Source organism: Anabrus simplex, chromosome 3 (assembly GCF_040414725.1).
Source record: "Anabrus simplex isolate iqAnaSimp1 chromosome 3, ASM4041472v1, whole genome shotgun sequence".
NCBI classification, from domain to species: domain Eukaryota; kingdom Metazoa; phylum Arthropoda; class Insecta; order Orthoptera; family Tettigoniidae; genus Anabrus; species Anabrus simplex.
In genome coordinates this window covers 46,757,702-47,046,059 of record NC_090267.1, presented here as the reverse complement: position 1 = coordinate 47,046,059, position 288,358 = coordinate 46,757,702, and the positions used below count along the sequence as shown (strand labels likewise).

The following is a 288,358-nucleotide window of genomic DNA, read 5'->3' as shown; positions in this document are numbered from 1 at the left end:
GCTAAAACATTTTGGTGGTGGTTGGGAGCTCAGTGAGGAACTTAAGTACTACAAAGAATCGCTTTCTAGGGGAAGTTCAAATGTGAGTGAAGAAGGTGAAGATGATGGCGAGGACTTGTGTACACAAACGACCGAAAGATCCGCAACGTGTGACTGCTGTTCTACATTTGTAAAAAACAAGTTAATTTTGTAGGCCTATGACTTAAAATACAGTTAAATGAATCGCCTTTTCTAATGTATAGTCCTATTTTTCTTGTTTAATCATTTCCCTATAAGCCTTTAGTTGGCTTTGATTCTGAACATTACTATAAAAGTCATAGCAAACAGAACAATATCCACAATGTTACAGCATTTTATAATTCAATATAATTTGAATAATATTCTATCTACGACAATAAGATCCATAGTAAAGAATCTAGTAGTAATATTTGTTATGAAAAGTTAAGTACCATAATCATAAATTCACTGCAAGTATGCAAAATAATTTTTTGCCTCTGCTGAAAATTTCAGCAAACTGGAGTTTGTTGGTTATGTTAAGACACACCTCATAACTGATATTGTTAACAGAGCTACAGCACAAGAGTATGGTGAAATTCTACGTGACTGAAGCAATGACTTCTTCAGAATGGAAAGAGCGGACTATGATCTGCGACACACGATGTCGAGATTCCACCATCGTGTCTGCAGGAAGAAGACTTCCCACATCTTGGACGAAGCCACTTGTAAATGTGAACTATGCAGAAGACGGTGCGAAGGGTACCATGCCCTATGGTGTCAACAGAGACAAATAACTCTCACTCAGTTCTGTAGTGACTAAGGCGATACAGGCAGATCTTGCATGCACAATATGCATTTTGTACTCATTAATAAAATGTCATTTAATTTTGTTTATGTATTTCGTGTATGGCCATTGGATGCAATAAATGTTTACTATCATTTTGAGCCTGAGACGACCAGACGACAGTCCATAGAGTGGCGTCGCACGAATTCTCGGAAGAAGACATTCATGTCACGACCCTCAGCCGGCAAGGTTATGACCGCAGCCTTTTGGCATACTGAAGGAGTGACTTGATTGACACATTGCCTACTGGTCAGACAATAACCTCGGAAGTTTACATGGATAATCTGAAAAAAATTGAAGATATTTCTGCGTGTTTGTGTCCCACCCCAACATCCTTTTTCAACATAATAACGCAAGGCCACACACAAGCCTGCGCACCCGAGAAGGAATCGCAAAACTTGGGTCGACTGTTCTCCCTCATCCACCCTTCAGCCCGGATCTTGCACTATCTGACATTTATTTGTTTGGTCTACTTAAGGGGCACTCCGTGAGAAACGAAAGTAGAACCATGGTATTTGCCATGTTGCGGTACTAATCAAGAGTAGCGTAAACTCGCGGTATTCCACACATTATGGTACTACTCACAGGTAATGAAATTCGCACATGTATTACAGACCTACGCTGTTTTGCACATTGCGGCGCCATTTACAGACAACGCAAACCCATGGTGTTCATCACATAAGGGTACTAACTACAGGGACTCGTACTATCCCTTGGTGTTCCTCATATAGTGGGTACTAATCGTAGGCAAGCCAGAACCATGGGTTCCCTCATCCCATGGTGTCGCTCATATAGTGCTACCAATCACAGGTACTGTAAAAGCCGTCGCGCTCTCGTTTGCTACTAATCACAAACCTATTTGGTACCCAACATAGTGGTATTACGTGCAAGTAAAAGCGACCCATGGTGGGACTAATCACAAGTAGTTTCATGGTTATAATTTGATCATCCCTTGGTCGCCCCCTTTATTCGCCTCTTACGACAGGCAGGGAATACCGTGGGTGAATTGTTCGTCGGCATCCCCCGCCCACAGGGGGTAGGAGTAGGAGGAGCAGGAAGTCTAAGACTATGAGAAGGCGAAGGAGGAAGTCTAAGTCTATTAGGAGGAAGAGGAGGAATTACTCTGCAGTCGCTCAGCTTCGAGCCCCAAAGATGCCTCTCACTATTACAACCCTATGAATAAAGCATATGTATTAAGCCTAACACCAGCTCTCTAGTCCCGTACCGCCATCTTATTCCGAGTTCAGCTCCAAGCCCCTTGAGGGTGCCTTTCAACATTACGCCCCTATGAATAAAGCATATGAAATAAGACTTAAACTATCTCCCTAGTCCTATTAGTTCAACGTGTGGCCGCTAAGCTAGTATAGGGAAGGGCTTCCGGTTAGGTTAATGCCTGGTCAGCGTAAGGTTAAGCCTGTACAATTACCTAGGGCGTAAAGTTATGTTCCGAACTGGAGTAGGGAAAGGCAACCGGTTAGGTTTACGCCTAGTCAGCGTAATGCAAAGCCTGCACCTTTTTCCGGGTATCGAACTTAAATTCTGTTAAGTTAAGCTTGCACTCTTTTACGGTTAGCCTGGGAGGTTGGGTTCAGCTTCGAGCCCCAAAGATGCTTGCAAATATTACGCCCCCTGTGAAGAAAGTACATGTATTGAGCCCCTTACACCATCTCCCTAGTCTCATGTACAGCCATCTTGTTACTAGTTCAGCTCTGAGCCCCCGAAGTCACCTTCCGACATTACACCCCAATAAATAAAACATACGTATTAAACCTTATAGCACCGAGCTCGATAGCTGCAGTCGCTTAAGTGCGGCCAGTATACAGTATTCGGGAGATAGTAGGTTCGAACCCCACTGTCGGCAGTCCTGAAGATGGTTTTCCGTGGTTTCCCATTTTCACACCAGGCAAATGCTGGGGATGTACCTTAAGGCCACGGCCGCTTCCTTCCCACTCCTAGCCCCTGCCTGTCCCATCGTCGCCATAAGACCTATCTGTGTCGGCGCGACGTAAAGCAACTAGCAAGAACAAACCTTATAGCAACCATCTTGTTCCAAGTTCAGCTCCAAGCTCCCTTAAGTCGCTCTCCAATGTTATGCCCCTATGCATAAAGCATACGTATAAAGTCGTATAGCTGCCGTCTTGTCCGAAGTTCAGCTCCAAGTCCGGGGAGGTTAAGTTAGGTTAACGCGTGTTCAGCGGAAGATAATTTTTTTTTCTAGGGGCTTTACGTCTCACCGACTCAGATAGGTCTTATGGCGACGATGGGATAGGAAAGGCCCAGGAGTTGGAAGAAAGCGGCCGTGGCCTTAATTAATGTACAGCCCCAGCATTTGCCTGGTGTGAAAATGGGAAACCACGGAAAACCATCTTCAGGGCTGCCGATAGTGGGATTCGAACCTACTATCTCCCGGATGCAAGCTCACAGCCGCATACCTCTACGCGCACGGCCAACTCGCCCGGTAGCGGAAGATTAAGCTGGCACTTTTATCCAGGGTGTAGGGAAGGGCAACCAGTTAGGTTACGCCGGGTCAGCGTGAGGCTAAGCTTACACTCTTAACCATTAACATCAGTAAGGTTAAGCCTACACTATTATGCGGTTAGCCTCAGCCTTAAGCCTGGGGTCGAACCCTGATCTGGGATGTTAAGTCTAGACATATCATGCTTCTTAGGTTAAGCTTGTCCTCTTAGCTATAATCACGTTGGCTGTCAGGGTAAGCTTGCACTTTTGGCATCGAACTTGGGTCTGTAATGTTAACGCCCTTAAGCCTAGGGTCGAACTCGAGGTCTGTAAGGTTAAGCCTGGACTAAAGGTGTACAAATTGTACTTCAGGCTTGCCTGCCCCAAGCTGCTCTGCAACAAGCAAAGCAGCTTAGCTTGAGCGTCAGCGAAGCAAGAGTGCACGCGTACTGAGCTGCTAGTCATAGCAAACCAAAACCTGGGTTTCCCTAAGCCTGACAGGTTGCCTGGGACCCGTTCGGACTGCCGGGCTTGACAAGAGAGAACGTGAAGTTTGCTATCGATGCGACGTGATTGTGCCGTTATATGTTAGTGTAGCTATGTATTGCGTCGAGTGCAGCTCTGTTGTAGTTAGAGGTGCAACCAGCAGGAAAATGAACAAATCAACCGCAAAGGAAATCGAAGAAAAATTAAAAAGTGGTGGATTTATTCCAGCAATAAAACAGGGCTCAAGTCTAGCATGGGAAAAATGTTCAGGTGTTTATGAACAGGTATCAAATAAGCCAGTAGTTTACTCGCAATGCAATTTTTGCAAAAAAGCTACTCAACACCCATTCAGGGACCTCAAGTATGTTGTGACATGTCTGCAAATTTGACCCAAATTTTTCACAGTCTAATAATATTTTGAAAGAGGACAAGGACTTGGTGACTGACAAGTGCGTGGAAATGTGCGCCAAGGAATTGAGACCGTTTACAACTATTGAGTCCGACTCGTTGGCTGAATGGTCAGCGTACTGGCCTTCGTTTCAGAGGGTCCCGGGTTCGATTCCCGGCCGGGTCGGGGATTTTAACCTTAATTGGTTAATTCCAATAGCCCGGGGGCTGGGTGTTTGTGCTGTCCCCAACATCCCTGCAACTCACACACACCACACATAACACTATCCTCCACCACAATAACACGCAGTTACCTACACATGGCAGATGCCGCCCACCCTCATCGGAGGGTCTGCCTTACAAGGGCTGCACCCGACTAGAAATAGCCACACGAAATTTAAAAAAAACTATTGAGGGTCAAGGATTTTTAAATTTAGGGCAAACGCTGATAGAAATGCGCAAAAAGTATGGCTCGGTGGATATTTAAAATGTTATCTCGAGTCACAGTTGCTAGGAAGGTACAACTTTCGCGGACAAAGTGCGCAGTAAAACGCTTCCTGATATAGTGCGTGCTATTAAATCAGGTATCTATGCGAGTACCACTGACCTGTGGACAGATAAGTACAAGGGTGTGCACTATATGTCTGTCACAATGCACTATATAAATAGAGATTGGTCTCTCAATAAGTACGGTATGTATTAATGTGTTCGGGCTTCCCTGACTGTCCAAAAACTGGTGAAAATATTCGCAGTGAATTGGAAGATCGTTTGAAAGGACATGGCGTTGCTCATGAAGATAATTGCAAAATTACATTTGTAACAGGCCAGGGAAGAAATATTGTTAAGGCCTTCAGCATATACAAGCGTCTTTTATGCATGGCTCATATTATTAATACGGTCTTGAAGCATGTTCTGAGTGAACCCTTTTTGAAAGAAACAGTTCCTAATGTGTTAGCTGTTATCCATTCAGTGAAATCTCTGGTTTCGTACTTTAAAAGAAGAGGCATATGTGTGAGGTTACAATCATCTCTGAAACCCTATGTTTCCACTCGGTGGAACAGTTATTTTGACATGCTGCAATCAGTTCACTCCCAGATAGATGCTGTGAGAACTATTTTAGAGAAGGAGGGTGCCTCTGATAAAATGTTCGGTTATGATCAGGACATTACTGGCCTGCTTATAACATTTCTTAAGCTATTTAAGGAAGCCACAATTGATCTTGAGGATGATGAGGACCCGACTTTACATCTGGTCTTTCCGTGGTTTTATGCCTTAAAAGCCCATTGTACTCCACAGGATGATGATGAACAGCTAATATTTCATTTCTTTTAAATTTTAATGTTTTCATACTAAATGAATTTTCATTACTTGACGCTTTGGAAACAAACCGGTGGTGTCTTCCTGGAGCAGAAAATGGAAGTCACTATGTTACACAAAATTGCAACACTTTTGGTGCCTAAATATCGCACATTAAAGAAACTAAATGCAGGAGAACGAATGTCTGTTTTCGAGGCAGCTCGACAAATGTGTGCTGAAGGTAAGGTTCTCTGGTTATTATTATTATTATTATTATTATTATTATTATTATTATTATTATTATTATTATTATTATTATACCTATGCAAATGAGATATTTTTAACATTCTGTTATTAGCATAAAATATCAATAACTTGGGTAGATATATTTTCAGAGCAGCTACCCAATCATATGAAGAAAATTCAGTACAACGTAGGAAAACGAAATTTGATGATTGGGCAGAAAATTCGCCAATGATACATGGTGAGGTCAGTAGGTACTTGCAAGAAGGGTTTATTAGTAACGAAAATATACTGCGGTGGTGGAAAAATAATTCGCACAGGCTGCTCCGACTTGCCTTGTACCGTAGCGAAAAAGGTGCTTAACATACCCGCTACGAGTCTCTCCAGCGAGAGGGTCTTCAGCTGTTCGGGAAATTTTATCAGCGAAAACGTTCCCGTCTTTATAAAGACTTAATGGCATTATAGTAATACACACAAGCGATAATGTGTCCATGCATTAAATATTGGTATGCAGTATGCATAGTATGAGGCGACCACAAACTAAGAGAGCAAATGGTAAAATTACACTTCTAAACTGATTAGTTTTATAGTTATTTCTTTTGGTTTTGTGGGGAAGGGGTTCCTAAATTATTAAATGTATTTCAAAAAATTACCTATAAAATTATTCTTTTAAAGATATTTATGACCTGTAGCTACATTACGTATATCTTTGTTTCTAATTTTCTCGAATAATAAATAATACATTATATTTATGGTCATACTTTCATCAGCTGTCATTATGTTTATTTAAATATTCAAATATTTTGTTCAGAGAAACTACTTTTTATTAAGTAACTATGTTTGACAGAGAGAAATATTATTTGTTAATTAGTTACATAAGACGTCTGAATTACGAAATAAATTTAAACATAACTTTGTAATGATTAACATAATACTAAATAACCATACAAAATAATATTTGTGTTGACGAATCCTATATAAATTCTGGCATGTAACAACCCCTTTCCTGCCTTCATTCACGCGAGTCTCATATCAGCACAATGAACGAGCAAACATCGATTAATGCAACAGGAGGAAGAAAGCAAGCAAGCAAGCTAACCTGTAGCCTGCCCAGGTTGGGCTGAGCTTGACCTGGCCAGGAGTGCAGCAGCCTGCCTGTACTGTTGTTTACGTGCGGCTAGCTTGCTTGCCTGCTCTCCAGGCAAGCATGGGCAAGTTAAATGCGGAGTTTGTACACCTCTAGTCTGGACACGTAGCCAGCATAAGGTCATGTTAGGTTAAGAGCGCACTCTTAGCCAAATAACGTTAAGGGCACGCTCTTAGCTAACAGCCCGTACCACGCTGTGACGTCACTCACCGAATCAGACCTCGTCTAGGGGCGGGTGGTGGTCGTGGCGGCCGAACCATCTAAAAACATAATACTAATATATTTGCAGCTGATGAAAAAAGGAATAATATGGCGTATTTCCTGTTGCAAATAAACAAACCTCCAGTGAAAACCATGGTTCGCGAGAGTTTTAAATTTCGATGCACAAGGTTAACTGGGAAAAGAAAACAATGGGATGTATGGTAAAGAATGGTAATACACGCCTGTTTACTGACGAGCATGATTAATTTTTAGAATCTGTAGGGGGCATAAGCCTAAAAATAGTGAACATTTTTCTACACAACTTTTATGAAATAAGTAGTGTCTAACGCAACGTCATGTATGATATTTCTTCAAGTCCTTCAAATTTAAATCTTCGAAACAGTATCAAAACATATTAAGACTATGTAAGCTCACCGGACAAAACAATTATTCACCCTAGTGCGCACGGATGGATCGTGAAGCCTTTACAGATTGCGCAGCAAACGAGTCCCGTACTCAACCGCACGTGCACTGAGCATAAAGCAGTGGCGATCAGTGAGACATTGATGTATCAAACGGACGGTCTACGTCAACATGGGTAGATGTAAGGATATGACATAGTGGTAACACGAGGCAATCGTGTTTGGCCGTGCCTAGTGCGTGAAGTTGCTGGATTTTTGGTGTTTCGCAGCGGACTGTTCAACGTGTTTACAAGCGGTGGTGTACTACACGTGGCCACGAAACACATCAGAATTATTGTGGTAGGGAAAAGATGCTGACTAAAAGGGTCCGGAGACATGTTTCACGTCTTGTGAATCAAAATCACTTCCAAATCCGACAGGAATTGCGCAGTCAGTTAATGAAGGCCCATCCCAACCCGTTGGCGAGAGAACATTGCGACGGGAACTGCATGCGATGAATATTTGGAGTCGGTCGACTCGCAAGAGGTCATTGCTCATACAGGCACATAAAGCTACCCGTTTTCCATGGGCTAGAAATCATAGACCGTGGTCAGAAGCTGACTGGCGGAACGCAATGTGGTCTGACGAATCACGGTTTTACCTGTATTTCAATGACGCACGTCGTCTATTGCACCGATGGTAAAATGAAGCATTTCATCCTGGATCTGTGCAAGGTCAGGTTCAACCCGAAGGTGGGTCTGTGATGTTTTTCGTATCATGGATTGGGCCCGCTACTGATGTGATCACTAACATGAGGTGGTGGTGGTGGTGGTGGTGATTATTGTTTTAAGAGGAAGTACAACTAAGCAACCATCCTCTATATAACACTAATCAGATGGAAAAAGTGGAAGGGATCCGACACTTCGAAAAATGAAGATATCGGCCAAAGGAAGACAAGGGCCACGGAGGGCGTGAAAATGAAAGACTCCCTAGCCCTCGCAAACCTAATAGCGTCGGGGTCGGAAAAGAACAAGAGTTGACCAAGGGAGGTTGGACAGGATAGATTAAAGTGAGGAGCCTGGCACAAGTAAGTGGAAGCAATGCCAGGACTCAGCTGAGGGCCCCGTGGTCGCCAACCCACGCTCCAAAGTTCAGAGCCCCTGAGGTCCCTTTTAGTCGCCTCTTACGACAGGCAGAGGATATCGTGGGTGTTATTCTACCGCCCCCATCCACAGGGGGGACCACTAACATGAACCAGCATGTTCATTTAAACATTCTGGACGATCCGGTGTTGCCTTTCACTCAACATCTGCATGATGAGTATGCTATTGATTCCCAGACCTTTAAAGACGAAAACAGCAAAGTTTATCGGGTTGCACGCATATGTGACTGGTTATATCAACACTCCCCCACCCTACAACATCTCGATTGGCCTGTAAAATCATCTGAGTTGAACCCCACTGTAAATCTGTGGGGCATGTTGGAACAGCGGGTAAAACGCCGATATCAGCATCCCCGTGATTTGGTGGAATTGCGCTATCGAATCCTCATTGAGTGGCTTAACGTGGATGCGACGTACCTTCACAACCTTGTGGATTCACTTCCTAACCGGATCTAGGCGGTTATCAAGTCCAGAGGCGGAGTTAGGCTGGTTTCACACCAAACACGTCCAGTCACGTCTAGTCCGTCAACAGGAAAATCCAACACGGAAATCTCCCTTTGTTTTAAGCTACCACAGCTATATTTCATTCACACAGACCACGTCTCAGTCAAGTCAAGGTTAAACCAGTCCCGTCAATTGGAAAGGGAACAAAACTGGGCTTGATTCTGATGCGCCAGTCCAGTCCAGTCTCATGGATTTAACAACAGAAGTCACATTCTGAGCAGTGTAGTTATTTAGCGTTTTTTTCTTCTTTCGTTTTGTGCATGAATCTGGAAAAATGGATTGCGAAAACTAATTGAACTAGTGGGAGAACGAGAGGAGCTTTACAATGTGACCCACCCAAATCACCGCAACAGGGATATTATAGCTGCAATTTGGAAAGATATAGCAGATCAGCTGGAAACTTCTGGTGAGTAAAAAAATAATGTTTAATAATACCTTTTATTTCAAATATTATTTTTAACAATACCTTTCATAATTCACGTCAGTGTTTTTAGTACTTCTAAACTGGAAATTGGAGCGAAGCGGGAAAGCCCCGTCACCAACTAAATAAAAGAGGATTGTCACATTAGTTCCAGGTATTTCTTGAGGACTAGGGATATGTACTTTGTTCCGTATAAATGTCTTTTCCATAGACGACTCATTGAAAATGCTGCTGTCATCATTTCGGCCATAACTTCCAACATCGGTCATTATAAAGTTGCTCTTTGCGTCAGCGATGGCCATTAAAACAAGTGAGTGAAAATGTTTGTAGTTGAAATACCGAGAACCTGCTCGTGGAGGACATTCAATGGCACAATGTTTCCCATCTATGCTGCCAATGCAGTTAGAAATTTGACACGTTTCACTGAATGATTCTGCAATCCTGAGACATTGGTACAGCCATACATATCGGTTGTAGGATGTTCCATATTGGTTCATTCAGATCCGAAACGATGTCACGAACAGTACTCACCCCCACACGAAAGGTGTACCTGAGGGGTGTGAAACTTTCCCCAATTGCCAAATATCTGAACATAATAAATATAAAGTAATAAAGTTAGAAGTAGCCACTAAAATATTAAAATAACAACCAAAATGATAACTGAAACTAATACAATACATAATATAATAAAATAATAACCAAATAATCGGGGAAAATATTTATTTTTAGATTTATTACTTTATGTTTATCTTTATTGATTATTGATATAATTGTTCCAGATGTGGGGGCGAAAAACAAATGGCAAAACCTAAGAAGAAATTTCATGAGGGAGCGACGTAAACTAAAGACGGCAATTTCAGGGTCTGAGGCAGACGGGGCACAAGTCAGTTGGCCATTCTTCTCTGTGATGTTATTTTTGGATGAAAGCTTTCGAATGAGGAAAAAAAGGAAACGTTCCAGACGAAAGGGAACAGACAGCGACGATTGGAACTGCCCATGAAATTGGAAATTAGCAAGTAGCGAGCAATAACTGTGTGATTCCTACAGAAATCCATGCCAGTTGTGATACCTCAGGTGACCTACAGCTACAAGTCAGACCAGGAAATTAAAGGTCCACTGCTGAAGCTACCGAGTCAAGGGAGAAGAAACGGAAGCAAACTACTTCTGAAGACGAGATAGACAGGCGATATTTAGAACAATGGAAAAATTATCATCGGCTGCTGGGGACAATAACGACCCAGGTCTATTATTTTTCAAAAGTTTGCTGCCACAAATCAAACAATTGAACTTAAATGAGAACTTGAGCTTTAAAGTCGAGGTCGCTCAACTTCTTCTGCGCAAACTCCAGCCAATTGTCCGTTCTTCACCTTCCTGCGAATCATTCCAAGCTTCGACCTGTACTTACACAGAAACCGCCAATTTGCAAGAGCAACGACTAGAGCAATTGACCTTCTTTCCCCAACGCTATTATGAACAACAACAATCTCCTGAGTAAGAAAACACTTCTTTTTGAACTCAGCAATTAGTTATTTTCTTTTTCTTTCATACAATTTTCATAAATATCTGTGCGTTGTAATTATGTTAATATCATTGTAATTATCAATCAATCAATCAATACTGATCTGTATTTAGGGCAGTCGCCCAGGTGGCAGATTCCCTATCTGTTGCTTTCCTAGCCTTTTCCTAAATGATTTCAAAGAAATTGGAAATTTATTGAACATCTCCCTTGGTAAGTTATTCCAATCCCTAACTCCCCTTCCTATAAATGAATATTTGCCCCAGTTTGTCCTCTTGAATTCCAACTTTATCTTCATATTGTGATCTTTCCTACTTTTATAAACGCCATTCAAACTTATTCGTCTACTAATGTCATTCCACGCCATCTCTCCGCTGACAGCTCGGAACATACCACTTAGTCGAGCAGCTCTTCTTCTTTCTCTCAATTCTTCCCAACCCAAACATTGTAACATTTTTGTAACGCTACTCTTTTGTCGGAAATCACCCAGAACAAATCGAGCTGCTTTTCTTTGGATTTTTTCCAGTTCTTGAATCAGGTAATCCCGGTGAGGGTCCCAAACACTGGAACCATACTCTAGTTGGGGTCTTACCAGGGACTTATATGCATTCTCCTTTACATCCTTACTACAACCCCTAAACACCCTCATAACCAGGTGCAGAGATCTGTACCCTTTATTTACAATCCCATTTATGTGATTACCCCAATGAAGATCTTTCCTTATATTAACACCTAGATACTTACAATGATCCCCAAAAGGAACTTTCACCCCATCAACGCAGTAATTAAAACTGAGAGGACTTTTCCTATTTGTGAATCTCACAACCTGACTTTTAACCCCGTTTATCAACATACCATTGCCTGCTGTCCATCTCACAACATTTTCGAGGTCACGTTGCAGTTGCTCACAATCTTGTAACTTATTTATCACTCTATAGAGAATAACATCATCCGCAAAAAGCCTTACCTCCGATTCCACTCCTTTACTCATATCATTTATATATATAAGAAAACATAAAGGTCCGATAATACTGCCTTGAGGAATTCCCCTCTTAATTATTACAGGGTCAGATAAAGCTTCACCTACTCTAATTCTCTGAGATCTGTTTTCTAGAAATATTAAAATAACATCCAAAATGATAACTGAAACTAATACAATACATAACATAATAAAATAATAACCAAATAATCGGGAAAAATATTTATTTTTAGATTTATTACTTTATGTTTATCTTTATTGATTATTGATAATATTTATGTTAAAATATAATTTGTATTGACATTCATTTGTGTGGTGTAATAAATACTAATTTGCATTAAAAGTAGTATTTATGTTAACTTATTTTAAAAATATTACTAGCCGAAGCTCTGGTTGTATGGCCTTTCGGTAATTATTGTTTGTCTTTTCAACTTCATTCCGAACCAGGTCATTAAGCTTCAGAAAACTTTCATATCTCATTCGGAAAAAAAAATTAAAATTTGACGGATCGTTCACCAAGTCGGGAAACAAATGAGAGAAAGCACCATAGATATCCCTCCTGAAATTAATCGGATGAACCCGCAATCGCGATCTTGCCTTTTTTCGGCGAACTATCCGGCGCAAAACTATAAATTTAACTAGCACACATTCCATTTCCAAGGCAGAAGGAAAACTTAATTCTATCCACACCTTGTCCTTTCTTCTGGGGATGTGACTGGACTGGACGTGTTTGGTTTGAAACCACAGGACTAAACTAGACGGGCTTGGCCTTGACGGACCTAGACGTACCTAGACGTGACTGGATTGACTTGTAAAGACTTCCTTGGTGTGAAACCAGCCTTACACGGTATTAAATAATGGTTTCTCCATGGGTGACTAATTTGTTGTCGAGTAAGCTTATATCCAACCCTTGTCCCGTTTCTCTACGGAGTCAGCTATGAAGTGCGATGAATCTCCGTAGCGAGTTCTTACAATCGGATGCCTTTTCTGACTTCAGCCTCATCAGAGGAGTTAATAAGATGAAACGGGTGGCGAGATGTATATAATGGTAGGAAGGCAGGGGGTGAAACCCTGTGCCGGCACATAGCCTACTCCTGTCAAATAGCACCAAGGGGTCTGTTCAAGGTTTTACGTCCTTATCTGATAGACGAATATCCATCAATAGTGTCATATGCCCTCACTCCATATGAGCACTGCAGAGATGTGTGGAACTTAATCCAGGCTTTCGGGACGCAACCTAGTGATTAGAAACTGTATACCATGACCTGCCTCACACTGCCGGCCAACATTCTGATGGTGAAATTTCTTCGAACAACGGGACTCGAACCGGCTAACCACAGTGTTAGACCATAGACTTCACGCCTTAACGATCATGGTCTTCAAGAGGGCTGTCAAAATGTATTAAGAGTGTATGTATGTATGTTGGGTATTCAGCCCGAAGGCTGGTTTGATCCTCTGCAGCTCCGCCAACAGCTGTCATAAATAGCCTAGGCGTCACTGAAGAGGCGTACTAGGGAAATGAGGAGTGAGGTAGTTTCCCGTTGCTTTCCTCACTGAGTCAGCCGTTGCTATTACATATCAGTCTGCCAAGCCCACTGAAATGCATGCAACAACCAACCCTATGAGCAATATTTTCACACCATTCATAACAGGGACTGGCTGCATAAGGAATGGTATTACTAGCATCACTCATACCTCGGTCACTTTCACATTGTCAAAGCCAAGGATGAGACTGAGACAGGTCAATGAAAGTAACAAATTGGATATAGCCCATACCAGAAGACATAGTGCACTATAAACACTACATCTCGCCAGCAAAGGCATGTATTAAGAGTATGTTATGATATTGCCAGGAGCGTGACGTTAAGGCAATGCAGGCGGGCCTGGGCTTTTAAGGGGCTCCGCAGACTCCTCGCCAAAAACTAAGCATAGTATAACTAGCCTAATGTCACTCTGCATGGAAACGATCAGGGCGATTTTGTAGAATCAGTCGAACTGTTTTTGTTTTCTTTTACAATTTGTACTTAGGGGAATTGGTACTTGGTTGCATCAAGCAGCAGTTCATTGTGTTGAGTGTAACACAGCATAGCTAACAAGTGCTTTCTTTTTCCGTCTCTCGCAACATCGCGACATGCTCTTCAAAAAAGACCTGCACCGAATTATTGAAAAATCACTTCAGCAGTGAAAATTGACACAGAAATATCATATTTTAGTTAGAAAATTATCAATCAATCAATCAATCAATCAATCAATCAATCAATCAATCAATCAATCAATCAATCAATCAATCAATCAATCACTAGTGATCTGCATTTAGGGCAGTTGCCCAGGTGGCAGATTCCCTATCTGTTGTTTTCCTAGCCTTTTCTTCAATGATCGCAAAGGAATTGGAAAATTATTGAACATTTCCCTTGGTAAGTTATTCCAATCCCTAACTCCCCTTCCTATAAACGAATATTTGCCCCAATTTGTCCTCTTGAATTCCAACTTTATCTTAATATTGTGATCTTTCCTACTTTTAAAGACACCACTCAAACTTATTTGTCTACTAATGTCATTCCACGCCATCTCTCCTCTGACAGCTCGGAACATACCACTTAGTCGAGCAGCTCGTCTTCTTTCTCCCAAGTCTTCCCAACCCAAACTTTGCAACATCTTTGTAACGTTACTCTTTTGTCGCAAATCACCCAGAACAAATCGAGCTGCTTCCCTTTGGATTTTTCCAGTTCTTGAATCAAGTAATCCTGGTGAGAGTCCCGTACACTGGAACCATACCCTAGTTGGGTGTCTTACCATTACATCCCTACTACAACCCCTAAACACCCTCATAACAATGTCCAAAGATCTGTACCCTTTATTTACAATCCCATTTATGTGATTACCCCAATGAAGATCTTTGCTTATACGAGTATTAACACGTAGATACTTACAAAGATCCCCAAAAGGAACTTGCACCCCCATCAACGCAGTAATTGAAACTGAGAGGACTTTTCCTATTTGTAAAATTCACAACTTGACTTTTAACCCCGTTTATCATCATACCATTGCCTGCTGTCCATCTCACATTATCGAGGTCATGTTGCAGTTGCTCACAATCTTCTAACTTTTTTATTACTCTATGCAGAATAACACCATCCGCAAAAATCCTTACCTCTGATTCCACTTCTTTACTGGTATCATCTATATATATAAAATAACTTGTCCTGACTGACTGACTGACTGATTCATCATCGCCGAGCCAAAACTACTGGACATAAAGAAATGAAATTATGGGAATATATTCATATTAAGATGTAGGTGCTCGCTAAGAGAGGATTTTTGGATATTCCATTGCTAAGGGGGTGAAAAGGGGGTGAAGTTTTAAAATTAGTGTATCTATATCTCAAAACTTTAAAAGTTTACAGATGTAAAAATTGGTATTTAGAATCTTTTTAAAAATAAGGAAACACATATTTTTTTGTTTTCAGAAAATCCCAATACGAGGGGTGAAAAAGGGTGAAAAAGTGGTTGAATGCCTTTAATCAGGATACCGGTACTTATATCTCAGAAACTGAAGACATTACAGACCTGAAAATTGGTACTTTTGATCTCTTTTAAAAATAAAGTAACACGTATTTTTTTGTTTCTGGAAAATCCAATTAATGGGAGGATGAAAAGGGGGGGCGTAAAATTTTAAAATGAGTGCATCTATATCTCAAAACTTTTAAAGTTTACAGATATAAAAATTGATATTTAGAATCCTCATTAAAAATAAAGAAACACGTATTTTTTGTTTTGGGAAAATTCCAATAGGAGGGGTGAAAAGGGTTGAAAAAGTGGTAGAATGCCTTTAATGAGGATACTTATATCTCAGAAACTGAAGATATTACAGACCTGAAAATTTGTGTTTGAGATCTCCTTTAAAAATAAAGAAACACGTATTATTTTGTTTTTGGAAAATCCATTTAATGGGGGGGGGGGTGAAAAGGGGTGAATTCTTAAAATGAATATATCTATATCTCAAAACGTTTAAGGTTTACAGATGTAAAAATTGGTATTTAGAACCTCCTTTAAAAATAAACACACACATATTTTTTTGTTTTTGGAAAATCCCAATAGGAAGGATGGAAAAGGGTGAAAAAGTGGTTGCATGCCTTTAATGAGGGTACTTATATTTCAGAACCTGAAGATATTACAGATCTGAAAATTGGTATTTGGGATCTACTTTAAAAATAAAGAAACATGTATTTTTCCGTTTTTTGAAAATCCAAATAATGGGGGGTGAAGAGGGGGTGAATTTTTAAAATGAGTGTGTCTACATCTTAAAACTTGAAAAGTTTACAGATGTAAAAATTGGTATTTAGAATCTCCTTTAAAAATAAAGGAACACGTACTTTTTGTTTTCTGTAAATCCCAATAGGAGGAGCGTAAAATGGTGAATAATGGGTTGAATGCCTTTAATGAGGATACATATATCTCAGAAACTGAAGATATTACAGAATTGAAAATTTGCGTATGGGATCTCCTTAAAAAATAAAGAAACACTTATTTTTTGTTTTTGGAAAATCCAATTAATGGTGGTTAAACAGGAGTGACAAATTGGGGTGAATTTTTTGAAAGACTATATCTACAGAATATCTGAGAAACGTAAAATGTTAGACGTAAAAAGTGGGTATTTGGAATCTCATGTAAATGTAAGGAAACATAGGTGATTTGTTTTTGGAAACTCCACTTAAGGGGACCTAAAAAAGGGGTGAAATTTTAAAATGAGAATTTCTACAGTATATCTCAAAAACTTAACATGTTACAGAAGTGAAAAATGGTATTTTTTATCTCTATTAAAAATAAAGAAACGTGTATTTTTAGTTTTCGGAAATACCACTTGGGTGGAGGAGGGTGTAAAAGTGACTGAAAATGGTGTTGAATTATTTTAATTAGGCTACAGATATCTCAAAAATGAAGATGTTACAGACGTGAAATTTGATATTTGGAATCTGCTTAAAAAGTAAAGAAACATGTATTCTCGAAAAATCCAACGAAGTGGGGAGGGGGGAGTGAAAGAATTGAAAAATTAATTGACTTAATTGTATGAGAATACATACATTTAATAAAAACTAAAGTTGTTACAGACGTGAAAATTGGTATTTGGATCTCCTTTAAAACAAAGAAAAACGCGTTTCGGTGGTGGTGGTGGTGGTGGTGGTGGTGGGGGGAAACCATCTTGGGGACGGGAGTGAAAAGGAGTTGAATTCCTTTCATAAGGACACATAAATCAAAAACTGAAGAAGTTAGAGTCGTGATAATTGGTATTTAGAAGATCATTTACTATTAAAGAAACAAGTCTTTTTTGCCGGAAAATTCACTGGGGGGGGGGGGGAGGAGTGTGAAAGGAAGTGAAAAAGTGAATTATTTTTACGGGGATACTTATATCTCAGCCTCCGTGGCTTCGGCGGCAGCGCGTCGGCCTCTCACCGCTGGATACCGTGGTTCAAATCCCGGTCTCTGCATGTGAGATTTGTGCTGGACAAAGCGGAGGCGGGACAGGTTTTTCTCCGGGTACTCCGGTTTTCCCTGTCATCTTTCATTCCAGCAACACTCTCCATTTTCATTTCATAGCATTTATCACTCACTAGCAAGATACCCGTGCTTCGCTACGGTATTATAGGTCTACTGAAATTTATAATTGAATGCTTATTGTTTTAGATATATAATCCGCCGAAATTCGCGATCTGACTCGTTTTCTGCGAGAATCCGCCAAAATTCGCGATCTGACTCGTTTTCTAATAGATTACGGCAAGTTACCTCCCATTTCTCAATCTTTCTTTCCAGCAATCGATTTCGTACTTCCCGGGCTAGATCCAAATATTCCACCCGGTCAGTTGGGTCCCTAAATCTTTGCCATCTTTTCCTATAAGCATCTTTAATATGGATCAAATCCTTCAGGAGACCCGGCGTGGTATCGTCTTGGGTGTCTTGGCGATACTGAAACCGCGGCCGGACTGCAGAGTCATTACCCGGCCAGGACCCGTTTCCAGCGCGGTCCGCACATTTGACGACGGTCCAGAATATTATTATTATTATTATTATTATTATTATTATTATTATTATTATTATTATTATTATTATTATTATTATTATTATTATTATTATTATTATTATTATTATTATTATTATTATAGATGTTCTGGAGCCCACAGCAAGATGCAAGACCGCTACTTGGTGGTAAATTACATCTGCTGCCATTGTCATTGTTGCAATGTGACCAGCAGCATATTCGCGCGTAGGCAAGTGTGCGGGATTTCTGGCGATACGAATGACATACTTCCGTGCATTATTGACCTTATTCTAGAGGTGAACAATTTGACGGTCAATCTCATTCCTATCGTTTATTTCAAATGTGTTTAAATTTTTGTTTATATGCCAGGAGAATCTACTGTAATCTAAGAACGTTCTCCGAAGGAAAAGATGGCTGTTGAAAACGAACCCAGAAAAGATTAAAAATGGTCGGTTTATGATTAGAATAAGTACATCGAAAATCTACAGCCTGTTTCCAGTCATTCGACAGGGTCAGGAATGGAATGAATAAAGCCCCATCTAGCGGCGACAATAGGAATTGTGCCGGCTGCCGAAGCACTCTTCTGTGGCAATGATCGATGAATGACAAATGAAATGAAATATTGGACAGTGTTGCTGGAATGAATGATGAGAGGGAAAACCGGAGTATCCGGAGAAACACCTGTTCCGCCTCCGATTTGTCCAGCACGAATGTCGGATGGAGTGACCGGGATTTGAACCACGGAACCCAGCTGTGAGAGGCCGGTGCGCTGCCGCCTGAGCAACGGAGGCTCCTTATAAGTACATTATGAACAGTAAAATCAATTGGTCTCACCTCCTTTTACACCCCACCACCGTTAAATTTATTTACCCCCACCACCAAAAAATTAAAGGAAGGCGTGTTTCTTTATGTTTAAAGGAGATTCCAAACACCAATGTTCACGTCTATTACCTTCAGTTTTGAGATATAAGTATCCCCGTAAAAGTAATTCACTTTTCACTTAATTTCACACTCCTCCTCCCCCCCCCCCAAGTGAATTTTCCGGCAAAAAAGACTTGTTTCTTTAATAGTAAATGATCTTCTAAATACCAATTATCACGACTCTAACTTCTTCAGTTTTTGATTTATGTGTCCTCATGAAAGGAATTCAACTCCTTTTCACTCCCGTCCCCAAGATGGTTCCCTCCCCCCCCCCCCCCCCCCCCCGCCCCCACCAAAACGCGTTTTTCTTTGTTTTAAAGGAGATCCGAATACCAATTTTCACGTCTGTAACAACTTTAGTTTTTATTAAATGTATGTATTCTCATACAATTAAGTCAATTAATTTTTCAATTCTTTCACTCCCCCCCCCCCACTTCATTGGATTTTTCGAGAATACATGTTTCTTTACTTTTTAAGCAGATTCCAAATATCAAATTTCACGTCTGTAACATCTTCATTTTTGAGATATCTGTAGCCTAATTAAAATAATTCAACACCATTTTCAGTCACTTTTACACCCTCCTCCACCCAAGTGGTATTTCCGAAAACTAAAAATACATGTTTCTTTATTTTTAAAGTAGATCCCAAATACCAATTTTCAGGTCTGTAATATCTTCAGGTTCTGAAATATAAGTACCCTCATTAAAGGCATGCAACCACTTTTTCACCCTTTTCCATCCTTCCTATTGGGATTTTCCAAAAACAAAAAAATACGTGTGTGTTTATTTTTAAAGGAGGTTCTAAATACCAATTTTTACATCTATAAACATTAAAAGTTTTGAGATATAGATATATTCATTTTAAAAATTCACCCCCTTTTCACCCCCCTATTAAATGGATTTTCCAAAAACAAAATAATACGTGTTTCTTTATTTTTAAAGGAGATCTCAATCACAAATTTTCAGGTCTGTAATATCTTCAGTTTCTGAGGTATAAGTATCCTCATTAAAGGCATTCTACCACTTTTTCAACCCTTTTCACCCCTCCTATTGGAATTTTCCCAAAACAAAAAACACGTGTTTCTTTATTTTTAATGAAGATTCCAAATATCAATTTTTATATCTGTAAACTTTAGAAGTTTTGAGATATAGATGCACTCATTTTAAAATTTTACCCCCCTTTTCACCCTCCCATTAATTGGATTTTCCAGAAACAAAAAAATACGTGTTACTTTATTTTTAAAAGAGATCAAAAGTACCAATTTTCAGGTCTGTAATGTCTTCAGTTTCTGAGATAAAGGTACCGGTATCCTGATTAAAGGCATTCAACCACTTTTTCACCCTTTTCACCCCTCGTATTGGGATTTTCTGAAAACAAAAAAATATGTGTTTCCTTATTTTTAAAGAAGATTCTAAATACCAATTTTTACATCTGTAAACTTTTAAAGTTTTGAGATATAGATACACTAATTTTAAAACTTCACCCCCCCTTTTCACCCCCTTAGCGATGGAATATCCAAAAATCCTCTCTTAGCGAGCACCTACATCTTAATATGAATATATCCCCATAATTTCATTTCTTTATGTCCAGTAGTATTGGCTCGGCGATGATGAATCAGTCAGTCAGTCAGTCACGACAAGTTATCTATATATATATAAAGTAGCTTGTCCTGACTGACTGACTGACTGACTGACTGACTGACTGATTCATCATCGCCAAGCCAAAACTACTGGACATAAAGAAATGAAACTTTGGGGATATATTCATATAAAGATGTAGGTGCTCGCTAAGAGAGGATTTTTTGATATTCCGTCGCTAAGGGGGTGAAAAGGGGGGTGAAATTTTAAAAAGAGTGTATCTATATCTCAAAACTTTAAAAGTTTACAGATGTAAAAATTGGTATTTAGAATCTTCTTTTGAAATAAGGATACACGTATTTTTTTGTTTTCTGAAAACCCCAATAGGAGGGGTGAAAAGGGTGAAAATGGGGAAAAATGGGTTGAATGCCTTCAATCAGGATACCGGTACTTATATCTCAGAAACTGAAGATATTACAGACCTGAAAATTGGTACTTTTGATCTCTTTTAAAAATAAAGAAACACGTATTTTTTTGTTTTTGGAAAATCCAATTAATCGGAGGGTGAAAAGGGGGTGAATTTTTAAAATGAGTGAATCTCTATCTCCAAACTTTTAAAGTTTGCAGATGTAAAAACTGGTATTTAGAATCTTCATTAAAAATAAGGAAACACGTATTTTTTTGTTTTCGGAAAATCGCAATAGGAGGAATGAAAAGGGGTGGAAAAAGGGTTGAATGCCTTTAATGAGGCTACTTATATCTCAGAAACTGAAGATATTACAGACCTGAAAATCGGTGTTTGGGATCTCCTTTAAAAATAAAGAAACACGTATTTTTTTGTTTCTGGAAAATCCAATTAATGGAGGGGGTGAAAGGGGGGTAATATTTTAAAATGAGTGTATCTATATCTCAAAACTTTTAAAGGTTATAGATGTGAAAATTGGTATTTAGAGTCTCCTTTAAAAATAAAGAAACACGTATATTTTGTTTTCGGAAAATCCAATTAATGGCGGTTAAACAGGAGTGACAAATTGGGGTGAATTTTTGAACGACTATATCTACAGAATATCTTGGAAACGTAAAATGTTACAGACGTAAAAAGTGGGTGTTTGGAATCTCCTGTAAATGTAAAGAAACATAGGTGATTTGTTTTTGGAAACTCCACTTAAGGGGAACTCAAAAGGGGTGAAATTTTGAAATGAGAATTTTTACAGTATATCTAAAAAACTTAACATGTTACAGAAGTGAAAAATGGTATTTTTTATCTCTATTAAACATAAAGAAACGTGTATGTTCAGTTTTCGGAAATATCACCTGGGTGGAGGGGGGGGGGGTAAAAGTGACTGAAAATGGTGTTGAATTCTTTTAATTAGGCTACTGATATATCAAAAATGAAGATTTTACAGACGTGAAATTTGATATTTTCAATCTGCTTTAAAAGTAAAAATACACGTATTCTCTTAAAATGCAATGAAGCGGGGGGGGGGGGAAGAATTGAAAAATTAATTGGCTTAATTGTATGAGAATACATACATCTAATAAAAACTAAAGTTATTACAGATGTGAAAATTCGTATTTGGATCTCCTTTAAAAACAAAGAAAAACGCGTTTTGGGCGGGAAACCATCTTGGAGGGCGGGAGTGTTAAGGGGTTGAATTCCTTTCATGAGGACACATAAATCAAAAACTGAAGAAGTTAGAGTCGTGATAATTGGTATTTAGAAGATCCTTTACTATTAAAGAAACAAGTATTTTTTTCGGGAAAGTTCACTTAGGGGGGGGGGGGGGTGGAGTAGTGTGAAATGAAGTGAAAAAAGTAAATTACTTTTATGGGGATACTTATATCTCAAAACTGAAGGTAATAGACGTGAACATTGGTGTTTGGAATCTCCCTTAAACATAAAGAAACAAGCCTTCTTTTAATTATTTTGCGGGGGGGCGGGTGGCGGTAAATGAACTCAACGGCGGTGGGGTGTAGAAGGAGGTGAGACCAATTGATTTTACTGTTATTAATGTACTTATAAGGATCCTCCGTTGCTCAGGCGGCACCGCGCCGGCCTCTCAAAGCTGGGTTCCGTGGTTCAAATCCCGGTCACTCCATGTGATATTCGTGCTGGACAAAACGGAGGCGGGACAGGTTTTTCTCCGGATACCCCGGTTTTCCCTGTCATCAGCCATTCCAGCAACACATAATAATAATAATAATAATAATAATAATAATAATAATGTTCCGGACCGTCGTCAAATGTGCGGACCGCGCTGGTAACGCCTCCTGGACGGGTAATGACTAAGAATGCAGTCCGGCCGCGGGTTCAGTGCCGCCAAATCACCCAATATGACACCACGCCGGATCTCCTGAAGGATTTTATCCATATTAAAAATGATTAAAGGAAAAGATGGCAAAGATTTACGGACCCAACTGACCAGGAGGAATACCTGAGCCTAGCCCGGGAAGTACGAAATCGATTGTTGGAAAGGAATATTGAAAAATGGGAGGAAACGTGCTGTAAAATAATAGAAAACGAGTCAGATCGGGAATTTTGGAGGATTCTCGCAGAAAACGAGTCAGATCGCGAATTTCGGTGGATTATATATCTAAAACAATAAGCATTCAATTATAAATTTCAGTATAATACCGTAGCGAAGCACGGGTATCTTGCTAGTTTTATATATATATAGATTAATAAATCACCTTGGGAGTGGCGACCCCATTGTAATAACAGCCTATATATGTTTCATTCATTACATCCCTGACCCGGTCAAAGACTGGAAAACAGGTTGTAGGTTTTCATTTTCACTTATATCTCAAAACTGAAGGTAATAGACGTGAACATTGGTGTTTGGAATCTCCTTTAAACATAAAGAAACACGCCTTCCTTTAATTTTTTTGGTGGTGGGGGTAAATAAATTTAACGGTGGTGGGGTGTAAAAGGAGGTGAGACCAATTGATTTTACTGTTCATAATGTACTTATAAGGAGCCTCCGTTGCTCAAGCGGCAGCGCACCGGCCTCTCACAGCTGGGTTCCGTGGTTCAAATCCCGGTCACTCCATCCGACATTCGTGCTGGACAAAACGGGGGCGGAACAGGTGTTTCTCCGGATACTCCGGTTTTCCCTCTCATCATTCATTCCAGCAACACTGTCCAATATTTCATTTCATTTGTCATTCATCGATCATTGCCACAGAAGAGTGCTTCGGCAGCCGGCACAATTCCTATTGTCGCCGCTAGATGGGGCTTTATTCATTCCATTCCTGACCCTGTCGAATGACTGGAAACAGGCTGTAGATTTTCGATGTACTTATTCTAATCATAAACCGACCATTTTTAATCTTTTCTGGGTTCGTTTTCAACAGCCATCTTTTCCTTCGGAGAACGTTCTTAGATTACAGTAGATTCTCCTGGCATATAAACAAAAATTTAAACGCATTTGAAATAAACGATAGGAATGAGATTGACCGTCAAATTGTTCACCTCTATAATAAGGTCAATAATGCACGGAAGTATGTCATTCGTATCGCCAGAAATCCCGCACACTTGTCTACGCGCGACAATGCTGCTGGTCACATTGCAACAATGATAATGGCAGCAGATGTAATTTACCACCACGTAGCGGTCTTGCATCTTGATGTGGGCTCCAGAACATCTATAATAATAATAATAATAATAATAATAATAATTGTTACCGTTTTTTAGTGGTAGGAAGAGGTGAAAGAAGGTGCGGGCGTGAACGGGTCTCAAACTACGGAATCAAAGTTAATGTAAAATTTAACAAGGTTATATTTTCTTTTTAAAATAAAGAAATAACAAGAATAGCAGGTACGGTGTAACAAGGCAACAAAGTACAATTACAGTATTTGCAGGATTTGGGCTTCGAGCCCTGAAAACACAATTCTTGAGCAACTAGCTCAACTTTACGATATACCAATTTCAACAACGGGGCAGAAGACCCCAATCAAACCCTGGAGCACTTGCTCCAAATTACACAGCAAAGTCTCCTCGAGGCATACAACACTCAGTTTTAGAAAAAGAGCCACTCGCTCTCAACTTTAAGCCTATCAAAGGCCACACCAAATTCCACCTTCAAGTTGTCCTCTCTGGACATAGACACAGGGGTAAACTACCCAACCTGCTGAGGTCTATTAGATAAAAAAAAGGGGGTAATTACATGACCTCTAAAATAACAATTTGAGAGGAGGCGATCTGCACTCCTAATGTATTTGTTTCAAAACCTAATTTGGCTCTAGGCCACTGATGCAAGGGCTAATCCCATACTACGGAGGTGACTTTAGAAAAGAAACAAATTTACATAATGTTATGGAAGAATAGGTTGAGAAAATAAGTTCACCTCAAAACAATGTGAGTGGGAGCTCGAGAGGGTTAAGCACTCTCTATCCCAATATGTAGATTGAAAGATAGAATAGATACAAGTTTCTTTACATTTTAAGGAAGGTTACATAATGGAAAAACTTCGGACCCGCCCCGAGAGTTAAACTGCTGAGCAAGCAATAAAAGAAGTAATTAATCGGCCATTACCTGGTTGTTGACCGCTGCCGGAGAAAGAGGCGCTTCCCGCCCCCTGCTATGTACTTTACACACAGAAAGATGGAACAGAAGTGGCGCAGAGGCCCAAAAATCAGCAGTTTATATACTCTCGCGGAAGGTTCTAGGCGTTAGGGGAATGAGAACACCCGCCCACAATCACTTTATTGGGTAGGATACAGCAACATATTCAAGTTGGGGGAAGATACCTCGGATTGGTCAGAAATAAATTGAAGAAATTCGGGATTGGATACATACAAAACAAGGGGAGAGATAGGGGTATACAGCCAACTTAAACAATAACAGAAAGAAATTTAACAAAAAACAAACTTTTGAAATAAAAAATTTCTCCAAAAAACAGTTCTTTCACTCCGCACTAGGGTGCACTATTGTTGATCTTCAGTAATGTCCTCTAGAAGAGAAAGTTCACACTTCTTACTACAAGCAAAACAAAAATACGTCGAAAATGACACAGTTCAAAAACTCCAAATTTTCCACGTAGTGACATCTTCTGAGGAACTTGAAAATTAATACCATCAATAAGGTTCAGAGTTCCTCCAGCAGAGGAGTTTCAATTGGCGCACATTTTAAATTAGCGGCGTGGAGGTGTACCGCCCGGTACAGACCTCCCCCCCCCCCCAAAAGTTCCTCCAGGGGTGACACATGAAATTTGTTTGAAAACCAGGTCCAAGTTTTGATGTAGATATGGAGATTAATTGCCGAAAAATTTATAAGATTTTCTTAATGTGGTTTGATTCAGTTTCAAAATTTTGTTGTTGCAGGGGAAGTAAAGTCTTTATGGTTGTAGAAGTTGAATTCAGAAGATAAACTTTTAATACTTGAAAGTGAAGAAAAATTTTGCAAGGTCCACCAAATATTGCTGTTGAATTCCCAAGTGCAGTAATTGCTGATAGTAATAGTTCATGTAGTTAATGATGATTAAGTTGGATGGCCAGACCGGCCGTTGCAGCTTGCGTCCAGAGGAGGCCGCTCGGTCCCCTCAAGTACCCTGAGATACCGCTCGCCCGCACTATGAGGGGAGCAGAGGTGTTGAAACACGCCGCGACCGCGGTGAACATATACAGGCTGCGGGCAAGTAGCAGGTCGTGCGCCGCACATCAGCCTAGGCCGGGAGGAGAGCTCCGGCTCGCCGTGCACATGTCGTCCTCGCTGGGGCCGAGGGGGCCCTTCCTCAAACCCAGTCGCGGCACGGCGCCGCGCGGCTGCGGGGGCACTGAAACATTAAAACTAGGCGGCAGAATATTGTTGGACCATAATCATTTTTGAGGGCACAGGCTTTGAGGAGAGGTTGAGGGGCCAGCGGCGTGCAGATATCCATGGCATTTAATATGGTATTTAATATAAGCAAGCCACAGTGTGTATAGCAGGAGACGGGAGCGTGGTAATGGCCGAGGTAAGGACAGAATGGCAGCTTAACGGTGCGGGGAGGGTTTACAAAAATACTTACATATTAAAACAAAATATTATAGAAGGGGCAGAATGCCTACAAATTGAAAACTCAAAAAAAAAATATAACCTTCATATTCCTTTCACGATTATATGAAGCAAGTTAACCCAGAAATTACACCGGTTTCACCTGTGACAGATGAACCCTAAATATCCTCTCGGTGGCTGGATTACTTAATAACAACGTAACCGGCGTAAGAAAATCGAGAATGATACAAGGCCCATGAAATCTGGGGGCAAGCTTGCCCGCGGGAACAAAGTTCTTGACCATAACTTGGTCACCTACCTTCAAAGGGGTGGGTCTCCGTCCACGATCATACCTTTCCCTAACCTTTTCATGAGACACTTTAAGATTGGCTTTAGCCTTCTTCCAAAGATCTTTGATGTTGTCCGGATCTATTGTCTCGGGTAGAATGTCACTCAGAGACCAGAGGTTAGAGAGCGGCGTGTTGGGAACAAACTTGAACATCAAAGAGGCTGGAGTAAATTTATGTGATTCATGAACCGCCGAATTCAAAGCAAAAGCTAACCAATGCAGGGACGTGTCCCACCTGGAATGATCTTCATGATGATAGGCAATAAGCGCGGACCTGAGATTACGATTAACCCGTTCAGCCAGAGATGGTTGAGGGTAATAAGCAGAGGTCGTCACATGAGAGATGGACAAGTCGAAACAGAATTTACGAAAAAGATTTGATGTAAACGCCTTAGCATTATCAGACACAATATATTGGCACGGACCAAAAGAAGCAAAAATAGAATTTAGGCAAGTAATGGTGGACTGAGCGGTAGCCAGCTTAGTCGGAAATAACCAGGAAAATCTTGTAAAACCATCTACACATACAAAGATGAATTTGTTGGCATTTCCCTTCGACTGGGGGAAGGGTCCTACATAATCAATATACAGGCGTTCCATGGGGCGCGACGCTTGATGCGAAGACAGAAGGCCTACCTTGGTGGACATGGTGGGTTTACTAAGCAAACAAGATTTACAAGCTTTTACTAGTTCACGGATTTCACCGTCCATACCCTTCCAGATGAACATTTCACGAATCTTTTCACGAGTTTTAAAGATTCCAAGATGCCCCACTAATGGGGTCTCATGATAGTATTTGAAGATCATAGGCACAAGAACAGCTGGAACGACAACTTTCATCATCTTATCATGCCTCGAAGGGCAACATAGAACACCATTCCTCAGAACATAAGGGACAACATGTTCCCCAGAAGAAAGGGTTTCCATTATCGGAGCCAGCGTCGGATCTTCACGTTGGTATTTCTCGATATCCCTAAAGAGCATGGGAGCATCTGTTAAGATGGCATTAACACCAGATAGTATGGACTCGGGAGGTGATGAACTGTTGGCCGGTTCGTGGGTCTCGACGTCGTTGGAAAACATACGGCTGAGTCCATCAGCAACAACATTTTCGGTACCTCTGATATGCCTGACATCGAATTGGAAGGCAGAAATACGGATGGCCCAACGGGCTATACGACCAGTACGACGCGGCCTACCTAAGACCCAGCTTAAGGCTTGATTATCTGTCTCCAGGTCGAATTTGACATGTTCCAAATAGAGACGGAACTTCTCTAAGGCGAATAAGACTGCCAAACCTTCGAGCTCATAGATGGAATACTTGGCTTCTTGAGCCGACAAGGTCCTAGATGCATAGGCGATGGGTCGCCTCCCTAGTTCAGTCTCTTGAAAAAGGACTGCAGCTACTGCTGACGACGACGCGTCGGTTTGGACAATGAATTTCTTCGAGAAATCAGGCATAGCAAGTACAGGGGCATTACAGAGAGCTAATTTAAGATCTTCAAAAGCGGCTTGTTGAGAAGGTCCCCACTCGAATTTGCTGCCTTTCCTACGAAGAAGGTTCAAGGGCGCCGCTCTATTAGCGAAGTTAGGAATAAACTTCCTGAAGAAATTCACCATACCAATGAACCTGGCGATACCTTTGATGTCCTTGGGAGGTTTAAAATCACGGATGGCCTGTGTTCTAGAATGATCGACAGCTACACCATCAGGTGACACAATATGCCCTAGGAACGACATAGAGGGCTTAGCAAAGGCAACCTTGGACAACTTGACAGTTAACCCAGCCTTACGAAGGCGATCGAGAACTTCTCGCAGATGATCTAGATGTTCTTCAAAAGTCTCTGAAAATACGACGACATCATCCAAGTAATGATATAAGTACTCAAATTTGATGTCGGAGAAGACCCTATCTAGTAGCCTAGTGAGTACAGCTGCTCCCGTGGGGAGCCCGAAAGGCACGCGGTTGTATTCGTATAAGTTCCAGTCCGTGGCAAACGCTGTAAGATGTTTAGACTCTTCGGCAAGGGGAATCTGATTATAGGCCTGATTCAAGTCCAAGATAGTAAAGAACTTGGCCTTACGGAACCATGAAAAACAAGAATGAAGGTCGGGAAGGGGCACAGATTGCAACACCACCTTCCGATTGAGAGCCCTATAATCAATGACAGGCCTGAAGCCTCCTTGGGGTTTAGGGACTAGAAACATAGGCGAAGAATACGCCGATTTAGAGGGCCTAATAATACCATCCTTCAACATTTGATCGATGATTTCTTTCAGAGCCTTCATTTTAGGTGGAGATAGCCTATATGGTGGAAAACGAACCAGAATCGAATCCGTGACCTCAATTTTGTATTCGATAAGGTCAGTAACACCAAGAGTATCAGAGAACACCTCGGGAAACGACTGACACAATTTCCGAATACTATCAGCCTGCTCCTCAGGTAGATGTCTAAGGTCTAACAACATCTCATCCTGGGTAGGCGCAATAGATGAACATGATACGGAATTACATTTCAATAAGGGAATTTTACAATTGGACGCAAACTTGAATGTGCACGACTTACTCTGAAGATCGAGCACAAGACCAGTGTGAGAAATGAAGTCCGCACCCAGTATGATGGGGCAAGACAAGTGCTTAGCCACAAACAGTTTGGTTTTCCATGTAAATTTAAAAATACGAATTTTGACCTGCAAGGAACCTAGAATTTCTAATGGGGATGAATTAGCCGAAACATATTGAACAGGAGAGGAGTCATAGTCCGGTAGTTTACAAACCGATTTCAATTTAGAATACCATTGGTCCGAAATAATTGAACAAACACTGCCTGAATCTAATAGAGCGGTTACAGGCTCGTTATTTAACTCAATCTTAAGAAAAGGGACAGGTGCGAGGGTATCCGCCGCAATCCTAAGACATTCTTTGGGGCATTCAAAAGAAGGATTTGCAAATTGAACGTTCCCTGAATTCACGACCTTTTTGCCAGGGGCTGAGCCTTGGGAAGCAGAATTAGTCGACTCAGCCGGAACCACTAGTCACTTTTGATTCTTGTTGGAAGTTGCACCAGAAGTTGAGCAGGAGGGGGTGCTATTTGAATTTGGGCAATTTTTGGCGATATGTGAGAAAGCCCCACATTTAAAACAGCCTTGTGATGAACCAGCTCCATTCCTTGTCCCACTCGACTTGATCAGTGGACACTTATTGCGAAGATGGTCAGGCGACCCGCAAGCATAACATTTACGGGGTGTGACTGATCGGCGAGGTGGCCTATAGGGTGGTAAAATGCCTTCTACAATGGCTTGTACAATCTGATACTCAGGGAAGTGAAGAGCAAACACCCTGGTATAAAACTTAATGTCCTGTATGAAATCAGCCAAGTTTTCATCCAAGCGCTGTACACGATAATAATACTTCTGAATCAGGGATGACCTCGCGCGAGCAGGAATAAAATTTGCAAGCAAGTGTGCGTGAAAATCTTCAATAGATGACTGTTCAGCTATGGCTCTTACTATTTTGTCGGAGAGAATACCAATTGCATAAGGATAGATGATTTGCAAAATTTGACATGGGGAAAGAGAAAACACAAGGGCATGATCCTGAAATTCAACTAGAAATCTTAAAAATGAAATTACGTCACTGGTGGTATTAACGGAAAACTTCGATATACCTCTGAGCAACATTGCCAATGGATGAGGCAAGCTGCTGAACCCGGGTGACATAGTAGGTAAAGGTTTCAATGGCAAAGAAGTTAATTCAGCACGTACATTATTCAACGATGTGCGGCGTTCAGACTCGTTGTCCAATGGGGCAGAGATAGTTTGAGCAGCAACGGTTATTCTATTGACTTCTCCCTTAGGAGGCTCTTCCTCACTACCTACATTCACTGTGGTGGGTTGATCGCTTTTGGGAGGAATTTCGCCAGTTAACAATTGAGTGACCTTGCTAGATAACTCAGAAATATTTTCAAGCAGCGTACTAGCTTCCTTCTTCTGAACGTCATTCAACTTTAGAGACAACAGATCGTTAACTCTATTTGAAAAATGAAACAGCCTGGCTTGCACACGCTTAATTTGATTAGGAGAAGGATCATTTTCATAAAAAAAACTAACTACAGAGGCTAGCCCAGTAATATTCTCGACGATCGTGGAAAGAGAGTCGTCAATTTCTTTCTCTCCCAAGGTGGGGATGGAAATGGGCAAATCAAGGGACTCTCTAAGCTTATTGGTGTCTACTGCAACCGTGCCTCCAGATTGCACATTTCTGATAGTCAACTCATAGATCAACTCCTCTTTGCGCAAGTAGTTAAGATGGAGAACATCGCGAGGGCCGGGCATGATGACAGAACAATTTTGAAAAACTCAAAAAATTCCAGCAACTGAGAAAATGGTTAGAGTTCGGATCAAAACAATGTTTAGCCGTCAAAAGGGGCTAAAATGAGACCCATTCAACCACGCTCTGCTACCACTTGTTACCGTTTTTTAGTGGTAGGTAGAGGTGAAAGAAGGTGCGAGCGTGAACGGGTCTCAAACTACGGAATCAAAGTTAATGTAAAATTTAACAAGGTTATATTTTCTTTTTAAAATAAAGAAATAACAAGAATAGCAGGTACGGTGTAACAAGGCAACAAAGTACAATTACAGTATTTGCAGGATTTGGGCTTCGAGCCCTGAAAACACAATTCTTGAGCAACTAGCTCAACTTTACGATATACCAATTTCAACAACGGGGCAGAAGACCCCAATCAAACCCTGGAGCACTTGCTCCAAATTACACAGCAAAGCCTCCTCGAGGCATACAACACTCAGTTTTAGAAAAAGAGCCACTCGCTCTCAACTTTAAGCCTATCAAAGGCCACACCAAATTCCACCTTCAAGTTGTCCTCTCTGGACATAGACACAGGGGTAAACTACCCAACCTGCTGAGGTCTATTAGATAAAAAAGGGGGTAATTACATGACCTCTAAAATAACAATTTGAGAGGAGGCGATCTGCACTCCTAATGTATTTGTTTCAAAACCTAATTTGGCTCTAGGCCACTGATGCAAGGGCTAATCCCATACTACGGAGGTGACTTTAGAAAAGAAACAAATTTACATAATGTTATGGAAGAATAGGTTGAGAAAATAAGTTCACCTCAAAACAATGTGAGTGGGAGCTCGAGAGGGTTAAGCACTCTCTATCCCAATATGTAGATTGAAAGATAGAATAGATACAAGTTTCTTTACATTTTAAGGAAGGTTACATAATGGAAAAACTTCGGACCCGCCCCGAGAGTTAAACTGCTGAGCAAGCAATAAAAGAAGTAATTAATCGGCCATTACCTGGTTGTTGACCGCTGCCGGAGAAAGAGGCGCTTCCCGCCTCCTGCTATGTACTTTACACACAGAAAGATGGAACAGAAGTGGCGCAGAGGCCCAAAAATCAGCAGTTTATACACTCTCGCGGAAGGTTCTAGGCGTTAGGGGAATGAGAACACCCGCCCACAATCACTTTATTGGGTAGGATACAGCAACATATTCAAGTTGGGGGAAGATACCTCGGATTGGTCAGAAATAAATTGAAGAAATTCGGGATTGGATACATACAAAACAAGGGGAGAGATAGGGGTATACAGCCAACTTAAACAATAACAGAAAGAAATTTAACAAAAAAACAAACTTTTGAAATAAAAAATTTCTCCAAAAAACAGTTCTTTCACTCCGCACTAGGGTGCACTATTGTTGATCTTCAGTAATGTCCTCTAGAAGAGAAAGTTCACACTTCTTACTACAAGCAAAACAAAAATACGTCGAAAATGACACAGTTCAAAAACTCCAAATTTTCCACGTAGTGACATCTTCTGAGAAACTTGAAAATTAATACCATCAATAAGGTTCAGAGTTCCTCCAGCAGAGGAGTTTCAATTGGCGCACATTTTAAATTAGCGGCGTGGAGGTGTACCGCCCGGTACAATAATAATAATAATAATAATAATAATAATAATAATAATAATAATAATAATAATAATAATAATAATAATAATAATAATAATATCTGGACCGTCGTCAAATGTGCGGACCGCGCTGGAAACGGGTCATGGCCGGGTAATGACTCTGCAGTCCGGCCGCGGTTTCAGTATCGCCAAGACACCCAAGACGATACCACGCCGGATATCCTGAAGGATTTGATCCATATTAAAGATGCTTATAGGAAAAGATGGCAAAGATTTAGGGACCCAACTGACCGGGTGGAATATTTGGATCTAGCCCGGGAAGTACGAAATCGATTGCTGGAAAGAAAGATTGAGAAATGGGAGGAAACTTGCCGTAATCTATTAGAAAACGAGTCAGATCGCGAATTTTGGCGGATTCTCGCAGAAAACGAGTCAGATCGCGAATTTCGGCGGATTATACATCTAAAACAATAAGCATTCAATTATAAATTTCAGTATAATACCGTAGCGAAGCACGGGTATCTTGCTAGTTTATATATATAAGAAAACATAAAGGTCCAATAATACTGCCTTGAGGAATTCCCCTCTTAATTATTACAAGGCCAGATAAAGCTTCACCTCCTCTAATTCTCTAAGATCTATTTTCTAGAAATATAGCAACCCATTCAGTAAAAAAAAAAGCACCTGCGATCGTATCATGCACAAATTTGCCGAACATTTCACTGTTGTCACACATTTATTCAACAACAGGTGTCAATAACAAGTTTGTGTAGTAACAATCAGTCAAGTCAGTTTCGAACGAGCTCTCTTTGCGTGAACTTAATAACAGGCTTACCTGTTGTGCGGTTTGTCATTTTTCAAACGTCATTTGAACAGTTTTAAATTGAATTTTTTGTATATTTTTCTTTGTTGTAATCGAATCCATTATTATAACCAAAACTTCGATATCGGTTACAGACTATAGTTCTGTAGTTACTGAAAAATAAAACCGAGCATCTAAGTGGTGCATGGTTCGCAGTTCAGCAGCTTAACCGATACAAAAATTCCTATTAAACATGATTTACAAGGGAACTCTCCATACTGTCATATCGAAATCGACAATGAAATTCCGGAGAGACCATGAGGAGACCTATAAAATAGCGATGTACAAAAATTTAGCTGTCATTCCGAACTGGAAGGTTTCGAAATCTTGATGCAAAATCCGTGTGACAATGCAGCTTACTGGACAACCCTTGCTTCTCGCTGGCTCACGCGGCGCACAGCGGAGTGGATCTGCAGTTGTGCTGGAGAGAGAGAGAGAGAGAGAGAACGAACTGACAGGCTGCCACGCGCAAAAAGGCCACTTGTATTGTTACGGAACGAATGTGAAACATAAATGAGGTGCGTTAATCGCATGGTAAAAACACAAATATTTTTGGCACCATGCGCAACGAATATGCACTTTGAGGCCACATTGATCTTCACAGTTTTCTTCACCTGTTTGAAGGCTATATTTCGCAGGCACTTCGAACTTGGGAGGTCTCTCCGTTGTATAATTGGTTGTGAACCACGAATATTTAATCATGTCCTTGAACCGTGGGGAAGAAATTTGAAAATGAATGAAGGACTGCATTGTCAGTATGCTGTTTCTCTGATAAACAGCAAACTTCACAAGTCGGCACAGTATCTGTTAAGCGGGCGATACAAAACCTTCCACTGGCGGAAGAAAAACTTGTCCGTATTTTCCCTGTAGTGGCGGGAGGAATCTGGAGAATTTCTATACTGCTGCCTGGAGGAATGTCTTCAAGACAGCTCTTATCACTATAAGTAGTCCAGGAATCTAGCAGTAGCAAACACTTCTCTTCCACAAATGGGAAGAAGGATTATTTACCAATACCCGAGTTCCTTTTTCCCCAATTTCCCTGATTTCGTGGCTGTTAAAATTATATTTCTGGTATGAAACATGTTCAAAGGAACATTATGTGTCAACTGGCTAGCTCAGAAAGCTCAAGGGTGACTCGGTCGCTTCAACTAAGCATCAGGGCTGTCCACGTCGATCTATACGCTAACGCGTGCAATTCTATTAGATGTTTCCGTATCGATTTCAGGGCCTTACATATTGAAATGGCAGCTGAAAATTTTGTACATTGCTTTCTTATGGACCCCTCATCATATCTACCAAATTTTATTGTCCATTTCGATATGACAGTATGGACAGTTCCCTTGTTAATAATCTTACAATAGTGTCCGACTCCATGGCTAAATGGTTAGCGTGCTGGCCTTTGGCCACAGGGGTCCCGGGTTCGGTTCCCGGCAGGGTCAGGAATTTTAACCTTAAGTGGTTAATTTCGCTGGCACTGGGGCTGGGTGGATGTGTCGTCTTCATCATCATTTCATCCTCATCACGACGCGCAGGTCACCTACGGGTGTCAAATCAAAAGACCTGCAACTGGCGAGCCGAACTTGTCCTCGGACACTCCCGGCACTAAAAGACATACGCCATTTCATTTCATCTTACAATAGCGATCATCCCATTGGCCATATAATTTGACTATATTGTATTAATTCTACCTGCCGTAATTCAATTTATATTAAGATATTAATAAACCAAATAAAAAACCAAACCCCATGGCCTTGGCCTACCAAGCGACCGCTGCTCAGCCCGAAGGCCTGCATATTATGAGGTGTCGTGTGGTCAGGACGACGAATCCTCTCGGCCGTTATTCTTGGCTTTATAGACCGGGGCCGCCATCTCACCGTCAGATAGCTCCTCAATTCTAATCACGTAGGCTGAGTGGACCTCGAACCAGCCCTCAGTTCCAGGTAAAAATCCCTGACCTGGCCGGAAATCGAACCCGGGGGCCTCCGAGTAAGAGGCAGGCACGCTACCCCTACACCACGGGGCCGGCAAGATATTCATAGGTTTTACTTTTTATTTGAGGGTGACCGTATCACATTGTTTACGCCCCTGAATATTACCTTGCTAGTAGTAAGCCCGGAAAATGTGAAGGAAGTTGGACTGAACACAGGTATTAAGTTCCACATACACTCAATTTCGACAGTGGGCGCAGATAGGAAAACGTGACCGTGCGCATGTCCACTGTGTGACCACGCCATTTTAACGATATTTACCTTATCTTGACATTGTCACCGAAAACTGTTATACTAGTCAGTGAGACGTAATAGCCAGTAACATTATTTTTATCTTGATCTTAGTGACGATGCTATCTTCCCGTCTTAAAGGGAACGGTGAAACTTCCGTAGCTCAGGCGGCAGCGCGCCGGCCTCTCACCGCTGGGCGTCGTTGTTCACATCCCGGTCACTACATGTGTGATTCGTGCTGGACCAAACGGAGGTGGCCAGGTTTTTCCTCCGAGTACTCCTGTTTTTCCTGTCATCTTTCATTCCAGCAACACTCTCCAATATTATTTCCTTTCGTCTGTCAGTTGCCGAAAAGGAAGGCGACAGGCTTCGGCAGCCGGCACAATTCCTATCCTCATTCATTCCATTCCTGACCCGGTCGAATGACTGGAAACAGGCTGTGGATTTTGATTTAAAGGCCACGGCCTTCTTCAAAATTCTACCCTACTCCTTCCTAATGCCCAACTCAAAATGGTCCCCATTCGATCTAGCTACCCGCAGCTGCTTATACGAAGGGCCAGTTCTCTTCCTCATTTCCAGCCAAGGTTCGTTGTACGTCAAGCTCCAGAACACTGTCTGATGGTCGAACTTATTAGAGATTCTCCACTGACTTCGAGTGTTGTCGGTTCAAATCTTTGCGACTTCGTATGAAATTTTTCTAGTATCAGTGCCTGGCAGTAGGAAAGTAATCCGCCTTATAACCCTGGCGAAATATTAAATTCAACCTGAATGCTCTGCAGATCGTACATCAATGTGGGATTTTGGCAATAAAAAGAGAGAATCTGATCTATGGAAAGGATATTGCTTATAACATAGTAGAAGTAATTTACGATCTTGTATCTTATACTATTTTTCATGAAGCCAATAATAAACTAGATGCTAAAATAGGGAAGTGTTAGAAGTGGTGAATATGTTGGGAATGAGAAATGAGTGAGGTTATCGCTTGCAAATTTTTGCTGAGGAGGAAGAATTAGTTTTTAAAACAACATAATTTGCTTTACGTCGTACCGACACATATAAGTTCGTGACGACGATGTGACAGGAAAGGGCTAGGAGCGAGAAGGAAGCGGACTGGACCTTAATTAAGGTACAACTCCAGCATCTGCCTAGTGTGAAAATGGAAAACCACGGAAAACCATCCTTAGGGCTGCCGACAGTGGGATTCGAACCTACAACTCCCGAATGCAAGCTGACATCTACGTGACCCAAGGTGGTGGTGGTGGTGGTGGTGGTGGTGGTGGTGGTGGTGGTGGTGGTGATTATTGTTTTAAGAGGAAGTACAACTAGGCAACCATCCTCTATATAACACTAATCAGAGGGAAAATATGGAAGGGGTCCGACACTTCGAAAAATGAAGATATCGGCCAAAGGAAGACAAGGGCCACGAAGGGCGTGAAAATGAAAGATTCCCTTGCCCTCGCGATCCTAATAGCGTCGGGGTCGGAAAAGAACAAGCTTTGGCCAAGAGAGCTCGGATAGGATAGATGAAAGTGAGGAGCCTGGCACAAGTAAGTGGAAGCAATGCCAGGACTCAGCTAAGGACCCCGTGGTCGCCAACCCACGCTCCAAAGTTCAGAGCCCCTGGGTCCTCTTTTAGTCGCTTCTTACGACAGGCAGAGGATACCGTGGGTGTTATTCTACCGCCCCCACCCACAGGGGGATACGTGATCCAAACCACACGGCCATTTTGCATCACTAATTTCGTGTCGTAAATGTTCATATGATCGCCAGCCATAAGACATTGATGTCAAAAATAAAGTGATGAAGGTAACATTTTTATTTCTACTACAGCAGAACCAGATGATTCCAAAGGCATCAGTCTTATCTATATATATACATAAAGCAGAATGTATGTCTGTCTGTCTGTCTGTCTGTCTGTCTGTCTGTCTGTCTGTCTGTCTGTCTGTCTGTCTGTCTGTCTGTCTGTCTGTCTGTCTGTCTGTCTGTCTGTCTGTCTGTCTGTCTGTCTGTCTGTCTTTCTGTCTGTACCTTATACAAATCCACACCGTTCCACCAATCTGAACCAAATTTTGTATAGTTACATTTTAGGACCCTGCGGGTAACCTCATTACAAGAAATGTTAACATACCTCTCCATTTCCTAGATTTAGGTCCTCTTGCGCATATTAACATAGGCTAATATAGGTAAAATATTCAATTTGCCGTACAAGGACGAAACAAAGCTCATTTTCAGCCTCACCACGCATGGAACAAAACTCGGTTTTCCGAAAACCATGTTTTAAGGGCCTAAAACCAGCCATTTTGGAGATATTGGCAGCACACTATCCCGCTTTAGGAATTGGATGAAGAAATGACCAGCAGTAATCACGGCAACGTCAGCTCCAGGATTCTGCAGTAGAATACAGGCCTGGTGTTCGAAGTAGGCACGTGCGTAAATGTAGGCTAGGCCAATGAGAGATTCTGCTACACATATGACTGTCTCAAAAAAAAGCACTGTGGGGGTAAGCCGCCCCTAGGGGTTGTGGTCGGGATGGGGCGGCATATATAAAAATAATCGAAAATAGTATCGAAACCATAGGTTTCGGGGTCGCTGAGATGAACAGTGACATTCCACTCCGCATGGCGTTTAACTCCAAGTTCAGTTCCCATCGGCATGGGGGTGAGAAGGGCTGATCAAAGTCCGAAATGGCCCAGTTTGCGGAGCGGCATCGCTGAGATGAATATTGAGACTCCTGATGTTGTTTAAGACCAAGTTCTCCCGTATCTGGGGGGGCGGGGGGGAAGGGTGAAAAAGAAAATATCCGTTTGCTTTACGTCGCACCGACACAGATCGGTCTTACGGCGACAATGGTACAAGAAAGGCCTAGAAGTGGGAAGGAATCTGCCGCGTGGCATTAATTAAGGTACAGCCCCAGCATTTGCCTGGTGTGAAAATGGGAAACCACGGAAAACCATCTTCAGGGCTGCCGACAGTGGGATTCGAACCCTCTATCTCCCGGATGCAAGCTCATAACTGCGTGACCATAACCGCACGGCCAACTCGCCCGGTAATATCCAAAATAACCGAGATTTTCGATGAATTGATGTTCCGGCATAACTTACAAACAAACAAACAAACAAAAAAATGACCGTGGGGGCAGGACTCCGCTAACTCCGTGACTCTTTGGATGCCATTTAACTCATACTTCAGGCCCATTCGGAATGAAGGTTGAGAAGGGGTGAAAAAAGAATGTCCAAAGTGACGGAGATTATCGATGTATGTGTTATATTCCAGCATCACTCTTAACTAAAACTGGTGAATACATGACTTACTGTACTATCTGCATGACGAATATTCGTCATGCTATCTGGATAAAAATTACGTTGAATAACACACCCACTAGCACCCCTGGCGGAGGGGATGATACTAAAAAAAATCGAAAACTATGAATATTACCGTCGAATCCATAGTTTTCGGGGTCGCTCAGATGAATACTGACACTCCGGATGTCGTTAAGTTGAATGTCATACCCCATCACAGCTCTCAACCAAATTCGGTACGGATATGAGTTAATATCTCGAAAAGATATTGTAGGGATAAGACACCCCTGGGGAGGGAGGTGACATGTAAAATAATCGAAAACAGCCGATATTAGTGTCGAATCCATAGTTTCCAGGCTCACTGAGATGAATAGTGACACTCTGGATGCCATTTTAATCCAAGTTAAGCACCCATCGGCATGGTGATTCAGAAGGGATGATAAAGAAAATGTGCAAATTCACCGAGATTAATGTTGTTTACACAGTTTTCGGTGTCGCTCGGCTGATTGGTGACAGTCCCAGTGACAGCTGGAATAATGCGACGGGTAAATACATTATGTGTCCGCCTCTGTGGTGTAGTGGTTAGTGTGATTAGCTGCCACCCCCGGAGGTCCGGGTTCGATTGCCGGCTCTGCCACGAAATTTGAAAAGTGGTACGAGGGCTGAAACGGGGTCCACTCAGCCTCGAGAGGTCAACTGAGTAGAGGTGGGTTCGATTCCCACCTCAGCCATCCTGGAAGTGGTTTTCCGTGGTTTCCCACTTCCCATCCAGGCAAATGCCGGGATGGTACCTAACTTAAGGCCACGGCCGCTTCCTTCCCTCTTCCTTGTCTATCCCTTCCAATCTTATAATCCTCCCGCAAGGCCCCTGTTCAGCAATAGCAGGTGAGGCCGCCTGGGCGTGGTACTGGCCATCCTCCCCAGTTGTATCCCCGACCCAGAGTATGAAACTCCAGGACACTTCCCTTGAGGCGGTAGAGGTGGGATCCCTTGCTGAGTCCGAGGGAAAAACCAACCCTGGAGGGTAAAAAGATTAAGAAAGAAAGAAAGAAAGAAAGAAGAAATACATTACGTTATAACTTATTTTTATTATTGTTTGAAAGGATCATCCACTGCCCAGACAATGTGGGCTGCCTCAAGGAAATACTTTAAGGCAAAACAAAATAATTTCAAGCTAAAACGTAAAATTATACACATAACAATATTTCAATTTATAAATTTACAAAAAGAGTTCATAAACAATAAATCAACGTCACAATTAAGAAAACTTCAACAAAATCACTTGAAATAAGTAATAAAAATCCTAAACGTAAAAGGTTTTAAAGAGAAAATTACCAAAATTTTAGATGTACGTGTGTACAATATCTTCCAGAATAGCTCTCAGCCAAACTTCGTACAAATACGAATTACAATCTCGCAAAAATACTGGAGGAGTAAAACACCTTCTAGCAAACCTAAGGGAGGGAATGACGTACAAGAATAATCGAAAACGACCAATATTAGCGTCGAATTCATAGTTTCCGCTGTCGCTGAGTTGTATTGGGGCACGCTGGATGTCTTTTAAGTACCAGTTCAGCTGCGTAGGCGAAAAGTGGTGACAAAGAAAATGTCCAAACTTACTGAGATTAGTTTGATTAACGAGAAGTAAAATAATCTGTAAAACTTGAAATTAAACACAACAATAACTTCTAAATTACAAAATAGTTCTAAGTCAGTCAACGTCACAGTAAAGAAATCTACAAAAATTCTCTTCACACATAATTAATATAATGCCCGGGCAGCGCCGGGTAATATAGCTATAGTCCTACAATATCTGTCACCGCTAGGAGTATTCTTGAAACTAAGCACAGATATTCCTTCAATGGCTTTGTAGGGCGTTTTTCCAGCAAATGCAAAGAAGTGCTTTAGTTTAGTGATGAGCTTAATGATGAGAATTTTAGGAGTCAATTATTTCGTAAAATAAATGGCATATGATCTGAAATGCTAAGAGTTAGTCACTAAAATAAAATTAGGGGAAAACCATCATGCTAAAATTTCTAAGGTATCTTGCTTGCCGTGCGCGTTGAGGCGCGCGGCTGTGAGCTTGCATCCGGGAGATAGTAGGTTCGAATCCCACTATCGGCAGTCCTGAAAATGGTTTTCCGTGGTTTCCCATTTTCACACCAGGCAAATGCTGGGGCTGTACCTTAATTAAGGCCACGGCCGCTTCCTTCCAACTCCTAGGCCTTTTTCTATCCCATCGTCGCCATAAGAGCTATCTGTGTCGCTGCGACGTAAAGCCCCTAGCAAAAAAAAAAAAAAAGTATCTTGCTTAGTTTCACAGGGTGGTGACATCCACTTAATGTTTGCTAAAACACAAAATTAACTAATATCCTTTTCTTTACAAGTCCACCTCACTGGCTGAATAGTCAGCGTTGAGACCTACGGTTCAGAGGGTCCCCGGTTCAATTCCAGGCCGGGTGTAGAATTTTAATTGTGTCTGATTAATTCTTCTGACCCGAGGACGGGTCCAACACTTTCCCTTCATGAATATTGAATTTTCACGACCGCATTGTAATCGAAACAGACTTTCCCTACATATTTGGACAACACTTCACACTACCAACCACCACAGAAAAATGCAATAGTGATTACATCCCTCCATATAGGATTAGCATCAAGAAGGGCATCCGGTCGTAAAACAGAGCCAGATCCATATATGCGGCACAATTCGTGCCCGCAACTTCACTCCAAAAGACACTCTAAAACTGAGTTTTGGAGACTCCAAAAGTGGTAGAAGATCCTTTCCTTCACAAATTTTGATATACAACTTGTGACAGTAAAATTCAGTGAATGAAGTCAGAACGGTCGATCCGGCAATACTGGCGGCACACAACGCTGCTCCTGCGTAGCAGCAGGTTTTGACCACCTGCTCCCAACGTTGTTCAGTTTAGCATCGTGTGTGTGCCGTGTAAAACCTGTTTGACACAGTGCGTGGTTAGTGCGTTGGTTCTGAACTGCGAACAGGAACATGAACGACCAAACGATCAATGTACAGTTTTGTTTAAAGCTTGGCAAGACACCGAAAGAAACGCATGCGATGCTGGTACGTGTTTATGAAGATCAAGCACTGTCTTTGAAGTGTGTGTACGAGTAGTTCGCCCGTTTTCGAGGAGGCCGGGAAAGTGTTTCTGACAACTTCCGTAGCGGAAGACCGGCGACCGCCGTCAGTGACAAAAACATTGAGAAGGTGAGGACATTAATCACGAACGATCGGTGATTAACTGTGCGCATGATAGCGGATGAACTGCAGATTAACCGTGAATCCGTGCGACAAATCGTTACCCAGAAGTTAGTGAAGAGGAAAACGTGTTCTCGTCTTGTGCCACATCACTTGGCTGACGATCCGAAGCAGGCACGTTTAGAGGCTTCACAGGATTTTGTCGAAACGGCGGATGCGACACCAAATTTCTTGAACTGTATTGTCACTGAGGATGAAACCTGGTGTCTCAGGTAAGACCCTGGAACGAAACGGCAAATCATGGAATGGTGTTCTCCGGTATCCCCTCGTTGGAAAAACTCGCTTTGAAAGGAAAGTGATTTGACGATATTCCTGACATCCAACGAAACGGGACGAGGCTTTTGAACACCATCCCAAAGGAAGCCTTCCTGCAAAGTTTCCAGGACATGTATCGCCGATCTCAGTCGTGCATAGTTATGGGAGGGGACTATTTCGAAGTATAGTAAGGTCACTGTCGTGCATTGTTCATCTATGTTGATAGTACTGGACTATTCACATAACTTTATTGTCACAGCTGTAATTTCAGTCACAAACGGAAAGTAATAACAATGATTTCCAAGGGTGGCGTTCTGTGAATTAATTATAATATTACTGATTACTTGTAACTGTAATTGACTAAAATATTTCTCAGGTAGTTGCAATTCAGCCAAGTTATTTTTTATTCTACTCTACCTGTCACCGGTATGTATGAACTCAAAAAATGTCAAAATACATCATTGTGATATATTATCTCATCATTCTGCTTCGGTTGTGAGATTTACAAACAAATAAAAAGAAACTCAAGGAGGTATTGGAAAAGCCAATGAATAAGCAACGGGATATGATGACATTGAAAATGCAGTGAACAAATGAAGCCGTGAAGAGGTTAATACAACAGAAAAAAGCAAATCTAGGTGACACGTATAAGAAAAAAAACAGCATTTGAAGAGCTGTTTAAGGCCTTTGATGAAAAAGGAATAGAACAGTTAGAAGACCAGAATAAAAAACAAGTCTTGTAGGACAGATGGCATTCTGCTACTCAAGGAGAAACTAAAGACCATGAGAAAGGAAAGCATTGCGTATATAAATATACTAAACGAGATAAGATGGGATATAAGGATCACTAAAGAAAAGTGGCTGAAAACACTTCTACTTCCTATCTTTTACTCTCCAGGGTCGGTTTTTCCCTCGGACTCAGCAAGGGATCCCACCTCTACCGCCTCAAGGGCAGTATCCTGGAGCTTCAGGCTCCGGGTTGGGGATACAACTGGGGAGGATGACCAGTACCTCGTTCAGGCGGCCTCACCTGCTATGCTGAACAGGGGCCTTGCAGGGGGAGGGGGGAGGATTGGAAGGGATAGACAGAGGGAAAGAAGCGGCCGTGGCCTTAAGTTAGGTACCATCCCGGCATTTGCCTGGAGGAGAAGTGGGAAACCACGGAAAACCACTTCCAGGATGGCTGTAAACACAATGTCAGGAAATAGATTTTTAAACAAGAAATATGATTCATTCAACATCATAAAGCGGTGAAGAAAACTGCTGGAATGCGCAGGAAAAATGGAACTGGGAGGTAACGTGACGGACATGGGAAATCGCTGTAAATAAGGAGGAGAAAATGAATACCTGGGAAGAGGATATAGCGGAAATTTTTCAAGACGATAGGTTTGAGCAGCCACCAGGATTTGAATGGTTGGATGATCAGCCAATTATTAAAGAAGAAGTGAGGAATGCAATATCACTACTCAAAGGTGGCAAAGAATTCGATCCAGATAACATTCAGAGTTCTTCAAGTTATTTTATGAGGAAGGTGTTGGCATCCTTTACGAATATATTCAGTATAAACTACAGGAGTAGAGACTTCCTAAGCCATCGCTGAAATCGGCATTCGTACCACTGCCCAAAAGTCGAGTGCGAAATATTGTAGTGACTTTCGAACGATTAGTCTAGTGAGTTGCCTTTCTAAAACTCTTCTTGAAGGCAATACACCAGAGAATCTATCAGTTATGTGAAGACAGTATCGGGGAGAACACAGTTTGGCTTTCGTAATGCGTTAGGTACAAGAGAGGCCTTGTTTAGTGTTCAGGTTCTATTGCACAGATGCCGGGATGTTAACCGCAATGTTTGTATCTGTTTCATTGACTCCATGAAGGCATTTGGGAGTCACCAGCAACATGTATTGGTTCCGAGCTGCTTCTATACGCATCCAAAAAGAAGAGACAGAGGAGATCACGTACAACGAGGAGTATGGCTGGGGTTATTACTGTAGCCGATGTTATTCAATATCCATTCAGAGAGAATTGTCCGCGAAGTAATGGAGGATCCTGACACAGGCGTTATTATTAATGGTGAATGTCTTGACAGTAGTTGGGTATGCGGATGATAAACTAGTGTTAGCAGGTAGTCTGGAGGTCCTGCAGTTACTTAAAATCCACAGCCTGTTTCCAGTCATTGGACCGGGTCAGGAATGGAATGAATGACGCCTCATCTAGCAGCGAGGATAGGAATTGTGCCGGCTGCCGAAGTCTGTCGCACTCCTCTGCGGCAATGATTAATGAATGACATATGAAATGAACTGATATTGGAGAGTGTTGCTGGAATGAAATATGATAGGAAAAACCGGAGTACCTGGAGAAAAACCTGTCCCGCCTCCGCTTTTTCCAGCAAAAATCTTACACTGAGTGACCGGGATTTGAACCACGGAACCCAGCGGTATGATGCCGGAGCGCTACCGCCTGAGCCACGGAGGCTCTGCTTCTGTAGTTACTAATGAAGGGAATTGTCCAGACTAGTCAGAATTATGGACTGTCGCTCAACATACAAAAGATAATATAGAAGGTAATCCTGTGTAGCTGATGGTTAATAATTATTAATCACCCAATAAAAGGGGTACAAAAATTTACATACCTGGGGACATCAATAAACGAAGGTTGGGATCAGTCATCAGAGATTAAGTACCAAATAAAAAAGTGCAGGGCGGCATTTATGAGGATGCTCAGATGTCACGATCCTTCCTTATAATTTAAAATAAAACCATTGAACTGTTGTCTTCCCAGTACTTTTGTATGGAATTGAGTCCTGCAACTTGACGCAAACATCGAGTGAGTTACTCACGCTCCGCCTCTGTGGTGTAGTGGTTAGAGTGATTAGCTGCCAAACCCGGAGGCCCGGGTTCAATTCCAGGCTCTGCCACGAAATTTGAAAAGTGGGACTAGGGCTGGAACGGCGTCCACTCAGCGACGGGAGGTCAATTGAGTAGAGGTGGGTTCGGTTCCCACCTCAGCCATTCTGGAAGTGGTTTTCCGTGGTTTCCCACTTCTCCTCCAGGCAAATGCCGGGATGGTATTTAACTTAAGGCCACGGACGATTCCTTCCCTCTTCCTTGTCTATCCCTTCCAATCTTCCCCTCCCCTCCAGCAGAAGCCCCCTGTTCAGCATAGGCAGCGAGGTCACCTGGGAGTGGTACTGGTCCTCCTGCACAGTTGTATCACTACGACCCAAAATCTCACGCTCCAGGACACTGCCCTTGAGGCGGTAGAGGTGGGATTCCTCGCTGAGTCCGAGGGAAAAACCGACCCTGGAGGGTAAACAGATAAAGAAGAAGAAGAACAATCATGTGCAGCTGATGTTTAATAATCACCCAATAAAAGGGGAACAAAAATGTACATACTCAACGAAGGTTGGGATCAGTCATCAGCCCCCCTGTGGGCGGGGGCGGTAGAGTAACACCCACGGTATCCCCTGCCTGTCGTAAGAAGCGACTAAAAGGGGCCTCAGGGGCTCTGAACTTTGGAGCGTGGGTTGGCGATCACGGGGCCCTCAGCTGAGTCCTGGCATTTCTTCCACTTACTTGTGCCAGACTCCTCAATTTAATCTATCCTATCCGACCTCCCTTGGTCAACTCTTGTTCTTTTCCGACCCCGACGCTATTAGGTTTGCGAGGGCTAGGGAGTCTTTCATTTTCACGCCCTTCGTGGCCCTTATCTTCCTTTGGCCGATACCTTCATTTTTTGAAGTGTCGGACCCCTTCCATTTTTTCTCTCTGATTAGTGTTATATAGAGGATGGTTGCCTAGTTGTACTTCCTCTTAAAACAATAATCACCACCACCACCACCACCACCACCACCACCACCACCACCACCACCACCACCACCTCAGTCATCAGAGATTAAGTACCGAATAAAAAACAGGGCGGCATTTATTTTCAGATGTCACGATCCATCCCTATAATCTATATAAAGTTGTAGGGGGTCCGCTGTCTGTAATTTCGTTTATTTTGCCGATTTTTCAGATATTTATCCGATTTAGGGCAATTCAAGACCAAATCGGTGGTTTTTATTTTTCGTGTCTGTCCGTTTGTCTGTTTGTTCCACCATCACAGCGAAACGGCTGGATAGATCTCGACCAAACGTCATATTTAGTGTATGCTCATCCCGGCGACGGTTTTGATATGCATATCGTTTTAAAATCTTTGAATAGACGGGGGGATTATAGGGAAACCAGAACGGTTTCCCTCCATTTTCTCTTATACGATTGATTTTGTGTAAACTCCGTGAACTTTATGTGAAACGCCCCTTCATTGTAAACAACTTTTGTCATGTTCAAAATTTCCCTTACTCTTCAAATAACGGAGAAATTTACTATTTTCTGCGGGTATCATGCTCTGCATTGAGTGACCGACAGACCGAAAACGAACCTACAGGTTATCATGGCAACGTCTCTGACTGCATGCCAGCAGGGAAGTATCGTATTGCCATTTTCGTCATAATTCCTGTGAATTCGTGGTTGTTCCTTGAGTAGAATGCAAAAGAGTGGTCAATCGGACATTCTGCGGGATATTGGCGGAATATCGTTGGAGGTTACAACCGTCCTCGAATAGCTTAAGTAATAACACCATTAGTCATCTTCTTATCTGTTTACCTAAGAATCCCTGCGCCTAAATTTCTCCTCTGTTACCGCTTTCTTATATCCATAACTCATACCAGCATATATATATATATATTTTTTTGCTAGGGGCTTTACGTCGCACCGACACAGATAGGTCTTATGGCGACGATGGGATAGGAAAGGCCTAGGAGTTGGAAGGAATCGGCCGTGGCCTTAATTAAGGTACAGCCCCAGCATTTGCCTGGTGTGAAAATGGGAAACCACGGAAAACCATCTTCAGGGCTGCCGATAGTGGGATTCGAACCTACTATCTCCCGGATGCAAGCTCACAGTCGCACGCCTCTACGCGCACGGCCAACTCACCCGGTATAATTTATTTAGGGGCATTTTATTTTCCAATACATTCACTAATTATTTATATATTTGTACTCATCCCGCTGTCCTCATTTATAATCCTTAATTACTTTCTTCCTTAATTACTTTCTTCCATAATTACTCCTAATGTATGCGAGTGCTAATCACGAAATCTGGACAATCTTTTCTTGGAGGAAATACATCTTTCAGGCCATGCAGATGTATAATTTTTGGCCCCGGAAAATATCGAAAAATGGATGCAATTTTAACGACGGTGCAGACCTTGCTTTCGGAATAATTGGTGGCTAAACCGTAAGTCGTATCAAAAAAGATCGCGTTTCAATTTGGAGAGATCTACAACTTTGGGCCTATGACATTTTATAGTATCTCTATCCCTTATTCTTTAAATAATACTGCATTTCTTGAGTTCAAGTTAATGTTGAACTTTTTACACGTGTATGTTATTGTTTAGCACACTTATAAGAAAGGTGCAATCATGACATTGGGCAGGCAGATTGACATGACCAGTGGCCATATGTTCGCAAAATTTTATGATGCCAGGGTTACATGAGTATCAAAAAAAAAAAAAAAAAAAAAAAGTAGTAGTATATGAAAACTGTATCAAATTTATCCACATTCAATGAATAACTGAATCTAACCCATAAATGTCACAGGACAACCATGCAGAACACTGAACGAGTCGTCTGATGGTGAAGTCTGTTTGTAGGTGCAATTTAATATAGTCTTACTCACTGCATTTACAGTAATGTACGGAGAAGTCCGTATACAATGTAGAATACCGTAGCGAAGCACGGGTACATTTGCTGGTAATAATAATAATAATTATTATTTCTTGTGGCTGTTTATAGCCGAGTGCAGTCCTTGTGAGCAGACCCTCCGATGAGGGTGGGCGGCATCTGCCATGTGTAGGTAATTGCGTGTCATGATGGCGGATGATAGTGTTATGTGTGGTGTGTGAGTTGCAGGGATTTTCGGGACAGCACAAACAACCAGCCCTCGAGCCAATGGAATTAACCAATGAAGGTTAAAATCCTCAATACGGCCGGGATTCGAACCCGGGACCCTCTGAACCAAAGGCCAGTATCCTGACCATTCAGCCAACGAGTTGGACATAATAATAATAATAATAATAATAATAATAATAATAATAATAATAATAATAATTGTACCGGGCGGTACACCTCTACACCGTTTATTTAAAAGTTGCGCCAGTTGAAACTCCTCTTCTGGAGGAAGGTTGAACTTTATCTACTCTATTAATTCTCTACTTTCTCAGAAGATGTCACCACGTGGAAAATTTTGAGTTTTTGAACTGTGTCACTTTTGATGTGTTTCTGTTTAGCTTGAAGTAAGAAGTGTGAACTTTCTCTTCTAGAGGACACTACTGAAGATCAACAATAGTGCAACCTAGTGCGGAGTCAAAGAACTATTTTGTTGAAGAAATTTTTATTTCAAATGTTTGTTCTTTGCTAAATTTCTTTCTGTTATTGTTTAAGTTGGCTGTATACCCCTCTCTTTCCCCTTGTTTTGCATGTAGCCAATCCCGAATTTCTTAAATTAATTTCTATCCAATCAGATGTATCTTCCCCCAACTTGAATCGATTGCGGGGTCCTAGCCAATAAAATAATTGTGGGCGGGTGTTTTCATTCCCCTAACGCCTAGAACCTTCCACGAGAGGTTATAAACTGCTGATTTTTGGGTCTCCGTGCCACTTCTGTTCCATCTTTCAGTGTATTAAGTACATCGCAGGAGGCGGGTAGCGCCTCTTTCTTCTGCAGCGGTCAACAATAAGGTAATGGCCGATTAATAAAATTTTTTTCTTTTCTTGCTCAGCAGTTTAACTCTCGGGGCGGGTGCGAAGCGTTCTACCATGTAACCTTTTCTTAAAATGTAACTACTCTTTTCTTCGATTCTCTTGTAAAGCTACATTCTGGGATAGAGAGTGCTAACCCTCTCGAGCTCCCACTCATAATGTTTTGAGGTGAACTTATTGTTTCTCAACCTATTCTTCCGTAATGTAATGTAAATTGCTATTAAGTCACCTCTGTAGTATGGGATTAGCCCTTGCATCAGTGGCCTAAGAGCCAAAGGAGGTCTTAAAATCAAAGTGTATTAGGAGTGCAAGCTCGCCTCCTCCCAAATTGTTTTAGAGGTCATTTAATTAACCTGCTTTTCATTTAATAGACCTCAGTAGATTGGGTATTTTACCCCTGTGTTTATGTCCGTTGACGGACAACTTGAAGGTGGAGTTTGGTGTGGCCTGGGAAAGGCTTAAATGAAAGAGCGAGTGGCTCTTTTGGAAACGGAGTGTTGTGTGCCTCGAGGAGGCTTTCCTGTGTAATTTGGAGCAAGTGCTCCAGGGTTTGATTGGGGTCTTCTGCCCCTTTATTAAAATTTGTATATCGGAAAGTTGGGCTAGTTGCTCAAAAATTGTGAACTCAGGGCTCGAAGCCCAAACTCTGTAACCCCTGCAATTGTACATTTCAAATTGTGTTTCGGCTACTAGGTACCTGTTCTTTGTTATTACTTAATATTGAAAAGAAAATATAACCTTGTTAAATTTTACGTTAACTTTGATTCCGTAGTTTGAAACCCATTCACGCCCGCACCTTCTTACACCTCTACCTACCATCAAAACGCGGTAACAAGTGGTAGCAGAGCGTGGTTGAATGGGTCTCCATTTAGCCCCTTTTGACGGCTAAACACTGTTTTGATCCGAACTCTAACCATTTTCTCAGTTGCTGGAAATTTTTTATTGAGGTTGTTCAAAATTTTTCCGTCATCATGCCCGGCCCTCGCGATGTTCTCCTCCTTAACTATTTGCGCAAAGAGGAGTTGATCTACGAATTAACTATTAGAAACGTGCAATCTGGAGGCACGGTTGCTATCGACACTAACAAACTTAGAGAGTCCCTTGATTTGCCCATTTCCATCCCCAATTTGGGAGAGAAAGAAATTGATGACTCTCTTTCCACGATCGTCGAGAATATTTCTGGGCTAGCATCTGTAGTTAGTTTTTTTGATGAAAATGATCCGTCTCCTAATCAAATTAAGCGTGTGCAAGGCAGACTATATCACTTTTCAAATAGGGTTAATGATCTGTTGTCTCTAAAGGTGAATGACGTTCAGAGGAAGGAAGCTAATACGCTCCTTGAAACTATTTCTGAATTGTCTAGTAAAGTCACTCAATTGTTAACTGGGGAAGTTCCTCCCAAATCTGATCAGCCCACCATAGTGAATGCAGGTAGTGAGGAGGCGCCTCCCAAGGGAGAAGTCAATAGGATAACCGTTGCTGCTCAAACTATCCCGGCCCCATTGGACACCGAATCTGAACGCCGTGCATCGTTGAGTAACATCCGTTCTGAATTAACTTCCTTACCATTGAAACCTTTACCTACTATGTCACCCGGGTTTAGCAGCATGCCTCATCCATTGGCAATGTTGCTCAGAGGTATTTCTAAGTTTTCTGTTAACACCACCAGTGATGTAATTTCATTTTTAAGATTTCTAGTTGAATTTCAGGATCACGCCCTTGTGTTTTCTCTTTCCCCTTGTCAAATTTTGCAAATTATCTATCCTTATGCTATTGGTGTTCTCTCAGATAAAATAGTAAGAGCTATTGCTGAACAGTCATCTATTGAAGATTTTCACGCACACTTGCTTGCAAATTTCATTCCTGCCCGCGCGAGGTCATCTCTGATTCAGAAATACTATTATCGGGTACAGCGCTTGGATGAAAACTTGGCTGATTTCATACAGGACATTAAGTTTTATACTAGGGTGTTTGCTCTCCACTTCCCTGAGGATCAGATCGTGCAAGCTATTGTTGAAGGGATCTCCCCACCCTACAGGTCATATTTGTGTTTCGCGGCATGCCCGCAAACTTTCTCGGAACTTGAAGCATTGGCCGTCTCAGCGGAAGGAGTTAGATACGCCGATTCCTTGCGTGTTGCGAAAGAACCCCCGCCTTCATTTAGTAACACTCGGCCTCCACCTCGCCGATCAGTCACCCCTCGTAAATGTTATGCTTGCGGGTCGCCTGACCATCTGCGCAATAAGTGTCCTCTGATCAAGTCTAGTAGGGCAAATAATGGAGCTGGTTCATCACAGGGCTGTTTTAAATGTGGGGCTTTCTCACATATCGCCAAGAATTGTCCCAATTCGAATAGCACCCCCTCCTGCTCAACTTCTGGGGTAACTTCCAACAACAGTCAAAAGTGACTAGTGGCTTCGGCTGAGTCAACTAATCCATCTTCCCAAGGCTCAGCCCCTGGCGAAAAGGTCGAGAATTCAGGGAACGATAAGTCTTCGAATACATCTTTTGAATGCCCCAAAGAGTGTCTTAGGATTGCGGCGGATATCCCCGCACCTGTTCCTTTTCTTAAGATTGAGATAAATAACGAACCTATAACAGCTCTATTAGATTCAGGCAGTGTTTGTTCCATTATTTCGGCTGAATGGTACTCCAAATTGAAATCTGTTTGTAAACTACCTGTCTATGACTCTTCTCCTGTTAAATATGTTTCGGCTAATACATCTCCATTAGAAATTCTAGGTTCTTTACTGGTCAAAATTCGTATTTTTAAGTTTACATGGAAAATCAAACTGTTTGTGGCTAAGCACTTGTCTTGCCCCATCATACTGGGAGCGGACTTTATTTCTCACACTGGTCTTGTGCTCGATCTCCAGTCTAGGTCGTGCACATTCAAATTCGCTTCTAGTTGTAAAATCCCACTATTAACGTGTAATTCTGTGTCATGTTTCTCTATTTCGCCTACCCAGGATGAGATGTTGTTAGACCTTAGACATCTACCTGAGGAGCAGGCTAATAGTATTCGTAAATTATGTCAGTCATTTCCAGAGGTATTCACTGATACTCTTGGTGTTACTGATCTTATTGAATACAAAATTGAGGTCACGGATTCGATTCCTGTCCGTTTTCCACCTTATAGGCTATCTCCACCTAAAATGAAGGCTCTGAAAGAAATCATCGATCAGATGTCGAAGAATGGTATTATTAGGCCCTCTAAGTCGGCGTATTCATCGCCTATTTTTCTAGTCCCGAAACCCCAAGGAGGCTTCAGGCCTGTCATTGATTACAGGGCTCTCAATCGGAAGGTGGTGTTGCAATCTGTGCCCCTTCCTGACCTTCATTCTTGTTTTTCATGGTTTCGTAAGGCCAAGTTCTTCACTATCTTGGACTTGAATCAGGCCTATAATCAAATTCCCCTTGCCGAAGAGTCTAAACACCTTACAGCGTTTGCCACGGACTGGAATTTATACGAATACAACCGCGTGCCTTTCGGGCTCCCCACGGGGGCAGCTGTGCTCACTAGGCTACTAGATAGGGTCTTCTCCGACATCAAATTTGAATACTTATATCACTACTTGGATGATGTCGTCGTGTTTTCGGAGACCTTCGAAGAACATCTAGATCATCTGCGAGAAGTTCTGAATCGCCTTCGTAAGGCTGGGTTAACTGTTAAGTTGTCCAAGGTTGCCTTTGCTAAGCCCTCCATGTCTTTCCTAGGGCATATTGTGTCACCTGATGGGGTAGCAGTCGATCATTCTAGAACACAGGCCATCCGTGATTTTAAACCTCCCAAGTACATTAAAGGCATCGCCAGGTTTATTGGTATGGTGAATTTCTTCAGAAAGTTCATTCCTAACTTTGCTAATAGAGCGGCGCCCTTAAACCTTCTTCGTAGGAAAGGCATCAAATTCGAGTGGGGACCTTCTCAACAAGCCGCTTTTGAAGATCTGAAATTAGCTCTCTGTAATGCCCCTGTCCTTGCTATGCCTGATTTCTCAAAGAAATTCATCGTCCAAACGGACGCGTCGTCGTCAGCTGTAGCTGCAGTCCTTCTTCAAGAGACTGAACTAGGGAGGCGACCCATCGCCTATGCATCTAGGACTTTGTCGGCTCAAGAAGCCAAGTATTCCATCTATGAGCTCGAAGGTTTGGCAGTCTTATTCGCCTTAGAGAAGTTCCGTCTCTATCTGGAACATGTCAAATTCGACCTGGAAACAGATAATCAAGCCTTAAGCTGGGTCTTAGGTAGGCCGCGTCGTACTGGTCGTATAGCCCGTTGGGCCATTCGTATTTCTGCCTTCCAATTCGATGTCAGGCATATCAGAGGTACTGAAAATGTTGTTGCTGATGGACTCAGCCGTATGTTTTCAAACGAGGTCGAGACCCACGAACCGGTCGACAGTTCATCACCTTCCGAGTCCATACTATCCGAGGTTAATGCCATCCTAACAGATGCTCCCATGCTTTTTAGAGATATTGAGAAATACCAACGTGAAGATCCGACGCTGGCTCCGATAATGGAAACCCTTTCTTCTGGGGAACAGGTTGTCCCTTATGTTCTGAGGAATGGTGTTCTATGTTGCCCATCGAGGCATGATAAGATGATGAAAGTTGTCGTTCCAGCCGTTCTGGTACCTATGATCTTCAAGTATTATCATGAGACCCCATTAGGAGGGCATCTTGGAATCTTTAAAACCCGTGAAAAGATTCGTGAGATGTTCATCTGGAAAGGTATGGACGGTGAAATCCGTGAACTTGTAAAAGCTTGTAAATCATGTTTGCTGAGTAAACCCACCATGTCCACCAAGGTAGGCCTTTTGTCTTCGCATCAAGCGTCGCGCCCCATGGAACGCCTGTATATTGATTATGTAGGACCCTTCCCCCAGTCAAAGGGTAATGCCAACAAGTTCATCTTTGTATGTGTAGATGGTTTTACCAGATTTTCTTGGTTATTTCCGACTAAGCTGGCTACCGCTCAGTCCACCATTACCTGTCTAAATTCCATTTTTGCTTCTTTTGGTCCGTGCCAATATATTGTATCTGATAATGCTAAGGCGTTCACATCAAATCTTTTTCGTAAATTCTGTTTTGACTTGTCCATCTCTCATGTAACTACTTCTGCTTATTACCCTCAACCATCTCTGGCTGAACGGGTTAACCGTAATCTCAGGTCTGCACTTATTGCCTATCATCATGAAGATCATTCCAGGTGGGACACGTCCCTGCATTGGATAGCTTTTGCTTTGAATTCGGCGGTTCATGAATCTCACAAGTTTACTCCAGCTTCTTTGATGTTCAAGTTTGTTCCCAACTCGCCGCTCTCTAACCTCTGGTCTCTGAATGACATTCTACCCGAGACAATAGATCCGGATAACATTAAAGATCTTTGGAAGAAGGCTAAAGCCAATCTTAAAGTGTCTCATGAAAAGGTTAGGGAAAGGTATGATCGTGGACGGAGATCCACCCCTTTGAAGGTAGGTGACCAGGTTATGGTCAAAAATTTTGTTCCCGCGGGCAAGCTTGCCCCCAGATTCCATGGGCCATGCATCATTCTCGATTTTCTCACACCGGTTACATTGTTAGTAAGCAATCCAGCCACCGAGAGGATATTTAGGGTTCACCTGTCCCAGGTGAAACCGGTGTAAATTTTGTGTCAACTTGCTTCATATAATTTGATAGGAATATGATGGTTATATTTTTTTTTTTTGAGTTCCACTTTTAAGGCATTCTGCTCCTTCTATTTTATTTTATATGTAAGCATTTCTTGTAAACCTCCCCCGATTGTTAAACTGCCATCCTGTCCTTGTCACGGCCATTACCACGCTCCCGTCTCCTGCTCCACTAAATACAGTGGCTGGCTTAGATGAAATGCCTTGGATATCGCCATGCCGCTGGCCCCTCAATCTACATGCCTGTGCCCTCAACAAAAAGATGATGGTCCAACACAATTTTGCCGCCGAGCTTTTATGTTTCAGTGCCCCCGCAGCCGCGCAGCGCCGTGCAGCAACTGGGGAGGGGGATGGGCCCCCTCCTCTCCAGCGAGGACGACATGTGTACGGCGAGCCGGAGCTCTCCTCCAGGCCAAGGCTGATGTGCGGCGCACGACCTGCTACTGGCCCGCAGCCTGTATATGTTCACCGCGGGCGCGGCGTATTTCAACACCTCTGCTCCCCTCATAGTGCGGGCGAGCGGTATCTCAGGGTACTTGAGGGGTCCGAGCGGCCTCCTTTGGACGCAAGCTGCAACGGCCGGTCTGGCCATCCAACTTAATCTACATCAACTACATGGACAGTCACCATAAGCAATAATTACACTTGGGAATTCAACAACAATATTTGGTGGACATTGCAAAATTTTCTTCACTTTTAAGTAGTAAAAGTTTATCTTCAGAAATTCAAATTCTACAAACATAAAGACTTTCATTCACCTGCAACAACAACATTTTGAAACTGAATTAAGAAATCTTGTAAATGCTCCTGCTATCTATCTTCATATCAACATCATTACTTGGACTTTGTTTCAAACTGATCTCATGCGTCACCCCTGGAGGAACTTTTGGGGGGGGGGAGGTCTGTACCGGGCGGTACACCTCTACACCGTTTATTTAAAAGTTGCGCCAGTTGAAACTCCTCTTCTGGAGGAAGGTTGAACTTTATCTACTCTATTAATTCTCTACTTTCTCAGAAGATGTCACCACGTGGAAAATTTTGAGTTTTTGAACTGTGTCACTTTTGATGTGTTTCTGTTTAGCTTGAAGTAAGAAGTGTGAACTTTCTCTTCTAGAGGACACTACTGAAGATCAACAATAGTGCAACCTAGTGCGGAGTCAAAGAACTATTTTGTTGAAGAAATTTTTATTTCAAATGTTTGTTCTTTGCTAAATTTCTTTCTGTTATTGTTTAAGTTGGCTGTATACCCCTCTCTTTCCCCTTGTTTTGCATGTAGCCAATCCCGAATTTCTTAAATTAATTTCTATCCAATCAGATGTATCTTCCCCCAACTTGAATCGATTGCGGGGTCCTAGCCAATAAAATAATTGTGGGCGGGTGTTTTCATTCCCCTAACGCCTAGAACCTTCCACGAGAGGTTATAAACTGCTGATTTTTGGGTCTCCGTGCCACTTCTGTTCCATCTTTCAGTGTATTAAGTACATCGCAGGAGGCGGGTAGCGCCTCTTTCTTCTGCAGCGGTCAACAATAAGGTAATGGCCGATTAATAAATTTTTTTTCTTTTCTTGCTCAGCAGTTTAACTCTCGGGGCGGGTGCGAAGCGTTCTACCATGTAACCTTTTCTTAAAATGTAACTACTCTTTTCTTCGATTCTCTTGTAAAGCTACATTCTGGGATAGAGAGTGCTAACCCTCTCGAGCTCCCACTCATATTGTTTTGAGGTGAACTTATTTTTCTCAACCTATTCTTCGATAATGTAAAACCAATTGTTCTTTTCTAAGTCACCTCTGTAGTATGGGATTAGCCCTTGCATCAGTGGCCTAAGAGCCAAAGGAGGTCTTAAAATCAAAGTGTATTAGGAGTGCAAGCTCGCCTCCTCCCAAATTGTTTTAGAGGTCATTTAATTAACCTGCTTTTCATTTAATAGACCTCAGTAGATTGGGTATTTTACCCCTGTGTTTATGTCCGTTGACGGACAACTTGAAGGTGGAGTTTGGTGTGGCCTGGGAAAGGCTTAAATGAAAGAGCGAGTGGCTCTTTTGGAAACGGAGTGTTGTGTGCCTCGAGGAGGCTTTACTGTGTAATTTGGAGCAAGTGCTCCAGGGTTTGATTGGGGTCTTCTGCCCCTTTATTAAAATTTGTATATCGGAAAGTTGGGCTAGTTGCTCAAAAATTGTGAACTCAGGGCTCGAAGCCCAAACTCTGTAACCCCTGCAATTGTACATTTCAAATTGTGTTTCGGCTACTAGGTACCTGTTCTTTGTTATTACTTAATATTGAAAAGAAAATATAACCTTGTTAAATTTTACGTTAACTTTGATTCCGTAGTTTGAAACCCATTCACGCCCGCACCTTCTTACACCTCGACCTACCATCAAAACGCGGTAACAATAATAATAATAATAATAATAATAATAATAATAATAATAATAATAATAATAATAATAATAATAATAATAAGGTTGCACTGTATACCTCCTATCTCGAAAATAAACGAAAATATAGTGATATCCATGAGGTAGAGAAGACACATCTTCTATGGTCGTATAGTATACAGCTACTGTAAGGGTTCGAATTCACTCAAGATTTATTGTAGGAAAGGTATATATAGAGAACATGAAATGATATTTTCATACCAACAACTCAAGCGGTTTCGAGGTACTAGGTATGGACTGACGCTGGCATGCACTTGGTCATACAGGTTTTGTGATACATTATTCCATGCTTGCTCGACCTGTTCGCATAACTCTCTAAGAGTTGTGAGATAGCTAGTATAATATAAAATAAAACCAGCGAAATGTTGTCTTCCCAATACTTTTGTATGGAATTGAGTCCTGCAACAACCACCTCCGTGGTGTAGTGGTTAGTGTGATTAGCTGCCACCCCCTGCTCTGCTACGAAATTTGAAAAGTGGTACGAGGGCTGGAACGGGGTTCACTCAGCCTCGAATGGTCAACTGAGTAGAGGTGGTTTCGATTCCCACCTCATCCATTCTCGAAGTGGTTTTCCGTGGTTCCCCACTTCTCCTCCAGAACCCTGCCCATGAGGCGGTAGTGGTGGGCCTCGGCCGCTTCCTTCCCTCTTCCTTGTATATCCCTACCAATCTTCCCATCCACCCACAAGGCCCCTGTTCAGCATAACAGGTGAGGCCGCCAAGGCGAGGTACTAGTACTGGTATCCCCCGACCCAGAGTCTGAAGCTCCAGGACACTGTCCTTGAGGCGTTAGAGGTGGGATCCCTCGCTGAGTCCGGGGGACCCTGGTGGTAAACGGATAAAGAAGAAGAAGAGTAACTCATGATGCATTGACAGATACTTGACAGATTCTTGGACAAACCGCATCAACAAAGACACTGCTCTGGAAAGATTAGGAAAGCAGAAAGAACCTAGTCAACTGGAGTATTTAGGGCAAAAAATATACTTTATTACAATTGATTCTTCAAGGACAGATAGAAGGAAGCAGTGGACTTTCTTCACTGAAGAACTTAAGAACATGGTTCAGACCAGTTACAGAAAAAGGATGTGTTTCCATGCTTATCGCCACAAGAAGTGGCTTCCAGAGAGGCCTTGTGCAGGTCTTTTGAACTGACGCAACATAGGCGACCTGCCGTACCTAAGATGAATTCCCATGCTGAGGATGGCACAAGCACCCATCCCTGAGTCAGAGGAATTGATCAATGACAATTAAAATCTTCATCGTCGTCGGATATCGAAGCCGAGACTCCTTGGACCAAAGGCAAGAATGTTAATATTTAGCCTCGGAGACGGACATGGATTTGTAAAAAATTGTGTTGCATGTAAATGAACATGTGTACTAAGACGAACACAAACACACGGCCCTCGAGGTAGAGAAAGTACCCGACCTGGCCGGGAATCGAACCCAGGACCCTGTGAATTGAAGGCCACTCAGCCAAGGAATCGGACATTATTATTTTATTATTATTATTATTATTATTATTATTATTATTATTATTATTATTATTGTTGTTGTAAATTACAACATCCGTATTATTTCGTTATTATGTTTAGGACATAATGTGTCCATTTATTTGGTACAATGTTTGTTTGTCCAACCCTTGTCCCGTTTCCCTACGGGGTCGGGTATGAGGTGAGATGAATCTGTCGTGCCCTTCCTGATGTCAACCTCATCAGAGGAGTTAATTATTTGGTAGAATATATTTATGTACAGATCTTCTTCTTCTCCTTCTCTATCTTTTACCCTCCAGGATCGATTTTTCCCTCGGACTCAGCGAAGGATCCCACCTCTACCGTCTCAAGGACAGTATCCTGGAGCTGCAGACTCTGGGTCGGGGGATACAACTGGGGAGGATGACCAGTACCTCGCCTAGGCGGCTTCACCTGCTATGCTGAACAGGGGCCTTGCGGGAGAGTGGAAAGAGGCCGTGGCCTTAATTTAGGTATCATCCCGGCATTTGCCTGGAGGAGAAGTGGGAAAGCACGGAAAACCACTTCGAGGATGACTGAGGTGGGAATGGAACCCATCTCTACTCAGTTGACCTCCCGAGGCTGAGTGGACCCCGTTCCAGCCCTCGTACCAATTTTCAAATTTCGTGGCAGAGCCGGGAATCGAACCCGGACCTCCGGGGGTGGCACCTAATCACACTAACCACTACACCATAGAGGCGGACATGTGGAGATCTATTAGTTAATATAGTAGAATAGATATTAGGTTCAGATCTCGTGTCACTTTCCGTATTTACTCGCGTAATTTCCCTCCCTGATTTTTAGAACGAAAATTTGGACATAAAATATAATCGCATATTCCCCCTACCCCCTTGTTTTATCTACGGTTTCCACTAGTTGCGAATCGCGGACTTATCTCGACTTCGCGATTCATGCCAATGTAGGGAAATCGGGAACAATACCGTACCTCAAATTACCTGGGAGATAAGAATTACAAGTCCGGCCACGTGCGCGTTGTAGTACTAGCTGCATAAAAACATCAGTCAAGAAATCGCGAGATCGATAACTAGTTGAAATAATATTGTTTTTGCTAGGGGCTTTACGTCGCACCGACACAGATAGGTCTTATGGCGACGATGGGATAGGAAAGGCCTAGGAGTTGGAAGGAAGCGGCCGTGGCCTTAATTAAGGTACAGCCCCAGCATTTGCCTGGTGTGAAAATGGGAAACCACGGAAAACCATTTTCAGGGCTGCCGATAGTGGGATTCGAACCTACTATCTCCCGGATGCAAGCTCACAGCCGCGCGCCTCTACGCGCACGGCCAACTCGCCCGGTAGTTGAAATAATATGTAACTAACATGTTATAAGAAGAATACAACATTTATACAATCGCCAGAATGAATCAATATGATATTCAATAAAATTCTAAAGGTTAACGTACTCACCAATGTCGCCTGCGAAAGAAAGATAGGTTACTCGATTCCCTCCATATCGTCGTCGTCGTTCACATTTATCACTCTCCGTTCAATGGCATCGTCTACTAACTGGTCTATATCCCACATTCGTTTTTCTTCCGTCTCGATGGCGTGTTTATCACACATATCCCAACGTTGAGGGATCCTTTCCAGCAGCAGTTTTCTTCTTTCTTTCTTCTTTCTTAATCTGTTTACCCTCCAGGGTTGGATTTTCGCTCGGACTCAGCGAGGGATCCCACCTCTACCTCCTCAAGGGTAGTGTCCTGGTGCTTCAAACTCTGGGTTGGGAGATACAACTGGGGAGGATGACCAGTACCTCGCCCAGGCGGCCTCACCTGCTATGCTTGAACGGTTACGTCTCAAAATTCACGAGTTTCAAAACTCACGACTACAAACTGGTAGCTAAAGCAAACATTCTAATGAGTCTCAAAGTGCACGACTCCGGAAAGCAGGTGCTTGCGATGACCGCGCGGTGACTCACGCTTCCCTTACGACAGGCAGGGAATACTGTAGATGTTATTCTGCCGCCCCAACCCACAGTGGAAAAATAATGGATGGTGAATGAAAGAGACCGAGGTGTATTATTATTATCAAAATATTTTGCTGTTGCCTTAAAGCTAATATAATGTATTTTTTACCTTTCACAGAAATTTATGAAAATGACGTGTGGCCTTCGGGGAGGTCTGGTACAGGTCTTTAGAGTTGACGCCGTATACGTGACCTTCACATCTGTGAGGATTAGTCCCTACCTAAGATGAAGTCTAAAGGGGCCCATTCACAGTCAAGCGGGTTGGCGAGCCCGTTCGTGACCTTGGTCGCACTGACCGGCTCGAAGGTGTATGGGGGGTTGTTGAGGGTTGGGTTCGAGGTTGGGTCCGTGTTGGCGGTTCGACTGCTAAACCAGCGAACCCGACCGGTTCGCCAACCCGTCAGTGTGTGTATGGCCACTACCTGACCGGCTCACTGTGGTTTCGTCTGTAGCTTAATTTGGTTTCTGTGTGAGTTAATTAGGCCTACCTCAACTAACAATGACTTTTGAGAAGAATAAGCAGTTCCGGGAAGAATTTATTGAAATGTACCGGGCGAGTCCTGGAGCTTTCCCATCCTTGCGTCACGCAATGCCTTCCATGTGTTAGTGCGACATTCGAACGCTAATAATAATAATAACAATAACAACAACAACAATAATAATAGTAATTTGAAGAAGAAGAATCCATGGTCTCCCGATACTCTCGTACAAATGTTATTAGCCTATAGACCATTGTGCTATGACATATATGACTCTCGCGCCTCTGCACTTAACTTGTTAATACTGTAAGTAGGCTATGTATCATACATTACTACAGTAGTGGAATTTTCTGTATGACATAAGTAGTAGTGAAATAACATTTCCCAAACTAATCACTTTCAAAAGAATATTACGTTTGTTTTATAAAAACTATCTTATAATACATCACAATCAAAATTGTGTAGGCCCACTTACGTGCAAATATTCCGACTGCAACGTATCGAAGATTGCCCAACACGTCTCAGGAATGATTTTTCCAAGTAGCTGAGGAGATATTACACTGCTAAATTTCAGGTCTTCATAACTTTTCCCTGTCGCTAGAAATCGCAATGACCGAGCTCGATAGCTGCAGTCGCTTAAGTGCGGCCAGTATCCAGTATTCGGGAGATAGTAGGTTCGAACCCCACTGTCGGCAGCCCTGAATATGGTTTTCCGTGGTTTCCCATTTTCACACCAGGCATATGCTGGGGCTGTACCTTAATTAAGGCCACGGCAGCTTCCTTCCCACTCCCAGCCCTTCCCTGTCCCACCGTCGCCATAAGACCTATCTGTGTCGGTGCGACGTAAAGCAAAAAAAAAAAAAAAAAAAAAAACAAACATATCGCAATGTTACAATTAACCTCTCTTCAGCACAGATGGTATCTCTCATGTGTGTCTCCTGTTTCTCTATGTTTGGCCGAGTCAACTCCAACAATTTTTCGCAAAAACTGTCGCTATCCATACGCAGAAAGTTCTTATAATCTGCAGGTTCTTGTACGCACAGAGTTAATAGGCTAACGTGTGAAAATCCTAGTTTATCTCTCAACCATTCCTTCATTCACACACGTTTCTTCTTCTTTACTTCATCATTGCACAAATTCTGCAACAGCTACAGCCACTTTGGAATGTTTTCGTTGGGCCATAACAAAAACTTTTTTTTGCTAGTGGTTTTACGTCGCACCGACACAGATAGGTCTTATGGCGACGATGGGATAGGAAAGGCCTAGGAGTTGGAAGGAAGCGGCCGTGGCCTTAATTAAGGTACAGTCCCAGCATTTGCCTCGTGTGAAAATGGAAAACCAAGGGAAAACCATCTTCAGGGCTGCCGACAGTGGGATTCGAACCCACTTTCTATATAACAAAAACTAGGCAATGCACGTACTATTTGCAATACAGACTGGCGGACTGGTCCGCCAACGGGTTCGCCAGTGTATGGTCACCGTCGAGCCAGTCGGCTTCGGGGTGTGGATTTTATACATGGACGGGCTCGCCAACCCGCTCGACTGTGAATGGGCCCCTTAATGCTGAAGACGGCACGCACACCCAGTCCCCGAGACATAGGAATTAACTAATGAAAGTTAAAATCTCCGACCCTACCGAAAATCGAACCCGGAACCTCCTGGATCCCTTGGACCAAAGGCCAGTATGCTAACAATTTATGCATGCAGCCGGACGACATACAATTAAAGTAGGTATATTGTCCGCTGCTAGTTAAAAGAAACTGTCAGTTGGTAGTACTGGGACTTAGTTCCATTATGCAGCCAGAAGGCGGCATTTACTTGTATAAGGAATTTTATTTAGAGATATTAAAGATCAAGACGTTAACTCACTCATTTAGTTTCAACACTTGGAGATTCATTTGAAAAAAAAAGGCGTATTTCTATTTTCCGAAGGAGTTCATCTATTCGCTTATTTCAATAGATCAGATTGTCTACCCGACACACTTAAATCGAAAAAAAAAATACTCATGACCATGACATATCCGATTATTCTGTGCGATATAACTGAATGATATTTGAAAGTTATTCGAGCATTTAAAGTATTCCATTATCCCATCAGTAATGGGGTGGACATTTATCTATTCAAAGAAGAACTGCCCCTGCTCGTGAGTTTTGAGACTGATCCAGGTAGAGAAACCTGTTCTTACTAATCCTCTTCCTGGAATTCGTGAGTTTTGAGACTCGTGAGTTTTGGGACTCGTGAGTTTTGAGACGACACGATGCTGAACAGGGGCCTTGGTGTGGGGGATGGGAAGATTGAAAGGGATAGACAAGGAAGAGGGAGGGAAGTGGCCGTGGCCTTAAGTTAGGTACCATCCCGGCATTTGCCTGGAGGAGAAGTGGAAACCACGGAAAACCACTTCCAGGATGGCTGAGGTGGGAATCGAACCCACCTCTACTCAGTTGACCTCCCGAGGCTGAGTGGACCCCGTTCCAGCCCTCGTACTACGTTTCAAATTTCGTGGCAGAGCCGGGAATCGAACGCGGGCTGCCAGGGGTAGCAGCTAATCACACTAACCACTACACCACAGAGGCGGACACACACTTTCACAATGGTACGGAGATAACCTTAAAACTTGCCTTCCCAATTGCAATGCGGTATCATCTACTCGTTACGCACCACACGAGTTCTCAATATGCTGTAGGATGACATCAAGAAGTAGCGGCTACTAACCTCATCACATTTTCGAGAGTACTACCAGGATTCGCGTCACTAAACTTCTTAAAAACGTTGAGAACACGCTGTTTTTCTCCACTTCTCAATACTTTTCCCTTCTTATGCTGTATGCGAGAATGACCCGGCTCACCTATTTTCACTTCACACTGAACTTTAACAAAGGTTATGTAAAAGAAAATTAAAACGGTTAACTAAATCCTAAACACCAAGACAAAGACTGGCTACCAGCTTAATTAATAATGATATATTACTAAATATTAGCAAGAAAAGCGCCCTCCGTGGCTCAGGCGGTAGCGCGCCGACCCCTCACCGCTGGATTCCGTGGTTCAAATCCCGTTCACTCCATGTGACATTTATGCTGGACAAAGCGGAGGCGGGACAGGTTTTTCTCCGGGTACTCTGGTTTTCTCTGTCATCTTTCATTCCAGCAACACTCTCCAACATCATTTCATTTCGTCTGTCAGTCATTTATCATTGCCCTAGAGGAGTGCGATAGGCTTCGGCAGCCGGCGCAATTCCTATCCTCGCCAATAGATGGGGCTTCATTCATTCCATTCCTGACCCGGTCAAATAAATGGAAACAGGCTGTAGATTTTCATTTTCATTAGCACGAACTCCTAATAATATGCGAAGTCACTAGCGCGCCAATAACACCCGGAACACAACATAAAGCACATGGGTTGTATGTTAGCTAAATGTACCACTGCTGAATACTGCAATGGCTGTTCCGCTGTTGACACATCGCCCCTCTCAAAAGGCATTTTAATGCACGAGTATCAATTATAAATAGATTTTAAAAAGTGAAGATAAACGGATTTAAATAACGTACTGTACCCATACTGGGTAATTTAGGGCAACTATTACATAATTTGGTTTCACAAACAGATGTATAGATGGAATAGTTGGATGAGAACCTCCAGAAGTCACTTACCAGGTTTGAAGTCTCGTCCTCCCTACTTCTTTTTCGTCACCGGCTGAACTCATAAAGCATACGGGCAATGGAATGTTCGAAAAAGAAAAATAGGCACTACATAAAACACAACGAAAGTAGGATTCTCTATAATGTGAGAGGAATACACTAATATTATTAAATGAGAAGAATCTTCGTTGTAATATTATTTGCTAAACATTTTGCTATACTGATAAAATCACACGAGATGATGCTATACTACAACACATGAACAAGAAACTGTCAAGAATAATGCAAAAATTATATATATAGTATGCTTTCGTGTCCTTGTAGTTTATTCATAGTTGTAGTTGGTCCTCGGCATACCTCAAATCATTTGATTAATTATCATGGTTGTAGAAATATACATTCCCATAAGTACGTTTCCTTTAAAACACGAGATTGCATCGCCGTATATCAAACACATGATCCATTTGACCACAACAATTATATATTTACACTGAACACATGCGTGTATCCTGGGTTTACCTAACAAATTATATTCAAAGAAAAATCAGCCAACGCTGGAATCGAACCCATCACCATAGAACACTTTGGGAAATAATAAAACACATAAACACATTACGTAGAAAAAATTATAAAACATATATCACACAATACATCTCGAAGATTATGGCTTAACCAAGCCATAGCATCTGGTTAAATTCTTCGCTCCAGCATGGGTCGAACTCAAGTACTCCAGCTTCCAAGGTAAAAAATTTAAAACTCCAATCACGAGCTAATTTAGTGCATAAGCATTATCCGCATTACTCCTAACGTATCATTAGAATGGAATTGAGACTGCTCTGACGAATAAAGGGATCTCTCAAGTAAACCTTAAGCTTTGCTGGGAACTACGGAATGTTCCTCGACCCTAAGTCCGCACGTAGTAAAACTGTCAATCATGACAACAGCTGTGTGTCCAGCTCCGTGGCTACAAAAACACGTTGAACTCGTCGTTTCTTTCTTTCTTTCTTTCTTTCTTTCTTTCTTTCTTTCTTTCTTTCTTTTATATATCATCTTGGCTTGTTCTCAAGTACGCATTCATTTGAGAGCCATTACTTCTTATTATTCATTATTTGGCTGTATATTCAGCCCAATTCAATATATCACAACAGCCATAATTATTATTATCCTTGATCATTCCAACAACATAACATGTTACAGCTTCACCCTTCCATATCATACCACCGCATCTCAAATCCGTTCCAGTAATTTACAGAGAAGACTCCATTCTTACAGGTTATTTAATTCTTCTCGCATATCTCTATATACTTCACAAAATACCTCGGTTTAGGACATCTTCAATGATCATCTACTATCATACGGGATTTGTAAATACCTGAATCACCTTGAAGCAAACATATAGTTTATATTCAAAATACTATGAAAATCTTTACCAGATACTAACATTACGAAGAAATTATAAGTTTAGCTAAATCGCTATTCTTCCCAAATATGTGCTTCATATACACTAAGACCGGGCGAGTTGGCCGTGCGTGTAGAGGCGCGCGGCTGTGAGCTTGCATCCGGGAGATAGTAGGTTCGAATCCCACTATCGGCAGCCCTGAAGATGGTTTTCCGTGGTTTCCCATTTTCACATCAGGCAAATGCTGGGGCTGTACCTTAATTAAGGCCATGGCCGCTTCCTTCCAACTCCTAGGCCTTTCCTATCCCATCGTCGCCATAAGACCTATCTGTATCGGTGCGACGTAAAGCCCGTAGCAAAAAAAAAAAGCATATACACTAAGAATTTATGGGATCTATATATTAATTCATGCAAATAAGCCTGCTAAATATCAGAGATGATTCTTAAATCACTTGAAAACCCTAATTAAATAATAAATAGTCTTTTCCCAGTCACTCGCGTATAGTGTTCCCTACATTTAATATTGTTATTAATTATAACATTCTAATATTTACAAAAATAAGAATTGCTACTGGGATGCAAATCTCGTGGTTTAATGTATACAAAATCAGTTGTACTTATCAAATACTGGATATGGTTTGCCGTCATCTCGAGGTACACCTGAGGTTTTTACTCCGTCATGATGAGTGGTCTTCTCTTTGATAGTCCTTGGTTCCTCCTCGTACTACCACGATCCATGTCTCGAACTGTGGTCTTCTTAGTTAAGTCTCTGGGCGTTTCCTGTAGAAATAACTGCAGGCACTTAGGTGCGATTCTTGTAGGCTCCAGATCTCGGGGTTCGACGACCACTCACGAACATACAGGAAAAATGGGAAATCAGTTATTAAACACTGTTTATGTACTTTCAAAGGGATCTACTGCTGATAAAATCCACTACTAACTTTAAATAGATTAATGCAAATAATGGCAAGTTTGTAGAAATCACTGTTCATTTCCCCATTAATCACACAGTCTATCACCATGGAGTATGCAAACGCTAATTTTATCATGAATAGTTCTTTAATTTTCGCTGAACGTCACTTACTCTTAAATGCTTTGGATCAGTTATTATTAATTACTGAACGTAATTAACTGTCTCACTACCTCTAAACAACCTGACGCGTTTGCCCTTTCACTGATTATTGCACCATGAGCCGCAACTGACTGTCGTTGATATTTGAAATATTGAATGTTGAGATAAGGCTTCTGTTCACCAATACTGTACATTATCTGGTACCACACGGCTTATTTCGCGATACGTTACATCGCACTGATGTGTTTTTCTTCCTTGACACAACACTTCATAAACTGATATCCAAGTTCACTCCTAACGTGTGTGCACTGCAGCTACACAAATGACAATTGGATACTGTATCTAGGTCCTGGCTCTACTTATAGCCTCCGGACAAAATGATCAGGGGGGAGGTAAATTATGCCCCTGCTGAAATTGAAGGTTCGGTAATCGGAATCTTTCAGCGACGTGAAAACACTCAAATTATAGCTTGTGACCTCTACTTTCTACTTTTTTTTTTGCTAGGGGCTTTACGTCTTACCGACACAGATAGGTATTATGTCGACGAAGGAATAGGAAAGGCCTAGGAGTTGGAAGGAAGCGGCCGTGGCCTTATTTAAGGTACAGCCCCAGCATTTGCCTGGTGTGAAAATGGAAAACCGCGGAAAACCATCTTCAGGGCTGCCGAAGGTAGGATTCGAACCCACCACCATCTTCCGCTTGCAACCGCACCCTCACAGCTAAGCGACTGTTAAATCGGGATCAATAACTCACAATTTGATTAAGAATATACACTTTATTGAATAATAGAGTTTACGAGAACATAACCATTGAGCACGATACACATCACAGCCATCATACAAAACATAATCGATATTTGTACTCGACCAGTTCCAAAGACGTAGTGACATTTAATAATGAATACATCGAGAGAGAGTACTTTCTCCCACTTGTCCATAACTTGTAAGACTCCCCTTATTAGCCTTTTCGCTGATAATCAGTGGACGAAAGCACGGGGAAATAAGACAATCGAAATGAGTTCATGCATCTGACGATAGATAGCACCACACTCGAAAGCGAGAAGTCGCTAAAAATCAGTCTAGCCAACTTCGTATATCGGTATCTAGCTCCGGGTAGTTACCTGGCGCTTGCGCGGAGGTGGTTGAACGTAAGCCAAAGTACCTGCCAATTTACACCTCCAGGTAGTTTACCTCCCGGGCAGCTGCCAGCCACTTTACCAGCAGATAGTAGAACCGGCCCTTAATTGGACAAATATAAGAAGAAAACAATTGAATTACATAGCTTACAATTTAACATGAAAGTGCAACTTCCCAAACAAATTATTAGTCTTAACTGATAACATGATATCATTTTACTCCACCAGTTTATATAAAATCACTGCCTTCGTGGGTCCGTACTGTAGGAAACGCGCCAAGTCCGTGAGCTGATTGGCTAGGGCGGTCTAAACGAATCTTATGAATGGTAATGAATTGTACTTTTGAATGCAATCCATAGTGAATAGGAGCATTCTAGGGATAATTGTGGCTTTTGAAATGCAGACTTTTTTTTAAAGTACAGTGCACGTCCTTTCTTTAAATTCACCAGATCATAATTTACATAAACAGCCCTTATTGAAATAATGAGACCTCATAGTTTAGGTTATGCATCTTATTTCCAAATGCTGAGTAATGTTAAGTCAAATAATATAACGATAAAATACACTGACTGACAGTGACAATGCAACACCAAGGAGGAATGGTTCGAAAGGGATGAAAGTTGGGGAAAAAACAAAGACGGCACGGATGAATAATTGATGTGTATTTCAAACCGATATGCAGGTTACACAATGCGCACGGCATCGACTCAGTAGGATGCAGGACCACCGCGAGCGGCGATGCACGCAGAAACACGTCGAGGTACAGAGTCAATAAGAGTGCGGATGGTGACCTGAGGGATGGTTCTCCATTCTCTGTCAACCATTTGCCACAGTTGGTCGTCCGTACGAGGCTGGGGCAGAGTTTGCAAACGGCGTCCAATGAGATCCCACACGTGTTCGATTGGTGAGAGATCCGGAGAGTACGCTGGCCACGGAAGCATCTGTACACCTCGTAGAGCCTGTTGGGAGATGCGAGCAGTGTGTGGGCGGGCATTATCCTGCTGAAACAGAGCATTGGGCAGCCCCTGAAGGTACGGGAGTGCCACCGGCCGCAGCACATGCTGCACGTAGCGGTGGGCATTTAACGTGCCTTGAATACGCACTAGAGGTGACGTGGAATCATACGCAATAGCGCCCCAAACCATGATGCCACGTTGTCTAGCGGTAGGGCGCTCCACAGTTACTGCCGGATTTGACCTTTCTCCACGCCGACGCCACACTCGTCTGCGGTGACTATCACTGACAGAACAGAAGCGTGACTCATCGGAGAACACGACGTTCCGCCATTCCCTCATCCAAGTCGCTCTAGCCCGGCACCATGCCAGGCGTGCACGTCTATGCTGTGGAGTCAATGGTAGTCTTCTGAGCGGACGCCGGGAGTGCAGGCCTCCTTCGACCAATCGACGGGAAATTGTTCTGGTCGATATTGGAACAGCCAGGGTGTCTTGCACATGCTGAAGAATGGCGGTTGACGTGGCGTGCGGGGCTGCCACCGCTTGGCGGCGGATGCGCCGATCCTCGCGTGCTGACGTCACTCGAGCTGCGCCTGGACCCCTCGCACGTGCCACATGTCCCTGCGCCAACCATCTTCGCCACAGGCGCTGCACCGTGGACACATCCCTATGGGTATCGGCTGCGATTTGACGAAGCGACCAACCTGCCCTTCTCAGCCCGATCACCATACCCCTCGTAAAGTCGTCTGTCTGCTGGAAATACCTCCGTTGACGGCGGCCTGGCATTCTTAGCTATACACGTGTCCTGTGGCACACGACAACACGTTCTACAATGACTGTCGGCTGAGAAATCACGGTACGAAGTGGGCCATTCGCCAACGCCGTGTCCCATTTATCGTTCGCTACGTGCGCAGCACAGCGGCGCATTTCACATCATGAGCATACCCCAGTGACGTCAGTCTACCCTGCAATTGGCATAAAGTTCTGACCACTCCTTCTTTTTGTTGCATTTTCTCTGTCAGTCAGTGTACATTATCATTATAGACTGTTATGCCTTTCAGCGTTCAGTCTGCAAGCCTCTGTGAATTTACTAAACGTCGCCACAATCCTCGATTTGTAACTAGTGTTGTGGCCTCATTTAGTTCTATACCTCTTATCTTTAAATTGTTAGAAATAGAGTCTAACCATCGTCGTCTTGGTCTACCTCTACTTATCTTACCCTCCATAACAGAGTCCATAATTCTCTTAGGTAACCTATCCTCCTCCATTCGCCTCACATGACCCCACCACCGAAGCCGGTTTATGCGTACAGCTTCATCCATCGAATTCATTCCTAAATTAGCCTTTATCTCCTCATTCCGAATACCATCCTGCCATTGTTCCCACCTGTTTGTACCAGCAATCATTCTTGCTACTTTCATGTCTGTTACTTCTAACTTATGAATAAGATAACCTGAGTCCACCCAGCGTTCGCTCCCATAAAGCAAAGTTGGTCTGAAAACAGACCGATATAAAGATAGTTTCGTCTGGGAGCTGACTTCCTTCTTACAGAATACTGTTGATCGCAACTGCGAGCTCACTGCATTAGCTTTACTACACCTTGATTCAATCTCACTTACTATATTACCATCCTGGGAGAACACACAACCTAAATACTTGAAATTATCGACCTGTTCTAGCTTTGTAACACCAATCTGACATTCAATTCTGTTGAATTTCTTACCTACTGACATCAATTTAGTCTTCGAGAGGCTAATTTTCATACCATACTCATTGCACCTCTTTTCAAGTTCCAAGATATTACACTGCAGGCTTTCGGCACAATCTGCCATTAAGACCAAGTCGTCAGCATAGGCCAGACTGCTTATTACATTTCCACCTAACTGAATCCCTCCCTGCCATTTTATACCTTTCAGCAGATGATCCATGTAAACTACGAACACCAAAGGTGAAAGATTACAGCCTTGTCTAACCCCTGTAAGTACGCTGAACCAAGAACTCATTTTACCATCAATTCTCACTGAAGCCCAATTGTCAACATGAATACCTTTGATTGATTTTAATAATCTACCTTTAATTCCATAGTCCCCCAGTATGGCGTTAGTGTTCGAAAAAAATAAAATGGGGGGGGGGGTGGGGTTTACGCGAGTAAATACGGTATGTATTAAACGGTATTTTTTAAGTGTAAGACAAGGACAAGTGTCCGTAACGTTGCCAGATAAAATAAGTCATCTATCTATCTATCTATACGCCTGTTCCAAGTCAGTATCATGTTCAGTGTTTTGCTGCGTAGTTTCTATGAGAAACACATCTTGACATCGGACTTGGATGAGCCGTTTTCTTCTCGATGTATGCAATTGTTTGAAGAAAGTGACACAATCGTCATGATTGTGTCACAGCAGGGTTTATGTTGTGAAAGAACGGCCACATTTTCTAGGTAATTGACGAGATAGTGCGGCTGTCCGCAACGATAAGACTCGTGGTGTTTCGTGCCTGATACTAAAAAGTCAGTCAGTTTTGTTGTCTCTGTGTTATGGCGTCCGGGCTCCTCCTGGTATTTCTCCTGTCCGCGGTCCTGCCACAGGGAAGCATCGGCGTTAACAAACCCACCAAGCACATCCATCCCATGCAGATGATGTTAAAGGGTGAATTGCAGCACAGGAAGGAGCAGATCATCTCGAAAATTCGTGATCCTACTTGTTTGAAGCACATCCGGGCCCTGATTGACGGAGTCAGAGAACGGGAGTACTGGGCTCTTAACAGTGAGTATTTGCTTATGTATTTGTATGATGCAACAAAGATGGACAAAAAGCATATTCTCTCAAATGTACTGGTGTCATGAAATTATAGACTGAAAGCAAGAATATATAGAAAAAAAGCAATATTTACAGCGTGTTATTCTCACACTGAATTATACCACGAACATACAGTAAGCAGTAATACTTTTAATGTGAAACATCGTTCATATTTGGGGCCGATGACCTAGATTTTAGGCCCCTTTAAACAACAAGCATCACCATGATCATTCATATTTAAGATGCTTATTATGCTATGTTTAAAACACAATTACTATTCTCCGAGAAATTTACAATTTTCAAATGATACCCTGCACACAGTCTTTCATTAGTCTGTTTCTCTTACCTGTCCGTTGATTGGAAGTCAAAGAAAACAGCCCGCTCTACATTTGCATTAAGTTATGTATAGGAATAATGGGAAAATATTCTGCAGATTTCAACAGCGCAGAATGGCTGCTTTCATATATACTAGAGCTAACATATCTCACCCACTTATCATCATTTCAAGGCTTGACCTACTTTGTTCAAGAAATTACTACACAGCTGGTCACGTTACCACCTGCAACCACAACAACCAACTGGAAACCTTTATTCCATTCGGTCAAGCTCTTTCAAATTTATTCTTTCTTTCGTGGAAAATGCATTTCTTTCTTTCTTTTTTAATTCGTTTACCCTCCAGGGTTGGTTTCCCCTCGGACTCAGCGACGGATCCCACCTCTACCGCCTCAAGGGCAGTGTTCTGGAGCGTCAGAATTTGAGTCGAGGTGATAAAACTGTGCAGGAGGACCAGTACCTCTCCCACGTGGCCCCCCCGGCTATGCTAAATAGGAGGGGGCTTGTGGGCGGAGGGGAAGATTGGAAGAGATAGATAAGGGTTTGCTAGTTGCTTTACGTCGCACCGACACAGACAGGTCTTATGGCGACAACGGGATATGGAAGACCTAGGAGTTGGAAGGAAGCGGCCGTAGACTTAATTAAGGTACAACCCCAGCATTTGCCTGGTGTGAAAATGGGAAACCACGGAAAACCATTTTCAGGGCTACAGAAAGTGGGATTCGAACCCACTATCTCCCGGATGCAAGCTCACAGCCGCGTGCCCCTGACCGCACGGCCAACTCGCCCGGTCATAGATAAGGGAGAGGGAAGGAACCGGCCGTGGCCTTAAGTGAGGTACCATCCCGGCATTTGCCTGGAGGATAAGTGGGAAAGCACGGAAAACCACTTCGAGGATGGCTGAGGTGGGAACCGAACCTCCCTCTACTCAGCTGACCTCCCGAGACTGAGTGAACCCCGTTCCAGTTTTCAAATATAGTGGCAGAGCCAGGAATCGAACCCGGGCCTCCGGGGATGGCAGCTAATCACACTAACAACTACACCACAGGGGCGGACAAATATATATATTTTTAAACCACTGAATATTTCGAATTCCTTAAAAAAGGAGGACTTTCAAGAATTTTAAGAAATTTCTCTCGGACGCCGGACAGAAAGTTTAAATTATAGGGCATGTCCGAAATTTTTCGGACGTCTGGTAACCCTTGTGATGAGATTTTTAAAAGCAGATTCAACAGAAACCCTTACGAAAGGTATTCAGTTGTGTGAAACAGGAATATAATTGAAACTACCGGCTCCGCGATGTAGGGGGTAGCGTGCATGCCTCTTGCCCTGAGGTTAAGGGTTCGATTCCCGGTCAGGACAGGAATTTTTACCTGAATCTGAGGATTGATTCGAGTTCCACTCAGCCTACGTGATTACAATTGAGGAGCTATCTGACGGTAATCTGGCGTCTCCGGTTTAGGAAGCCTCATAATCTGCAGGCCTTCGGGCTGAGCAGTGGTCGCTTGGTAGGCCATGGCCTTCCGGGGCTGTTGCACCATGGGTTTTGGTTTTTATTAATCTAAATTTCCTTGTTTTAGAACACGAGTGCACGCAAAGAAAACCTTTATGTTTTCTTTATGGACCTTTATGTTTTCTTATGTATATGTAAATTATATTAGTAAAGAAGTGGAATCAGAGGTAAGGCTTTTTGCAGATGATGTTATTCTGCATAGAGTAATAAATAAGTTACAAGATTGTGAGCAACTGCAAAATTACCTCGATGATGTTGTGAGATGGATAGCAGGCAATGGTATGATTATAAACGGGGTTAAAAGTCAGGTTGTGAGTTTCTCAAATCGGAAAAGTACTCTCAGTTTTAATTACTACCTTGATGGGGTGAAAATTCCTTATGGGGATCACTAGGTATTAATATAAGGAAAGGTCTTCATTGGAGTAATCACATAACTGGGATTGTAAATAAGGGGTACGGATCTCTGCACATGGTTATGAGGGTGTTTAGGAGTTGTGGTACGAATGCAAAGGAGAGGGCATATAAGTCCCTGGTAAGACCCCAACTAGAGTATGGTTCCAGTGTATGGGACCCTCACCAGGATTATTTGATTCAATAACTGGTCAAAATCCAAAGAAAAGGAGCTCGATTTGTTGTGGGTGATTTCCGACAAAAGAGTAGCGTTACAAAAATGTTGCAAAGTTTGGGTTGGGAAGAAGTGAGAGAAAGAAGACGAGCTGCTCGACTAAGTGGTATGTTCCGAGCTGTCAGCGGAGAGATGGCGTGGAATGACATTAGTAGACGAATACGTTTGAGTGGTGTCTTTAAAAGTAGGAAAGACCAGAATATGAAGATTAAGTTGGAATTCAAGAGAACAAATTGTGACAAATATTCGTTTATCGAAAGTGGAGTTAGGCATTGGAAGAACTTCAAGGGACATGTTCAATAAATTTGCAATTTGTTTGAAATCATTTAAGAAAAGTCTAGGAAAACAACAGATATGGAATCTCCCACCTGGGCAACTGTCCTAAATGCAGATCAGTATTGATTGATTGATTGATTGATTGATTGATTGATTGATTGATTGATTGAACTACTAAGATAAAAATAGAACAGAAGTTTAAAAAACAGCCAGCCTCTTCCTGTAAATAAATATTTTTCCCACTAGACCGAAGTAAATTAGAAAGAAATTAAAGAGCCAGAAAATGTAAGCAGAAATTGTCCGCTACCAGGTACCCACTTCATATGAGTGTCATGAAATTATTCCTGTCGTTCGTTAAGCTAAGAAGAATAAGTGAGCATATATGTGCAGTACTTTAGTTTTGCATACCGTACTATTTTCTTTTCATTCTCACGAATTTGAAGTGAAAATCAGCGTCATTTAAAACGATATGTCATGTAGATAACATAATTTAAGTTGTTATATGGCATCACCGGGATGGAAAACGTTAACGAATCATTTTCTTATATCCTGTTTCTTCTTGTTCATTCTCGCAGAAGATTGTCGTCGTCGTAGAAGTTTTCATTGGGGCGGGCCTCTCAGAGGGTGACGCCCTCTCTAAGGCCTGGAGAAGTTTGAGAAGGTAGGAGACGTGTTGAAGGAAGAATATGGGAAAGGGATGATATTCTTTAGTGGAAGAGAATTGATGGAGCGGCTTGGCAACGGCGATGGAAATTATGGGGGATGTGTGGAGGTTTATACAAGGGTGCTATTGTTGAGATGAAGACTGAGGATGTGGATGATCGCGGTGATGTTGCATAAAGAGGTGGTGAAGAGTTTTAGAATATCAAGGGTCGGAGTCGCTTGGAAAAAACTTGCTGAGGGAAGTGATGGACGGACGGGTTGACGAGTTTGGTATGGAAGAGTGGCTGGCCGTGTCCGACGACATGTATTGTTTGTGGGATGGCTAGGGAGAAGAGGGGATCGAGAAGGTTCAATTTGATGTAGCTGGCGGTAGATATACGCTCCCGTGCTGATGAGGTGCTGGACGTCATTTTCTGTAGGAAGATGGAGGCGGACCAGGTATGTTGGACCATAGACGTTCTGGATCCTGAAAGCTCTGCCTTCTGCTTGGAGTTCGCTGAGTATTTCACGGTCAGAGATGGCGGGATTGACGCCGCGGATGACACAACTATACATGGCTTGAGATGGTTGTGGTCGTTGTGGTGTCGACGGTGATGGTGCGGTGGCTGCTGAGGTAGTAGCAGGCGTGGCAGAGATTTCTTCTTCAGGTCGCTGGTGTGCAAAGTAGTGGCGGGGGGGGGGGGGGGGATGTACAGAAGACTGGGTCTGTCAGGGGTTTCCGAGATAAGGAGGGACGATGACACAATTGGGGAAAGGCGAGACATAGATATAGTGGTGAGAGGAACAAGGGGAAGGGTAATTGTAGATGTGGTGGTGGTGGTGGTGGTGGTGGTGGTGGTGGTGATGGTGGTGGTGATAGTAGTGGTGATTGTAACGTGGACGCAGCTATATGCTTTATTGAGTCCAGCGGGGAGCTGTGTTAAAGATGTAGAGCCACCCGGCCGGCAACAAAAATGAAGAGGAGTGTACGCGGTGATTTGTCGCAGATCGGAGCTGTCCGTATTCGGAGAGATCGACGAAAGATCGTTATACGCATTGAAGGGAAACCAGAGCTGCCAGAAGATTGACGAGTATCACAGAAAAATATACCTGTTGTACGCTTCACACATGCGAGTTGCCGAATTGTAGATGTCGAACCACTGTTGGAGTTTCGTGTCCCTCCTTCCTGTTTAAGGAACTTTAAGGAAGCAGTGATTGTTATCAGTGGGATTCCGTGTAGGAGGAATGCTGAATGGAGGATAATTGGGGATGTAAGTGAGACCATGGAATGGGTATGTGGAAAATTGGGATTGAAATTTGTAGATCCTAGTGGGTGGGTAGGAGACAGAGATCTGCACTCAGATGCCTTTACGTGGACCGCATTGCTCCCCTGTGAAACATGTGACCTTGCCGCGGCGGGGGATGCTTGCGTATCCCAATGAAGCAGATAGCCGAGCCGCAGGTGCAGCTATATCGCATATTGGCCGAGAGACCAGACTAACGAATAGTTCATCGAAAGGGGGGTAGTAGCTTTTCGGAATATGCAAGGGTGACGGTCTAGATGAATGACTGATATGGCCTTGTAATAATACTCAACATGGCTTAGCTGTGTTGATACTGCTACATGGCTGAAAGCAATGGGAAACTAAAGCCGTAACTAACTTCCGAGGACATACAGCTCTCTCTGTATGAATGATGTACGGTTGATGGCTTCCTCCCGGGTAAAGTATTCCGGAGGTAAACTAGTCCCCCATTCGGATCTCATCAGGAAGATGGATATTCATATTATGCGAATCGGAACGTGGAAAGTTAGAAGTTTGAACCATTGTGGTGGTTAGAGAATCTGAAAAGGGAGATGGATAGACTAAATTTAGATGTAGTTGGTATAAGTAAAGGACGTTGGCAGGAAGAACGGGATTTTTGGTCAGGCGGCTACAGAATTATCGACACAAAATCAAACAGGGGAAATGTAGGAGTTGGTTTGATAATAAGTAAGAAAATAGGGCAGCGGGTAAGCTACTATGACCAGCATAGTGAAAGGACTAGTGTTGTCAAGACAGACATCAAACCAATGCCCACCACAATAGTGCAGGTCTATACGCCTACTACTTCAGCAAATGATGAAGAAATCCAAAGAATAGGCCTATATGAAAAGATAGAAGATTTAATACAATACCGGGGTATCTAAAAGGTGACGAGAATCTAATTGTGATTGGAGACTGGAATGCAGTGGTAGGCCAAGGAAGATAATACAGTAGGAGAATTCCGAGTGAGGCAAAGAAATGAAAGAGGAAGTCGACAGGTTGAATTCTGCACCGATCATAATATAGTCCTTGCTAATACTTATTTCGAACACCACAAACGACAGCTGTATACGCGGACGAGACCTGGAGACACTGGAAGATCCATTGTTGGATGCGCTAGCGAGTGGTTGGCTGTTCCAAAAGCTCTGTATTATCTTAATGATAACGTAGTTAAGAACAGAAGGCAGGTAATCACCACCATTTGGCAGTCTATTATGGGCAAACTTTAAACTGATATAGCCAGGGTCCTAGTCGTAACATACTAATTAGATTTATACCACATATTTGTACAATTTTCCTGACTGTTGTTGTACAATTTAGAAATCATGAATTAATTTGATCACTCATAATCGATTTATTTTGAAAACATGTGGAATTAATTTTCTTTCATGCATGCTTCTCTTTAGGTGCAATTTTCTCTAAAAATAGAAATCTTACTGGTACCTATTTTTTATAGGATATAATACAAGAAATGTGATACACTAAACACAAAATGATTTTAAAGTGACCAATTATTTATCAAAAAATGTAAGTACATACTTTAATTTACCATAAAAATGCAATTTTTATTATTCAAATATTTTCGATTGCAATAGCATAGTTTTATATTCACCTCTCTAAGGGTGGTTCCAAGGTACAACATAGAAAAAATCAGATCTTTATCTTCAATACTAACTGAGAAATTTGCATCTGAATGACTGAAAACTCAATGTTTGAGTAAATGAAGAAATAAATAAGATCACTGACAAGTATCTAGAACATTCCTGCCATGTATTCAGCTTGCATTTGGCTTTCTTCTTCTTCTTCTTCTTCTTCTTCTTCTTATTATTATTATTATTATTATTATTATTATTATTATTATTATTCTTTCTCTCCATCCACTTCCTGGTCCTTGATTCCTTAGTCAGGGCCTGAGCATCTTTTTCCGCCTTCATGAGTCGTTGTTTATCAATAGCGTGAAGTGCTGTTGTCAAGTTTTCCCCAGGATTTATGCCTAACTTCCTCAACAAATTTTTTCTGGCTGCAGGTCCGTCATTACTGAAGGCCCATCATTAAAGCAAATAACTGCATCCAGTACACCTATTTTTAGAGTAATCAGTCCAACAAATACTGTTTTGGGTACGCTTTCCCAGATACAATGATTAAAACTTTCATTTGGGTTTTGGGTATTCCCATGCAAGCACTTTCGAAGAAGGTCCCTATCACTTAGATTCCTGTACACTGGCTTGATTGCTTCATTACAGCTAATGACAGAGAATGCTCATGATGGTATTCCATTCCTTTGGGTAGTCACACCAGGAGTCAGCACCCTTTGGGCAAAGATAATGCTGTAGGTTACTATCAGTCGATAACTTACCAAAATAAGTAGCCCATACTGCCCCCCTTATTTCACGTTCATCTGTACACTCTGTGTGCCTCCTTATTGCCATTCCATAATACTGTTGCAGCAGATCAATCTGCGCAGTCCTTGCTAATACTTAGTTCGAACACCACAAACGACGGCTGTACACGCAGACGAGACCTGGAGACACTGAAAGATCCATTGTTAGATGCGCTAGCGAGTGGTTGGCTGTCCGAAGAGCTCTGTATTATTTTAGTGATAAAATAGTTAATAGTTGTAGAAATTTAGCAGATTTAGTATGTGTGGGACACATTTAGGTCCACCAATATTGGTGTTTGTTTGTAGTAATAGAGATCAGTGGTATTTATTTACATTTCTTTTTACACTGAGTAGTAGGCTAGATTTGCATGAAAGAAGAATTAATGTATATATTTTAATTATTATTGCCAACGGCCGTAGCCGTGTTGAAACACCGGATCCCGTGAGATCTCCGAAGTTAAGCAATATTGGACGTGGTCAGGAGTTGGATGGGTTGCCACGCGCTGTTGGTGGGGGTAAGGGAATGGAGGAGCGGAAAGGAACTGGCCACCCTACCGCACGTAAACTCCGGCTCAGGAACACCTCTGCGGAGGTTCGGACCTGCCTTCGGTCAGAACAACCCTTACCTTACCTTTTAATTATTATCATTTAAATATTAGTATCCTAACCGCAGGACACCTCGTAATCTGCAGGCATTCGGGCTGAGCAGCGGTCGCTTGGTAGGCCACGGCCCTTCCGGGCTGTTGCACCATGGGCGGGCGGAATATTAGTGTAGGCAATAGACAGGCTATTTAACCCACCTATCACGAATGTAATAATTTCTTTAAATAACGCGATACTGTTTAAAAGTTTGTTTAAAGGAAGGATTTCAACAGAATATACAGTATTTCGCTGGCTTCATAGTTAACAGTCATTATGTTGTTAGGGCCTATCCATTACTGTCGCCCTTCGTATTCAAATATTGCATTGTTGGCTACAGTCGTGAACAAATGATGTAGTCAAGAAAATAAAAATAAGCTGATTCCTGTATTCTGATCATTTGTAGTTCTGAGTAGGTCGTTCAAATGTCCATAATTTATACTTCGCACCCTCGATCTTTCAGTATTTAAGAACGGTTCACTAATAATAATCAAATTTCTATATCCGAATAATTGCAATTCAAGTCCCCGGTGTAGTTTTGACAGAATTTTTTGAGAAATTATTGTAGACAACCTATTATTTTTCAGCATTTAAGGACATTTTTATTCTCCGTCCTGCGGAGTAGGGAAAATTATGCTAATCCTCCAACTGTAATAATCACATAACCACATTTTTATTGAGAATTGTAGTGTAGATACGGTAATAAAAATAATAATAACTAGCAAATGTACCCGTGCTTCGCTACGGTATTCTACATTGTATACGGATATCGACGTAAATACTGTGCGTGCAGTAAATGAGATTGTTTTAAAATTGCATGTCTCTTAGCCTTATCCGAGAAATAGCATGGGGAGGTCCCCATACGTTCTTTCCAATGTAAAGTGAGGGTTGCAGAGTTGTGATGATAACAGCAGGCTCACTTGCCTACTGCCATTCACAATCGAGCTGGCAAGTTTACATTATAATTGCAGGCCTCATTGCCTACTGCGCGGTCACAATCGATTTGGGGAGTTTTAGTTACAATGGCAGACCCATTTCCTACTTTCAGACAGGTTACGGTTGAGGAGTTTTTATTATAATAGCAGGCAACTTCCCTACCACCAGTAAAACTTGAGTTGTACAGTTATCATTATAATGACAGGCCCTTTTTACTGCTGCCAGCCAGCTTTACTGCCAGTCACACAGAATTAGTGAGTTTCCATGAAAATAGCAGGCCACTATACCTAATGCTAGTCAAATTTTAGATTGGAACATTTGTTTATAATGGCGGGCACCCTGGCCTAGAGCCAAACACAATAGGGTAGAGGACTTTCGAACAAAACTGCATGATCCCTTGCCTTCTACAAGACAAATCGAGAAGTGAATTATTCATTTAAATGGTAGGCCCTCCTTACTAATGCCAGTTACACAGGAGTTGGAGAAGGACCCCATTCCTACTGCCAGCAGTCAAAATCGGTGTAGGGAGTACTGATTACAATAGCAGACACACCCTTTCTCGATCGCTACAAATCGACATCAACGAATATATGTAGATGGGCATACGAAGGTATATGGATGTTTACAATATTGCAGACCTTCAGTTACAGATTAACTCCTGCTAAACGGTACATCATATTGACAAAGGATTATACCGTAAGGTGCAGTATTTAGCGATCTAAATGACTGGCCCTATGATATTTTCTCGCATCTCATCTATTCATGGGTCAGATTGAGTCAGAAACGTTGAATAGGTTGAAATTTGTGTATGATTATCTTACATTGCATTACTTTTCGGATAATTATGTGACATAGCATTTGGCTCACATATGGGTACTGGGTGGGCCAATGTTCGTATAGAGTTTGATCATACTATCTTTCCTGTAAGTGATTGAAAGTATTAATTGTATAGGTAAAGAGTCCAAATTTACTTAAAATCGAGAAATAGAGACGTATCTAACGTATAAGCGATACAGATACGACAAAACGTCATAAGACCAAGGTTGAAGATCACTACTAATTCAACGAAGATTGTGCCATCCGTTATGTGATAGGACTTCCCGTTTATCCCACGCAATACCTCGAAACGAAGGTCTGCACCATCATTAAAATTGCTTCCATATTTCGATATTCTGCGGAAATAAAAAATGAAAAAATTAAAGATCTGTGAAACTTTTTCGTTCGTTACAGGCTGAAACGTATAATTTTGCCAAATTTCAATTTTCTTGCTTGTCTGGAAGATTATGCTGCAATGTGGATTTTGGGTGAGGGGGTAAAAATATGACTTTCAGGAAATTAAACCAAAAAATATGCAGACGATCATTATTACCCCTCAAACGGGTATCTGTACGAAAATTTCACCAAAATAGTCAATGCACAGGCACACACAGTCGTTACGATTTTATTTATATAGATAGATAAGGAATCTGCTCCACGTACAACACATTTTGGCTACGTCCGTTGGACTTAACCTGCAAAACCAACCGTTTATGATATCTCACTTATTAATCCTCCTGTCGAAAAATTCACATGAGAACAAACGTTTAGAAATGGATTTCCATTAAGGATTGTAGATTTCGATTAATTTCGGATGTGCATATTTTGAGGAAGTGCAAAATCATGGTTCCGGTTTCGGATAAACCCCCAGTAAATTTAGGTATTCAGAAATAATATTGGCCCTAAAACCTACACAAGGACAAGTGGATTCTAAATGTCAAGTTTGGTAGAAATATATTCCGTAGTTTTCAAGTTATAAAAACTCACACAATCAAACCGACAAACAGACACCAAAGTTAAGATATATGCAGATGGTCATTATTACAACTGAAACGGATAACTATACGGAAATTCCGCCAAAATAGCCAATGTATAGACAGACGGTCGTTGCGATTATATTTATATAGATGTGACAGATAAGCATGGGCACGTTTAAAAGTGCAAACCTTCATTTCGATATTTACTGCTCCTAAACGGTACATCATACCAACAAACGGTTTGCACCTTCAGACGTCCCTTTTATCGCTCTACATGTTTGGTGTTAAAACATTTTCTCGTATCTCACATATTTATGGGTTCGGTTGAGTTACGATATTTGAATGGGGTGAAATTTGGGTACATTTTCATCATTTTACATTATTTTTCACATACTTATGTGGAAGCTAGAATCATGAAATTGGGTTCGCATATAGCCATTGGTCGTGTCAACGTGCGTGCCAAATTCGATGACTACCTTTCCTATAAGTGTGTCAAACTAAGTAATACACGTGTAAAAAGCACAAAATTAACGAACCATCGAAATATACAGCCAAATCTACCCTATAAGGGAGAGAGAGAGAGAGAGAGAGAGAGAGAGATACGACGAAATATCACAGGACCAAAGTTGTAGATCACTCGAAATTGAACGGAGATCGTGCCATCCGTTTTGTGATAGGATTTACCGTTTAGCCGCGAAATACCTCGAAACGAAGGTCTGCACCGTCATTAAATTGCCTATATTTCGATATTATTCAGCATAAAAAGTGAAATATTTTGGAAGTTTTCCGTACGTTACCGGCTAAAACGTATAAATTTGCTTAATTTCAATTTTTCAGCTCGTGTGGCAGATTGTGAGGCAAACTTGATTTTGGGCGATTGGGGGGGAGGGGTAAAATTTAGGACTTTCAGGAAACTATAGCTAAAAATATGCAGGTGGTCATTATTACCCCTTAAACGGAAAGCTGTACGAAAATTTCGCCAAAATAGTCAATGCACAGACACACGGTCGTTACGATATGATTTACCTATGGGCTATGTCCGCTAGATTTAGCCTGAAAACCGACCTTTCATGTTATCTCCCTTATTAATCCTCCCGTTGAAAAATGCACATGGGAAAAAGAAATTAGAATTGGATTTCCAAACAGTTTGATCGATTTCCACTCAGTTTGGTCTTGTACTTTTTATATTGTGGGAGAGTAAAAATCACCATTTCGGTCCCCTATAAAACCCCAGTCCATTCCGGGAATATGAAATGGTATAAACCTTAAAACCTACCCTTGGAGGGGTGGATGCTAAATATAAAGTTTGGTTCAAATATCTCAGTAGTTTTCAAGTTGTAAGAAATACGCTTTACGCGCACCCGCTCTTGCGTTAAGTCCGGTGGGACTTGTACCGAAAAACGGTCCGTTAATGATATCTCCGTTATTAATCCTGGTATCGAAATGATGCACATGAGAAAAAAAGGTTTAGAAATTAATTTCCAAGGCAGGTAGATTTCCATTAAGTTTGGTTGTGTATATTTTGAAGGAGTGCAAAATCACGGTTTCGGTTTCGTATAAACCCCCAGTTAGTTCAGGGATTTAGAAACAATATTTGCCCTGAAACCTACCCAAGGACAGGTGGATTCTAAATATGAAGTTTGGTGGAAATATATCCAGTGGTTTTCAAGTTATAGAAAGACAGACAGACAAACAGACAAACAAACAAACAAAGAAACTAACTAACTAACTAACAGACACCAAGGAAACCTACCCTTGGACAGATGGATGCTATATATAAAGTTTGGTTCAAATATCTTCAGTAGTTTTCAAGTTGTAAGAAATACGCTTTACACGCACCCGCTCTTGCGTTAAGTCCGCTGGGATTTGTAACGAATAACGGTCCGTTAATGATATCTCCCTTATTAAGTCCTGTTATCGAAATGATGCACATGAGAAAAAAAAAGTTTAGAAATTAATTTTCATTAGGGCAGGTAGATTTCCATTAAGTTCGGTTGTGTATACTTTGAGGGAGTGCAAAATCACGGTTCCGGTTTTGTAAAAATCCCCACTCAGTTCAGGGATTTAGAAACGATATTTGCGCTAAAACCTACCCAAGGACAGGTGGATTCTAAATATGAAGTTTGGTGGAAATATATCCAGTAGTTTTTAAGTTATAGAAGGACAGACAGACAAACAAGCAGACAAACAGACATCAAAGCTAAAAATGATGCAGATGGTCATTATTACACCTGAAACGGATAACTGTACGGAAATTACGCCAAAATAATCAATGTACAGACACACGGTCGTTACAATTTTATTTATATAGAAAGAAGATAATTGTATGGCCTCAGCTACCATGTGCAGACATTTCAAGTTGACGCCATCTGGTCGTCAGTTTCGACGTTCCGTTTTACTCTAGGCCCACTAGATGACAGACCGAGTAAACCGAAACTCTCTTGGGCGTCTGTGGCTGAGATTTAATGAATTTTGTCGGGTAAACACCAAATGTATCACCAGAGATCTTTTACATGCCAACGTATTACGACATGACAGTGTAGCTTAAGCCAGTGAGGAGGACGGACGTGTCGTGTGACGTGCGCCTGCTGAGTGGAGTGGATTAGGAGTGAGGAAGCGGTAAGGTCAAGCGGTCGGCAAGGAGATAGATACGATGAATTGGGTAGACGTAGAGGTTATGAGGAAAGTAGTAAGAGAAGTAATACAGGAGGTATGTCCGTTTGAACAATTAAAGAAAATGCTTCAAGAACAAGTCCAGGAGCAAGAAAAGACGAGACAGTGGATCCAGGATTATATGAAAAATACGAAGGCGATGATAGAAGGCAGTGAGAAAGAACTGGTGTCACTAAGAGAGAAAATAAAAAATATGGAAGAAGAGATGGTAAACTTGAAGAAAGAAATTGAAGTCTGCAGACAGGAGCGTAAGAAGAAATCCATATTTATTTATGGGGTGGAGGAAGAAAAGGCAGAATCTAAGGTAGACATTATTTACAAAGTGGTAGATGTTATACAAAAAAAAAAAAATGAAAATAAATTTCAGTGAGGTAGATATAGACAATGTGGAGAGAGTTGGCAAGGTGGGAGGGCACAGGCCCATAAAAGTGTCGCTGATATCTTCATTGATGGCAGATATAGTGATAAGGAACGCTGGTAATCTACAGTGTGAGAACATTAGAATTAAGAGAGATTTCGGAAGAGAAGAGAGTAAAAATTTTAAAATTCTTAAGAAACATTTTGTGAAAGCAAAAATTCAGGGATTGAAAGCGTATATTAGTGGTCAGATACTTGTGGTGAGCGACAGGAATTGGACCCGAAAGTGGACAATATCGAAACTGAAATTAATGGATGAGAGTTTGAGGCAAGAAGAAACTAGCAGGGATGAGAGTTCGAGGCAAAAGAGTTTGAGGCAAGAAGAAATAAGAAGGGCTGAGAGATTGAGGCATGAAGAAACTACCAGGAATGATGTGAGACAAAAAGAAAAAAGCAGGGCTGTCAGTTCGAGGCAAGAAGATACTACCAGGGCTGATGTACATACTGTAAAGGAAGGAACACTGAGTAGATGGGGTTCCTGGGAAGAGATCATGAAAAGAGCTGAAGAAAAAGTAAATGCAAGGAGGATGGAAGTAGTCAGGAATTTAATGGACGAACTAGTGTCGGAGGTCTGCGCGAGGGAAGAAAAAGAAGCACAGGGGAAGACAAGTGGACAGAATCGGAGTGAGAATAATGGTTCGAGAGAGGAAACAGAAGTAAGAAGTGCTGCGATCAAAGGGAGAAGCTTGAGTTTGAAGGACCTATGGGACAAAAAGGGAAAAATGGAAGGAATAATTACGAGAAGTAAAAAGTTAAGTAACAGTAGCAAGTAACATAGTTTGCCTATGGATGGATGACAAGAGTGGAAGTGTAGTCTATGGTGGTGTCTGTATGTATGTACTTATCCAAGCAATGGTACCTGTATGTATAGTATAATTGTAATTGAAGTGATGGTGTCTTTAGGTTAAAGATGGATGGATTAGTTGTATGGTATTCATGCAAGTGATGATATAACGACTGGATTTATAGTGTTAAGAATGTAAGGTGATGATGAGGGATGGATGATAAGAGAGGTAGCGAAGCTTAAATGGTATTGATGATAAGAGAAGTAGCGTAGTTTAGATGGTATTTATGCAAATGATGGTGCCTGCATATATGGATGAATGATAAGAGGGGTAACGAGGTGATAAGGTGTTTTTAAGTGTATTATAATTGTATGGTAGCTATCCAAGTGTTTGTAAGTACAAAATGGATGAATTGTGGAGTTCGATAGATGGATGATAAGAGAGGTAGCGAAGTTTAGATGAGGGATGGAAATGAGGAGAGGTAAAGAAGTTTAGATGGTATTATTCAAGTGATGATGTCAGTATGTGTATCTAATTGTTGAAGTTAATGTGGCCTGGTAAATGATGGATGGTTGTGGAGTTCGATAGATGGATGATGTGTAGTATAATTGTTATTGAAGTGATGGTGTTTTTAGGTAAAGATGGATGAATTAATTGTACGGTATTTATTCAAGTGATGATATGACGACTGGATTGGAAGTGTCAAGAGGGATGATGATAAGAGAGGTAGCGAAGCTTAAATGGTATAGATGATAAGAGAGGTAGTGAAGTTTAGATGGTATTTATCCAAGTGATGGTGTCTGTATATATGGACGAAGGATAAGAAAGGTTACGAGGTGATAAGGTGTTTTTAATTGTATTGTAATAGTATGGTATTTATTCAAGTGTTTTTAGGTATAAGATGGATGAATTGTAGAGTTCGATAGATGAATGATAAGAGAGGTAGTGAATCTTTAGATGATGGATAGAACGAAGTTTAGATGGTAAATATGCAAGCGATGGTGTCTGTATGTGTATGGTTTGTGGCGTCCGATAGATGGATGATAAGAAAGGTAGTGAAGTTTAGATGGAGGACTCTAATTGAAGTGCCAAATATGAAAGGTGATGATGGATAGATGATAAGAGAGGCAACACAGTTTAAATGGTATTGATAAGTGATGCATTAATTAAGGGTAGATCGGTAAGCAAAGTTGGTTGTATTTGATTATTTAAATTAGATTAAGAATGGCTGTATAAGACGAGCAGGAGCAGATAAGTAGTGCAGTGATAAATTTGCAACGTGTGCAGAGTACGTTGTAGCAGAATGTGTGTGCAATGGAAGTAAGGAATCAGCAACTCAGAGGGAGTCAAGTAGAGGAAATGTAGGAGGAATGGAATGTGCAAAGGTTCGCGTGTTTACTCAGCAGGGGCACGAAGGTCTGTGACATACATAATACAGCTTAAATTGCACATCCTGGGAATACAATAGAAATATTGTTCTATTCATATTTGTTCATTCCGTACACTATTTTTTTTCTTTTTCTGTACAACACACAGAGTGTGATATGTTTTTTTTTTTTTTTTTTTTTTACAGTTCATAGAGTGTGATTCTGGGAAAGCAATAGAAATATTGTTCTACTCATATTTGTTCATTCCGTACATTATTTTCTTTTCTTTTCTGTACAGCACATAGAGTGTGATATGTATTTTTTTTTACAGTTCATAGAGTGTGAATTTTGGCTTAGGTTGGACATTGTTATTTTCTCTTTAACGGATCAAATAGGTATTCTTACTGTAGATCTGAGAAATAACAATAAATATATATATATATTACGACATGGAGTGTCGAATGGACATTTTTCCGCCCTTCAAAAATCCGACTACCTCTGCCAGGTTTGAACCCGCTGTCTTGGGATCCAGAGACCGACACTCTACCACTGACCCACAGAGGCAGCTTGTAGATACTATCTAATAGTAGATATGGTATATTATTTAGTATCTTTGTGTACAGCAATCCTTTCGGGTACTTCAGCATTTAACCAAACGGCAGTTACATTTATATTAGAGTATAGTAGGATAAAATACAGGTAGTACTAATCTGTCTACGCATTTAATTTTATTGGTAATCCTTGAGTAGTTATTGCGAATTTCAAACTTTAATTGAAATTTTCATTTCTTTTTGTCATCATCATCATCATCTGTTTACCCTCCAGGTGCGGTTTTTCCCTCGGACTTGGCGAGGGATCCCACCTCTACCGCCTCAAGGGCAGTGTCCTGGAGCTTCAGACTCTTGGTCGGGGGATACAACTGGGGAGTATGACCAGTACCTCGCCCAGGCGGCCTCACCTGCTATGCTGAACAGGAGCCTTGTGGAGGGATGGGAAGATTGGAAGGGATAGGCAAGGAAGAGGGAAGGAAACGGCCGTGGCCTTAAGTTAGGTACCATCCCGGCATTCGCCTGGAGGAGAAGTGGGAAACCACGGAAAACCACTTCCAGGATGGCTGAGGTGGGAATCGAACCCACCTCTACTCAGTTGACCTCCCGAGGCTGAGTGGACCCCGTTCCAGCCCTCGTACCACTTTTCAAAATTTCGTGGCAGAGCCGGGAATCGAACCCGGGCCTCCGGGGGTGGCAGCTAATCACGCTAACCACTACACCACAGAGGCGGACATTTCTTTTTGTGCTTAGTAATAACCCATTGTAATTAGGATACGTCTGCACGTACCGTTAGTTTAAATATTATTGTAGTATATTGTAGTATCTGATTAGAAATTAGCGTACTTATTCTATTACTGTGAAATATTTGTGTAGTAGAAGTATGTGTAGAATCTCTCTTACCAGGATTTTGTTGTAATTAGGATAGACTTAACTGCAGTTTAGAATTGTGTAATTCTTGTGTATTCCTTTCGGTATTCAGTAATTAACGGCAGTTTTCAACCTGTTAGGGTGTTGTAGGATAAACATAACTATAGTACGACTAAATAGTATTGTAGTGTAGTAGTTTATTAAGTACCTTACTGTCGTGTGATCTTTGTGTTTAACTTAGACAATATTTACTTTCTTTCATTTCTTTTGTGCACATAGTAAGTTATTTTCGTTATTCCGTAAAGAATGGTTAAGGAGTGCAAGTGTAGGAACTGTGGATGTGGCCACGCATTAAGGAGTATGTGGGAGGAGTTGGAAAGTTTGAGGGAGATAATTAGGATTCTCTCAGAGGACAGGAAGGAAAGTAGGCCTCCCTCAAACAATGTACAGGATACAGTAGGTGTAAAAGAGGGATGGGAAGGAAAGGGGGAAATTATAGAAGACAGGTGGTCAAATGGTTTCAGGGGAAGGATATTGCAGGCTAAGGGCTTTATTCAGGATCAGAATTCAGGACAGGTATCTGTGAGAAATCGGTACGAGTCACTGCAGGTAGAACAACAGAGGGAAGATGAGGAACAGGGAACTGTTGCTGAGAAGTGTGGAAGTATGTTATTCGTCAAGCTGAACCTTCGATGCTCACGATTACGAGCGTAAGTGGAGAGTTAAAACTTAATGACAGAATGGCAAAATTAAAAAGAGAAGAGACCAAAGCATAAGGTATACGCAAGTAATCTGAAGGCATACTCTATTCGAGGGGGTACTCTGTTGAGGAGAGTTAAGCAGACGACATTACGGCGTATAAACGCATGTGCCCTCGACTACAGCTCTGTAGTTCAGTACTTATGAGTTTCGACTTGACATTTGTGCGCTGCCTTTTCGCGGAGGCTGAGTGAATTAATAAACAGCCAATCATAGGCAGCCGATAGCTCAGATAGAGCGCGTTAGAGTCTAGTTCCAGTTACCAGTGTTGTCGGTCTGTTGTTTTCTGTAAACAATACTAGTACGTAAAGTGTACGCCAGATGTCGCACAACGATGCTTAGGCGATTCATAGTTTGTGTTTCAAAGGTTGCCAGTACGAATCTCGAAGATCGCCGAGGTCGACCGATTCAGCACTAGGGTGTAAATGCACCAAGATAAAGTGTGCGGATAATAAGTATAATGGTGTGTCAGTCCGCATCCAGTCTACCGCAGTGACGTCACGCTGGTAGCAAAGCAAGGAAGACGGTAACATTTCTCGCTCTGTGAAGAGAGCGCATCGTTCAAAATGTATTCGTTTACAATCGAGAGGCCACTAATATGTTACTACAGTCAGTTTATTATTATGTCATTAATATTCTAAGTATTTTACTATTATATTTATGTAATGAATGCCTTACACATAAGCGTTATACGGTAGCTCTGGCAGTTTATAATGATTGACATATTCTTTGACGTTTCTCTCAGTGTATATTATCTAATTTTCTGCCTATTCAAGCGAATACAAGATCTTCTCGAGGAATTTTCACCGTTGATGGTAATTGCTTCAGGGTTCTCTCTGTTAGTTTGTCAAATATGTAGCGTTCCCCGCAAATGTAGTTACCGCGAACGACATTAAATTCTCCAGTATATTTGTAACTTTCGGTAATTCGTAGCTGGGTCTCATTAAATTTCCTCTTGAGACACATTGGAGCCAGTTTGTTTGTTCGTTTGTTTGTGGCTGCCGAACAGTTGTACCTTTCTTTCTTTCTTAATCTGTTTACCCTCCAGGGTTGAATTTTCCCTCGGACTCAGCGAGGTATCTCACCTCTACCGCCTCAAGGGCGGTGTCATGGAGCGTGAGACATTGGGTCGTGGATACAACTGGGGAGGAGGACCAGTATTTCCCCCAGGCTGCCTCACCTGCTATGCTGAACAGGGGCCTTGTGGGGGGATGGGAAGATTGGAAAGGATAGACAAGGAAGAGGGAAGGAAGTGGCCGTGGCCTTAAGTTAGGTACCATCCCGGCATTTGCCTGGAGGAGAAGTGGGAAGCCATGGAAAACCACTTCCAGGATGGCTGAGGTGGGAATCGAACCCACCTCTACTCAGTTGACCTCCCGAGGCGGAGTGAACTCCTTTCCAGCCCTCGTACCACTTTTCAAATTTTGTGGCAGAGCCGGGAATCGAACCCGGTCCTCAGGGGGTGGCAGCTAATCACACTAACCCCTACACCACAGAGGCGGACGATGTTATTTTCAAGGCCCATTAAAACTTTTGTTTGCCCTGGAGAAAAATATGCCCGAACATTGAAGTAATTATCTCAGAAATGCCATTTGCCTTTTTCAGTTGTTGTTGTAGTAATTCCCATTCATTCTTCAATAGCTATTCCTATTTTTCCTTAAGTCACTATTTTTTCTTTCCAACAGTAGGATCTTTCTTCTCAAATCATCCAAGTCGTTAGTTCCATTTTCTCCTTCAGAGTCATCCTTTTCTTCAGTTTCATCTTCCCTAAAATTAAGATAGACAAGTTATTCTTTCAGTTAGAAAAAATGGAATTTCATGTAACATTTAAGCATGTATTTATTGTGTTTCTTCACTCACTTGTTCAAATCAGCAGCCGACGATCTTAGAAGTTCAGCTACATCCTTATGTCGATTTCTCTGTTTTCCCCTCTCAACCCTCCTTCCGCTTTTAGGAATTAATATATTTCCTCCTAGTGGTATAGTCTCTTACATCCGGTTTTAATTCACGGCGGCTTTTATTCTGATAATTTAGAAGTTATTGTCTTAAAGGGATCAAAGCATGTCGTAGCGAAATTAAGCGAGCAAACTCGACCTAAAGTAATAGCAAACTTTGTATCACCTTAAAACAGCAAGTATCGAATAAAGACAATAATAATAATTTATCATATATTATAAATACGTAACGTGTTTCACACTAAATTTATCATTGCGCCGACAAGCATTTTTCCACAGTCTGGCAAGATCTTGATTTTTCGGGAATGAAAAATACTTTATGTATGATCCTTTGGTTTTCCTGTAGTAGCTTAAACAGCCTGCTACTGCACAGCCCGGTATTTTCAAAAGTGCGATCCGTGCAGATTAATGAGAAGAATAAAAGAGCTTCAATTTTTTTTTTTTTTTTTTACGGCACGTATTTCAATATATATAACGCATGTTAAACACAGCGACAAGCCATGTAGCCGCGGAGTCAGTTTATCGCAGTGCTCCCCGCGTGACGTCACCTGCGCAGAAGCAACGCATTTTCGTCTCTCTTACTGACACACCATTATACTCACATCACGCTATTTACTGTGTATTGTATTATGCCCAGTTTTTTCCGTGGTCTTTGTCAGTTCACTCGGTCATTTTTGACAAAGCAAAGCACCAACGCTCGCGGCTAGAAATAATGAATTAATTGAGTGGTTGTAGGAGTACAATAATTCGATTGGCGATAACATAAAGAAGGGGGAAGCTCGTGGACCTTGTGAAACAAAAACCCATAGTACCCAGTTTACGTGGTGGATGAAATAGCCAGGAGAATGAAACCTCAACAGACGATGACAATGCCGATAGTGACTCAGAAATGAGGGGTGTCTTCCCCTTGTAGGATTTTTTCCCTGCCTTAGTAGAAATTGAATCTATCAGCAACGCGAGCTCTTGTAGATAGTGAGTAGATATTTTATTTCATTTTCTCGCGTTTTATCTCTTCAAGCATTGATATTTTTTATCTTATAGCCTTATCCTAAATATTTTATGTGTTATTGTTCATCTTATGTGAGTTACCGTATGCATTTTGTTACAAAGAATAATTGATTCTGGACTTATATTCGAGTATATGCATTTCCGTTCGTGTAGTGTGTTGAGCATCAGCTGTTTGTACTCGTAACAATTTGGCACCAATGTCTGGCTTCCAGTTAACTGTCAAGTCGAAACTCATAGAAACGGAGCTATAATTTCTACAACATGTTATCAGGCTTATGAGTGACAAATTTTGGACCATTTGGCTCCATGTGTAAAATTGTTATGCTCATAAAAATAAAAGTGTAATATGTGTTGATATGAATAAAAATAAAAAGAAAAAAGTATTTTTTACATATGATATAATAGAGCGCATTAACCCTATACATAAGAATTTTATACATTCATTTCGATTTCGCAAAGAAACCTGATGTGATACAGGAAAACTGACTTCAATTCTGGATCCTGCCATGTCTTATGTATTAAAAAATCACTATTTGAACTGTTTGCACTAATCAGAAAGTTTAAATTCACAGGCTATTATTATTATTATTATTATTATTATTATTATTATTATTATTATTATTTTCTGTTACTGGTTCAACGTCGCTCTAACACATCGAAGTATTTCGACGACGCAAGGATGTGAAAGGGCTAGAATTGGAAAGGTAGCGGCCATGGCCTTAAATTAGGTACAGCCTCAGCATTTGCCTGGTGTGAAAATGGAAAACCGCGGAAAACCATCTTCAGGGCTGCCGAAGGTAGGATTCGAACCCACCACCATCTTCCGCTTGCAACCGCACCCTCACAGCTAAGCGACTGTTAAATCGCGATCAATAACTCACAATTTGATTAAGAATACACACTTTATTGAATAATAGAGTTTACGAGAACATAACCATTGAGCACGATACACATCACAGCCATCATACAAAACATAATCGATATTTGTACTCGACCAGTTCCAAAGACGTTGTGACATTTAATAATGAATACATCGAGAGAGAGTACTTTCCCCCACTTGTCCATAACTTGTAAGACCCCCCTTATTAGGCTTTTCGCTGATAATCAGCGGACGAAAGCACGGGGAAATAAGACAATCGAAATGAGTTCATGCATCTGACGATAGATAGCACCACACTCGAAAGCGAGAAGTGGCTAAAAATCAGTCTAGCCAACTTCGTATATCGGTATCTAGCTCCGGGTACTTACCTGGCTCTTGCGCGGAGGTGGTTGAACGTAAGCCAAAGTACCTGCCAATTTACACCTCCAGGTAGTTTACCTCCCGGGCAGCTGCCAGCCACTTTACCAGCAGATAGTAGAACCGGCTCTTAATTGGACAAATATAAGAAGAAAACAATTGAATTACATAGCTTACAATTTAACATGAAAGTGCAACTTCCCAAACAAATTATTAGTCTTAACTGATAACATGATATCATTTTACTCCACCAGTTTATATAAAATCACTGCCTTCGTGGGTCCGTACTGTAGGAAACGCGCCAAGTCCGTGAGCTGATTGGCTAGGGCGGTCTAAACGAATCTTATGAATGGTAATGAATTGTACTTTTGAATGCAATCCATAGTGAATAGGAGCATTCTAGGGATAATTGTGGCTTTTGAAATGCAGACTTTTTTTTAAAGTACAGTGCACGTCCTTTCTTTAAATTCACCAGATCATAATTTACATAAACAGCCCTTATTGAAATAATGAGACCTCATAGTTTAGGTTATGCATCTTATTTCCAAATGCTGAGTAATGTTAAGTCAAATAATATAACGATAAAATACACTGACTGACAGTGACAATGCAACACCAAGGAGGAATGGTTCGAAAGGGATGAAAGTTGGGGAAAAAACAGAGACGGCACGGATGAATAATTGATGTGTATTTCAAACCGATATGCAGGTTACACAATGCGCACGGCATCGACTCAGTAGGATGTAGGACCACCGCGAGCGGCGATGCACGCAGAAACACGTCGAGGTACAGAGTCAATAAGAGTGCGGATGGTGTCCTGAGGTATGGTTCTCCATTCTCTGTCAACCATTTGCCACAGTTGGTCGTCCGTACGAGGCTGGGGCAGAGTTTGCAAACGGCGTCCAATGAGATCCCACACGTGTTCGATTGGTGAGAGATCCGGAGAGTACGCTGGCCACGGAAGCATCTGTACACCTCGTAGAGCCTGTTGGGAGATGCGAGCAGTGTGTGGGCGGGCATTATCCTGCTGAAACAGAGCATTGGGCAGCCCCTGAAGGTACGGGAGTGCCACCGGCCGCAGCACATGCTGCACGTAGCGGTGGGCATTTAACGTGCCTTGAATACGCACTAGAGGTGACGTGGAATCATACGCAATAGCGCCCCAAACCATGATGCCGCGTTGTCTAGCGGTAGGGCGCTCCACAGTTACTGCCGGATTTGACCTTTCTCCACGCCGACGCCACACTCGTCTGCGGTGACTATCACTGACAGAACGGAAGGGTGACTCATCGGAGAACACGACGTTCCGCCATTCCCTCATCCAAGTGGCTCTAGCCCGGCACCATGCCAGGCGTGCACGTCTATGCTGTGGAGTCAATGGTAGTCTTCTGAGCGGACGCCGGGAGTGCAGGCCTCCTTCAACCAATCGACGGGAAATTGTTCTGGTCGATATTGGAACAGCCAGGGTGTCTTGCACATGCTGAAGAATGGCGGTTGACGTGGCGTGCGGGGCTGCCACCGCTTGGCGGCGGATGCGCCGATCCTCGCGTGCTGACGTCACTCGGGCTGCGCCTGGACCCCTCGCACGTGCCACATGTCCCTGCGCCAACCATGTTCGCCACAGGCGCTGCACCGTGGACACATCCCTATGGGTATCGGCTGCGATTTGACAAAGCGACCAACCTGCCCTTCTCAGCCCGATCACCATACCCCTCGTAAAGTCGTCTGTCTGCTGGAAATGCCTCCGTTGACGGCGGCCTGGCATTCTTAGCTATACACGTGTCCTGTGGCACACGACAACACGTTCTACAATGACTGTCGGCTGAGAAATCACGGTACGAAGTGGGCCATTCGCCAACGCCGTGTCCCATTTATCGTTCGCTACGTGCGCAGCACAGCGGCGCATTTCACATCATGAGCATACCTCAGTGACGTCAGTCTACCCTGCAATTGGCATAAAGTTCTGACCACTCCTTCTTGGTGTTGCATTTGCTCTGTCAGTCAGTGTACATGTAAACTGTCAATGTAAGTACGTCTAGGTATTGTAGATAAATTGGATACATTTTAATGAACTGTTAGTCTATGCTTACTGATAGGCTGGTAAATAATCACGAATATCACAGATCATATGCTTTATTCATTGAAGCGTAATATTGGGAAGCATCTTTGAGGTTCTAAAACGGAGATCGAGTCTGAACAAGAGAAGAACCGCTGCGGGACTAAATTTCGGTACTTCGGCGACTCTAAAACGTATTTAGTTGGACGTAAATCCGTTATCATTATTAATAGTTGATCTAAACAGAGATCGAGTCCGGGACTTCCTTGAACAAGAGAAGAACGACTGCGGGACTAAATTCCGGCACTTCGGTGACTCTAGACTACTGGCCTAAGAGCGTTAACCGTAGAGATCCTAGTTCGAACCATGTGCTTAGACTTAACTAGACAAGATGAGACATAGTCCAGGGGCTTTGATACTGAGATTGGTAGAAGCTCAACTTGAAACAAGATGGCGGCTACACATAGGACTAGGGAGATGGGGTAAGGTGTAATATAAGTGCTTTATTCATGTGGGCGTAATACTGGGAAGCATCTGTGCGGCTCTAAAACGAATATCGAGTCCGAAATAAAATAAAACTATAGCGGGACTAAATTCCGGCACTTCGGCGACTCTAAAATGTATTTAGTGGGACGTAGAGCCAATATCATAATTAATAGTTGACCTAAACAGAGATAGAGTTTGGGATTCCCTTGAACAAGAGAAGAACGACTGCGGGACTAAATTCCGGCACTTCGGTGTACCTAAAAAGCAGTTAGTAGGACATAAACATTATTCATATTTGACCAAAGACAAAGACCGAGTCTAGGGGAACTTTTTGCTGCTAAAGTCAAGTCGTGACAGGAAATGCGTCTTAGCAAGATAATTATTCTTTGAAGTACTTACTGAGACATGAAATAACAAGTTCATTCTTTTACCATTTAGCTTAGTATGCACATTTCAGCAAAAAAAATTACTGAACGTGGAAGTTGATTAGACTTGGAAGTATTTGCTGTGACATGAAATACTAAGTTAATTGTTTTTCGCATTTAGCCGTGCATGCACATATCAGCAAAAAGATAGCTGCACATGCAAGTTGACTGGCCTTGAAAGTAACTTATTTGCTGAAACAGGGAATAGAAAGTTCAGTGTTTCCACAAGTTCGCGACTTAGGTACAAACACGCAGGAGGGCCCAGCTCCGCAGGATTTCGCGTATTTTCAGAATCCTTTAATAAACAATAAAATCCCCCGACGCACCCTTCACGTTCGTTACCCGGGCTAACTGCAATAACCTAACTGGTTGCCCTTCCTTACACCAGCTCGGACATAAAACTACACCCTAGGTAATTGTGCAGGCTTAAGCTGACGCTGACCAGGCGTTAACCTAACTTAACCTTCCAAGACTTCGAACTGAACTTGGAACAAGATGGCGACTATAAGGCTTAATACGTATGCTTTATCATAGGGCGTGATACCGGAAAGAGATTTAAGGTAGCTTGGAGCTGAACTTTAAACAAGATGGTAGCTATAGAGATCAATAGTATGCGTTATTCATAGGGGCGTTAGATAATAATAGAAAACTAACGCAGGGGCTAATCAGCATGATGGCCGCTATGCAAGGGCTCTTATGGGACTAACTCCGAGCAATTCTAGCTACACCTCATATCAAAGTGTCAGTCAACGCAGGAGACTCGACTTTATCAGAAATATAGCAACATATTTCATATATGAACCATAACGGCAAGGCTAACAGCTATGGAAATTTAACATCAAAAATATATTTTACCCTTTTCCCATAATCAGATAATCATTATAAAGGTGCCATATAAAATTCAACCCTTACTTCGATATTGTCTGTTTTTCATAAACTTCAAGGCTATCAGCCTTCAAACTGCTAAAATGTTAACTTCTAATCAATTTCAGCTACGCCCCATATCAAGGTGTCAATCGACGCATGAGGCTTGATTTCATCAGAAATACATGAATATATTGCCCATTTGATCCATAACGACAAGGCTATTAGCCTTCAAAGTGCCAAAATGTTAACTTCTAAACAATTGCAGGTTCATGCTATATCAAGATGTCAGTCGACGCAGGAAGCTCGATTTCATCAGTATTATATCAACAGATTGCTCATATGAACTACAACGGTAAGGCTATCAGCCTTCAAACTGCCAAAATGCTAACTTCTAAACAATTGCAGCTACGCCACATATCAATGTGTCAATCGACGCAGGAGGTTTTATTTCATCGGAAATACATCAGTATATTGCCTATATGAACCATAACGGGATGCTATTAGCCTTCAAAGTGCCAAAATGTTAACTTCTAAACAATTGCAGCTACACCCTATATCAAGATGTCGATTGATAGAATATCTCAGGGTCTCGGAACTGAGCGACTGCAGTCAACTGCGCTAGCGTTTGTGGTGATGTGGAACGTTCTGTTGTTTTTAGAGTCTGGAACACTGAATTTTTAATTTTAACATTTCGCTAGCGTCATGTGTGTTTAAGAGCGTGCTCTTAACCTCACATAACCTTACGCTGGCTCTTTGTCCAGACTCAATCTTATAGATCTCGGTTTCAACCCCACGATTCCTATTCGGGTCGACGATTTTTAATTTTCTTATTGCTCGAATGTTGGGTGTTTTTGAATGTAACGCACGCTTTCAATGCGCAGTCATTTACCTAGTATGATACTCTGCATTCGAAAGGGAAGGACCCTGAATTTCATTAGCAGTCGTGTGAAGCGCAAACATTTTTCGGTTCTGAACACAATGTTTTAATCTTTAAGTGATACCAACATTACAGTAGACAATTGGAAGTCTCTAGAGTTCAAATCTATAAGCTCGAAATGTTACAATGAAAAATTCAGTGTTCTAAACACCAAAAATAAATAGCATGTTACGCATCAGCTCACGCACTAGCATCCTTGACTCTCAATCAATCAATACTGATCTGCATTTAGGGCAGTCGCCCAGGTGGCAGATTTCCTATCTGTTGCTTTCCTAGCCTTTTCCGAAATGATTTCAAAGAAATTGGAAATTTATTGAACATCTCCCTTGGTAAGTTATTCCAATCCCTAACTCCCCTTCCTATAAATGAATATTTGCCCCAGTTTGTCCTCTTGAATTCCAACTTTATCTTCATATTGTGATCTTTCCTACTTTTATAGACGCCATTCAAACCTATTCGTCTACTAATGTCATTCCACGCCATCTCTCCGCTGACAGCTCGGAACATACCACTTAGTCTAGCAGCTCTTCTTCTTTCTCTCAATTCTTCCCAACCCAAACATTGCAACATTTTTGTAACGCTACTCTTTTGTCGGAAATCACCCAGAACAAATCGAGCTGCTTTTCTTTGGATTTTTTCCAGTTCTTGAATCAGGTAATCCTGGTGAGGGTCCCATACACTGGAACCATACTCTAGTTGGGGTCTTACCAGAGACTTATATGCACTCTCCTTTACATCCTTACTACAACCCTTAAACACCCTCATAACCATGTGCAGAGATCGGTACCCTTTATTTACAATCCCATTTATGTGATTACCCCAGTGAAGATCTTTCCTTATATTAACACCTAGATACTTACAATGATCCCCAAAAGGAACTTTCACCCCATCAACGCAGTAATTAAAACTGAGAGGACTTTTCCTATTTGTGAAACTCACAACCCGACTTTTAGCCCCGTTTATCAACATACCATTGCCCGCTGTCCATCTCACAATATTTTCGAGGTCACGTTGCAGTTGCTCACAATCTTGTAACTTATTTATCACTCTATAGAGAATAACATCATCTGCAAAAAGTCTTACCTCCGATTCCACTCCTTTACTCTGCTGCCGCTTAGCTTCAAAAACTTGAAATAGCTTTCTAAAGTTAGGTCCCTATCAATAAATCAGATGTATAAAGCCTTACACCATCTCCCTAGTCCTATCAGTACAATGTGTAGCTGCTATGACTCTATGAATAAAGCACAAGTATTAAACCTTACAGCATCTTCCTAGTCCCATGTCACCATCTTGTTCCAAGTTGAGCTCTAAGCCTTAGAACCGAACCTCTTTCGTCTAGGTCTATGAGGAGGAGGATAAGGAAGAGGAAGTGTGAGTCCTTGAGGAATAGGTTTTAGTACGCTACTAGATTTATGTAGAGGAGGACTAAGTATATTAGTAGGACGAGCCCTTTTGCCAGGCGAATGAGGAGGAAGAGGGCGTGGTCGCTCAGATCCAAGACCTAAGGTCGCCTTTCAGCGTTACGCCTCTGTGAATAAAGCATATGTATTAAGTCTTACACCATCTCCCTAGTACCATATGTAGCTGCCACCTACACGGGTTCCCCCTCTGCACTTTTGCCCTTCTGCCGTTTCACAATTTTGCCGTTTTGCCCCTTTACACTTTTCCCCTTCTACCCTTTGGCCTTTTTGCTCTTTTGCCTCTCTTCCCTTTTGCCTTTTACCCTTATAGCATCAAGTAAAAAACACGCAGCCTCCCACTACAGTTGCAGCGCGAACTGTTTTTCGATTCTAAATATTAAGTTTTAATTTCTCAGTGATGTACACATTACGGCAGGTAATTAGAAGTCTCTAAATTTCAAATCTATCAGCTCAAAAATTACAAAATCAGCGTTTCGGACTATAAAAACAACAGAGTGATACACATCAGCACAAAGGCTAGCACAGTTGACTCTGCAGTTGCTCAGTTCTGAGGCCACGAGATCACCTTCTAACGTTACACCATAGAAGCATTGCAAACCTATTAAGCTTTATACCACCTCCCTAGTCCCACACAATATCTTGTCACGATCTTTTTCGGAATTCCAATTTCAGCTCTAAGCCCCTGAGGTTGCATTCCGACGTTACGTACCTATGAATAAAGCAGATGTATTAAGCCTTACGCCATCTCCCTAGAGCCATGCCGCCATCTTGTTCTATCGATTGATAAATTGATATAGGGTGTAGTTGCAATTGTTTAGAAGTTAATATTTTGTCACTTTGAAGACATATCCTCACCGTTATAGTTCATATGAGCAATATATTCATATATTTCTGATGACATCGAGCCTCCTGCGTCGATTGACACCTTGATATAGGGTGTACCTGCAATTGTTTAGAAGTTAACATTTTGGCAGTTTGAAGGCTGATAGCCTTCCCGTTATGGAGGCAATATGTTGACATATTTATGATGAATTAGAGTCTCCAGTGTCGATGGACACCTTGATATAGGGTGTACCTGCGGTTATTTAGAAGTTAACATTTTGGCAATTTGAAGGCCTTGCCGTTATGGTTTATATAGGCAATATGTTGATATATTTCTGATGAAATCAAGCCTCCTGCGTCGATTGACACCTTGATATGGGGCGTATCTACAATTGATTAGAAATTAACATTTTAGCAGTTTGAAGGCTGATAGCCCTGAAGTTTATGAAAAAATAGTCAATCTGTTTCGATAGCAATATCGAATTAAGGGTTGGTATTTTAGATGGAACCTTCGTAATTGATGATCTGATGATAGGAAAAGGGTAAAAAATATTTTTGATGGTAAACTTTCATGGCTGATAGCCTTGCCGTTATGGTTTATATATGTAATATGTTGATATATTTCTGATGAAATCGAGTCTCCTGCGTTGACTGACACCTTGATATGAGGTGTAGCTGCAATTGCTCGTAGTTAGTTCCATAAGAGCCCTTGTATAGCGGTCATCTTTCGCATTAGCCCCTACGTCAGTCTTCCATTATTATGTTATGCCCCTATGAATAAAGCATACGTATTGATCCATGTACCCACAATCTTGTTCCATGTTGAGCTCCAAGATGCCTTAAGTCCTGTTTCAATGTTACGCCCCTATGAATAAAGCATACGTTTTAAGATTTATAGCCGCCATCTTGTTCCAAGTTCAGCTCGAAGTCTTGGAAAGTTAAGTGAGGTTAACCCCTAGTCAGCGTGAGCTTAAGCCTGCACCATTAGTATAGTATATTTATTTTCCTTCAGATCTTACGGTATTCGAACCTATTCGATCACAACAGAGAAAAATATCAACATTTCCAAAACCAAGCAAAACGAGGGATACTTCTCAGCTACATAAAAAAGCTAAAACAATAAACACAATCAGACCAAATAGAAAGACCGTTCTCCTATTCGGAGAAATGATATGCAATGCATAATATTGGCAACACGGCAAAACCAAGAATGAACAAAGAATAAAACCTACCTCTCCTATCCTGGTGGAATCAGCAAGTCTTGGTCTATTACATTCCGTTCCGCGTACACGAGCACAGCAGCTCTTGACCTGAGTCATCTCGACAAGGCTGCTCGCGACCTACCTCACTGTACAAGACTTGCTGATACACGCTTATCATTTCTCTACTTTGCTGAGTCTCGTTCCTGCCTTGACCAGCTTTCCTTTGAACGTAAATCATTACTTATAAGAAAAGATTTTACACAAATACAATCCCATTTGTCCAATTGTCTCTTTCATCTTTAAGAGTACATAAATACTATCTCATGTGCAGTTGCCTCAATTGCCCACTTCTTTTAATTTCCAGTACATAAATACCAATTTAGATTCCCTACCCTATTTCATTCTTTAATCACCCACCCAAAATATGTTTGCTCATCAGTCTGTTCAACTAACTCTTGCTGACTTTCACTCAAAAGTTTCACTCTCATTTTTACTGTTTCTTTACATCGACCTGACAGGTGCAGGTCATCATTCACTTTTCCACATAGTATACACAGTGAAATATCTTCATTTCTAATCCTCCCCTTGTTTTTAGAAAAGCCCAAAATCCACCACAATAAACCTCCTCTCGTCGTTCTGTCCATATTATCAATATTTATCCTTGAAACTTGACTTACCTTGTTAGATACTCTTAGGGATGCTCTCTCCCTGCATTTCTTCAACTCTCACTGCCTTTGGATATCCTTGACCCTCATTAACATCGATCTCTGGCTTCTGCTACCCTTTTTATTCCAAGCCTCTTGCCATATGTATCCCATACCCAACTTTTCCACATACCTATTGATGTTGATACATATTTCTCAGTTGTTGCTGGTAAGCTGATTGTAAAACTATACTCCCTTCCCACTCTTCAATAGTATCCCATAGTTAAGTACATTCTTTTACACATTCAACTATATAATGCCCACAGATTACTATGGCTCCGGCATTTGTTGCACACTGCGGGAGTCGCATTACCGTCTTATTAAATTTACAAATAATCTGATTTAACATATCTCTTCTTTCCCCTAGACCCCATAGTTCCGCCCCATACAGTACTCTGCTCAACACTATTGTCTTCAACACCATCCTTTGGATACTATATTTTATATTCGGGTACTTTGTGTCCAGAACCTTAACAACTGATAGAGCCGCCGTCCCTTTCCATTTCGCTCTCTTAATTTGATTATTCTCCTATCCCCCTCTTATGTTTATGAGTACTCCCGGGTATTCCAACTTTTCTACCTGATCAATCCTCTCCCCCTGGATCACCCATTTCCTTTCCTTCTTTCTCGCTCTGTACTTCCGAGCTACCATCACCTTCGATTTATTACCGTTAATTTTCAGGGCCACGTCCTAGCATATTATGCAACCGTGTTCAAACGTCTCTGCAAACCTCACCGTGTTAAGGTCAATAAAGTCACATCTTTAGCGATAATCAATCCTGGGATCTCTACATCATTTACAACCGGCGTCGCCCAGTTATTCCCTCCGAGACCTTGCAGTATGTCGTTTATGAATAATAGAAATAAAATCGGCGATAACTTACAACCCTGTTTTAATCCCACCTTACATTCAGTCAGACTGCTTACTAAATATCCTTCCAATTTAATGCAACAATGGACTTTCTCGTATATCGCCTCTATCGCTCGAATAATTATTTTTGACATCCCTACCTTTCCTATTTTTCTATTAACGCTCGTCTACTCACTGTATCGAAAGATTTTTCAACATCTATTGCCGCTAAATACACTTTACCTCCTTTCCTATTCAGATACTTCTCCAGGATAAACCTGGCTGTCATTATATTATCTATCGTCCTTCTACCCAATCTGAAACCACCCTGGAGAATTAACAGTCCCTCATTCTGTTCGCTAGTACTCCTGTGTATATCTTACTCAAGGAGTCCAGTAAGGTTATACCTCTATAGTTACTCGGTAGATTCTTGTCACCTTTCCTTTTATAGATTGGGCATATAATCCCCATTTTCCACTCCTTTGGGAACCCACCACCCTCGAAAACCTTGCTGAATAGTTTTACTGTGCCCTCTGTCATCTGGCTATATTTACTTATTCCTTTCCAAAACAAGTTATTGATACCATTGCTTCCACCTGCCGATCTACCCTTGAGTTTTCCTATCACCCGTAGTACTTCCTCTTTTGATATTTCTTTAACCAGCTCATATATCTGTACATCCATATCTCTCCATATAACCTTTCCCCTCCTTGTATAATTCCATCTATCCTTTCCTCCTAATAGTCCTCGGAAGTAGTCCACCCATTGGTCGTAATCAATACTCACTTTGTCAACCCTCTTCCCACCCTTATTAATGTTATTTATTCTGTCCCACACCCTTACGCGGTACTTCATCCTGCACTCCCTATTTACTGCCTCTGTTTGTCCCCTCATTCATATTTTCTGCCTCTCAGCAATGTTAAGCTTATATTCTTTTCTTAATTTGCAGAAAGCTTCCCTTTCTCCACTCCCACCGTTCTTTCTATATTCTTTTAGCGACTTCATAACTATTTTCCTCATTCCATTACACTCCTTATTGTACCACCCTTCTTCCCCTCCCGTCTTTCTTCTGTTACCCCTGACTATCTGTGCTACCCTTGTAATTGGGTATTCAACTAATTCCAAAGCTCTGTCAATATTGTATATTCTCAACGCCTGCTCCCAAACACACCTAATTGTTTTCAGCTCATTTTTATCAGGCCATCCAAATCTTGTTTTACATTTTCTGTCCATTATTTAACTAGCAAATGTACCCGTGCTTCGTTGCGGTATTCTGTATTGTATATGGATATCGAAGTAAATTACTGTACATGCAGTGAATAAAATTTTGTAAAATTCCATGTCTCTTAGCGTTATCACAGAAACAGTATAGGGAGGTCCACATACATTGTTTCGAAAGCAAAATGCGATTTGCGGAGTTGTGACAATAACGGCAGCTCCACTTGTCTACGGCCATTCGCAATTGAGTTTGGAATTTTCATTACAATGGCGGGCCACATTGCCTGCTCCGCGGTCACAATCGATATGGGGAGTTTTCGTTGCAGTGTCAGGCCCCATTTCATTCTTCCAGACAGATAACGATTGAGGAATTTTTATTATAATGGCAGGCACCTTTCCTACTGCCAGTCAAAATTGAGTTGTGCTGTTATGAATATAATGCCAGGCGCCTTTTGTTAATGCCAGTCAGTTTACTGCCAGTCACACCGAGTTGGTGAGTCTCCATTATAATAGCAGGCCACTGGGCCTAACGTCAGTCATTTTTAGACGGGTAAATTTATTTATAATGGCGGGCACCCTTGTCTACTACCAAACACAATCGGGTAAAGGAGTTTTGAAAAATACATGCTCCTTATCCTTCTGCCGGTCAAATCGGGAAAGAAATTATTCATTTCAATGGTAAAAAGTCAATGTGGGGAGTATACTGATTACAATAGCAAACGCCCTCTTGCTGAGAGTCATTATCGATTTGTAATGTATTAATTACAAAGGCAGACGCACCCTTTCTAGATCGCTACAAATCGACGTCAATGAATAAATATAGATCGATACACGAAAGTATGTGCATTTTTACTTTCATTTAAAGAGTAACTGCTCTAAACGGTACATCGTATCGACAAAGGGATTGTACAATATAACGGTCTAAATGGCTGGTCCTATGGTATGTTCTCGTATCTCATCTATTTATGAGTAAGATTAGGTTTATCGTCGCCATAAGACTTATTTGTGTCGGTGTGACGCAAAGCAAATAGAAAAAAAAAATTAGGTTAGAGACGTTAAATAATGACATTTGCGTAAGGTTTTTTCACAGTGCATTATTTTTCGGTTACATCTGTGACAGCTACAGACATAGATTTGGCTCACATATAGCTACAGGGTGGGCCAATGTTCGCGTAGAACTTGATGTTCCTATCTTTCGGATAAGTGAGTCAAACTACCAATTACACGTGTAAAAATGCAAAATTTACGTTCAATACAGATATGGAGTCAAATTTCACGTTTAAGGGATAGAGATACGACAAAAATCATAGGACCAAAGTTGTAGATCACCCCGAATTGAACTGAGATTGTGCCATCCGTTTTGTGATTCGACTTACAGTTTAGCCACCAAGTGTTGTTTGAGTCATCAGTCCATAGACTGGTTTGATGCAGCTTTCCATGCCACCCTATCCTGTGCTAACCTTTTCATTTCTACGTAACTATTGCATCCTACATCTGCTATAATCTGCTTGTCATATTCATACCTTGGTCTACCCCTACTGTTCTTACCACCTACACTTCCTTCAAAAACCAACTGAACAAGTCCTGGGTGTCTTAAGATGTGTCCTATCATTCTATCTCTTCTTCTCGTCAAATTTAGCCAAATCGATCTCCGCTCACCAATTCGATTCAGTATCTCTTCATTCGTGATTCGATCTATCCACCTCACCTTCAGCATTCTTCTGTAACACCACATTTCAGAAGCTTCTATTCTCTCTCTTTCTGAGCTAGTTATCGTCCATGTTTCACTTCCATACAATGCCACGCTTCACACGAAAGTCTTCAAAAACATCTTTCTAATTCCGATATCAATGTTTGAAGTGAGCAAATTTCTTTTCTTAAGAAAGCTCTTCCTTGCTTGTGCTAGCCTGCATTTTATGTCCTCCTTACTTCTGCCATTGTCAGTTATTTTACTACCCAAGTAGCAATATTCATCTACTTCCTTTAAGACTTTGTTTCCTAATCTAATATTTCCTACACTACCTGCCTTCGTTTGTCTGCACTCCATTACTTTTGTTCTGGACTTATTTATTTTCATCTTGTACTCCTTACCCAAGACTTCATCCATACCATTCAGCAACTTCTCGAGATCTTCTGCAGTCTCAGATAAAATAACAATATCATCGGCAAATCTCAAGGTTTTGATTTCCTCTCCTTGGATTGTGATCCCCTTTCCAAATTCCTCTTTGATTTCCTTTACTGCCTGTTCTATGTAAACATTGAAAAAGAGGGGGGACAAACTGCAGCCTTGCCTCACTCCTTTCTGGATTGCTGTTTCTTTTTCAAAGCTCTCGATTCTTATCACTGCAGACTGATTTTTATACAGATTGTAGATAACTCTTCGTTCTCGGTATCTGATCCCTATCATCTTCAGAATCATAAATAGCTTGGTCCAATCAACATTATCGAATGCCTTTTCTAGATCTACGAATGCCATGTACGTGGGCTTGTCCTTCTTGATTCGATCCTCTAAGATCTGACGTAAAGTCAGGATTGCTTCACGTGTTCCTACATTTCTTCTGAAGCCAAATTGATCTTCTCCCAACTCAGCTTCAACTTGTTTTTCCATTCTTCTGTAAATAATACGTGTTAAAATTTTGCAGGCATGAGATACTAAACTAACGGTGCGGTAGTATTCACACCTGTCAGCACCGGCTTTCTTGGGAATAGGTATAACAACATTCTGCCGAAAATCGGATGGGACTTCTCCTGTCTCATACATCTTGCACACTAAATGAAATAACCTTGCCATGCTGGTTTCTCCTAAGGCAGTCAGTAATTCAGAGGGAATATCATCAATTCCAGGTGCCTTGTTGCTATTTAGGTCACTCACAGCTCTGTCAAACTCTGACCTCAAAATTGGGTCTCCCATTTCATCAGCATCAACAGCCTGTTCATGTTCCAGAACCAAATTATGTACATCTTTACCTTGATACAACTGTTGGATATGCTCCTGCCATCTTTCTGCTTTGTCTTCTTTCCCTAAAAGTGGCTTTCCATCTGAGCTCTTAATATTCATGCACCTAGATTTCCTTTCTCCAAAAGTTTCCTTGATTTTCCTGTATGCAGCATCTACCTTTCCCAGGACCATACAGCCTTCGACATCCTTGCACTTCTCCTTCAGCCATTCTTCCTTAGCTACCTTGCACTTTCTATCCACTTCATTCTTTAATCGCCTACATTCTTTTCTGCCCTCTTCATTTCTGGCATTCTTCTATTTTCGTCGTTCATCAATCAGGTCTAGTATCTCCTGAGTTATCCGCTGATTCTTAGTTGATCTTTTCTTCCTTCCTAACATTTCTTCAGCAGCCCTACCGACTTCATTTTTCATGACTCTCCACTCTTCCTCTATAGTGTTTCCTTCAGCCTTTTCATTTAGTCCTTGTGCAACATGTTCGTTGAAACAATCCCTCACACTCTTTTCTTTCAACTTGTCTAGATCCCATCTTTTTGCATTCTTTCCTTTCTTCAATTTCTTCAACTTCAGATGGCATTTCATGACCAACAAGTTGTGGTCAGAGTCCACGTCTGCTCCTGGGAAAGTTTTGCAATCCAACACCTGGTTTCTGAAACTCTGCCTAATCATAATGAAGTCTATTTGATACCTTCCAGTGTCTCCAGGTCTCGTCCACGTATACAGCCGTCGTTTGTGGTGTTTGAACCAAGTATTGGCAAGGACTAAATTATGATCAGTGCAGAATTCAACCAGCCGACTTCCTCTTTCGTTCCTTTATCCCAATCCAAATTTGCCTACTGTACTACCTTCTCTTCCTTGGCCTACCACTGCATTCCAGTCTCCCATCACAATTAGATTCTCGTCACCTTTTACATATTGTATTAAATCTTCTATCTCCTCATATATTCTTTCAATTTCTTCATCATCTGCTGAACTAGTAGGAATACAGACCTGCACTATTGTGGTGGGCATTGGTTTGGTGTCTATCTTGACGACAATAATTCTTTCACTGTGCTGGTAGTAGTAGCTTACCCGCTGCCCTATTTTCTTATTCATTATTAAACCAACTCCTGCATTTCCCCTGTTTGATTTCGTGTTGATAATTCGGTAGTCGCCTGACCAAAAATCCTGTTCTTCCTACCAACGTACTTCACTTATACCATCTACATCTAACTTTAGCCTATCCATCTCCCTTTTCAGATTCTCTAACCTACCACAACGATTCAAACTTCTAACATACCACGCTCCGACTCGCAGAATGTCAGTATCCATCTTCCTGATGATCGCCCCCTCTCGTGTAGTTCCCACCCGGAGATCCGAATGGGGGACTAGTTTACCTCCGGAATATTTTACCCGGGAGGAAACCATCATCAGTACATCATTCATACAAAGAGAGAGCTGCATGTCCTCGGGAGGTAATTACGGCTGTAGTTTCCCATTGCTTTCAGCCGTGTAGCAGTATCAACACCACTAAGCCATGTTGAGTATTATTACAAGGCCTTATCAGTCAATCATCTAGACTGCCGCCCTTGCAACTACCGAAAGGCTGCTACCCCCCTTTCGATGAACCATTCGTTAGTCTGGTCTCTCCACAGATACCCATCCGATATGGTTGCACCTGCGCCTCGGCTATCTGCATCATTGGGACACGCAAGCCTCCCCACCGCGGCAAGGTCACATGGTTCGCAGAGGAGGAGCCACCAAGTACCCACCTCAAAAGAAAGGTCTAAACTATAATTAAAATCGCCTCCATAGTTCGATTTTTTGGGGGTAAAAATGAAAAATTTAAACACTTCGTAATTTTCCCGTCAGTTACATGCTAAAAGCTATAATTATGACAAATTTTAATTTTTTAGCTCATCTGGCAGATTCTGCCTCCATCATGATTTGGGGGAGGGGGTTAAAAAATGAGGACTTTCAGGAAATTTTAAGCCCATGAAACCTATAAGTTATCGTTTTGGAAAAATATATCTGACAATGTTCTTTAGCTGAACCCCAAACTGGAGACTCCCAGCGAAACCCCCTCAGGGTATTTTTAAAATGGTCGCATTTTTTAGGGATCCTAAAGTCATCAGCTTCTCTGGTACTAAGTTTGAAGTTTCTAAGATGTCTGGAAGTGCCTCATTCATTCACATATATTTTAATGTTTATACCTTCAATTTATACGTAGTACAGTCATTAAGTTCAGTGACTGACCACATGATGGCACTGTGGTGCACTATAGCTTATAGGTGGTGCCATGGTATGGTACCATCAGGTTTTACATGTAGCTCTTTCTCTTTCTGCCTATGTGGTTTTTCCCTGACCCTTCAATACCACACCTTAACACTATCCAACCAATACAAACTTCGCCGTGGTAGCGAGTCTGACTCGGAAATTGGCAGATACTCCTTGTATCACTTCCCACTCTTCCCTGCTATCTCTTTCTTCTTAGAAATAATAGCATGTCGGAGGCCATGTAGATTGAGCCGATGGTCACGCGGAGGGAGCGGGCTTCGGGGGGCCCGCCGAAAAAAAAAGGTACCATGTCAGTTAGTGTCTCGTCCCTGCAAGAGACAGTTGAGTGCATGCACTGGAAGCAGACGTACGGTCGTTGTTGTGACGGTGATTTGAATGTGCCAGTCGGACCTTGACATGTCACAGTTTGAGTAACGGGCCAACATCAATTTCTGACATAAATTAGGCAAAACTGGTGCCGAAACTTTTGAAATGATGCGGTAGGTTTACTGTGAGGACACATTGAGTTGCAGTGTTCTATTTAGGTGGCACCGACGTTTTGTGCAAGGATCGGACAGTTTGGAAGGTGATGTGCGTACTGGTCGGCCACAAACAGTTCGAAAGGAACGCAAGATCCAAGAAGTTGCAATGTTCGTGCATGCTAATCGCCCCCAATCGGTACACGATCTCTCAGCAGCAATAGGGTTCAGCCATGGACTTGCAACAAAATTCTGACGGATGACCTCAACATGTCTCGTGTTACCCAGTACAGTGTGCCACGAATCCTGTCGCAAGACCAACGTGATGATCGCATGATGATTTGTGGTGACCTTATCAGTAGTGCTGACGATGATCCGACGTTTCTGAACCGGATAATAACTGGAGACGAAACAGGGTGTTTCCTTTTTGATCCGCAACTGAAACGACAATCCGCCACCTGGAAAACGCCATCATCACAACGACAGAAAAGAAAACACAACAAGACAGATTAAAAGGCAAGGTGATGCTGGAACTATTTTTTGATTCAAGTGGAATCGTTCACATGGAATTCCTCCAAGATGGTGCAACGGTAAACAAAACCCGCTACAAAGAGATCCTTGGCCGTTTACGCGATGCAATTCGCCGTAAGCGACCTGGGCTTGTGCGTACAAAGAATTGGCTGTTGCTACACGACAACGCCTCCGCACATCGCTCTGTCCTTGTCCAAGAGGAACTTGCAAGGCAACAGGTGACAGTTTTACCACACCCTCCGTACTCACCATGCGATTTTTTTCTCTTTCCTCACCTGAAAGCACCCCTACATGGGTGCAGATTTCAGTCGTCCGAAGAGGTCATGGCGGTCACAAGAGAAGCCATACGGGACCTTCCTGTCAACTGCTCTCAGCAGTGATTCCAGCAGCTATACCAACGTTGGCAAACGTGCATAACGGCCAATGGCGACTATTTTGAGGGTGGATGTGGTTATGTATAGGTGCGCGCCGTGTAATGCGGCATCATGTGCAACATACAGAGTCATGTGGGTGCCTATCCTCCAGGCGTCAAGTATCAGAACTTAATGACTGTACTCTGTAGATTATATTTCACCCCTTTCCCTAGGGGTTCTTGGGGCGCCTTGCCCCCGCAGTATATTTTCCAGATAGTAGGTAATATTTGTACGCATCCCACCCCAAATCGGGCCAAACTTGTATTTTAAAATATCTGGAGTGTCACTATTAATCTCAGCAATCCTGAAAAGTATGGGTTGGACATTATTTTCCATTATTTTTATATATCAATAACCTCCCGGCCCCACCCCAAAGGAGGCTGAACCTGGACTTTAAAAAATCGGGAGTGTTACAACTCATTTCAGCGAACCAGAAAACTATGTATATAACACTATTTTTTATTAATTTTATATATAAACCCTCTGACTGCAACCCCTAAAGGTATTAGGGATAGCTTACCCCCACAGTGCTCGTCTCCAGATAGTGAGTTATGAGTGAACCAAGTTTTGTTGATTTTGCTCCAGTGGTTTAGGAGGAGATGTGTCATTTACATACAAACATTTATATATATATATATGTATATTCTACCCGTCTCAACACTCCTCTTTTTCTCTCCATCCTTTACCTCTCTCTCCCTTCTTTCTATCATCACCCAAACTAGGGTATGTTGGGATTGAACCCAGTCTCCAATTTCGATCCTCTATTCTCCCTAACATGTCTTCCGAGCTTATTACTAAATCTGTAACACTTCCACCCTGTGTTGTAATATATGTCAACTTCTCTTTCCTATCCCCTTCCCACCAGCCATTCAGAATATAAAATTTGCCTGCGGCACATAATTCTGAGAGTTTTAACCCATAACTGTTTCTTTCTTTATCTTTGCTACAACTTTCTCCTCTCATTAACATCTCATCCTCTTTGCTGAAAGTTGGACAGGGATCACCTATCCTAGTGTTCCAGTCACTAAGTAGCAACATTCCATCTTCTTATGACACTCATTCCATAATAAATCCTCAAAAAATTTTTCACTAGCGTATGTGGAGCTCCTGGGGTGATAGTATATAAAAGCCAAGCATACCTTCTTTTCTCTCCCTTCCTCACTCCCCATATTTAACCTGACCGAGACCACTTCTTCCATCTCCGTCTCAATGTCTTCGATTAGCTCACTAATCTCTTCCTTTATTAAAACCATAATCGCCCCCCCCCCCCCAGTGTCCTGCCCTTGGTCCACTCTTTTCTTTTAGATTTGTGCTTGCCTACAAACCCCTTTCATGTTAACACCTTCCTTATTTCTAACCACGTCTCTAGGAGTGCCACAATGTCAAAGTTTTCTTACTTCCTCATTGCCTAACTTACTGAACAATCCTTCAATATTTACAAAACCTACCCTCCAGTCTAGTCATAATCTAGCCTCCTTTGCATCTTTATTTCCTCCCTCATTTTTTATTTCTTGTTATTATGGCCCTCTCTCCTTCGATTTTCATTCCATCTTTTTTTGGACATTTTAGGACGCTCTTTGCCCTCCTTATCCTCAGCAAGTTTAGTTTTCTTTCCCCACTGATCCCTCAAACTCAGACTTATCCCTTTGTTTAAGGCTTCTCTTCCTTTCATTTCATCCCACGTACCTTCACCTTTACCATGCATGTGTACACTGACAACTGGACTTACCGATTCTTGAGTTTCACCCTCTGCAAAACACCTGCTGAGTCCTCGTTTCTGTTCCTGAGCTACACTGGGCACTGACCTTTGCCATGCACTCACCTCTTACCTCGTCGCGCTCCTCCCCTCGCTCTGAGACCTACACAGCTGAAAGAAACTAGAAATTACAGCTGTAACTAACTCCCAAGGACATGCAGCTCTCCCTGTATGAATGATGTACTGATGATGACTTCCTCCCGGGTAAAATATTCCAGAGATAAAATAGTCCCCCATTTGGATCTCCGGGTGGGGACTAGACGAGAGGAGGCGATCATCAGGAAGATGGATACTGACGTTCTGCAAGTCGCAGCGTGGAATGTCAAAATTTGAATCGTTATGGTAGGTTAAAGAATCTGAAAAGGCAGGTGGACAGACTAATGTTAGATGTAGTTGGTATAAGCAAAGTACGTTGACAGGAAGAGCAGGATTTTTGGTCAAGTGACTACAGAATTATCAACACAAAATCAAACAGGGGAAATGCAGGAGTTGGTTTAATAATAAGTGAGACAATAGGACAGTGGGTAAGCTACTACGACCAGCATAGTGAAGGAATTATTGTCGTCAAGATAGACACCAAACCAATACCCACCACAGTAGTGCAGGTTTATATGCCTACTAGTTCAGCGGATGATGAGGAAATTGGAGGAATATATGAAGAGATAGAATATTTAATACAGTACCCGGTATGTAAAAGGTGACGAGAATCTAATTGTGATGGGTGACTGGAATGCAGTGGCAGGCCAAGGAAGAGAAAGCAGTACATACATGCAGACATTATCATTAAAGACTGTTATGCCTTTCAGCGTTCAGTCTGCTAGCATCTGTGATTTTACTAAACGTCGCCACAATCCTCTATTTGCGATTAGTGCTGTGGCCTTATTTAGTTCTATACCTGTTATCTTTAAATCATTAGAAAATGAGTCTAACCATCATTGTCTTGGTCTCCCTCTACTTCTCTTACCCTCCATAGCAGAGTCCATTATTCTCCTAGGTAACCTATCCTCCTCCATTTAAAATTACCCCACCACTGAAGCCAGTTTATGCGTACAGCTTTATCCATGGAGTTCATTCCTAAATTAGCCTTTATCTCCTCATTCCGAGTACCCTCCTGCCATTGTTCCCACCTGTTTGTACCAGCAATCATTCTCGCTACTTTTATGTCTGTTACTTCTAACTTATGAATAAGATATCCTGAGTCCACACAGTTTTTGCTCCCGTAAAGCAAAGTTTGTCTGAAAACAGGTAATACAGTAGGTGAATTTGGATTGAGACAAAGGAATAAAAGAGGAAGTCGGCTGGTTGAATTCTGCACTGGCTTTAATTTAGTTCTTGATAATACTGGGTTCAAACACCACAAATGATATCTATATGGTACAAGAATGAGACCTGGAGACACTGGAAGGTATCAAACAGACTTCATTATGATTAGGCAGAGATTCAGATGTGGACTCTGATCACAATTTGTTGGTCATGAAAAGTCATCAGAATTGCAGAAATTGAAGAAAGGAAGGAATCCAAGGAGATGGGATCTAGACAAGTTGAAAGAAAAGAGTGTGTGTGATTGTTTCAAGGAACATCTTGCACAAGGAATAAATGAAAAGACTGAAGGAAACACAACAGAGAAAGAATGGACAGTCATGAAAAATGATGTCAGTAGGGCTGCTGAAGAAATGCTAGGTAGGAAGGAAATACCAACTAAGAATCAATAGATAACTCAGGAGATACTAGACCTGATTGATAAATGATGAAGGTACAAGAATGCAAGAAATTAAGTGGGCAGAAAAGAATACAGGCGATTAAAGAATGAAGTGAATAGAAAGTGCAAGATAGCTAAGGAAGAATGGCTGAAGGAGAAGTGCAAGGAGGTTGAAGGTTGTATGGTCCTAGGAAAGGTAGATGCTGCATACAGGAAAATCAAGGAAACCCTTGGAATGAATGAGTATTAAGAGTTCAGATGGAAAGCCACTTCTAGGGAAAGAAGACAAAGCAGAAAGATGGCAGGAGCATATCCAACAGTTGTATCGAGGTAAAGATGTACATAAATTGGTTCTGGAACATGAAGAGGCTGTTGATGTTGATGAAATGGGAGACCCAATTTTGAGGTCAGAATTTTACAGAGCTGTGAGAGACCTAAACAGAAACAAGGCACCTGCAATTGATGACATTCCCTCTGAATTACTGACTGCCTTAGGAGAAACCAGCATATCTTTAGTGTGTAAGATGTTTGAGACAGGTGAAGTGTCATCTGATTTTCTGCTGTTGTTATACCTATTTCCAAGAAAGCTGGTGCAGACAAGTGTGAAAACTACTGCACCATTAGTTTAGTATCTCATGCCTGCAAAATTTTAACATGTGTTATTTACAGAAGAATGGAAAGATAGTTTAAGTAGAGTTGGGAGGAGATCAATCTGGCTTCAGAAGAAATGTAGGAACACATGAAGCAATCCTGGCTTTACATCTGATCTTAGAGAATCGAATTAAGAAGGACAAACACACGTACATGGCATTCGTAGATCTAGAAAGAGCATTCGATAATGTTGATTGGACCAAGCTATTTGAGATTCTGAAGGTGATCGGGATCAGATACCGAGAATGATGAATTATGTACAATCTATATAAAATCCAGCCTGTAGTGATATGAATTGAAGCAGCAATCCAGAAAGGAGTGAGGCAAGGCTGCAATTTGTCCCCTCTCCTTTTCATTGTTTACATAGAACAGGCAGTAAAGGAAATCGAAGGGGAATTTGTAAAGGGAATCACAATCCAAGGAGAGGAAATCAAAACCCTGAGATTTGCCGATGATATTCTTATTTTATCTGAGACTGCAGAAGATTTCTAGAAGTTTCTGAATTGCAAGTAATCAGCTTCATATTCCGCATCAAATTCTAATCACAGAGACTTACAATAATTGAAAATCTTCCACCTTTTTGATACTTTTTATTTACATTTTAGCAAATTGGTTAATTATAAACAGTACATGTTTCATTCTTATTTGAGAACATATCCAGCTGTTGTATATCTTAGGTGAATCACTGAGTTTTTGAGTACATTATTTTCAGGTACCTTGTTCCTCTTAAAAACTATTTGAATATAAATGGAATTAAAATGATATTAAAACAATGTGGTGGTTAATGGGTTGGTGAAATGAGACAGGATGAATACATAGTTAGTCTACTTAAAAATCTATATCTATTCATTTGAATAGTTTTTGTTAAAAGTTTCAAACTCTGTTACATTAAAAAATATCTGTTTGTCTTCCAGTTAAAAGGTTTTTAAAAATGTATGACTTCTTGACACTGTTCTAAATATTGTTGAATGTTCACTTCTTTCACTCCTTCCAGGTTGGCTGTTATTTATTTTGAGCTTACTTAATGTTAAAAATTAAATAACTGGAAAGGAGGTTCAACCTATTCAATACTCAAAAGAAAGAAACGTAGCAATCACATTTCTATTTAAATGGGACCGGTTTCGACCTTAGTCTAGGTCATCATCAGCCATAAAAAACATGTAAAATGTTTATGAATGTTGGAGGTCAGTTTCACGCTCTGTTAGGCACAAAGACACGACACCACATTCTGTCCTGCACAAAGTCACAACACTAACAATCAACATGCGAAGATCAAAAAGGCTTGAATTCGCAGACGAACAGATCTGTAGTAGAAAGCCGCCAGCTCCCGGTAACCAGCGCGGCACACTCAAGGTCTGCGAATTCAAGCCTTTTTGATCTTCGCATGTTGATTGTTAGTGTTGTGACTTTGTGCAGGACAGAATGTGGTGTCGTGTCTTTGTGCCTAACAGAGCGTGAAACTGACCTCCAACATTCATAAACATTTTACATGTTTTTTATGGCTGATGATGACCTAGACTAAGGTCGAAACCGGTCCCATTTAAATAGAAATGTGATTGCTACGTTTCTTTCTTTTGAGTATTGAATAGGTTGAACCTCCTTTCCAGTTATTTAATTTTTAACATCAATAATTTCAATACGGAACAATGAAATTTTTATCTTTAAATAAACTTACTTAATGTGTCATAAATTGAGAAACATGTACAGTTTATAATTAATTAATTTGCTAAAATGCAAATAAAAAGTATCAAGAAGGTGGAAGATTTTCAATTATTGTAAGTCTCTGTGAAGTTGCTGAATGGTGTGGACAGTGTCCAAGGTAAGGAATACAAGACGAAAATAAATAAGTCCAAAACAAAAGTAATGGAGTACACTCAAATGAAGGTAGGTGATGCAGGTAATGTTAGATTAGGAAATTAAGTCTAAAAGGAAGGAGAAGAATCTAGTTACTTGGGTAGTAAACTTACTAATATTAGCAGAAGTAAGGAGGACATAAAATGCAGACTAGCACAAACAAGGAAGAGCTTTCTTAAGAAAAGAAATAATTTGCTCACTTCAAACATTGATATAGGAATTAGAAAGATGTTCCTGAAGACTTTCATCTGGAACATGGCATTGTATGGATGTGAAACATGGACGATTACTAGCTCAGAAAGAAAGAGAATAGGAGCTTTTAAATGTGATGTTACAGAATAATGTTGAAGATGAGATGGATAAATTGAATCATGAATGAAGAGATACTGAATCAAATTGGTGAAAGGAGATCGATTTGGCTAAATTTGATGAGAAGAAAAGAGACACATCTTAAGACATGCCTACAGGACTTGTTCAGTTGGTTTTTGAAGGAAGTATAGGCGGTAAGAACAGTAGGGGTAGACGAAGGTATGAATATGACAAGCAGATTAGTGCAGATGTAGGATGCAGTAGTTACGCAGATAGCCCAGGATAGGCTGGCTTGGAGAGCTGCATCAAGCCAGTCTATGGACTGATGACCCAAACAACAACATGTAAGTGCACAGCACTAGATTATTTCAATTGTAGTAAACTTGTAGTTGCAGTGTCATTAACTGGTAACATTTGATTAAACCAGTTCGCAAGAGTATTTGACGCTAATAGTTGGTAATAAGAACGTAGCTGCTAAGGCATGGAAGCCTATCTCATGATGTGACATACAAGGATTTTGAACTAGTGGAGATGTAGGATTGATTCTCCAGAGGGTTGCACAGGATTTTGTGATTACAGAAGTTGCAAATAGCCTTCACAGGTGGGAAGTGACGCCAAAGATCAGGGCACTCCGTGTTCAGTTTCTGAAACAATTGGATAGAAATCCCTGTTGGTCTGAGAGTTTGTTTAACAACAACAACAACAACAACAACAACAACTACTACTACTACTACTACTACTACTACTACTACTACTACTACTACTACTACTACTACTACTACTACTACTACTACTACTACTTTGACAACTGAACTAACTCGGCTGTTTATCAGAAGATGTCACTGTGTGTTGTTGATTTGCTTTTGTTTTTCAGTGATCAAGAAGTGTGGATATTCTCTAACAGATGTCTCTACCAAAAACTATGGTAATACACTCTGGTGCAATGGATTGAACTCTCTTGAAGAAATTTTGTATTCATAAGTTTTGTCTTTACTAAATTTTGTTCTGTCATTGGTGGGTAGGCAATATTAAGTTTTTTTCCACCTGTTTTGAATTTAACCAATCCTAAATTTCTGTAATTAATTTCCCACCAATAAGGTGTTTCTTCATTGCCTTGTGTACAAGTTTTTGCTGTCAACCAATAAAAATTGAGTGGGTGTGTCTACTCATTCCTGAAAGGTCTCAAATTTTCCACGAGGGTATAAAAACTGCTGATTTTCTTGTCTTCGGGCCACTTCAGTAACATCTAGCTTAGTGTGTGGATATGTAGCAGGGGGCGGGAAGCGCCCCGTTCTTCAGGCAGCAGCTCTTCATCAAGGTAATGGCCTCTTAACATCTTTATTTCTTGCTAGCTCAGCAGTTTAACTCCCGGGGAAGGTTCGAAACCTTTAAGTTAATATGTAAACTATTAAACATGTAAACCCTTTTCCTGGTAAACTTCAGTTTTCTTGAACTTTAATTCGGGGATAGAGAGTGCTTTACCCTCTTGAGCTCCCCTTAATTTGAAATTGAGGTGACTATGTTTTAGTGACCTTTTCTTCTCTTCCTTAATGTATTAACGTTTCTCATATGAGTCACCTCCCTAGCTTGGGATTATCCCCTGTATTATCGGCCTAGCGCCACATAGGTTTTAAAAAACTTTAGTGTAGGAGTGCAAGTACTCGCCTCCATTCAGTTTTGTATTTTGGGCCATTTATTTAACACGTTTTGTTTTCCTTCCTGAGAAGGCCCAGTAGATTGGGTATGAGGTACCCCTGTTCCATTATAAATGTGCCATGAGGGCAGTTAGTGTAAAGTCAGGTTATGGCCTCTTAAATAGGCTTGAAATATCAAGAGTGGGTCAGCTCTTTTTGGTATTTTGAAAGGTGCCTCGGGGAGGCGTGACATTTTTGATTGCTGGGAGCTAATGCTCCATGTAATTAAGGGTTTTCTGCCCTTTGGTAATTTGTGGATATGAGCTGAGAGCTCAGACTTTGGGGCTCGTAGCCCAGAATTTGTAAAATTACATTGTACCTGATATTTTTGTTATTTCACCTTGTGAAAAATTGTTAAACTTTGTTGTCTGTTGAAAATATAACCTTTATTTACATTTTAAATTCATCTTTTGGACTTGTAGTTAGACCCATTCCAGCCCGCACCTTCTTTCACCTCTGCTGTTCCACAGATACCTCGGAACAATAATAATAATACTAATAATAATAATAATAATAATAATAATAATAATAATAATAATAATAATAATAATTGAAAAATGAGTCATCAATCTGTACTCCATACAGTGTAATTACTGTACAATTTTGTAAATAAATGTCTGCTATATTCCACTGAATATAGAAGAAACCAAAAGAAACTCAAGTTTTTAAATTCTTCAAGTAGTTGGACTTACAAGCTCAAGAACATTCCTAATGCTTGGAAACCATGAAATATGATGGATTTGCAACCAAGAGTCCACAGCACCTATCCAGCACGTTGGTCAAAACTGTGAATGGAGGAGTGTTAAGAGGTTGGAGAACAGATAACAGTGCTCATCAAGTTTAACCTGCGAGTGGTCACACGTGAGACTTTCTCTCACATTAAACTACATTTAAAATAAATATATCTTCTATGATTTTGCAGGGAGTAAGAGTGAAACGAATTACGGAAATGAGACATAAATACTGCGTTATACAGTTAAGATTTGAAAAAAAAACTGATTATCCATATATTACAGAAACAAATTACTCTATAATGGAAATTAGTCATTAGTTCAGTCACATGTAAGTACGTAATATTCACAAGAGTACTGGGCTGAATGGCTCAGACAGTTAAGGCCCTGGCTCTCTGAGCCCAAGTTGGCAAGTTCGATCCTGGCTCAGTCCAGTGGTATTCAAAGGTGCTCAGATACGTCAGCCGTAGCTTTACGGGCATATAAAAGAACTCTTGTGTGACAAAATTTTGGCACCTCGGCATCTGCAAAAACTGTAAAAAGTAATTATTGGGACATAAAATCAATAACATTGTTATTAATATAGAACTTTCTGACAGCCGCAATACAAAAGCAAGAATAAAGTGCAATAAATCTTCTCTCTAACATTTGAGTTAGCTGGAGTTTGTAACAGCATTATTTTATTTCCTAACATTCTTCCTCGACTCATAATTTTTGAAAACTTGTTTATCAGTAATTGCAAATGGAGAACGTTACGCGCACAACTTAAGTCAAATGCTAATGCCTAGAACAGGAGAAAGTTTCCTTCTCGACTTAAACATAACACCAATGCCAATGGTCGCACGATGAGAGAACCTCTTACACAGGGCGCACAAACTCGTATGAATCTTTGTTCCGACTAGAGGAGGGGACGCTTACCCTTCAAATGTGAATCGCCTTACTCACGGCAGTTATCAGCTCAGCTAGAAGAGGGAACAGTCACCTACCTTACATCACTGAGAAGTCAACTCACGATACAAAATAATATGAGAGAAATTCTCATATAGCGACCACTCGCGGGTTAAGGGAGTTATAGAAAAGCTTATTTCTTTCATAGAGGTTTACAGAACTTGTGGGAGTAACGAGGTATAATGAATACATAGGTAAGTTCCTGAGAAACTACTCTGTTCTCAAATATCTAAACATCATGCCATAGATAGTGTCAGCTTGTGTGCACAATATCCTGTGGAAGTGGCTTTTTGATTGTACAATCACTATATGGAGCAGAATCACATAGTATACTCCCATCCCCTAGTTCTGGGTCACCTGGAACTGGGGAGGGAGCATTTATTACAATCCATTTATTTGATATATGCCTTAAATTATCATTATTACAACTAGTTGTCTGTTACTGGAACTACATTAGATATTATACTTAAATGTAATAGTGTTTATATCCATTGTAAACATTATCACATTTTTTATTTATTTTGTCATAGATGGCATACTATAGTTCCGTTTTTATGAGTTTCGATTTGACAGTTAACCGGAAGTCAGGCATTGGTGCCAAATTGTTACGAGTACACACAGCTGATCCACGATACACAACACAAACGGAAATATATATACTCGAATATAAGTCCAAAATCAATTATTCTTTGTAACATCTTGCATAACTCACATAAAATTAACAATAACACACCACATATTTAGGATAAGGCTATAAAATAAAAATATATCAATACTCAAACTGGTAAACGCAAGAGAATGATATGGTGGAAGAGGAACAACTTTATGCCCATGCCTTCTGGCTATTACATCCACCAAGTAAACTAGGTACTAGACATTGCTTTGTTTTACAAGATGCATGAGATCCTCCCTTCCTCATGACAATGCAAACCGAGATATTGTATTCCTTCAACCTCTCAATCAACTCATTATTTCTAGCTGCCATTGTTGGTTCTTTGTCAAGAATGACCAAGTGAACTGACAAAAATCACTAAAAGAACTGAGCCTGCCAGTGATTGGCTGTTTATTAATTCACTTAGCCTCCGCCAAAGGGCAGTGCTCAAATGTCAAGTCGAAACTCATAAGAACTGAACTATAGTGTATGGTACATATTCTAGGACAACATGTATCCTACCCTTCAACATTTTTGTTAGTGTATTTTTTCTTATTTTCTTTTGCCACATATGTTTTAAAACAGACAAAACATGTTTTTATTCCACATGCAATCCACTCTTTCTTTAATAATTGAACAATTGTATGGAATTCTTTTTCTATTTTTGTTTTATTTAACGCTAAGGGCATCAGTCTCCCTACATACTCACTATAGATGTGACTCTTCCACTGTTTCTCCATATAACAATCAATGATTTCTGTCATGTTTCTCTCTTTGACTCTTATTTTTATACAGGATGTTTCTAAATTCCCATTACTGACTGTGAGGGCTTGCAGTGGGGACCAAAACGATTAAGTTTAGCATACGAACTTGTGTCCGGAAATGCACCATCTTCCCGCTACCCGCAAAAAACCACCACAGCACACATACACAGTTCCCGATTTTCAACTCCTGCTGCTTGTCATCTGGGTCCAATTACAGGTGGTGCTTGATGTGACGACCACCGACATCAACACAGGCATGGTACCTCCGTACCATGTTCTCGCACACACGATCACCAATCCCTGGTTCTCCAACATCCACCAGGCCATAACCCACGCCAGTAGGTCTCCCTCGGAATTCAACAGGAGTCTTGTAAATCAAGGTTTTTATGTGACCCCACAGGTAGTAATCTAACGGTGTCAAGTCGGGTGAACGTGCAGGCCAGGCAATCGGGGTACTATAGCCTATCCACTGTTACTCAAATCTTTGGTGCAGATGATCTCAGACTGCAAGTAAAGAATGAGGTGTTGCGCCATCATGCTGAAACCACATGTTTTCACATACATCCAGTGGCACATCATCTAAGAACTCATGCAGTATGTCTTCAAGGAATACAAAGTATGCAGCATCCGTGAGATTTCATGTAAGAAGCTATGGCCCAATCACACATCCATTCTGGAACCCTTCCCAAATGTTCACACCGTATCGTTGCTGAAATCTATGGGGGTGCACAACAGGCAGGTTTTCAGCAGCCCATACATGGCTGTTACGGGAATTGGAAATACCTTTCCTGATGAACTTTGCTTCATCAGTGAAAAGGATCTGCCATTGGAAGTGGGGATCATCCACACAACGGTGCAAGAACCACCTGCAGAAGTGGGCTCTTGACGCAAAATCCTGTGGCTGATACAGTGATATGGGTGTAGCTGCTGCTTATGCAGAACATGCCAGACAGTAATGTGATCCACGTTCAGTGTCCTTACTATGTTTGTAGACTTGTAGTATCGTCCTCTTCCTCTGCGTGGAGTACAGCCTCTTCCAACTCAGGTGTGCGGCGCTACCATGGAGCACCACAGTTGTCTCTGTTGGCGGTGAATCTACCCATCTCTGAGGCTCGCTGATACACCTTAGCAAAGAGGGCATGCGAAGGTATTTGGCGGTGTGCAGAATGCTCCCCATACAACTGACGAGCAGCTCTCCCATTGCACCAAGCCTCGCCATATAATGTCAACATGTAGGCATATTCCGTAAACGTGTACACCAAGGTCAACAGCAATACACTACCAATGAACTACTGTAAGTACAGTACTGTATGTACAGCTTACTGCTGTATATGTAGTCAAGAATTACTGGTATATTGTAGTATGAATGAAGATCACAAGCACAACAGCAGGTACAACATGTCTCCGTGCAGACCACACATTCAACTGAATGGCATGGAATGTCAACAAACCTTTAGGGGTATCGGACATCACGTGATCATTCAATGACGTACGTACTCTAGTAAGTGACACCGAAAATGCAAGGAGATTTGAACGTGTGCTGTGGTGGCTTTTTGCGGGTAGCGAGAAGGTGGTATGTTTCCGGACCCAAGTTTCTCTGCTAAACTTAACCCTCATGGCCCCCACTGACCAGCACACCATACCCCCTACTTTTCTATTTCAGAGCTTTCCTCTCTTTATTGACAGATTTGGATAATTTTGTGGAATTCCAATTATGTTCTATTATTCTTACATTCTGCCAGGATCATCTGCTTGTCAATTTACACTCTAATCATCACTTTCTTGCTCTAATTCATAATCTTCTGTAACGGTTCAAATCCCGTTATAAATATTTCTCTGTATTATGATTATTATTATTATTATTATTATTATTATTATTATTATTATTATTATTATTATTATTATTATTATTATTATTATTGTTATTATTGTAACTATTATTATTGTTTGATTCAATTCTATAATCTGATTTCACTATAAATTAATTAATTATTGCTTGCTTTATTGTATTTAATTTATTATGTATACTTATATATGTATGTATGTTAGCATCAAAATAATATAGAGTGAGACTTACTGCCTAATATCAGATATGTACATATTATTTGTGATACTACTTTTAAAACATTGCAACATATGGTGCAATACTGTTAGAGTAACTGTCGAGTCATCACTCTGTCATTGTATGCTTTTAGCGATGAGATAATATTTAGGGAGTTCCTAATTTGCCTGAGGCTATTTCAACACAATATGTAACACTTTTAGCTGGGTGGAAGTGATATCATGTCTGTTTTTAACTCTGACATGGGTGTAATACCATGTGACAACTATTGTCTATTAAAGGGCTGTATCCTATAGCAGCTAGTCAATTGGAGTCAATTGGAAGGAGACGGATAGTGAACAGTGAGATGGTCAGTCGTATGGAGAGTGAGGCCACAGTTGGTCAATCTGTCAGTTAAATATAGAGCAGTGATATGGATACATAATCATCACTGACCAAATGGATTATATGTTCGGAGTGTGTTTCGTGTATCTGTTCGGTTGAGTTCTTGTGTCAGTTCGGTGACAGCCAAATATTGAGTCATCGTAATGCAGACTATCAGTTATCACTGAATTACTTGTAAAGTCGATTGTGAAGTGCGAATATAATTTCAAGCCATGCTATATCTCGTTTGTGAAACTAAAAGGATACATCAACCAAATTAGGTTTGTGATACCTACAGCTGATACCAATTCAAAGGAATACGTCATAATAATACTCAAAGTGTTGAAGGTACTGTTAAGTGAACCACTGAGGGATAAATTTCTTGTACAACTTTTAAATGTCCGGTCAAGAGGATTTAAAATTTAATGCCTAGAGTTTCTTTCAGTTCAAATCAAATCAAATCAAATCAAAATCTCTTTATTTGCAAATGAGGTGTCTACCTCGGTGGCAAATGGTACACTAAAATACATTATTGTCAAGCACTAAATATTAAATGAACAAGAGAAGAAAATTTTCCTATAATACAATATTATACATTAAAGTATGAAGGCTTTCACGGCCGGTGTCAATATAATAAAATTCTTCCGGGCTGTTATGCCGTGGTCCACTCCTCTCGCTTCTCCCAGACGTTTCGACTACTGCTGCAGTCGCCAGCGGGATACAGGAGAGCGTATCTACACGACGCCACAGAAGATGACTACCGCAGCAGTAGTCGAAATGTCTGGGAGAAGCAAGAGGAGTGGACCACGGCATAACAGCCCGGAAGAATTTTATTATACAATATTATACAATTTACGCTAACAATGTTTTCTATTAAACACACAGCTCATCCTTAATAAATTTATATTGTTTACAAAATTCTACTTATAATATCTCCTGTACTACTTACAAATATAGTCAACTGATATACAGTATGTGGAATTACTTCCAATGATACTATACAACTGGTATGAGATTAATATTTACATTGCATTTATTTATTTACTATTTTTTTTTTTTTTTACCCGTTCTGGATCCTAAGTAGCATAACGACCTGCTGCATCTTAACCAGAGCCCCTTTTGCCACCACTTTTCAGAGTTCCTGAAGGGCCTTCACAGCTACCGTAGTGGTCCCAGGGCCCTCAAAGTCACCACTGTACTTCACCCCTACAGGCAGTCCCCTACTTTGGCTGTCCAAACTCCTTAGATCAGGGGATGGAATTAATTTATTCACACACATTTTTTTTTTATTTACAATAACCTGCACTGGTCGAATGCCCTCTAACACTTCATTTATTTTCTCTGTTGCTGTTTATTCTCTTCTTGAATATCTGTACAGATTTTGGAAAAGGATCAAACACTACCCCTGGTAAACTGTTCCACTCCTTCACACCCTTCCCAATGAATGAAAATTTACCCCAGTCGCTTCTGCTAAAATTCCTTCTAATTTTATATTTGTGGTCAGTCCTGCTGATATAATTATTTTCCAACTGAAGCCTCTCACGGATATCTCCCCATGCTTCTTCTCCTGTATAGGCTCTATATAATCCAATAAATCTAGTTTTCTCCCTTCTCTTACTTAAAGTTTCCCACCCAAGTTCCTTTAACATTTCTGATACACTACTCTTTCTCCTGAAATCCCCTGTTACAAATCTTGCTGCTTTCCTCTGCACACTATCTATTTCTTTTATTAGGTATTCTTGGTGAGGATCCCAAACACTGTTTGCATATTCCAATAATGGACGAACCATACTTAAGTAACTTTTTCTTTTAATTCTTTGTTGCATCCTTTAAGTAGCCTCATTATGACATGTAACGATCTGTATGCTTTCCCAACAATGTCATCCACATGACCCTTCCAGTGCAAATTACTTTCAAATCTCACACCTAAGTATTTGCACTTGCCATCTTTTGGGATAACTACCTCATCCAAAGTATATTCAAATTCAGTTTTAAAACTCCTGTTTGTAAAAGTTGTAACAGTTGATTTGCCTCCATTAACCTTCATATTATTTTCTTCGACCCATTGTTGGATACTTTCAAGGTCCCTTTGTAATTCTGAACAATCCTCAATGTTGTTTATTTCCCTATAAACAATTATGTCATCTGCATACAATCTTATTTTTGATGTTATATTGTTCCCTAAATCATTTGCGTATATTAAGAAAAGTAACGGACCGATTATACTACCCTGTGCAATTCCCTTCCAAACTTTCTCTCCCTGCGATACATTATTTCCTACTTTGACTTTCTGAACCCTTGAATTTAGAAATGTTTTTATCCAACATGTAACCCTTACGTCCAATCCTATTCCCTCCAATTTCTTTAATAATATTCCATGTTCCACTCTATCAAAGGCTTTGGAAAGATCTATGGCTATGCAATCTAACTGACCTCCTGAATCCAACTGATCTGATATGTCCTGCTGAAATCCCACCAGTTGTGCCTCACAAGAAAATTTCTTTCTAAATCCATACTGGCTCCTGATGAACCAATTTTTATCATCACATATCCCTCTGATGTACTTTGATATTAAATTCTCCAGTATTTTACAAACTATACTGGTCAGGCTGATTGGTCTGTAGTTCTCTGGTTTCCTTTTATCACCCTTTCCTTTATAAATTGGTATTATTATAGATTCCTTCCATTCCTTTGGTATTACACTATTATTTATGACATAGTCAAAGAGAAATTTTAAATAAGGCACTATGTACCACCCCATTGTCTTTAATACCTCCCCAGTAATTAGATCACTTCCTGCAGCTTTTCCTTGCTGAAGCAGTTGGATTTCTCTGAAAATATCTTCGTTTGTGAATGAGAAGCTTCTTGTTTCCCTCTGTCTCTCTCCCTCTCTATCTTCTGTTTCGGTTTCCAACTCTTGACAATCATCTACTGAATCTCTAAATTCCCTACTAAATAGGTTTGCTTTCTCAGTATCTGTTAAATAGTGTTCACCCCCTTCTTCCACCATTGTAGGAATTTGGATTCCTTTTCCTTTTTGATTCCTGATATATGAATACAGCTTTTTCCATTTCCCTTTGTGGTCATTACCCTCTTGAAGTATGCCATTCATATAATTCTCTTTTGCTTCCTTTTTCACTATATTCAGTTCTCTCATTAGCTGTTTTCTACTTTCTCTACTCTCCCTACCCTCTTTGATTTTCCTGTTTACTATTCTACATTTTCTTTTTAAGTTTCTTATTTCCCTTGTATAATAAACAGGGTCTGAGGTCATTTTACCCTTCTTAACAGGTACAAATCTCTTCTCTCCTTCCCAAATGATTCCTTTAAATTTAGCCCAAAGTGTATCCATGTTACTCCCTTCACTTATCCAACAACTGAATTGTGATTTAAGGTAAGTCCCAAATTCATCAACTTTAGTTTTTCTCTACAATTTCTTGTCTTGTGTAACCCTCTTATTAAGCCTTTTTGGTACGAGTCCTACATCCATTATTACAGCCTTATGGTCACCTATTTCTTCAATTACTGTACCTCAGTTTTATCAACAATTTCCCATGGTTTAACCAAGAATACATCTAGTAAGTTATTGAGACGAGTCGGTTCTTGTACTACTTGTGTAAATCCTCCCTCCCAAATTAACTTATTTGCCAGTTTCTGTTCATGGGCTTCACTTGCAGCTCTATTCCATTCAACTTCAGGCAAATTTAGATCTCCCCCAATTATTACCATATCATTATTATTGTTTTTACGAGTATAATCTATTATTTTCTCAAAGATTTCCATGTCTCTTTCCTCTCTTCCAGGCCTGTATGTTCCTATAATTCCCACCTCCTTCATATTATCACAAACTAATTTTATCCCTAATATTTCATCCCTTTCATCGGTAAACCATTCATGTGAACAGTAAGTTTCCTTCACCAGAATAAACACCCCCCTCCCTTTTTATCTCCTCAGTCTCTACGATAGACTGTGTACCCTTCTGGAAATACTTCTCTATTACCCACCCCTTCTTTCAACCACGATTCCACTCCTATCACCACATCAGTCTCATAAGATTCCATCAGTGTACCGAATTTTAATTGTTTATTTACTACACTTTGACAGTTTACCCAGGGGCGTATTCTCCTTGAATGTAAGGCATTCACTGCATGCGTTATGATAACACAAAGAACTGTCTGATGTATGATTTTAGGTTGTTTCAAGTCGAATATTAACGATTTCATCTCTCAGAAGTTCAAAATGTCCGCGCAACTGTACTGGTTCTGTTGCTTGACTACGTGTGGTGCTGGTGTAGTCTCGCCGTCTACACCACTCTAGGAAGAAAGAGACAGCGAATGGACGAGTTCAGGAAGAAAGGCATTCAATCTTAAAATTGCATTCGGTGGCAGACGTAGTTCTGAAACCCTCCGAACGATATCGCTGCAATTGAAACTTGGTCAGAATTTGTCACCCTATATCTGTGCTACCCTCTGCCATCTGTTAGCAACTTGGAGAAAGTCGGCATCTTTACAGCGAACGGGACCCACAGATTACCCCCCAGCGAGAACCGAAAGTGACGAAACTGACCAATGCCACTGGGGTGACTTACCTCCAGTGCTTGAGTTGTGGCTAACTAGTGAGTTAATTCATTGTATTTTCGGTGTTTTATTATATCTTGCGCAGATGTGGTATTAACGATGGATGAGTCTAAAACGGATATAATTGTAAATCAGTTTGAAAAGCCATTTACTGGCCGTTCGTTTGATGAAAAGATTCAAATAGTTAAAGCCGGGAGACTTCAACCTTCCCTCGTAAATTTCTTCCTCTTCTTCTTCTTAATCTGCTTACCCTCCAGGGTTGGCTTTTCCCTCGGACTCAGTGAGGGATCCCTCCTCTACCTCCTCAAGGGCAGTGTACTGGAGCTTCAGACTCTGGGTCGGGGGATACAACTGGGGAGGATGACCAGTACCTCGCCTCACCTGCTATGCTGAACAGGGGCCTTGCGGGGGATGGGAAGATTGGAAGGGATAGACAAGGAAGAGGGAAGGAAGCGGCCATGGCCTGAAGTTAGGTACCATCCTGGCATTTGCCTGGAGGAGAAGTGGGAAACCACGGAAAACCACTTCGAGGATGGCTGAGGTGGGAATCGAACCCACCTCTACTCAGTTGACCTCCCGAGGCTGAGTGGCCTCCGTTACAGCCCTCGTACCACTTTTCAAATTTCGTGGCAGAGCCGGGAATCGAACCCGGGCCTCCGGGGGTGGCAGCTAATTACACTAACCACTACACCACAGAGGCGGACCCTCGTAAATTTAAAAACAGAAAACAAGAATTGTGTACGCACGTTCAATCCAGAAACTTACAGTAAAACTGTTTGGCTCGAGTTCACCTACATGCAATTAGGGTGAGTAGAATTGAAATTTACTTAATACGTTGTGTTAACTGCATGGTTACTAGTTGCATGCCTCAGTGGAGATTCCAGGATACGCCACTGAGTTTAGCAAGAGCAATCTCAGACCCCCTTCCTCCCTAAAACTTGACTGTTGCAATTGGGTAACTTGAAATTCCTTACTATCCCGAGTTTCTTTTTCTAGTTGACTGAGCCAGCTTGAAGTACAGCTGGCTCTTTCTACTAGTTTTCCTGGTCAGTATTATAACTCATGGGAGTTGCCTGTTTTACAGTACATATCTTAAGATTAATAAAATCTAGAACAATATTTGCTATCTTTCATTTACCTGAATTGTTTAGATGGAGGCCATGTTTTGTATAACAGTATCTCTCAAAACTGCTGCATTCAATAACCTGAGTATTCCGAAAATGTTTACAAATTTTAACAATATCTGTATTGACCTTGTCCACTTCAATGTTCACACACGAGTCTCTACTCAAATCATGCCTGTGGGGCACGTTCACTACAAAAACGTTAGTGTGGGTCAGCTTCCCTAGTGTATGTTTAAGTTGTGATCTTACATTCTTGGCGTCGTCGTGAGCTACGTCGTTTGTCCCACCGATGATAAGCACTGCATCGCCGCTCCCGAAGTTCCTAGTTGCTGCTTCTACGTTTTCCACAACACTGCTGATAGAAGCTCTTGGATATATTTCTCCGGTTGCTGCTATATTCTCGTCGTTAATCACTCCCGCAATTCCCCTTCCTTGGCTATGACCAAACACAGCTACCTTTGCTGATTTAGGCCTAACTGGGTGTTGAATCTGAATTCTAGGCCTAAATTTTAAACTCGGCACGGCAACGGCAGCGGATCGCGATGATTTGGTTTCACGCGCGTGATCACTTTCTTCCAGAATTAAATTATTTAGGGCAGAAAACCTATTTCTGATGTTTATTTCCGGAAATTCAGTTGTAGATTTCTTCTTAGCCGGCCATCCACGAACTACTTGACACCACGTGCTCGAGTTTGTTACTTGTACCGGTATATCACTCGAAGAATGGTCAGTCCGAAATTCTAGCGATCGCAGTCTTTCTTTTAATTCTTGATTTTCAACTTTAAGAGTCTCATTGTCCTTTTTTAGAATGTTTATAATTTCTAATGCACTTTTATATTCCTCATCGACTGTTTTCGGTGCTTCGTCAACACCGTCCCCAACAACAACATTCCGAACACACTGCTCACAAATCCAGTCAATATTTTCATTAGTTTTTACGTCTCTAGGGCAATTTCCGCACTTATAATGCCACCATCGATCACATGAATCACACAACATTCCATTTTTCACTAATCTTCGATATTTTCCGCACTTTTCGTCACATTTTACAGTTAATTTACTCGGAGAATAAAACACTACGTCGTCATTACCGGGCGCCATTTTGAAAGTATATAATGTCAAAGTTATAATGTCAGAGTTTTATATTATCTTTTGAATTATCACAGCAGGTCTCACCCAAAGTCAATATTTAAAGAATATATTTTGTTTAGTATCAAATACAATTATGGTTCATGTTTGTGGATTACTGTAGTCACGTCCTAGTTCGTGAACCATGGGCAACGGCTGAGTGGCCTAGTAAGTGGTCTTGAGAGTCGGGATACCAGTTGCTATGGAATGGGAGTGGGCATCTCGGACATATTCTGAGGCATGGCCCTCCTTGTGCTCAGGCGACTAGGATTATGCAATCCACCGGTGGTCCATAACCCGTTAGAGGAGAGATCCTCACTTGGACTATGTGCAAGTAGGGTAGCATTCTGCTTCATGAATTTACCGAGCTAAGAACATTTTAAGCAAGCCTCGGACCTATGGGAGTAAAGGAGTCCCACTCCCATTTGACAGGAGAGGGACTCCTTGGAAACAACTTGGCGAACAAAATGAAATTCAATGGGAAGCTATCAATATTAATGGAGCTTATGGAAGAAAGAAAGTAGAACTGGCTGAGTCAGCAAAGAGGATGCATCTGGATGTGCTAGGAGTAAGTGATATTCGGGTAAGGAGAGATAATGAGGAAGAGATAGGAGATTATAAAGTGTACTTGACGGGTGTTAGAAAGGGAAGGGTAGAGTCTGGGGTAGGGCTCTTTATCAGGAATACCATTGCACGCAACATAGCTTCTGTTAGGCACGTAAATGAGCGAATGATGTGGGTAGATTTGTCAGTTGGAGGAATAACGACTAGAATTGTGTCTGTGTATTCACCATGTGAGGGTGCAGATGAGGATGAACTTGACAAGTTTTATGAAGCATTGAGTGACATCGTGGTCAAGGTCAACAGCAAGGATAGAATAGTGCTAATGGGCGATTTCAATGCGAGAGTTGGGAATAGAACTGAAGGATACGAAAGGGTGATTAGTAAATGTAGGGAAGATATGGTAGCTAATGGGAATGGGAAGCGTTTGCTGGACTTCTGTGTTAGTATTGGTTTAGCTGTTACAAATACATTCTTCAAGCATAAGGCTATTCACTGCTACACATGGGAGGCTAGGGGTACCAGAACCATAATAGACTATATCTTAACAGACTTCAAATTCAGGAAATCTGTTAGGAATTTACGAGTATTCCGGGGTTTTTTCGATGGCACAGACCACTATCTGATTTGTAGTGAACTAAGTATCTCTAGGCCTAGGGTAGAGAAAGTGAAATCTGTCTGCAAACGAATAAGGGTAGAAAATCTCCAGGATGAGGAAATTAGACAGAAGTACATGGATATGATTAGTGAGAAGTTTCGAACAGTAGACAGTAAGCAGGTTCAGGATATAGAAAGTGAATGGGTGGCATACAGGGATGTTGTAGTAGAAACAGCAAGAGAATGCCTAGGAACAACTGTGTGTAAAGGTGGGAAAAGGCAAACAGCTTGGTGGAATGAAGTGAGAGCAGCTTGTAAATGTAAAAAGAAGGCTTATCAGAAATGGCTCCAAACAAGGGCTGAGGCAGACAGGGATTTGTATGTAGATGAAAGAAACAGAGCGAAACAAATAGTTGTTGAATCCAAAAAGAAGTCATGGGAAGATTTTGGTAACAACAAGCAGCAAGGAAACCTTTCTGGACAGTAATAAAGAAACTTGGGAAGGGAGGAAAAAAGGAAATGAACAGTGTTTTGAGTAATTCAGGTGAACTCATAATAGATCCCAGGGAATCACTGAAGAGGTGGAGGGAATATTTTGAACATCTTCTCAATGTAAAAGGAAATCATCCTGGAGGTGTTGTGAACAGCCAACCTCATGGGGAGGAGGAAAATGTTGATGAAATTATGCTTGAGGAAGTGGAAAGGATGGTAAATAAACTCCATTGTCATAAGGCAGCCAGGAATAGATGAAATTAGACTTGAAATGGTGAAGTATAGTGGGAAGGCAGGGATGAAATGGCTTCATAGAGTAATAAAATTAGCATGGAGTGTTGGTAAGGTACCTTCAGATTGGGCAAAAGCAGTAATTGCACCTATCTATAAGCAAGGGAACAGGAAGGATTGCAACAACTATCGAGGTATCTCATTGATTAGTATACCAGGCAAAGTATTCACTGGCATCTTGGAAGGGAGGGTGCGATCAGTGGTTGAGAGGAAGTTGGATGAAAACCAATGTGGTTTCAGACCACAGAGAGGCTGTCAGGATCAGATTTTCAGTATGCGCCAGGTAATTGAAAAATGCTACGAGAGGAATAGGCAGTTGTGTTTATGTTTCGTAGATCTAGAGAAAGCATATGACAGTGTACCGAGGGAAAAGATGTTCGCCATACTGGGGGACTATGGAATTAAAGGTAGATTATTAAAATTAATCAAAGGTATTTATGTTCAAAATTGGGCTTCAGTGAGAATTGATGGTAGAATGAGTTCTTGGTTCAGAGTACTTACAGGGGTTAGACAAGGCTGTAATCTTTCACCTTTGCTGTTCGTAGTTTACATGGATCATCTGCTGAAAGGTATAAAATGGCAGGGAGGGATTCAGTTAGGTGGAAATGTAATAAGCAGTCTGGCCTATGCTGACGACTTGGTCTTAATGGCAGATTGTCCCAAAAACCTGCAGTGTAATATCTTGGAACTTGAAAATAGGTGCAATGAGTATGGTATGAAAATTAGCCTCTCGAAGACTAAATTGATGTCAGTAGGTAGTAAATTCAACAGAATTGAATGTCAGATTGGTGATACAAAGCTAGAGCAGGTCGATAATTTCAAGTATTTAGGTTGTGTGTTCTCCCAGGATGGTAATATAGTAAGTGAGATTGAATCAAGGTGTAGTAAAGCTAATGCAGTGAGCTCGCAGCTGCGATTAACAGTATTCTGTAAGAAGGAAGTCAGCTCCCAGACGAAACTATCTTTACATCGGTCTGTTTTCAGACCAACTTTGCTTTATGGGAGCGAAAGCTGGGTGGACTCAGGCTATCTTATTCATAAGTTAGAAGTAACAGACATGAAGGTATCAAGAATGATTGCTGGTACAAACAGGTGGGAACAATGGCAGGAGGGTACTCGGAATGAGGAGATAAAGGCTAATTTGGGAATGAACTCGATGGATGAAGCTGTACGCATAAACCGGCTTCAGTGGTGGGGTCATGTGAGGCGAATGGAGGAGGATAGGTTACCTAGGAGAATAATGGACTCTGCTATGGAGGGTAAAAGAGGTAGAGGTAGGCCAAGACGACGATGGTTAGACTCGGTTTCTAACGATTTAGAGATAAGAGGTATAGAACTAAATGAGGCCACAACACTAGTTGCAAATCGAGGATTGTGGCAATGTTTAGTAAATTCACAGAGGCTTGCAGACTAAACGCTGAAAGGCATAACAGTCTATAATGATAATGTATGTATGTATGTCAAATACAATTAATTGTTTTATTTGAATAGTAGATCAGATAACCTCAAAGTTTAATAATAATAATGTTATTTGCTTTACATCCCACTAACTACTTTTACAGTTTTTGGAGACACCAAGGTGCCGGGATTTAGTCCCTTGGGAGTTTTATATATGCCAGTAAATCTACTGACACGAGGCTGACGTATTTGAGTACCTTCAAATACCACCGGACTGAGCCAGGATCAAACCTGCCAAGTTGGGATCAGAAGGCCAGCGCCTCAACTGCCCGAGCCACTCAGCCCGGCACTTCAAATTTTAATGGGGAAACCAAACTTCAGTGTCCTTTTCCCAGAACCTGTATGTTATGCTGTCAAAGTAAGCTTATTATCCTACACCCTAGACATATTCAAGATTCTCATTCTATTATCGTTACATTTATTTGTAGCTGGCACCCATCAACAGTTGTATGTGTAAGTAATCAGGTAAGTGAGACTACATAGTTTGACGATTGAGTATTTTATTTCATGAGTAACCACACTTCATTCTGAATCTCTTCATACCAACAGTCTTCCACTCCTATTCTCTCTAACATCCTTTTTACTTTCATTATCCAGTAATCATCAGTTATATGTTTCATCTGGTGTTGGTATGTTAAATTCAATATTCCCCCTCCCCTCACCATTTCCCCTTCTTAACCAATGTTTGTTACCTTTCTAGCTATTACTGTTCATATACTTATATCCGGTGCTTAAATTCTAAAATTTGAGGTGCCAGAATGCATACCCACACAATCCACCCCCTCTCCCCCCCACCTCTGACTTAAAAAGTCAGAAGTTTCAATATTTGAAAACTTGTGAGAACATTTACAATCAATTCATCAGTTTTTACAACATACTTTTCTGAAATTCAAGTTTTAAAAACATAATTTCTTATAATCAAAACAATAAAACCACAAGATTTAATATAAACAACAGGTGGTATGTTTCTTCAGTCTTCAGTCAGATTTTGTTGTAAATTTCATAATAGTGTGTGAAAAACAAGTCACAAGTTTTATGTATACTGGCAATAAATAAATAAATAAGCTTCTGAATGTAACCAATGGAATAAATAATTATCCTTGATATTTTTTTAAAATTTGTACTATTTAACAACTATGAAGCTACATTTTCTTAATTAATGAGTACATTTTTAGAACATATTGTATTTTATCTGAGCTCAAGTTATAGAAAGACTTCAGTATGTTGACTATGTTCCAGTAACTTTTTATTGAGTAATCCCCTGAAAAAAGCACTGTGCAAAGGGAAAAAATACCCTAGGAGTGCCACAATGCTGTTCCAGCATGTTCCGCCTGAAATTAAGCCCTGCTTATATCGTCACATACCGTTCTAACTCCATGATTGCCTGTACATTCTGGTAGACTGTGGAGTAATTGGTATGTTTCATTAACTACTAACGAATAATTAAAACATTTCTTTTTGTGTGTGCAGTGGTGGATGCGAGCATGAAGATATCTGATGGCCTGCTTTTCTTTGCAACGTGGTATGTGGGGAACTACGAGCAGTGTTTAAGAATCCAGAACGTGAAAACAGACAGCGGGAGCTTCTCTGGACAGCACTGCATGGCGAGATTCTGCACAGCGGATGGCGAGTGCGTAGAGAGGATGTCGGATACTATAAAGAAGGGCATACCTCTGATGGAACAAATTGTAAGTGCACTTTGGAGTCAAGCAGAACTTAGAAAGTATAGGAAGATAGTTTGTCCCTTACATATCTGAATGAGAATTATTTCATATTTTAATATTATTTCTTACTTTCTTTGAACTAAATTGAGTACATTTGAAAGATTTTTGAAATTAAAAATACAAACCTTGGGGGAAAATGAGTCCTCAAAATTCTGAGGGTTGGGTCTCAATTATTACAAAATGAATACTCACACAAAATTTAGTTTGTATTTTTTTCATGTTAAAAATTATACAAGAAACAATTTCTTTTCCTCTATACTTCTCATTGTATTAAAATCTACCTCCATAGTGTAATGGTTAGCACTCTCAGCTGCCATCCTTAGTGACCCGGGTTCAGTTCACCATAATGCTAGATATTTAAGAATGGCAGGAGTGCTGGTAAGTGGCTAAAACATTACATGCAGCACACCTCCATTAGGGGTGTGCCTGAAAGGAGCTGCACCACCTTGGGGCGAGGACATGAGTTTGTCCAGCTCCATGGCTAAATTAATACAAATCAGTTAAAACTGAACACTTACTGTTGGATGGTGTATATTTTCATATGAATATCATCCTCAGTTTCATGTATATCTTTCTTTAATTAATATGAAATTATGGTGATAATAAAAAGAATACTTAAAATCATGATACAACAGCCTACCTTTGAAAATTGCCAAAAATTACCTAAATATTAATTAAAAACTTGAGAGTTGTTGTCATGCCAACATAAATCAAGTGCACCACCAACTGTTTCACAATAACCAACCCCTGTACAAGAAAAAAAACCCAACAACATTGGTACACCCTGCCTACCTGATCATTGGAACCCTCACAATCATGTGAGACCAGTCCCAACTCCTCATCAGCGGAACTATAATGTAAATTATACGTATAAAGGATCTCACAAACTCAAGTGTCTGGTCTGTAAGGGCTATCTGAGCAAAAGTATCTGAACACCTACTGTACTCGAAACTGTCCTCTGAGTATTCTTCAATTATAATGGGCAGTAGTGGACATTAATACAGGGTGGGGCTTTGGCCTTTACTTCTTTTTACAATTGCTTTACGTCACACCGACCCAGATACACAGTAGGTCTTATGGCGACGATGGGATAGGAAAGGGCTAGGAGTAGGAACGAAACGACTGTGGTCTTAATTAAGGTACAGCCACAGAAAAATATCTTCAGGGCTGTGGACAGTGAGGTTCGAAGCCACTATCTCCCCAATGCAACGTGATAGCTACGTTACCCAAACCATACGGCCACTTGCTTGGTTTGGCTTTTATTACAATTTGAACTCCGTGGAGAAGATTGCCTACCAGGTGTCGAAATGTTCTGTGGGGATGGCAGGCCTTTTTTGAGTGCTGTAGCATGTGTAGTTAGTGATGTGGGTCATTAGGTTCATGACTGCTGTTCTAATTAATCCCAGAAATGTTCAACAGGATTGAGGTGGGGATCAGCCAGTCCATTTCTGGAATCTTATTGTCCAAGAAAACACCCACAAATAGAGCCTGCTTTATGGCAGGGAGCACTGTCATGCTGAAACACACAGGGATCGTCTCCAAACTGATCTTCTACAACATACAGTGGGCCAAAATGTCCTTATACCCTTCCACATTTAAAATCCTCTATTGTATTACGAGGTGGACCAAGTTCCATTATATGATTTGGTTTTCAAGGGATATTTAACCCATTTAATTTGCATCAGAGTGGTCGCTAATTCCTGGCACTGTCATACAGAGCCTATGTAAATCATTTGCTCTTCCAGTAGAAATATCTAAAGTATTGTTTTCACTATAGTTCATTTCATGTTAAGGAGACAGTATTACTCTTATGATAACAGGGTTGCCATATCTAACGGTTTTGCTCAACATCATCACGGGAAAATGGTGGCACATAAATTTGTGAAATTCATTATTTAGGTTCAAGATAAAAAGCAGAAAGAACTAAAGTGCAAATTACTTTTATGAACTAAAGGGGATGGGGGGTTTATAGGGGCTATTTTTGGTTTGTATGGAATCAGAGGTACACTACGGCACATAAAAAACCTCAGCATTGAAGTGAAAGGCAAATTGGGGCAGAAAATAGAAAAATAATATTTTTTATGGGCTCGAGGAGTGAGGGATGCATTTAATAAATTTCCCCAGGCAATGTGGGGTATTGCTGTGCTGTTGTATTGCTCACAAAAACAATAGTAAAATTTAAATGTGGTCATAAAAAGTGGTAAAATTAAAATGCTATTAAGAAAGAACATCTAAATAGCAAAACCAAGCACAAATAAAACACACAGCAATTTTTTTTATCAATACAAGTTACGCCATTGCGTATCGCTGCACAACACAACACCGAAATCTCATTAACAACTTCTCTACAGTACGAAAATAATAGAACACACACAAATACTGTGCAATATAAAACCAACTCTCACTCAACACAAGAGAAGTATGCACTGATTTAAATCCTAAACACACACGTGCAACAAATAAATACTGTAGATAACTTCACTACAGAAGTGAGCTGCTGGCGGTTCACAGAGTGAGGGGCTACTTGAGGCTTGCACCAGAGCAACACAGAAGAATTAAAATGAAGGAAGGCAATGAAGCGATGATTGTTCCTGCCATTGTGCTTCCTCTCTATGAATATATTTATGAAATGGAAAATGTTATGTAGTTATTTTAATAACTCACGGGAAAAAATGCCTCATACTTTTTTATCTGTTTTCATAATACATTACAAAGTACAGCATAATATCTCTTGCTCACAAGTAATTATGGGTGTCTCAGAGGGGGTGTGTTCACTCCTTGTAGGTCCATAAGAGCAATACTGTTTTCTTAACGTGGAGTGAGCTATAGTAGCAAAGTCTACTTATCATCATCATCATCATCATTATTGTCCAGCTCCAGTTTCCCGGGTGTGGTGTACAAGCGCTCGCCACTTCTTCCTGTCAAAGAATAGTTTCTTTTCCTCTATGTCCTCACACTTGGCATTTCTCTTGCTGACCTCCGATTTCACTGAGTCCATCCATCTATTCCTTGGTCTTCCTACCGGTCTCTCCCCTTTCACTTTGTCAAAGTAATTCCTTGCTGTTCTTGTTCTGTCCATCCTCAGAACATGTCCAAAACATTGTAGCCTGCATCTTCCTAAAATCTTGGTAACAGGTATTTTGATCCCAGCCTCCTTCCTGTTTGCTTAATTTCTAATCTTGTCCTTCCTGGTCTTTTGGTTCATTGTTCTGATGAATTTCACTTCTGTAGGCTGGATTTTACTATTTGCCTTGTTATGCGGGGTACATGTTTCGAGTCCATATGTGAGAATCGGAATGAAGTATGTATAAAACATGGTCAGTTTTGCTTTCTGGGTATTTTATCACCCCAAAGTAGATTTCTCACTTGAAAATAAAATTGAGAAGCTTTCTGTATCCTGTTAAGTATTTCTTGGTTTACTGTGATATCTTTATTACCAAGCTATTTGAAGTTAGAAACGGACTGCAATAGAATTCCCTCTAGGAAAATGTTTGAATCTGTGCCTTGCCTGTTGCTAATCATTTCAACAGTTTTTGTTTTACTGATACAGTATTTAGTCCACATTCTTTAAACTTGCTACTCCAAAGATTTTGTTTCTCCTGTACTTCTACTTCATTTTCTCCCCAGATCAGAACTTCATCTGGAAATGGGGTATTATAGTGTTAGGCTCCTTGCAATGTTCTTTGATGGACTTTATGATCCGATCCATAACAATAATGAACAGGACTGGTGACAAGGCACTTCCCTGTTGGACTTATCTTTCTCAATGTGCGATTTTTCTTTTTTTTCTTTTCTTACGAAAGAAAAATATCATACGAGAACTCGTTTACTTTTTTGTATAACAACTTTATTGTCATTACGATACACATACTGTTCTCTTCAATTGTCCTTTTTCCTATTCTCTTCTTTCTATTTTTTTATTTGCTAAAAAACAATCACTCTTTTTTTAGAACAATCTACAAATAATATACACATGTTTCACACCAATGACCTATTGGTGATGTTTCTTGGCATCATATTGGAAGTCTTTGTGTGTTAAAATGTCCATTGCTATGTCACAAGTCTTTAAAAATCCTGTCCACTGGTACCTTATCGATCGTAAACTGAGCATGCTAATATATAAGCAGACTAGCAAGATATTCGTGCTTCGCTTCGGTATTATACTGAAATTTATAATTGAATGCTTATTGTTTTAGATATATAATCCGCCGAAATTCGCGATCTGACTCGTTTTCTGCGAGAATCCGCCAAAATTCACGATCTGACTCGTTTTCTAATAAATTACGGCAAGTTTCCTCCCATTTCTCAATCTTTCTTTCCAGCAATCGATTTCGTACTTCCCGGGCTAGATCCAAATATTCCACCCGGTCAGTTGGGTCCCTAAATCTTTGCCATCTTTTCCTACAAGTATTTTTAATATGGATCAAATCCTTCAGGAGATCCGGCGTGGTATCGTCTTGGGTGTCTTGGCGATACTGAAACCGCAGCCGGACTGCATAGTCATTACCCGGCCAGGACCCATTTCCAGCGTGGTCCGCACATTTGACGACGGTCCAGAACATTATTATTATTATTATTATTATTATTATTATTATTATTATTATTATAGATGTTCTGGAGCCCACAGCAAGATGCAAGACCGCTACTTGGTGGTAAATTACATCTGCTGCCATTGTCATTGTTGCAATGTGACCAGCAGCATTGTCGCGCGTAGGCAAGTGTGCGGGATTTCTGGCGATACGAATGACATACTTCCATGCATTATTGACCTTATTATAGAGATGAACAATTTGACGGTCAATCTCATTCCTATCGTTTATTTCAAATGTGTTTAAATTTTTGTTTATGTGCCAGGAGAATCTACTGTAATCTAAGAACGTTCTCCCAAGGAAAAGATGGCTGTTGAAAACGAACCCAGAAAAGATTAAAAATGGTCGGTTTATGATTAGAATAAGTACATCGAAAATCTACAGCCTGTTTCCAGTCATTCAACAGGGTCAGGAATGGAATTAATAAAGCCCCATCTAGCGGCGACAATAGGAATTGTGCCGGCTGCCGAAGCACTCTTCTGGGGCAATGATCGATGAATGACAAATGAAATGAAATATTGGACAGTGTTGCTGGAATGAATGATGAGAGGGAAAACCGGAGTATCCGGAGAAACACCTTTTCCTCCTCCGTTTTGTCCAGCACGAATGTCGGATGGAGTGACCGGGATTTGAACCACGGAACCCAGCTGTGAGAGGCCGGTGCGCTGCCGCCTGAGCAACGGAGGCTCCTTATAAGTACATTATGAACAGTAAAATCAATTGGTCTCACCTCCTTTTACACCCCACCACCGTTAAATTTATTTACCCCCACCACCAAAAAATTAAAGGAAGGCGTGTTTCTTTATGTTTAAAGGAGATTCCAAACACCAATGTTCACGTCTATTACCTTCAGTTTTGAGATATAAGTATCCCCGTAAAAATAATTCACTTTTTCACTTCCTTTCACACTCCTCCTCCCCCCCCCCCCCCCCCCAGTGAATTTTCCGGCAAAAAAGACTTGTTTCTTTAATAGTAAATGATCTTCTAAATACCAATTATCACGACTCTAACTTCTTCAGTTTTCGATTTATGTGTCCTCATGAAAGGAATTCAACTCCTTTTCACTCCCGTCCCCAAGATAGTTCCCCCCCCCACCACCACCACCACAAAAACGCGTTTTTCTTCGTTTTAAAGGAGATCCAAATACCAATTTTCACGTCTGTAACAACTTTAGTTTTTATTAAATGTATGTATTCTCATACAATTAAATCAATTAATTTTTCAATTCTTTCACTCCCACTTCATTGGATTTTTCGAGAATACATGTTTCTTTACTTTTTAAGCAGATTCCAAATATCAAATTTCACGTCTGTAACATCTTCATTTTTGAGATATCTGTAGCCTAATTAAAATAATTCAACACCATTTTCAATCACTTTAACACCCTCCTCCACCCAAGTGGTATTTCCAAAAACTAAAAATACACGTTTCTTTATTTTTAATAGAGATAAAAAATACCATTTTTCACTTCTGTAACATGTTAATTTTTTGAGATATACTGTAGAAATTCTCATTTTAAAATTTCACCCCCTTTTTAGTTCCTCTTAAGTGGAGTTTCCAAAAACAAATCACCTATGTTTCCTTACATTTACACGAGATTCCAAATACCCACTTTTTACGTCTAACATTTTACTTTTCTCAGATATTCTGTAGATATAGTCTTTCAAAAAATTCACCCCAATTTGTCACTCCTGTTTAACCACCATTAATTGGATTTTCCAAAAACAAAAAAATACGTGTTTCTTTATTTTTTAAGGAGATCCCATACGTAAATTTTCAGTTCTGTAATATCTTCAGTTTCTGAGATATATGTATCTTCATTAAAGGCATTCAACCCATTATTCACCATTTTACACTCCTCCTATTGGGATTTACAGAAAACAAAAAGTACGTGTTCCTTTATTTTTAAAGGAGATTCTAAATACCAATTTTTACGCCTGTAAACTTTTAAAGTTTTAAGATGTAGACACACTCATTTTAAAAATTCACCCCCTCTTCACCCCCCATTATTTGGATTTTCAAAAAACGAAAAAATACATGTTTCTTTATTTTGAAAGTAGATCCTAAATACCAATTTTCAGGTCTGTAATATCTTCAGGTTCTGAAATATAAGTACCCTCATTAAAGGCATGCAACCAATTTTTCACCCTTTTCCATCCTTCCTATTGGGATTTTCCAAAAACAAAAAAATACGTGTGTGTTTATTTTTAAAGGAGGTTCTAAATACCAATTTTTACATCTATAAACCTTAAAAGTTTTGAGATATAGATATATTCATTTTAAAAATTCACCCCCTTTTCACCCCCCATTAAATGAATTTTCCAAAAACAAAATAATACGTGTTCTTTATTTTTAAAGGAGATCTTAAACACAAATTTTCAGGTCTGTAATATCTTCAGTTTCTGAGATATAAGTATCCTCATTAAAGGCATTCTACCACTTTTTCAACCCTTTTCACCCCTCCTATTGGAATTTTCCCAAAACAAAAAAATATGTGTTTCTTTATTTTTAATGAAGATTCTAAATATCAATTTTTATATCTGTAAACTTTAAAAGTTTTGAGATATAGATGCACCCATTTTAAAATTTTACCCCCCTTTTCACCCTCCCATTAATTGGATTTTCCAGAAACAAAAAAATACGTGTTACTTTATTTTTAAAAGAGATCAAAAGTACCAATTTTCAGGTCTGTAATGTCTTCAGTTTCTGAGATATAAGTACCGGTATCCTGATTAAAGGCATTCAACCACTTTTTCACCCTTTTTCACCCCTCGTATTGGGATTTTCTGAAAACAAAAAAAATACGTGTTTCCTTATTTTTAAAGAAGATTCTAAATACCAATTTTTACATCTGTAAACTTTTAAAGTTTTGAGATATAGATACACTAATTTTAAAACTTCACCGCACTTTTCACACCCTTAGCGATGGAGTATCCAAAAATCCTCTCTTAGCGAGCACCTACATCTGAATATGAATATATCCCCATAATTTCATTTCTTTATGTCCAGTGGTTTTGGCTCGGCGATGATGAATCAGTCAGTCAGTCAGGACAAGTTCTTTTATATATATAGACTAGCAAGATACCCGTGCTTCGCTACGGTGTTATACTGAAATTTATAATTGAATGCTTATTGTTTTAGATATATAATCCGCCGAAATTCGCGATCTGACCAGTTTTCCGCGAGAATCCGCCAAAATTCGCGATCTGACTCGTTTTCTAATAGATTACGGCAAGTTTCCTCCCATTTTTCAATCTTTCTTTCCAGCAAACGATTTCGTACTTCCCGGGCTAGGTCCAGGTATTCCACCCAGTTAGTTGGGTCCCTAAATCTTTGCCATCTTTTCCTATAAGCATTTTTAATATGAATCAAATCCTTCAGGGGATCTGTCGTGGTGTCGTCTTGGGTGCCTTTGCGGTAGCCTACTGAACCCGCGGCCGGACTGCATTCTTAGTCATTAGCCGTCCAGGACCCGTTTCCAGTGTGGTCCGCACATGTGACGACGGTCCAGAACATTATTATTATTATTATTATTATTATTATTATTATTATTATTATTATTATTATTATTATTATTATTATTATTATTATTATTATTATTCCAGCTGATGAGTCCAAATGGCACGTCTGGACGAAACTCTGCATAATGCACACGGCCTAACCACCCAAAAGCTGGTTCTATTGCTGTGATTATAAGATCTGCGGCCGTGAAAGCCTTTTTTGATATTATTATTATTATTATTATTATTATTATTATTATTATTATTATTATTATTATTATTATTATTATTATTATTATTATTATTATTATCATTATTATTATTATTATTATTATTATTATTATTATTATTATTATTATTATTATTATTGTCATTATTATTATTATATGTTCTGGACCCCACAGCAATATGCAAGACCGCTACTTGGCGGTAAATTACATCAGCTGCCATTGTCATTGTTGACAATGTGGCCAGCACCATTGTCGCGCGTAGGCAAGTGTGCGGGATTTCTGGCGATACGAATGACATACCTCCGTGTATTAGTGACCTTATTATAGAGGTGAACAATTTGACGGTCAATATCATTCCTATCGTTTATTTCAAATGTGTTTAAATTTTTATTTATATGCCAGGAGAATCTACTGTAATCTAAGAACGTTCTCCGAAGGAAAAGATGGCTGTTGAAAAAGAACCCAGGAAAGATTAAAAATGATCGGTTTATGATCAGAATAAGTACATCGAAAGTCAACAGCCTGTTTCCTATCATTCGACAGGATCAGGGATGGAATGAATAAAGCCCCATCTAGCGGCGACAATATGAATTGTGCCGGCTGCCGAAGCTCCCCTCTGGGGCAATGATCGATGAGTGACAAATGAAATGAAATATTGGACAGTGTTGCTGGAATTAATGATGACAGGGAAAGCCGGAGTATCCGGAGAAAAACCTGTCCTGCCACCATTTTTTTTTTTGCTATGGGCTTTACGTCGCACCGACACAGATAGGTCTTATGGCGACGATGGGATAGGGAAGGTCTAGGAGTTGGAAGGAAGCGGCCGTGGCCTTAATTAAGGTGTGAAAATGGGAAACCACGGAAAACCATTTTCAGGGCTGCCGATAGTGGGATTCGAACCTACTATCTCCCGGATGCAAGCTCACAGCCGCGCGCCTCTACGCGCACGGCCAACTCGCCCGGTGCCACCATTTTGTCCAGCACGAATGTCACATGGAGTGACCGAGATTTGAAACACGGAACCCAGCTGTGAGAGGCCGGCGCTCTGCCGCCTGAGCAACGGAGGCTCCTTATAAGTACATTATGAACAGTAAAATCAATTGGTCTCACCGCCTTTTACACCCCACCGCCGTTAAGTTTATTTACCCCCACCCCCCAAAAAATTAAAAGAAGGTGTGTTCCTTTATGTTTAAAGGAGATTCCAAATACCAATGTTCACGTTTATTACCTTCAGTTTTGAGATATAAGTATCCCCTTAAAAATAATTCACTTCTTTAACTTCCTTTCACACCCCCCCCCCCCCCCCCTCACAAAGTGATATTAAGGCAAAAAATACTTGTTCCTTTAATAGTAAAGGATCTTCTAAATACCAATTATCACCACCTTAACCTCTTTAGTTTTTGATTTATGTGTCCACATGAAAGGAATTCAGCTCCTTTACACTCCCCCCCCCCCCAAGGTTATTCCCCACCCCCAAAACGCGCTTTACTTTGTTTTTAAAAGAGATCAAAATACCAATTTTCACGTCTGTAACAACTTTAGTTTTTATTAGATGTATGTATTCTCATACAATTAAGTCAATTAATTTTTTCAATCCTTTAACCCCCCAAACCCCCTTCATTGGATTTTCCGAGAATACGTGTTTGTTTACGTTTAAAGCAGATTCCAAAAATCAAATTTCACGTGTGTAAAATCTTCATTTTTGAGATATCAGTAGCCTAATTATAAGAATTCAACACCATTTTCAGTCACTTTTACCCCCCCCCCCCCCCACTTCCCAAGTGGTATTTCCGAAAACTAAAAATACACGTTTCTTTATTTTTAATAGAATTAAAAAATTGCCATTTTTCACTTCTGTAACATGTTAAGTTTTTTAAGATATACTGTAGAAATTCTCATTTTAAAATTTCACCCCTTTTTAGTTCCCCTTAAGTGGAGTTTCCAAAGACAAATCACCTATGTTTCTTTTCACTTACAGGAGATTCCAAATACCCACTTTTTACGTCTGTAACATTTTACGCTTCTGAGATATTCTGTAGATATAGTCTTTCAAAAAATTAATCCCAATTTGCCACTCCTGTTTAACCGCCATTAATTGAATTTTCCAAAAGCGAAAATATACGTGTTTCTTTATTTTTAAAGGAGATCCCATTTACAAATTTTCAGTTCTGTAATATCTTCAGTTTCTGAGATATATGTATCCTCATTAAAGGCATTCAACCCATTATTCACCCTTTTACACCCCTCCTATTGGGATTTAGAGAAAACAAAGAAATACGTGTTCCTTTATTTTTAAGGGAGATTCTAAACACCAATTTTTACATCCGTAAACGTTTAAAGTTTTAAGATGTAGACACACTCATTTTAAAAATTCACCCCCCTTTTCACCCCGCATTACTTGGATTTTCCAAAAACTAAAAAATACCTGTTTCTTTATTTTTAAAGTAGATCCCAAATACCAATTTTCAGGTCTGTAATATCTTCTGGTTCTGAAATATAAGTAGCCTCATTAAAGGCATTCAACCTCTTTTTCACCCTTTTCCACCCTTCCTATTTGGATTTTCCGAAAACAAAAAATACGTGTTTCTTTATTTTTAAAGGAGATTCTAAATACCGAATTTTACATCTATAAACTTTAAAAGTTTTGAGATATAGATACACTCATTTTCAAAAATTCATCCCCCTTTTCACCCCCCATTATTTGGATATTCCCAAAACGAAAAAATACCTGTTTCTTTATTTTTAAAGTACATCCCAAATACCAATTTTCAGGTCTGTAATATATTCAGTTTCTAAGATATAAGTAATCTCTTTAAAGGCATTCAACCCATTTTTCACCCCTTTTTAACCCTCCTATTGGGATTTTCCGAAAACAAAAAAATACGTGTTCCTTTATTTTTAATGAAGATTCTAAATACCAATTTTTACATCTCTAAACTTTAAAACTTTTGAGATATAGATGCACTCATTTTAAAAATTCACCCCCCCTTCACCCTCGCATTAATTGGATTTTCCAAAAACAAAAAAATTTGTGTTTCTTTATTTTTGACAGCGATCGAAAGTACCAAAATTGAGGTCTGTGATATCTTCAGTTCCTGAGATATAATTAGCGGTATCCTGAGTAAAGGCATTCAACCCGTTTTTCACCCTTTTTCACCCCTCCTATTGGGATTGTCTGAAAACAAAAAAATACGTGTTTCCTTATTTTTAAAGAATATTCTAAATACCAATTTTCACATCTGTAAACTTTTAAAGTTTTGAGATATAGACACACTCATTTTAAAATTTCACCCCCCTTTTCACCCCCTTAGGGACGGAATATCCAAAAATCCTCTCTTAGCGAGCACCTACATTATAATATGAATATATCCCCAAAATTTCATTTCTTTATGTCCAGTAGTTTTGGCTCGGCGATGATGAATCAGTCAGTCAGTCAGTCAGTCAGTCAGGACAAGTTCTCTTATATATATAGATAAGTATATGGATGTTATATGTCCAGGGACACAAAACATTAATATATTTACATAATTTATAGATCATCATAACTCCTATTATTTTATCTATTATATTAAATATGATTATTGAAGGTTTTACCACAATTAGGATATCGGACCTACAAAAGACTCCCATTTTGGTTTCAAACCAATCTGATCTTCCATCCCTTATTTGGATACAGCTTAAACTCTCTTGATAGAGCATCTTTACTTTATTGATGGCACACCTATACCTTCGAGGCATTCCCAGATTATTTCTCTAGGCACACTGCTATAGGCTTTCTGGCTCTACGCCTCTGCATTCGGGAGACGGGTCTGGGGCACAGTGCCAGACTTCACGCCTGACCCCACCCGTCGGCTGTCCTGAGAACAGTTTTCCGTGGTTTTCCATTCTCCTGCACTAAGGCGAATGCCGGAAAAGTTCGTAGTGTAGGCCACGGCGGCCCACCCCCTCACCTTCTCCGCACCTCTCCTACACCATAACAAATCCCCTGGCCTGAGAGACGGTGTCACCGTCTAAGAGGCCCACCTCCCCTTCAGGGGAGGAATGAAAACGTTTAGCAGTAGTAGTAGTAGTAGTAGTAGTAGCAGTAGTAGTAGTACTAGTAGTAGTAGTAGTAGTAGTTCTCCATGTCCATAAAAATCATACTAAGTTCTTGCCATATTCCCATTGCTTCTCTGTGAGCATTCTGTCAGCAAATATCAGATCTGCAGTGATTCTGTTCTTCCTGAACCCTTGTTGCTGCTCCTCCAGTAACGGTTCAACTATATTCCTGATTCTTCTTTCAATTATTTTCTCCAGAAGTTTAAGAGAGAGGTCCTAATGGGTGGGTAGGAGATAGGGATCTGTGCTCAGATGGCCTTCACTTAAACTGCAGTGGTACATATAAGTTAGGAAATTTGTTTAGAAGGGTTATAGGGAAGTACATTCAGGGAAACAGGGTGGCCTAGGGAGTAGTGTTAAGGAAACAGGGAAATGGAAATCAAGTAGGGATGATATAAAAGTGTTAGTGCTCAACTGTAGAAGTATTGTAAAGAAAGGAATAGAATTAAGTAATTTAATAGATATGTACATAGGTGGATCAAAAGGTTAGTTGCACTAATGTGCAGTAGCAACGTGCTGTGTGTCGCAATCGTGGGCACGGCGTAGAAAGGGACAGATACTGCCCACACGTCTGTTAGGCAGGTCGCCGTGGTGTCTCGTCTAGTATTGTGTGAATACGGGCTAAATGCAATTGCGCGTCAACTGGATGTTCACTCCAAATATGAGGTGCGTGCGACAATCCGATTCCTATGGGCCAAAAGGAAGGATTGCATGGACATTCATTGTGAAATTAGTGCTGTGTATGGGGAGCGGGCCATTTCCCGGCAAGGTATCGTAAAGTGGTGTCAGCAATTCGAAGCCGGACGCACGGATATCATGGAAAACCATCGCGAAGACAGGCTCGCAATGTTCAGGACCCCTGCAAAGATCAACAGTGTGAATGCGATCATTAGACAGAACCGGCACATTAAACTGAGAGAAATCGTGACGCAGCTGAACATGTCGTATGGCAGTGTGTTCACCATTGTCGAAAGGAACGACGATCAACGCGGCGTCACATTGTCAAACGTTGCACCGGTTGCGTAAAGCAATTAAAGAGAAGTGCCGGAGGAAATTGAGCGCTGGTGTGATTTTGTTGCACGATAACGCAACACCTCACAAGGCCCGCCAAACGAGAGAACTGCTGCAGCGTTTCAAGTGGGAGGTCTGGCAACAACCACCCTACAGTCCCAACCTAGCACCATGTGACTTCCATCTGTTGGGTAAGCTCAAAACGGAGCTCGGTGGTCGACGTTTCCAGACCGATGAGGAGGTGAAAGCCGCTGTCTCCGAGTGGTTGCAGAGTGCTGGAGGAAATTTCTATACATCCGGCATCGACACGTTGGTTGTGCATTTGAAAAGTGATGTTACAGTGTATGTCCTTATAGTCGTGTTGCTGTTGTATAGGTGGTGTAATAAATGGCCATAACTGGGAAGTGCAACTTATTTTCTGATCTGCCCTCGTACCTACTTACCAGATATTGTAATAGGAGTTGAATCATGGCTGAAAAATGATATAATGGATGCAGAAATTTTCTCATGGAACTGGAGGGTGTATCGTAGAGATAGGATAGGAATGGTAGGAGGGGGAGTATTCATTCTGGTGAAAGAAGAAAATGTAAGCTACGAAAAAGTTAAAGATGACAAACACGAAATTCTAGGGGTAAGGCTCATCTCTAAAGATAATAGGCAACTTGATGTCTTTGGAGTGTACAGACCAGGAAAGGGTAGCGCAGATGCTGATTCAGAATTATTTGATAAGATAATCAGCTATGTGTGAAACGATAAGGAAAGGAACATGATTGTAACGGGTGATCTCAATTTACCAAATGTCAATCGGGAAGGCAATGCGAATGACAGGAAGCATGAACAACAAATGGCAAATAAGTTAATATGGGAAAGGCACCTGATTCAGAAAGTGATGGAACCAACTAGAGGGAAGAATATTCTGGATGTGGTGTTGGTAAAACCAGATGAGCTCTATAGAGAAACCGAAGTAATACTTGGTATTAGTTGTACCGGGCGGTACACCTCTACTCTGTTTATTTAAAAGTTGCGCCAGTTGAAACTCCTCTTCTGGAGGAAGGTTGAACTTTATCTATTCTATTAATTCTCTACTTTCTCAGAAGATGTCACCACGTGGAAAATTTTGAGTTTTTGAACTGTGTCACTTTTGATGTGTTTTTGTTTCGCTTGAAGTAAGAAGTGTGAACTTTCTCTTCTAGAGGACAATACTGAAGAATTACAATAGTGCAACCTAGTGCGAAATCAAAGAACTATTTTGTTGGAGAAATTTTTATTTCAAAAGTTTGTTTCTTGTTAAATTTCTTTCTGTTATGGTTTAAGTTGGCTGTATACCCCTCTTTTTCCCCTTAGTTTGGATCTAGCCAATCCCGAATTTCTTTAATTAATTTTCCACCAATAATGTGTTTCTTTTTCCTCTATGTAGGGGTTTCTTTTCCCGAACCAATAAAGATTTTGTGGGAGGGTGTTTTATTTCCCCTAACGCCTAGAATCTTCCGCGAGAGGATATAAACTGCTGATTTTGGGGTCTCCGGGCCACTTCTGTTCCATCTTTCAGTGTATTAAGTACCTTGCAGGAGGCGGGAAGCGCCTCTTTCCTCGGCAGCGATCTACTACCAGGTAATGGCCTATTAATATCTTCTTTTCTTGCTAGGTCGGCAGTTTAACTCTCGCGGCGGGTTCGAAGCGTTTTCCATCATGTAACCTTTTCCTAAAATGTAACTACTCTTTTCTTCTTTTCTTGTAAAGTTACATATTGGGATAGAGAGTGCTAACCCTCTCGAGCTCCCACTCATATTTGTTTTGAGGTGAACTTATTTTCTCAAACTTTTCTTCGTTTATGTAATGTAAAGTGTTCTTCTCTAAGTCACCTCTGTAGTATGGGATTAGCCCTTGCGTTAGTGGCCCAGAGCCAGATTAGGTTTTAAAAGCAAAGTGTATTAGGAGTGCAAGTTCGCCTCCTCTCAAGTTGTATTTTAGAGGTCATGTATTAATCTTTTCTCACCTAATAGACCTCAGTAGGTTGGGTATTTTACCCCTGTGTATATGTCCTTTGAGGACGACTTGAAAGTTGAGTTTGGTGTGGCCTGGGAGAGGCTTAACTTTAAGAGCGAGTGGCTCTTTTCTAAAACCGAGAGTTGTATGCCTCGAGGAGGCTTTGCTGTGTAATTTGGAGCAAGGGCTCCAGGATTTGAGTGGGGTCTTCTGCCCCTTTTGTTGAAATTGGTATATCGTAAAGTTGAGCTAGTTGCTCAAGAATTGTATTTTCAGGGCTCGAAGCCCAAATTCTTTAATCCCTGTAATTGTACATTTCAAGTTGTATTTCGGCTACTAAGTACCTGTTCTATTTGTTGTTACCTAATTTTGAAAAGAAAATATAACCTTGTTAAATTTTAAAATTTAATTTCTCTTTAGTAGCTTGAGACCTATTCACCACCCAGCACCTTCTTTCATGCTTAACTACCACAAAAACTCGGTAACAAGTGGTAGCAGAACGTGGTTGAATGGGTCTCAATTTAGCCCCTTTTGACGGCTAAACATTGCTTTGATTCGAACTCTAACAATTTTCTCAGTTGCTGGAATTTTTTGAGTTTTTCAAAATTGTTCTGTCATCATGCCCGGCCCTCGCGATGTTCTCCTCCTTAACTACTTGCGCAAAGAGGAGTTGATATATGAGTTAACTATCAGAAACGTTCAATCTGGAGGCACGGTTGCAATAGACACTAACAAGCTTAGAGAGTCCCTTGATTTGCCCATTTCCATCCCCAATTTGGGAGAGAAAGAAATTGACGACTCTCTTTCCACGATTGTCGAGAATATTACTGGGCTAGCATCGGTAGTCAGCTTTTTTGATGAAAACGATCCATCTCCTAATCAAATTAAGCGTGTGCAAGGCAGGCTGTATCACTTTGCAAATAGAGTTAATGATCTATTGTCTCTAAAGGTGAATGACGTTCAGAGGAAGCAAGCTAATACGCTCCTTGAAACTATTTCTGAATTGTCTAATAAGGTCACTCAATTGCTAACCGGAGAAGCTCCTCCCAAAACTGATCAACCCGCCACGGTGAATGTAGGTAACGAGGAAGAGCCTCCTCAGGGAGAAGTCAATAGGATAACCGTTGCTGCTCAAACTATCTCTGCCCCATCGAACAACGAATCTGAACGCCGTGCGTCATTGAGTAACATCCGCTCTGAATTAACTTCCTTGCCCTTGAAACCTTTAACGACTATGACACCTGGGTTCAGCAGCTTGCCTCATCCATTGGCAATGTTGCTTAGAGGTATCTCTAAGTTTTCCGTCAACACCACCAGTGACGTAATTTCATTTTTAAGATTTCTAGTGGAATTTCAGGATCATGCCCTTGTGTTTTCTCTTTCCCCATGTCAAATTTTGCAAATTATCTATCCTTATGCTATTGGTGTTCTATCTGACAAAATAGTTAGAGCCATTGCCGAGCAATCTTCTATTGAGGATTTCCACGCCCATTTGCTAGCTAACTTCATCCCGGCTAGGGCCAGGTCCTCCCTTATTCAGAAATACTATTATCGGGTACAGCGCTTGGATGAAAACCTGGCAGACTTCATCCAAGATATTAAGTTTTATACTAGGGTGTTTGCTCTCCACTTCCCTGAGGATCAGATCGTGCAAGCTATTGTTGAAGGGATTTCACCACCCTACAGGTCATATTTGTGTTTCGCGGCGTGCCCGCAAACCTTCTCTGAACTGGAAGCATTAGCCGTCTCTGCGGAAGGAGTTAGGTATGCCGATTCCTTGCGTGTGGCGAAAGAACCCCCGCCTTCCTTTAGTAACACTCGGCCTCCACCTCGCCGACCAGTCAATCCCCGTAAATGTTATGCTTGTGGGTCGCCTGACCATCTGCGGAATAAGTGTCCTCTGATCAAGTCAAGTGGGACAAGGAATGGAGTAGGGTCATCACAAGGCTGTTTTAAGTGTGGGGCCTTTTCACATATCGCCAAGAATTGCCCAAACTCAAATAGCACCCCCTCCTGCTCAACTTCTGGTGCAAATTCCAGCTATTCCAATAATAAAAAGTGACTAGTGGCGTCGGCTGAGCCGACTAATCCATCTTCCCGAGACTTAGCCCCTAGTAAACAGGTTGTAAATGCAGAGAATGACCAGCCTTCAAATTCATCTTTTGAATGCCCTAAAGAGTGTCTTAGGATTGCGGCGGATACCCCCGCACCTGTTCCTTTTCTTAAGATTGAGTTAAATAACGAGCCTATAACAGCTCTCTTAGATTCAGGCAGTGTTTGTTCCATTATTTCGGCTGATTGGTATTCTAAATTGAAATCTGTTTGTAAACTCCCTGACTATGTCTCTTCTCCTGTTCAATATGTTTCGGCTAATTCATCTCCATTAGAAATTCTAGGTTCCATACATGTCAAAATTCGGGTTTTTAAGTTTACATGGAAGATCAAATTGTTTGTGGCCAAGCGTTTGTCTTGCCCCATCATATTGGGAGCGGACTTCATTTCTCACACTGGTCTTGTGCTCGATCTCCAGTGTAGGTCGTGCATATTCAAATTTGCGTCCAATTGTAGAATTCCCTTGTTAAAGTGTAATTCTGTATCATGTTCATCTATTTCGCCTACCCAGGATGAGATGTTGTTAGACCTTAGACATCTACCTGAGGAGCAGGCTGATAGTATTCGGAAACTGTGTCAGTCGTTTCCCGAGGTGTTCTCTGATACTCTTGGTGTTACTGACCTTATTGAATACAAAATTGAGGTCACGGATTCAATTCCTGTCCGTTTTCCACCGTATAGGCTATCTCCACCTAAAATGAAGGCTCTGAAAGAAATCATCGATCAGATGTTGAAGGATGGTATTATTAGGCCCTCTAAGTCAGCGTATTCTTCGCCTATTTTTCTAGTCCCGAAACCCCAAGGAGGCTTCAGGCCGGTCATTGATTACAGGGCTCTCAATCGGAAGGTGGTGTTGCAATCTGTGCCCCTTCCCGACCTTCATTCTTGCTTTTCATGGTTTCGTAAGGCCAAGTTCTTCACCATCTTGGACTTGAATCAGGCCTATAATCAAATTCCCCTTGCCGAAGAGTCTAAACATCTTACAGCGTTTGCCACGGACTGGAATTTATATGAATACAACCGCGTGCCTTTCGGGCTCCCCACGGGGGCAGCTGTGCTCACTAGGCTACTAGATAGGGTCTTTTCCGACATCAAATTTGAGTACTTATATCACTACTTGGATGATGTCGTCGTATTTTCCGAAACCTTTGAAGAACATCTAGATCATTTGCGAGAAGTTCTCAATCGCCTTCGTAAGGCTGGGTTAACTGTTAAGTTGTCCAAGGTTGCCTTTGCTAAGCCCTCTATGTCATTCCTAGGGCATATTGTGTCACCTGATGGTGTAGCAGTCGATCATTCTAGAACACAGGCCATCCGTGATTTTAAACCTCCTAAGGACATCAAAGGTATCGCTAGATTCATTGGTATGGTGAATTTCTTCAGGAAGTTTATTCCTAACTTCGCTAATAGAGCGGCGCCCTTAAACCTTCTTCGTAGGAAAGGCATCAAATTCGAGTGGGGACCTTCTCAACAAGCCGCTTTCGAAGATCTTAAATTAGCTCTCTGTAATGCCCCTGTACTTGCTATGCCTGATTTCTCGAAGAAATTCATCGTCCAAACGGACGCGTCGTCGTCAGCTGTAGCTGCAGTCCTTCTTCAAGAGACTGAACTAGGGAGGCGTCCCATCGCCTATGCATCTAGGACTCTATCGGTTCAAGAAGCCAAGTATTCCATCTATGAGCTCGAAGGGTTGGCAGTCTTATTCGCCTTAGAAAAGTTCCGTCTCTATCTGGAACATGTCAAATTCGACCTGGAGACAGATAATCAAGCCTTAAGCTGGGTCTTAGGTAGGCCGCGTCGTACTGGTCGTATAGCCCGTTGGGCCATCCGTATTTCTGCCTTCCAATTTGATGTACGACATATCAGAGGTACCGAAAATGTTGTTGCTGATGGACTCAGCCGTATGTTTCATAACGACGTCGAGACCCACGAACCGGCCGATAGTTCATCACCTTCCGAGTCCATACTATCTGGTGTTAATGCCATCTTAACAGGTGCTCCCATGCTTTTTAGGGATATTGAGAAATACCAACGTGAAGATCCGACGCTGGCTCCTATAATGGAAACCCTTTCTTCTGGGGAACATGTTGTCCCTTATGTTCTGAGGAATGGTGTTCTATGTTGCCCTTCGAGGCATGATAAGTTGATGAAAGTTGTTGTTCCAGCGGTTCTTGTACCTATGATCTTCAAATACTATCATGAGACCCCATTGGGGGGGCATCTTGGAATCTTTAAAACTCGTGAAAAGATTCGTGAAATGTTCATATGGAAAGGTATGGACGGTGAAATTCGAGAACTTGTAAAAGCTTGTAAATCTTGTTTGATCAGTAAACCCACCATGTCCACTAAAGTAGGCCTTTTGTCTTCTCATCAAGCGTCGCGCCCCATGGAACGCCTGTATATCGATTATGTGGGACCCTTCCCCCAGTCAAAGGGTAATGCCAACAAGTTCATCTTTGTGTGTGTAGATGGTTTTACAAGATTTTCCTGGTTATTTCCGACTAAGCTGGCTACCGCTCAGTCCACCATTACTTGCCTAAATTCTATTTTTGCTTCTTTTGGTCCGTGCCAATACATTGTATCTGATAATGCTAAAGCTTTTACATCAAATCTGTTTCGTAAATTCTGTTTTGACTTGTCCATCTCTCATGTAACTACATCTGCTTATTACCCTCAACCATCTCTGGCTGAACGGGTTAACCGCAATCTCAGGTCCGCACTTATTGCCTATCATCATGAAGATCATTCTAGGTGGGACACGTCCCTGCATTGGTTAGCTTTTGCTTTGAATTCGGCGGTTCATGAATCTCACAAATTTACTCCAGCTTCTTTGATGTTTAAGTTCGTTCCCAACACGCCGCTCTCTAACCTCTGGTCTCTGAATGACATTCTGCCCGAGACAATAGATCCGGACAACATTAAAGATCTTTGGAAGAAGGCTAAAGCTAATCTTAAAGTGTCTCATGAAAAGGTTAGGGAAAGGTATGATCGTGGACGGAGACCCACCACTTTGAAGGTAGGTGACCAGGTTATGGTCAAAAATTTTGTTCCCGCGGGCAAGCTTGCCCCCAGATTTCATGGGCCTTGTATCATTCTCGATTTTCTTACGCCGGTTACCTTATTGCTAAGTAATCCAGCCACCGAGAGGATATTTAGAGTTCACCTGTCCCAGGTGAAACCGGTGTAATTTCTGGGTTAACTTGCTCCATATTATTTTGAAAGGATATGAAGGTTATATTTTTTTTGAGTTTCACTTTTAAGGCATTCTGCCCCTTCTGTAATATTTTGGTTTTAGATGTAAGCCTTATGTAAAACCTGCCCCGACCCGTTAAACTGCCATCCTGTTCTTGCCACGGCCATTACCACGCTCCCGTCTCCTGCTCCACTCTACACAGTGGCTTAATGAATACCATGAATATCTGCACGCCGCTGGCCCCTCACTCTCTCTACAAGCCTGTACCCTCAAAGAAAATAATTGTCCAACACAATTCTGCCGCCTAGCTTTAATGTTTCAGCGCCCCCGCAGCCGCGCAGCGCCGCGCAGCGACTGGGGAGGGGGATGGGCCCCCTCCTCTCCAGCGAGGACGACATGTGCACGGCGAGCCGGAGCTCACCTCCCGGCCAAGGCTGATGTGCGGCGCACGACCTGCTACATGCCCGCAGCCTGTATCTGTTCACCGCGGGCGCGGCGTACTTCAACACCTCTGCTCCCCTCATAGTGCGGGCGAGCGGTATCTCAGGGTACTTGAGGGGTCCGAGCGGCCTCCGTTGGACGCAAGCTGCAACGGCCGGTCTGGCCATCCGACTCAATCTACATCAACTACATGGACAGTCACCATAAGCAATAATTACATTTGGGAATTTAACAACAATATTTGGTGGACATTGCAAAAACTTTTCTTCACCTTTTAAGCATTAAAGGTTTATCTTCAGAAATTCAACTTCTACAAACATAAAAACTTTACTGCACCGGCAACAACGAAATTTTGAAATTGCAACCAACCAAATTACTAAAATCTTATAAATGCTTCCCCAATTAATCTTAATATCAACATCAAAACTTGGACCTTATTTTGGAAACAAAGCTTATGTTCTTCTGTGTTACCCCTTGGAGGAACTTTTGGGGGGGGAGGTCTGTACCGGGCGGTACACCTCTACTCTGTTTATTTAAAAGTTGCGCCAGTTGAAACTCCTCTTCTGGAGGAAGGTTGAACTTTATCTATTCTATTAATTCTCTACTTTCTCAGAAGATGTCACCACGTGGAAAATTTTGAGTTTTTGAACTGTGTCACTTTTGATGTGTTTTTGTTTCGCTTGAAGTAAGAAGTGTGAACTTTCTCTTCTAGAGGACACTACTGAAGAATTACAATAGTGCAACCTAGTGCGAAATCAAAGAACTATTTTGTTGGAGAAATTTTTATTTCAAAAGTTTGTTTCTTGTTAAATTTCTTTCTGTTATGGTTTAAGTTGGCTGTATACCCCTCTTTTTCCCCTTAGTTTGGATCTAGCCAATCCCGAATTTCTTTAATTAATTTTCCACCAATAATGTGTTTCTTTTTCCTCTATGTAGGGGTTTCTTTTCCCGAACCAATAAAGATTTTGTGGGAGGGTGTTTTATTTCCCCTAACGCCTAGAATCTTCCGCGAGAGGATATAAACTGCTGATTTTGGGGTCTCCGGGCCACTTCTGTTCCATCTTTCAGTGTATTAAGTACCTTGCAGGAGGCGGGAAGCGCCTCTTTCCTCGGCAGCGATCTACTACCAGGTAATGGCCTATTAATATCTTCTTTTCTTGCTAGGTCGGCAGTTTAACTCTCGCGGCGGGTTCGAAGCGTTTTCCATCATGTAACCTTTTCCTAAAATGTAACTACTCTTTTCTTCTTTTCTTGTAAAGTTACATATTGGGATAGAGAGTGCTAACCCTCTCGAGCTCCCACTCATATTTGTTTTGAGGTGAACTTATTTTCTCAAACTTTTCTTCGTTTATGTAATGTAAAGTGTTCTTCTCTAAGTCACCTCTGTAGTATGGGATTAGCCCTTGCGTTAGTGGCCCAGAGCCAGATTAGGTTTTAAAAGCAAAGTGTATTAGGAGTGCAAGTTCGCCTCCTCTCAAGTTGTATTTTAGAGGTCATGTATTAATCTTTTCTCACCTAATAGACCTCAGTAGGTTGGGTATTTTACCCCTGTGTATATGTCCTTTGAGGACGACTTGAAAGTTGAGTTTGGTGTGGCCTGGGAGAGGCTTAACTTTAAGAGCGAGTGGCTCTTTTCTAAAACCGAGAGTTGTATGCCTCGAGGAGGCTTTGCTGTGTAATTTGGAGCAAGGGCTCCAGGGTTTGAGTGGGGTCTTCTGCCCCTTTTGTTGAAATTGGTATATCGTAAAGTTGAGCTAGTTGCTCAAGAATTGTATTTTCAGGGCTCGAAGCCCAAATTCTTTAATCCCTGTAATTGTACATTTCAAGTTGTATTTCGGCTACTAAGTACCTGTTCTATTTGTTGTTACCTAATTTTGAAAAGAAAATATAACCTTGTTAAATTTTAAAATTTAATTTCTCTTTAGTAGCTTGAGACCTATTCACCACCCAGCACCTTCTTTCATGCTTAACTACCACAAAAACTCGGTAACATTAGTGATTATGAAGCTGTTTTTGTGGTAATTAAAAATAAATGTCGAGGAAAGGAAGATATTAAAATTAGGACTATTAGGCAGTACCATATGGCTGATAAACCAGGCATGAGGGAGTTTTTAATAAGTAACTATGATCGGTGGAAAATGGTAAATAAAAATGTAAACAGACTCTGGGATGGGTTTAAAGCAAGAGTTGAGGAATGTGAAAATAGGTTTGTACTTTTAAAGGGGGTAAGGAATGGTAAAGGATCCACTATATTATAACAGAGAAGTAAAGAGACTAAGAAGGAGGTGCAGGTTGGAAAGAAATAGAGTTAGAAATGGCTGTGGAAGTAAGGAGAAATTGAAGGAACTTACTAGGAAATTGAATCTAGCAAGGAAGACAGCTAAGGATAACATGATGGCAAGCATAATTGGCGGCCATACTAATTTTAGTGAAAAATGGAAGAGTATGTAATGGTTATAGTGTCCGCCATGCCAACTTGCTATAGGCCCGCCTCGTCACTGTATTTGGCCCACTACCTTACTTCAGCTGTGTCAATCACGTGCAGCACTTAAGTGCTAGGCCAGCCTCTCTTGCCTCCACCCGCAGTCCCGCAGCAGAGGACTATGGAAATGACTGGAAGATTAATCTGGAGTCTTCTATTTCGCGAGATTCCTGGATCCATCGAACATCCGGACTATTCCAGAAGGGCTGGCGCAGGTATTTAAGAGCAGTTACTTGCCTAGAGTCAGCCAGTGAGAGTTAGTTAGAGAGTGAGTGAGCGAAGAGCGCAGTCAGTCAGCCTGATCAAGTATCTGCCTGTTGGAGCCAAGGACTTGTTCCTGTCTTCCTGATGTCGTGTGTGTGTGCCCCTTGAGGCTGGCTGCTGGAGGAGAACCTGGAGTGTTCTGGAGCAGCGCGAAGGGAACACTGGGTGCCGACGTGTGCGGACTGCGAACAGGATTCGACGGATTGAGCAAACAGCCGATACTATCCCGACCTGCGAGACTGACGTGTAGGCTGTGGACCGTGACAGCGCCTACGAGTGTGACTGAGTGGCTGAGAGAGTGTACTGTAAATAATCGATGACTCTGTGTGTGTGTAAATCTGTAATTGTAGTGCTAAGTTAATAAATCTTAGAAATAGGATGCTATCAGGTTCTGTACTCATTTATTCATTTATTTACCCCACCAACACGTTACAGTATGTACAGGTACTTTAAGGCAGAAACAGGTTCCAAGAAGGACATTCCAGGAATCATTAATGAACAAGGGGAGTGTGTATGCAAGAATATTCAAAAGGCAGAAGTATTCAGTCAGCAGTATGTAAAGATTGTTGGTTACAAGGATAATGTCCAGATAGAGGAGGTGACTAATACTAAAGAAGTATTAAAATTTACCTATGACAGCAATGACATTTACAGTAAGATACAAAATTTGAAAACTAGAAAAGCAGCTGGAATTGATAAGGTTTTGGGGAATATAATAAATACAATGGGTTGGGATATATGGTAGTATATCTGAAGTACTTATTTGAATATTGTTTGCATGAAGGAGCTGTACCAAATGAATGGAAAGTTGCTATAGTAGCACCTGTGTATAAAGGAAAGGGTGATAGACATAAAGCTGAAAAATGCACGCCAGTCAGTTTGACATGCATTGCATGTAAACTATGGGAAAGCATTCTTTCTGATTATATAAGACATGTTTGCAAAATTAATAACTGGTTTGATAGAAGGCACTTTGGGTTTAGGAAAGGTTATTCCACTGAAGCCCAACTTGTAGAATTCCAGCAAGATATACCAGATATCCTAGATTCAGGAGGTCAATTGGACTGTATCATGATTGACCTGTCTAAGGCATTTGATAGGGTAGATCATGGGAGACTACTGGCAAAAATGAGTGCAATTGGACTTGACAAAAGAGTGACTGAATGGGTGGCTCTGTTTCTAGAAAACAAAACTCATATAATTAGAGTAGGTGAAGCTTTATCTGTCCCTGTAATAATTAAGAGGGGAATTCTGCAAGGCAGTATTATGGTACCTTTATGTTTTCTCATATATATCAATGATATGTGTAAAGAAGTGGAGTCAGAGATAAGGCTTTTTGCAGACGATGTTATTCTGTACAGAGTAATAAATAAGTTACAAGATTGTGAGCAACCACAAAATGACCTCGATAATGTTGTGAGATGGACAGTAGGCAATGGTATGATGATAAATGGGGATAAAAGTCAGGTTATGAATTTCACAAATAGGAAAAGTCCTCCCAGTTTTAATTACTGCGTTGGTGGGGCGACGTTCCCTCTCCTTCAAATATTTATTTTTATTATTATTATTATTATTATTATTAATTTTCAAAAAAAATTAATTTCGCTTGTTACACGGTAGTCCACTCTTAATATGTTTAACGCATAACCCCTTTTACAATTCCGATTTATTTTGGCACTAATCAATCCAGACATGATTTACTTGGAATATTATTATTATTATTATTAATATTATTATTCTTTCGAGAATTTTTATGTTTATGCCCCATCTTTATAATTTAGTCACATACGTTCTCTCCCAAACAGAAATCACCAAGATCCGAATTCACATCGGTCGGGACATAATAGTGTTCGAACCCGCAACCTTATTTTCGTACTGTCGTTAATTCATGGAGACCATATGCTCCTAAGACAATTCTCAAATCCCATAACACCTCGCAGTTGGGCAAATGCCTCCAATCTCTGCAAGTGTTAAATTATTCCTTCCTTTTACATTTTGAAGTCCATTTATCCATCGGAACTCTTCAAAACATTTTCACTAATTAACCCTCGGTGTGTGGACTCTATTCTTCCACTCAATACACCGGTATATAAATACAACCTCTATGTGGGCCTTAAGATCTATCTATTTCTTCATCAACATCAGTACAATTCACTTTCATTTCGGGCCGGATTTCTGTCCCACAAACTCCAAATCTCAACTTTTGGCTCAAATCACTCTGGGCCTCAAACATAGCGTGACCATATTATCAAAATGCCTATTTCGTTTCTACCGAAATTATTTATGATTATTATGGAGTCCAAAAACGTTAAATCAACAATTAGTGTTCAAATCAGATTCACTGCCCAAATAAAATATTCATGCCACATAATATCTCCACATTTAAATTACTTTGATTTGGAATCATTCTATCCAACTAGGCCCGTGCCTTTATTCTCAAAGATTATTATTAAACACGCCTTTACACATTACCCAATATTAATGTAACTACTTTGACACTTGTACAGATTATTATTATTTTGTCCACTGGCGAACTTCGCGATATTTACAAACAAATCAATGGACTTCATTCCGTCTCACAATGATTTAAATCACTTGGCAACCCTACCTCTGGATTATCTTAACCACGTGCCTTAATATCTATAAAAGTTCCGATACTGGAAAAACACTTTGGAAGCACTTCTAAATGAATATTAACATTATCTTTACGTGAAACGTGCTCCATATCATATCAAACAACTCAAGCACTTGAATGAACAACTCAACCCTACTATACTCTATTTAATAATCAAAATTATGATGAGTGCTCGATCTAATCATGTACATATTAATTTGTCCCTTTGTCTATCTATCTTTGAATTTATACGAGCCGGAAACAGCTCGTTTCACAATCAAGTTACCATGATAAAATAATATGATTTCCTCCCCCTAACGATAGCAATCTACAAATATTTGAAAGGTTACTCATCTCTTTTTTGTAGTCTGCTAAGCCGGACGAAGAGCACAGGCCCCGTCCAGTCTTAGCCCTGCATCCTACTGGTTTATCTTCCCAGCTTGAAGAAGTAATCCAATGCACTTTTCAGATTTACACATATTAATTTTCAAGATTTACATTTTTAACATTTTAACAAATTTACACACACTAATATTGAACTGAAACTTTACACTTCTGGCCTTTATCTGACCCGCCTAATTCATACACATATTCTTTATTCCTTCCCCGGTACTTAAGGAACTGGTGACACCTCGATATCACATTCAAACGGCCCGGCGCGCACTCGATTTTCCCGTCTCTTAATTGTGTAGCTGACCAGGTATCAGTTTATAATCAACTATTACTAGGTGAAATACCTCAAACACTCGTGACCGTTCTCACATAACGTACTTCCTAATCTGTTGGTAGAATCTCACACTCCGTAAGTTATGCTTTACTGAGTTCTATAACTATTTGAAACACTTCATACTAGTATACTGCTCAAGACTGTAATATGAGCTACATCACGTCATGAATCACTGTACTATGTAACAATATAATACTTTGAACCCTACTCCACGAGTAAGTACACACACGCACCCCTGGCGTAATCACGGCTCGAACAAAATATCAGAAGTTGTCACGCACCCCGGGCGTGGTATCAGCCCGAGTACTTTGTCAGAAGTAGTTGTCAGTCCTTGTCCACGACCTCATATTTATACTTGTATCCCCTCTCTTCCGAGTTCAAGGGAGGTCATCTTAGGACGCGCAGTTCCGATACCCTCATACGACAATTTGCGGTTCGGCCCGTGGCTGAAATATGATATCCAATGATGTAATTATGTCCTCAAAGGCTCTATACCAATTCTCAACTATTATCGTTCGCTGGTAAGTGATATATTTGCGAATTTAGCTGCCGTATCCCGGCCTGGGATTTTGCGCTCTATTGTGGCGTCCTATGCCTCCAGCCAATCAAGGAATAGCGTCCATGAATTCTCAGAATTACACCCTGCAATCTCCCGCAATTATTAACTTTTTATAAGTTTTATAATATAGTAAGGCTCCTAAATTCCACCTTATTCTGAATTGATAACTCACTCCCTTCTATCAGTTTAATCCGCGGAGTTAGCCTCGCTAGTGCTTCTTACAATACGAAGTTGTCGCCTTGCTTTGGTCAAGTGAATTTTTCCATTGGTCCACCTAAACCACGTGACCGGGAAGGCTCATATTTTTTTCTTCCAGTGCCAACCCTGCGTTCAACTCCCGCTAGTACATGGAGATACCCCTACGTCATTTCTCAGAAATTTGCACCCAGCTCTCTGCGCTGTCGCCACTACCTATTCTGCTCGGGGCTATGAAAACTTTCCGCAACTTGTCAACAACTCGTGCCTTTCTCTTTCCCCCTTCGTCACAATTTCTGAGAATTCTAATTCTGCCGTTCATTGTGTTTGTTAATCTCAGCGGAGACAATAGTCTGTGCATGTTTCACCATACCATCTCGGCCTGGCCTGCTCTTACTGTATGTACAGTAAGATATTCTTTATTCTGAAAATGAAATATATATTCCTCAATAATTCATCATAATTACAATTGCATGACGCTTTTCACACCCCCACCAGGGCGCAATATGTACAAGATGAATACAATATATAGGAGCACTTCATGCACATGAACGTTCGTGTCTTGCTTGTTGTTCAATACATCGGCTGACTCCCGTGTTCAAGTCTTATTTACACAGTTGTACACTCAGCTGCTGTTCCTGGAGTTTAAATGATATGGTTTGCTTATAAAATTGTATAAGTAAAAGATTTTGTCTTCATGTTTGTACATAGAATAAAACACTTTCCAATTTTAAAAAGGTGCCAGATGTATGGATAAAATTAGGCTAAAATATGTTCAGCTCTGCTGTGTGTGTTGCCTTATGTTAAAATGGGAAAGGAGCCACTACTTTGAACCCAATATCACTCAAATTTTATGGACGTCACAGGACAACATGATTTGATTTTAACATAAGGCAACACACACAGCAGAGCTGAACATATTTTAGCCTAATTTTATCCATACGTCTGGCACCTTTTTAAAATTGGAAAGTGTTTTAATCTATGTACATACATGAAGACAAAATCTTTTACTTATACAATTTTATAAGCAAACCTTATCATTTAAACTCCAGGATCAGCAGCTGAGTGTACAACTGTGTAAATAAGACTTAAACACGGGAGTTAGCCGATGAATTGAACAACAAGCAAGACACGAACGTTCATGTGCATGAAGTGCTCCCATATATTGTATTCATCGTGTACATATATATATAAGTTAGTTTTAAGTAGAGATGTGTTTTATCAACTAATTTTAAGACCTTAAACATACTATTATAGACATACAATGCATTGTTGTACATAGTGACATATATGCCAGTTCACGTTACGACATGCCCCATTTGGATGTGTCCTAATGATTATTATCGTATGGCATTCCTTTGACAATACAATCTTAATCATAGCTTCATCACATAGATATGTATGCATGGTTCAGCTGAAGATGACCTTATGTAAAGGGTCGAAACTGGTCGTGTAGCATAATAAGTGCAATAAACAAGTATTGATAGGTGGAAATCCTTTCCTATTTCTAATCGTTGCATTCTGCGACTAAGAGCCAAAGCCTTTGCCCTTTTCCTTCCTAGCTCTTCTTGTGTGAGCCAAATTTCTTGTCTTTTGAAGGCCAACAAGTCAATAGGAGCTACTGCTGCTACTACTAGAATCGTAGGTTCTGATACTGTACGATATGCGCAAGCAATTCGTGAAGCTGCTCTCCGTTGTACAGCCGCAATTCTTGTCCGATATTTCGCAATTTTTAATGATTCAGCCCAAATTTCCAAACCGTAAAGCAGTATCGATTGAACAGTCAACATGAGAAGCCGCCTTTTACTAGATTTTGGCCCTTTGATATTTCCCATGAGTCTACTCAGTGCAGTCATAGTTTTCGCCGCCTTATCTGTTACCTGCTGGATGTGGTCCCAATATGTAAGCTTAGTATCAAGCGTTACACCAAGATATTTTGTGCTCCTAGTTGTTTCGATGGCTATCTGCCTGATCAGCATCGGTACAACAGTATTAATCCTTTTCCTCGTCTGGAGGACAATTTCCGTTTTATGATCTGCGAGTTCTAACTTGTGATTTATCATCCATTCTTTGACACGTTGCATCACCTGATTCAATTTCAATTGAGCCGGCTCTAGGTTACGGGTTACTATTACAGCAGCCACATCATCAGCATAACCCACAAGTTTTACATCTTCTGGTATCTCCAGCCGTAACAAACCATCATACATGATATTCCAAAGATGTGGTCCAAGAATTGAGCCTTGCGCTGCACCAGCTGTGAGCCGTTTTCTTCTCTGACCATCTTCCGTGTCGTATAACAATGTACAGTCTTTCAAATAGTCTCGCAGTATATACATGAGATATTCTGGTAGCTGGAAAGTTTCTTGTAGAGCTTCCAAAATATCACTCCATCTTGCCGAGTTGAAAGCATTTTAACATCTAGAGCCACAAGAAGCGTCAGCTTTCTAGAGTAATGATTACCCATTTGAGCTCATTCTGCTGTCTTCACCACATCCTTCACAGCATCTAGCGTTGAGTGACCTCTGCGAAATCCATGTTGTTGGTCAGATAGGTCGCCAGCTTATCGGACTGCTGCTAGTATTCTCGGTTGTAGTAGCTTCTCTAAACCTTTCCCAGCGGTGTCCAGCATACATAGAGGTCTGTAACCCCCAGTTTTCCCTTTACTGATCAGAACCAATCTAGCTCTCTTCCAACGAAAGCTAAAAATTCCCGCTTCCAAACAATGATTATACATTCTCAACAGCAGTTGAGGACATAATTCGACTGCCACCTTCAGTACTTCTACTGGAATACCATCTGGTCCGGGGGCTTTCTTATTTCTATGGGAATTAATTGCTGTTATCAATTCTTCAGTTGTAAAAGGTGGTACATTATCTAGTTCTTTCTCAGCCTCATCATCAATCCTCTCTGCATGATCAGGGAATAGTGTGTATACTATTTCTTGCATTGTGCGTGGAGCCATGATAGGGCTTGGTAGCATCCCGAATTTCTTCATAACAATTTTATACCCTAATCCCCGTGGATTTTCATCCACTTCCTTAGACATTTCCCACCACTTGTCGGCTTCACTCTTTTTAATTGTATTTCGCAGTCTTTTCTTCATAGTCTTATACTCTACTGAGAGAGCTTCATCGTTATGTCGTGCTCTTTGTGTCCTTCGTCTGAGTCAGAGGCATTGTTTCCTCAGCTCAGCAATTTCTTCATTCCACCAATATACTGGACACTTGCCTCTCTGTTGTTTGATTCTGGTCATTGATGCGTCACATGCTTGCTGAAGGAGTCTCATGGTGTGTTCCACGTATTTATTAGCAATTATGCTTCTTTTGCCTCCGTGACATGTATCCGTCATAAAGTCCATTCCATTCTGTATTACTGCATGAAATTAATAATAATAATAATAATAATAATAATAATAATAATAATAATAATAATAATAATAATAATAATAATAATAATTTATTATGTGGTCTGAATTATTTAATAATAATTAATAATTTAATAATAATAATAATTATTTAATAATTTATTATTATTATTATTATTATTATTATTATTATTATTATTATTATTATTATTATTATTATTATTATTATTATTATTATTATTATTATTATTATTATTATTATTATCCACAGACTTCAGTTCTGTGTCTGTCTTGTTTATTCCAGGAAACTGGTCACATCGGAGAGGACTTGATTGCTAAAGCAAAGGTAGCTGTGAATACCTCCTCAGTCCACATTGGTTTCTGCATGCCTTCGACCTGCAATTCAAGTGACTTGGAGAACTTGCTGAATGCTGCCATATCCCAAGTGACTAAGGAAGTTCATACTAATGTACATCCTGAAGATTGTCACACAACCAAGGCTCCTGACTTTGAAGTCATAGATTATGTAACATTGTAAGTATAACAATATTAGTCAACATCACCTACAGTATGTAACCAGAGTGCTTCAGAACAGACGTGTTTCATAGTTTTACAGTGCACTACAGGATGTATCAAAACTAAATGACAAAACTTCAGGAATTATTATTTTTATTTATCATATGAAGCATATAAGACAATAAGAAATACATTTTCAAATTGCACAGTTTACAGCATTCAGACCACATCTTCATATGTGGATTGAAAGGTTTGAAATCCATGCAACTGCTTCAGATTTAGCTGAGTAGTGGATTTCATCCAAGGAACTAGGATATGAGCGTAGAAGGCAGTCTTGCACGATATGCTTAATAGACTGCATTTCAAAACCTCAGTCAGATTGAGTAGAGTCTATCCAATCCCACTGATGTAGGGCTGTGCTAGTTCGAGCATTGCCACACCAAATTCTGTTCTGTCTTATTCAGACTGTCTGAGACAGATTGAAATCAATTGGTCTTATTGATCACGGATTTGAATGACACCATGAAGTGATAAGTTTAACCAATCATCTCTCCAGACATTTCGGAGGTTGAACTGAGTGAATATAAGATACACTGCCATTTGCGTACTAGTTCCTGGGACTTTGAACCTGGTTGTAGAGAGCTGTTTGACACTGTGATGCCAAGCTGAGTGACTCAGACGGTTGAGGTGCTGGCTTTCTGACTCCAACTTGGCAGGTTCGATCCTGGCTCAGTCCGGTGGTATTTGAAGGTGCTCAAATACATCAGACTCATGTCAGTAGATTTACTGGCAAGCAAAAGAACTCCTGCAGGACAAAATTCTGGCATCTCGGCATCTCTGAAAACCATCCAAAGTAGTTAGTGGGGTGTAAAAATCAATAACATTATTGTTATTGACAATGTGATGAATAGGAAGAGCATCATTCTTCTTAAACCTACATCACAGATGGGAAAGGGCTTCGTATCTCCTGATGTGAGAGGGAACAGTATTACAAAGTACACGTAGCCACTGTGAGCGAGTGCATTGTTGAGCTCCAGAGATGGTCCACATTTTACAGTGAAGATGAATATTAACCAGTCGACAGTGGGAAGCTGTTCAACTCCAGGAATGGATTCTTCACATATGTAGATGAAAGAAAGGGTATGACAACATTGACCCAACCTTTCCTTAGCCACCACGCTCTATTTAGTGGGTATGTGGGAAATTGGGAGTGAGTTTTGTACATCCTAATTGGGGGGGTTGGAGATGACCTTTACTTGAACTGCAATGGTACGTATAAGTTAGGGGGTTTGTTTAGAGCAGTTATAGTCAAGGAAACTGGCTGGACTGGTGAGCGGTGATGAGAATATGATAAGGCAAAACCTAGTAAGGATAACCTAAATGTGTTAGTGTTAAACTGATGATGATGATGATTATGATGATTATGATGATGATGATGATGATGATGATGATGATGATGATGATGATGATGATGATGATGATGATGATGATGATGATGATGATGATGATGTTTGTTGTTTAAAGGGGCCTAACAGCTAGTTCATTGGCCCCTAATGGTATGAGGTGAATAAAATGAAAATTTAAATTTCAAAATATATCCACTGACTAGAATGTAAAACAAATGATGATGAAATTATGATCATGAAACAAAAACAATCAGTGAATCCAGTTCACAATACCTTAATTACTGGGATGATACTTATTATCTAAAGGGGTCCAAAATCCAGGTCACTGGCTCCTCATAATGGTACAACACTGATAAAACGTAGACTGATGGTTTACCTCACAAGGTGGTACTAGTCACAAGTAACGTCGATCATCGTGTTCTGCATGAAATGGCACTAATCACAAGTAGTCTCATGGTTCTAATGTCATCATCCCTTGGTCGCCACTTTTAGTCGCCTCTCACGACAGACAGGGGATACTTTCAAAGTTAAAAACTTCACAGTTGTTCCGTATTGAACTGAGAATCACAAAAGTAAATTGAGTTTAAGAGTTCCACCTTTTCAATACAGTACCATTCTGTTGCATAGGATTATGTTACAGCATGTTTATTGTGGTACTGGTTTTGACACCTTTTTTTTAGAGTCATCATCAGCCTATCACATAAACAGAGCAAGAGGACAAAATTTTTATATATATACAACAATATACACACCTTGATACAATTCAAGTAACGAAAGTTCACACTTAAAAGTAAAAATTATATTTAAAACTGGTAGCAGTGTTTACAACGCGTTAGCGGCTTAATAGTCTTATTTAATCTTGATGTAGGTGTTGAAATCACTCATTCTAATGTTGAGTTTATGACTGAATATGAGTTAAAAAGTTGATAAACATATTACAATCTTGATGGTTGACTCATTGTGACATGGTAAAATAAGTCTCAAAAAGGGATGCAACTTTTGTACTGTTGTTGTTTGACAGAGTCTCCAAGCTTATGTTGTACCGGCACGTCAAAAGGTGGATAGCTGTATACATATAGCTCCTATGTTAGTGTGCAGGACCGAGGTTTCTCAGTCCGACACAGAACGTGAGGCCTTTCACAGCGTGCCGTGAAGCTTAACATGTGGAGAGGAGTTGAGAGAGGGCCCACATGTATAAAGTTATCTACCTTTTGACGTGCCGGTACAACATAAGCTTAGAAGACTCTGTCAAACAACAACAGTACAAAAATTGCATCCCTCTTTGAGACTCATTTTACCATGTCACAATGAGTCAACCATCAAGGTTTGAATATGCTTATCAAGTTTTTAACTCATATTCAATCATAAACTCAACATTAGAATGAGTGATTTCAACACCTACCAAGCACTGCTACCTGTTTAGATATAATTTTTACTTTTATGTGTGAACTTTTGTTACATGAATTGTATCAATGTGTGTATATTGTTGTATATATATTTTTATCCTCTTGCTCGGTTTATGTGATAGGCTGATGATGACACTAAAAAATGTGTCAAAACTGGTACCACAATAAACATGTTGTAACATAATCCTGTGCAACAGAATTGTATTGATCTGAAAAGGTGGAACCCTTAAACTCAATCTATCTTTGTGAAACAGGGGATACCATGGGTGTAGTCTTTGTCTGCATCCCCCACTTACAGGGGGTAAGTGTAAAACTGTAGAAGTATTGCAAAGAAAGGAATAGAATTAATTTAATACATAAAAGAACAAATAGAAATTGAAGCAATACTAGGCTCAGCCAGCGAACCTGTGGTCACAACCCAGACTCCAAAGAAGGAAGTCCACTGGTCTGGTTTTAGTCGCCCTTTACGACAGACATAATTACAATGAGGACATAAACTAACTCACCTGAAGCACAGTAGACTTGCTCAGCAGCTTGGTTGGTACTACAACCTGGAGCACAGTAGGTGAGAAACACACTGAATCACAATTAAAATAAATTTCAGTGGGGACTCTGAGACACATCAAATGTGTTACAGGTTAGACGAAGGCTAATAAAAGTGTTATCTTGTATCATAATCAACATCTCTGAGTAGCTGTTTCAGATATCGGGGCACTTTTAACTCAAGATCAGTTGAAGAGTTTCCTCACCGTAGAAGTTTATTTCCTGGTGCCTAAACTAGTTCATCACAGCAGATTCTATGTCCTCATCATTGTAATATTGTTTCCAGCAAGGTTGTCCTACATCTTCGGAGACGTGCAAAAATCCGATGGTGACCACTCCGGACTGCTTACTGCCAAGGCGACACAGGCATTTCACGGGGCAATGCTTCTAGATCTACCTTTCAGTTCAAACTGGGAAACATTGGATTTTCGCCTGTTTCCAAATATGAAGGGCACCTTGACAGAAAAAGAACGCTAGCATTCTGAACCCAAGATGACGGGTTCAATACAGGCTCAGTTTGAAGGCATGTTGAAGGTGTTCATGTAGGTCAGCCCCATGTCAACAGATTTACTGGCACTTTAAAGAACTCCTGTGGGGAAAAATTCCATTATGTAGGGGTCTACGAAAACCATACAAACAGTTACTGGATCTTAAGACCAACATCATTATTATTATTATTATTATTATTATTATTATTATTATTATTATTATTATTATTATTATTATTATTATTATTATTATTATTATCTTTATTTTTATTTTTTTATTTTTTGTATTTATTTGTTTCAGGGGTTTATTTTCAGCTATCCTGGCCTTGATAATATGCAGTACATTGTATGATGTGACACATCAAGATGCAAGTAAGTAACTTAATTATGTTTACTGTCTTAAGTTCTCATATGGAATTATTATGATGAGGATGATGATGATTATGATTATGATGATGCAATATATATTAGTCAGTTTCTCTCTGTCCTCCATCCAGAAAAATACACTGACTGACAGTGACAATGCAACACCAAGGAGGAGTGGTTCGAAAGGGATGAAAGTTGGGGAAAAAACAGAGACGGCACGGATGAATAATTGATGTTTATTTCAAACCGATATGCAGGTTACACAATGCGCACGGCATCGACTCAGTAGGATGTAGGACCACTGCGAGCGGCGATGCACGCAGAAACACGTCGAGGTACAGAGTCAATAAGAGTGCGGATGGTGTCCTGAGGTATGGTTCTCCATTCTCTGTCAACCATTTGCCACAGTTGGTCGTCCGTACGAGGCTGGGGCAGAGTTTGCAAACGGCGTCCAATGAGATCCCACACGTGTTCGATTGGTGAGAGATCCGGAGAGTACGCTGGCCACGGAAGCATCTGTACACCTCGTAGAGCCTGTTGGGAGATGCGAGCAGTGTGTGGGCGGGCATTATCCTGCTGAAATAGAGCATTGGGCAGCCCCTGAAGGTACGGGAGTGCCACCGGCCGCAGCACATGCTGCACGTAGCGGTGGGCATTTAACGTGCCTTGAATACGCACTAGAGGTGACGTGGAATCATACGCAATAGCGCCCCAAACCATGATGCCACGTTGTCTAGCGGTAGGGCGCTCCACAGTTACTGCCGGATTTGACCTTTCTCCACGCCGACGCCACACTCGTCTGCGGTGACTATCACTGACAGAACAGAAGCGTGACTCATCGGAGAACACGACGTTCCGCCATTCCCTCATCCAAGTCGCTCTAGCCCGGCACCATGCCAGGCGTGCACGTCTATGCTGTGGCGTCAATGGTAGTCTTCTGAGCGGACGCCAGGAGTGCAGGCCTCCTTCAACCAATCGACGGGAAATTGTTCTGGTCGATATTGGAACAGCCAGGGTGTCTTGCACATGCTGAAGAATGGCGGTTGATGTGCCGTGCGGGGCTGCCACCGCTTGGCGGCGGATGCGCCGATCCTCGCGTGCTGATGTCACTCGGGCTGCGCCTGGACCCCTCGCACGTGCCACATGTCCCTGCGCCAACCATCTTCGCCACAGGCGCTGCACCGTGGACACATCCCTATGGGTATCGGCTGCGATTTGACGAAGCGACCAACCTGCCCTTCTCAGCCCGATCACCATACCCCTCGTAAAGTCGTCTGTCTGCTGGAAATGCCTCCGTTGACGGCGGCCTGGCATTCTTAGCTATACACGTGTCCTGTGGCACACGACAACACGTTCTACAATGACTGTCGGCTGAGAAATCACGGTACGAAGTGGGCCATTCGCCAACGCCGTGTCCCATTTATCGTACGCTACGTGCGCAGCACAGCGGCGCATTTCATATCATGAGCATACCTCAGTGACGTCAGTCTACCCTGTAATTGGCATAAAGTTCTGACCACTCCTTCTTGGTGTTGCATTTGCTCTGTCAGTCAGTGTACTATGTGAAGGACTACAAAGCCTAGGACACTATAAGTTGGCAAGCAAGTAGGCCAACCCTTATAACTCAGTCAATAGATAGCAACAAATTAAAAATTAATTGTGTTTGCATAAATTATGGTAGTCTTAAAAATTTGGTAAAAGTTTATATTTGTAAGATTCAAAAAATACATAACCCATCAGACTACTGTCAGTGCCACCATTTTTTTAAAACGGAGCCAGAAATCACCTTTAGGCAACCTTCCATACATTCTGTTGCAAAAGTGGTTATTATCAGTAAAACAGAGATAGAACGTGCTACAGTGTCAATCAATCAATCAATCAATCAATCAATCAATCAATCAATCAATCAATCAATCAATCAATCAATCAATCAATCAATCAATCAATCAATCAATCAATCAATCAATCAATCGATCGATCGATCGATCGATCGATCGATCAATCAATCAATCAATCAATCAATCAATCAATCAATCAATCAATCAATCAATCAATCAATCGATCGATCGATCGATCGATCGATCAATCAATCAATCAATCAATCAATCAATCAATCAATCAATCAATCAATCAATCAATCAATCAATCAATCAATCAATCAATCAATCAATCAATCAATCAATCACTACTGATCTGCATTTAGGGCAGTCGCCCAGGTAGCAGATTCCCTCTCTTTTGTTTTCCTAGCCTTTTCTTAAATGATTTCAAAGAAGTTAGAAATTTATTGAACATCTCCCTTGGTAAGTTATTCCAATCCCTATCTCCCCCTCCTATAAATGAATATATGCCCTAATTTGTCCTCTTGAATTCCAGATTTATCTTCATATTGTGATCTTTCCTACTTTTAAAGACACCATTCAAACTTATTTGCCTACTAATAACATTCCACATCATCTCTCCACTGACAGCTCGGAACATACCACTTAGTCAAGCAGCTCGTCTCCTTTCTCCCACGTTTTCCTAGCCCAAACTTTGCAACATGGATAACCCCAAACATAAATGAAGATCAGGCCATGAACAGCAGATGCGTCAAATTGGAAAGCATCTACCACCTATGGAAGAATATGTACAAATCCCTCTCTTAACCTCAAAATCAGGCATTACACTACTGTAGTGAGACTGTCAGTACTATACACCTAAGAATGCTTAAACATAGTAAGAAAAGGGCAACTTAGAAAACTGGAGCTGAAGGAAAGGAAGATCCTGAGAAAAATCGTGGACCCTATTAAAATAGAAGGCAAGTACAGAATCAGGCACAACAACGAACTGTACCAACAATTGGAGAGCATTACAACATCTATGAGGAAGAGGAGATTGAACTTCTGTGATCATGTCATGCGAATGGACAATCAGAGCCTCACCTCCAGAATCCTCCACACCATCTCTAAAGGGAAAGCGACTAATGCCAAGTGGGCAAGAATTGTCAGAAAAGACCTTCAAGAATTGGACGTTGCTCCCAGTGAAATCTGATAGGAATAGGTACAGAACGTTGATCAGAACATCAAACTCTCTTCAGTCACTAACAGAAAAAACTGTAGTCCGGGAGGAGGTGTGCAATGGACTCAGGAGCAGAAAGACATTCACAGTGCAAGAATGAAGGAGTACTAGTCAAAGAAGAAAGCTGCTAGAGATAAGAACCATGTGGTTCATAGCAGGCCCAAATGAAATTAAAATAAATAAATAAATAAATAAATAAATAAATAAATAAATAAATAAATAAATAAATAAATAAATAAATAAATAAATAAATAAATAAATAAATAAATAAATAAATAAATAAATAAATAAATAAATAAATAAATAAATAGTTTTCTGAATCAGTGTTTTATTTAAAACATTCAAACTGTTTAGGCCCTTTCAACCCTGAAATTACTAGCGTTTCACTCCAGTGTAGCAGTGGGCTTGCCAGTTGGATTGCCACACCTTTCCAAGACTCTGGTGGCTAGTGTGCTGTTGAGGCACCACTGCAAGCTTCCTATGTAGGACATTGCAGTGACAGTGCACTAGGGGAAGCATGTGGCCTAGAGAGAGCTTGAATGTTTTTAACATTCGCAATCGATGAAATAAAAATATGACATCTTTCTGGGAACTTAATTTCTGAAACATTTCATGTAATTTTCATTCTAGATAGCTGCAGTGAACTTTATATTGTATTCTCAGCCTACACCAACCTGAAGAAGTTGATGAGCACCTCAGAGACAAACAACAACAAGAACCTGGGATGTCTGCATGGCATTCGCTTCTTCAGTATCGCCTACGTCATCTTGGGGCACACCTACGTCAACTATGCCTTGATTCCTCTTCACAATCCTAAAATGCCAGATGAGGTAAGGCATTAGTTTCCCCAGTGCAGGGAATTGTGGTAGACCTCTCACCCTCTGACAGATTCACCATCATTTTCCTCCTTCTTAACACATTGAAAATATTAGTGAAATAAATGAAGATATTCAATGACTTAACTGTTAGTCTGTTAACCACAAGCTGACATTAAACAGTGCAGGGTTTTCCGTCTAAAACCTGACCACTCACATATGGCAGAATCAAGTCCAGTCGGCCTGTTGCCTTCCCCCACGACTGTGGCCCACCTGGCTATCTGGCTCACTTACTGTCCTTCACGTCTCCATGCTGTAGTCAGTTTGTGAAGATGTTAAGGCAGTTAACTTTAAAGCAACATATTTTTGTATGTAGGTACAGATTGGCTTGTTGTATTTATGCAGAGTTTATCAGGAGGTTCCCTGGGCAATTGCCTCCTTTATGATCTTGTAATACTGGTTCAGTGCTGAATCAGAAACACATGCAATGATGTACAGTCTTAACAGAAGAAAATCACTTCCAAAATTATCACAGCATGTTGAGGTTTCAGTAACTTTTGCACATACCATAATAAAATTATAACAATTCAAACCTTACAAATGCTAATGCATTTATAATTTAAGATCAGGTGATTCTGTAGTTGGTGTACATTATTGTGAGTGGTTTCTATCATCAGAGACTTGGAACTTAAGGAAAGCATAAGAACCACAATAAGAAACATTACAGAGCCCAGAAACTCATTCTAATAGAAATGTGTTCACCCAATACAGTGCTGTTTAGCTGCAGAAGGATGACATTTCCAGCATTTGCTATGAGAAAAGAGTTTAGTTTGATTTCTTCTACTGTGTATGCAGATTTACAGAAGTTAAGATGAATACAGGCCGGTTGCTATCAGGTGGACTACAGATGTTGGGAAAGCCAGCGAGCCGACCGGCCTTGACTCAACTGTATGTGGGCGGCCAGATTTTATACAGGAAACCCCGTTGTGAAACACACTGTCATTTTCATGACTGGTTTTCTGAGCAAGACTCCATTGAACTGCTCATTTGGGTCCCTTGAGCTCCAGACTTGCACATGTTGCTTTATGGGGCGTTACATCAGATGCACGGTAGGAGATCACTCTTGAGGAAACTTTTTGATTCAATGCCATGTTGGCTCCGACAAACTGTTCAAGCCGATGGAAACAGGATGATGTATTAAGTCATGTCTAAAACAGTCCTTTTCAGGACTAACATAATTAAAAGCACAATGTCAGCTTTTGCAATGAATAGAAATACAAAACGTATTTGCTAACATAACACTGTAAAAGTTAAAAAAAATAATGCGCAGAGGAGGACTGGATCCCTGCTTCTCACCTTGGCAGGCAAGTACCCTTCCTTGGAGTTAACTGACACTTGCAAACACATCCTTAATATCATAAGGCTATTCTGTGCTGTGCATGACATGTAGCAAATTTGCACCTCTACAAAGGTCCTTCGAGGGGCCAGTGAGGATAAACTATGCGCCCATTGCAAGCATTCAGAATGGAAACGCAAAGACTGTTAGTATAGTGCAGTTACACAATAAACCACACCCGGGCGACTGGAGTGGGACATTGATGATGATGATGATGATGAGTTACACAATAAAGTAACAGAGTCCAGAAAAAAAGCTCTGAGTGGTATTTGAACCCCCTGACCTCCTGAATGATAACCGAACACTTTTCCCCTACACTAACACTGACTCGTTGTGAGTTGCCTTACATTGAGCTTCACTTGCCAGGCATGTTCCTCACTTCACATATTCATTTCAACAGTATGGAAGTTTCTCGTCCATTTCATTGTTTTCTTTTATGTTATCCTCCTGTTTGGACAGTTGCATCGTGTACTGACAGCCACTTTTCATCAGGAAGGTGTCGTTTAACAATAAGGGAGTTGCATCTCACTTTCTTGTTGTAGCTGCACCGCGTTTAAAAATTTTCATGCATCAATTTTTGATATTACAACTGTACGTGGGCTTGTCCTTCTCAATTTGATAATTTGATCTTCTAAAGACTAACAAATAACCTGTTCATACAGCATCAAAATGCAGAAAATGCCATGTTTACCTGGAAACCAATTATGTTATGGCCTCCCGTAAGTCCAACCCCTCGTCCATGTCGTGGGAGGTGGGCAACGGCATGAAGTAAGGGATTGCCTTTAGGGGTGATGTACAGCAGGGACTCTGTGTGCCCCATGACCGCTACAGTAGCTGTGAAGTCCCTACATGAACTCTGAAAAGTGACAGCTCTGGTGCAGTCCTCAATGGCAGATGTGGCGGAAAAAGATACTTTTGGAACGGCAAATCTGGCAGACGATGTATCCCTCTTCCCGTGGGGTTTAAAGAAACACGGGGAACCACTGCCTTGTGGTGAAGAGGGATCTTCTAAGGATAAGGGAGACAACCCCTACAGAAAACAGCAGACTTGGAGGCTTACCTAGCAGTCCCACCACCAAGCGCGGGTTGCTGTGGGCTAATAACTCACACAGCCTAAAATATAAACTATTAAAGAAACCAAAGTGAAACACAACCGGATGGAAAATAAGTTGACAACTTTTGGCATGAAACGGAAAATGAGAATAGGTTTTTGGAATGTCAGAACCCTGAGAGAGAGCAGTAAATTGAAGCAAGTGGCTAAAGTGATGGAGGAATACAGGCTGGATATCCTTGGATTAAGTGAAGTACAGTGGCCAGACTTCGGAGAAATACAGAATATTAATAGGTGCACATTCCTGTATTCTGGGCAAATGGGGGAGGATGCAGAACATAGAGAAGGTGTAGGATAGCTATTGAATGAAACTGCCAAAGGGGAGCCTCCTTGACTGGAAACCCATCTCAGAAAGACTGATGACAGCTCGATTCAGACCTGGGTTCGCACTGTGACTGTGATCCAGTGTTATGCTCCCACAAAAAGTCAAGAGATTGAAAAAAAGGAAGAATTCTACTGCCAGCTAAATGAGACTATTAAGAAAGTGGGAAAGAGGGATATTATTATTGTGATGGGGGATTTAAATGCAAAGGTTGGTTCTAACAATGAGGCACTGGAACAAATTATGGAGTGCATGGAGTTGGTGACTGTAACGAAAATGGGGAGCTTTTCATTGATTTCTTTGCTAGCCATGATTTGGTAGTGGGTGGCACTTTATTCCCTCATAAACGATGCCATAAGATTACATGGGTGTTGCCAGATCAGGTTACAGAAAACCAGATAGACCACATCGCCATAAGTAGAAAGTTTAGAAGATCATTGGCTGATGTTAGAAATAAAAGAGGGGCAGATATTGGAAGTGATCATCACCTGGTAGTTGCAGAGTTTAGATTGAAAATTGTGGCAAGTGGAAGGAAATTTGAAAGGCGAAACAAGAAATTTGATTCAGAGAAATTGCAAGATGAAAGTAAAAGGAAAGGATTCCAGATAGAATTAAGAAACCGCTTTGAAGCTCTTGCTGTTGAACAAGATCTTATGATGGATGTTGAATTATCATGGAAGAAAGTCAAGGACACATATTTAGAAGTTAGTGAGAAGGTGCTTGGATTTCACAATTATCTCAAGAAGGAATGGATGTCTGATGATACTTGAAAAAAATGGAGGCTAGAAAGCTAGTCAAGGCAAAGATTAATATGTGTAAAACAAGACAACAGAAAGCCACAGCACAAAAGGAATATGTGGAAGCTGATAAGAGTGTGAAGAAAAGTGTAAGAAAAGATCATATACAGTGGGTAGATGAACAAGCACGAGTGGCAGAAGAGGCATCAGCAAGGGGAGATGCAAAGGAATTGTATAGTATCACAAAGAAACTGTCAAGGAGAGGATTTATCAGGAATGAACCCGTTAAAAACAAGAGAGGTGAACTACTGACCACCCGGGAAGAACAGCTACAGAGATCTAATGGTATTGAATAGGTGGACCTCTCTTGTTTCCATTAGATTCTCGGTTCAATACAGAATAAACATGAAGTTTTTAAACTTGAATGATTGAACAGCTACAGAGATGGAAGGAACATTTCTCAGAGTTGCTCAACAGAGATACAGAACAGAATGGTAACCAACAAATGGAACCAGTAGATAGTGACCCAAGAATAAATTTACATCCTCCAACCTGTTCAGAAATAGAGAAGGCCTTGAAACAGATAAGAACTGGAAAAGCACCCGGTATGGATAATATCGCGCCAGAAATACTTAAAGCAGATATTGAGACCTCGGCAAAATTATTGCACCCCCTGTTGGAAAGGATCTGGAATGAAGAAAAGCTACCAGCTGAATGGAAGAAAGGCCTGATTGTTGAGATACCAAAGAAAGGGGATATTACTAAGTGTGATAATTGGAGAGGAATTACATTGTTGTCGGTACCAAGTAAGGTGCTTTCAAGGATCATTTTAGAGCGGGTGAAGGATGTTGTGGAATTGCGCCTTAGAAGGGAACAGGCTGGTTTTCGTAAACACCGTAGCTATGTTGATGTCAATCTCATAAACACTCTGAGAATCATCTTGGAACGAAGTGCAGAATGGCAGAACACCCTCTACTTGACTTTCATTGATTTTGAGAAGGCTTTCAACTCTGTAAATAGAAGAGTTATGTGGCAAACACTTGAAGAATATGGTATACCACAAACTATTCTGAATATTATAAAGGATATGTACAAGGGTTATAAATGTCAGGTTCTGCATATGGGAGATCTTACTGAACCAATAGATGTGACCTCGGGAGTTCGACAGAGCTGTATTCTTTCTCCGACGCTTTTCGTACTTGTGTTGGATAGCTTGCTCAGGAGAGTGTATCGAAGTCGGAAAAGGGGGATCCTGTGGGGCTTACAAGATAGGTTAGAAGGCCTTGTTTTTGCAGAGGACATCTGTCTACTGGCTCAATAGTTCAGAGATATGGAAGAGAAGATTCAGCGGTTGAAGGAGGAGGCAGAGGATGCTGGACTTAAAATAAATATTAATAAGACCAAGGAGATGAGGGTCAATTCCAAGATTGATGATAAATTGTCTATAGATGATAAAGAGGTAGAACAAGTAGACTCCTTCACATACCTTGGGAGTATGGTTACTACGACTGGAGGAGCAGAAGAAGAAATTAAGAGTCATATCAGGAAAGCAAATGGTGCTTTTGTTCAATTGTATCCTACATGGAAAAGCAAGAACATTTCTAGAAAAACTAAGCTACAACTTTTTAACACAAATGTTAAGTCCGTTCTGCTTTACAGCTGTGAAACGTGGAAAGTTACCCAGAAGACGACTAAACAACTGCAAGTCTTCCCCGTGAATCGCTATCTAAGACGTATCATCAACAGAAGATGGCCGGATGTTATTTCAAATGAAGGTCTATGGGAAGAAACTAACCAGCAGCCAATTGAAATGGCAGATAAGGGAGAGAAAATGGCGTTGGATAGGACATACTTTAAGGAAGCCCGCTGGAGCCTTTGAAAAGACAGCGCTCGACTGAAACCCCCAAGGCGCTAGAAAGCGCGGACGTCCGAAGAAGACCTGGAAAAGGACGATCGAAGAGGAATGTCTAACAGTGGGAAAAACTTGGAATGAAGCGAAGAGGTTAGCCAACAATAGGAACAGATGAAAGTGTTTCATGGAAGCCCTATGCTCCAGGAGGAGCAACAGGAAATAAGTCAAGTCAAAGTAAGTCAATTATGTTATGAAGAAATTGCGCAGGATCCATTATGTTTGTAGAAAACTGAATTTTGAGTACATTTCTTAATAGAACTAATAGTTTAGCCAGCATGTTCTACTTTAACACATTGCTGACCGGATGCTTGAGCTTATCACATACCCTGTGGACCGGACATTTTCCTACTAAGCACACTAGGGTGCACATGATTATAAAAATGTAAATAAATATTAAACGAGTCAAGATTTTATCTTTAAAGTTTGTATGAGTACTCTCCAATGCCCCTAGTAGTAGTGGATCTGCCTTTACAAAACCATCTTCAGCGTCAATTCCTAACACATCATTAATGTTTACATCGTTGTCGTCAGAGTCACTTGAATAAATAAGCACACTAGGTAAATTAGGGCGTGTGGAGGCTTAAATATCACTTCCACTATCACCCTCACATTCGGTTTCCACTAATTCATTATCACTATATCCATTTGAACAATCATCGGCATATAATTCTTCTAAAATATCGTCGTCAGTTAACACCGTATTCCACGGGCGCTCCATCTTGTCATTGACTGAACCGGCAGAAAGAAAGTCGAAGTTTCGAAACTAAATCAAAGAATAAAAGAAGCCGTGAATAAAAGAAAAATGGCAGATATATATCTACGATTTATTCTACTCAACGTGCAAGTCCGAAATAGTTCAATATATGGTCAAGAGATGTCACAGGAAGACCGAAAACAATGTTGTGAATAAAACCGAGATTTCTCGGGGCCCGTCACCTACCGCTGGCCAGCGTACTACGAGATTTCTCGGGGCCCGTCACCCATGTGTTAAGGGTCCCAGATGCCGACTTTCTCCATGTTACTCTACATTTTTTTGTAAAAAAGAAATAAAAACTTTCTAACAGTGAAGAAATGATTGAATTTAATTGAGTGGTTCCTGAGAACAGTCTCCATATACTAACTAACTTGCTAAGTTTCTCTCTTTAAAATATAAGAAATAAAGAAACAGCAATATGGGCATGTGCCCTTTCTGAATCAGTTCTTTGTACCACTGAAAGTATTTGTTAAGTATGATGGTTTATATAAAAGGTACCAAGCACCATTCAATCACAACTGAGAAAATGTTGTTAAAAGTTATTGTAATATTTCTAAAAATTACGAAGCACCTATTTCAACAAAATATTGCAAGATAACTTTAGGTACACAACTAGGCTGTTTAACCATTATGCATTACATGAAACATTCCTCTCTCCTCATACGTTCATGAATGAAAAAGTCTGTTTGTTCTCTTTAAACAAATTCATTTTTTTTAAATAATGATTTACAGATTAACAAGTTTGCTGGATGGTAACACATGAGTTGAAGTATATAAAATAGACAGATAAAACATGTGCTCATTTAACAGTTACATACGAGAAAATAATGAATACAGCTTTCAAAATAATACACATCAGCATTGATCTCATGTTATGAGCATACTCATATAAAGGATCATCTGCTATGAAGTCTGCATAATTTCCAAACCATCTACTTCATCTTCAACCTCTGTTCTAGAATGAAGTTATGATAAAAAGGCCAGACCTTGTGAAGTATAAGATAATGAATAGACTCAATATCCTTAAGCTTTTCCTTGCTTGTAGACTTTTATTTAGGCCATAAGAAATCAACATGGCCTAATGAAAACAGTCTGATTACCTTCCTCACTGTTTGCTCTTAATATCGACTTGAATGGCATCTACTTCCGAATGGCTAGTTTTCATCTGTAAGACAAATAATCTGCTCATGATCTCATCATCATCGTCATCATAGAACCCCTCCAGCATGCGAGGTAGGGTGATATTGAATGAGTCATTGCCATGGTTGTCTGTTCAGAAATGCCTTCTCTCTCACCACTGACTCCTACTTCCCTCCTCTTCTCTCCACATCCTCTCTCAGTTGGTGTAACCATCTCTTCTTAGGTCTTCCCACTGGCCTTCTTCCTTCAACTGTTCTTTCTAGGCATGCATGTGGTGTTCTTGTGCCAGGCATTCGCTTTACATGTCCATACTATGTTTGTCTCAAAGTCCTTAGCTTCTCATCTCTCGAGTCCACTTCCAATTCCATTCTGATGTCAGCATCCCTTACATGGTCCTTGCGTGTTTCTTTGGAGGGTAGTTCGCAGAAACTTCATTTCACATGCTTGCAATTTACTAACTTCTCTCTCTTTCAGGAAACATGTTTCTAGACTGTTTGTGAGAATGGGCACAAAGTATGACTTATACATAGTCATCTTGGTTCTCATGGACACTTTGTTATCCCAAAACAGACGTCTTACGAGGTTGTAGAAGTTAGAACTGCTCGCCACTTTGTTTACTATTTCTTTATCTGTTGGAAATTATACTCCCGAGGTATTTAAATACCTGTACACATCGAAGAGGGGCTGCCTGGCCGAGGCGGTAAAGGCGTGCTCGGTTCGCCCGGAAGGACATGGGTTCGAATCCCCACCAGGAAGTCGTAAAATTTAAGAAACAAGATTTCCACTTCCGAAGGTGCACATGGCCCTGAGGTTCACTCAGCCTACACCAAAAATGAGTACCAGGTTAATTCCCAGGGGTTAAGGTGGCTGGGCATACAGCTAACCACTCTACCCCATCAAGTGCCGAGTTTCCGGATAGTGGAAGCCTTTACCTTCCACCCCTCCAAGGGCCTTCATGGCCTGTACGGAGATGACTTTGCTTTGCTTTGCTTATACACATTGAAGCTTCAAGCTTTATGTGGCAGCCAGTATCTTTCCTACTCATTTTCAATGCAACAGTTTTTGTTGTGCTGACTTTCATCTGATACTGTTTGAACTTTGCTACACATTCATCCAGCCTAGTTTGTACCTCTACCTCTATCTCTCCCCAGGTGACTGCTCCTCTCCACTTTAATTTCATGAACTGTACACCATTTTATCCTGTGGTAATCTTCCTCTTGGTGAAAAAATGTTCAATTTTGATTGTCCCTTTAGTGTAACTTTAAAGGTTTTCCGTCTGTTGAAAACATCTATAACACACCTGTAAAAATACACACTATTAAATAATGACATGTTTTATACTACAAGAACAGTGTTCTCCCTAGAACCTTTTTAATGGGCCGTTTTTACAGACCGCCCACGTAACCTAACCGAGATATGTGCTAGTTACATAATATTAATCCATATCTGAGTCACTGGGTGCTCCAAATTAAGATGTAAATACTGTAAAACAGTTTAATTAAATAATAAGTCTTCATTATTGTCGGCATAATTAAATCAGTTTCACCAGAGTTTAAATGTTTAGCTTGACTGTCATATTGTGTTGTGCACGAGTGCAGTCTGGATTAATGGATGCAAACACTCGATTATGTGGGGTGTCACAAACTCATTGGCATTTTCCCCTATGGGTAGGGGCAGTAGAGTAAGAACCATGGTATCCCCTGCCTGTTGTAAGAGGTGACTGAAAGGGGTTCCAACAGCTCTTAACATGGGAGTGTGGGTTGGCAGCCACAGGGCCCTTAGCTGAGTCCTGGCATTGCTTCCACTTACGCCAGGCTCCTCACTTTCATCTATCTTATCCGACCTCCCTTGATCAACTCTTGTTCATTTCAAATCCCAACGGTATTATGCCACGAGGCTTAGGGAGTCTTTCACTTTCACGCCCTGCGTGGCTCTTGTCATGCTTTAGCCGATACCTTCATTTTTTGAAGTGTTGGACTTGTTCCATTTTTCACTGTGATTAATGTTAATAGAGATTGGTTACCTACTTTTACTTCCTTTTAAAACAATAATCACCACCACCACTACCATACTACACGGCAACCGAGTGGTAAGCCCCAGAGTTACATGATTATGAACGAGCATTAGAACACTAGAAGTTCAGAATACTCTGTTATGTCTCGTTCATCATAATAACACTAAAATAGTTCAATTTTACAGTTCATATTTACCTGTCCGATATTATTGTTAATGCCTTGAAGGGAGTACTGTACATTGAAATTTTATCATATTCACTTTTTACGTAGTATTTCGCACCGGCTTCTCATTCCTGCCACCCAGCTGACGAAACTTTCTGGGTAGAACACTGAAGAACATCCTCAGATTCTATCAAATCACTTTAAATCACGTGTATTGATGTACAATATTGTTTACATTGCATACACTTGTCAGTGATATAGAGTTGGTGATATTATGGACAAGTAATGACAAATAACGATTGTATAAGGCATGGTCAAAAAGTTTTCATTTCAGGGTGTTGCTGCAATGGACATGCAATGTAGCGCGACTCTTCATCATCATCATCATCATCATCATCAATGTCCCACTCCAGTCGCCTGGGTGTGGTTAACGAGCCTCCTCCACTCCTTTCTGTCCTTCCACTTTTCCTGCTCCATTACTTCCGCCACATCCAATCCAGCTTCTCTAATGTCCTTCCAATCTGATACATCCACCTTCTCAGTCTTCCAACTGGTCTCTTTAACTTAACTTCTCTTTCCAATTCCCTTCTTGCTACCCATTCCTTTCCCATTCTTTTTACATGTCCAAATCATCTCAGTCTTGCTTTCTGTATGTTCTGTACTAACGGTTCTATATTTAGCTCTTCTCTGATTTTAATATTTTGAATTCTATCTCTTCTTGTCTTTTTAACCAATGTTCTTAAAAATTTCATTTCTACTGCTTGGATCTTACTATCTTGTCTCTTATTAGTTACCAGCATTTCTAGTCCGTATGTTACAGTTGGTATGAAATACTGTTTATATAATGTTAATTTCGTTCTCTTCGGTACTTTGTCATCCCATAAAAGCTCTCTGACTTGATGATAAAATGTTGTACCTCTATTTAGTCTGTTATCAATTTCAGGGTTGATTACATTACTTCCATTAATAATGCTACCCAGATATGTAAACTGTTCTACATTCTCTAACCACTCTCCGTCTATGTTCACTTGGCTTCTCTTTTTCTCTTTTCCACAGTGCATGACTACAGTTTTCTTTTTACTAATTACCATTCCAAACTCCTTCAGATTTTCATTCCAAATGTCCAGTCCCCTTTCTACTTCCTTTTCTCCCTTTCCCTAAATCACCACATCATCTGCAAATACCAAATCATTCACTTCATCACTACTGATACTCTGTTTTACACGTTTTATGATTTCATTCATCAATATAATAAACAATAATGGTGACAGTGCACTTCCTTGCTTGAGACCTTTTATTTTGTATAAAATGTTTCAGAGTCACCACTCCCCACTTGTACACTGCTTTTACTCTCATGATACAACATTTTTATTTTGTTAATTAATTATTTTGGTACATTCCCTTTCAGTAGGCATTCCCATACATGTTTTCTCTTAACTGTATCATAAGCTTTTTCCAAATCAAAAAATACGAATACGATTTCCTTGTTCTATTCCAGATGTTTTTCCATTATCATTCGCGGGTATGTAATAGGGTGGGCCGAAAAACTCCAGTTCTTTTTTCCAAGTCGTAATACCATGGAAAAGTTGCGAATTGGGGAGAATAAAACAGGGTAAAAACAAAACAAAATAGGTTCATTTCTTCCGGTCGTGCATGTGCTCTAAAGTTTGCCAAAATTCGGAAAATGTATATTTTTACGATAATTTTCTACCTTGCTTAACTTGTCAATATTTAAATGTAATAGCTCTAGTTGACTCTTACTTAAACCAATAATGATTTAAAAAAGAATGGTTCAAAATCGGTTAAGGCCTTTCGCTCGTGCAACAGCCGTCAAATCTAACAAATTCTTGCGCTCGTCGTAACTCGGGTCAAAGACCCTGATGCTCCACCCACCTACCACTCTCGCCACCAAGCCGCGGCATTGTTGTGTCAGTCTGTTCTTATCCCTCGTGTTTGATGTGTGTTTCATTCGCTTTCCAGTTACTATTGTGGTATTTGCACCTACCATATTTCGATGTTTGTTTTCTGTTATGACATTTTTGTATAACTTTGTAATTTAACGGTGGTATACTATGGCTGTACCTAAGAAACTCATCACAAGAGTGGTATTTCATTGCCCTATATTTGGTTAACCTAAAGACTTTTCATCAAGCAAGCTTTGGTAAAACAGGGTCAAATCCACATGTGTGACACAGTTCGCACCCTCGACCCCACAGGTGTGGAAAAAGCGATAGAAGAAGAAGATACTCATTTTTAAAAAAAATTCACCCACTTAATGGATTTTCCAAAAAAATTGTGTTCATTTATTTTTAAAAGAGAATCCAGTACCAGTTTTAACATCTGTAACATGTTCAGTTTCTGAGATATATGTATCCTCATATAAAGAAATCAACTCCTTCCTCACTTCTTTTCACCCCACCCACCACCCTCACTCCTTAAGTGGATTTTCTGAAAACAAAATTTGTGTTCTTTTATTTTTAAAGGAGATTCCAATTACCAATTTTCATGTCTGGAACATGTTAGCTTTTTGTGATATATTGTAGATAATCTCGCTGTGTAAGAATACTGGAGCTGATGTTGCTGTGGTTACGGCAGTTCATTTCTTTATACGATTCATAGAGCAGGGGTAGTACATGCTTTTTGGGTCCGTAGGGCTTACCGAATTTTGTTCTTTGCATCAAGGGGCTTAAATTGAGCTTTGTCTCGTGCTTGTATGACAAATTTGATATTTCACCTATATTAGCCTAGTATTTTTATATCTCCCCCTGTGTCCCCCCCCCCCCCCACTTGAATTGTTATGAAAATAAAATACAGCCCATGTCCCTCAGGGATAATGAACATTTACATTAGTAAAATAATTTTTAGAATTGGTCCAGTAGTTCCTGAGATTAGCCATTACATACAAACAAACTTTACCTCATTATATATTAGTATAGATAAACAGTATTCCTTACCAATTGTAACATATGGACTAGAAACACTGGTAACCAATAAGAGACAAGATAGGAAGATCCAAGCAGTAGAAATGAAATTTTTAAGAACATTAGTTAACAAGACAGGAAGAGATTGAATCCAAAATATTAAAATCAGAGAAGAGCTAAATATAGAAACATTAGTACAGAACATTACAAGATGGCGCATAGTGTAGTTTACTTGTGAAGTCGCTCCGCTTAACGCCGACCGTATCCTTACATAAACTATCAATTAGTTATTGCAAGTGATAATTACTGTTGATTAAGTGTAACGTCACTGTCTTGAGTTAACATCATGACTCTAAAGGCAGTACAATCCAAGGTATCTTCATTCGAAGAATGAATGAATGAGATTCAGAAACGACTGGAACAAGCGATCATGGCTGCAGGCAGGGACACCAACCATAATGAACAACTTGATGCTCTGCACTCAGACTTCTGAGAATTTCAGGCATCTATAAGTGCTGAGCTTGAATTCATCAAGCAAGAACCCTCGGCACTTCAGCTGAGTGCTAACAAGCAAGACGATATACTGGATGGTCAGGAGCAATGCTCGAGGAGGAATTGTCTTCTTCTTCACGGTGTTAGTGAGTGTCCCAATGAGGATACAGCTGTTAAGGTACTAAACACTGTGAAGGAGAAACTGAACATTGAACTGACAATGGCCAGCATTGACAGGTGCCACAGACTGTCGTAAGAGGACAGTGGCAGACACAGTGGCTAATGGGAAGAGACCCATAATAGTAAAATTTGTTAGGTACCATGAGCGAGAAGCAGTGTGGCATGCTAAACAGGCTTTAAAGGGTACTCAGCTGTTAATAACAGAGTCTCTTACTCAGATGAGGAAGGAGATGCTCCACAGTGCCAGGGAATGTGTGGGCAGGCGAGCTTGGTCACAGGATGGATGTATTATTTTAATGCACAGTGGCGGCAAAAAGTATTTTGTAAATACACCTGCTGAACTAGATTCTGTTCTACAAAGGCTTGGTGCAGAGATGAACTGATTAGTCCACAATGGCTGTATTATACCGTAGTAATCTTAGGACAGGTTTATGTTATAGTGCATGTGCCTCAGTTCAGTTAATTTTTATGATGTGTGCTTGAGTGCAAGTATAAGTTGGCAATACATCTATAGAGATACGAAGGTAAGAAGCATGTTTTCTCTCCTGGGTAATTCCTTTATTACAGAGTACCATTATGCCTCCCCCTAAGTGTGGCAATGACCTTCAGGTAGACAGCGAGCCTGCTCCTTCCGCTTCCCCACCCTCCCAGCACTTGCGCCCTTCCCTCCCATTGCTTTGGAACATGCTAGAGAAAATATTTGTGACTAAACCCCATTCTTTGAACTGCATTCATACAATATTCACAGCCTGTTCCAGCCCATATTGACGAGCTTAGAGCTCTACTTCAAGACAGCAATGTACATATCGCTGGAGTGAGTGAAACGTGGTTCAGGAAATCCATTCCTAGTAGCATGGTAGATATAAATGGATATCGTCTATACAGGCATGATAGAGATGACAGCAGAGGAGGAGGAGTAACTTTATACTGTAGAGCAGATATCCGTTGTAAATTAGTTTACACATCTGGCCAACTGCTGAGCTGAGACCTGAGTTCATGTACGTGAAGGCAATTATTTCCCAAGTAAAGGTATTAATTGGCATTGTCTACAGGCCCCCCAGAGTAGGGCATATGACTAACTTTGAACACATTCTACATCGACTATTACCAACTTATGAACACGTATTAATATTCGTAGACTTGAATACTGACATATTACAGCAGACAAAAGAAACAAAGTAACTGCTAAACATATTCCAGTTGTGTAACATTACATTATTACCACTACAACTGACTAACCACACTATCGGAACCACCTCCTCATCCCATACCCTTCTTGATTTAATGGTTACGAATAAACCTCATAAATTTTGCTTCATGGTCAGATTCCTGTTCTATGCATTTCTAAGCATGACTTGATATACCTGTCATATTCTCTTAAAGTACCAAAATATAAAATGAAATATATCACTTATAGGGACATTAAACATATAAATATGCATGACTTTAGACTGGATACTTCTAATTCTCCTTGGGAGGACATAATTAACATAGATGATATTGATATGAAACTACAAAAGTTCAATTCCCTCTTACTTGGTCTCTTCAATAAGCATGCTCCGAAATGTAGAGTTAAAGTATGTGGACCTCCCTCACCATGGCTAACTGATGATGTTAAACGCATGATATCCCATCGAGATCCATTACATTGGCTATATAGATGAACCAGCTCTCCTGATGTTCCTGAACAGTATCGGTGTTTGGGCAACAAAATTAAAGTATTGATCCAAAATGAGAAATTCTCTCACTACCAACAACTAGCCAATAATAATATGAATGCATGAAACACATGGCAAGAGCTTCGCTCCATGGAAATAGGGAAACTTGAATCAAACCATTGAAACCCAGATATATCACTTTACAACTTAAATAAACACTTCTCTGATGTTAAAACTAAGCACCAACCACAGACTATAACACATAAAATTAACACATTACTGACTAAACTGCCACCAAATAGACCAATGTTCAAATTCCTTACTGTTAATGAATCTGAGGTGAAGCGTGAACTGCTTTCGGTCAAGTCAAATGCCACTGGAGTTGATGATCTCCCCATCATCATCAGTAAGCACATTGTAGATGGTATTATTTGCCCAGTAATTACTGAAATATATAATTTCTGTCTCAGTTCTGGAACATATCCAAGGATATGGAAAGATGCAATCATAAATCTGGTGCCAGAAAAATCTCTGGCTATTTCCCTATCAGACTCAAAGGAAAAAGCTATTATAGTTAGACCATTGAAATTAATCAAACATGACAAAGTCTTTAGACATCCCATCACTCACTCTATCTGGTACCAAAATTCTGTATGAAAGTTCGGTAAATAATCTAGGTGTTGTTAAAAATGAACCTAAATTGGAATGAACATGTCACACATATCTGTAACAGGGTATATGCCTCACTCCACCCTCTGAAATACCACCATAACATTTTACCGTTAAACATGAAATTCAGGCTTATAAAAACATTAGTTCTCCCTTTATTCTACTATTGTGATGCTGTATTCATAGATGCTACGAAAGAACAAATTAGAAAAATACAAATCACCATGAATTCCTGCATCAGATTTATACTTTTGTTACGCTACAACACTCGTGTCACACCTTCTTACAAGCAACATTCCCCCCTGAAATTTAAAGAACTCAGAAATCTTCATGTAGCCCTGTTGGTGTTCAGATCACTAACTGAGAGAACTCCCCAGTACCTGTCATCAAACTTTACATACCTTTCCTATTTTCACCAGCATAATACACGCTTTGTTACTACACTTGCCATTCTGTTTAGCAGGTCAGCTGCCTATAATCGCTCATTTATAATGACGGGAAGTAGATTACGGAACTCTGTTCCAAATAACATCTGAACTAGTAACTCATTCAAGACTTTCAAGTCTTCCTACAGAAGGTATCTCTTAGATGCATAAGCCCATGGTGTGAATCTTGATGAGTGAATGATGGTGTGTGGATGTGTGTATAATTTACTTAATTTTCTTTAAATTAAAACTTATTTTTCATTAAATTTCATTTAGTAGTTTGACAAATGATATGTACATATTGGTATAATTATGATGTTGCATTTATTTTGAATTTATGATAAAAATTAGTTTCTTTTAAATTATTTAATATTCTCCACAGCTTTTCTATAAAATGATGTGGTTAAGTGTAAGAGAGGACCATGAGTACTAACTTTGCCACCATTAAAGACAAATAAATAAATAAATAAATAAATAAATAAATAAATAAATAAATAAATAAATAAATAAATAAATAAATAAATAAAAGCAAGACCGAGAAGGTTCGGATATGTAAAAAGAATGGGAAACGAATGGGTAGCAAGAAGGGAATAAGAAAGAGAAGTTAAGGGAAAGAGACCTGTTGGAAGACCAAGAAGAAGGTGGATGGATCAGGTCTCAAAGGACATTAGAGAAGCTGGATTGGATGTGGCGGAAGTAATGGAGCAGGAAAAGTGGAAGGACAGAAAGGAGTGCAGGAGGCTTGTTAATCACACCTGGGCGACTGGAGTGGAACATTGATGATGATGATGATGATGGTGATGATTATATTTCTTCTTCTTCTTTCTTTACTCGTGTCAGAAGTATCAACTTTACTTATAGATATTTAACAAAAAGCAACAAGATATCTACAATCCTACTATACAAATATACACGTCTATTATACAATCACAGATAGAGCAACAATATTCGAGAGCTAGATGATGCTTGCCCAGTCAATAGCGTTGGGGGGTGATGATGATGATTGGCTGAAGTATAAGATTTCATCTTATTTAATAGAGTCTGGATGTTTATAGTGTCAAGTGCACTACTAGAGTTTTCGACAGACTGAAAAGCTTTAAAGTTACATTAACTGAATTGACACTGGAAAATATGGCTTCCTTTTTAACAAAATAAGAAAATGTCCTTTTAGTGTCATCTTATTGCATTTGTGACACAAGAAATTTTCTCACTTTTTTTATTTTTTATTTTGTAACATCCTTCTATTTTCTTAACGTGAACCTCCAAGGAGCTGTTGCTGTTTGTTTTGTAGAGCAGATCACCATAATCATAATTGTTTGCAAGGCAACTTCAGTGGTATAGAATTCAGAGTTTCTAGATTATCAAACTGTATTTTCATCATAAGTACCATTTTGTTGTTTTGGTTCTGACCCCCAAATGAGTTGTAGTGATTATTATTTAGAGAGGAAGTACAACTGGGCAACCATCATCCTTTATATGAGTATGCTTATAAAATGAGATCATCTGTCACTTTCCTAACAACAGGAACAAAAATGTACTTTTTCCAACTGTGACTACCAAATACCTCTTAGTTCTGTTTAAATATTTAAGAGTAGAAAACAAAAATACAGTTTGGTTGTTGGTTCAAGTGCTCAAGTAAGTCAAAATATTCTAGATGATGTTCAGTTCCATTTAATTAAACATTGAGCAAGTTTCATGTGCTCGCACATGGGTACATCTCAAAAATGTTAGAAATGGCACTTGGTTCTTTTTATAAAAGGCATCCAGTTGTTACTTACTGTGTATAAACTGATGTCTCATAGAGAATGTATGTAGTAATGACTTAAAATTCAATTCTTGTTTGCAGTTCATGCAGTCTTGGAATTCTATCTGGGTGATGACCGGTGTCTTCTCTGTGGACACGTTCTTCTTGCTGAGTGGTCTACTCCTCTGCTACATCTTTTTCAACGTAATGACTGAGAGAAAATCGATTAACTACAGAACATTCTACATGCATCGCTTTATTAGGTAAAGGGACTTGATATGGTTTTCCGGAACTGATATTAACACGTTCCCTGCTTTGTGAGTCATGTGTGACTCGTACAGCACTAAAATGTGGTGCTGGACAAAATACACATACTATGCTGCGATGGTGGATGACTTTGCATAACAGGATGACAGCATGTCAAAGGTGGTATCTATGATTTTGTATGGCACAGATGTACGTTTAAACAACTACCTTATACCACGAGGCACGGGTGACTTGTGACGCATGGTTGTAATGTTTCCTTTACCATTTGCTGTACGAGTCACCAGTGCCTCACATTTTTACTATACGTCCTGCTCAACTACGATGGACAGTAGGAGCTATACATTGTTGATTGAGTATTATCATGCTGAAATGAAATGTCCTATGGCTTTTAGTGCCGGGATATCTCAGGACGGGTTCGGCTCGCCAGGTGCAGGTCTTTCTATTTGACACCGTAGGTGACCTGCGCATCGTGATGAGGATGAAATGATGATGAAGACAGCACATACACCCAGCTCCCGTGCCATTGGAATTAACCAATTAAGGTTAAAATCCCCGACCCGGCCGGGAATCGAACCCGGGACCCTCTGAGCCAAAGGCCAGTACGCTGACCGTTCAGCCAACGAGTCGGACATTATCATGCTGTAGCCGTCATTATAGGTTGGCGGAAATCTGTTGGGACACCGTGTGAATATCCTTGTCATCGTGTGAAGTAACTACAGGATTTACAATTGGGCATCTTTTCTATCCAGCATCACGGTAAGAACGTTACTTATATACAGATTTCATCATCTTCATCTCAACTATAGGCATAGAAAGCTAAGGAATGTGTGTGAATTGTTTCAGATGAAACTTAGATTAATAGACTTCCAGCTACCCAAAGAGTGTTCCAGTTCAGACTCATCACAACGAACCAGGAGATCTCATTTAGAGAAACCATTAGGGGAGTCAGATATTGAGGATCTTTTAGGAGATGAAGATATCGAATGTAGTGATATTGAGTATCCCAATTTTTCATTATCAAGTTCATCATCTTCACAGTGTCCTCTGGAACCGACACAGAGGTAAATGATAGCCACAGTGAAAGTGACAGTGAACAAGCTAAAACACAATCAGGTCAGACTGCAGTTGGGATGATATGACCAGGAATGATTTAGGCTTCATTGTTTTTCCTGGGGAAGCAAAGGTTCTGTTGCTGTTAGAAGAGGGACAGTCCATTTATATGTACTCTCACTTTGTAGATGACAGCCTATTAGAAATGATGGTTCAGGAAACTAACAGGTATGCCAATCAGTTTAAACAAAGTCATAATGAGAAAAGCAAGTCCAGAAGTTTGAAATGGAAGGAAACTAATGTTGAAGAAGTAGTTTCTAGCAATTATCATGTGTATGGGTCTTGTTCCTCATCCAACTATTAACTCATACTGGTCTAAAAATGACTTATACGATGTGCGGCTTATTAGACAGGTAATATCACGGGATCATTTCCTTCTTCTGTTGAGATTCTGGCACTTCGCAGACAACAAAGCTAACCATCAACCAGGCGATTGCCTTTATCGAATCCAACCCCTCCTTCATAAATTTAACCAAAATTTTGAGAATGCCTTGACAATCGGAAAAGAAATGGTTATAGATGGAACTATGATTCCTTGGAGAGGCTGTTTAGTTTTCAGAATGTACATTCCTAACAAAACTCACAAATATGGAGTTAAGGTTAACTGTGTACGAAAGAAGGCTACACTGTTAGAACAAAGATCTATGCAGGAAAATCCAGTGTGAGTGAAAGCTGAGGTCATGCTCATTCTGTTGTAATGGAGCTTCTAAGTAGATTTCTAAATGGAGGACGCATCCTCTATGACAATAATTTTTGCACCAGTGTACCTCTGACAGAAGAACTTCTGAGGAATGAAACATTTGTGTGTGGAACCCTTTGTAGCAATAGACGTTGACTACCGATGATAGTGAAACAGAAAATGAAGAAAGGAGAGAGGTTTAAAATGGTACAGGAAAGTAGCCTTAGAGGTTATCATTGGAATGGCCTTGGTTAATGCTTGGATAATTCACACCGTGACCTCTGCGAAAAAAATGCCGCTGCTGCAATTTCAAGAGAAGGTTGCAAGAAGCCTGGTTGACCTGTTATCAGTCATAGAAGAAGGCATGCGCAGACTCAAAAATGGAAGGTTCAGCCAGAAAAATTTGAAGATGATGCATGGTTTGCTATAAAGCTCAGCAAGAATGTGGCAAATCAAAAATATATGTTTTTTGCTATTTGCTTTACGTCGCACTGACACAGATAGGTCTTGTGGCAACAATGGGACAGGAAAGGCTTAAGAATGGGAAGGAAGCGGCCGTGGCCTTAACCAAGGTATAGCCCCAGCATTTGCCTGGTGTGAAAATGGGAAACCATGGAAAACCATACTCAGGGCTGCCGACAGTGGGGTTCAAATCCACTATCTCCCAGATGCAAGCTCACAGCTGCGCACCCCTGACCGCACAGCCACCTCGCCTGGTGTCAAGAAAATATAGAAGGTGAAAACGCACTGTGAGGAGTGCCCAAACAAAACATCCATGTGCATTGGATGTATTTTTTTGCTATTTGTTTTACGTCGCACTGACACAGATAGGTCTTATGGCGACGATGGGACAGAAAAGGCCTAGGAATGGGAAGGAAGCAGCCGTCGCCTTAATTAAGGTACAGCCCCAGCCTTTGCCTGGTGTGAAAATGGCAAACTATGGAAAACCATCTTCAGGGCTGCTGACAGTGGAGTTCGAACCCACTATCTCCCAGATGCAAGCTCACAGCTGCACACTCCTAACCGCACGGCCAACTTGCCCGGTCATTGGATGTTTTAATAAAGTTTTAATAAAGTTCATAAATGCTGAAATTGAACTTACTTTGTTTAAAATAAAAATTGCCATTGTATAATAATAAAATTAGTGAGATCATGAGTGTAAATAGTTTAGGGAATTTCAAGATCACTGAAAAAAATAGACAACTGGGTTCAGATAGAGAACAGTATTATTTAAAAATGTACTATTTTAAATTTTATATGCAGTGACTTCATTATAAAGCAAATAAATATGTTAATTTATTATTTGTCTAAAAATGCATTTATGTTCATGTAAATCAACCTTTACCAATGTGTAGAAAGGGATGTTAATGCACTCTCTGTGCTACGCGAGGCACAGGTGACTCGTGGACTTCAATGATTATTGCCACTAAATGGAGCACGAGTGGATCCCCCTGAGGAGGAATGTGAGAACTTTACATGACTCGCAGCTGCCAATGTCATTATTTTGAAGTAATATACTTTTTCCATACATTGGCAGCCCACAGAACTATTCCCGTAGGACGAATCACACATGCCTCGTGACACACACCAGCGAAGTATGGTACGAGACATCGGTGACTCGTGATGCACTCACACTCAATGTCAACAGTGCAACAATAGCAGCGAATGTGTTAATGAACCTACGGTACGTACTATTGCACTGCAGTAAGCTTGTGGATACCTAGATTAGATCTACCACAACTAGAGTATGGTTCCAGAGTATGAGACCCTAACCAGGATTACTTGATACAAGAATGGGAAAAGATACAAAAGAAAAGCAGATTTACAACAAAAGAGCAGTGTTATGAAAATGTTGCAAATTTCAGCTGTGAAGACTTGAAAGTAAGGAGACCAACAGCTCACTTAAGTGGAATTTTTCGAGCTGTCAGTGGAGAGATGGCTTGGAATAACATTAGTTGAAGAATAACCTTGAGTGGAGTTTTTAAGAGTAGGAAAGATGATAAAATGAAGATAAAGTTGGAACTCAAGAGGACAAACTGGTGTAAATAGTCATTTGTAGGAAGAGGGATTAGGGATTGGAATAATTTATCAAAGGAGATGTTTGATAAGTTTCCAACTTCTTTGAAATAATTTAAGAAACGACCAGGTAAATAAATGATAGGGAATCAACCACCTGGATGACAGCTCTAAATGGAGATCAGTATTGATTGATTGATTGATTGATTGATTGATTGATTGATTGATTGATTGATAACAGACTTCCATTTAAACAGAAAATAGCACACTTGTAAATATGAAAGTAAACAAATACAAGTAACGCTTTTTAAAAATAATAATACGATGATGAGGATGAGGATAATGCATGCCATTACAATAAGATCATTGTATTATACACAACATGATGAAGAATTAATGGATGCATATGAATTTAAAACAATCAGTGGATCCGACCCGCAGTGCCCCACATTTCCAGAAACTAGCGTTAAACAATAGTATTACTGACCAAGGGACTGCTTCTAAAGCACAATCCAGAATCGATGATGCTTGTAGTCTAAAGTGGTCCAAAATCCAGGTCATCAGCCCCTCATAATGCTACTTATTGCTAGGAAAGTAGAACCATGGTATTTGTCATGTTGCGGTACTAATGAAAAGTAGTAGACTTGCGGTATTCTACATGTTATGGTACTACTCACAGGTAATGTAATACGCACATATAACACAGACCTATGGTGTTTCTCCCATTGTGGCACCATTTACAGGCAACACAAACCTATGGTGTTACTCACTTAGGTGTACTAATTACAGGGACTCATACTATCCCATGGTGCTCCTCACATAGTGGGTATTAATCATAGGCAAGGCAGACCCATAGTGTCGCTCACTCATGGTGTCCCTCATATAGTGGTACTAATCACAGGTACTGTAAAACCCATCCTGTTTAACACACAATGTCACTACTAATCATGAACCTATTATGTACTTAACATAGTGGTAGCCTACTACGCGCAAGTAAAGGCGACCCATGATGTTCTCCATGTGGTGGTACTAATTACAAGCAGTCGCATGGTTCTAATTCGATCATCCCTTGGTTGCTCCTTTTAGTCACCTCTTATGTCAGGCAGGGGATACCGTGGGGAATGTGCGTTTGGTTGGCAGGAGCTATTTTATTTCGCTCAAGTCTGCTGGCAAGCCGGTTAGAACCCCCCTATCCACCACTTGGGATGCCCCACATGGGAGTATCACCTCTTTCCCTGCTATGCCAGGGTAGTAGGTTCGTGGATACACAACATTAGTAATATAGCTAACTCTATGGTACTTGATGATACATATACGTTTTTTTAATCAGTTTAGTGGTAACGTTGATAGGGATGTTGGCGTACAATTTAATTAAATTCAGCAAATTAAGCACTGGCGAGATAGATGAATCCCTACAGATAGATATTAAAATTTATGTTAAGTAACAATTATTTTACTTTTAATAATGTATTATATCAGCAAACGGGACTTCCTGTTAAACTGTAACATAGCTGGGTGTCTACAAACTTATGCTGTATGTATTGGGCAATATCGTCATCTCAGCTAACCATGTTAACTTACATTCTGTTGTCCACTTGACTGTCCTACGTCTGCTGATTACAAAGTTTCACTCTCGACTGCCAAGTTCTTACAGGTGAGGTATGGGTAGTATTATTGGAAGAGGGTTGTGTGGAGGGAAAGGGCATGACTTGGAATGTATAGGATAAGGAAGGCAAGGGGAAACTACCTAATTATCTTCCCATGAGCACATCATGAAGCATTAAAGAAAGGCCAGACAATCTAAATAGCAACCGACGCCAGTTTGGGTCTGGGCTGGTTGGTGTGACATGGGCGACCGGACGTGCGATCAGGCCTTGGACGACAAATCTGCTGCAAATAGAACAAGCAGATAAAAATATTGAAACATATTTTGTGTAGTTGTATAGTTGTAAATAATGTCATTTCTAACTACGTTTTAATTTAATTCTGATCCAGGCTCACCCCTACACTGGTGGCAGTCCTTCTGATTCATGTTTCACTGGCCAAGAGACTAAATATTGGACCTATGTGGAATGAAGTATTTTTGGAAGACTGTTCAGATGTATGGTGGCAAGTTTTGCTTTACATCAGGAACAATTTCCACAGATCCAAGGTAACAACTTTTTTGTGTTCATTGTACCTGTGCCATTGGAAAACTCTTTTTGATGATATTTTTCATTAAGAATACATTTTTGATAAGAGTACAAGGTCTAAGATAGGGGAAGAAATGCTAAATATTGCTGGTTAGGAATGTATTGTACAAGTTTCCCCATTATTTGACACAAAAATAACATGACTCATAAATAATTCTTTGGGGAGAAAATATCAAATAACAACAAGTTTTAATTCATTAATTGACTAATTAATTTTAAACATAATTGGAACAATTTATATGAAACAGATTCAGTCAAATGTTCCATTTATTCTGTTTCTGGTAGCTCTTTACTCAATATTACACACATATGTAACGATCTGTGAATCTGAACAACACAGAGTTTGTATTTTGATTGATTCTTTATTCTTTCTCCAGATCTACATAATATGTACAGTATATGATCCATTAATGTGGAGAAAAAAATAACAAGCCTGACCTAAACCAGCTCACAAAAAGAAAAGGAAAAGAATGCCACCAGATAGGCAGACACACGAACAAAACCATACATAATAATAATAGTAACAATAACAAAAATAATAAAAATAATAATAATAATAATAATAATAATAATAATAATAATAATAATAATAATAATAATAATAAAAATAATAATAATAATAATGATAATAATAATAATAATAATAAAATGGCAATGAGGCAGAATAAACACTGTTGCCTGGCCTGAGATCAACCCTTATGGGTGGTCTGTTGGCCACGGCAGAAGGCAGCATGGCAGTATAATAATAAGAAACTAAAACAATAACATAATACTGTGTAGAGTACAATAGTGTCAGCAGACGGCATCTGTAGTTTAAACAAAGACTATATCACTTCCGGCCGGGTTCACAACTCAGCGCAATCCTTTCTGACCACTGACCTCTCTGTTGTTCTACTTAAGTTGCAAATCCAGCTTTCGTGTTACATCCACTGACGTGCCGGTTGAGCAATTATTCTCCTTACATTTCATTACTATTGTCCACTGTTAAACTCCATTATCTCACTACACTTATTTTCTTTTAAAGTTTCAGGCAACTCTCCACATTAAATGAGACCATCTCACTTGCCATTCCATACATTATCGGCCAAAAATCACTATCTCCCTATTCATCAGCCAGCCTTGACTCATCACATATATTTTACATCCACTCAACTACCTTATACCATCCATCTCCACACATTAACTTAATCACGAAACCTTGTGATTATTTACTAAGCCACCACACATGCCATCACAACTTTGAATCACACTCATCCTGCCCCCACTTATATTCACCAACCAAACTATCTCAACTATAGCCACACAAGCCTCTCACACATATTAAATTATACCACTACATTTTACCATCTCACTATATTAAATTATGCCATCATATTTTGCACCATCTAATGGCAGTAATTAATATACACACTTCATCACCTACTAATTTAACTACTTAATCGCTCTTATCTCAGTTACAAATAACACACACCCTCCACTATTCTCATGTGCATAACCATTTTACTTACTGCTGCTGCTTGGTTTTTACTTCTTGTCATTACGCCTACATCCAATTTACTCGTCTTATTCCACATTTCTTTTAGGCTCAGGCTTCTCCCTTTTGCCAAGGTGCTTCTGCTTTCTCCCTTCAAGCCATATTTTCACTTCGTTTATGTGCACTTGATACATCTTGTGCTTCCCCCTCCACATTCACTCCCTGTATCTTCTTTTCTTCTCTCGCACTGATCTCCGTCCTCAGCTCCTTAATTATCGCCCTGGTCTCCCTCCTCATCTCAGTTGCTGCTTCCCTGGCTCCTTCTATGATTGATTCAAAGGTAGCATGCGCATCCTCCTCTGCCCTGCTACTTCCTTCTTGCTGCAAGTTCTGATCCAATGCCCTATTTTCCTTGTTTTTTCTTTATCCCCATGCCCATCTTCACCAACTTTACTGTCTCTAATTAGCCTTTCTTCCACTCTCTTCCCCATTACCACTTCGTTCTTCATATTCTCCTCCATTTCCCGTAATTTCGTTACTGTCCAAAATCTGGTCCATTGTCCATTGGTTACCACTAATAATTGACCCTTAATGTAGGCTCTCAACCCTTGCAATCTAGCCCTGACCAAATGATTTTTCAGAGTGTTTATATTCTTAATCCCTTCTCTTCCCATGTCTCTTTTAATCCGAATTTTTGTCTTCCGTATATTATCTGCTCCTCTTATCACTATTTCCACCATCAGGGTGGAAAACAACTTCACTTTTATCGGCCTATTACCCCATGCTTTACCTATCCTTTCCACATCGTCAATATCAACTTCACTAAAGTTAATTTTCATCATTTTTTGGACGACTTCTACAACTTTGTAGATAGTCAGCACTTTGTCCTCTCCTTTTTCTTCCGGCACTACATAAATAAAATCATTTCTTCCTGCGTTCTTGGCTACCGTCTTCTATTTCTGCCTTCAGCTTCATCATCTCTTCCTCCATCTCCCTTATTTTCACCTTGAGTGACATCATTTCTCTCTCGTTGGTTTTCACTTTGGTCATTGTTTCATCTGTTTTCCCCTGTATCCAATGCCTCATATTTTCAAATTCTTTCACTTGTTCCTTCATCATATTTTTAATCTACTCAAACGGGCATACTTCTTCCACAACTTCTTTAACCACTCTTCTTATGACCTTCCAGCTCATGTTGCCACTGGAAGTCGGGCTGGGGTTTACTTCCACACCCCCAGTTGCTAGCAGTACCATAATCACCGCTGCCACCAGTATCATCTCACCCATCATTCTTGTTTCCACTTTACCTCCTTCACTCCTGGCTGTTTCCTTCTTCCATCTCCCCTGCCATCTTCCAATAACTACCCGATATTGATCCACACCAGTCATCTTCCTCTTCCCTCCCGTCTTTCTTTTTCCACTTGCCGCTCACACACCACTCTCCCTCTCCCGGCACACTCAACTCAGCACGTCTGCTTCCGACAGCTGACTAGGTTAGACTGGGGAGAGTTTGTATTTAAAGGACCACATTAATTTCATGGTCAATGAAGCTTACTAGAAATGTGGATACTTAATAAGAAGAACGAGGGGTTTTAGTAATGTCACAGATCTTAGGGTGTGATATAATACACATATAAGGTATAAAGTTGAATATGCCTTGATAATATGGTCACACTATAATAAGTCGTACCAGAATCAGATTAAGAAATTTTTTCAGAAATATTATCTGTATACAAACATTATCAGAGGTATGTCCCCAGAAACACCACCCATTACACTGAACTTCTAAATGAGTTTAACTTTACATCATTATTGAACAGACAAGAGATGACTAAGCAAATGTTGTTGTTGTTGTTGTTGTAACCTATGGCTTTATTGAGAAGTAACTCCAACACAAAACTGATATCTCTAGACAACAGTAATATAAAAATAAAATACAAAATGTCTTGTTTCATTTTGTTCCTGGCTGTCCAGTATATGGCTGGTAAATTGCCTTGTTTCTGTTGGGTTGGGTTGAGTCCTGTGCACTGAAGTAGGTTTTCGAGTCATTACTGATCCAGTAATTTTGAAGATGGTACACATTTCTATTGGGTATATTTTGATTCTAGCTAGATGTGCATTTGCTTAGTCCCATCTCAAACAGAGGAACAGCACTAAATATCTAGGTGTGACACTTGACAACAAATTAAACTGGAAAAACCAAGTAAGGAAAACATCTGAAAAAGCTAATAAACGGATTAACCTGATAAAGAGACTATCAGGCACTAAACTGCGATGTACACAAGACACACTCAACATCACCTATAACCACATATGTGAAACCTATAATTAAATAGGGAATTGAGGTAAAAGTCACAGGAAGTAAAACATGTCTAGAACAACTGGAAAGAATACAATCATATTCCTTAAGATTAATATCAGGAGCAGTTGAAACAACACCAGTCACAGTACTACAGTTACATACAAATAACCCACCAATACAAATAGAAATACAAAAACAAGCTGCAATAAACTTAGTTAAAATGGAAGCATCATAAAAAGCAAAATGGATACCCAGAATAAGAAACAATGAATGACTAAAAACCCAGAAACACCCATAACCGCTAGTAGAAATATTTTAAAAGTACTAAGTATACCATCCAGAATTGAAACCACCCCTGAACCAATAAGCCCATTGGACTACACATCAATACAAACCCCCCAGCAATCCTGGAGGACCAATGTTTTCTGTTAGGGATGTCTTCCTTAGCTGATTGGTCCCCATTTAAGCATCGGGAACTCTCTTTCTGCCTTTACATGTCTTAGCCGTGTACCTTAAAGAATGTACCCGTTGCCGAGAGGCCACGGCGTGGATGTGCATGTATCAGACTTGGTAGGAATACATGGCATTTCCTGTGTTTTACTAGTGCACTTCCATCAGCAAGAAGTGAACCCACAGGACCACATACTACCCCTTTGACCCCCAATATTATAACTGATGGATGAAATCGTTCAGTCCTCTTTGTGGTTATTCTGTTTACTTTAAACTGGTTGTTGTAAGGGTTAGAGTTTTTTAGTGTATCCCATATTTTCTCTAAGATTTGAAGAAACAGCCTTTGTATTAAAGATTAAACATCAAGTGAAAATAAACATAGATTAAAAAAAAGGGCAATGAGTATGTTACGTTTGATTCCAAGCTTTTGAAAAAAAAGGGATATGGTAGTGTTTTATTACTCTAATTTATTCCAGGATGATCCAATAAACTCACACATGCACACAAAAAATTCTATTCAACCATGAATAACTACACTCAATAATTGCTGCCTATTTACAAGTCTCTCACAGCAGGACTCCAGCTGGACAGTCTTTGCCTGAAGGTAGCTATAATCCTGATTGACAGGCCTTTCACTTTTGCTCACAAGTTAGTCATCCTGTACAGCAGCTGCATGCAGACAGCTAGTTTTGAACACAGGCCAAATAACACACCATGTCTGGTACTTGGTTTGACTCCAGAGACAGTCCAGTAATTCGTACAGTCAAACACAGTGAACAACTAAACAGCAACGGCTCACAGTATTAAACAGCAGGACAGTACTCCTCACAACAGTGACCACTAACATTGTCCCAATTATACTCATGATAGCTGCTCTACAATGATCCTCAGTACTCAGAAGTACACACCACAGTTTTTTGTCCTGTACTCGATGATACCCTGAAGGCCAGCCAACAGCCGTCTTCAGACCACCCTCACTTGACACTCTGACTCAACAACTACTCCTCATTCAGACTCTGGTGAGACACTAACAACAGCCAACACCTCTGTTGCCCTCAGCCCAGCCACCAAACCCCACCACACGGACTCCAACACTGAATCCCATATAGACTCTGAGTCCAACACTGAATCCAACAGTGAGTCTCACACAGACTCTGAGTCCAACACTGAATCCAACAGTGAGTCTCATACAGACTACAAGTCCAACACCGAATCCAACAGCGAGTCCACGGAGACTCCGAGTCCAACACTGATGGAATGTTCACGACTAGCCTCCTTTTTATAGCTCGGGTGATGTGTTCCAGAATATTCACAATGTAGCTAGAGATGGAACATTTTCACTGCACCTCACAGAAACTCACAGAAAAAATCAGCCGACAAGAACAATACGCGGAAGTGCTCGCCCCACCTTCCAGGCCAACTGGGAGATTCCTGGTCATCTGACTCACTATCCTCTTCCGCGAAGTGCCAAAAGGGGCTACCACCTGGCTGACACATAACAATAGTGATAAATAGGCTCTTTTGTCCCATAAATAGTGCAATTCGACAAGGAATTTTTACAGCTTTCGTAGAGGTAGATACTTGTTAAAGGATTTTTAAATATCATTTATCTAATTACACCCAAGGTATAATTAATTAGGCATGTTTTGATAGAGGATGGCATGCAATACCCTTACTGAACAATGGCATCATGTGGGAGCTGCTGTCCTAATGACTGTCATGTCTTCATTAACAATGATTTGTGTGTTGCAGTGCATGTTGCATACGTGGTACGTGTCAGCGGACACCCAGCTCTACTGCCTGTCCCCACTTTTGCTCACTACTCTCTGGAAGAACCCCCGACAGGGGAAGAAGCTCCTGGCGCTGGGTTTATTCCTCGGTTGGTTCATCCCATTCACTTACGCCTACGTGTGGGAGATACCATGTCCAATCACACCATTTGTGCTTCTGTATGTATAACTAATAGTTTTGACATAAATATATCTTAGAGTTTGTAGTCATCTGAAAATTTGTGTAATGAAATAATGTCATGTAACAAAATGTGTTACATGATGTTACCTAGCAATAGTACCTTGAGAGCTGCACAGTTTGTGGATCTGTACAACATGACCATCCATCAATACTTCACATCACAACCTGCATGGTTGCTAGGTAACATCACATCACACATTTTATTGAAAAAACATATTTATGATAGTTTGATTTTCCTAAGGGAAATTATTTTTTTTGTATCTGTCTATAAACTAGTATGCCTAAAGCAGTGGAAACCCGTTTACTATATTTCTAACTTGTTAATGATTGTTGTTATATTCCGACGAGATCAAAGAGTACGGGCTACATGCACATGGTAGTTGTGTAAACAAATACAAAATCAGCTGATTACTTTATTCCGATAATTTTTAGTCTAAGTTTGCGGCATACCTCATACTGTACTTTGCCCCTTTGTTCGTACATCGATTAAAAGTTAATAATCAAATTCCTATAGGGCCTATCGTAATAATATTGCAGTTCAAGTCCCCAGCGTAGTTTTGGCAGAAATTATTGTAGACAACCTCTTATTTTTCGTCATTTATGGACACTTGTATTCTCTGTCACGCATAGTAGGGAAAATAATAGTAATACACCAGTGGTACAAATCATATAACCACATTTCAGTTCAGAATTGTAGTGTAGTGTAACAACATATTTGTGTGTATCTTTCGTGTGTATCTATTAGAGCAGGGATGGTGAACCTATGCCACGCGTGTCAGTGGATGACACGCAAACACGATTTCGGTGGCACGCCACATAAACATATTAGTTTTTATATACGTCTTGTGCTACAGACTATACATATCTCATGGATCGTATAGTCATAGTGTTTAACGTGAAACAAATAAATATTGATAATCTTGCCGCCAGTCAGTCAGTGAGTGAAGTTTGACTTGTGTGTGGTAGCCAGTAGCACTTAATCATTCGTTGTGTATTACTGTTTATTGAATGCCGTTTGTATACGGACCTCACAAACATGTTTCTGGTGTTGAAAAAACAGAAACTTAACAAAGGTAGTGACCGGATGCTTCAAGAACAGTGTACAAGGGAATTCCGAGTGATAGAAGGAAGTAATAAAGCTTTATGTTGCCGTCGTGTCCCGCACATTTAATGTAAGACTAAAGCACCATTTTGAGACAAATCATTTAAATGTTCATTCCATGCCAAATGAAGAAAGAAGAGAGATCATTTCACAGAAAATCGAACAATACACAAAACAAACTAGTTGTTTTGTATCATCTTTCAGGCCAAGGAATAATATCAGTGTGGTGGTTTCCACCTGTCTCACTGCATATTAGAGCACGGGAAACCAATTTCTGACGGTGAGTTCTTGAAAGAGACTTTCTTATTGACGTCCGATACATTAATTGAAGACTTTCCTAACAAACAACAAATAATTAGCAGAATTTAAGAAATGCCAGCCGGTCAAAATACTGTCAAGGGTAGAATAATAAGAATGAGTGAAGATGTTTTGGAGCAATTGAAAGCTGATTCGGATAACTCCCAGATGTATTCAGCATGTCCTGATGAAAGCCTGTATGTGACCTTACAAGAAAGGATTGCTGTTTTTGTCTGATTTCCTTGTGGAAATGTGATGAGGGAGGAATTATTTCAATTGTTTAGTTTACGAAATACGATAATAGGTAAAGATATAATGAAGGATGTGAAGCAAGAACTTTTATTAAAAATGGGGTTTGACTTTCAGAATATTGCCTCAAGTATGGTGTGTATTCATAATGGGTTTGTGCAATTTCTTAAAGAAAAAGTTAAACACCCTATTTTACAGTTCCATCGTATGTTACACCAGGAAGCCCCCCTATGTGCGAAAGAATGTATGCAGTCATTTGAAACAGTACTCCCGGTGGTAACTAAAATTGTGAACTTTATACCTACACGTGCTCTAAATAATCGCTTCTTGAAAATGATACATGAAGTGGAATCTCACTGTGGCATACTTATAACATACAATAATGATCGCTGGCTGAGTCGAGGGCAAGTACTCCAGAGGCTTGTCAAGCTCTTGGACGAAATTTGCTTCTTCATGATAGAAAAGCACAAAGAATTCCCAGAACTCATGGATCCTATTTGGCTGTGCGAATGAATGTTTCACCATGATTTTATGGCAGTATACAATGATATGAATAAGGAACTGCAAGGAAAGAGACATACCATAAAACGGGGTAACTTCGGCCACTTTTTCGTATATTTTTAAAAATAAAATTTGAAATATTCGCTCTAATTTTCTGATAAATATAATATAAATTCTGCCATGTTTGTTCTTCATTTTAAAATATGAACATAATTCTAATTGTTATTCAAATAATGAATAATGATTATCGAAAGAGTGGCCGGAGTTACCCCAAGAAACAAAGTTTTCTTTGATGTAGTGTTACTTCGGCCACCGTGAATATTTTTTTTAAACCTGAAAAATGCCCAGTATCAACAATCACAAACAAATTAAAATGATTTATTGTGAAACAGATGTATAGTGATCAAATTCACTTTTTCCCCAAAGAAGAAATTATTTTATTTAGCATAAGCGTACAAGCATTGTATCATCATCATCATCATCAGTTTTCCACTCCAGTTGCCCGGGTGTGGTTTACGAGCACTCTCCACTTCTGTCTGTCCATGTACCACTCTTCTCTCAAGACGACATCCCAGCTGATTCCTCTTGTTCCTATGTCCTCTTTCACTTGGTCCAGCCACCTCTTCCTAGGTCTTCCTACCGGTCGTTTTCCGGCCACGACTGTGTGTAGCCATTGTTATGCTGTCCTTCCATCGTCCATTCGTTTGACATGGCCAAACCATTTCAAACGGGCCCTTGTCACTTTTTCATTCAGGGATGGGTACACACCAGCTTGCTCCCTTATTCTTTCATTCCTTACCCTGTCCCTTTTTGTCTTCTGTACCATAGTTCGTAGGAACTTCATTTCTGCGGCTTGTAGTTTGCTATCCACTTGTTGGGTTGCTGTGCAGGTTTCTAGGCCATATGTTATTATGGGGGTGAAGTATGATTGGAATAGAATCTGCTTTGATCTTAAGGGAACTTGTTCGTTCCAGAGGAGGTTCCGAACTTGATGGTAAAACTGAGCTGATTTTTGAATGCGGTTGTTAATCTCGTGCTGTATTCTGTTATCACTTGAAATGATGCACCCAAGATATTTATATTGGTCTACTGTTTCCAGTTGTGTACCTTCCAGCATTATTTTTCCTTTCTTCTTCTGCATGTTGACAGACATAGTAACAGTTTTCGATTTATTTATTGTTAATCCGTGTGCTTTAAATGTTCATTCCAGGTGTTCAGCCTCTCTTGGACTTCCTTCTCTGTATTTCCCCAAATTACTACATCATCTGCAAATGCAAATGCATTGTTGTCCATATTGTTCTTCTGCTTAATTTCTTTCATGACTTCATCCATGACAGTGATAAAAAGTAATGGTGAAAGGGTACTGCCTTGTTGCACTCCTTTAGTGGTTTGGAACCAATCAGAATTACCGTTTCCTATCTGTACGCAACTGCAGCAGTCTTTGTAAAGCATTTTAACTTTCTGGATAAGCCCTTTGGGTACATTCTTCTTTCTTAAACATTCCCATATAGTCTTCCTTGGAACACTATCAAATGCTTTTTCGAGATCCAAAAACACTAGTGTTAAGTCTTTGCCCTTCTCCCAATGCTTTTCTAACAGTATTCTAAGTGCAAATATGAGATCGGTAGTTGATCGGTGTTCTCTGAATCCATATTGTTCTTCCTGTAGTTGTGGTTCTATTATGTTCCTTAGCTTTTTTTCAAGTATTTTCTCAAATATTTTCAAACCATGAGACAATACGGGTGGAGGAGTTTTCCCCTAGAAGGTTTGATGAGACCCTTGTGTAGGAAATGACACATAAATTCATCAGCTGCTGCCTTGCAGTGAGGTAGGGGACTGCCAAAGGCTAAGGGAGAATACCCCTGACAGAAAATCCCCAGCAGTGTTAGGCTTAGCAAGTCAACTGAAGGGTTATATCGATTGCTTTCAACTACAAAACGAGCCTCGGAACGCAAAGAAAATACCGGATAGACACGTCTTCTCAAACATCTGCAACGTATGATGACCGTAAGGCTGATGTTCAAGTACGATGTTCTGAGAAGTAGCCCAAAAGAAAGAGTCCTAAACACAGAATTGGAACATTAAATATCCTGACCCTGACTGGCAGAAGCGAGGAGCTGATAGATATGATGGAAAGGAGGAACCTCTGTATTCTTGGCCTGAGTGAGGCAAAGTGGAAGGGAAGAGGAACAAAAAAGCTAAGAAAAGGATACAAACTACATTGGAATGGAAATAAAACAGAAGCCAAAAATGGTGTAGGTTTTATATTAAGAGAGGACATTGATGTCATCAGTGAGGTAATATATGTTAATGAAAGAATTATTAAGTTGAACATCTCTCTTAACAAGAGTGTGCTGACAGTAGTCCAGGTGTATGCCCCACAGACTGGCTGTAACGAAGAGGAAAAAGAACAATTCTGAACTGATTTAGAAGAAGCTATAGAAAGAGAGGAAAATATCATAATAATGGGAGATCTAAATGCTCAAGTTGGATCAGACAGGCGTGGATATGAAAATGTACTAGGTCCACATGGTTATGGAGACAGGAACCCAGAAGGAGAAAGTCTTCTAGATCTATGTGTAAGGAATGGCTTGAGAATAAACAACAGTTGGTTTCAGAAGCAGCTAAGTCATAAACTAACAAGCATTGTATGATATTACAAATTACATGTTGCATTGCATAAATATTTGTAATGGTACAAAAGATAATGAATAAAAGGTACAGAAATCATAAAGCCCAATTGTATGGAGAGAAAAAGCGGTTGGAAAAGAAGCAATCTTGTCGACTGTCCACATAACACACTGTCTTCTAAATTAGAAAATATCTGGGCCGTCATCAAGTTCGTAAATGTGTATCGTCCATGTCGACTGACATCCGTCTATTTATCATTGAAAATGGAAACTCTTTCCCCTCCCTGTTGGGATAACCTTCCCGTTTATTGTTATTGTGCCTTTATTAATCTCTTCTAAAGCGTTCTTGAAGTAAACAGGATTGTAATTACAATATCCGCGGCCGCGTAATGTTTTCCTGTACGTTCTTGGCATGGCCGAAGTTACCCTGTATGGCCGAAGTTACCCCACTTTACGGTTCTGCAGATAGATTGTTTGAGATCATAAAATCATTCCAGAGAAAACATCTATTCGTCAGGGATGTTGAAATAAAGAATTTTAAGTACTTTCCTTCACTTAAAGTACAACTTGAACTGATGTCAAATTTCGCAAATCAATAAACTTTCTGAAGTCAAAAAGAGTATTTGTAAGAAGTATGTGGATGTCTCATAAAATTCAAAACAAATAATTTCCGAGAGATTTACCCAATTTCAAGATTTGGAGAAACCATTGCACTTTATTACAAAACTTCATATTGCTCACATGAGTGGTGTTAAGGTCAATTATTCACTGAACATTTAGAAATGGAGTTGAATGAATGTGAAGAACGCAGTACATGGGTGAACAAATTCGTACAACTTGGTGAAACATGGGTGAAAACAGACTGTGCTGTTGATGGTAAATACTCTCTCCAGAAGCCATTAACTTAGTACGTGAACAATGGGACAGCCTCCCACTAAAGTTTTTGGTGATGAAGGAACTGGCTACAGCATTACTTACTTTGTTTGAGTCATCATATGCTTACGAACAGCTATTTTCTACAATGAACGTTATGAAGTCAACAGTTAGAAGCCGTCTTGGTTCAGACGTAAGTGCTACTTGTGTATTATTGAAGAGAAGAAGCTATGAACCTTAATATAAATGACATGGGTACTAAATGCTAGAATGATATTTCACTTAAAGTCCATCAGCAATATTAATATTTTTAATTGTTGTATCTAATAATAATGACAAAGTGTGTTACAATGGGAGCTTATTATATATATTTTTACAAGTAATGTTAGGTATTACCAAATTTACATACTTAAAAATGTATTTTTGATTTTTTGCAAAATGAAAACACAAAACATGCAATTAAATGAATTTAAAAGATATATATTAAATAAATAGGTAAATAAATAAATCACTAAATTAATAAATAACATATTATGAAACATAATTGAGAATTAAGAGAGGAAGTTGGTTGAGGAGTGGGAGGGGGGGGTTGTAGCCATTCCTCAAAAGAAAATAACACGTGGCACAGTAGACTGTTGAGAATAATAAACCAGACTTAAAATGGCACACTAGCTGGAAAAGGTTCGCCATCCCTGTATTAGAGCATAGTACTAATAATAATCCGTCTAAGCATTTAGCTTTGTTGTTAATCTTTGAGTACAGTAGTTCATGCAAATTTCTAACTTGCAATTTGAATTTTGTTTGTGTTTAGTAGTGGCATACGGTACCAGTATTGTAATTAGGATATGTCTGAACGTAGTTTAAAATGATTGTAGTGTACTGTACAGTAGTATACAAGTAATGTCTTATTAGAAATTAGCGTGCTTATTTTATTATTGTAAAATATTTATGTAGTATAGTAGAGGTATCTGTAGAAATTTTCTTACTAAAATTCTGTTGTTGTAATTAGGATAGGCTTAACTGCAGTATAGAATCGTGTAATTCTTGTGTATTCCTTTCGGTATTCAGTAATTAATGTTGTAGGATAAAAATAGAGTACGACTAAGTAGTATTGTAGTGTAGTAGTATATTAATTACCTTATTGTCATGTGATCTTCGAGTACTATCCTACGCAATATTTCTTTCCGCTCATTTTTTATTTTTTTGCACAAAACAAGTTATTTTACTTTCCCTTTTCTATTCATTTTTTCCGTAAAGAATGGCGAAGGAGTGCAAGTGTAGGAACTGTGGGTGTGGCGAGGCATTGAGGGGTATGAGGGAGGAGTGAGAGAGTTTGAGGGAGATAATTAGGATTCTCACAGAAGACAGGAAGGAAGGTAGGCCTCCCTCAAACAATGTACAGGTTACAGCAGGTGTAAAAGAGGGATGGGAAGGAAAGGGAGGAATTGCAGAAGACAGGTGGTTTAATGTTATATGGGGAAGGAGTTTGCAGGCTAAGGGCTCTATTCAGGATCAGAATACAGGACAGGTGTCTGTGAGAAATCTGTACGAGCCACTCCAGCGAGAGCAACAGAGGGAAGATGAGGAACAGGGAACTGTTGCTGAGATGTGTGGAAGTAGGAGGAAGGGAAAAGGTAGGAAAGGGAAATGTAGAGTAGAGGATGGGAAAAGACAGATTGAACAGGGTCATGGTAGGGAGAAATTCTAGGTGTAACGCTCATTTCTAAAGATAATAGGCAGCTTGATATCTTTGGAGTGTGCAGACTGGGAAAGGGTAGGTAGCGCTGACATGGATTCAGAATTATTTGATAAGATAATCAGCTATGTGGGAAACGACATGGAAAGGAACGTGATTGTAGTGGGAGATCTGAATTTGCCACATGTCAATTGGGAAGGAAATGCGAACGACAGGAAGCATGACCTACAAATGGCAAATAAGCTAATATGGGAAGGATAGCTGACTCAGAAAGGGACGGAACAAACTAGAGGGAAAAATATCCTGGACGTGGTGCTGATAAAACCAGATGAGCTCTATAGAGAAACCAAAGTAATAGATAGTATTAGTGGTCATGGAGCTGTTTTTGTCATAGTTAAAAATAAATGTGATAGAAAAGAAGGTTTTAAAAGTAGGACTATTAGGCAGAACCATATGGCAGATAAAGCAGGCATGAGGCAGTTTAAAAAAAGTAATTATGATTGGTGGAAAATGGTAAATAAAAATGTAAACAGACTCTGGGATGGGTTTAAAGCAGTTGTTGAGGAATGTGAAAACAAGTTTGTACCTTTAAAGATGGTAAGGATTAGTAAAGACCCACCTTATTTTAATAGAGAAATAAAGAGACTACGAAGGAGGTACAGACTGGAAAGAAATAGCGTTATACATGGCTGTGAATGTAAGGAGTAATTGAAGGAACTTATTAGGAAATTGAATCTAGCATGGAAGGCAGCTAAGGATAACATGATGGCAAGCATAATTGGCAGTCATACAAATGGAAGGGTATATAAAAGTTCTTTAAGGCAGAAACAGGTTCCAAGAAGGACAATCCAGGAATAGTTAATGAACAAGGAGAGTGTGTATGTGAGGATCGTCAAAAGTCAGTCAGCAGTATGTAAAGATTGTTGGTTACAAGGATAATGTCCAGAGAGAGGAGGAGACTAATGCTAAAGAAGTATTAACATTTTCATATGATAACAATGATATTTACAATAAGATACAAAAGTTGAAAACTAGAAAAGCGGTTGGAATTGATAAGATATCTGGGGATATACTAAAAACAATGGGTTGGTATATAGTGCCATATCTGAAGTTCTTATTTGATTATTGTTTGGTTGAAGGAGCTATACCAAATGAATGGAGAGTTGCTATAGTAGTCCCTGTGCATAAAGAAAAGGGTGATAGAGATAAAGCTGAAAATTACAGGCGAGTCAGTTTGACATGCATTGCATGTAAGCTTTGGGAAGGCATTCTTTCTGATTATATTAGACATGTTTGCAAAATTAATAACTGGTTTGATAGAAGGCAGTTCGGTTTTAGGAAAGGTTATTCCACTAATGTTCAACTTGTAGGATGCCAGCAAGTTATAGCAGATGTCTTGGATTCAGGAGGTCAAATGGACTGTATCACGATTGATCTGTCTAAAGCAGTTGATAGGGTGGATCATGGGAGACTACTGGCAAAAATGAGTGCAATTGGACTAGACAAAAGAGTGACTGAATGGGTGACTATATTTCTAGAAAATAGATCTCAGAGAATTAGAGTAGGTGAAGCTTAATCTGACCCTGTAATAATTGAGAGGGGAATGTCTCAAGGCAATATTATTGGAACTTTATGTTTTCTTATATATATAAATGATATGAGTAAAGGAGTGGAATCAGAGATAAAGCTTTTTGCAGATGATGTTACTCTGTATAGAGTAATAAATAAGTTACAAGATTGTGAGCAACTGCAAAATGACCTCGATAATGTTGTGAGATGGACTGCAGGCAATGGTATGATGATAAACGGTGTTAAAAGTCAGGTTGTGAGTTTCACAAATAGGAAAAGTCCTCTCAGTTTTAATTATTGCGTTGATGGGGTGAAAGTTCCTTTGGGGATCATTGTACTTATCTAGGTGTTAATATAAGGAAAGATCTTCATTGGGGTAATTACATAATTGAGATTGTAAATAAAGGATACAGATCTCTGCACATGGTTATGAGGGTGTTTAGGGGTTGTAGTAAGGATGTAAAGTAGAGGGCATGTAAGTCTCTGGTAAGACCCCAACTAGAGTATGGGTCCAGTGTATGGTATCCTCACCAGGATTACTTGATTCAAGAACTGGAAAAAATTCAAAGAAAAGCAGCTCGATTTGTTCTGGGTGATTTGCGACAAAAGAACTGGGAGAAAGAAGATGAGCTGTTCGACTAAGTGGTATGTAAATACAAAGTATGTTACAAGTGTTATTTTTTAATATCCACCTATTCAATGCAAAGAGATCATTTTTAGAAATTAAATATTATTTTAAAATGTTAAGGGAATTGTTTCACCCATATTAAGGGCATCATCAGCCTCAAACTCAAACCTGTATGGTGAAAAATCAGGATCCTGATTGTTCTTACAAGTCATAAAAAGAGGATATCAATGTAGGTGTTTGTCTAAAGATAAAAAGTATTAGAATGTCCTTGGTTTAAATCATAGTATCAAGCTGCATGTCATAAGTTCACACGATTATACTTTCCGGAGCGTTGAGTCAATGCGCCCAAAAACCTGTTAGGGGTAGATCAATAAACAGTTCAGTCTTTATAATGAAACAGAAATGTGTTTCCTTGAATCTTCTTAAGTGGCTGTTCAGCTGCCTATAGTCTTATTTAACTGGCTGAAGGAGTGAAAGTCGAATGTGTTACGATAAGATAACAGTTGTTGGAGCAAGGAAAACGTATTCGGCTGTCTATAGACGTATTTATCTTGTTTGAAGGAGCGAAAGTCGAAGGTATATTGACATTGATAGAGCTTTCTTGGTGTGAAGTCTGTAACAAGAGGAGAGTGAATGCTTAGGAAAGGTATTTTTCAAGAGAATGTGGGTTTAAAAAAAGAAATACATGGAAAATGAAAGTTGTTTCTAATATCTACAAAATACACAGGTTAATGGTGGACGCAGAATTGTGGTATGACATGTGGCAAGTCAAGGACTGCAGGTGTTGTTTTAGAAATTTGTATTTCCCTGCCCATGACAATGTTCACAGCAGAGAGGAGTTTGAGCATGCTTAGTAGAGTGAAATCTTGGCTTAGATCAACAATGACAAACAATCAACTTAGTGGGCTTTGCATGCTGTCTTTCACCATGAATGATGCAATTACCCACTTCCAAAGAATAATGGTAGGTGCTGAGAACACAGCTTCTAATAGTTGATTTGAAATAACGCTCCTTCACCTCACTGACAAGCAGCATCACAGGGTGGACCACAGTGAAACTAGGGCTGAGGACTAGTACAAAGGTTCAGTCTACATTCCCTACATGGACTCACTGATACAGTCTCTAGAATCATGTTTTGGAGAACAAAACAAGACCATACTGATGCTGTATTCTCTCCATCCTTGTGTTATGAAACATCAAGAAAGGAATAATTTTCGCTTTCCATGAAAGTTGTTTCTAATATCTGCAAAATAGGCAGGTTAATGGTGGATGCAGAATTGTGGTATGACGTGTGGTAAACCAAGGATTGCCGAGTGCGTAGAGGCGCGCAGCTGTGAGCTTGCATCCGGGAGATAGTTGGTTCGAATCCCACTATCGGCAGCCCTGAAAATGGTTTTCCGTGGTTTCCCATTTTCACACCAGGAAAATGCTGGGGCTGTACCTTAATTAAGGCCACGGCCACTTCCTTCCAACTCCTAAGCCTTTCCTATCCCATCGTCGCCATAAGACCTATCTGTGTCGGTGCGACGTAAAGCCCCCTAGCAAAAAAAAAAAAAACCAAGGATTGTAAACCAGATATGAATTTCCTGGAACTTTTAAAGGAAAGTAAGGATTTTTACCCAAGTGTAGGTGTTGTTTTAGAAATTTGTATTTCCCTGCCCGCGACAACGTGCACAGCGGAGAGGAGTTTGAACACCCTTAGTAGGGTGAAATCTTGGCTTAGATCAACAATGACAAACGAACAACTTAGTGGGCTTTGCATGCTGTCTTTCACCATGAATGAGCAGCAGAGGACAAACAGAAGTTTATTAAAATGTTCTCACATAATTTTCTAGAGAAGCTCCTAGAGGAGTGCACTTATCTTACCCAATTCTGATGTGAAAAAAAAATAAATCATTTAAACAATTTTTTTCAGGTTTAAGCGTGGTTTATGTCCATTTATATAAAAATATTTGTCAAGTGATAGATATGTTTTGATTGAATGAATGTATGTGCTGGAAATCGTATTACAAAACTAAGCCTTCATATTTGTAACACAGGTAAATCAGTACAGTTTTTTTTTTATTTGTACATTTTTCTTCTCATTTAAAGTAGACAGAAAATTTGCCTAGCCAATGCTTTTTACCACTACTGTGAAACTAAGTGTGTGAGGAAATAAAATGAACACTACAACGTTTGTCACTTCGTACAAGTGTTTCATTATTCGATATGATTTAATCAAGTTTTTGTTGCTAGCTAATGATTTTCATGTTCCAGGGAAAATAAAAAGAAACTACAAAGTGGCCACCTGTATAGGTCTACTGAAACGCGATTTGCACCCTGGATCATGGGCATTTGGTTAGGGTACATCATGCACCGGATAAAGACCGGCCAGCTGACCATCAAGATGAACAAGGTATGGTTCAAACTTACAGTACAGTCTGACATCATAGCAGGTAAGATGAGTGTAAAACAGGGAAGTTGAATGCCCAAATCAAATTGGACGATTTGAGATCAATCAATCAATCAATCAATCAATCAATCAATCAATCAATCAATCAATCAATCAATCAATCAATCAATCAATCAATCAATCAATCAATCAATCAATCAATCAATCAATCAATCAATCAATCAATCAATCAATCAATCAATCAAATCACCACTGATCTTCACTTAAGGATGCCTTTCAGGAGGCAGATTGCCTATTTACTGAGCTTCTCCCTTGGTAAATTCTTGCAATTCCAGTTTCCTGTTCCTGTAAACTAAAATTTGCCCCAAATTGTTCCCCTGAATTCCAATTTTATCTTCATGATAAGATCTTCCCTACTTTGCAAAACTTCATTCAAGCTCATTCCTTTACTAATATTATTCTACACCATCTCTCCAGTTACAGCTTGGTTGAGCAGATCACCTTCTTATTCCTTATCGTCACCATTTGCTTGAAGAGTACCATTGTTTGGGTTGGTTCCTCAGCCAGCTTCGCTCTTAAATTGGTAGCACTTGTCCATTTATCACGCTGGTCAGGCAACACTGGAGTGCATCACTCCAGGGGTAGCCCTTGAATTATCCGAGAAAATAACATTGTAATCTGTAGTTGGGACTAACATGACCAAACTACCTGTCGCTCGGGTCTGATGCTGGGTATCGGCCAGGTTTTGATTACGCCACATTGAATATGGAAATAGATGCCTTTGGCAGTCGCCCCTGACCTAACAAACACTGTATGATATTTTGCAGTGGTATTTCCTGCACTAAAAGACCATCATTGTATCTAAGTGGGGCTTCTCCACTGAAGTGTTGGACCCCTGTTAGTGAGTTGACTAATTTAATCAATCAATCACTCAATCAATCAGTCACTACTGATCTGCATTTAGGGCAGTCGCCCAGGTGGAGGATTCCCTATCTGTTGTTTTCCTAGCCTTTTCTTAAATGATTGCAAAGAAATTGGAAATTTATTGAACATCTCCCTTGGTAAGTTATTCCAATCCCTAATTCCCCTTCCTATAAATGAATATTTGCCAAATTTGTCCTCTTGAATTCCAACTTTATCTTTATATTGAGATCTTTCCTACTTTTAGAGTCACCACTCAAACTTAGACTGCCCAATGCTTGGCGTTGATGATATAGATATTGATTCCCATAGGGAACCTGAAATATTGGTCCTGAATGAGTAAATTCAAAATTGCAATATAAATGGTTCGTTATTGGACATTCTTGGTTGCCAGCCTTTCACCCCAGTGTGCCAGTGTTGATGTTGTGAGATGGACAGCAGACAATGGCATTATTATAAATGGGATGAAAAGTCAGGTTGAAAGTTTCACCAAAAGGGAAAGTCCTCTCATAAGGGAAGGGCATATACTGGGGAATCATGGACCTTATGTACATTTTGCACTCACTTTAAATGAGCCAAGAATAACAAAATGGCCAAAACATTTCTTTAGAAAATTAACTTATGCGATGTACAGAAAGTGTTAAAGTTGGTATGTTTAAATCGCGCGCTTGGCTATGCTGGACTGTGGTGCATGCCGAGATCACTCATCGAGGGACCGCACCACTGATCTTTTTTGCACTCCATTAGGAGTTGCGTAGCATGTTGCGGAAATGATATAGCAGCATTAAGTGAAAGAATGTAATTCCTGCATTGATTATGGGTCAATAAAGGAAATCTTTTGTTTTGCAATTTGCTGTACGTTGCACAGACACAGATAGGTCTAATGGCGATGATGGGATAGGAAAGGGCTAGGAGCAGGAAGAAAGTGGCCATGGCCTTAATTAAGGTACAGCCCCAGCATTTGCCAGGTGTAAAAATGGGAAACCACGGAAAACCATCTTCAGGGTTGCCGACAGTGGGGTCGAACCCACTATCTCCTGAATACAAGGTCACAGCTGCGTGGCCTCTTGCTTGGTAATAACGGCTATAGAATAAGATTGTTACAGTGAAACGAAAGTTTAATCAGTATAACAAGAGACGTTACACACGAAAGCAAGTTACTGCTTATAGCTTCTTCAGCAATGATCCTTGTGGTAGAAATGTTGAAAGCACAAAGCAGTTCTACACCAACCACACCTAATGAAGTGAGGATAAGGATTTAATATCACATATTCCATAGTTTTCTTCCAATGCAAAATTAACTTTGCCTATTATGATTATTATTATACAAACAACCATTTGTCCCATACAATGACTGTAAGCGTATGTCAGCGTGGCCTCAAATCAGCTGTTCGATAGTGCGAGTTGCAGGTAAGGTATGGAGTAGTGGCCTGCATAGCCGAGCGTGCTAATTCTAACATATGAACTTTAACGCTTTCTGTATGTCACGTAAGTTAATATCTGAAAGAAATATTTTGGCTATTGTGTTATCCTTTGCTCATTTAACATGAGTGCAAAATTTACATAAGATCCGTGTTTCCCCAGTACGTGCCCTTTCCTCGACAATTTTAATTACTATGTTGATGGGGTGAAAGTACCTCACGGGGATCACTATGTACTTAGGTGTTAATCTAAGGAAAGATCTTCATTGGGGTAATCACGTTAATGAAGTTTGAAATAAGGGCTACAGATCTCTTCACATGGTTATAAGAGTAATTAGGACTTGTTTTACGACTGTAAAGGAGAGGGCACATACTTCTCTCGTAAGACCCCATTACAGTACAGTATGGTTCCAGTGTATGGGACCCACACCTGAATTACTTGATACGAGTACTGGAAAAGATCCGTGGAAAGCAGCACTATTTGTTCTGGTTGATTTCTGATAAAAGAATAGTGTTATGAAAATGTTACAAGGTTTTGGCTGGGAAGACTTGGGACTAAGGAGTCGAGCTACTCAACGGAGCAGGATGTTCTGAGCTACCAGTGGAGAGATGGCATGGAACGGCATTAACAGATGAATATACTTGAGTAGAGCTTTTAAAGTTAGGAAATATCATAATATGAAAATCAAGTAGGAATTCAAGAGGACAAATTGGGGCAAATATTCATTTATAGGAAGAGGAATTAGGGAGATGTATGATAAATTTCTGAATTCTTTGAAATCATTTAAGAAAACTCGAGGTAAACAACTGATACAAAATCTGCCACTTGGGCTTCTGTCCTAAATGCAGATCAATGATTGATTGATTGATTGATTGATTGATTGATTGATTGATTGATTGATTGATTGATTGATTGACTTACATAAATATAAACACATTTCTTTATGTACTTTGAAATATATTCTCATACATTGAAATTATAGTGAATTTGATACACTCTGCAATGCAATCTCAGTTTTATAGTTTAATTGTACACATCTAGCATGGGAAAGCAGTTGTATAAATGAAGCATGTGCATGAGGGGGTGGTTCATAACGGTGAAATTAAGTTGGTTCACTTTGAAATACTCATCCAGATGAAAAACAGCCTGTTAGACCCCTTTCTCGTTTGTAAACTTGACCTTCTAGATGGAGTGGCACCTTTCCCCTTTATCACAGAGAACCTCTGCTGCTGCTCATCACTTTGTCCAGATGTTATTTATCCTTTTGATAATGTCTGTTTTGTCTTGTTTTACTGATCGAAGATACCAGAAGGCATTACATTCCCTATGTGTCTGCTGGCAATGTATAGAAAAGTATAAATTAAGCATATTCTTTATTACATAATTTGTTTTTGTCTATCAACAATGTAGATCCATCAGATTCCCGTAACATGTTGGAAAAGATATGATTGCCATCTAGTTCCAAGGTACATCCACAAGACTAAACATTTTCAATGTTTCTGATTTATGCGACATGTAGTCTGCAGCGCATCAACGGCAAATTCACCAAGGCTGCAAGTCAGTGATCTTCTGTGCCTTGGTGAGTTTGTCACGCTTGGTGTCGTGCATTATTTGCTGGTTAGACACAAAGGAAAATGGTCTTATCCTTCCTTCCACTACAATACCCTAGCATTGCTACTAAATTTACTTATGAAGTATTCTCCTATAACTGTTTTATAGAAAGCCTTTTAAACTGTTCCTTAGGATCATGTACATTTAGTGAGATAAGGTCAATTCTGAATGGCAGACCAACTTCTGAATAAAAAGACTCAAAGATTAAATCACACAGAGGTTTTAACCCTACACAGGCGGAAGCATTTTATGTCTGTATTCAAATGGAAAATTGGCAAATTAAAACTCATCTAGAATTATCGAACACTAGCTGTAAACATGCAGATGTACATAATATTAATAAATTACCTTGAATATTGTATGTACTCCATCGCAGATGTCCATAGGATATTATCAAATTTCTTCATGACAGCATGTTAGCGCAATAAAAAATGGTTTCACAAATAAGTTTTACGCCAATCAAAGGCCTTATATCGGATAGTGTTGGATAATATGACCAGTGTTGGATTCTACATCTTCTAGTTAGAGATGTTGCCTATTGTTTCCATTTATTTCCCTGAATTACTCTTTCCTGATGAATTATGTCAAAATTTTGGTATAAAAAATAGTGAAAAGTGCTCTGTAGGCTTGGTTGCCATGTCAAAACATGAATGTAAAATTGGTCCTTGATTAATGTTACCTATCAGAATGATACTTGAAGGTCCTGGTTCCAAGTTACTCACATCAGTGCTTTTGAAAGCTATTTCATTCCCCGGGGCACTCGAGTCGCTCTTGCAGTGAGAAAACTCACTACTTAAATTTCGTCTTCGGACTCTTCAAATGGAAAATTGCTTTCATCTACATCCATAGAGTCCAAAATTGAAGCAATCCTATTGCTCACTGACTATCTTCTTATTAACTGTGTCACAAAATAGCTTATATAAATTGCAGAAAGCCGGTCTCAAAACTCTCGACTGAACGTGATATCCTCTCACAGATTGTAAAAAGCTAGTAGGAAGATAACACAACTCTATTCAAGGATTATCCCTCCAGCCAGATCTATAAGTGTAGTTTATTGCCATCTGTTGAGATTTTTTATTACTATGTGTGCTGGTGACACTGGATCTCTGACCATTTAATATATTAAATTCCACCCTCTATGAATGAATTCATCATGGTACACAGAATCACCGTAACTGTGAGGTAGTGAAAAATTATCAAGACTTTTTTCAGGCTGTGTTTAATTTTTCAAACAAAAAGAATAATAATGTCTGGACAAAGACAGTATCAAAAATATGGATAGTTTCCTTGTTCTACGCATGCATCATGTAAATTCTTAAAAACATCGACGGAAGATGGATGAGTTGAATTGAGGTAAATGTCAGAGAGGGTTTCAGTTAGGACAGTTTGTTCCATGCCAACGACTTGGTCTTATGGCAGACTTCTTCAAATAAGTACTTTCAGGTATTTTTTCCCACATTCTTATGATTCCCTTTTCTCTTTGTTTAATTCTTCATATTGGATATTTTATTTTCCATGTAGATCGCTCGAAAGAACACCCAGGAAATTCCCATGTTCAGCCAGATCTATAAGTGTCGTTTACTGCTATCTGTTGAGATTTTTTATTACTACGTGTGCAGGTGACACTGGATTTCTGACCATTTAATATGTTAAATTCCACCCTCTAAGAATTAATTCATCATGGTACACAGAATCACCGTAACCGTGCGGTAGTGAAAAATTATCAAGACTTTTTTCAGGGTGTGTTTAATTTTTCAAACAAAAAAATAATAATGCCTGGTCAAAGACAGTATAAAAAATATGGATAGTTTCCTTATTCTACGCATGCGTCATGAAAATTCTTAAAAACATCGATGGAAGATCAATGAGTTGAGTTGAGTACAAAATATTAGGATCATTCCGTATTGACGGTTTTACAAAGGTAAAGTTTACACTTTTTACTTATTAGCCCAAGTTTCTCACACAACCTCATTTTTTTCGCATTACAGATTGGAATTTCATTGACGGTTTCCACTTGGTCACTTACAGTTTACCATGCATCTGTCATCTCCTCTAACACAGCTTCTCAATTTTATGTCGCGGCCCTTCCGACCTTTTATAATAAGGCAAACCAACCAGCCAACATCATAAAACAATAATCAAGAATGGGACCACTATGACTGAGACGATATTGAGAATGCAGCTGTTCTAAAGTTTTAAAATTCATCGGTGTGGTTTTTTTCATCACTTGTCACAGGCATTTTGCCTGCACGTTATCACAGGCTTGGTTTCTCAAACTTTTTCACTCCTGCTTCCGTCCTAGCCATTCGATGTGAAAGTGTTTCCACAAAGACAGACTTTCGGCCTGAATTTTCGACGCAATGATTTCATCTTGTTTTGAATTGTTACAAACCAATATTTTGTAAACTAAGAGGTCTGCAACCTCACTATATGCACTTATTGTTCATTTCCATCTGTATCAATTGTTTTCATTTCTTTTCTCCTTAGGTTAACACAGTTTAAGTTTCAATTATGTATTAACCCTGTTTTCACTGTATTTTATTGCAGCAAGTTGTTGTTTGCTCCACATAATGATGTAAATATTGTACTTTGTGCTAATTTTGTTTCAGTCATGTCTCCCTTTTGTTTCTTCATTTGTTCCTTCGTTATGTTTTTTGGCATTTTTTTAGCTTGTATTATGTAAATTATTTCAACCCCTCGCCTTTTTTCACTAAAGATGGCTCAAATGAGCTGAAACATGTTTGAATTTTACTACTCCATCTAATGATGGTATTATATGATGTATTGAATTAGGAGGATACACTCAATATTTTACCTTTGTAAAGCAAGTTGAGTTGAGGTAAATGTCAGAGAGGGTTTCAGTTAGGACAGGTTGTTCCATGCCGATGACTTGGTCTTATGGCAGACTTCATGAAATAAGTACTTTTAGGTATTTTTTTCCATATTTGTTATTACTATTCTTATACTTCCATTATAATTCCATCATATTGGATATCTTATTTGAAAAAGATGATTTTCCGTGTAGATTGCTCGAAAGAACAGCCAGGAAATTCCCATGCCTCACCACTGGTTATCTCCTCTTTATTTCCATACTGTTATCCTTCATTACTCTCTTCCCTCAAAAGTAAGTGCTAATTGAGAAAATTAAATCCCTGTGAATGATTGAACGAAATGTCTGCATGACATACAGCATATTTATCGATGCATTGTTTTCTGCTGCAGCGTGTTGTGGCAGTCCTGTGGTTCTATGTATTCATCGTAGCCATTGGTTGTGCCGTGTCTTTACACCCCTATATGGTGACCAAACATGTGTACAGGCGCTTCGTAGACTCCTTCTACAACAGCACAATTCGTATTTTGTGGACGTCTGCAGTAGCTCTCACCATAATAGCATGTACCACCGGGTATGGAGGTAGGTATTTAACCCTTTAACCACCAACGTCCAATTGATCGGACGTTCGAGGTTCAGTCTAAAAACGCCAACGTCCGATTGATCGGACGTTCCGGAAAAAATATTTTCCAACTTATTTATTCATTTTAATAATGTACAATACATGTTTTGGACTAGTATTGGATGAAATAACACTATATACAACAAGTTTAGTTGAAGAACTTGCTGCCGAGTGGCTTGGTGACCAAGCGGCAATTCAGCTCCCACGGGTGGGCAACAAACCCCTTACTCTTTTACCAAAAAGAACACAACTGTTCCGTATGCAGAAAGATTAGTACTAATCAAGGTGGTAAATGGAAAAAGACCAGATACATTTGTAAACAGTCTAAGAAGGGTGTACACCCTTTGTGCCTCCCTAAGCACATTTGCTAGAACACATCATAAACATGTGTAAATATTTGTAAATATTTCCTTGTATCATATTTTTAAGGCAAAAAGTGAATTTTTGAGTGTTAAGTTTGTGTGAAATAGACATTAGTAATCATTTTTTACTTAAAACGAACCATGAAATGCAGCATTTGCATATAATGTGAGATCAGAAAATTTCACGTTAATGTAATAAAAAAAATATTGTTGCTGTAATATTGTACATAAAGCTCTATTTTTTTATGTGGCATAGGAAACACCACCTCTCTAAAATAATGCAGTTTTTGATAGTAAAAATAAATTTTTTCTTAACATTTTTTGTTCATGAAGTACTTCTTTTCAAAGAAAGAATATATTTGTTTGAATTATCACTTCATAAAATAAAAATTTATTGAATAAAGGTGCATAATTTACATCAATAAAATGCCCAAATCATTACCTTCAAAACAAGAAATGCCCATCCATTTACCTAAATTGAACAGAAGTTATTACGAATAATTTACTGCAAGGTAAAAAGTGCTTATTAGGCCTTGGCGGTATAGGACATGGACAGCACGTCTGAGGCTGGCAGATAAAGGGTTAAATGTGAAACGTAAGAGTAATTGTATAAGTGACTAAAACAAACCCAGAATTTTGCCTTCAAAGATATTGGTTATGAAGCTGTTGTGTCTTAACAACTGGCCAAATGGCTTTGTGTTTCTCCTACGGATATTAGACATGAGGCTTCTTTGTACTTTTACTTCTTTTAAAAATTCTTAATAGGTTTTTCTTTTTGTCCAGGTAGTTCCTGCAAGTCATCCCTACAACCGCATTTCCACTGCCTCGAAATGTTCCTTGTTTTGTTTCAATAGAGCCCAGCTTCTGCAACCATAAACTAATAGATTGTACATAAATGTCTTCACAAACTGCTTCTTTCTTTCTATGCTGAGAGTTACAGAAGGTTGTTTGGGATCTGTGGTGATGAGTTTGAGGGCTGCTGATGGTGCTGTTATAAACTTGAGTACGTCAAAATGGGGAGTGATGATTCATGTCAGTACTGAAAACGTGTGTGAAGAGTTTCGTAACATTAACTGCAACAATGCCAAAGTGGATTGACCATCACTGTGAGTAATATATAAATAATGCACAGTAGAGGGAGGGCTTCGTAACAGCCCTTTCTGATGCTAAATATAGCTGTTGCCGTGCGGTTAGGAGCGCGCGACTGTGAGCTTGCAGCCAGGAGATAGCGGGTTCGAATCCCACTGTTGGCAGTCCTGAAGATGGTTTTCCGTGGTTTCCCATTTTCACACCAGGAAAATGCTGGGGCTGTACCTTAATTAAGGCCATGGCCGCTTCCTTCCAACTCCTAGGCCTTTCCTATCCCATTGTCGCCATAAGACCTATCTGTGTCGGTGCGACGTAAAGCCACTAGCCAAAAAAAAAAAAAAAAAAAAAAAAAAAAAGCTATTCTGCAAACTAAGGAATGTGCTAGAAGTGTGATTTCTTGATATCAAAGAACAGGATCAGTGCTGTATTAAATAAAAAAGGCAAAGGCAGACTGGGCTTAATTGCAGAGGGGAAAACACAGGAAAATCCACGACCAGCCACCAGTCGTACACCCGATAGGTCACCCATGGATCTCTAGAAAGGGCCTTAGGAATTAGAAATCCACGCACTATCAATTGCCTCTAGAAAGCCCAGCAGGAGGAGTGGGATAAGATAGACATGCTAGCTCTGCAAAAAGTCTGCTGCAATGGAAATTTCGGCGCTGGAGATGAGAGTGTTATCCTTCAATCCTGGTCTGCAACAGTCTATCATCCTGGTTGGCTCGTTCAACTGCTACAATCTTAAATTAATCCAAAGGGGTGTCAACTCCAGAACTTGTCATACGTTCCTCTGTCTACAGCACATACACACAGAATTTACACAAGACTTTTCCTTATGCAGGCCGGTCACTCTAATCACAGGTGGCACTCATTCACAGAATGAGTCGGGTAGCTCATAAGGCTTGAGGAACCTGGACTCTGAATAGTGGATTGGATACCACCAATTTATTGATATCATTTACTAATTTAGGCTGGCATTGTGCATAGCCGACTCCTGCTATTCATTAACAAATGATTCTAGCAACCTACTTAATTGATGCGTGGCAATGAGACACTTGCCTAGGCTCGCTTGGCTATTGTTCGACTTCCTACATACAGTTCACAAGATTTTTAGAATTCACAGTAGCAACGAACACAATAACTTTGTCTTTGTAAGAGGTCAATAGACTGCGGACTTTTGACTGTAAAAACTGTAACATAATGTAACACACTGTCCTCTCTCAACTGCACTCTATTAACTGCCCTCAGCACAGGCCAAGCTGGCTTATATTGTCTCCACGCTTGAAGACTGGGGGTGGAGGCCTTTCATGCTCTATTAAGGTAACTGGCTCCGTTAATCACGGGACTTCAAGACATTTAAAGGGTGCGTATTGTAGCCTTCAATTTCCTCTTTCACTTGAGCCAAGTGTGATAGCAATGTGATCATCAGTTCTTGCGTAATCAGGGTCCCGCCATTAATTATATCACTCACATCCACCCAAGGAAGGAGCTACATTTTGAGTGCAATTCTTGGCTTGAGAGACACTCAAAATTCACACGAGTTAGCAGTACATTACAGCTGGACATCTGGTGACCTCAATTTGCTCTGTGAATAAAGTATTCCATATTTTGAGTCTGGGATACGCAGAAAATTCAGCTCTATTCATTGGTGTGCCTCACATAATTTTCCTATGTCTGGATCATATAATTTTACGTGCCAGAATTCGACATTGGCATCCATAAAACATGCATAAATAACTGGAAGTTCCTTCTGATAATGTGGAACCTGAGAAACTAGGCCACACCTCTGGGTGTATTAGACTATCATTGCATTGCGTTTTATCTCCAACTCTGTCTACAACTTGAGAGGGCTTTTTCACATGGGCTAGGTTTCAGCCCCACCTTTCCTTTGTTTGCTAGGATATCTTTCGCGGGTCTGGTTCTGATCACATGCTGCTTGAAACCTGGGGACATTCCTTTTGCCCATCAGGCTACAAACAAATTGACTTTTGAAATGATTTTAATAGGGTGGAAGGACACAGATGCTGTCAATGAGCTGTACAGGACACTGTATGGTTTCAGTACATGCAAAAAATCAGAAAGCACACTCTAATGAGTGGAGTTAAGCAGAGGGAATATGGTGTATGCCTGTGTGTGCCCTCAACTACAGCCCTGCTAATTACCTTCAAACATTGTCCCTAGAGATCCTGAACAACCTTCTGTATTTACTAATAAATTTACTCTCTGTGAAAAAGCTAATTTTACTAATGCAATTGTTCCTCTAATTTCCATAAAGCATTTGTTGTCTTTAATAATGAAACTGACTAAATAAAAAATGTGTCAACTTGTTGTATTTCTTCCAGTTTTGCTGTTTGTTAGTTAATAGTCAACATTTTAGTTTTATTGCTACAGATACACAGTGCTTTTTTTTTTTTTTTTTTTTGTAAGTAAAGAAACGAAGTAATGGTACTCACCCAAACTTCTTCTTAAACTGAATCTCACATTTTATTCATATACCTGGACCGATCAGAAAGCAGACTCTAATGAGTGGAGTTAAGCAGAGAGCATACAGTGTATATCTGTGTGTACCTTCGACTACAGGCCTGCTAATTACTCTTCAAACATCGTCCGTAAAGATCCTAAAGGTTACTGATTTTGCTACTGCCCCACTCTGAAGAAATTTTCACTTCCATCTGTTTTTCTGGTGCGATACTTGAAAAATCTTGGCACACCTTCTAACCTAGCATTTTGTTTTTCACATATAGTCACTCGTTTCTCTGGAAGAAGTCATTTTTCTGAGTTAATATACAACAATCGGGCCCATCATGGTCAGAATTGTTTCCGTCTTAAACTGCAGTAAGTCTTTAAGGGTTATAAATTTCATGTTGTTGGTCCGTATTGAACTGAGAATAACATATGAGTAAACAACACAATAAAGGTTACCACCTATTCAATACAAAATATATTCACAATATTTTAAAGTTACATGGAACTAGTTTTGACCCATCTAGGGGTCATCATCAGCCACATCAAAGCAAAGATCACTCTTGACGAAATCCTAAGAACATGTTAATTTTAACAGTAAGATTATTATGGAATAACAAGTGAATGTGGTAAATGATATTGTAAACATGTACCCAAGCATATAAGTATCAAAATTAATTCCGTTAATTATAAACAATTTAAACAAAAACAGCCACTTAAGCAAACTAGAGATACAAGACTTCATCACAGTATTAAAACTAATCCTCAATAATAACTTTTTCACTTTCGACAATGTCATATATCAACAAGATGGTTTGGCAATGGGGTCACCGGCCTCAGGTATCTTAGCAGAAATATACCTGGATTTCCTTGAATACACCAAAATTGACAATGAATTTGATAACATTCTCTTTTTGGCCAGATATGTTGACGATGTCTTTGTAATCATGAATGAGAAATCAATTAACGCATCCACCACCCTCTTAAGACTCAACGATATTGATCCTCATATCAAATTCACACTAGAATCCGAATCAAATCTAAAAATCAATTTTCTAGATTTAACCATCACTAGAAACTCAGATTCTTTCAGTTATAAAATATTCAGAAAACCCACTCAAACAGCCTCCACCATTCGCCAAGATTCAGCGCACCCCCAGTCCCACAAACGAGCCACATACAACAGCCTAGTTCACCGAGCCTTCAGCATACCTATGTTCAAGAAAGATCTAAAGAACGAACTCAACACAATCCGCGTAATCGCAAAATTCAACGGCTTCAGCAACCATTTTATAGAAAGGATAATCAATAAACATAAATATCGCCCAAAAACTACCCTCAAAAAAGAAACAACTAAACCTCTAACATTTTCCACCTTCACGTTCAACAATGATATCTACAAGTTAACCAATATCTTTAAGAAACAAGGCGTTAAAATAGCCTTCAAAACCAACTATAAGAACATGAACGTTTTACACAATACTTCACACATCAACAGGACCAGCAGTTTTTTAAAATCAGGAGTTTATAAGATCAAATGTAACACCTGTGGAAAAACCTACATCGGGCAAACCGGTAGGAACTTCAATATCAGATACCACGAGCACACTAACCCAATAAAATACAACAAGTTTTCAGCCATCGGCCAACACATCAAGATTATAACCATAATTTCACCAATATCGAACAAGACATGGACATCCTTGTATTAGCAAACAAGGGCCCTTTACTCAACATAATGGAAAATTACTACATACACCTAGACCAATACTTTAACGCCAGTCACAATCTCAATGAAATCTCAGAGAAACCCAACATACTCTTCGATCTATTTATCACTTTCCTCAGAAACAATAATGCAGCCAACCAAACCTCAATCCTAAATTTAATCAAGGTACTTTTCTGAGACAATTGCCCTTTCTCCCGCACCCTTCAGCCCCACCTTAAGCCCTCTTCCCCTCCTAAACCACCTCCACTCTTCCTAAGCCATATATAATTTTATATGTGTCATTTCACATTGCATTCTTCATTATAAGGACTTACTGTTTTCCATGATTATATAATTTTTTACAACACTAAGCCCCCTTTTATACTTTGTTTCCAAACCTCTTATGTATATTCCTTGTATATTTATTAGCTATTACTCACTTGTCCCATACTAACATCTCTTTTCATTTACCACATTCACTTGTTATTCCATAATAATCTTACTGTTAAAATTAACTTGTTCTTAGGATTTCGTCAAGAGTGATCTTTGCTTTGATGTGGCTGATGATGACCCCTAGATGGGTTGAAACTAGTTCCATGTAACTTTAAAATATTGTGAATATATTTTGTATTGAATAGGTGGAAACCTTTATTGTGTTGTTTACTCATATGCAGTAAGTCTGTCGATGCTTGGAATATTTTCTTCACATTCACGTGATTCACTGTTCAAAGGTTCAGGAAGTACTTCAAAAGAATTGTCATGCTTTCTTTTATTGCCCACTGGTATAAAATAGTTATTTTATTCATTTCATTTCTCTGACTTGTGAACTATGTGCACTGAATAACTATGAGCTTGCTTCCCTCAGCAGCATAAAGAAGTCTTTTTGCTCTCCAAATTATTTACAAACAACAAAACGGTTCAATTTAAACATACATTGACCCCAAATTAACTGTGATGATTAGCTATTTACTACTTTTCTGCTACATTGGTATTAATGGCACTTGGTGCAAAACGGATACCGTTAGATTGTCTCTGACAAAAAAAGTTCATTTGCAGAAGGGTGAGTCAACCAACCCCTTACTCTATTGCATTCCAGTAGCCAAAATGTGGAAGGTTAAGAAAGAGCAAGAAGAAGATTATTTCTTTCTTTTTATTTAACTATGAACTGACAACACAAAATGGTTAATAGGGCTAGAATGATAATTTTTTGATGGCAGTTTATAGAAATTTCAATCCTGTGATCGTATGCATTATATATAATACCAATATAAATGGTCCGTTATTGGACATTATAAATTTTCCAGCTAACTCATTCCTGGTTGCCAGCGGTTTGCCCCCATGTGCTAAGTTGGGCTCATCAGCTGGTACTTAACACACCCACCAAGACGCATGCCTATTTCATACCATGGAGGCCACTGTGTAGGCTACTTGGAGTCACCGGCAGTGCCAATGCACTACGACAGACTTCAGCAGTTTACATTTTCAGACTCGCAATGCTTTGTGAATATGTTTCATATGACTTGTCTCTTGTTGACACCAGCTTTCTTGGGAATAGATATAACAGCATTCTGCCAAAAATCAGATGGCATTTCTCCTGTCTCTTACATCTTACATACCAGATGGAATAACCTTGCCATGCTGGTTTCTCCTAAAGCAACCAGTAATTCAGAGGGAATATCATCAATTCCAGGTGCCTTGTCCCTATTTAGGTGTCTCAAAGCTCTGTCAAATTCTGACCTCATAATTGGGTCACCCATTTCATCAGCATCAACAGCCTCTTCTTGTTCCAGAACCATATCATCTACGTCCTTACCTTTATACAACTTTTGGATATGTTCCTGCCATCTTTCTGCCTTGTCTTCTTTCCCTAGAAGTGGTTTTCCATCTCTGCTCTTAATATTCATACACCTAGTTTTCCTTTCTCCAAAGGTTTGCTCTATGGAGCATTTGCTTTTCCTAGGACCATACAACTTTCAACTTCCTTGCGCTTCTTCTTCAGTCATTCTTCCTTAGCTGCCCTGCACTTCCTATACACTTCATTCTTTAATCATCTGTATTCCTTTTTTCCCTTTTCATTATTATTATTATTATTATTATTATTATTATTATTATTATTATTTTTTTTTGCATTCTTGTATTTTTGTCGTTCATTGATCAGGTCTAGTATTTCTTGAGTTATCCATTGATTCTTTCCTTTCTTCCTAATATCTCTTCAGCAGCCCTACTGACCTCATTCTTCATAATGTCCATTCTTCTTCTTCTACTGTGTTTCCTTGAGCCTTTCCATTTAGTCCTTGTGCAACATGTTCCTTGAAACAATCCTTCACACTTTTTTCTTTCAACTTATCTTGATCCCATCTCACGGGATTCCTTCTCTTCTTCACTTTCTTCAACTTCAGTTGGCATTTCATGACCATTAAGTTGTGATCAGAGTTCATGTCTGCTTACGGGAAAGTTTTGCAATCCAACACCTGGTTTCTGAATCTCTGCCTAATCATAATGAAGTCTATTTGATACCTTCCAGTGTCTCCATGTCTCGTTCATGTGTACAACCGTCGTCGTGGTGTTTGAGCCAAGTATTAGCAAGGACTAAATCGTGATTGGTGCAGAATTGAACCAGCTGACTTCCTCTTTCGTTTCTCTGTCCCAATCTGAATTCTCCTACTGTCTCTCATCACAATTAGATTCTTACCAATTTTAACATACTGTATTAAATCTTCTATCTCTTCATACATTTTTTTGATTTCCATGTCATCCCCTGAACTAGTAAGCATATAGACCTGCACTATTGTGGTGGGCATTGCCTTGATGTCTATCTTAACCTCAATAATCCTTACACTCTGCTGGTAAGAGTAGCTTATCCTGCTGCCCTATTTTCTTATTCATTATTAAACATACTCCTGCATTTTCCCTGTTTGATTTTGCGTTGAAAATTCTGTATTTGCCAGACCAAAAATCCTGCTCTTCCTGCCAACATACTTCACTTATACCAACTATATCTAACTTCAGTCTATCCATCTCCCTTTTCAGATTCTCTAACCTACCACAGTGATTCAAACTTCTAACATTCGACGCTCCGACTCGCAGAATGTCAGTATCCATCTTCCTGATTATTGTCCCCTCTTGTGCAGTCCCCATCTGGAATGGTAGACATCTGCAGATTCCTGGTTCTTCAATTTGATAAGAGACTAATGTGGCAACCCCACATCCATCAGTTGATGGTTGCCTGCATGAGGAGACTTAATATGCTTAAGTTTCTCAGTGGCACTTCGTGGGGGCTGACCGTGTGGTGCTGCTATGTTTTTACACGGCAACGGTCCTCTCCCAAATGGACTATGGTAGTGCGGCTTATGGCTCAGCATCAAAATCTACACTTGAGTCTTTTAGACAGTATTCACCATAGTGCAGTTAGGCTGGCAATGGGAGCTTTCTGTACTAGCCCCATTCCCAGCCTACTCACTGAAGCTGGAGTTCCATCTTTACAGATAAGGAGGCAGCAGTTACTCCTCATGTACGCTGCCAAAATTCGTGAAATGCTGCTACATCCAAGGTATCAATGCACCTTTAGTACCCAATACCACCAGAGTTACCAAGACCGGCTGAATGCCACACGGCCTGTTGGATTTCGAAGTGATACCTTGTGTCGTGATTAAATATGGATATCGGTGTTTGTCTTGAACAGACTTTTAGCGAGGTACCTCTGTGGTTAGTTACACGACCAGATATACAGCTAGATCTACTCCATGGACCCAAGGTGAACACGGATTCCTCCGTTTATTGGCGGTATTTGCAAGACTTCGTTCACCAGTATCCGGCCGCGAGACATATCTTCACGGATTGTTCTAAAATAGGAGAAAATGTTGGTTGCTCTTTCATCACTGATGATATGAGCATGAAGATCTTGCTTCCTAGTGTATGTAGCATGTATTCGGCGGAGCTTTATGCAATCTTAGAAGCTCTGCAATTTCCACTGGGTGACGAAAGAAACCATTTTCTTATGTGTATCAACTCGTTAAGTTCTCTGCAGTCTGTTGAAACCTGTCTCTCAAAGTACCCTCTGGTGCAGCAGATTCATGACCTTCTAGCCAGGTTAAGTGGTGCTGGCACCAGAATCACTTTCGCGTGGCTTCCAAGCCACGTTGGGATTGCGTGAAACGAACTTGCGGATGAAGCTGCAAAGGAAGCGGTACTTTTACCTCCAAGACCTATGAATGTACCTGCTAAAGATATTTGTTCTCAGCTATGTCGAACCATCTTAGCATCCTGGGAATCAGAGTGGCTAGCTATCTGAAGTCCCAACAAATTGAGAGCAATTAAGAAGACAACTACTATGTGGCGGTCCTCTTTCCGGCCTTCAGAGAGAGAGGCCATAGTATTGTGTAAGCTGAGGATAGGTCATGGATGATCTATGCACTCTTATCTCCTAAAGAGGGAAGAACCCCTCCCCCCCCCCCCCCCAAGTGTGTTCTTGCGGTGCCAACTTCACCGTGGTGCTCATCCTCACAGAGTGCGCCGCTCTCTCTGGCCTAAGACAGAGCTTTGGCCTGCATACTAGCTGATGACGCGACTGCTGCTGATCTCGACATCCACTTTATGTGTGACAGTGGATTAATCAAGGGTATGTAAATTACAAGTGTACTGTTACTCATGGAATGCACGTTCCCTTCTGATTCATTAGTAATTTTTCAGCCTAATTTAATAATTTTAGTTTTATTTTGTACTTGTTTCCATATTCCTTTGTTGAATAAATAATTTTCCTTTATTTTAAATTTATTTTCCACTGATCTGTTCAGAGAGGATGATTACTCAGTTGTACTTACTCTTAAAACAAAAATCACATCCACCCCCACACATGAGTAGGGTAACTTGGTTTGAGGTGGTCGGGAGATTCATCTAGCTGGGAACTCTAGTTTCAAATAATAGGGGCTGCTCAGATAAGACGTCTTGCCTTGGCCCACATGGTAACTGCCAAACTCGGCAAGATAAGGGGGAACAGGACCATCACCAAGAATACAAAACTGAAGCTGGTAAATGTGCTGATATTTCCAATTGCCACTTACACCAGTGAGATACGGACAGTTAAAACAGCTCATTATATAGTTTCCACCCCTGAAGGCCTTAAATCCTGTAGTACATGATGGTCGCAGCAGACCAGAAAAAGCAACGGGTGATCAGTTGCCAGTCTCCGCCAAGGCAGGTCGACATACATTGGGCTCCTTAATGCTTCAATCATTGGCCGAAGAACAGCCAATCAGTGACTGCCCTTCCAACATGGCGGAAACTATAATGAGGTGGAATTGCAACACCACTCCATTCCACTGTGAGCTTCGCTGCTGTCAAAGTTGAAACCCTTGACAATGCTGAGCGCAGTCTTCAATGAAATGCTGGGACCATCACATGCTCCTGGACAACTTACAAGCCCGGAAAACACTGACATGATTTGTACCACTGGCCGTGAAAGCCTCAATTACAATAAAAGGGAAAGTATGTTTTCTATACTGAGGGATTATGCGATTAGCAGTAGATTATTACAAGCAGTCCGACTCGTTGGCTGAATGGTCAGCATACTGGCCTTCGATTCAGAGGGTCCTGGATTTGATTCCTGGATGGGTTGGGGATTTTAACCTTCATTAGTTAATTCCAGTGGCTCGGGGACTAGGTGTTTGTGCTATCCCCAACATCCCTGCAACTTACACACCACACATAACACTATACTCCACTACAATAAAATGCAGTTACGTACCTACACATGGCAGATGCCACCCCACCTCATTGGAGGGTCTGCCTAACAAGGGCTGAACTCGGCTAGAAATAGCCACATGAAATTTTTTTTATTACAAGCAAACATATCATGCAGGATTGCCTTCTACACCTGTAACCTGGTTCCTTGGATGAACTCTACTTAGTAAATTGAGAAGAAATCACATGGATTACAAACCTTTCAATCCAAGTATCAAAATATGGTCCTAATGTTGTAACTGTATATTTTTGTAAATATATTTCTTAAAGGTTTGAATGCATCATATGCTAAAAAAATAAATAAATTACAATCATATTTATGTTGACAATTGGGCCATAATGGGAAATGACAGTAGAATGAGTCCTTTGTTCCATTTAGTTACAGGAGTTAGAGTCCTGCTCCATGGCTAAATGGTTAGCGTGCTGGCCTTTGGTCACAGGGGTCCCGGGTTCGATTCCTGGCAGGGTCAGGAATTTTAACCTTAATTGGTTAATTTCGCCGGCATGGGGGCTGGGTGTATGTGTCGTCTTCATCATCATTTCATCCTCATCATGACACGCAGGTCACCTACGGGAGTCAAATCAAAAGACCTGCACCTGGCGAGCCGAACATGTCCTCGGACACTCCCGGCACTAAAAGCCATACGCCATTTCATTTTTACAGGAGTTAGACACCTTTGTTGTTTATAATTTAAATGGATCATTTATTATAAGTCATGAAATGACAGAGAGGGATTCATTTAGGACATGTGATAGACAACTTGCAAAGTGCTAGTGTAATATAAAAATGAGCATTTCCAAGACTAAAATGTTTACAGCTTAACTTTTCTGTATGAGAGTGAAAGCTGGGTTGAATCAATGTATCTTGATCATAAGCTCGAAATAACAGACTTGAAAGCAACAAGAATGATTTCTGTACAAATAGATGTGAATAATGGCAGAAAGATACTTAGAATGAAGAGATAAGGGCTAAGTTAGGAATAACCTTGATGGATGAAACTTTACGCATAAGTTGGATTCGGTGTTGGATTCAGGTGAGGTGAATGGAGAAGGATTGGTTGTCTGGAAGAATAACGGACTCAGCCGTGGAGGGTAAGAGAAGTAGAGAGAGGTTGCAGTAAAGATGTTTAGATTCAGTTCTTGATAAACTAACCCATCCACGTCATATGACGAGCTGTGGTCACGCACTGTGTTTTGGGGCATGAATCAGATGATGAGCTCAGCTTCCAATGACACAGTGTCTCACTTATCTTCATATGCTAGATTCTCTTTACGATATAATTTCTCACAATACACACTGTAGGGAACTAGAGGCATGTACTGTTGGTAAACAATGCTGTCTGTATGCCTATGTGACACTGGGATTGTTGAATAAAAATTTATTTTTATCGTATTCAGTATTCATTACGCAGTGGAAGAGGTTTCACGGTAATGACGATGAGAGAACGAAAGCGCGTGTAGACATTGTTTTAGATGGCAATTATGACATATGGCATTGGAAAATGAATACGTGTTTGAAGATAGTGATGGCAACAGTGAAAGGTACTGAAGAGAGCAGAATATTGAAGAAATTGTGTGTGAAAGTATCGTGCCAAGTTCTTCCAAATGCGCAGCCACTCACATAAAAGAACCATAGTGAATGGAAATAGGAGAAGAAAGATGATAATCTTGATATATATATAGGCTATATACCCATCTCGTGGATACAGCAGTGTTTCCAAAATACTTACGAAAATGTATAGTCCGCCCACTGTCCGAAATTGCAATGTTTTAGAGTACACCGATCCACTCCTTTTGAAATGATTTCAAATGAAACATGTATACCACAGCCAGCAGTCACTCAAAGAATTAAGAACGGGTAAGTCATGAATGCAAAATTTGAGTGAATTATCTTCATTAGTTCTTATTTTATGCATGTTTTTGTGCAAGAGGTACGCTCAAACTACGGGCGGTCAAATTAAATCTGATTCCGCAGTCAACAATGTGGCCATTTATTGTGACTTGAGTGGGTTAAAGACAAGAGGCATGCTAAATAAAGCTAACTGCAAATTGAGGACAGTGAAATCAATCACTTAATTCACAGCAGTTTGCAGTCTTAATGCTAAACGGCATAGTAGTATTTAATAAAGTTATATGAATGACATTTTCTTGCTATTTCTTTGGTATACATTTATGTAAATGTGTATAATTCCATATGCAGTATTTATGTATTGTGGTGGTAGACGCCTGACATGAGGAAATAAAAATAAGCATAGAGATATTTTACTTCTTTAAATAATATTATGTAAGCCTCTGAGACTCAGGTGACAGGGTGCCAACTTCTTACCGCTGGGTTCTGTGGTTCAAATCCCAGTCACACCATGTGAGATTTGTGGTAGACAAAGGCGAGATGGGACAGGTTTTCTTTGGGTACTCTGGTTTTCCATGCCATCTTTCATTCCAGCGACACTCTCCAATATCATTTTATTTCATCTGAGTCATTAATCATTGCCCCAGGGGAGTGCGACAGGCTTCAGCAGCTGGCAAAATTCCTATCCTCGCCGCTAGATTGGGGCTTCATTCATTCCATTCCTGATCTGGTAGATCTCCTGATCTCCATTGTGGAGATTTATCTCCCGTATGCAGTTATCAGACTGTGCCTCATATATAGGCTTCTGATAAGCTCACCTGCATACACCCAGCGTCAGTGGGTAGGGTCTGACACATCCCACTCTGACGAGTCTAGTGTCAGACCTAAGACGAAACGCTGGTTAATAGAGCAAACACTTGAAAAGCCTTACATCTGATATGACTGGAAACAGGCTGAAGAGTAATTTTTTATGATAGAAGCCTCAGCTTGGAGACATGTCACAGCTTCATCTGATGCTATGTATATTCAGTGCTTCTGTACAGCACTGAAACATAGACTCTGAAATGTGACACCATAAGGAAAATTAATGCCTTGAAGATGTGGGTTTTCTAAATGATGTTACGGATCTCGTGCACTGACACTGTCTCCAGTGCTGTCGTTCTCAGCCGCATGAGGAGGGGATGAATGTTAGTGTGTACAGTCAAGAAAAGAAAGTCAGCCTACCTTGAGCACATTATGAGGAATGAAATCTACAACCTACCAAAATTGATCATGCAGGTAAAATTGATGGACGTAGAGGTCGCGGTCGAAGAAAACACTCTTGGCTGAGGAACTTACGAGATTGGACAGAACTACCATAGTTTCTAGTAGACTGATGAGGATAGCAAACATCGTGCAGATTTAGCTGTGATTGTGGCCAACCTTCAGTAATGGAGAAGGCACTACAAGAAGAAGAAACATTAGCCTCGAATTATAAATGTTTTACTGTGGCTTAATGTCACACTAACACATCAGAGTTTTTAAAAACATTACCACTACCTAAAACTGCTAGAACTTCTGATAACCAGTCTTTCTGTTGTGGTTCACAGGTCCATTTAACAATATGCTTTCCCACCGATGGTGGGCTCCTTGGAGCAGGCTTACGTACGCCATCTACCTGATACATCCCACGATCTTGAAGGTAACAACAGCACAAATGAGGGTGCCTCAAAACTTCAGCCAGGTTATAGTGGTGAGTGTTTGCAGTTTACTCTAATAGTAATATAAAGACACAAAGTTTGCTCTGTTCTTTGGTTAATTTATTACTCTTAGGCTCTGAAACTATCTTTGAGTAAAGAGAAAAGAGAAAACATATGGATTACACCTGAAAAAGAAACAACCTAATTATGCTATGTATATTCAGTGCTTCTGTATGCCGCTGAAACATAGATTGTAACCGTACAAAAGAACAGCACTGATTTTAGGTTAGGAAATTTTCATAAAATAACTTGTAATATGAAGTAGTGAATATCACGTGAGTTTGTTAAATTAAGATGTAAGAACATAATTTTGTAAGAAGGATTTGTAGTTAGGGAATATTGCATATGTGCACCATTTTATTTTGTATAAATTTCTGTTTGGCTAAGAGTCCATGCACATGGCTTACCAGTGAAGATTGTGCAACATGGAAAACAGTGACTATATCTTAAAAGATGGTTGAAAAGTGTTACAACAAGCGGTTTAGAAACCCGGGGCATGGCCGCGAACTATATGCTGAAGATGGTAATTCATCAATGTGGATGAACGTGCAAGATCGCTCTTTGCAGATTGGCAGCTCTGTAACAAATCTGAAAGCTCCAATTTTGAAAGAGGTTGCATTGACCAAGAGACGCTTGACGATTTGGCAGTTGGAGCATTGCTTACCGTGGACTTTGGCAAATGCTATGCCACATGGAGCGAGCCTATATTTACATGTGTGCGCATGCGACGGAGGTATTATTTATTACAGAGTGCTGGAGGAAGCATAATTATATATACACATACATACGTGTGCGCGTATGCAACGAGATGATTTACTGTTCTTGAGCATCATGACCATTGTGGTTGCTGTTGATGATGATTACTACTACACTCTTTGCTCCGCGATTCTTTACAGGTACATTACTGTACCATTACGGAGTCATGAAGAGTGCATTACTCGCTAATTCACGTTCCCGACGAGCAGTTGGTGGAAGATGTTACATGATGGTCTTTTGTAAGTAAGATTCTGGCTTATTCCTCTCCAAGGAAATGCACACTGTGGGTATTGTTTTATAGGAAATCTGGAGATAATGTGTTGTTGGGCACAGAACTGACTATTCCTAGGAGAAATTGTAGGCCAAGTGTTCAGCACCTGATCGTTTTTTTGACTGATTAGATGTGGCATTTATCTTGCATCTAGTCCACAGAAGTTTTTTACAAATAGTGAAGTTGTTTGATTAACAGAGTATAGTGAGGTGACTGGGTTTATTTTAAGATACAGTTATAACCCTGGATAAGTAGATTTCATGGTGATGATGCTATTGTGCTAATGGACAGTCATCTTATCCATAGAATTCCATTCATTTGAAGCATAGCCTTCAGAACGATGTACAGCTTTCTTTTCTTTCTTTGTAAATTGTAGATATTTGCGGATCTACAAGGCAATGCTTTAAATAAATGGAATTCTATGGATAAGACAACTGTCCATTACCATAATAGCATCATCACCATGAAATCTACTTATCCAGGGTTATAACTGTATGTTAAAATAAACCCAGTCACCTCACTATACTCTGTTAATCAAACAACTTCACTATTTGTAAAAAACTTCTGTGGACTAGATGCATCATAAATGCCACATCCAATCAATCAAAAAAATGATCAGGTGCTGAACACTTGGCCTACAATTTCTCCTAGGAATAGTCAGTTCTGTGCCCAACAACACATTATTTCCAGATTTCCTATAAAACAATACCCACAGTGTGCATTTCCTCAGAGAGGAATAACCCAGAATCTTACTTACAAAAGAACACCATGTAACATCTTCCACCAAATGCTCGCCGGGAACGTGAATTAGCGAGTAATGCACTCTTCATGACTCCGTAATGGTACAGTAATGTATCTGTAAAGAATCGTGGAGCAAAGACTTTGTAGTGGTAATCATCATCAACAGCAACCACAATGGTCATGATGCTCAAGAACAGTAAATCATCTCGTTGCATACGCGCACACGTATGTATGTGTATATATAATTATGCTTCCTCCAGTACTCTGTAATAAATAATACCTCCATCGCATGTGCACACATGTAAATATAGGCTCGCTCCATGTGGCATAGCATTTTCCAAAGTCCACTGGAAGCAATGCTCCAACTGCCAAATCGTCACACGTCTCTTGGTCAATGCAAACTCTTTCAAAATTGGAGCTTTCAGATTGGGTACAGAGCTGCCAATCTGCAAAGAGCTATCTTGCACGTTCATCCTTTTCAATACATCAAGGTAACAGGTAACAACAAATAGAATGTGGCTGTGAAATGTTCTGAAGTTCATGAAATACTAGCTTGTCTTGTAAGGATATCACGGTAAGAGAATGAGAATATTCACAGCCATATAGATAAGTGATTACAATTTATGTTAATCTTCTACCTTAAGAGCTCATGTGTTTAGACAATGGATGGCTATTCTACCATCTCATTGAGCAGTCCGTGATGTTACGAACTGAGCCAAATTCAGCTCTACATTGTGGGTACATCAAAATGTCTGAAAGCCGAGATACCTACTACAATGAAATTTGAAGGTAGCAGACTTGTTAACGACAATATTGCTGATATATACTGCCTTGCAAAAGTTTATGACAAAAGTATCGTTCTCATCTTTTTAAGTGGCAAAATGAGTTGGTCTCATCACTTTATGTTAATTGTTGGTGTTTTTATTTTTTTATTTTTGTTCTTCCATTCTTTCTTTCTTTCCCACCTAATCAGTAGTTGATTTATTTCTGATGTATTTACATTACAAATACATTTTGCAGTACTGGTTTTGGTCTCTATTAGAGGCTATATTCAGCTGCTGAAGAACTGTATTTGATAAATTCTAATCTGATGCAACTTTATTAAAAACTGTATTATATCGACTTCGAAATAAGTAGCGTTTTTAATATTATTGTATTATTATTGACGCAAAATCGGAAGGTTGTGGGTTCGGATCCCACTGATGTCTGGTTGACAATTTTTGTTCTGTACTTATCATCTCTTCAACATGTTCTAAATGTTGAAAGATGATTTTGATTGCAATGCGGTCGTGAAAATTCAATATTCGTTAAGTCAAGTATTGATTAAGTGGGAAATCCAAGTTCATGATTGTGAAAATGTTATGAAAATTTTGCAAGGTTTAGGCTGGGAAGACTTTGGAGTAGGAGAGGAGCTGTTTGACTAAGTGGCATATTTAAATTATAATGGTAGGGAAGATCCTCTAAATCAATACAGCCTTACAATCACTCTTAATGATCAATTATATTTACAGAAGCACAGTACATGTTTTGGCTCTTAAAGAGCCATCTTCAGTTGTTTCAGTTGTCTAAATTATTGGTAAAATTGTCATAAATAAGACATTGTATACATGATGGTGTGAACAACATAATAATCTTTTAAAGCAAGGTGTAACACATTAAAAACACTGTATTCACAGTATGAATAAAGTACGTTCAACTTGAATTTTAAAGTAAGTTCATAGTCCAAATAAAAATAAAAATTTGAAACATGCTGTTTCTTCAAATTACAACAGCCCCTTTTCTTAAATCCTTCTTAAAGTTTAAACATATTCCTCTCCTGCAATATTTGTTACAAAAGCATCTGTTGCCAGCACGCATTAATGCATGAGGGAAATACTCCTTAAGGTTGAATCCTATGGCTGTAGTGAATTGTATGGGACTTTTTCTTTTTTGATTTGGTGAATCTTCCCAACCATTATACTTAAAATTTTGTTGTCAATATGGAACAAGGATGAAGTTTCTAACTTGTAACTGGCGTATTCTGAACTGTCAGTGGAGAGACGATGTGCAATGACATTAGTAGGTGAGTAAGTTTGAATTGAGATTTGAGAAGGTACTAGCATTAGGGCCTAGGAAAAAGTAAAATATTCAAAGGGGAAGTGAGGTGAACCGAGTTTAAGGAGTTTTCCATCCGTAAATTCATCTGTCATATTTACAAAAGCATTAACTGAAGCACCTTACAACAATAAACCAACAAACCTCTATTGGCCTCGTACATTCATTACAAGAGAACAGAACATCTATTACTAAAAGTAATACAAATTATGAAAATGGAACAGCCTTTGACAGGCCCCTAGGTCCCTGGGCTACGAGCCCAGCATATGCACACATCACAGCACAAACAGAAGCACAACTCTTACCCAATTACATGCCCATTCTCTGCCACAAGCATTAACCTTTCACTCAATATACACATACAACATACACTCACGACTTACACTCCGATACTCACAGCCCAGCAGCCTCGGGTTTGAAAGGAACCCCAAAGTAGATGCTCAGATCGAGCGACAAATAATAATGATACTCAACTGTTGGACACAACCAGCCCCCAAGACTACACTTAAGAAAGGAAAGGAAGGGGAAGGAATAGGAGGGGGAACAACCAATGTTGAAACAGAATCACATACCAATAAGATACACTCAAATCATAGCGCAGACACACTTCAAGTGTCTGTAAGCATCTTTTGAGTCTAAGAGATTAGTTCGAAGTTTCTTGTTATACAATTTTTATAAAATAACAAATGAAAAACACATCTGTGACAGATTTTATGAGTGGGAGAGATAATGGTATGAAGATAAAGTTGAAATTCAAGGGGTCAAACTGGGGCAAATTTTCATTTATAGAAAGAGGAATTTGGGTTGGAATAATTTACCAAGGGAGATGTTTGATAAATATCCAACTTCTTAATCAATTCTGAAAAAGTAGGTAAATAATTGATAGGGAATCTTGTCAAGTGAGTGACAGCCAGAAAACACTGACATGTTTCTTTCGAACACACTATGATTGGCTAAAACCTCAAGTACTGAATTCAATGATAAACAGAAGCTAACAATACTTGACCTCCTTGGGTTCACTAACTGATGATTTAGTTCTACGTTAGTATGTCATATTTGATACAAAGAACTGTACCGTTGCTTCTTTGTGCTTTTTCTTGTCTACAACAAAGTGTGGTCATAGTGCATCAAACTTGAAATATTTTGTCCATGAAAGATCTTTATGTATTTGCATTTAGAAACAGTGTCATATTTAAATAGCAGTAATCAGTTTTTATAATTTTGAAACCTTTTTCTCCTTTTTTCAGCTTAGAGCCGTCCTCAGTGTCTTGATGCTAAGTGCTGCGGCAGCCATTTTACTCAACCTAATGTTCGAGTCACCTGTGTCAGCGTTCGAGAAAATTCTCATGAGGAAACGTAAGTTTACACGACAATGAAGCTGACAGTTTCATAGACAAGCATTGAACTTAGAGATGATGATGATGATGATAATTATTGAGATATGAAGAGTGCCTCTCCCTAGAGAAAGAGAACACTTTAAAGATCTGCTTGTAGTGGTATCTTGTGGAGATATTCTGGACTCTTTCAAAGTGTGCAGTTCTGAAGCCTAATTATAGATATAATGTCTCTGTTTGAGACTGCCACCTAGGAACCCAGTTTGGAACTTTCATTTAGAGGGAAATGTAATGATTAGGGGTTGGCACCTCTTATCCGGTCACTCCTAAGGATTGCTCTTACTGTGTTCTTGTCAGCCAAACCAATTAGAGGGTCGTGTTGTGTATTAAGAGAGTTATTTCACACACACAAAACAAAATTTTATTAAAGGAGAACTTCAGTGATATAGTATTGTGAAACATGTGGCACTTACACAAAACATCAAAGTCCAGCTTCTGCTGAAGAAAGAGTCTTTCATAGAATGGACGGTTTTGTCATATTAACAGATTATTACAACACTTGAGATATATACAATATTTACACGTTACCAGTACACAAACTAAATGAAGATTCGCTGAGGGAGAAATGTTGCGTAGCAACTGACTTGCAAAGTTAAAGTGCTCATTCAAGAGCTGAAGACTTGAGAATGTAAAGTATGGAGAGATGTCAGCGAGTCTAGCGATACAAACCTCACGAGCTAGCTTCAGTCCACTTGATCAGTAAGCTGCTTATACAGAGCATCCTCTGCACTTCTGAAGTGAGGTGTAACTAGCTGTTGGATGACTGACTGCATTCTCTCCTGGCCCACTCACTTATATAGGGTCTCAAGCGGTGATGTGGAGTGTCAGCTGGTCGCCTGGCCAGCTCTGCCAGTGAGAGTGGTGGTGGTGGTGGTGATTATTGTTTTAAGAGGAAGTACAACTAGGCAACCATCCTCTATATAACACTAATCAGGGAGAAAAATGGAAGGGATCCGACACTTCGAAAAATGAAGGTATCGGCCAAAGAAAGACAAGGGCCACAAAGGGCATAAAAATGAAAGACTCCCTAGCCCCCGCAAACCTAATAGCGTTGGGGTTTGAAAAGAACAAGAGTTGACCAAGGGAGGTTGGATAGGATAGATGAAAGTGAGGAGCCTGGCACAAGTAACTGGAAGCAGCAATGCCAGGACTCAGCTAAGTGCCCCGTGGTCGCGAACCCACGCTCCAAAGTTCAGAGCCCCTGGGGCCCCTTTTAGTCGCCTCTTACGACAGGCAGGGGATACCGTGGGTGTTATTCTACCACCCCCACCCACAGGGGGTTCTGCCAGTGAGAACTGGATACAAGTCGTGCTGCACGTGGGATTCAAATATCGCCACAACAACAGGTCTCTTAATAAACAAAATTCACCAAGTTAAAACAAATGACAATACTCACTTCGGAAAAGAAGAGCAGCTGAAGAGAACAGTTTTTAAATTAAGTCATAACATTGATACGAAAAAGTCCTTTTCAAAATCTTTTTAAAATGTGAACAACTAAGAAAAACATACACACCACATATGAGCAAAAGTACTATACACAGTACTACCAATTTTTAACATGTATTTAAGTGAATAGAAAATGGTTTTAAATTAGGTTAGAACATAAGCAGGTCCATCTTCCCCGCCCCACTCAACCCTCCCCACATATTTTAATTATTTTTATCTTTTTAAATTAGTTTTGTTTTAAGCATAACAAAGGTAAGCTTTTTTTTTTTTGAGAAGAAGATGATTCTGTGTAATTTCACCTAAGCAATGTTATGTAGCTGAAGATGTTCATAAGGAATGAAACATGTTCTACAAATAATTCTTTTACTTAAAGCAAATACAATATAGTATCAAACAGGTGGAAGTTTACCTTTATTGATTTAATGTAAATAAGATTAGATGCGGGAAATGAAGCTGATTTCTTGTAAGCCAAATCAATGCCAGCCTGCCATTGTAAAACGGACTGCCTGATCGCTGTCTAAGATTGTTTTGACTTTTGCATCATCTGCTGAGGTTCAGCAAGGCAGCTGAGATGCTGGGGCAACCAGTTCGATAGACTGCTATGTCCTAAACAATATGTCTCTAGAAATTTCGAGCGGCATAATGCCTTTGCTGGCAGGACCTAGTGTTTACTGTGCACTATGTCTTCTGGTATTGGCTAGACCAATTTTGTTACTTTCATTGATTTGTCTCAGTCTTATCCTTGTCTTTGACAACATGAAAGTGACTGAGGTATGAGCGATGCTAGTAATGCCATTCTTTATGCAGCCAGTCCCTACTATGGATGGTGTGAAAATGTTGCTCATAGGGTCAGTTGGTTCATGCATTTCAGTGGGCTTGGCAGACTTTTATGTAATAGAAATTCCTAGCTCAGTGAGGAAAGCCACGGGAAACTACCTCAATCCTCATTTTCCTAGCACGCCTCTTCAGTGATGCCTAGGCCACCTATGACAGCTGATGGTGGAGCTATTGAGGATCCAACCAGCCTTAGGGCTGAGGACTGAACATATATAGGGAGATAACAGCATTTCCTTAGAAAATAAGGTTTAGGGTAATGCCATACCTGCTTCGGTTTTAATGTAGGGATTTTATTAACTTTATTTCTGTATCATGTAAGTTTTCTACTGTCTTCTTCAAACAGCGAGTGTAACTGCCCTAATGGATGTAAAGTCTTAAAATGAAGCATGACTGTGGACCCTTGTTTTCCTTTTCTCAATTTTGTTTCTTGTTTTTTTTTTTTCTGCTAGGGGTTTTACGTTGTACCGACACAGGTAGATCTTATGGCGATGATGGGATAGGAAAGGCCTAGGTGTTGGGAGGAACTGTCCATGGCCGTAATTAAGGTACAGCCCCAGCATTTGCCTGGTGTGAAAATGGGAAACCACGGAAAACCGTCTTCAGGGCTGCCGACAGTGGGATTCGAACCCACTATCTCCCGGATGCAAGCTCACAGCTGTGTGCTTCTAACCGCACGACCAACTCGCACGGTTTTGTTTCTTGTGTCTAAGATTTCCAGATTCAATGGTTTCTTTCATTTCTGGCTTAATTTCTTTCCTCCTAGTCACAAGGAAGTATGGGGTTACCCTTTCTCTTTTACTGTTGTGTAATGTCATGGGATTGCTGAGTTGTTTTCAGCATCCCCTTTCTCTTTTTTGTTGGCCTATTTTCCAAATATCATTTTCTGACTATTCAGAATTTAACTTGCTCACGGCCTATATTGTAGTTTCAGCTTAGCTCCTGTTTACATGGGATTTCTCCCCATTCAGTTTTCCATTGTCATTGGCTTCTCTTGCCAATAAATATGTAGTGAGTGTCGGTAGAGTTTATACTTATGTATGAAGGTGTGTAGGCCTTGGAAATTGGGCGCTCAATTCTCCCCAATTATGAATGAAGCTCTGAGAGCATTCGGCTTGTTATAAGGTTACAAATCTTATTATCAATTGTTATTGTTTTTTAGAATGATCTATCACTACTGTTATCTAATTGTGTATTTTTGTCAAAGGAAAAAAGAAACAGAGAAAAGAAAGAAAAATTAAACATGTTAGATGTTTTCATTTAAGTTGTCATTTTAATTGTCCAGCCCTACGGCCCTGCCATCCCTTTCCCCACCGCCTGTGGACCACAATAATAATAATAATAATAATAATAATAAGTATTGGCGAATATCAAGCAGGCTTCCGCCCTGGTCGCTCGTGCGCAGAACAAATATTCAACTTGAAGACAACACTTAAATACAAAGCATTGAGGAACAAACCGGTCATCTGCATTTTTGTTGACTTTAGGAAAGCGTACGACTCGGTTGATCGACAGTCTCTCTTCGTTGTTCTTGAGGAACTGGGACTTGATTCCAAGACCCTCAACCTCATCAAGGCAACACTCACTGACACTATCTCCAAAGTTAAATTCATGGGGGAGATCTCTGAACCATTCCCGATTAAAACTGGCGTCCGACAAGGTGACGGCTTATCTCCGCTTCTTTTCAACCTCGTCCTAGACAAAGTCATCCGCGAGTGGGAAAAGGTATTGAAAGATATGGGATACTGGCGCCCCATACGACTAGGACGACCCAAAGACGGTATTGAGATATCATGCCTCGCTTTTGCAGATGACCTGGCCATACTTACAGATGATGTATTCACAGCCGTTAAACAAATTGAAACCCTTAGCGAATGTGCTGGAAAGGTTGGCCTACAAATTTCCTTTGAAAAGACTAAGTTCTTCTGCTCAAAATTTGACATCCAAAATTTGAACACGACACATGGGCAAATCAACCGAGTACCACACTTCAAGTACTTGGGAGAAATACTTGAACCAACGGGAGGCGAGAAGGCTGCCCAGAAAATTCGCCTACAAAAATTTCGGAAAGCCTATGGTAGGGTTCACAACATATACAATAAAAAGTGCTTGTCCCGCCATGCAAAGATCAGACATTATAATACAGTAATAAAGCCCGAAGTCTTATATGCCAGCGAGACCCTTACACTGAACGGGAAAGGTGACCTAGAAAACATTTTAAAAGAAGAAAGAAGAATCCTGAGGAAAATTCTCGGCCCCCGAAAAACAGAAGATGGATATAGAATGAGGTCACGCAAAGAGACAGAAGAGCATTCCAACATTGCAGCAGACATCCGCAAAAGACGTCTGAAATTCTATGGGCACGTCCACAGATTGCCGGCAAGTAGACTGACACACAAGATTCTCACTTACATAGAACATCTAAAAAACATTCCATGGGTACTAGAAGTGAAGAAGGATCTGGAAAAAGCCCAGATAAACCCAAATGACACCGCGGACAGAAACCTTTATAGGAAAAAAATTAATGGATGGAAAGTGCAACCAGAGAACGAAGTGAAAAAGAAGACTGGAGCAAAGTGGACAGAAGAACGAAAAAGGATCCATGGAGAAAGGATGAGAGCTGTTTGGCAACTCAGAAAACAGAATCGTTAGAGCTTTGCGTGATCCATTGGGTCCATACGCACATAATAATAATAATAATAATAATAATAATAATAATAATAATAATAATAATAATAATAATAATAATAATAATAATAATAATAATAATATATATATATATATTCGTTTACGGCCATTAGAGACCACGTTAGATAACAATTACATGTTTCTGGAAGCCTTCCTCACAGCCCAGAACTTCAGCATCCTCTCTCTGGCAGCCTGTCTTCTTTCGTCCGTCCACCCACGGTTAAGTTTTGGTTCGTCATGGAATCCCTGAAATCTGTCGATCACTGACCTAAACTTTGTTCGGTTTGAGATGTCTTCCGAATTTAGTCCCACCTGTCTGAGATCCTTTCTCACCTCCCTGAACCATTTGTCCGACACTTTAGGTCTGCTGTCTAGTATAATAATAATAATAATAATTTGCCCTCTTGAATTCTAACTTTATATCTTCAAATTTTTATCTTTCCTTACTCAAACTCATTCATTTAATAATGTCATGCCATCTCTCCACTGACAGCTCAGAACATATCATTTTGTTGAGCAGCTTGTCTTCTTTGTCCCAAGTCTTCCCTTAGTTATCCCATTCAGCCAAACTGTGAGAAATCTAGGAGTGACAATGAACGAAACTTTAAATTGGTCTGAATATATTAAGAATGTGTGTAAAAAAATATTTTCGATACTTCATTCGGTTAAAAGAAACAGCGATATTTTACCTTGTATTGTGAGAGTCAAACTCATACAAACGCTAGTGCTTCCCGTCCTCGACTACTGTGACGTCATTCTGGTAGATGCAACAAAAGAGCAGACTTCGAAACTTCAGCGAGCGCTTAATTGTTGCCTTAGATTTATATACAGCCTGAGTTATGATACACATGTCTCCCCATACTATCACACTATTTCATGGCTAAAACCTGACAAACGACGGATGTATCACATACTGATACAGATATACAGACTGCTCTCTGAAGACAGACCACTATACATTTCATCCCAGCTTAAGTATTTGTCCTCCTTTCACTGCAGTAATACCCGCTCTGGTTCCTCCCTTTCTATTCCTGTTCACCGCTCCTCCATGTACAACAACTCCTTTGTTGTGGCGGGTTCTAGACTTTGGAATTCCCTGCCTGTCAGTGTCAGAAATTCCACTTCATTACTTAAATTTAAGACTGCTTGCCGAGACTACCTGCTGAATGCAGCTGACTAACTTGTATGACTGGAAGAATGAATGATCGTATGAATGTGAGTTAGAAAAGTGTAAGGTATTTTTGTGTAGGTTATCATTTATTATATAATATGTACTCAAACTCTGCTCTCAATGATGTGTACAGTGGTTAAGTGTAAGAGAGGGCCAAGAGCCCTAACTTCGCCACCTATAAAGGCATGATAAATAAATAAATAAATAAATAAATAACCATGTGCAGCGATCTGTACTCTTTATTTATAATTCCATTTATGTGATAACCCCAATGAAGATCTTTGCTTACATTCGTACCTTGGTACTTACAGTGATCCCCATATTTTAGTTTCAGCTTAGCTCCTGTTTACATGGGATTTCTCTCCATTCAGTTTTCCATTGTCATTGGCTTCTCTTGCCAATAAATATGTAGTGAGTGTCGGTAGAGTTTATACTTATGTATGAAGGTGTGTAGGCCTTGGAAATTGGGCGCTCAATTCTCCCCGATTATGAATGAAGCTCTGTGAGCATTGGGCTTGTTATAAGGTTACAAATCTTATTATCAATTGTTATTGTTTTTTAGAATGATCTATCACTACTGTCAGTTACTAACTCACCCCATCAACACAGTAATTAAAACTGAGAGGACTTTTCCTATTAGTGAAACTCCCAACCTGATTTCTAACCCTGTTTATCATCATACCATTACCCTCCGTTCATCTCACAACATTGTCTTTTTGCAGTTGCTCACAATCTTCAAATTTAACTATTACATCATCTGCAAAAAGCCTTATCTCTGATTCCAGTTTTTTACTCATATCATTTATATACCATGTGATTCAGCCACCCTTTCCAATGTAGTTTTATGCATCCCACAATATTAATCCAATCGCATCATTTTTGATGACCCTAGCTCGCAAAATTTATTCGTGGCATATGAATCCAATGACGAGCTTAGCTTGCGGCGATGCACTGCTGTATATCAATATATGTAGTTCAGTTACTAACTCACAGATGCCACTTGTATGCATTCTGAGCTGAAGTTTAGGCTTGTGGCTTCGGTTATTTCCCATGCTCTGGGCTCAGGTTATCACACACACTTCTGGAACAAGAGATAAAAGTATCTTTGTTCATCTTATTTTGTTCACGTCAGTTGCAATCATGGCGTCAAGCAGATGTGTTGGTGTTGACGAAGATGGAATACGAAAGCTAACAGATAGTGTTTTAGAGAGTGATTATGAAGACAGTGATGTTTGTGATGATGTAATAGACCTTGAAGGTCTTAGTTCCAGTTCGAGTGATGCTGACACGGAAAGTGATACAAATGACGATGGTGGGCCAAGCCTTTCGAAATAAGTTCATACCTCGGCACAGACCAATTTGAATGACTGGAACAGGACCAAAAGTGACAACATCCTTGTTGTACATACGTTTAGTGAATACAACGGGGTTAGCAATAACTCACTTAAAAAAGTTACTGTGCAGACGACTGCCGTAGTACGGGATTTAAATTTGTTTTCTCAGTGAACTGCTACGGTATTTAAATAGGATGTGAATGGGTTAAATCCATCCTGAAAACATCTGCCCTGAGACAACACAACTGGATATCTTGGTATTTACCACCTCACCATGTTAGGATGCCATAATATTATACTCACATGAAACACTGGAAGGCATGCGTGTGCCTTCTAGATTATATGAACCTGACACGCCAGCAAAGCACTAAATTGATATTGTGACCACAGTTAACCTAATATATGCTATAAGCTGCACTGCTGTATGGAACCGTAGTGTAGTTAGTAAATACGTGGCAGACAGGGCTTATGTATGAGCTGGGAGGTTCAAGTCCAGGGCAAAGATTCCATATTTTTGAAATATTTGTTTAATACATACCGCACGTAATATAAGTTCAATACCCGCTTTCATTCAAATTGTGTGTGAATGAATGTGTTAGTGGCCCTAAGAAGGGCATATTAATTAGCAGGCTGGACACATATGAACAGGAAATGGTAGGAACACAACTGCACTGACAATGTTTTATCGCAGCAAATGTTCAATGTACTGACTGTTTTGGTTTATACACATTCAGGCCTGGTGTCCAATAGATCATCTTGCATGCTGAAGCATTCCAGGTGTAATTGCTTGCCAGGCATTTGTGATGAGTTGCCGGAGCTGGTCGGGGTTTTCCGGTGCTTGAGTGTAAACAACATTCTTCAAATGTCCCCACAAGAAGTCTAATGGCATTAAATCCGGTGATCTGGTTGCCAAGAAACAGAACCTCGTTGTCCTATTAATTTCCTTGGCAGTTTCTCATTCAGATGGTTACATACGGGTAAAGTCGAATGTGGTGGAGCTGCATACTGTTGCAACCACATCGTCAAACGATCGTGGAAGGTCACATCCTCCAGCAGCAGTGGGAGTTCCTGAGATAAAAAGTGCAGGTAGCGTGGGCCCGTCCAATGGCCCACAAAGAAATAAGGTCCAATCAGGTGATCCCCCAAGATTCCACACCACACATTCACTCCCCATCGTACTTGATGGGCCACCTGTCGCACGCAGTGAGGATTGTCCGGACTCCGATAGTGCATGTTGCAGCAATTGACGTTCCCATTATTGTGGAAGCGTGATTCATCCGAGAACAAAATGTGCGGTATGAAAGCTGCTTCATTGTCCAGCCTGCCTAACAGCCTCCGTCAGAACTCCATTTGAGCTTCCCGCCCATGGAGTTCTAGGTGTAGCTCAAGATAGAATGGGTGGAATTTATGTTCATGCAGTATTCGCCAGATGGCTGGCTGGCTGGTGTTCACCTCTTGTGCAATCACCCTTGTACTGATGTGTGGGTTATTACGAGCTGCCCCCAGAACGGCCTCTGCTGTTTCACCCGATGTAATGGGCCTATTGTGCTGGTGGCTGCTTGGAAATCACGCTTGTTGTCCTTAGGTGTCTTTCAACATGGCGGAATGTTGCCTGGTGTCACCATTTGGGATACCTTTCCTGCGTACAGACATAGTGCCTCGCATGCATTTTGTCTTGCTTCCCCATAAATGAGGAGCATGTCGATGTATTCCTCTGTGGAAGACATGCCGAATGACAGCAGAGATTACATTCAGGTCCTAACCAGCGGAGTATGTGCAGGGCACAAGATGAATGACAGCAAACATGGACCTGTGTTTACATATTCAAACATCATACTGATGCAAAAATATATTAATGATGCAGGATTCGAACAGCCAATGACACATTCTGTCGATTGCTAAGCTAACGCCTAATCACATCTACTATGCTACACTGCTGGGAACATGCTGGTAGTACGACAAGAGTAGAGTACATTCACCATCGAATTCGGTGTTTAAGACAATCATTAATTACTGCACTGTTACCTAGTTTCAGGCATTGATTCCCTTCTTTGTTACACATGGTCATGAGGCATGACACATTAACTTAGTTACATGGTCAAAGGACATCGCTACATGATTTCAAGGTGTCATGTTTTTTGAGCGGACGATATAACCTGTCAGTACGGTTCAGAATCATGTGCAAAAACGTGCTCACTCGTGTAGTACCATACAGTACACATGCAGGGGAATAGTCACCTTATAACCATGTCACACGTTAGTTGGGTTGTATAAAACTACATTGGAAGGTGCAGCTGAGTCACATGGTATATAAGGAAGCATAAAGGTCCAAAAATACTGCCTTAAGCAGTTCCCCTCTTATTGATTACAGAATCAGTTAAGGCTTCACCTGCTGTAATTATCTGAGTTCTATTTTCTAGAAATATAGCCAGCCATTTAATCATTCTTATGTTGAGTACAATAGCCCTCACTTTCATCAATAGTCTCCTATGATCTACCCTATCAAATCCCTTAAATAATGTCAATCACAATATCGTCCATTTGATACCCCGAATCTGAGATATCTGCTATCACTTGCTGGAATCCTACACATTGAGCGTCAGTGAAATTAATCTTTCCTAAACCTGAAATGCCTTCTATCGAACCAGTTATTAATTTTGCAAACATATCTAATATAACAGAAAGAATGCTTTTGCAAAGCTTACATGCAATGCATGTTAAACCGACTGGCCTGTAATTTTTGGGTTTATGTTTGTCACCCTTTCCTTTGTATACATTCATGTGGAATAGCTCCTTCATGCAAACTGTAACCAAATAAGAACTTCAGATGAGGTACTATATCCTAACCTATTGTCTTTAGTATATCCCCAGATATCTTATAAATTCCAGCTGCTTTGCTAGTTTTTCAATTTTTGTATCATTGTAAATGTCTTTGTTACTGTAGGTAAATTTCGATACTTTAGCAGTATTAGTCACCTCCTCTATCTGGACATTATCCTTACAACCAACAATCTTGACATACTGCTGACAATATTTCTTCCTTCTCTAGATCTTCACATACACTCTTCCTGTTTATTAATGTTTCCTGGAATGTCCTTTTTGGAACCTGTTTCTACCATAAAGTACCTATACATAGCCTTCCATTTTTCATTAAATTTTATATGACTGCCAATTATACGTCCTCTCATGTTATTCACAGCTGACTTCTTCACTAAATTCGATATCTTAGGAAGTTCTTTCAATTTCTTCTTATTTCCACAGCCATTTCTAACTCTTTTCTTTCCAACCTGTACCTCCTTCTTAGTCTGTTTACTTCTCCGTTATAATACAGCAGGTCCTTACCATTCCTTAGTACCTTTAAAGGTATGTACCTCATTTCACATTCCTTAAAAATTGCTTTATTACCTTTTTACTTTAATAAAGTACAAAACTCATAGTCATGAGAGGTTCACTGTATTTTTCTTGTAAAGAAGACGTAACAATCTGGTAGCAATTTCAGCTGTTGAAACACATTCATATTCTCAATATCGCTGTGAATAACAGACACCATAGGGATTATCCGCTTATGCTTTTCAGGGTTCAGTCTCCAAGACTCTGTGAATTAACTAAGTTCTGTGACCTTGTTTAGCTCAACTGTTATCTAAAGTCAGAAACAAAACTGAACATAACATCATAGCTTCAGTGTCCTTCTGTTTCTCTTACCCCCCATGCTTGAGCCAATTGTCTTCTTAGATAACTGAAAACTCCCCCTTTTTCCTCACATGACCCCACCACTGAAGACAGATCGCACACACAGCTCAATCCACTGAGTTTATTCATAATTTTACCTTTCCTTCGTCATTGCGTGTGCCCCCTACCACTTTTCCTACCTGTTTGTACCAAGAGTAGCAGTATTACTTTTATCTTTGTCATTTATATATTATTTTTTCTTCTGTTTCAGCTAACAAGCACACAGCGCTCAAATCTTCAACAGGTGAGTCAGAAGATGTGGAAAAGAAGAGAAGAATGCAGAAAGGGTACATAAGGTTACCAATTAGTGAATCGAACAGTCAGTATCACTGAATATAAATGTTTCTTGCCATTTTATCTGAATACATTTATTATTTGTAGTAAGCAGTAAATACAGTGACTACTAAACAAGCATTTGCGGCATCCTCAAGGAGCTACGCGAGTGACAGCAACTTCATTGTCCCTTCCTCTGTCCTGGAAGGCTTGGTTATTAGTAGAGCTGTGTACTTGTGCTAGTGAGACACTACTTGATATGCTCTGTGATTGTGATTATAAAGTGTACAGTAACCATATAGAAGACATTCCTGGAATAAGGATGACCGGGCAAGTTGGCCGCATGTTTAGGGGCGCGCAGCTGTGAGCTTGCATCCAGGATATAGTGGGTTTGAGCCCCACTGTTGGCAGTCCTGAAGATTGTTTACTGTGGCTTCCTATTTTCACACCAGGCAAATGTTGGGGCTGTGCCTTAATGAAGGCCACGGCTGCTTCCTTCCCACTCCTAAGCCTTTCCTCTGCCATCGTCACCATAAGACCTATCTGTGTCGGTGCAACGTAAAACAAATTGTAAAGAAGAAAAAATAAAAGAATATGAATGTAACCAACAAATTTTTGAAAAGTGAGATATCAGTGGAAATCGGGTATATCATCTTGGCTCCATGCTTTGATGTCATCTTATATTTTACATTTGAACTTCAAGCTGGTTTGCATCCAGCAGAATTTTGTCTCTGTGGTGTAAAGATGTAACATCAGTCAAGATGGCGGACAGTACTAGTGTTGGTTCATCACTACGTGTAATATATCATTTAAATAAAGGTGGCGGACGAAGTCACTTCTATATTTTGAAGTATTTTCTGTCATAATATTATTGGCATTTTTATTGTTACACTAATATTAGTTGCTATCATTTGTGTTCCAAGTGCATGTTCAGGTTTTTCTGCTATATAAAACTATAAGAAATACTCCACACTTGCAAATTATTTTGTAGGAAAATATGATGATACATCCTTTTCCCATTGTATTACTTCAAATTCATATGTCAATGTTAAAACATTAAGTTTTAACAATTAAACACTGTTTTAATAGATGAATTCATTTGTACACTTATGTATGCAATATTGGTTCAAGTACTGTATACCATGGAATAAGCCCCAAAACAAATTTTCCTTTCTCCTGAAAAATTACTGATTTGTCAATTACCTCCTTATTCTGGGGAGATCTTCAATTATCCATCATGGTTAAGAACTGCAACACCCCAAAAAAAGGCAAGGAGAATGACGCTAGGCTAGTGTAGCATCATCGTGGAGTGCGCACACAAGACAATTAAAAAAACAAATAAATCAGAATAAATCAGATAATAACACATCAAATACACAAGGAAGCAAGGAAGAGTACTGGAACCCACCCATTTAAACAAAAGGGGAGAGTTGGGGATCCTTAGGAATTGTGAAGGAATTCACCCAAAAATGACACCAAGATTTGCAAGAAATTTAAAATAAAAATATAATTAATAAATAATATTTACACTACAATTTAAATTTGAAAAATTAAAAAAACTCTGAGAAATAATAATAAGTGAAACTTGGAATTTACACAATATTAGGTAGTATAATAAATATTCATTAAATAAATAACTTAGGTGTAAATAAACTTATGTCAATAGTAAATAATTTCTTTTTATCCCCCAAAAAATATACTGATGCATCAGCTTACTTTAATAATTACCCTTGATAAACACATCTTTGAAATATATCAACATTAAATGGAATTTAAAATTTAACACAAGAAAATGGGTTGGATGGCAAATAGAGGGCTTCGACAGCACCCAGTGGAAGCAAGCTCCCCACAAAACCCACATAAATGAAGGTCACACAACCTTTCATGACAACTAAAATCAGAACACAATTACCGACATAATTTCACCATACAAGCTCGCACCGAATTAGAAAAACAGCCCAAATTAAAAATAATTTAAAATCACAAAAGCCATGGCAAGCAATGGCAATAAATAAAACACCATAAACATATTTAAAATAAAACGAGCCAGTACACTTCACATCACTGAGACAGAAAAACGATCACGGCTTAAGAAGAAAAAATAATATTCACGGAGCCATATACAAGATGCTGTTATCGCGGCCGAGACAATCCACAATAATCAGTTACATAACTGTCAGGCACGAAGAGATAATCAACAACGGAAAATAAGATAAGAACCAGACCCCCATATCTCACGCACTAGGGCTGTCCAAGACCTCAAGTTAACCAATGTTACCAGTACATTGTTGAAAAGTTAAGATACATAAATGCGGTATTTCACGAATATCTTGAGTAAGAATTACATAAAACACCCGCAATGGAAATGAAAATAAATACGATAATAATAATAATTTATTTATTTACAGAGTTTACGCCCACATTGGAGCACTTAAATCAGACTACAACAAATTTGTCTTCCTTTTCTTCTCCCAGAAAGTCTTGAGTCTGGTTGACCTGGCTGCCCTCTCCGCATCCGTTATAACATATTGTTTCCTCTGTACAGTGGTCAGAGGAAGCCTGATGCATTTATTCTTCAAAATACTTTTCTCGCCTCTGTTTTCTATGGTTTGCATGGTAATATTCAACTCCTCCAAATCACTTTGGACTTCTTTAAACCAATTGTTTTTTGATTTATTATTTCAAAAGTAATTAAATAATTGTTTTAAAACTCTGTTATCACTTTGTCGAAATATATGACAAAAAATGGCAATTCTTCTTTTTCTCATCATGTCTGTGATGGACTCACTTTCCCGATAGATAACCTCATTCGGCAACAATCTCCACTGTCCATCCACCTGATGTTTCTTGTTTATGATCGTCCTGAGTATCCTTCGATCAACTCCTTGTAAGCATTCTGTTGTTGATCTAGTATTGAGTTTAAATAATGTTTCACAAGCATAAGTTGCTTCTGGTTTAATAACAGAGTTATAATAATAATAATAATAATAATAATATATAATATTATACCGGTATAAGTGGTCCTCCTCTACCAAGTGCCAACGGCCTCTTCGGAGAGCGGATGAGCGGGTAGAGGTTCAGGGCACTCTCTTGCCCTTGGGGTGGGAAACTGCCCCTAAAGGCGGAAGAGCCACTAGATGGCCAACGGCATAGGATAATAATAAATCCAGTAGCGTCTGTTCACCTATTTGGTGCGGCAACTGGTCGGCGTCTGTACTTCGAGTTGGAGCGGCTGCCTCAGAAAACCTTCAGGAACTCACCCACCTGATTGTACTCCGATCCCTCGGAATCAACCCAATCGCTTGAGAACAAGCACACCATGATTCGTGCAAGTAAGAACAACATTACTCCAGGTGGTAACCAATCCACCCGCCAACTGAAAACGAAGGCGGCAACCGGCCACTCGGATTCTGGAGGAGCCGGGCTGACACGAAAGAGAGAGTCAGAGCTCTCTGGCAAACTTCCCACTAAAACGCCCTTCTGCATCGGCATGCTAAATGTAAACACACTCCTACAAGTAGGCAAACTTCTCAGATTAACATCAGAATTAGATCAGCAATAAATCCAGCTACTCGCCGTACAAGAGACCAGACTCACTGAGTTGGAGACATCAGAATATGGTAACTACCGCATTTTCAAGGGCAAAACTATACGAACAGTAGGAAAAGCCACACCAATGTTAGGCATGGCCTTTTTCATACACAAAAAGATTGTGAACTCCGTAGAAGAGATCATACCCGTAAACAACAGACTAATGACCTTACGACTTCGCTGTGCAAATCGCCACTACACTTTTGTAAATGCCCACGCACCCACCAACGACTGCAAAGATCAGAAACAAACAGAAAACTTCTGGAACAAACTTGAAACCACACTCATCAAAATACCTGAAAAAGACAGCATCATTCTCCTCGGCGATTTCAACGGTAAAATTGGTAAAGAAAAGTGCTACAAAAAAACCGCAGGAAGATTCTCAGCACATGAAAAGACCAACAAAAATGGCAAATGCCTCATCGAGCTCTGTCAACAACATGACCTGAAAATCATGTCAACATCCCTACGGAAAAACCCCAATAAGCTCTTCACATGGGAATCACCCAACACCTACTGCGGCAAACACCAGATCGATCATATCGCCATCTCCTTCCCAGCACAAAAAGAAGTACACAACGTTCAAGTCCGCAGAGGGGCCAACATTGACTCGGACCATCGTCTAACAAGAATCAAAGTGAAATTTACCCCAAAACGCTTCTACCAGAAATCCAAGGCAAACAAAAAATTGGACACAGCACAAATAAAAACATCAAATCTCCAGGAAACATGGGAAAAAATCCCAGCCAAAACTTGGAACGAATTCCACGACAAAATCATGAAGAGTGCATCAGAGCAAATCCCACTACAGAAAAAGAGCAGACACCCGTTTTGGAACACCGAATGTGACCAAGCCATATTGAATAGAAAAAACGCATACCAGAAGTTCATCAGCAACTGTACACCTGAAAACGAAGAAAAATTCCGCGAAGTCCGCAGACAGACCTCTAAACTCATCAGACAAACCAAGAGGAAATACCTGGAGGACCAACTGAAGTCGGCCGAACAGGACTTCCGCAACTACAACACCAGAGATTTTTACAGCATCTTCTGCAACAGATTAAATGGGTACACGCCCAAGAACCTCTGCTTCAGAAAACAAAACAGAAAATTGGCACTCACAGATGACGAAAACACCAAGGAACTCGCGAGATACTTCGAGTCACTACTCAACTGCCCAGAACCAATGGAGAGGTTTCCACTTAAACCCCACCCGAACCCAAACCCAGACTCATCCCCACCTACACAAGAGGAAATACACCAACACATACAACGACTGAAAAACAACAAGGCATCCGGAGACGACGGCATCATAGCAGAGCTTCTTAAACATCTAGGAAAGAATTCTCTCCAAGAACTCACACAAATCATACAAGAAATTTGGACAACGGAAAAACTACCAGAAAATTGGACAAACGCCCTCCTCGTTCCACTTCACAAAAAGGGTGACCGAACAGATGTGAACAATTACAGGGGAATTTCCCTGGTGCAAGTCACATACAAAATCCTCTCTGCAGTCCTCCTCCAAAGAACACAGGAACAACTAGAACCACTCATAGGCAAATACCAAGCGGGCTTCAAGCCCCACAGATCCTGTGCAGAACAGATACTCAACCTGAAAACCATCTTGAAACTACGACACACAAGAAAACAACCCACAATCTGCACCTTCGTGGACTTCCAGAAAGCATACGACTCCAATGACCGGCAATCTCTCTTCCAAACATTGAGTGAGTACGGACTGGACAACAAGACTCAAAAAATCATCAGACTAACTCTCACCAACACAACCTCCCAAGTAAAATTCATGGGAAATATATCTGAAAAATTTCAGATAAAAACCGGTGTCCGACAAGGAGATGGACTCTCCCCACTACTCTTTAACATAGCCCTGGACAAAATCATGAGAGAATGGGACCATTAAGTATGACAAGAAGACATGTAAAAATCTCCTGTATCGCTTTCGCAGATGATCTCGCGATCCTTGCAACAAATGAACAACAGGCAATCAGCCAAATCGAAACCCTCAAGAAATGCTCAGAAAAATTTGGCCTACAAATCTCCTTCTCAAAAACCAAGGTCATGTGCAACCACTGCAGCCTCCAGAATTTGAACACGAAATTTGGCACAATCGAAAAAGTAACTGAGTTCCGATATCTTGGAGAAATTATAGTACCAACAGGAAAAGAACAGAAGGCCCTCAAGGTCCGCATCCAGAAAACGAAGAGAGCCCTTGGCCGAACACAAAACATTTACAACAAAAAATGCCTTTCAATCTTCACCAAAATTCGACATTACAACACTGTGATCAAACCTGAAATACTATACGCGAGTGAAACACTGGATCTCCACAGTAAAACAGTACTCGAAGACATCCTGAAAGAGGAACATAAAATCATCAGAAAAATTCTCGGCCCAAACTAACTGACGAAGGATATAGACTGCAATCTCGTACAAAAACCGAGGAGCTCTCAAACCTTGCGGCCGACATCAGAAAAAGACGCCTAAAATTTTATGGACACATCAAATGCCTTCCAGAAAACAGACTGATAAGAATCTTACTTGAGGCAACAGAAAACATCAAAACAAATAGGTGGACAAAGGAAATCTGCCAAGACCTGGAAAAATCAGGAATCAAAGTGGCCGACATCGCTAACTGAACCTGCTACAGAACGAAAATCAACAAGTGGGAAGTAGAGTCAGAGAGAAACCACAAGAAGAAGACAGGAGCTAAGTGGACAGAAGAACGAAGAACCACGATGAGAGAAAAATTGAAGGCTGCCTAGCAAAGAAGGAAATGCACAACTTCTAAGTGAGCTTTGCGTGATCAGTTTTCTGGTCTTTTTCGCATCTAATAATAATAATAATAATAATAATAATAATAATAATAATAATAATAATAATAATAATAATAATAATAATAATAACAACGAAATTTAAAAAATTTAGAGACTAGTGTAAGTGCAGTGTTAGGTCAAATACGGGCATGTGCAAGCCGAAACACACAAAAAGAAGCATGAATCACACATAAGAGAATAACCACCCAAAAAAACCCACTAATATGTGCCCACAATACATCAACGATAGAGATGATATATAATAGGTTATAATAAATTTCAAAGGGTAATGGCACACGCATAAAAACATAGCACAGAAAATCGTTTGCAAATACACAGAAAAAATAGACCCAGACGAAGGGAACAACAAATTTAAAACAAAGCAATGGAGAATTTCAAAGTTATCCAAGCGCAATAATGGACATCCGTTGGGATGGGATGTCCATTACTTTAGGAGCCGCTAAGCACTCCATTCTCTGCAGCAGCGTCTGTTTCCAAGCAGATTCAAGTGCAGACAACCACACTTCACTATCCACCGCTAGAAGCGACACAGTTTAGTTTCGGTACACGTCCTGGTGGACACGTCAAAACACACACTGTAGTTGCAATATACGGACACAGATAGCGTGGGAATACGCGTTGCTGTCCACAGTACGATTATACACGCCAGATAAAACATGCAGGATAATTAGGTGCTGTCATATCCTAATAGCCATACATACAATGAGTAGTTTACAAGCAGATAAAATGTCCAATGCGCCCATTCACTAAAATTGTCAGAGTCCACCAGAAACATAGTTTAGTCATCCAATTCGACAAATAGTGTTGGATTCCAGTTACAACTCAGTATACAGGCACTAGGCCGTGAAAGAAAGTTCAATAGCAGAATGCATAATCTCCTAAGGATTACTAGTGCCGATAAGAGATTAATTTAAACGTATGTCACGTAGACAGTTGATTGTCCAAATAATATCACATTATTAGTGTATTTTGCATAATACGCCTCAGAACCCTTGTGTTTTCTAATTTTTTCTATTCGAACTTAAGTTAAGTTATTCTCGGAGCTATTCCTTGCAACATGATCAACACTCATAGAATCTGCTGCTTTGTTATTGGCTTTCACGATTTCCGTCTCCTTTTATCATAACATGTAATCTGATATTGTTAACAAGCTTTGTGATGTGTTTGTTTTGATTTCCCTTATCAGGTTATCTACTTATAAATTATTAACTGCCAAATCTGCACGATGGCATTGAGATTAATAATCAAATGTTTCTGTACGTAGATTGTGTAATACAACCACCAGGTGTAGAGACAATGTGCATTCATTAACCTTAGGATGTTACTATAAAATGCTATCAACACTTCTGTGTGATGTCACAGGTTAGAAAGAAAAGCTTCAAAATTTAGCTAATAACAATGAATAAATGGCAAATATTTTTTAAAAAAAGTCTTGTTACTCAGTCTGTACTAACCAATTGTAGGCACCAAGTGAAATACAGCATTTTCAAAGTGGTGTGGAAACAAAAGTTCCTGTCCATACATCACATATTATGGCTACCGTACCTTAAACCTCTGCTGCATGAATTACTTTTAGTTTCCCTTTGATGAAATTCAACTTACACGTTCAGTGTTTTAGATATACCAACATTATTCTTAACTGGGGCTAATACCTTAACACTGGTGCAAGTGTAATGGACTAGTAAAACTTGGAACTTGGAAACAATATTCTCTAACCCATGGGTAAATAATGGAAATATTGAGCTTGATATTATTATTATTGTTTATGTAGTTATTTCCGGACTTTATTTGGTATAAATCATCGTCGTAATATTTATGAGGTTATGTCATGAAACATCTTCTGTATGTATATCAATATGAGTTTATTTAATGCATGAAAATGTAATTAATAGTATATAATTTATTATTACACATTCAATTCAATGTTGTGCAACACACGGTAATAGTCCAGAACAACGTATCTTTGGCACTAGAAAGCTACAGAAAAATCCATTCATTGTAAATAGGCTACTGGAAGCTCTCAAAATTACGAGAAAACATGTTGTGTGTCATATTCTTCTAGAAGCCAGGCCAGGCAACGTATATAAAGAGGCAGCCTTGGGAGTAGTCAAGAGTTGTTTAACAAGAGTCGTGAGTGCAAGTCGTTAATCGAGTATGTGAATTCATGTTGTGGTTGGTGGTTCATTGACATGTATTGTGGCAGTTTTCTTCTTATTATTATTCTTCGTAACAGTGTTTTGTTCAGGAGCATAGTAGTCAAGTGTTCCAGATGGCAGTTTATTAGTGTGTGTGTATAATATGTATGTATAATTTGTAAATAAAAATAGTGTACACAACTGACAGCATTTCATGTGTGCGTCTTTGTGGTAACAACAACACTCATATGTGATGTGGTTCGCCATAATGGGAGATATATACAAATTTTGCGATTTTACACTAAGTTTTTAACATTCAAAATCTGAACAATACTGCCTACTGGCCATGGGTACATATTGCAAGGTGCAAGGTTACCTGCACGACTGTAGGTCGGTAATGTCTTTGAGGTTGTACCGCAGGTACTTGTGAAGCCTGTGGTAATATGATGGGGGAGGGCCCACAGGTGGTTGGTATGTGTGGATGTTGATGGGGTGGAAGGAGTACTTGGGTTGTAGGGCTCTTTTGTTATTTGTTATGTAAAAGAAACAAGGCATCAATGGTATAATATGTGTTTGATTGACTGTATAATTGAAGGTGTGCTGTAGAACTACGTCTGTACACAATCTGTATCATTTTACACAGGTGAAAGGTTATATGTTGCTTGATGCCAAAGTTATCAAATACATTTTGGACTAAATTACACATTAGAACAAGAAATGTACTGACTATGCAGTAGAGGGTTAATTATGAATACCCTTCAAAATCTACTTTTTGGGACCTGAAAATATTCACTGAGCACATGAGTAATTTTCAAGCAATATTATAGCTATTACCAGTCCCCTGCTTCTTTACCACCACCAAAATCTGTATGGAAATGTCTCCAATACAGTGGAGTCAAACACTGCCAGTCCAAAAACTTGGATAATCCAAAACCAAAAAAAGTAATGAAAGGAAAATTATGAAAGAAATTTAGGAATATATTGCACATTAGAACAAGAAATGTACTGTAAAATAATACAATGCATAATGACGTTAGTGGTGGTGGTGGTGATTACTCTTTTAAGAAGCAGTAAAACTAGGCAAAAGACAAGGGCCATGAAGGGCGTGAAAATGAAAGATACCCTAATCCTCGCAATCTAATAGCGTCGAGGTCGGAAAAGAACAAGACGTGACCAAAGGCGGTCAGATAGGATAGATGAAAGTGGCGAGCCTGGTACAAGTAAGTGGAAGCAATGCCAAAATTCAGTTAAGGGCTCCTGGGGCCCCTTTTAGTTGCCTCTTACAACAGGCAAGGATACTGTGGGTGTTATTATACTGCCCGCACCCACAGATTTTACCAATGGAGTGTCTGTGTTGTTTGGGTCATATAACTGTCAACTTGCATTTGGGAGATAATGGGTTTGAACCCCTTTACCTGCAGCCCTGAGGATGGTTTTCGGTGGTTTCCTATTTTTGCAGCAAGCAAATCCTGGGGCTGTATCTTAATTAAGGTCACAGCAGCTTCCTAACCAGCTCATAGCCCTTTACTACTCCATTGTCTCCATAAGACCTACTAGTCGATGCAAGGTAAAGCAAATTAAAAAAAAAAAAACAGCAGACTTTCACAATAAAATTAACAGTGAAAACGATTAAAAAAATACAGTGGCTTTTATCACTCATTATTACACAAAATTTCAATCACTTTTTGCCAATGCAAAGACCAAAATCTTGAAGAAAATATAATACTCCACCATCGCTTCATAAACATTGAGTCAGCCGCTGTAGCGTCAGTAGGAGGAATACTGAGGAGTGTAACTGGGGATTTAAATCAGACTATGGAATTGGCATGTGGGAAATTGGGAGTGAGATTTGTAGATCCTAATGGGTGGGTAGGAGATAGGGATCTTTGCTCAGATGGACTTCACTTGAACCATAATGGGGCATATAAATTAGAAAGTTTGTTTAGAAGGATCATATGGAGGTACATTCAGGGAAACAGGGTGGACTATGGAGCAGTGATAAGGGTACAAGGATGTGGGTGTCAAGTAGGGGTGACATAAAAATGTTAGTGCTGAATTGTAGAAATACAGTATTGTAAAGAAAGGAATAGAATTAATTTAATAGATATATACTTACCAGATATTGTAATAGGAGTTGAATCAGGACTGAGAAATGATATAATGGATGCAGAAATTTTCTCACAGAATTGGAGTGTTTATCCTAGGAGAGGGAGTATTCATTCTGGTGAAAGAAGAATTTGTAAGCTACGAAAAATTTAAAGATGACAAACATGAAATCTAGCTGTAAGGCTCATCTCTAAAGATAACAGGTAACTTGATGTTTTAGGAGTGTATAGACCTAGAAAGGGTGATGCAGGCAATGATTGAGAATTATTTGTAGGATTCCAGCAAGGTATTGCAGATATCCTAGATTCGAGAGATTGAATGCACTCTGTTGTGATAGACCTATCCAAGGCATATGACAGGGTAGATCATGGGAGACTAATGGTAAAAATTACTGCAATTGGAGTAGACAATAGAGTGACTGAACGGGTGGCTATGTTTCTAGTAATAGAACTCAGAGAATTTGAGTAGGTGAAGCATTATCTGATCCTGTAACCATTAAGGGGAAAATGTGAGATGGACAGCAGGATATGGTATGGTGATAAACAGGGTTAAAAGTCAGGTTGTAAGTTTCACAAATAGGAAAAGTCCTCTCAGTCTCAATGACTGTACTGATGGGGTGAAAGTTCCTTATGGGGATCACGGTAAGTACTTAGGTGTTAATATAAGGAAAAATCTTCATTGGAGTAATCACATAAAAGGGACTGTAAATAAAGGGTACAGATCTTTGCACATGGTGTATGGAGAATAATAATCACGTCTTTACATGTCTAAAAGAATATTGGTATAATTCGGACACTCGCATACAAATATATCGCAAACTGTTTCTAACTAAATTTTATATAGTTAAGCTCAGTACAAAGAAACAGACTTTCGCGACGGGTGACATGGAGATAGCACTGTGACTCTTTCAAGACTGACCTGGGGTGCGGGGTCATCTCTCCCATTTCTTAAATCTGGCGCAAGATGGCTGACCCTACAAACCTCCGAGAGATGACATCAATCCATTCCATTCATATCACGAATATGAGTGAGGCAGTACATAGCAGTATGAGTCTTGATTGTATGCGGAAATGAATCCGATCATGAATTTTCCTGCAATCACCCAAAGCATCATCCCTGCATTTTAAGCAATCGGGGGACTTCCTGCAGCAGGCCATCTGGTCCATATACCGCATGGGGACACGTCCTTTATGTGATAGTATCACAACTGCGTAATTTACATTAATCATGAATATGTAGCGTATCTCTTCTGGCCAATTTTTCTTTTAAATTCTGAAGATGCATATAGTGGCATTTGTTGTCCTAATTACAGTGTAAATTGAGGTGAAAATTTAACTTAACTTCACTTAATTTTTTTGTCACGCTGGGATGGCTAGCCATAGAAAATGTCTGCGGAATGTTGGCTGTCAGCGATTTTCACCCCCACGGCATTATCACGTGGTACGCGCTCGAGATGTGCGCTCTTCTTTTTCTGTCACACATATATCTTCATCTCACTCGTTCCTTACCGGGCTTCACGCGTCCTCTTCTCATATCCGCGCGCGCCAAATACAGAACATGTTGAAATAAATTTTAAATAGGGAGCGTGCACAGTCGCGCTTAGTGCCTCTAGCGGAAGAAATAGTTAACATTTTGGTGATCTTGTCTTGAGCGGTCAGTCCAGGCTGTGTAACTGTGGGTGTGAAATTGTGGTGGTGGTGGTAGTAGTAGTAGTAGTAGTAGTAGTAGTAGTAGTAGTAGTAGTAGTAGTAGTAGTAGTAGTAGTAGTAGTAGTAGTAGTAGTAGTAGCAGCAGTAGTGTATCAAAATGCCTAAATCAAATAGCAACTGTTGTGCAGTGAACTGCCACAACACACAAAGGAACACGCATGGAAAGGAATTACATTTCACACATTTCCTGGTCGTCCATAGGAATTGGACAGATGCAGGAAGTGGATTTCGGCTGTTGGAAGGATAAAGTAAGTACAGTAGGCTACCTCATTTCATTTGTGACGTAAATCACACATTTCAAACATATCAGGTATGTCAAGTCAAGAACACGTTCATTTAAGTACAATTTGAAATAGTACCGTACATTTCATTTCAATTATGCATTGCAGCAGGTTCGTATGTGTACATTCATGTCCTTCCATGTGCATGTGTCTTGACTACGCCGAATAATAATAATAATAATAATAATAATAATAATAATAATAATAATAATAATAATAATAATAAATGTTTTCCTGCATTTCAGTGCAGACGGAACTCCGTCATTTGCAGTGAACATTTTGTTGGAGGAAAGCCTAGTAATATTGAAAATCATCCATCATATATACCGGTACCATCTGTGTTTCATTAGAGCTATAAGAAGAAACCGAAAAGAGAATGTGATGTATTCCGGTTTTAAGAGCGAGTAAACGAATGGAATGTTCAAATATACATACGTCTTCCAATCAGGAAACTCATGAATTTATTGTGAAAAATGAGTGTGAAAAATGACATAAGTCGATGCAAGCAGCATTTGAGATTGAAGCAACGACTTTCGAATTCACTTGTGTTTTAGTGAGAATGATGTAGGCACACAGTGCTAGTCAATCACAGTACCTCCAAATTTTTCGGAAAAGGTGGATAAAAGTTATGGTCCCAACACCACATTTTATGGATACCAGAGCATAAAAAATGAGGCACAGTTTAATTTGAAACATTCAGATTTTTACTTTCTCTTTTTGTTTCTAATGTGTCTGTAAATATAATAACCAAGTTTGTTTATTCCTTTTAATGAAAATGAAATTGGGTATAACCTATGCTGCCTTGGCAGTCATATTTGGTGTACATCGGACTACTGCTGCGCGAATATTTTTACTGCTCTCGGAGTAGTCAAGAAACGCACTACTAATTTTATTTTGTGGCCTAGCAAACTACCCCTGCGTTACACTTTGCTTAGTGTTTTTAAAACCTTTTATCCTGATGCACGGGTTATAATAGATTGCACAGAAATGAAATCAGAAACGCCAGCAAGAACTGATGAGAGATGTTACATGTATTCTTCGTACAAGTCATGTTATACATTTAAATTTTTATTAGCGGTGGCCCCAAACGGAACTATTCTTTTTGTTTCCCCTTGTTATGGTGGAAGAACTAATGATACTTTTATTGTTAACAATTCAGGCTTCCTAAATCTTTTGAGTGAAGGGGACGTTATATTAGCCGACAAGGGATTCTCAGGTTTTAAAACGCAGTCACACCATTCTTTACTTGTTACGCCGCCTTTTCTTCACAATGGGAGATTTACAAAAGATGATGTGTTACAAACTCAGATTGTAGCAAGTGTGCGAATTCATGTTGACAGATGCATACACAGGGTGACCGTTTTCAAAATCTTGAAAAATATTCCTCAAGATCTGTTTCCGTATATCAGCGACATTGTTTACGTAGCTTGTGTGCTAGCAAATTTCTTGCCACCAATAATAAAGAACGTAGAGCTGTAACCCCTGCACACAATCCACTCGTATAAATCTTTCTTATCAGAACTTCGCTTAGCAACATGACGTGTTATCTACTCATTCCAACTGAATTCCTGTTTATTTGCTTACCGCATGCTACCTGTCAATAGTTTGTCAAAAGCACAGTCAATTTCACCGGAAATCTCACTCGCGAAATTTGACTTTTCACAGATTCATAGATATGAGGTAGTTACAATATTGTTCTTCATTTCGTCCTGTGACAACAGTATCAGGTTTGAATGTATTTTTATATGTACAGCATTACAACTTCCATAGAATTACTTCATATTTATCTTGACGACAAGATGCAACGATATTTTTTGCCTTACCGGTAACTATGAAGCAAGTCTTCCAGCGGAACGCACTCTCACCGTATTCATTCTCAGAACTCCGCCAGAGCGCTCTGTTACTAGTACCGTGCACGCTCCCTATATGCATTATGTGCCTGGGTCACTAGTTCATGGCTCTGATACAACACATTAGTACTGTAAAACCAATCATATCGATCTACATTAGTAGGTATAAAAAGACAGAGCTGGCTCAGGGACTACTGCGCAAGATTGCGGCTATGCATAGGCTATTATGGATGAAGCTGGCCCAGACATAGAACTTAAGGAGACAGCCTAGGGGCGATTGCGCAAGATGGCAGCTATACAGGGCTCTTATGGAGAAAGCTGGCCCAGGGGCTACTTTGCAAGATGGCGACTATACATAGGCTCTTATGGACGAAGCTGGCCCAGGGGTGACATATTACTTAAGTAGACGGCCTAGGGGCGATTGCGCAAGATGGCGGCTATATATGGGCTCTTATGGAGAAAGCTGGCCTAGGGGCTACTGTGCAAGATGGCGGCAATACATAAGCTCTTATGGAGAAAATTGGCTCAGGGGAGACAGAGGTCTTAAGGAGACGGCCTAAGGGCGATTACACCAAGCTCGATAGTTGCAGTCGCTTAAGTGAGGCCAGTATCCAGTATTCGGGAAATAGTAGGTTCGAACCCACTGTCGGCAGCCCTGAAAATGTATTTCTGTGGTTTCCCATTTTCACGCCAGGCAAATGCTGGGGCTGTACCTTAATTAAGGCCACGGCCATTTCCTTCCCACTCCTAACCCTGTCCTGTCCCACCGTCGCCGTAATACGTATCTGTGCCGGTGCAACGTAAAGCAACTAGCAAACAAACAAGAAAAACGGCGATTGCGCAATATGGCGGCTATACAAGGGCTCTTATGGAGAAAGCTGGCCCAGAGGCTACTGTGTAAGATGGTGGCTATTCATAGGCTCTTATGGAGAAAGCTGGCACAGGGGAGACATAGGACTTAAGGAGACAGCCTAAGGGCGTTCACGCAAGATGGCGGCAATACATGGGCTCTTGTGGAGAAAGCTGGCACATGGAAGACATAGGATTTAAGGAGACGACCTAGTGACGGTTGCGCAAGATGGCGGCCACATATAACTTGCTAGTGCTAGGGTTCCCAAGGCAGATGATTGCTATACATTGATTACATGATACTAACTTTAAGGAGATGGACCAGGAGATAATGGCGATACATTGTTCTTGTAGGTCTAACTCTACAGAGCTGCCCCAGGGGCTCACAACTTGTAACTTATGACCTATTAGTTTTACCAGCCTAACTTTCGGGGGACTGAGGACAGGGCTACCATGCAAGATGGCTGCTATACTCTATTCGTATAGATCTAACTAGAGAGCTGTCTCAGGGGCTCACAACTTCTAACTTATGACCTATTAGTTTTATCAGCCTAATTTTGGGGGGACTAAGGCAAGGGCTATCATGCAAGATGGCTGCTATACTCTATTCATTTAGACTTAACTACAGAGCTACCTCAGAGGCTTACAACTTGTAACTTATAACCTATTAGTTTTATCAGCCTGACTTTCGGGAACTGAGGCATGTCCTGCTATGCGAGATGGCTTAACTACAGAGCTCCCTCAGGTGCTCACAACTTGTAACTTATGACTAGAGTCCGGATTATTAGGTGCTGATAGGTTAGAATGCAAACTTACTTAAGCCAGTAACAAGTATACCCTACACTGTACAACGGTTATGCTATGAGGTTTGCATAGATATTAGGGGTACAGCCTATAGAACTCCTTGAATTTATTCTACTCTTCCTACATTATGGTACAACGGGTTGCATGACACTTCCTACAAACCAAATTACTTTGCATTCTAACCTATTACCGCCTAAAAATCCGAGCTATACTTATGACTTATTAGTTTTATCAGCCTGACTTTTGAGGACTGAGGCAAGGCCTGCTATGAAAGATTGCTGATATACTCTATTCGTATAGACCTAACTAGGGAGCTGCCTCAAGGGGTCACAACATGTAACTTATGACCTATTAGTTTTATCAGCCTATCTTCCGGGAACTGTGGCGAGGGCTACTATGCAAGATGACTGCTATACTGTATTCTCATGGACTGAACTATAGAGAGCTACTTCAGGGCCTTATAACTTGTAACTTATGGCCCATTAGTTATATCACCTATCACAGGAACTCTGAAAAGTGGTGGCAAAAGGGGCTCTGGTTAAGACGCAGCAGGTCGTTATGCTACTTAGGTTCCAGAATGGGTAAAGAAAAAAGTAAATAAATGCAATGTCAATTTTAATCTTATACCAGTTGTACAGTATCATTTGAAGTAATTCCACATAATGTATATCAGTTGACTATATTTGTAAGTAGTACAGGAGATATTATTAGTAGAATTTTGTAAACAATATAAATTTACTAAGGATGAGCTGTGTGTTTAATAGAAAAAATTGTTAGCGTAAATTGTATAATATTGTATTATAGGAAAATTTTGTTCTCTTGTTAATTTAATATTTAGTGCTTGACAATAATGTATTTTAGTGTACCATTTGCCACCGAGGTAGGCACCTCATTTGCAAATAAAGAGATTTTGATGTTGATTTTGATTTGATTTGACTTTTGGGAACTGAGGTAGAGGCTACTAGGCAAGATAGCTGCTGTACATTGGTTATATTAGACTAACTTAAAGGAATTGGACTATCGCTCATCCTTCTAACCAGCTACTCTTTATAACTTAAGTCTAACACAGGAGCTAGTGGTGATACATGAACTTTATGGCTGTAACTTGGGGAGAGCTGTGCTAGAGCATTTCATGTATTGGGCTAATGCGGGGGTTTCATCCTCCTAACTGGATGCCCTTCCTAACATCAGTCTAGTGCAGGGGCTCTTGCATATACATGGGATCTGATGGGACTAACCCTGGGGGAAGAGCAGCACTAGGGCTCTCGAGGAAGGATAGTCGCTCAAAGCTAAAAGCATAATCAGAATGATGAGATGCAGATAAACATAGAATGTTGTTATAACCAAATTTTGTTATCCTGTTAGAAGTGATATGTTCATTCTGTGTAGGATTACAAAATGCTGAACGAAAAAACATTTGTGCTACATACATGATAGGGAAGGAAACCCAGGGGTCAAGTCTTATCAGAAGGGTTTAAGGGTCAAAGGACTCTTCCTGCTCCTCCTACTTACTGTGCCCTCCTCCTCCTCCTAGGGTTAAAGGCCTAATGGGCTAATAGGCTAAAGGACTAATGGGCTAAAGGGCTAAAGGGCAAAAGGGCTTACATTTTTTGTAGTATTTAGGGTGCTTCTCGTCTCTTTATCCGGGTTTGTGACCAGCTCTACAGTTAGCGGTGGAGTTAACACCCTAAGGAAGGGAGAATGTTGAAAAAGCGTGTGTACCAATATAGCTACTCAATCCACTATATGCTACAGAAGGATGACTGAGGTGAGGGCTTGGAATGTATGCATGTGTTTAGGCTGTTTTACTGTCGAGAGAGAGCTTACAGCTAAGGTCTTTACTTTCAAGCAAGGTACGTAGAATACAAGGTAGGGATCAGGAGAGAGGTGCGCAGTGGCAAAGCAGAGCTGTGACGCCACGCAGGACCCTCGCGTTGAATCTGCTCTGAATGAGGTAGAGGTAGTTCGAATAAGAATCGCTGTGCACGCAGAAACTAGGTGCTAATGATACACGATAGTAACATATCTGTGGTGTATAAGAAACCGTGTGTGTTTATTTTATGAGATAAAACGTAAAAAGCAGTAAGAGTATACACTTTTCAGTATGCTTTGTCGTGCCATTGCAGGCTGCACAAATCATAGCAGGTACGTGAAGGAAAGAAACATACACTTTCATGTATTCCCTAAAACCACTGACGTAAATAAATGGTGACAGAAGTAATCAAGACATTATCGAAAGCTATCTTTCTCAGCTTCGAGGGTTCGGAAGACTTTATGACGATCCTCTTCCGACAGCTGTGACGCGAAAGGTGAAATCATTGCTTCTAGCCTCAATGCTTCCGAGGCGATAAGAAATTCCAACTGTTCTCCGGAAGATTATGAAATATTACGCCCAAATATGTACTGATGAACTCGATCAGAACTCGGATATCGTGTGCCTGTCTAAGGCCAGCGTTGAGCCCACAACATCCTATTTTTTATCGGAGGATGAGCAAGGGTTCGTTAAAGACCTTGAAGATCTAGTAAAACAGCTCGAGGACAGTCGTAAAACCAAGGACCTGCTTGAAGACTTCACTGGCTATACTGTATAGCTTTTAGGATAAAGAAGAAGAACCTCGATATAGAAAGTAATTACGGAGAGAAAACAGATCAAACTACAAGTGGTGGAAATTATATTTCAAAAAGAATCCCAATTTTTTTTAAAGTTGCTTTACGTCGCACCGACACAGGTAGGTCTTACGGCGACGATGGGACAGGAAAAGGCTAGGAGTGGGAAGGAAGCGTCCGTGGCCTTAATTAAGGTAGAGCTCCAGCATGTGCTTGTTGTGAAAATAGGAAACCACGGAAAACCATCTTCAGGGCTGCCGACAGTGGGGTTCGAACCCAATCTCCCGAATACTGGATACTGGCTGCACTTAACCGACTACAGCTATCGAGCTCGGTAGTTTCAATTTTACCACGGGAAAGAACTGAAAGAAGGTTCTAACATCATCACAAACCTTACGGATATCCTGAAAAGGAAATTCCCCGACATTTATGAGCTTGCAAGTTGCTTCGTGAGAAGCCGTTCTTTTATTCGAATGGACGATTTAAACAAAAGTAAGACGTTGAAGAGACTGGGTTTCAGTTAATACAACACCGATAGAGAAAGAAAAACGCAAAGATATTCCACTGATGCTATGGATAAGTGTGTTTGATACTCTTTTTTTTAAATATCAGCATTATTCTTTGTGAATAACATACCTGTTATTTTTTTATGAAAGGCAATTTATTATGTTGTATATGAAACCAGTGCTAAGAATGTTAATATACAGGCTCATTAATATGGCCTATCTAATGTTAACGTGGAATTTGTAATTTTCCTGGCACTTGGAGGAGAACATTTACTGTACTGTTTGTGTTGTGGACAGTTTCCTAACATTTGCTGTTCGTGTTGTTGGCAGTGTATATAGTTTTCCAATACTGCTTGTAACAACGGACATATTTCTTGCAGTCATCAAGCTTTAATGTTCGAGTCTGTAACAATTAGAGCCCCTTGTTATTGTTATCTTAGGTTTTGAGAAGGTGAACATATGGAATGGCCATTACACTGCAGTCACAGTCTTAGCATTGTTACAACCTTTTATACAGATCAAAATACTTCAGAAAGGCAGCTTGATTCACATTGTATTTGACCTCCTATTATTACTCTACTGTAATAGTGAAGTGGAATGCCTTTCTGAGGTGATGTTAAAATATCAATGAAGTTTTCTTATCTCTAACTCGTGGCTAAAACAGAATAGCTCACAGATGTGTATTAGTCTACCTCATGCAGAAGACAAGGCGCTGAGGGTTCACGTTGACGTCATCGACGGCCAAGCGTGGTGGGGAGACCTGCGCATGATTCCTACCTCTTACTCGAACTACCTTGACTTTCAAGAGCTATTATTCAATAATACCTGCACGACGCAATTCTTGCTCTATTTCAAAAATATCTGCTTTATACTCTGTGTAACCAGCATCTTGATAGGCTCTTAGCAGTTGCAAACATTTTACGAGTAGGTTGGGGTCCTTACAGTATCTTACATCTACATGGGCTAACAGAGGCTTGTTGTGAACTTTGAGCCTGCATGCAGACAGTTCATGTGTAGGGACTTGGTTTGATGTAATATGTGCTTCTGCAGTAGCATTTCCAGGTTCAAACTTAATTTGTTTTGATACAAAGAAACTTTGAAATCTTCTTCTTCTTCATCATCTTGCATCTCTTCTTGAGATGTTTGCACGGCGACAGAACGTGTAGTAGGCTTAGAAAATGAAGTAAAATCATAAAGCTCTAATGGCAAAGAAACATTAAGATCTTCTTTTTCTCCCTTTTCTTTATAATCACTATTATCATTAGAATCCTCATCCTCATCAGCTTGCTCTTCATTATCTTGAAATGTGTGCTTAGTAACATAACTTGTAGCAGGAATAGACAACAAGGGAGAATTAAAAATCTCTCGCAGAGGTGTACTTCTTAAAAATAAATCAGTATTTGCTTGAATAGAGTTGAGCTCTTTATATTTTCTTCTCGATGAAGCTACATTACATGCGGCTTCGTGACGTTAGCTTTGTAAGCGTTCTTGGACTCTCTTTTACAATGTTTACATTGAAGAACGTTCCTACAAGATATCTCATGACGTCTCTTGTGATAGCCTCGGGGATTTTTTTCCACACTCTTTGCAAATATAGCTAGAAATGGGTTGTGCCATGACGGACTTTATCTTCTGCTAACAGATTATTCTTTAAAAGAAACAAATTAAATCTACTACACACTTGCTACTCTCTACTTGTATAATGTAATACAAAGCTGTGTAGATTAGAAAAGTAGCCTATAGTAGGTTTATGACGAGAGGACTTACCATGATGTGAACAGCTTAACGATTAACAGTAAACTAATACAAAAGCGTATAATCTATCTTATATACCTTATACAGGGTAGGCGTGGAGATTAGAAGGGATAGCACCGAGCTCGATAGCTGCAGTCGCTTAAGTGCGGCCAGTATCAGGTAATCGGGAGATAGTGGATTCGAACCCCACTGTCGGCAGCCCTGAAGATGGTTTTCCGTGGTTTCCCATTTTCACACCAGGCAAATGCTGGGGCTGTACCTTAATTAAGGCCACGGCCGTTTCATTCCCATTCCTAGGTCTTTCCAATCCCATCGTCGCCATAAGACCTATCTGTGTCGGTGCGACGTAAAGCAAATAGGAAAGAAAAGAAAGGGATAGTCAAGGAATTGAGAATGAAGCTGCCGAGGCTTGGTTCATATAAGCAATACGTTGATATATTTCCGACGAAGGGTCATGAAGGGCATGGAAATGAGACTGCCTATGATTCGCAACCTAGTTACATCAGGTTCGAGAAGAACAAGAGTTGACCAAGGGAGGTTGGATACAATAGATAAAAGTTAGGAGCCTGTCACAAGTAAGTGGACGCAATGCCAGTACTCAGCTAAGGACTCTGTAGTCGCTAACCCACGCTCCCAAATTTGGTGCCCTCCAGGACTGCTTTTAGCCGCCTCTTATAACAGACATGCGATATCGTGGGTACCCAACACTAGCGGAAGAACTAATGGATTAGGATGATTTCTAGGAGGATAATAGACTTGGCTATGGAGGGTAAGAGAGGTAGGGTACGACTAAGACAGTTAGACAGAGTTTTTTTAGGGATGTAATGTTTTAAAAAAGAAGCCCTTGCCTCAGTTCTCGAATATCAGGCTGATCAAACTAATAGGTCATACGTTACAAATTATGAGCCCCTGAGGCAGCTCTGTAGAGTTAGACCTATAAGAACAATGTATCGCCATTATCTCATGGTCCATCTCCTTATAGTCTCACATAACCAATGTATAGCAATCATCTTATCTTGGGGACCCTAGCACTGGGAAGTTGTATGCGGCCGCCATCTCGCGCAATCGCCCCTAGGCCGTCTCCTGAAATCCTATGTCTTCCCTGTGCCAGCTTTCTCCATAAGAGCCTATGTATAGCCGCTACCTTGCGCATATGCCCCTGTGCCAGCCTTCTCCATAAGAGCCCGTATATAGCCGCCATCTTGCGCAATCGCCCCAAGGCCGTCTCCTTAAGTCCTATGTCTCCCATAAGCCAGCTTTCTCCATAAGAGCCTATGTATAGCCGCTATCTTTCGCATGTGCCCCTGTGCCAGCTTTCTCCATAAGAGCCCGTGTATAGCCGCCATCTTGCGCAATCACCCTTAGGCCGTCTCCTTGAGTCCTATGTCTCCCCTCGGCCAGCTTTTTCCATAAGAGCCTATGTATAGCCGCCATCTCGCGCAGTAGCCCCTGGACCAGCTCCCGGGACTTAGTCCCATAAGAGCTCGTGTATAGCCGCCATCTTGAGCATTAGCACCTGGGCCAGCTCTGTCTTTTTATACCTACTTACATTGCTTACAATTCATGTATCCATCTTTTAGCTAGCTAGAGCCACACCAGAAGAAATGGTGCAAGTATATTCAGTCGTGTAATAGTGAGGAACAATTTCGTAAATTACTTAAAATGGTGCAGTTCTTATTTGCAGTGCCAGCCCATAATGCTTTTGTTAAGAGGCCGTTCTCCTCAATACAGGCACAGTGGACAAAGGAGAGAAATAACTGACAGTTGATTCTGCAAAACGGATTGCAATGGTAAAATTTAATTCTAGACTTGTGAATTGCAAAAAAACTGTTTTAAATATTTGTATCATCTGTTATAAAAATCAGTCCTGTGAGAAAAAATGGGGCATGGGCTCAAAAGCGTAGGTATGTGCGATGTGTATAATATTTTTATTTTCTTTGTTTCTTATGCAAATATATCTGTTTGACAACATAAAATTGAAAAAAATGTTTCATTCAAGATTCGGCAGTTCTAAGAGCGAGTTAATCAATCGCGTTGAGGGTGTCCTCATTTTAAGGGGTTTCGGAATATGGTAAGCCTATATACATTGTATGTGCCTACGTAAGAACTAAGAATAAAAGAACGTAGCGACAACTGTATTATAAATGTAAGTCATTAATTACAAATAATATTCATATTAATAATAATTGTTTTCATAGAATGGAAGTGAAATTACGGTAAAAGACGGGAAAGCGCGAACCCACAAAATTGGTGTTTCCGACGGCGGCTTCTCGCATTAACTCGTAGCATTTGAATGTCTTAAAGTATCCGTGTGAATATAATACCTATCCCAGTTTTCAATACGACTTTTATCTGAAAAGTTGGGGTCAGAAGGCCAGCATCTCAATCTTCTGAGCCCCTCAGCCCGGCCCCTCATAAATTATTCCAATCTCTAATTATTTCCCTATAAATTTCTCCACTTGTTCCATCTTTATATTCATATTATGATCTTCTCCCTAAAAACTCCACTAAAGCTTATTTGTTCACTAAATGTCAATGCAATGCCTTCACTTCGCTGACCGAGTGTAACATACCGTATAGTCGAGCAGCTCGTCTCCTTACTCACAAGTCTTCCCAGCTCAAAATTTGCAACATTTTTGTAGCACTACTCTTTCGTCGTGGAATTAGTGTTAATTGTGACTAACTTAATCACGTAAAGAATTTGTGTAGCGTGTGAACACCAACAAGAAACTTCAGACTACTGCAAAAGATGAAAGTAAATATGACTTTAAACAAGACTATTTGCCACTGTGAATTATGATTAGGCCTAGACTTGTTAAAAATTGTGCTGTATATACATAGTAGGCTTAATCAGAAATTTGAGGCCACTGCAAAAAGGTGAAAAAATAAAAATGACTTTAAATAAGAGCATTTATAATTCCGAGGGGCCTACTATATTGTTTTACACATTATTTTTTGTACGTCCAGGTATGGTTCACATTTCACATTTGAAAGTGGTGATGTGTATCTAGTGTATTGTTCCACTGTTTAGTAGCAGCACACGCACAGGGGCCAACAAACGCACTCGTCATAGCCATTTCATAATAACACTGTCAGCGTAGGAGCAGACATGGAAAGCAACCGTCAGGGGCAGCGCTATACGACTTGGTTCCAATGGAAAAAGGCGTGACCACTGTAGAAATTCATCGGCGCTTGGTGGCAGTCTGTGGAAAACATGCGCCGTCTTGGAAAACAGTTTACAACTGGGTGGAAGGTTGGAAAACAGGGCGCACATTGGGGACAAGGGAATCAGTTCTGGAAGGAATGTGACAGTGTTAACAGCAGCCAACATTGCCCGGGTCGAACAGGCTATCCAAGGAAACAAATGCATCAAATTTATGGAAATGGAGGTAGCCGTGGGAATTAGCCTAAACACCCTGCAGCGGATCGTGCACGGCCACGTATAGTTGGAGAAGGTGTCATCCATGTGGGTGCCTAGACTCTTGTCTGCAGACGAAAAGCAGAGGTGTGTGAACCAGAAAGTGACGGAACCAACTAGAGGGAAAAATATCCTGGACATGCTGCTGATAAAACCAGATGAGCTCTATGGAGACACTAAAGTAATGGATGGTATTAGTGATCATGAAGCTCTTTTTGTAGTAGTCATAAATAAATGTGATAGAAAGGAAGGCCTTGAACGTAAGACTATTAGGCAGTACCGTATAGCTGATAAAGCAGGCATGAGGGAGTTTTCAAAAAGTAACTATGATCGGTAGAAAAAAGTAAATACATATGCAAACAGACTCTAGGATGGGATTAAAGCAATTGCCGAGGAATGTGAAAATAGATTTGTACCTTTAAGGGTGGTAAGGAACGGTAAAGACCCACCTTATTATAATAGAGAAATAAAGCGACTGAGAAGGAAGTGTAGAAATAGAGTTAAAAATGGCCGTGGAAGTAAGGAGAAATTGAAAGAACTTACTAGAAAATTGAATCTAGCAAAGAAGGCAGCTAAGGATAACATGATGGCAAGCATAATTGGCAGTCATACAAATTTTAGTGAGAAATGGAAGGGTAGGTATAGGTACTTTAAGACAGAAACAGGTTCCAAGAAGAACATTCCAGGAATCATTAATGAACAAGGGGAGTGTGTATGTGAGAATCTTCAAAAGGCAGAAGTATTCAGTCATCAGTATGTATTGTTGGTTACAAGGATAATGACCAGATAGAGGAGGTGACCAACGCTAAAGAGGTATTAAAATTTACATATGATAACAATGATATTTACAATAAGATACAAAAGTTAAAAAAACCTAGAAAATTGGCTGAAATTGATAAGATTTCTGGGAATGTACTAAAGACAATGGTTTGGGATATAGTACCATATCTGAAGTACTTATTTGATTAATGTTTGCATGAGGGAGCTATACCAGATGAATGGAGAGTTGCTACAGTAGCCCCTGTGTATAAAAGAAAGGGTGATAGACATAAAGCTGAAACTTACAGCCCAGTAAGTTTGACATGCGTTGCATGTAGGCTTTGGGAAGGCATTATTTCTGATTATATTAGACATGTTTGTGAAATTAATTACTGGTTCGATAGAAGGCAGTTCGGGTTTAGGAAAGGTTATTCCACTGAAGCTCAACTTGTAAGATTCCAGCAAGATATAGCAGATGTCTTGTATTCAGGAGTTCACATGGACTGTATCACGATTGACCTGTCTAAAGCATTTGATGGGCTGGATCAGGGGAGACTACTGGCAAAAATTAGCGCAATTAGACTAGACAAAAAGAGGTATTGAATGGGTACCTATACTTCTGGAAAACAGATCTCAGAGAATTAGAGTAGGCGAGGCTTTATCTGACCCTGTAATAATTAAGAGGGGAATTCCTCAATGCAGTATTAGTCGACCTTTATGCTTTTTTATACATATATACCAGGTGGCCCCCGAGCGTCGTACTTTTTACTTATAAATGTCCCGCATGCACAAATGATGAACGGGATGTCTACCAACTGATTTTCACAGGGGCACTACTGCCAGCGGGCAGGTTACATCAGACTGTCGCTCGTAGCAAGTTACTCAGTGCTACCGGTCTAATGCAACCCTTGCATTAGTAAACCTCGTTTTCCACCGCATAGTTCTAGGCTGGTTGTATGGTACAGCCGCACTATATTTGCTGTCTGCATATCGGCAATGGCCAGATGTTCAGTAGCAACGAATACACGGACATTATTCTAATCTGGACAACGTGGTCGGAATGCAGCCGAAGCTCCAAACAGAGGTATGCCTTCTACACACGTATTTCACCGAACAGTATTAGTTTTTTGTTTCATACAAGCCACTCTTTTGTCGAGTGGAATGTCTACACATGTATAAATTAACAAGTGATTAAATTTCCTTTTCTGCATCTTTGGCGTGTTAACAAACAGTAGCGGCGATTAGGGAGTGGGGCGTGAAGAGAAAGTCGCCCCCGCCCCTCGCCACTTTGTGGAGTAAACATTATATTTTATTCCATTTTAGCCAGCTGGACCTAGGAATTATTAAAAAAAAAAAGGTATTTGTACACGCCTTGTTGTCTTATCGGCGCTCGCGGGCACCTGGTATAAGAAAACATAAAGGTCGAATAATATTGCCTTGCGGTATTCCCCTCTTAATTATTAAAGGGCCAGATAAAGCCTCGCCTACTCTAATTCTCTGAGATCTATTTTCCAGAAATATAGTGAGTGAGTGAGTGGACGTGTGCTAGTACGACTCCGTATTTTGTAAATGTTTAACCGTGAACAAAGCGCTACGGTGGAGAGTGACTCGTCTAACCTTACAAATAAATTTCAAAGATAAGGTACGTAATTACAAAAGTGTGTTACTTGTTGCATGTAACAGAGTATTCAATTTAAAACAGTAGTTAAGAATCAGTCAATGCCGTTTCAGGTGTTTGTTAACGGTGGCAAGTGAAAAACGATTTTAGAGTGCAGAACTGCCAACTACTACACCGTGTTAGTGCGCGCTCGTGGTAACACTCCCTTTCACCAGTAGCGCTAGGATATCAGAGTAGGAGTACGTGGCATCCACAGAGGGCAGTGCAATGGGTGTGTGCGTTGTGTGTTCTAAGAGCATCTTACGTCAGGATACAGTTGGAAAAATAAAATGCGGGCTATGCAGCAACTGGTTCCATACAGTGGCGGCCGGTCAGTACGTGCTACCGGGCTCCAGTACGTAGCTTGGAACTGTAAGGAATATTATTTATGTACAGTACAATTATCCTGGTGCCTTTTCGTTGTTTTGAGTACGATATGAATTTGTGTTTTGTGAAAATCAGGACGAGATCTGTCGAACACCTAGCGCCGTTCTCCCGGGGAGTATACCGTAAACCGGGATCAACTTTAACTGATCCCGTTTATAGTTACTTCCTCTCCCGCAAGGGGGTAGAATTACTCGATGTCTCCTGCTACCCGGAGCGCAGCGACGGATCCAGTCGGCCGTGCTTATGTTGAACGTGGTAAGCGAATCTGCCACTAGAGAGTAGCATCGTCTGGGTTCGAAAGTAAAGCGTAAGTGGAGGCAATCTATCTCACACATGCTTATTAAAATATCCATCTTCCTTTTGTGTCAAAAATAAGGAATTCGTAGGTGAGTCAAAGAATCTTTGACTGACCCTAAATGTTATCCCGCATTACAATGTAATTTACTCTGGTGAAATGAAATAGCGTATGGCTTTTAGTGCCGGAAGTATCCGAGGACATGTTCGACTCGCCAGATGCAGATCTTTTGATTTGACACCCGTAGGCGACCTGCGAGTCGTGATGAGGATGAAATGATGATGACGACAACACGTACACCCAATTATGGTTAAAATTCCAGACCCTGCCGGGAATCGAACCCGGGATCCCTGTGACCAAAAAGGCCAGCGCGCTAACCATTTAGCCATGGAGCCGGACATTTACTCTGGTAACCTAATAGGGGAGGTCTCAATGAATCAGTTGGCAGCTCTTTCAGTTGCTTTGTGCCGTTTTTAATCTCGCGGTTATATTACTGGTGCGTGTTTTTCCTGTCATTGTGTTAGTGCTAAAGTTTATGCGATGATTTATCAAATTATTTATCCACTGCAGTGTATATAAAGTGAAATTAAATTAGTGTTCTTAGTGGGGATCTATATTCCCACGATTCTATTTGCACTGATGTAAGTTGCGCCATTAGGTTAGTAAAAACAATATTTCTTCAATGAATTATTTATCTCGTAGACAGTTGTCGAAGAATTCATCTGCTTCCAAATTAATGTTGTTTTTGTTTGTTCTGAGTAATAAATTGCGAGAAAAGTTGTATTATTATTATTATTATTATTATTATTATTATTATTATTATTATTATTATTATTATTATTATTATTATTATTATGATGATTATTATTATTATTATTATTATTACTATTTCTATTATGATTATTAGCAGTAGTAGTATTATTACCAAGTTTGAAGTATGCGTTGTTCATCATGGCAATATGCAGATTTAAAACAGCGTATTTAGCTTGTTTTTTTGTAGCACGTAGGACGATTTTTTCACGAGCCGCCACTGGTTCCATAGTACTTGTGCAGGCTTCAAGGACGAAGGTAAACTCTCAAAAATTATTAAGCAGAAATGGTATTGTAAAAATTGCTTAACAACGAAGTGCACAGACAAAGAAAGTGTTGCAAATGATACTCCAAACTTAGAGCAAATGTTCAATCTCATCCTGGAAATTAACAGTGAGGTGAAGAGTTTGACATCTGTTCGGGACACTATGATGGAATTACAACAACAAACAAAAGTAATTGAAGGTGACTTGGGAAAATCATTAAATCTAGCTCATGAGAAACTAGATGAGAACGCTCTTCTGATTAAACAGCAATATCGGATGATCGAAAATTTCATAAAGACAATAACGGAACTCAAGAATGAAAACTCTCTTCTCAAAAAACAGTTAGCTGATGCAACAATGCTGATCGATGATCTTGAACAATATGGGAGAAGGAACACTGTGGAAATTCATGGGATCACGGAAGTTGCGAATAAAAACATAGTTGATATTGTTAAAACGGTGGGTCGCAGTCTGGATCTGGACATCTACGATCAAATGATCGACACCTGTCATCGGCTGAAGAAGTCTCAACACCAGAAAAATGCTGGAATAGTAGTAACATTTGTTAGACGTATCGATAAGGACAATTTTATGGAACGACGAAAGGTAAAGAGGAATTTGAACACGGCAGACATTGGATTCACATACAGAGACACTATTTGCGTGAACCATAGTTTAACAGTACTCAGAAGGAAGTTGTTCTCCGAAGCGAGAAAAATCAGGAAAGAAAAAAATTATGCCTATGTGTGGGTTGACAGATCAGGTGCAATTAAGTTGAAAAAGCAAGTGGATGATAGATATGTTTATACGGTAAAATCACTTGAAGACCTGGCTACTTTGTCATAAAATTTATGATGTCTATCAAATGTACTTTATAATTATTTTTCAGTATGTCTAGTAGCAAAT

The 288,358-nt window shown here is 40.2% G+C and overlaps 1 protein-coding gene across 1 annotated transcript; it reads left to right on the top strand.

Annotated features, from left to right (window-relative positions):
• Positions 1–72,340: 72,340 nt before the first annotated feature.
• Positions 72,341–259,767, top strand: LOC136866646 (nose resistant to fluoxetine protein 6). The gene is made up of 13 exons (XM_067143764.2): positions 72,341–72,572; positions 137,470–137,687; positions 169,396–169,625; positions 173,752–173,826; positions 177,508–177,703; positions 195,429–195,589; positions 201,394–201,550; positions 207,569–207,765; positions 219,589–219,727; positions 226,901–227,090; positions 241,929–242,071; positions 247,188–247,296; positions 258,748–259,767. Exons 1-13 carry the CDS (start codon positions 72,344–72,346, stop codon positions 258,867–258,869), a joined length of 2,166 nt encoding a protein of 721 aa, XP_066999865.2. The 5' UTR covers positions 72,341–72,343; the 3' UTR covers positions 258,870–259,767.
• The last annotated feature ends 28,591 nt before the right edge of the window (positions 259,768–288,358 follow it).

Excerpts from the sequence above, each read along its gene's own strand:
- LOC136866646 (XM_067143764.2), top strand. The coding sequence starts at position 72,344 with ATGGCGTCCGGGCTCCTCCTGGTATTTCTCCTGTCCGCGGTCCTGCCA. Across the intron at positions 201,551-207,568 it reads ACAATTTCCACAGATCCAAG|TGCATGTTGCATACGTGGTA; the intron begins GTAACAACTTTT and ends TGTGTGTTGCAG. Across the intron at positions 247,297-258,747 it reads GAAAATTCTCATGAGGAAAC|CTAACAAGCACACAGCGCTC; the intron begins GTAAGTTTACAC and ends CTTCTGTTTCAG.